This window comes from Cetorhinus maximus, chromosome 7, assembly GCF_964194155.1.
Source record: "Cetorhinus maximus chromosome 7, sCetMax3.hap1.1, whole genome shotgun sequence".
NCBI lineage: Eukaryota > Metazoa > Chordata > Chondrichthyes > Lamniformes > Cetorhinidae > Cetorhinus > Cetorhinus maximus.
In genome coordinates, this window is record NC_135885.1 from 65116917 (window position 1) to 65380737 (window position 263821).

Genomic DNA, 263821 nt, shown 5'->3' on the forward strand with positions numbered 1-263821 from the left:
ATAACTTCCTTAACAATAGATTCCAGCATTTTCCCTATGATAGATGTTAAGCTAACTGGCCTGCACTTTCCTGCTTTCTACCTCCCTCCTTTCTTGAATAGGGAGTCACATTCACTATTTTCCAATCTGTTGAGACATTTCCAGAATCTATAGAATTTTGGAAAATTAAAACCCAATCGCTCCTCAGACAACAGTCCTGCCATCCCAGGAATCAGTCTGGTGAACCTTCGCTGCTCTCCCTCTATGGCAAGTATATCCTGTCTTCGGTAAGGAAACCAAGGGCACAATTTTCCCAGAATACACTAAGTACGGTAGTGGGTGGGTAAAATGGAGCCCAACCTGCTGACAAAAATGGCGGGTTTTCACGCTGTATCGTCCCTAGCCAGCCTCATTATTTATTCACTCCCATGAAACACGGCATTTCCATGGTGAGCAGGCTCTCATTCTCCCGCTCACCATCACCCCGCTGCAGTTGCATTACGCCGGCCACCATCTTTAAAAGGCAGCCGCCAGCAAAGCGCTCATCGCCACCAGGCAGCGGTGGTGAGCTGGTGGCGATGAGCGCTTTGCTGGCGGCTGCCTGAGAGACATGGCCAGCAAAGGAAAAAAGACCACAGACCACCACTTCAACGACGGGTCCCTCGAGCGACTGCTGGATGCCATGGAGGCCCGCCGGGATGTGCTCTACCCCCACACTAGCCGCAGGGTGGGTAGCAAAGTCACCAACTTGGCTTGGAGTGGTGGCAGCGGTGGCCAGCACAAATGCCCTGCAGAGGAATACAGCCGCCCGGTGCCGCAAAAGGATGAATGATCTCCATTCCGCCAGGATAATTCACTCTTTTCATCACTCCCAACTCACACACACTCAAACCCATCACATATCCACAGGGCCCTCACTCACTGCCAGTGCAAGGGGCATCACCGTTCACTCCCTCACACACACCGTCATTGTCCTCATCCCGTCCATGGGACCATTCACCACCCACACAGGCCAGGCATACTTATCATCTGGCCTGGCAGGCTTCCTGATACACTCTCCCCATCTCTATCCATGCAGGACAAACTGGCATACAACAGGGGGGAAAGATCGCAGACAGGTGGAGGGATGCCAGAGATCAAAGTTCTGACAGAATTCGAAAACAGAGCCATCCAGCTGGCCGGCGATGACCAGGACCGATCCTGTGCTGACGATGAGGTCGGTGCTGCTCTACAAAGTGAGGATCCAGCAGTGCAACATCCATCAGACAACCATGCCATGAGTGATGCGTCCTCTTTCACAGGCCACTACCAGGCACTAATTATCTCCCCTTGCTTTCTCAGGCACATCTGCCAAACAGCTGACAAGAGTCCATGACCCAGGGCCTCCAATCAAGCCCCGAAGAAACCTCTGAAGAGGAATCTGAAGGCAGCCTCCCTGAAGACCAGTCACAGCACCCTCCCACACCTCACCATCAGCGCAGAGACACATACCTCGGTGGGACCTAGCTTTAGACTAATTTTGGGATCACAACCTGGTGAGCACATCACACTTTCTGACCCACAGCAGGCGGAGGCAGGGACTTCCCAGGTCCCCGCCTCTCGGAGGACTACTGGAGGCCAGGACATTGCTGGGTCTGAGTCAGATGATGAGCCTCTGGACTCAGTCATGTCACATTTGCTGGAGCTGCAAAGACAAGCTAGGGAACATCAGGAAGGGATGTCCGCTGCACTCCTCAGATCGCAAGGCACAATGGAGGACTCCATCCGTCTTCAGGCTGAGGTGATAGCGCTGGCATTGCAACACACCGAGATCAACACTGGCAAGATGGCAGCCGCCATGGAGACCTTGGCCCAGGACGTCACTCCTGCACTGCTGCATGGGCTTAACTCCATCGCTGATGCCACAGTTGGCCTCCAACAGTGTGTACGCGAGAGGGTGCTGAGAAGCTCAATCTCACTCCAGCTACCCCTTCCATTCAGGGAGTCAGCCAGGGCCCTCGAGCATCCATAAGGAGGAGGATCAGCAGGTACACACTCTGGGGCCATCCATCCAGTTGACTCTGGGAGTGACCGGCCCATCTGAATCCCATCTTCCTGTGACCTCCGCAGCTCCAGCTTCACAAGCCGAGGAGGGTGCCCCTGCCACACAGCAGGACCCCGAAAGCAGTCCGGGGCCCACCAAGTCTCGGCCCTCCAGAGGACACCGGCCAAAGTAATCACAGACAGGGTGTCACAGTCAGCAGGCTGCCTCCACCTCTGCTGTGGATGTCTGGGGAGAACCAAGATGTAGCGGCAGGGCTAAGAAAGTTAGATAAAAGTAGTTGCACAGCCTGGCCATGGATGTTGTACATACTGTTCACTATTGTCAATAAATTCCTAAGATTGTCTCTCTGCCTGTGGATCCTTGTTCTGATGAGCAGTGTTCTTGTCAATCAGATGTGAAATCTTTCTGCACAAGATAAAAGGCAGGTGTCTCAGTCCAGGGCCTCTTCCCTGTGCTCTGTGCAGCCTTCAGACCACGGTGATGGCCCAGCCTCACACTCTCTGGAAACATTACCGGTGCCTTCTTCTCAGCAGTACTGATCATTGCTGCCAGAATGTAGTGGGCAGGCGCCACAGAGTTCTCTCATTCTCTCTGTGCTCTCAGCACCTTTAAGATGGGGCTGGCCCGCATCACACCAGCAACTGCGACCAGTGATGCTGTGCACCAGCTCCTGAAGGGCTGAGGTGCTGAAGGCAGACACAGCATCAGATGCGTTTAAAGTTTCATGGCTGTGTCTCTGAGATGGCCCTGATCACGGAGTGCAAGCTAGCTGCCCTCAGCCAGACAGGAATCAGACATTATCAGAGGCTGTGTGATGATTTATGGAGTGTCCTCACTGCATGTTGTCATCATCCTCCTACGATCGAGCAACTATTAAGGTCTCCACTGCATCTCCATGACAGGAGCATTCTCAAAGAGGGTATTGGCGCTGCCATAAGCCAGACTGGAGTCAAACGCTCAAAACTGTGATGTGAGTATCTATGGGGACACCTCTGCATGTCGTCATCATCCTCCACAAATCTAGCAGCTATGAGGGCCTCCCTAGCACGTCTGCTCATCTAGCTAGTGCATGTGCCTCATCCCCGTCATCATCACCATCCAGGACCCCCTCACCCTCATCCCCATCGGCGTCCTCGTCATCCGAGGAGACCTCCAGCTTCTCCATCTCCTCCGCAGCCAGCTCCTCTCCCCATTGGAATGCCAGGTTGTAAGCAACCGATGATGATGCGTGACACCCTCTGTGGTCCACCAGACCAGTCCAGGCATCGGAACCACATCTTCAGCATCCCAATGGTCTGCCCCACCAAGTTGCGAGCTGCTGCATGAGCCTCATTATAGCGTCACTCTGCTGCAGCCTGAGACTGCCGTATGGGTGTCATCAGCCTCAGCTGTCATCAGCCTGTCCTTGTCCCTAAGGAGCCAACTCTGCAGCCTCTGTGGACCCTGGAAGACTGCAGGGATCTGCGAATGACTCAGGATGTAGGCGTCGTGCACAATCCCTGGAAACCGTGTGCATATCTGCAGGATACATTTCTGGTGGCCGCATACCAGCTGCACTTTCAGTGAATGGAAGCCCCTGCGGTTGATGAACCACCAAGTGTAGCGATAGAGACCTGAGCGCCACATGAGCGCAGTCAATCGCACCCTGCACCTGTGGGAATCCTGAGATCAGGGCGAATCAAATGGCCCTTGCATCGTGGCTGTCCTGGTCCCGGGTAAAATGCACAAAGTTGTGTGCTATGGAGAAGATGTCATCCATAACCTCATGGATGCGTTTGTGGCTGGAAACTTGTGATAACACACAGAGGTCACCTGAAAGGAGCCACTGGCGTAGAAATTGAGCACTGCGGTCACTTTCACAGCCACTGGCAGTGGATGCCCTCCATGTCCCCTTGGCGCCAAGTCCTGCAGTAAGTGGCAGATGTGAGCCATCAGGTCCCTAGACATGCGCAGTCGTCAGCGACACTGGCTCTCAGTCATCTGCAGGAATGGCAGGCAGGGTCAATAGACCCTGGGTGTCGCTAGGTGCCGACCAACCACTGCTCACTGTCGCTCCTGGGCAGCATGTGCAGGAGTTCCTGCCGCCCCTTCTTCATGAGGTTGCTGCTCCTGCATTTGCACAGCCAGGAGCCTCAGTTGCTCTCTCCTCAATCTTTTATGGTCTCTGTATGCCATCAGGCATACAGCTGGGTCATCAGGATCCATGACCCTGACGTGGTCCTCCTGCAGCATGAAAGAGAGAGAGATGTGGCTATCATGGCTGTACTTAGCACCTTTCCTGGCCCTGTGTGACCGCCCCATAATGCTTCCTAGAGAGCGCTGGTCACCCCTCAGACGGCCAGAGACGAGTGTGCTACATGGCTGCCCTGTCAACCCGCGACATGGGGGAAACTGGTCTAAACCAGGATGCTGAGCTTTCAAGGAGCTGTGAGCACCTCTGGCAGTGACTGCTACATGACCAGCGTTGGCAAGGAGATTGTACAAGGTGTGCAGTCCAACTGCTCTGCAGTTCAATAAAGTGGTGGCTGACCCAAATTGGGGGTGGGGGATGCGGGGTGGGGGGTGCGGGGTGGGGGGTAAGTTATCGAGTGCTTGATGGCCCTTTGGTGGCATTGCATTGCTTGTGTGGGCAGGCAGGCTAGGAGCCCGACCCCAATCATATCACTGTGGCTGCACCTGACCTGACTCCATTGCACAGGCATGGTCAGTTTACACAGGTGTCCTCAATGCGTGGCCACTTCCCTCGCTTACCCTGACCCCCATCTCAATTGCCTGTGTGCGGGATGCAGCGCCAGGGCAGCACTTGACCCCCTACCCCTCCAACCTCCCCCCACCCCCTTCAGTGGTTGCCTCTGAGGCTGGTCGGCACTTGCCCCCTCTGCCCTGCGCCCCTGAGGCCTGTAAACAATGGGTGAGCTGTGGAAAACGCTGCTGCTCACTCACCTCAGTTCCCCCAAAGTGAAGGCCGCCAAGTGCACGTTGCCTGCGTGCTGTTGTGAAACATGTTGGCGTGATTTCCCGCCGACGTGGATGGACGATATGGCGGGTTCCAAGAGCCTGGCGGGATGGCCTTTTAATTATATGCTGATGTATTACAATTAGCTCCCCGCCAACCGATGGTGGGAAACGCCGGTGGACAGAGTGGATGATTGTGACCTGCCTTCCCGCCATCGTGAAGCAGATCGCACCATATTTTACATGCACACCACCTATCATGCCCGTCGCCAGTGAGTTTGGAAAATTCTGCCCCAAAATTGCACACAACACTCCAGGTGTGGTCTCAACAAGGCCCTGCACAGCTACAGTAAGACATCCCTTCTCCTATACTCAAATCCTCTTGCAATGAAGGCCAACATACCATTTGCCTTCCTAATGGCTTGCTGCACCTGCATGCTTGCTTTCAGTGATGTACAAGGACACCCAGGTCCCTTTGTGCATCAACATTTCCCAATCTATCACCATTTAAATAATGCTCTGTTCTTTCTGTTTTTCCTACCTAAGTGTATAACTTCACATTTATCCACATTATACTGCATCTGCCATGTATTTGCGTACTCACTCAACTTGTCTAAATCACCTTGAAGCCTCTTAACATCCACCTCACTGCTCACATTTTCACCAAGTTTCGTGTCATCAGCAAACTTGGAAATATTACATTTGCTTCCCTCATCCAAATCATTGATATATATATTGTGAATAGCTGGGTCCCAAGCACTGATCCCTGTGGTACCCCATTAGTCACCACCTGTCACTCCGAAAAAGACCATGAACAGAATTTTTGGGCCCCGCATGTTAGCTTGTAAAATGACGCGTGGTGATGTCAGGCAAGCGTCCTGATGTCACCGCGTGCCATCGCGATATTTCGCTGGGTGGGCACGCGATGAAGTTCAACACGTGCCCGCTATTAATTAATGGGCTAGTTGAGACCCTTAATTCGTTAATCAACGCCGATTTTCAGCTGTCCATGCAACCTTCGGGTTGGCGCACGGGCTCAACGGGCAGGCGGGTAAGAGACTTTTTAATCAAACTCATCCACGGGCGGGATAAGAGGGCTCAGTGGGGTTGTCAATCTGGTCTGTGAGTATTTATTGCAGAAAGTTTTTTAAGTTTGCCTGTGTGATCTGTAGCGGTTCAGAACAAATTCCAGCAGCTTTCTGTGTACTTTGAACCTTCAGGTCAGCAGTCTGCAGTCAGTAATCTTTATCGGGCCAGCAGCTTTCCAGAGGCCTCCCTTTAGCCTGGTATGGGTTCTGACATGTCCATTGGAGGCAGCTGCTCTGAGGAGGAAGGGAGGGCTAGAATAAGGAGGAGGCCGGGAGTGCACAATCAGCCTCCGGGGAGCCACCTTTGGGAGGCTAGAAGCAGGCACAAGGGGCGCAGGGCCAAGAGGTTGTCCAAGGTGGAAGAGGTCACAGAAGATGCCACTATCCTGCTACCAATGTATACAGACGGCAAAGCAGTTACCTCAATATGACTGAGGTGCAGTGCCATAGGAGGCTCTGACTGTCAAGGAGACAGTCAACTACATCTGTCAGATAATTGGCCCTGAGATCTCTCCTAACTGTGTGGGTGGACACCCCATGCCAGTGGCTCTGAAGGTCACAGTTGCCCTCAACTTCTATGCCTCTGGCTCCTTCCAGGGCTCGGTGGGTGATCTTTGCGGTGTCTCCCAATCAGCTGTGCACACTTGTGTCAAGCAGGTTACAGACGCTCTGTTCAGGCATGCATTGACCTTCATCCACTTCCGTTGGGACCAGGCAAGCCAGGCGCAGTGAGCCAGAGGCTTCGCGGCTATTGCTGGGTTACCCAGCGTCCAGGGTGCTATAGACTGTATACATGTGGCCATCAAGGCGCCAGCAGGTAAGCCCGGTGCCTTCATTAACAGGAAGGGCTTCCACTCCATGAACGTGCAGATAATGTGTGATCACAGGATGCTGATTCTACAAGTCTGTGCAAGGTACCCAGGCAGCTCCCACAACACCTACATCCTCAGACACTCCCAGGTGCCGGGGCTCTTCAGTGTCCCGGCTCGGCTGGATGGGTGGCTGCTGCATAACAAGGGCTATCTCCTCAGAAGGTGGCTCATGACGCCTCTCTGCCATCCAATATCATTATAGGTGTAAAGCATTCACTAAAACTGTAAGCTTATGGGCAACCCTTGAAATTTAACTATAGTAAATGAAAAATTTTACATCTGCACTCACTTCCTGTCGTGCCTTGTGTCAATATTTTACAACATAAGTTCAAACCTCCACATTAAAAAATCCTGTCAATTGACCATTGCAATTAGAATATTATAAAATCAAGACCCAAAAGGGAGAGAGGAAATTCACAGAATCACAGATTCTTTACAGTGCAGAAGGAAGCCATTTGGCCCACCGAGTCTGCACTGGCTGTCTAAAAGAGCATTCTACCTAGTCCCACTCCCCTGCCTTTTCCCTATAACTTTGCACATTCTTTCTTTTCAGATAGCAATCCAATTCCCCTTTGAATACCTTGATCAAACCTGCCTCCACCACCCTCTCAGGAAATTTGTTCCAGACTCTAACCACTCTCTGGGTGAAAGAAATTTTCCTCATTTCTCTTTTACTCCTTTTTCCAATTATTTTGAATCTGTGCCCTCTAATTCTTGATGCACCCTTGAGTGGGAACAGTTTATCACTATTTATCCTGTCCATACCCCTCAGGATCTTGAATACTTCTATCAAGTTTCCTCTCAGCCTTCTTTTCTCTAAGAAAAACAGTCCCAACCTCTCTAATCTATCCTAAAGCTCCAGTTCTTTATCTCTGGAATCATTCTTGTGAATCTCCTCTGTACTCTCTCCAATGCCTTCACATCCTTCCTCAAATAAGGTGCCCAAAGTTGGATGCAGTACTCTAGATGAGGCCTAACTAGTGTATTTTAGAAGTTCAACATGACCGCCTTACTCTTGTACTCAATGCCCTATTAATAAAGCCTAAGATACTATATGCTTTATTAACTACTCTCTCAACGTGCCCTGCCATCTTCAATGACTCATGTACACATACACTGAGATCCCTCTGTTCCTGCACTCCCTTTAGATTTTATCCCTTTATTTTATTCCTCATATTCTTCCTGCCAAAATAAATCACCTCACACCTCTGCATTGAACTTCTCCACCACTTGCCTGCCCAACCCACCAACATGTCTATGTTCTTTTGAAGTTCAAGACTACCCTCATCACAGTTGACAATGTTTCCAATCTCTGTATTATCTGCAAATTTTGAAATCATACCCTGAACACCACAGTCTAGGTCATTAATATATATGAGGAAGAGCAAGGGTCCCAACACTGACCCCTGGGGAACTCCACTACAAACTTTCCTCCAACCTGAAAACTGTCCATTAACCATTACTCTTTGTTTCCTGTCACTCAGCCAATTTCTTATCCAAGTGCTTACTAGTGTACCAGTTACCTCCTCTCTCACCTCAGCCTGGGTAGCATTTTCTTCCTTTGGAAAGTCAGACGCAAAGTACTCGTTTAATACCTCTGTTATTTCTCCTGCTTCCATATACAAGTCTAATTTTTAAAAATTTATTCACGGGATGTGGGCTTCACTGGCAGGGACAGCATTTATTGCCCATCCCTAGCTGCCCTTGATAAGGTGGTGGTGAGCTGCCTTCTTGAACCGCTGCAGTCCTTGTGGTGTAGGTACGCCCACAGTGCTGTTAGGAAGGGAGTTCCAGGATTTTGACCCACCAACAGTGAAGGAAGGGCGATATATTTCCAAGTCAGGGTGGTGTGACTTGGAAGGGAACTTCCAGGAGGTGGTGTTCCCATTTATCTGCTGCCCCTGTCCTTCTAGGTGGTAGTGGTCGTGGGTTTGGAAGGTGCTGTCTAAGGAGCCTTGGTGAATTCCTGCTGTGTATCTGGTAGATGGTACACACTGCTGCTACTGTGCGTCGGTGGTGGAGGGAGTGAATGTTTGTGGATGTGGTGCCAATCAAGCGCACTGCTTTGTCCTGAATGGTGTCCAGCTTCTTCAGTGTCGTAGGAGCTGCCCTCATCCAGGCAAGTGGGGAGTATTCCATCACATTCCTGACTTGTGCCTTGTAGATGGTGGACAGGCTTTGAGGAGTCAGGAGGTGAGTTACTCGTTGCACAATTCCTAGCCTCTGACCTGCTGTTGTAGCCACAGTATTTATATGGCTAGTCCAGTTCAGTTTCTGGTCAATGGTAACCCCCAGGATGTTGATAGTGGGGGATTCAGTGATGGTAATGTCATTGAACATCAAGGGGCGATGGTTAGATTATCTTTTGTTGGAGATGGTCATTGCCTGACACTTGTGTGGTGTGAATGTTACTTGCCACTTGTCAGCCCAAGCCTGGATATTGTCCAGGTCTTGCTGCATTTGGACATGGACTGCTTCAGTATCTGAGGAGTCATGAATGGTGCTTAACATTGTGCAATCATCAACGAACATCCCCACTTCTGACCTTATGATGGAAGGAAGGTTATTGATGAAGCAGCTGAGATGGTTGGGCCTAAGAAACTACCCTGTGGAACTCCTGCAGTGATGCCTTGGAGCTGAGATGTCTGACCTCCAACAACCACAACCATCTTCCTTTGTGCTAGGTATGACCCCAACCAATGAAGAGCTTTCCCCCTGATTCCCATTGACTCCAGTTTTGCTAGGGCTCCTTGATGCCACACTCGGTCAAATGCTGCCTTGATGTTAAGGGCAGTCACTCTCACCTCACCTCGGGAGTTCAACTCTTTTGTCCATGTTTGAAACAAGGCTGTAATGAGGTCTGGAGCTGAGTAGCCTTTTCCGGAACCCAAACTGGGCATCAGAGACAGGTTATTGCTGAGCAAGTGCCGCTTGATAGCACTGTTGATAACCCCTTCCATTACTTTACTGATGATGAAGAGTAGACTGATGGGGCAGTAATTGGCTGGGTTGGATTTGTCCTGCTTTTTGTGTACAGGACATACCTGGGCAATTTTCCACATAGCCGGGTAGATGCCAGTGTTGTAGCTGTACTGGAACAGCTTGGCTAGGGACACGGCAAGTTCTGGAGCACAGGTCTCCAGTACTATTGCTAGAATATTGTCAGGGCTCATAGCCTTTGCAGTATCCAGTGCCTTCAGCTGTTTCTTGATATCACGTGAAGTGAATCGAATTGGCTGAAGACTGGCATCTGTGATGCTGGGGACCTCCAGAGGAGGCCGAGATGGATATTCTACTCGGCACTTCTGGCTGAACATTGTTGCGAATGCTTCAGCCTTATCTTTTGCACTGCTGTGCTGGGCTCCTCCATCATTGAGGATAGAGATATTTGTGGAGCCACCTCCTCCAGTGAGTTGCTTAATTGTCCACCACCATTCACAACTGGATGTGGCAGGACTGCAGAGCTTAGATCTGATCCATTGGTTGTGGGATTGCTTAGTTCTGTCTATCACTTGCTGCTTATGCTGTTTGGCATACAAGTAGTCCCGTTTTATAGCTTCACCAGGTTGACACCTCATTTTTAGGAATGCCTGGTGCTGCTCCTGGCATGCCCTCCTGCACTCTTCATTGAATCAGAGTTGATCCCCTGGCTTGATGGTAATGGTAGAGTGGAGGATATGCTGGGCCATGAGGTTACACATTGTGTTTGAGTACAATTCTGTTGCTGCTGATGGCCCACAGCGCCTCATGAATGCCCAGTCTTGAGTTGCTAGGTCTGTTCAAAATCTATCCCATTTAGCACGGTGGTAGTGCCACACAACACGATAGAGGGTATCCTCAATGTGAAGGCGGGACTTCATCTCCACAATGGCTGTGCGGTGGTCACTCCTACCAATACTGTCATGGACAGATGTATCTGCAGCAGGCAGGTTGGTGAGGATGAGGTCACGTATGTATTTCAAAAACAGAATTACCTGGAAAAACTCAGCAGGTCTGGCAGCATCGGCGGAGAAGAAAAGAATCGACGTTTTGAGTCCTCTTGACCCTTCAGCAGAACCTGCTGAAGGGTCATGAGGACTCGAAACATCGACTCTTTTCTTCTCCGCCGATGCTGCCAGACCTGCTGAGTTTTTCCAGGTAATTCTGTTTTTGTTTTGGATTTCCAGCATCCGCAGTAGTTTTTTGTTTTTATCACATATGTATTTCCCTCGTGTTGGTTCCTCACCACCTGCCACAGACCCAGTCTAGCAGCTATATCATTTAGGACTCGGCCAGCTCGGTCAATAGTGGTGCTACCGAGCCACTCTTGGTGATGGACATTGAAGTCCCACACTGTGGGCATCTGTGGATTGCCATGGTCTCAGAATGATACCCATGGGTTAATATAGTATCATCTGTCTAATGCTTGCAAACACCAGATGGCCATGACTAACTCGAGAAAGAATGTAGCAAACAAGATATGTCCTTTGTTTATTCCATACTATAAAGGCAGGGACCTTCCAGTTGAATTCGGATTTCACCTGTGGACTGGGTTCGCAACCGGTGCCAAGGAACTTGAGGATATCTCGCGACCATCTGTCGTTGTGGGGTCCCCGATGGGCAGAAGGACGTGAGATTATTGCTTGTAGTTGTGTAAATATAATAAAGTAACATTTAGTAGTCAATTGTCTCCTTTGATTTCACTAATATCAGTCAGACTCGAACAAAGCGTTACCCTATAACGTAACATTTGGCGTAGTCGGCAGGATCTGAGCGATATGTAGAAGAAGGAGAGTAAAGTGAAGAAACTGGAAGGTAGATCCGGTTAAAGTATGGGCGTTGCTAACGTCTAATTGGGACCCCGGCCGCTGGGACAGAGCTATTTGGTACTCTTCGGATGAGGATTATGAGTGGACGGATGGAGACGAGGATGAAGGGGGTCTATCAAAAATGAATTGATCTAAGTTACAAGAGCTGTTTGTGCTGGAGAGAGAGAGAGAGAGAGCAGGGGTGCCCCCAGCGGGGTTAACAAGCAGTGACAGGCATGAGCAGAGGAAATGTGAGCTTCAGTCAGTCTGATTGTCCCTATAGGTGGAGACTCCAAGATCCCTTTATTCCCCCCACTGCTACTTGAAATTTTGGTTAGAGTATTTTAAGTCATTAAGTTCATGTTATAGGAATATAAATACATACCTTTATATATGTGTTTGTGTGCAAGGAAGCATTTGTATGTGAGCTTTAGTGTGTTTTCTTCTGTAAATTGTCACTTGTGTGTGTAGCTCAGCACTTTAGAGTCGAAAGCCCCATAGATTAAAGGAAAACCAAACATTCCAAAGTTTTGAGTATAAGGTTTGAGTCGAGATTTCTGGCAAAAATTGCAATTTGAAGGTATTGTAAAGCTAAAACAGGGTTAGATGAACCAACATTTGTACCACCCCCTTGCAGACTAGTATCACCAGCTTCCAAGCTGATTGGGATTGATACATACGAGTTACATTAGCTCATACGAGTTGGTATTCTAAAATTCTGGTGAAAAAAATTACCTGAAGTAATAATATATAGTTCTATTTGTCAACCTGTGCCTGCAGTTCACCAACCTTATTAACCACACCCCCCGTGCATTCACATACACGCACATTAACTCTGATTTAGACTTTTTTACTTTCCCCCTTACTCTGACACCATCTAATGACTTACTATTGCCCACTCTAAATCTATCAAACCCTCCAAGTATTCTATCTACCTTGATACTACTCTCTGCTATGTCCTCCCTTTCAGTTAACATTTCTCTATTTCCCACTGCCAGTTTCTCTCCTCTCCACTCTGAATTTCCTCTCAGGTTCCCACCCCTCTGCCAATCTAGTTTAAACCCTCCTCAATAGCACTAGCAAACCTCTCTGTGAGGACATTAGTCCCAGTACTGTTAAGGTGTAACCTGTCCTTCTTGTACAGGTCCTACCTGCCCCGGAACCGATCCAAATGCCTCAGAAATCTAAAGCCCTCCCTCCTACTCCATTTCTCCAGCCACTTGTTGAACTGCTCTATCTTCCTATTCTTATGCTCACGAACACATGGCACTGGAAGTAATCCTGAGATTACTGCTCTTAAGGTCCTATTTTTTAATTCCCTTCCTAACTCCCCAAAATCTGCTTTAGGACTTTATCCTTCTTCCTACCTATCCCATTGGTCTCAATGTGGACCAAGACCTCAGGCTGTTCAACCTCCCCCAAAAGAATTTCCTGCAGCCTCTCTGTGACATGCTTGACCCCGGCAGGAAGGCAAAGTACCATCCTGGAGTCACTTAAAAGCAATCACTATCATTAGAGAATAAGTACTAGGAAAACTAGTACTGAAGGCTGACAAGTTTCCTGGACCTGATGGCCTACATCCTAGTTTGTTAAAAGAAGTGTCTTCAGAGATAATGGATTCATTGGCTGCAAGCTTCCAAAATTCCCTAGATTCTGGAAATGTCCCCAGTGGATTAGAAAATCATAAATGTAATACCCCTATTCAAGAAAGGAAGGGACAGAAAGCAGGAAACTTTAGACCAGTTAGTCTCACATCTGTCATAGGAAAATGCTAGAATCCGTTATTAGAGAGGTACTGTAGTAGACATTTAGAAAATCAATACAATAGTGAAAAGGAAATCATGTTTGACAAATTTGTGAGAATTATTTGAGGATTTAACAAGCAGGGTGGTTATACGGGTGCCAGTAAATATAGTGGTGTTTGGATTTCCAAAGGGCATTCAATAAGGTGTCACAAAAGGTTGCTGCACAAGTTAAGAGCCAATAATGTTGGGGGTGATTTATTAGCATGGATAGAGGATCGGCTAGCTGTCAGGAAATAGAGAGTAATTTTCAGGTTGGCAAACTAACGAGTGCAGTGCCATAGGGATTAGTGCTACAGCCTCAACTATTTACAATCTATGTTATTGAATAGGATGAAGGGACCAAGTGTATTGCAGCCAAATTTGCTGATGATACAAAGGTAGGAAAGCAAGATGTGAGGAGGGCACAAAAGAATCTGCAAAGGGATATAGATAGGTTAAGTGATTGGGCAAAAATTTGACAGGTGGAGTATAATGTGAGAAGATGTGAGGGCATCCACTTTGGGAGAAGAATAGAAAAGCATAATATTACCGAAATGTAGCAAGACTGCAGAATGCTACGGTATAGAGAGACTTGAGTGTCCTTGCACATGACTCACAAAGAAGTTAGCATTCAGGTACAGCAAGTAATTGGGAAGACAATTGAAAAGTAATCCTTCCTTGCAAGGGGGATGGAGTATATAAGTAGGAAAGTCTTCCTACAACTGTACAGGGCATTGGTGAGACAACACCTAGAGTACTGTATACAGTTTTGGTCTCCTTACTCAAGAAGGGATACAGTTGCATTGGAAGGAGTTAAGAGAAGGTTTACTCAGCTGATTCCTGAGATAAAGGGATTGTCTTATGCGGAAGGGTTAAGCAGGGGAGGTGGTGGCATAGTGGTAATGTTACTGGACTAGTAATTCAAAGGCCCAGGCTAATGCTCTGGGTAAATGGGTTTAAATCCCACCATGGCAGCTGGTGAAATGTGAATTCAATTAATAAATCTGGAATGCAAAATTAATCTCAGTGAGGGTGAGCATGAAACCATTGTCAATTGTCGAAAAACCCATCCGGTTCACTAATTACCTTTAGAGGAGGAAATCTGCCATTCTTACATGGTCTGGCCTACATGTTACTCCAGATCCAGAGAAATGTGGTTGATTATTAAATGCCCTAGCAAGCCACTCAGTTTTATCAAACCACTACAGAAAAGTTGATAAGGAATGAAACTGGACAGACCACCCTGCATCAGCCTAGACACCAGAAACGACATCGGCGCACCCAGCTCTGTCGATCCTGCAAAGTCCTCCTTACTAACGTCTGGAGGCTTGTGCTAAAATTGGGCGAGCTGTCCCACAGACTAGTCAAGCAACAGCCTGACATAGTCGTCCTCACAGAATCATGCCGTACAGACAATATCCCAGACATCACCATCCCTGGGAATGTCCTGTCCCACCAGCAGGACAGATCCGCCTGAGGTGGTGCATAGTGTTATACAGTCAGGAGGGAGTTGCCATGGGAGTCCTCAACATCAACTCTGGAACTCATGAAGTCTTATTGCATCAGGTCAAACAGGGTGGTTAAAGGGGTACCAGTAGGAAACTTCCTGCTGATTACCAACAACTACTGCATCCCCACCCCTCCAACTCCACCTCTCAGTTGATGAAACAGTACTCCTCCATGTTCAACGCCACTTAGAGGAAACACTGAGGGTGGCAAGGGCACGGAAGGTACTCTGGGTGGGGGACTTCGATGTTCATCACCAAGAGTGGCTCTGTAGCACCACTGCTGCCCGAGCTGGATGAGCCCTAAAGGACATGACTGCTAGACTGGATCTGCAGCAGTTGGTGAGGGAACCAACAAGAGGGAAGATCCTACTTGACTTTGTCCTCACCAATCTACATGTTGTAGATGCATCTGCTCATGACAGTATCAGTAGGAGTGACCACCGCACAGACCTCGTGAAGATGAAGTCCTGTCTTCATATTGAGGATGCTTTCATTGTGTTGTGTGGCACTATCTGCATACTAAATGTGATAGATTTTGAACAGATCTAGCAACTTAAAACTGGACATCCATGAGGTATGTGGGCCATCAGCAGCAGCAGAATTGTATACAGCCATAATCTGTAACCTCATATGTAACCTGGCATATCCCCCATTGTACCATTACCATCAAGCCAGAGGATCAACTCTGGTCCAATGAAGAGTGCAGGAGGGCATGCCAGAAGCAGCACCACACATGCCTAAAAATGAGGTGTCAACCTGGTGAAGCTACAACACAGGACTACTTGCCTGCCAACAGCATAAGCAGCAAGTGATAGACAGAGCTAAATGATTCCACAACCAACAGATCACACCTAAGCTCTGCAACCATTTGTGAATGCTGCTGGACAATTAAATAACTAACTGGAGCAGGAAGCTCCACAAATATTCCCATCCTCAATGTTGGGGGAGCCCAACAGATCAGTACGAAAGACAAGGCTGAAGCATTTACAACCATTTTCAGCCAAAAGTGCCGAGTGGATGATCCATCTTGGCCTCCTCTAGAGGATACCAACAGCACAGATGCCAATTTGATTCTTCAGCCAATTCTCGTTTGTCTTCAGCCAATTCAATTCACTCCACATGATATCAAAAAAGGGCTGAGGGCACTGGATACTGCAAAAGCTATGGATCCTGACAACATTTTGGCAATAGTACTGAAGACTTGTGCTCCAGAACTAGCTGCGCCCCTAGCCAAGCTGTTTCAGTACAGCTACAACACTGGTATCCACCCAGCAATTTTGAAAATTGCCCAGGTATGTGCTGTACACAAAAAGCAGGACAAATCCAACCCAGCCAATTACTGCCCCATCAGTCTATTCTCAATCATCAGCAAAGTCATGAAAGGGATTATCAACAGTGCTATCAACCTGCACTTGCTTAGCAATAACCTGCTCACTGGCGCTCAGTTTGGGTTCCGCCAGGGTCTCTTGCTCCTGACCTCCTTACAGCTCTGGTCCAAACGTAGACAAAAGGGGTGAGATTGACTGCCCTTGACATCAAGGCAGCATTTGACTGAGTTAAGGACCAATGAGTCCTAGCAAAACTGGAGTCAATGGGAATCAGGGGGAAAACTCTCCACTGGTTGGAGTCATACTTAGCATAAAGGAAGATGGTTTTAGCTATTGGAATTTAATTATCTCAATCCCAGTATTATGACATAGCAGTTGGTAAAGGCTGAGTTGTTTAAATCCCAGAGGGAAACTTGAAACAACTGTCATAACCTATATTTTCAATTGGTATGTTTGAGATGCAGCTCTGAATTCATGAATATGACCACTGAGCCTCGAGAAGTTTTTTTATATAAAACTAAATTAAATATTTATTAATTTACAAAAAATTAAACACATACACATCTACAAATTACTACCATAATAACTTTTAAACAAATCCCCAAATTAATCACTCCAAGGTAAACCTCCACCAAGGCAACAGTAACCCATAGATTTTAAACAGACACCAGGCAAAGCACATTTGACCTTACAGATTCAAAATGAGGTCCTTCAAAATTTGGTTCCTTTGCAGACACAGTTGGAGGCTTACAGGCTGGTTAGATCTTAAATACCTCTACCTTACACACAATCTCCTTTCCCTCTTTATACCTAGCTTCCCCTTTGAATGTAAATTTTCTGTGGTATCACTAGGCTTTTAACTTTGCATCTTCTAACAATAACATTTTCATCCCACTAATGTTATCAGTAATATAAATGCATTGCTTGGCATCTCCCAGATAGGTGCAAGATTTTACTCCAACTGTTGAGTGCTTTATTCAACAAATGCAAATGTACACTTTAGCTTTTAACTTCCTTACTGTTTACCCAATTAACATCTCAAACTACTATACATCAAAGCACCCAGACTAGTTGGCTTTAAACAACTAAGACACACACAGTCAAATATTTAGACACAGACCTCCTTACAACTCCATTTAAAAAATAATTTCCAATAACATTATAGGCATTAATATCTCTTCATGACACAAGGACATCACTGCAGCAGTTCTTCAGGGTAGTGTCCTAGGCCCAACCATCTTCAGCTGCTTCATCAATGACCTTCCCTCCATCATAAGGTCAGAATTAGGGATGTTCACTGATGATTGCACAATGTTCAGCATCATTCACGACTTCTCAGATACTGAAGCAGTCTGTGTCCATATGCAACAAAACCTGGACAACATTCAGGCTTGGGCTGATAAATGGCAACATTCATGCCACACAAGTGCCAGACAATGATTATCTCTACCAAGAGAGAATCTAACTATCTCTCCTTAACATTCAATTGCATTACCATCACTGAATCTCCCACTATCAATATCCTGGGAGGTTACCATTGACCAGAAACTGAGCTGGACAAGCCATATAAATACTGTGGCTACAAGAGCTGGTTAGAGGCTGGGAATTCTGCTGCAAATAACTCACCTCTTGAGTCCCAAAGCCTGCCTACCATCTCAAAGGCTCAAGTCAGGAGTGTGATGGAATACTCCCCACTTGCCTGAATGAGTGCAGCTCCAACAACAGTTGAGAAGCTTGACACCATCCAGGACAAAGCAGCCTGCTTGATTGGCATCCCATCCATACCTTAAACATTCACTCTATCCACTACCGATGCACAGTGGCAGCAGTGTGCACCATCTACAATATACACTGTAGCAACTCACTAAGGCTCCACCAACAGCACCTACCAAATCCACAACCTCTACCACCTCGAAGGACAAGGGCTGCAGCTGTGTGGGAACAACACCGCCTGGATGTTCCCCTCCAAGCCACACACTATCCTGACTTGGAACTATATCACCGTTCCTTTACTGTCACTGGGCCAAAATTCAGGAACTCCTTTCCTAAATGCACCACGTGGGCTGCAGCGGTTAATGAAGGTGGCTTCACCACCACCTTCTCACGAGCAATTAGGGATGGACAATAAATGCTGGCCTAGCCTGCGACATGCCGTGAAAGAATAAAAAAAGGTTGGGCCAATAGTCATTAGAGTTTAGAAGAATGAGAGGTGATTTTATTGAAACATATAAGATTTTGAGGGGCCTTTCCAGGTTGGATGCTGAGAGGATGTATCCCCTCATAGGGGAATATATAACTAGGGGGCACAGTTTTTAAAAAATGGGCCTCCCATTTAAGATGGAGATCAAGGAGAATTGCTTCTCTCAGGGTTGCTAATCTTTGGAATTCTCTCCCCCAGATACCAATGGAGGCTGGATCATTGAATATATTCAAGGCTGAGTTAGACAGATTTTTGATCTACAATGGAGTCAATGTTATGGGGGAACCAGAAGGAAAGTGGATTTAAGGCTGCAGTAGGATCAACTATGCTCTTATTAAATAGTGGAGGGGGCTGGTGGGCCAAATGGCCTAATCCTTCCCCTGCTTCTTGTGTAATTGTTGACTCTATTCATTAGGCCGTGCTGTATCATTCAAATTGCTTTCTGCATCTTGTCTGACTGTCATCTTATCTCTTAGTAACTGACATTTCTCATTTCCAAAATAAGGATTTAAATGTATATTTGGGATAACATAATTGTTTATTAATGGAATTGTAATACCTTTCAATGCCTTCATTAAGATTTCAGCATCTCCCAAAAGACTGGGCTTAAACTTAATGGTGAAGAAATTGGGCTTTGAACAGCCATTTTCAAGGCACTATGTGGCTTCCTAACTCAGAAATGGCATCTGAAATGCACACACATATTTCCAACAGGAAGTGTGCTGGACACAGTCTTGGTAAAGGGATTTGTGCACATGTGCCTAATGGTTGCAGCAGCATGCAGAGCAGGCAGATTATGAAGGCAATCAGTGTGCAATACTGATTTGATGCCAATGCTACCATTTTCAAAATTCCACACTGCCCTTACCAACTAGTTTAACCTCGCACAGCTGAACATGACATTATCTGGTATGAAAATCCCCTCACAAGAACTATTTAAAAGGACTATAAACTATTTATAGATTATGTGCTAAGTTATTTCTTCTGTCTGATGGTGCAATTGCATGCATTTTTGGAGCCTTCCCATACTTGGCTCAAGTTTGAACAGTCTACAGGGAATGACCTAGCTGGTGATGCAGTTCTTTAAAAGCTTGAGCTGAAACTAGTTGCTTCCAGACAAGGATGGCCTAGTCAGCCTTCCTCTTGGAATTGAGCATGATTGGAATAATGAAGAGAGATCACACAGGCCCAAACAAGCTGCTAGAGGAGGAAGAGGGAGAGCAGGGCTCTTAGCATGTGGCCAATCTGCCAAAGATCTTTAGGGAATAATTCTCTTACCTCAACTTCAGCAAGGACCAATGCTTGAGACAGCTTTGCTTCACTAAAGAGATTATAATTGAAATCCGCCAACTGCTGCAGCCATATTTACAACCTCAAAACAGGGCAAGGAACACATTTCCCTTGGCTGTAAAGGTGACTGTGGTATTTGACTTTTGTACATTTGATTCCCTCCAGACTTCTGCTAGAGATGTAGTTTGCAGTACACTGCTGCATGAGGGAGATCACTGAGGCTCTTTATATACAGAGACAGTTTACTCCCTTTCCGTCTTGCCAGAATCAAGCAGGTGGAGTGAGCACATGAGTTTGCATGGATTGCAGGCTTTCCCCATGATGCCATGTACCAGATTTTGATTGCAAAAACATTGACTTGTATGTGTATTATCCAAACTCAACTCATGAACCGAAAAAGATTCCACGGCCTCAATGTGTCGTTAGTAATTGACCACAGGCAGCTCATCACACAGATGAAAGTCAGTTATCCTGGCATTAGTCATTCCACAGCAGTCATCTGTGCCACCTGACCATCATAATGTCCCCCTTCCGACAACACAAAAATAAAACGCACCATAAAATGCACAGTCTAACTCAAACTTATAAATTGAATTATGACAAAATGCATACAAAAATAAGTTAATCATCCTTACGCGTTCCCTTAGCGTCTGTCTTCCAACTTTCTTTGCTTCTCCCAGTGCTCCCATAGGTGCTTTCCCACTGGCTGCTGCTTGAATGGTGGAAGGCTGCTGTCCTTCAATTGGGACTGTAGAGTCTTGGAGGCCAACACTGAGCAGTTCAGGACCTAGAACACCAAGGCTCCAAGGTTTCCAAGGACGAATACATCCATCAAAGTCCTCACCTGACACCTCTGCAGCAGGTGTACAACCTCGCCCTCTGGCGAGTTATGCTACCCTTTCCTTCTGCCCTAGCTCTTGTGGCTGATATCTCATTGTGTGCTTGTCCCTCCCCTATCCCTAAATTATGCACAGTGTCAGTATCTGAACTGTATATATGTTACCCCCTATGCCATGAACTTTTATTTTTCCCAATGAAGCTTGATGTGGCACCTTATCAAATGCCTTCTGGAAATCTAAATACAGTACATCCACTGGTTCCCCTTTATCCACAGCATATGTTACTTCCTCAAAGAATTCCAATAAATTGGTTAAAAATGATTTCCCTTTCACAAAACCATGTTGACTCTGCCTGATTACCCTGAGTTTTTCCAAGGAGGGTCTCCAGGTAGATGCTCAGGAGGTAGTTGGAACAAGTAGCAGCAGACCGAGGAGCGTTAGTCCAAGAACAAGGATCCAGTGCAGGAACAAATTTCACAATCTCATACATGTTGCCAAAGTGAGTGAGTTCATCTTCAATTGGCATATTCTACCAACTGCACTCCTCACCTCATCTACCACTCAATTCACCACACTCTCATCGCCTATCTCCCAAGATGTTGGAATCGCTATCACTACTAAACCCTAAAATTCATATGCTTTACCTCATCCTTACACATTTAGCACTGTTACAAGCCTTGCACCCACACACTCACAGCTCGCTCACTGTGACAACTGTGGCAACTGTGATAACCCACAGCACTAAGCATATTGCTATTCAGCCTTACAGTCACATCCACAACTTTACAGCATAGGAATTTTAGGGTTGAGTAGTGATAGAGAGTCCAACATCTTGGGAGATAGGTGATGAGAGTGTGGTGAACTGAGTGGTAGATGAGGCAAGGAGTGCAGTTGGTAGAATATGCCAATTGAAGATGAACTCACTCACTTTGGCAACGTCTATGAGATTGTGAAATTTGTTCCTGCACTGGATCCATGTTCTTGGACTAACGCTCCTAGCTCTACTGCTACTTGTTCCAACTACCTCCTGAGCATCTACCTGGAGACCCTCCTTGGAAAAACTCAGGGTAATCAGGCAGAGTCAACATGGTTTTGTGAAAGGGAAATCATTTTTAACCAATTTATTGGAATTCTTTGAGGAAGTAACATATGCTGTGGATAAAGGGGGACCAGTGTATTTAGATTTCCAGAAGGCATTTGATAAGGTGACACATCAAGCTTTATTGCGAAAAATAAAAGTTCATGGTATAGGGGGTAACATATTGGCATGGGTAGACAATTGGTTAGTTAACAGGAAACAAAGGGTAGCCATAAATGGGTCTTTTTCTGGTTGGCAGAATGTGATTAGTGGTGTGCCACTGGGATTCAGTGTTGGTGCATCATCTTTTTACAATTTATTTAAATGACTTGGATGAAGGGACCAAGATATGGTTGCTAAATTTGCTGATGACACAAAGATGGGTAGGATAGTAAGATGTGATGAGGACACATGGAGGCTACAAAGTGACATAGATAGATTAAGTGAGTGGGCAAAGATCTGGCAAATGGAGTATAATGTGGGAAACTGTGAACTTGTGCATTTTGGCAGGAAGAATAAAAAAGAAGCATATTATCTAAATGGTGAGAGATTGCAGAGCTCTGCAATCCAGAAAGAACTAGGGGTCCTTGTGCATGAATCTCATAAGGCTAGTATGCAGGTACAGCAAGTAATTAGGAAAACTAATAGAATGTTATCATTTATTGAGGGGAATTGATTTCAAAAGTAGGGAGGTTATGCTTCAGTTAACAGGGCATTGGTGAGACCACAGCTTGAATACTGCATACAGTATTGGTCTCCTTATTTAAGGAAAGCTGTAAATGTGTTGGAAGCAGTTCAGAAAAGGTTTACTAAACTAATACCTGGAATGGGTGGGTTATCTTATGAGGAAAGGTTGGATAGACTAGGCTTGTATCTGCTGGAGTTTAGAAGAGTAAGGGGAAACTTGATTGAAACATATAGGGCAAAATTTTTAACTCGGTGGGTGGACATGCACCCGACCCAACTGAGCATGAAATGACACACGATGACATCAGCTGAGCGTGCCAACATCAATGCGCTGTTGCGCGATAGTTTGGTCAGTGGACACATGCCAGAGCCGGCAGCATGCCCACCAACAATTAAAAGGCCTATTAAGGCCATTAAGTTAACAATTGACTTCAATTTTTCACTGCCCGTTCAATCTAACGGTTGGCGGACAGGTGAAAAGGCCAAGCGGCCCTTGCATTTTTTTGGAAACCTCATCCATGGGCGGGATGAGGTTTCCAAAAGCAAATACAAATAAAATAAAAACTTCATTTTTTAATTAAAACATGTTTTATTACATTTTTCTACTCTTTTTTAATCCTTCATCTCCCTAAGGCAGCTCAGTGCCTCAGGAGATTATTCTGCACTCTCTCAAGAGGATGTTTCCTCTTGTGGGAGGATCAAATACTAAAGGCCAATGTTTAAAAATAAGGGGTTGCCCTTTTAGGACAGAAATGAGGAGAATTCTCTCAGAGGGCTGAGGAACTCTCTTCCTCAAAAGACGGAGGAAGCAGAGTCTTTGAATATTTTTAAGGCAGAGCTAGATAGATTCTTGATAAGCAAGGGGGTGAAAGGCTATGGGGGGGGGCGGGTTGGCAGGAATGTGGAGTTGAGGTTACAGTCAGATCAATCATGATCATAATTGAATGGCAGCAGGCTCGAAGGGCCGAGTGGCCTACTCCCGTTCCTAATTCGTACGTAAGCCCCAAATGTAACAGTTAGAGTAGTTTATTCCTGAAATGGTTTCTAGTTCCATTCGGCTGCTTTGTTATTAATTGTTTTTGAAGTGCAGCGCGTTCCACTCAAGTATTCCAATCACAAGCATTAGCTCCGAGGGACAAAGGACCTTTGACAGCTCCCGCGGAGGAGCAACATGGAGCAATCAGCCGCGGCCAAGAGCTGTCACCCTGAACTTGTCAAGTGGTGAGACATGAAATAACTGGGACAATAGGACACGATATATTCGGAAATAGCTAAGTTATTTACACCATGTTACCTAAATAGTTTTGTCTGTTTTAAGAGATGCGGTTTCTAAATGTACTTGAAACAGAAAGTTAGTTTTTAAGTCGTCGAGATTTATTACAAATTCTAGAAAGCCATTCAACGATCATTTATTTTTTATTTTAAAACCCGTAACATTTCAAAAATGGCTTAAATATTTCGTTGTGAATGAGTGAATGACCAGCTTTGATCTGTAGAGGAAGCTGGTGTTTATACTACAATGCCAGCATCTCTACACCTTAATCGATTCAAGTTCCAGCGCTTATAAAGTGAACAAAAGTAAAGGACGCCGAGCAAATAAATTAACAAACAGCACTGTAGAATACCTTGGTAAAGAGAGGGGAGCGATTATAACCCAATAAAGGCAGCAGATTTCCACAGAGCAAACCTGTCGCAAATGTTTTTGATGAAACATAAATGTTGCATATTTCGTTAAGCGTATTCTGTCTCATTTTAGTTTGGGGCCGACAATTTGCCGCTCAAATTCCTGCTTTGAAAGGTACTGCATAGAAAGATGATTTATGGCCAAATTTAAGGTGTTGAAAACATAAGGTTTTACTGTCACAAAACCCCAGAGTACAGCAACTGCTGCCATCCCTTCTGCAACAGAGACTGATATTTTACATCTTTTACCAAGCTGACCCTCTTTCCTTTATCAGGAGTCAACTATCTGCGAAGCCCTATCGGTTTCCGAGTGGGTATTTGGTGGAAACTAAAACAGTAAATAAAACTTCCAGGTTAATTACTTGGTATCAACGTTCCATAACACTTCTTTTGAGGACCCTAAGTAAGGTGATATATTTAATGAATAATATTTCACGAGGAGGTAAACGCGATCCTATTTTATCAATGCAGAATTCAGAAAAAAAGGTCGAGTGGGAGGAAGCGTCAGGCTCTGACTCCTAGAAAACTATTCAATACCACCTTAAGATGGCCCAAAGTACCACTTCTTTCAGCGCCGGTCTAAGATACCTATTGTACATAATCCACAATGTTTTCACTTATTCCCAATTTAAAATAATGCGCTAATTATATTAAACTCACTGATTCTTTGTGATGATATTAGCATTTTTGACTTTTGCCTTTTTTTCTTTTCCCTCCTCCCACACTGCTTCGTTTTAGTCCTTTAATATGACACGCATGTCATCCTGGTTGCCGATTCTGACCAAAGGTCTGCACTCGACCTGTTAGATATCAGCCTGGATTTCCTCTTTTCAGATGTCAAATCTGCTACATATTTCCACTATTTTCCATTTGAACTTTAGATTTCCAGTATATGTAGATTTTTAAAAACTTGGTAACTCCCATTAATCTAAGGGAAAAGACGGGAGAGGCAAGCCTTTCAATTTATTCTTGCAACAATGGGAAAAGGTCAAGCTAATAAATTCTAGTCAGGACATCTGTAAATGTGTTGAACTTGCTACTTTGTACAGCTGACTGTAACACTATCGCAAATGACTTGTATGGCAGGTTTGTGGCAGTAGTTTCAGACTAAATGGAAGTTTCAGTCAAGGCGTTATCTCTGGATGAAGTGTCATATGACACTGGGATGATATTGCATCTTCTTATAAAAGAACTTGTTATCTAAACGACAGTTTTAAATTTTTATTTTTATTGTAATTAAAATACCAGAATACCAAACTTCATTTATGTTGTATTCCCTTTTTTCAGGCTACTTGAACATTTTTATGTTTGTGAAGGTTGGAGCATTCCTCGTGGTCTCATTTACCAGTTTTACCTGGAATATTGTAACCACAGTAGATTAAACCCAATAAATGCAGCTACCTTTGGAAAGGTATGACACACACTGTTCACTACGTGATGACATTTGATGATTGTATAATAATCTGTCTGTAATGCAAGAAATTGGGCGTCAATATCCTAACAAGTATATGCTGAGAAAGAACTATTCCTTAATTCCAGTCTTAAACTACAGGCATTAACTTTTCAAGGAATTAACATCTACTACCAACATAGGTCTATGGACGATTCCTGATTTGGCTCACCAGAGATACACTAATCAATCCATATTGAAATGAATCAAATGTACTAACCCTCAATTAGGTTACCCCCAAGGAAAAGGCCAGACAACAAGTCATGTATGAAATAATATTTATTGGTTATGAACTACAACTTAAAATTAAAGTTGAGTACATGAACACTTAATAGACATGCATAATCAGTTATCTAGTAGTCGAGTAGCAAATCATTAATGGACAGTTACTTAACAAAGTTTGTAGCAAATTCTACACAGACAATTCAGTGTCCACTGTAAAATTAGAGCTAATGAATGCCGAGTATTAACTACAGCAATGAGCAGAGTTTGAATTATGGACTTGTAAAATCACTTTAAGAGTTATTCCTTAGCTAGCTGACAATTTAACAGCTTTCAGTAGTTAACCAAAAAAACTCAAGCCTAAGCATATGACTAACAATGTTCGAAGCTTACACAACCTCATCCAAACAAGCAGAATGGTTAGGTCAATGTCCTTCGTTCCTGGGATGCAGGCTTTAGCTTCTGATGTCTTGAGTCGATGAATTCTTTCATGGCAATGACTCTGCTTCACATGGATCTTTGCTTCTGACTGACACCACCTTACACACGAGTGATGATATTTGAGCTGGCCTTTCTCAATCCCAGACTATTTGCAATTAATTACACTACATTACACTACCCCAATGTCTCAACTGCTCAGCATACATTAATTGTATTTAAAGGTATGCATGAATCACAAATGGAATACTGGAAACACTTAACAGGTCAGGCAACAGCTGTGAAGGGAACAAATGAGTTAATGTATTGGGCGTTGGAACTTTGTCAAAACTGGAGGATATTACAGATAAATAGCATTTTAAATGAACCAAACATTGGGATGAGAAAAAAAAACACACAAAAAAAGCACAATATTAAAAAAATCTGGTAGAGATAGCACAGGCATCTAATTACACCTGGATACGTTTATTACCGTTTTCTTATCAATATCTCTTGTAATAGAAATTCATCCAAATTACTTAATTCATGTTTATTCAAGAGCATAAAAGGAATTATGAAACCAGAGCCTTGAGGCATAATACATTAATGTTCTTGAATAGCTGGAATTAATTTAATCATTAGATATGATCACCATTCCAATTTATATTCACAAAGACAACACCAGGTAATATTATTGCAGTTGATCTGTGCTGCATATTTTTATTTTCACTGGTACATCTACATAAATATTAGTAGCTTATTAAAAATATGATTGGGATGATTGTACCTTTTTATGCATCTTAAGGTTTATGATTAAATTCCAAAGGAAACTAATATTAGAAGCTGTTTACTCTTTTTTGATTAAACTGTTTTTATGTAGATGGAAGTGACTTTCGAATGCCAGTATGAGTTACTTAATAGTTTCAATGCATATTCCATTAGACAAAGTAGTTTTATTTACATCTAATGTAAACTGTTAATTTTCTAATGACTAGATTAAACATCAAAAAATTAGGAGGAGCAGTTTTGTTATTGTTAATTTCTACTTTCCTTTAAAGCTTGTTCGTTCAGTGTTTAGTGATCTGAGAACTAGGCGACTGGGTACAAGAGGGTGTGCAAGGTAATGGCTTCACTTTCCTGATTAGCATCTAGAAATAATACAGTAAATTTTCACTTTCACCCTGTCTTGAAATCAGTGGGATTAAAGTTGAATGGGTTCCACAACATCCAGCTGATCTTTTCAAATTCATTGATGCCCAGGTAGTGAAGATGAAAAATTACCCCATGGGTCACTTTTAAAGATGTTGGCATACTGGGAATGTATTTGTTCAAAATATGTAAATTTATACTTCATCACTCAACATCCTAAATGTACCTATGATAGGCTACTTAGACACTTAGGAACTTAGGAGCAGGAGTAGGCCATTTGGCCCTTCGAGCCTGCTCCACCACTCAATAAGGTCATGGCTGATCTGGTTGTGGTCTCAATTCCACTTTCCTGACTGCGCCTATAACCCTTGACTCCTGTGTCAACCAGAAATCTGTCCAACTCTGCTTTGAATAAATTCAATGACCCAGCCCCCACTGATCTCTGGGGAAGAGAATTCCACATACTAATGACTCTGAGAAAAAAAAATTCTCCTCACCTCAGTCTTAGGGAGACGTCTTATTCTTGAAATGTGTCACCTAGTTCTAGTTCCCCCATGAGTGGAAACATCTCCATGGTATATACCCTGTCAAGCCCCCTCATGATCTTAAATGTTTCAATAAGATGACCTCTCATTCTTCTAAACTCCAATGGGTATAGACCCTAGCTGTTCAATCTTTCTTCACAGGATAAGCCCATCATCCCGCAATTGAGTTGAGCGAACCTTCTCAATACTGCTTCTAACACAATTACACCCTTTTACAAATAAGGAGACCAAAACTGTCTAGTATTCCAGATGTTATTTCAGTTTAGACAAACACTACAATGGTTTTCTTTAGAGTACTACACAATGGAGGAATGGTCAAAGATAATGCAGGAAAGATTAAACCATTTTCATACATTTTTTCTTAAACCTGCCATTTGAAAATTAATGTGAAATTCAATACCTTGGGGCTTATATCAATCCCACCCCACAAACTAGGAATCACAACGCACAATTAACCTGCACCCATTGATTGCAATGCAGGCAGCACACCAACTTCGTGCAGCCTGCCGTTTTAAATGATTTCAGTGTCCAGCTACTGCTAATCGCACTTGACTGGCTGGATGCCTGAACAAAGGGCCAATATCATAAATAGCTATCAACAGTTAAAGCTAGCCTTCACCTCTTAAAGAGGAGGTGCATTGTGGCTGGAGCAGGTGTTGTCATTTATGCAAGAAGTGAAGCATTGAATGTCAGAGGCCAGGCCCCAAGGACTTGGGTACAGTGCTGTAAGAAGTTCAGTGACATCCCAGGAGTGGTCAAGGTCAGTGAATGCATCTTCAAATGCCATATTCTAATTGCCCCATGAGGCTCAGGCACTGCTTAATTCATCATAGTCCCATCACTCATCTATCAACAATCTCAATCAGGGTTTATATCTGACACTCATTGCTTCACTGCACCATCAGGCACTTAGCTCTGCTGGAAGGCTCACATCCATATCTTACAGCTTACACACAATGCCAGCTATTCAACCATCACAGCTGCATTAGCCAAATAGATTGCACACCAATTACTGACAAAGATTCCTCTGTACTGCAGATCAAGATAGCACAAAAGAACAAACCTGAGAGGGACAGGTGTGCCTGCATATCCTGAACCTGTTGGAGGAGATGACACTGGCCCATTATTGGGACATCCATTGCTAAGGCCATGAGTAGCAGACAGGCTGAAACCAAAGATGATGGTATCCTCAAACCTAATCCTCCTTTTCACATCCCACCTCCTCTTCATTCCACACCGTTTTGATTAACAAACTGCAGATGGTGTAAGATGCATCTTCACCTCTCCCTCGCACCCTTGTGCTTTCTTCCTTTTGGACACCAAAGAACTGCATCCTGGCCAGGAAGTGGAGCAACAGCAAGAAGACACATTGTCACTTGATTTCATGCATGCAGCCACCAACTTAGGTACTGACACTGAGTGTAATTTAGAGAATAACAGAGATGAAACACCAGGCATGAGTGGCTTTCAGGCAGGGCAGGGGGCAAGGATAGCACATATATGCTGTACAATGTCACATATGAGTTCTGCTGGAGAGATTTAGTGCTTCGATGGGTCAGCCTGCAGAAGAAGCATGATGCGTACGCACAACAGCATGCTCAGTGCATCGGGAACCTGCCACAAAGCCTGCATTCAATGTCAACATGGAGGAATCCAACGTCAACTTGGCACAGGGCTTTATGCAGAACTTGGAGCCCCTCCTTTTCAACATGGAAGTAGTGACCAACTCCATCAGCATACTTGTGAACCCAACCATGGTGGCATCTGATAGCTAATGCCTCAGCTTCCATTGCAGCAAAAGAAGCTTTCACCAGAAGCCTGAGTGTTGCAGTGGAAGTTCAAACTGAAGCTATGCAAGGCCAAGCTGTTCGCATACAAGTTCAGCTTGCTGCCATACAAGGTCAGACTGCATTCCTCACGGCTATGGATTCCAGTGTGCAAAGGGACTTGCAGAGAAGCACAACAGTCCAGAAACCTGACTACGATTGCTGAGGCCCTGATTGAGGGAGTGGCAATGACTCCATGGAGGACAAACCTACTTTCCTCTCTCGGGATAACAGCATTCATCCTCCCACCTTGCCGCCCCACCCGTGCCCTTGCTGTTGCAAGTCAGCCAGCAAGTCCAGTTTGTTGTCACCCATGCTGAGGTGGTGCAGTCAGCAGCCAGGCTTCTACGGCAGAGTTGCACAAGGCTGTCCTCCAAGGGCCTGTGCAATCTCCTTCACTGCAACTCAGCAGCCTTCCACCAGCCATGCTGCAGCCACTACAGTAGGGCTGCATGGCAGCACTAGGCCAGGCAAAGGCACACAGAAGACAGCCACTTAAGGAATGCACAAGGCTAATTACTTTTGTATGAAATATGGTATAATATCATTTATAAATTTGGTATGGAAAGTTTATTTTGTAGTGGCTTTTATTTTTGCATTGTGATCAAGGGAACTCTGTGACCATCAGTAACTGGGAAAGTAAGGTGTGGGGCTATTGGTGAATGGGAAATTGAGTTGGAACTACTAGTGTCACACCTGGATGAGTTTTTGACAGACTCCCAAGGCAGAAAGGGCCTGTCTAGGTTGCCCCCTTCCTTCCTTTCCTTCCTCTTCCTCCTCTTCTTCCTCCAAGTCTTTCTTTCTTCCCCTCATGCTCCAGCTCCTCAGCTGCTTGTTATATAGCTGGTGGCAAGGGCTATCCTCTCATGATGATGAGGCTGTGCAGCATGCAGCAGACCATCACAAATCTTGACACCCTCTCTGCAGAGTACTATAAGGCTTCTCCAGTGTTGTTTCAGCACACCCATTCTCTGCTCTATCACGTTTTATGTGGCAGCTCTCATTATTTACATGCAGTGCACATGTGGATAGGTTGCACACTGGAGCCATCAGTCACATGGCCAGCAGATAGCCTCTGCCACCCTCTGGTTTGCCATGGTGGCTGAAAAGCAGCTGGCACAGTGATCTGCCATAGAATGAAAGATTCTGACTGCTACAAGGATACCAGGCTTTGATTGACATGGTTCCCTGCCTATGATCACACACCAGCAGGATGTTGAGGAGGTGGAATAACTTTTGGTTGCAGTATAGGACAGAGTTAACATGTTGCGCCCAAAAAAGTGCTGTACATGCAGTCAATAGGATCCTGCCTGTAATCGTAGTGAAGCCGTGTGCTCACACTGCCAATTCTCTCTGGCAAGAAAGAATAAAATGTTGTTAGCTGTTAATGAATGGAGAATGGCAGTGACCTCCATAACGCTACAATGGACGGCAAACTGTGAGATGTTTTCAATATCTCCAGCACCAGCCTGAAAGCAACCAGATGCATAAAAGTTCACTTCCACTGTCACCTTCACAGCCACTGGCAAATGCAGGCCTTTCCCTGTCCCAAGGTTGCTGTTTTTGTGGCAGCAGGTGACAGATTTCAGTGAGTATGGCTTTATGTCCACACTGTTCCTCGCTGATGTTCAGATTGGAGAGTTGGTCCCTGTATACCCAGGGTATATATGGTCTCTTCCCGAGAGTCCTTTTCCCCCTCCTCCTCTTCCCTCTTCCAGCAGCTTATCCTGCTGTGCATGGCATCTGCTCTTTCTAAAAGTCATGCTCTTTTCCAAGTACAATAATTACTCTTGTGCCCATATCTGGGAGCATCTGGTTTGTGCAGGTGCCTTGAGGTCAGTAAAAACTTCTTTAGCACCTGCCACTACACTCCATATAGAACTTTGCAACGTTAAACAAGTCTAGGAAGCACCACTAATGGAATTGAAACAACAGCCGGAAAAATATCAACCAGCAACTAATCTGTAAGTAGTTGTTGATCCATTTAAATAGCACTGGTGGTGGCATCCTTCCTGTCACTGAATTCATACATAGGAACATATATGGGAGGACTTCGGAGCAGGAGTAGGCCATTCAGCCCTTCGAGCGTTCTCCGCTATTCAATAAGAAATGGCTGATCTGGTTGTGGTCTCAACTCCACTTTACCATCTGCCCACTCCCCAAAACCCTTGACTCTCTTGCCTATCAAATATCTGTCTAAATCTGCCTTGAATAAATTCAATGGCCCAGCTTCCACTGCTTTCAAGGGAGGAGAATTCCACATACTAACAACCTTCTGAGAGAAATTTTTCCTCATCTTCATCATAAATGATATACCTCTTATTCTTAAACTCTACCCTGATTCTAGTCTCCCCCACAAGTGGAAACATCCTCCCAGTATCCACCCTATCAAATCCCCTCAGGATCTCTTATGTTTCAATAAGATCACCTCTGATTCTTCTAAACTCCAATGGGTAAAGGCCCAACCTGTTCAATTTTTCTTATCGTAAGATAAGCCTCTCGTCCCAAGAATGAGTTGAGTGAACCTTCTCTGAAATGCTTCTCGCACAATTATATCTTTTTTTAAAATAAGGTGACCAAAACTGTACACTGTAATCCAGATGTGGCAGAAGTAGGTAGATTCTTGATAAGCAAGGGGGTGAAAGGTTATCAGGGGTGGGCTCGAATGTGAAGTTGAGGTTAAAATTAGATCAGCTATGACCTAATTGAATGGCGGAGGAGGCTTGCGGAGCTGAGTGGCCTACTCCTGTTCATAATTCTTATGTTCATATGTAGTAAAACTTCCCTACTTTTATATTCCATTCAGTTGCAATAAATGCCAACATTTCATTTGCCTTCCTAATCACTTATTGTACCTGCATACTAATTTTCTTGTGATTCATGTACCAGGACACCTTTTTTTTCGTATTGTCCATAAAATATTGTGCCCAGAATTGGACACAATACTCTAGTTGAGATTGGACCAGTGTTTTATAAAAGTTCACCATAGCTTCCTTGCTTTTGTATTCTTAATATGTCCTGTTGCCTTCAACAATTTGTGCAAATATGCCTCTTGATCTCTCTGTTCCTGCACCAGCATAACTGCATCCTTTAATTTATATTGTCTCTCCTTGCTCTTCCTATCAAAATGTACCACTTCCGACTTTTCTGCATTAAATTTCCTCTGTCATGGGTCCACCCATTCCACCTCTTGAAGTCTACCACTCTCCTCCTCACAGTTCACAATACTTCCAAATTTTGTGCCATCTGCGTATTTTGGAATTGTTCCCTACACACCCAATCCTAAGTCAATAATATGGATCAAGAAAAGCAGTGGTCTTAGTTCTGACCTCTGGGAAATCCCACTGTGTACCTCCCACCAGTCCAAGAAACAATCGTTCAATACTACTCTCTGCTTCCTATCACTTGGCCAACTTTGTATCCATACTGCCACTTTTCATGTTCAACTGTGCATGTTTAAGAGAGGTCATTGCTTGAGCATTGAGCTGCAAAATGGCACCACTGGTATCAAATCAGCATTGAATGCTGATTGACATCCTGATATGTCTAATCTGAATGCTTCTGGAAGACATTCAGTGCAGATCCATTTGGGCCTCCTCCTGAGGTCCCCAGCATCACATGTCAGTCTTCATCCAATTTGATTCCTCCACATGATATCAAGACATGGCTGAAGGCAAAGGTACAGCAAAGGCTATGGGCTGTGACAGCATCCTGGCTACACTCCTAAAGAATTGCAGTCCAGAACGAGCATCCAGTTAGTGGAAAATGCCACTTGTGAGCCATTGCCTAGTAGCAGCATGAAACGACTCGTTTAACATGTGTTCAAATTTTTGAGATACTTTGCCTTTCCCAGGGTAATTGAGGTAGATTGGGCACTTCTCAGGTATGAAAGTGACGGCCTTTGGCCCATTTGTCTTCACTGTTGCTGAGTCAAAATCCTGGAACTCCCTCCCTAAAAGCATTGTGGGTGTACCTACACCACTTGCACTGTAGCAGTTTAAGAAGGCAGCTCACCACCACCTTCCCAAGGGCAATTAGGGATGGGCAATAAATGCTGGCCTAGCCAACGACACCCACATCCCATAAATAATTTTTTTTTAAATTTGCAAGTTTGCACGATACAGAGCGAGCAATAATCTGGTTAGAATAGCCGTTGTCACACAGGATAGCTTTGATGTACGGTATTTCTGCATTAAGCTTGCAAAATGAGCAAGTGGCAAAGACCCTATTTAAGACCAATCTTACAGTGTGTGGAGCTATGCGATTCCCAACGTGTATATTGACAGGTGAAGACAAGCTTGCAGTAGACAGTAGTAGAGAACCCATCAGTGGATTTATCAATTAGCATATTGAGGAAAGGGACCATGTTAGACTACTCTGTCGTAAAAGTGAATTTGAGCATGAGATGGAGCATATTAAGGTGTTGACAACCCTTTAGCTACTCTCTTCTTTTTCATATACTTGTAAAAAAACTTACAATCCTGGCTAGTTTACTTTGAAATTCTTTTTTTTCCCTTTTCATGAACTTTTTTGTGGCCCTTTGCTAGTTTCTAAAACTCTTCCAATCCTTGGGCTTGCTACTTTTCTTTCATTCATTCATGGGATGTGGGCATCGCCGGCTAGGCCGGCTTTTATTGCCCATCCCTAATTGCCCTTAAGAAAGTGGTGGTGAGCTGCCTTCTTGAACCACTTCAGTCCATTTGGTGTAGGTACACCCACAGTGCTGTTAGGGAGGGAGTTCCAGGATTTTGATCTAGCAACAGTGAAGGAACGGCGATATATTTCCAAGTCAGGATGGTGTGTGGCTTGGAGGGGAACTTCCAGGTGGTGGTGTTCCCCTGTGTCTGCTGCCCTTGTCCTTCTAGATGGTAGCTGTCATGGGTTTGAAAGGTGCTGTCTAAGGAGTCTCGGTGAGTTCCTGCAGTCCATCTTGTAGATGGTACACACTGCTGCCACTGTTCGTTGGCTGTGGAGGGAGTGAATGTTTGTGGATGGGGTGCCAATCAAGTGGGCTGCTTTGTCCTGGATGGTGCTGAGCTTCTTGAGTGTTGTTGGAGCTGCACTCATCCAGGCAAATGGGGAGTATTCCATCAGACTCCTGACTTGTGCCTTGTAGATGGTTGGCAGGCTTTGGCGAGTCACGAAGTGAATTACTTGCCGCAGGATTCCGAGCCTCTGACTTGCTCTTGTAGCTACATTATTTATATGACTAGTCAGTTCAGTTTCTGGTCAATGGTAATCCCCAGGATGTTGATAGCAGGGATTCAGCGATGGTAATGCCATTGAATATCAAAGAGTAATGGTTGGATTCTCTCTTGTTGGAGATGGTCATTGCCTGGCACTTGTGTGGCACAAATGTTAATTGCCACTTGTCAGCCAAGCCTAGATATTGTCCAGGTCTTGCTGCAATTGAACATGGACTGCTTCAGTACCTGAGGAGTTGCCAATGTTTTTTTAAAATTCATTCATGGGATGTGGGCATCGATGGCTAGGCCAGCATTTATTGCCCAACACTAATTGCCCTTGAGAAGGTGCTGGTGACACCCAGAGTGCTGTTAGGGAGTGAGTTCCAGGAGTTTGATCCAGCAACAGTGAAGGAATGGTGATACATTTCCAAGTCAGGATGGTGTGTAACTTGGGGGGGAACTTCCAGGTGGTGGTGTTCCCATGCATCTGCTACCCTTGTCCTTCATTGCTAAATATTTTGCAATTATCAATGAACATCCCCAATGTGCAATTATCAGTGAACATCCCACTTCTGACCTTATGAGGAACGAAGATTATTGATGAAGCAGCTGAAGATGGTTGGGCCTAGGACACTACCCTGAGGAACTCCTGCAGTGATGTCCTGGAACTGAGATGACTGACCTCTAACAACCACAACCATCTTCCTTTGTGCTAGGTATCACTCTAACCAGTGGAGAGTTTTCCCCCTGATTCCCATTCACTCCAGTTTTGCTAGTGCTCCTTGATGAAACACTTGGTCAAATGCAGCCTTGATGTCAAGGGCAGTCACTCTCACCTCAGTTACTATTCTTTGAAACTTATCAGCCATGATTGAATGGCGGAGCAGACTCGATGGGCCGAATGGCCTAATTTCTGCTCCTATGTCTTATGGTCTTATGGTCTTATTATATGCTTCTTCTTTTAATCTAATACTGACCTTAACCTCCTTAGTAAGCCACGGTAGGATCTTTCTTGCTGAGTTTATTGTTTTTTTATTGAACATTGAATTGTTTCTTTAAACATTTCCCAATGTTTATTTACTCCCATAATGTTTAGTCTGTTTACCCATTTAACCTTAGCCAGCGCTCCCCTCACATCTATGTAATTGGCTTTGTTTAATTTTAAGATTCTTGTTTGTGAATGGAGTATGTTGTTTTCAAACTTAATGTGGAATTCATTTGTATTATGATCTCTGTTTCCCAGTGGATATTTTACTAGGACATTACTAATTAACGCTGCCTCTTTGCACAATACTAGATCTAAAATAACTTTATCTCTAGTTGATTCCACAAAGTATTGCTCAAGGGAACAAAAAGATTCAATGAATTCATCCTCCAGACCAGCTTTGCCAATGTGATTGGTCCAGTCTATGTGAAGATTAAAGACCCCCACGACTATTACATTGTCTTTGTTACAAGCTCCAATTGTTTCTTGTTTAATGCTCTGTTCAATGGTATAACTACTATTAGGGGGCCTATAAATTACTCCCACCAGCGTTTCCTGAGCCCTGTTATTCCTAATCTCCATCCATACTGATTCTACTTCCTGATTTTCTGAGGCATGATCCTTTCTCACTAATGTCTGATGTTATCCTTTATTATCAGGGTTATCCTCCTCCTTTTACATTCTGCCTTCAGAAGCAGGGAAAATCCTGTGCCATAGATTTGGTTGTTTCTCCAAAATTATTTGGAAATAAAGCTAGAGAATATATTCCAAAAGCTTTAGTAAGCTAAAATTTATATTGTGTTCTTTTTACACGAGAGTTGTCTGGGGACCGAATTTTGTCAGGGTGGCAGTGCCCTCAACGATTGGTCAGAAAGCAGGGGCAGCCCCTCCCCCTGCCGCTTTGGGGAGCCCTGACTGGATTCTGTGGTAGTTGGACAGCTAATGAGCTGCTGTTGAGGTGTCTGTCTTTTTAAGGGATGAAATCCCTCCCCCAAGAGCTACGGGCCATCGAGAAAGGAGGCCACTGCTGGAACTGCACCCGGCCCAGAGAAGCAGCATGGACACTGCCCTCAGACCAAGGTAAGAGGGGTCAGGATCCCTGGGGCCATTTGGGAATGGCCCCAAAGGTGGGGGTGGTTGGCATGGGCAGGGAGAATTTTTTAACCAGGGGCAAACTCCTTTGTGGGCCACATGCTTGATGAGAGGGCTCCCCCGAGTCTGCAGGGAGGCCACCAGGTTTTACTGGGCAGTCTGCACACAGTGAAGGTCCCCACTCCTTCACTGGTAAATGCCAATGCTGGTAGGAAGATGCCATTAGGTGACTCTTAATTGGGCACTCAAGGGCCTCAATTGACCTCTGGGCAGTAGACTGTCCTCCAACTTTGCCAATAAAATTCCATGAGTTGGGAAGGGAATGAACTAAATTCCGTCCTGTGTGTATGAGAGAAGTGGAAATGTCAAAATAATGATTATACATGAGAGAGTCCCCATTATAAATACAAAGAGTGTCTTTCCTTATCCTAATTTGAATTTTTAAAAATTGAATTTCAGGAGCAACCAGAATTATTATCTGAATGTTATCTATCCTTTGTTAAAAGTAAATGCCAATATTCTAACTATAGACACTGTGAAGACTTAGAGGATCTACAGGCAGACCGTCTTTCCTCAGCTTACCTTTTTGTTGATGATTAGAAAATATAAGCATCTAATTACTGACACAGATAAAAAGAAACAGAGAGACTGAGCTATTGAGAAAGAGTAAAGCACTCTCACAGTCAGAGAATCAGAGGGCAGAGTTTTCGCATGCAAGGAGAGGATATGTTTCAGTGTGGATAGGGAGTTAAATCTACAAAAATGCTAACATTTTGGAAACCCAACAAGATCCTGTTCACTTCTGTCTTGAATTGGCATGAGTTTGAGGTGTCAGATCTGTTATTTGTATATATTAATAGGCAATTAATCCTGAGTTTAACACAGAATCCTGGCTTTAAGAACCAGTTCACAGGTTTCCAGAGCTGTGAAACTCACTAGGATCAAAAAGGTGAAAGCAAAGCAGGGATTGTTGGCTCTGAGAAATTGACAGGCTGCAAAAGCCTTTAAAGACTGAAACAGCACAGCCGCTTCCTTGCCGAAGAGAAAGGCTTGTGCTCACACGACTTGTCTGAGAGTATGCTTTCACAGATTTCCAAGTGATTTCCATCATTTTGGAAGTCATTTCTGCTATTTTGAGCTTTACTCACCTAGATCTGCACTTTTCTGCTGTCTGCCTACACTGCAGGGTAAGAGCAGTTTAAGCAGCTCCAACTTGGACCTCTGATATGGAACAAAAGGAATAATGCCAGCAACACCAAAAACACCAGCAGCTGCATTCTCGTGAGTCACATGGTGCTCCACAGGACAGAGATAGACATGGCTCCAGCTCACAGGCGGTGATACCCCAACACAGAGCCTACAGAATTAGGAACAGCTTTCCCGACATGACTGAGCAGCAGTGTCTCAGGAGGCTTAGATTTTCATGGCAAGTCACTGCTGAAATCAGCAGTCTCCTGGAATAAGACTTTCTTCCCAGTAGACCAGTTGGGCATGCATTGCCAGTGGCCAGCAAAGTCACTGCAGACCTTAATCTCCTCATTTTTGGCTCCTTCCAGGGACTTGCTGGCGACATCTACCGGATTTCACAATCTGCTACCTACAAGTGCATCTCCCAGGTGACTGAGGCCATGTTTTCCAAGGCTGCCAGTTACCTCCACTTTGCTACTGATAAGGCCATTCAGAGCTAGCGGGCTCTCGTTTTTGTTGCAGTGCCTAGATTCCTACAGGTACACATGTGACTGCACCCATGTGGCAATCATGGTGCTCTCAGATCATCCAGGAGTAGTCATCAATCAAAAGGGATTCCACTTCATCAATATTCAGCTGGTATGTGACCGCTGGAAGGTTTTCATGCATGTCTGTGCACGTTATCCTGGAAGCTGCCATGATGCCTCCACTCTCCGCCAGCCACATCTCCCACAGATCTTTGCACCTTCAGCATTTGCTTCGTTGAAACCAGGGGATATGGCTGATGACACTTGTGAGCATCCCTAACACTGATGCAGAGAAGATGTCCAACTGGAACCATGTGAGCACAAGAGCACCATTGAGGAAGCCATTAGTTGCTGATGAATCGGGTGCCTGGACAGATCTAGGGGCGCCCTTAAGCATGTACCAGCAAGGGTGCCTAGAATGGTGGTGGTCTGCTGTGCCTTACACAACATAGCACTGCAAAGAGGACTGGAGCTACAGGAGGAGCGGGGAGGCAGAGCTTGAACCTGATGTGGCCAGGGGGCCTGCAGCTACTCACCTGGCAGCTAGAGAAGCCTGAATGGAGTCATACAGGTATGATTTAGATAACATGAATGTATGAAGCTTTATGGCACATCAATACTGAAACCATTGTACGCCCCTACCCCCCTGCTCCATACAAACCATTTCCATAGTCAAAATCCCTCCGACTCATTTACGTCCTTTTCTTGTCCTACACTCTGGGCATACCATTCCTCAATATCCTGTGGTAGAACCCATGGGTGAGCCACCATCAATGGGAGAGCTACGACAAACAATTGAATGGATGAAAAACAACAAAACCTGTGGCCCCAATGATATTCCAGCTGAGATCTTCAAAGCTGATGTGTTTTTTTCTCACATCAAGACTCCATGCACTCATCCTGTAAATATGGGAGGAAAAAGAACTCCATCCCCACCCCCCACCCTGTCACTGCCCCCAACTTCAGGAATGCAACAATTGTAACCATCTTCAAGAAAGGAGATAAATCATGCTGTGGAGACTATTGAGGTTTTTTTCACTATTCCATAGCAGGGAAAATCCTGACACTCGTTCTCCTGAATCACCAAATTCCTGTGGCTGAGGAAATCCTCCAAGAGACAGAGTGTGGCTTTAGACCTTCCAGAGGAGCCTCTGATGTGATCTTTACTGCCAAAAAAATCCAAGAAAAATGTCAAGGACAACGCCAGGAACTCTTCATTGCATTCATCAATATGACCAAAGCATTAGACTCAGTAAATCGCGAGGCCCTGTGGATTATGCTCCAGAGATTTGGATGTCCAAGAAACTTCAACACAACCCTACAACTGCTTCATGATGATATGACTGCAACCATCTTGAGTGGGAGATCTGACACAGACACCTTCAAAATCCAGAGCAGTGTCAAGCAAGGCTGTGTGATAGTCCCCATACTATTTACAATCTTCCTTACAATGGCTATTCACCTCAAAGATCAGCTGCCCTCTGGTGTGAGTATTGAACACCACCAAGATGAAAAACTCTTAGGTCACTGGGACATGTCAACATATGGGGCTCTAACTGAGTCGGCTGGGAGTCAGTGGCTGTGCCAAGGGATGAGGAATGGGAGCACTTTGAGCAGAGTCCCCATGACCATGTGCCTTTTCTCTATCTCCCTCCCATGGCCCACCCATACTTCCCTGCTAGCCAAGAGCAGAAGAGCATTTTGCTGCACTTCAGTGAGGCACCAAGATGAGACTTTTCTTCATCCTATTTAAAGTGCAAATTATGTGTGCAGGCCAATGGTGAAGACAGGCAATGACTCAGTTGCCTGCCACATCTGATTCTCCATGCAGGTGGCCACTCTTTCCATTGCGATGGACAATGGCACTAAAACCTGAGACATCATGATACTCATGTTTGAGACAGTTCCCACCAATCTCTCTCCAATCATGCGCACTGACTCTGGAAATCCTCACACATTTTCTGTTGCTGCTTCAGAATAGCCCTCTTCTTGGATGACCCTAAAGGCTCAGCAACTGCATCCTGCTGAGCAAAGCTTGGATTGTCTTACACCCTCTAATGGGGACTCCCGACTGCTATTCCTGTCTCTACCACCTGCTTGTGCGCATTTGTGGTTTGTGCCTCACCATGTGACAACCTGGCTATTTCCCCCGAGTCCCTGCCAAGGTGTATGTATCCTCTCTGGTTCAGGGTGAGTCATGTGACAGTGCTTCCTCAGAACATCCTCTGGGGACTCCTCAACTTACATCCATTCGAGCTCCGTGTCACAATTGAAGAACCTGTGAGGGATAAAATATGTGAATTAGAACTGACACAGGGAAAGGGTTCAAAGTCATCATTGTGCACATGTTCTCATTTAAGTTATTGGTGACAGTAAGTCAACATTAGCAATTATGTGCCAAGAGGCGTGTGATATGTAATTCTGCCACCAGGTTCCTGGGAGGCCTCCATCTCTCCTTTGCCAATGGCTATTCATTCCACCACCTTCTCCATCTCCCACACTTGCTCCTCTGCAATGGTCAGGGTGCCTATCACTGGAGGGCCACCACCACCTCCCCCCACTTCCGCTTTCTGTATCTCCCTGGAGTTCTGCACTCTCTTCTGCAAGGAGAGAAAGCAGAGTTATGAATGTGGGAAATGGATTGTGTTGAGAGGATGGGATGAAAACACTTTCCTGGAGTGTTAGGTGTAAGGTGTAAATGAGATGAAAGTGTCAGTATTGGCTGTTCAGATGGGGATGTGAGGTGGTGCATCATGAGAGAGGAATGAGTGGAACTGCAAGATGTGTTGGTCTGAGAGGTGCTGTGAAAGAGAATGCTGGGAAAGTGAGAGTGTGGGGGTCGGCATTTAAAGTGGGACGTCACTCACCTTTTCTGCTCTCATGGGTCATTGAATCTCTTGCAGCATCTCTTGAATCCAACTGCAAAGGACCACATTCCTCCTGTTCACTTTGTCAGTCACTTCCATTCATGCTTGCTTGGTTTGAGCAGCTGGCCTTACTTCCTGTCTGGGATGAACAATACTTCTCTTCATTCAGCCTGCATCATGACCTCCAGGGAAGAGTCAGAGAACCAGGAGGCAGCCTTCCCACATCTCACTTCCACTCTTGTGGTTGATGAAGCCTCAATATTCGATCTGCAATGAAGCAGTTCTGACCCTTGCCATGATCCCTTTAAATAGAAATCTTTCCATTGCTAGGTGTGGGTAGTCATCATGCCTGCACTCTGTGTTTGTCAGTAAATCTGGAAATGGAATGCTAATACTGTGGCTGAGTTAAACAGTGACAGCAAAGCATGCTCCACTCACAGCCCAAGGCTATCCCCCAGCTGCAAGTGGGTTGGCTTCATTAAAATTGTGCCCAGAGACACAGTCGAGAGAGTAGGTAGACATACTGAGGTGTACTTCCAGGAACCAATTCCAAACCACTAAATTTAGCATTTCAATTATAAAGTCCCAAATCAGTAGGGATATCCCCATTCCACCCCATCTAGTGCTGCCAGGCTTATGTCTCCCTTTCCCCTCACTTTTAAAGAATTGATACTTTATCTTTAGTGCAGACTTTAATTGCCAATGAACAATCAATGTTGTGAATTTATACTATCATGGGCTCTTTTAACTTCATTCAATTATTTCCTTAATTTGATTTTGTATATTACTTTAAACTATTTCTGTTTGGAATTGTTGAGCAAATGCTGTCCTATATCCTATGTACCTTATATAAAACACAATATATTTTCTAAAGTAATATAGTATGTTATTTAATTTGTTTTGAGAAAAACAGTGTTGCTTTTATAGAAAATATACTTGCTTTTGTAGATATCACTATGAAGGAATACGCGTGAGACCACATTCTCATCTATATGGTCGGTACTCATCTCTGATGACCAATAAACAATTTGAAAGGTAAAATAATGCTCATTTATGAAGTGGATAATTAGCTGTATATTTGCATGAATTTAAACATGAAGAAAATAATTTGTGTATTTGGTGAGGACTTTAAATTGTTAAATTACTTCTCTTCCATCTGTCATAAAACCAATGTTTTATATCGAAAATGACTTGATTTATTGAGTGGGTTGAAATCACTGGATAAGTAAACAACATTTCAAATGACCAAACAGCAGTTTCTAAGATCACCAAACAATTGCATAACTGTACTCTACAAATTCCATTAGTACGGAGTCAGGCTGTCTAGAAGTAGCCCATCAGAGACAACCAACTTAGAGGAGTGTGAATGACCCATTCTGTACTGTAAAGATACTGTGATACTGTGATCTCCTGAACCATTCACAAAACATCCAGACATTACCTGTGTATTCAACTGGGTTAGAACAAGACATTAGACTCAATAGTTTTGGACAATGGACCCCTGCAGAGAAGGGAACTCCAACCATAATCTAATCACTTCTAAACAATGGGCCTGGAATCAATTTGCTATAACCATGTTTGGGTAACTGGTCAGATTGTGAGGGGAGATCATGTGATGAGCCAACTATGTTTTAAGAAATTGCTTTTATCCAGGCCAGTCAGAAGAACAGAGACAGTCTGAGTGTGAGACCAGAAAGCCCCAGAGTGGGCACTCTCTTTCTCCAGCCATCCTGCAAGCTTGTGCCCTACCTGTTGTTTGACCAGCCACACACCATGGGCAGCATCTTAAAGAATCAAGCCAGCAGTTGTTGACTCTAGAAGAAAAGATAAAAATCATCTAACATCATATTTAAATTGTTTCGACACAGAATCGGGAAAGACCATTGAGTCCAGTCTGAAAGCATCCAAGTGATCAACCTACATGATTCAATAATAACTGCCTTTTTTGGTCTTTTAAACAATTCAACTTACCCTTCCACTTTGTAACTTAATTCCGTGTGTGTGTGTGTGTGTGTGTATGTGTGTGTGAACTCTTGAAAGTATGTGTGAGTGAGAATTGGAGCATTTTATTTAGATTGGGTTTTAAGCACAATAAATACTATTTCCTTTTCTTTTAAAAACCTACAAGAAAACCTGTCCTGTCTTTTATAATGAGGTAAATGCGTGGCTCAAAGATTGGTGCAGGAGAAATGGGTTCTGATTCACGGGGCACTAGCAACAGTACTGGGGAAGGAGAGAGCTGTTCTGTTTGGACGGGCTTCATTTGAACCATGCTGGGACCAGTATCCTGGCAAATCATATAACTAGGGTTGTAGATAGGATTTTAAACTAATTAGTTGGGGAGAGGGTTCAATTGAAGGGAAGTTTAGAAAATCAAAAATAAATGAGAGAGCAGAGGTGTGGGGTAGTGAAGAGGCATACAATAATCAAAGTGTGACAGGAAGGGGCAGAAATAATAAGCAGAAGAGTGCAGCAGAAATTAAAACCAGAATAAGTAATAATGTAAAAGTCAAAGCTTAAGGCTTTTTATCTGAATGCACACAACATTTGTAATAAGATAGATGAGTTGACGGCACAAATAGAAATAAATGGATATGACTTGATAGCTATTACAGAGACATGATTGCAGGAACTCAATATTCAAGGGTATTCGATGTTCTGGAAAATAGGCAAAAAGGGAAAGGAGGTGGGGTAGCTTTGTTAATAAAGGAAGGTATCATGCGGTGGTGAGTAGTGATATAGGTGCAATAGATCATGATGTAGAATCACTTTGGGTGGAAATAAGGAATAGCAAGGGGAAGAAGTCATGGGCGGGAGTCGTCTATAGGCCCCCGAAGAGTTGCCTCACTGTAGGACAAAGTTTAAATCAGGAAATAATGGAGGTGTGTAAGAAGGGTGCTACAATTGTCATGGGTGATTTAATCTGCATGTTGACTGGACATATCAGATTGGCAGGGTAAAATGGAAGATGAATTTGTAGACTGCATCAGGGATTGTTTCTTAGAGCAATACGTTGCAGAACCTACCCGGGAACAGGCTATTTTAGATCTAATAATGTGTAATGAGGTAGGATTAATAAGAGATCTCATAGTTAAGGATCCTATAGGGGGTATCAATCACAACATGGTAGAATTTCAAATTCAGTTTCAGGGCGAGCAACTCGGATCTCAAGCCAGTGTCCTCAACTTAAATAAGGGTAATTACAGAGGTATGGAGAAAGAATTATCTAAAGTAGGCTGGGAAAATAGACTAAGGGGAAGGTCAGTGGAAGAGCAGTGGCAGATATTTAAGCAGATTTTTCATAATGCTCAGCAAAAATTTACCCTGGTCAAAAAGAAGGACTCGATGAGAAGGATGAACCACCCGTGGTTAACAAAGGCGGTCACAGAGAGTATCCAATCAAAAACTAAGGCATACAAAGCGGTGAAAGCTAGTGGTAGGTAGGCCAGAGGATTGGGAATTTTTTAGGAACCAGCAGCAGATGACTAAAAAGCTAATAAAGAGGGAGAAAATTGATTATGAAAGTAAATTGGCAAGAAATATAAAAACAAACAGCAAGAGCTTCTATGGGCATATAAAAAGGAAGAGAATGGCTAAAGTGAGCGTGGGACCCTTGGAGGGTGCGACTGGAGAACTGATAATGGGGAACAGGGAAATGGCAGATCATTTAAACCAATATTTTGCATCAGTTTTCATGGTGGAGGACACTATTAACATCCCAAAGATACCAGATAAGCAAGGAGCTATTGGGAGGAAAGATCTTGTAACAGTCCCTATCACGAGGGACAAAGTATTTGAGAAACTAATGAGACTAAAGGCAGACAAGGTGCCAGGACCTGATGGCCTGCATCCAAGGGTTTTAAAGGAAGTGGCTTCAGAGGTAATGGAGGCATTGGTCGAAATATTTCAGAACTCACTGGATTCTGGGAGGGTCCCAGCGGATTGAAAAACTGCTAAGGTGACGCCCCTGTTCAAGGAGGGAGAGAGGCAAAAAGCAGGAAATTATAGACCAGTCAACCTAACATCTGTCCTTGAGAAAATTCTAGAGCCCATTATTAAGGAAGAAATAGCAGTACATTTAGAAAAGCTTAACACAATCAAACAGAGTCAACATGGTTTTGTGAAAGGGAAATCATGTTTGACAAATTTGCTAGAGTTCTTTGAGGGTATAACAAGCAGAGTTGATAAAGGGGAACTGCTAGATGTAGTATATTTGGATTTCCAGAAGGCATTCGATAAGGTGCCGCATAAAAGGTTATTGCACAAGATAGGAGCTCACAGTATTGGGATGAATGTATTGGCATGGATTGAGGATTGGTTAACACACAGAAGACAGAGGGTCAGTGTTGTGGTGTCTTTGATGAACGGACCACAGGAGACTCAGGTACAGGTTACGATCGTTTCATCGAGCAATTGCAAGGAGGGCACCATCTCAATGCAGCTTGAGATAGTACTCTGCTAAACTACAAGTGTTCATCATATTTATACATTAATGGTCACGTACAAGAACAGTTTCCAGATTTCGATCTCGTCAACATATAGGTTTACATCAAACAGACAAGTCTCTGGTACAAAGGTACATGTATCATCTGACCCCACCTTCACCCAGGCAAAGACCTGCCATCCTATCTAAGCTAGGACCATCTGTCCTTCCCCTCTCTGTTGAAGAGCACACTTAATCTGTGTTATTGCCATCCTCTGACTCCAGTCTAACTCCCAAACTCCCAATCTATCATATTTACATTCTTCTTCATCCAATATGGCCTTGCTGATGCATGCAAGCCCTGAGAATGTGCAAGGTTCAGCATTCTCTCTGTCACAGCCTGAATTTTAAATGTTAACTACTTAGCAATTGTGGTTTTGCATGCTGGGATATTTTAAGTCAAGTCCCTTGACCATTCCTGTATTCCTTTATTTCCCCCTAAAAGTCAGGATTAATGGGTCTTTTTAAGGTTGGAAAGACGTAACTTGTGGAGTGCCGCAAGTATCAGTCCTGGGGCCTCAATTATTTACTATCTATATTAATGACTTGAAGGAGGGGGCAGAGTGTAATGTTTCCAGATTTGCTGATGATACAAAAATAGATGGGAGGGCATGTTGTGATGAGGACATAAGGAATCTGCAAGGTGATATAGACAGGTTGAGTGAGTGGGCAAAAACTTGGCAGATGGAGTTTAATGTAGGAAGGTGTGAGGTCATGCACTTTGGTAGAAAGAATCAAATGGCAAACAATTATTTAAATGGAGAGAGACTCCAAAAAAGTGCAGCACAGAGGGATCTGGGTGTTCTTGTGCATGAAACACAAAATGTTAGCATGCAGATGCAGCTAGTAATTAAGAAGGCAAATGGAATTTTGGCCTGTATTGCTAGGAATTTGGAGTTTAAAAATAGGGAAGTCTTGTTACAACTGTACAGGGTGTTGGTGAGGCCACACCTGGAGTACTGTGTACAGTTTTAGTCCCCGTGTTTAAGAAAGGACATACTGGCATTGGAGGCAGTTCAAAAGAGATTCACCAGGCTGATTCCTGGGATGAAGGAGTTGGCTTATCAAGAACAACTAAACAGGTTAGGCCTTTATTCATTAGAGTTTAGAAGAATGAGGGGTGATCTTATTGAAAAGTACAAGATTCTGAGGAGGCTTGACAGGGTAGATGTTGAGAAGATGTTTCCACTAGTGGGGGAAGCTCGAACTAGGGGACATAGTTACAGAATAATGGGATACTCATTTAAAATTGAGATGTGAAGGAATTTCTTCTCTCAGAGGGTAGTGAATGTTTGGAATTCTCTACCTCAGAGAGTTGTGGAGGCTAGGTCACTGAAAGTATTTAAAGAGGAGGTAGATAGATTTTTAAAACAACGGGGAGTTGAGGGCTAAGAGGGGCTGGCACGAAAGAGAAGTTGAGGCTTGGGGCAGATCAGCCATGATCTTATTGAATGGTGGGGCAGGCTTGAGGTGCTGAATGGCCTACTCCTGCTCCGGTTTCTTATGTTCTTATGTTCTTAGTTCATGGAGGCCAGGGTGGTTGAGTGACATAACCCCTGAGACATTAGAGGACTATACTACAAAATACATGATGAATAGTTCCACATGTTGTCCAAAGGTAGTCTGTTTTATGACTGGGCCTTTTATCAATCTGTCAACAGAAGCAAAATCTCTAAAAATTGGCTTTACAGGTTTTCCTTTGAATGATATGGACAAGGTTCCTAGAAGACAGCATTCTATGCTAGCTCTTTGCTGAAGCAGTCCAAACCTAACCCCACAAACTGCGCTCTTCCAGCATCCTTGTTTCTTCTTTCAATCTTCATTTCAAAGATGGATTTGGTATGATAGAAACAGACTGGAATTTCAACCACAAAAAACCCAATGGCAACAAAATAACACAATAACATCACCAGGCTTCTTGGGAGAACTCACATCTATGGCCCAAAAAGGCAAAATTGGTAACAAAAAGCATAAGATATACTATTATGCACCCCAAACCTCCAGCAGCGGATTTGTGTCTAAGTGTGCTTGAAATCTGATTACATTAAACCTAAAATAGCATAAGAGTGAATCAAAAGCATGTGGTCAATGACATAAATCTCCAGGGCACTTGACATTACTGTCCAACGGCACATACAGTTCGATGTCAGGGGCCTGTTATGCTGCTTCCACATGGTTCTTGTTGTTGTTTGTGTACTACAACTTCAAGCTGAATTTAATACTTTATATGCTGCAGTAGATCGCATTAGAATTTAATTAAAAAAGAATCAGCCATCAAAAAATCAACCCACAACTAATGAAGCAAGGTAAACTGCAAATGTAATAAAATCGTCCAATGTAGTTAACTTTACATGCTGTAGACTGAATCTGTAATCTATGCATGCTGCCATTGGAACCATACCCAACATATTCGTAACACAATTAAAACTGCAACAACATTAGCATACATTGTTTCAAAACGAATATGCACTTCATTTTTTGAAACAATAATAGCTAAAGAACCTTTGCTTTGAGACTGCAAACACATTCAGAAATTAGCTAAAACTAATCATATTTGTAAATACTAACCACATTATTTACATTACACATTATCACTGGAAAACGTTTATGTTAAACGTAAACCCAAATTTTAAAACAGTTTTACATTTTGCACAAATATAAGATTTCTGTTGTTATACCAAACATACTCATCCTGTCAGAACCAATCTGCAATATCTAATTGGCATTGGCGCTAATTTAGTAAACTCGGCCTTGCCATTGATTTTATTGAGGGTTAGAAATACTATTCAGCTGTTCAACAGTTTCAGCAAGAGAAATAGTGGAGCTAGTACAAGTCTTGTGCAGAGATGGAGAGGCACAAGTAATGGATGAAGCTATTGCATTATTTTCTGAAACTTTTGCATTGTAAATCAGGCTGTGCAACATAAATGCACGTTACAATGTTACAAATCAATAAATTCTGGGTCATTGTGCTCAAAGAAAAAATAGTTATCCACAGGGACTAACACGATATCTAAAACTGCACTTTGCCTAACAGAGTTAAGAATCTCGATATTTAGAAATTATAAAAGCAGTTAGATACTGAATTTTAAAATTGAAAAATCCTTATTTGGATCTCTGGTAGTTAAGTATATTAATGCGCAAACTAGCTGCCATGTTTGCTTAGACAACATCGGTAATTATAATTCAAAAGTACTTCACTGGCCGTGCAGCATTTTGGAACATCCTGCAAGCCTTTCTTTAATACAGTAATATTAAGATGTTTTTCTTTTCTTTCCTAAATAATAGCTTAGATTTTTCCAGCTTGGAAGGAGAGAGTTTCTTCACTGTCAATAACAAGTGCAGAAAGGTTTGTAAATAAAATCATTTTTAAAGTATTCACGTATCTAGCTATAGTTATGTAAGCTAGAGGTTCTGCTGGAAATACTTTGTCTCTTGGGTTTGTGAGTATGTCCCTTGAACACTTGCACTGTAGCTGTGAACATTTTAGATAATAAATCACTTTTTTTTTTAGCAATAGTGGAGTGACCTAAAGCTGGCCTCTCCAGATATTATAGTTGCAAATGAATTGAGTTGTGAAAGTCTTAGTTCAACTTTCTATAAATAGACCATTTTGATTGCCTATAAAATTTATAAAAACAGACATAAATATTGTCCATTTCTGCAATGTGGAAATGGTCTGACTTAGCAATAAGTTGAACTATTTCAGATTGGTGCTCTCAGAGGGACAGAAGCCAGTGCTGAGTTGCAAAAAACAACTTTTTGCGAAGCATGGAAGGTAACAGAACAAGTGTAATTGGAATTGACTGAATTGTAACCTGTTATCTGGATGACCAACTTGAGATATCTTCCAGTTGCTGATGGGGGTGTCTATGAAGTCCACAACTTTAATCTGTGCAGTGCTACATGACTGTCTCACCAAGCTGCAGAGCATTGTGGATTGCCTATTCCACCATTCAATTAGATCATGGCTGATCTGTATTGTATCCCATTTACTGCCTTCCATTTCCCTCAGAACCTTTGCCTAACACAAGTCGCAGTTTTAGGGGAGGATTTTCCCCTCATCGGGCAGGCATGGCGGGCGGGCCTGGGAGTGGCAGCGCAACGGTCCACCGCCTGTGATCGGGCCTCGACCACGATTTCACACTGGCGGGCCAAGTAACGGCCAGCGTGAAACGTGCGCTGATAACCTCAGCGCTGCCGGGGTGGGAGCGGGAGGAGCGGGAGCGCTGAAGTGTGCACATGCGTGGGGGTGCCCTCAGTGAAAGCTCCCCCAAAGGCACAGAGCTGCCTCAGGGAGCTGAAGATTTTTAACATGAGAAATAAAGATTTTAAAAATAAGGAAAACATGTCCCCCTCATGTGACTCTCACATGAACAGGGACATGTGAAACGTGAGTGTCAAAAATTTTTATTGGCCAGAATCTTTGGGTTGGCGTGCGGGAGTGGGCCCTGCTCGCCGACGCGTAAAATGACACACAGGGACATCGGACGTGCGTCCTAACGTCACCGTGTGTCATTCCGATCTTCAGTTCGGTGGGCGCTGTCACATGAAGGGACATGTCTTAAAAAATTTTTTGATAATCAAACTAATCTCCCTGAGGCAGCTCTGTGCCTCAGGGAGATTTCTGCGCTCTTTCGTGCGCATGTGCGAAAGAGCGCAGGCCCTGACTCAGCCTCCTCCCTCCGCCCACACAGGGAACGCTCAGTGCTTCCGGGTGTGCGTCACGCTGGGCAGGCCTTAATTGGCCTGCCCACGTAAAACGGCGGCGCACAGCCGATTGTGGGGGGCAATCGGCTGCGCAGCTGCCCGCTCCCGCACCCGCTCAGCACCCCCAACAGGGAGAAAATTCTCCCCTTTGTTTTTTTAGTCACTGTCCGAAACCTCATCCCACCCAACATCATCAGAGCCCGATCTGTGTATTTAAAGATGATTCCTCCGACTTAGGCTGCCTGCAATTAAAAATTGGTCACATCGGGGCAGGAAAGGAGTGTGTAAATTGCCCACTACACTTTAATTGGATTCTGTCAAGCAGGAGACTTAAAATAGGGCCTATGATTGTCCCAGAGAAATCAAAGGGAAGGTTCTGGCCTACTATCAGAATTCTAAGACTGGAAAATAACTCTTGCTTAGGGAAAATGATCAGGTGCTGGTGTGCATTTGCACTCATGTGGTGACCCTTCCACTTTCTTCTGAATGGAATATCTAATTGCTTTCTTTCTTTCGAGCCCTATAGCACGCGTGGGTAACCCTGGAATTAGAGTACATATTGTCCACTGGTTTGCTTGGAGTTATCTGCAACCAGTGGCCCTCAGGGTAATGCCTATTTAATAAATTACCAGAATGAAATCACTATTTAAGTTAAACTTTTAAATATTTCTAGCTGATTGGGCTTCCTGTTGTGTCTCAGTGGTGCCCTTTCCTAGCAAGATATGTAAAGGTATTTATTCCACAGGCACTATTCTAACCCTGAATAACTCTTTTGCACCAAACAAAATAGAACAATGGGCAGAATTTAGCCCTCGATGGGTGGGCGGGCCCCACTGGCTCGGCGGTGGGCGGGCCCCACTGGCTCGGCAGTGGGCGGGCAGCCGAACTCCGCCGCCGAAATGGGCCCCGCCGCCATTTTGAGTAGGTGGGCCAATTAAGGCCCACCCAGCGGGCTGCCCGACGGGAAGTGCTTTGTGCTTCCTGTGCGGCGGGGGGGGGGGAGGGATTCCCGAACTATCAAAGTGCACTCTTTCGTGCATGTGCACGAAAGAGTGCACTGCTCCCTGAGACTAAGTGCTGTCTCAGGGAGATTGGTGACAGTTTAAAAAACCTCAAAAATAGAAAAATTAAAAAATTATTAACATGTCTCCCTCATGTGACAATGTCACACGAGATGGGACATGTTAATAAATATGACATAAAGTTTAATAAAGATTTTTAAAACGGATACGAAACCTCATCCCGCCAGTGGATAAGGTTTCATGTTTTTTCTACTGCCTGCCGGGTCTCCTGGCCTGCCCGCAAGCCTTAAGGTTGGACGGGCAGGGCCTTTAATTGGGTTAATTATCCTGTCAATGGCCTCAATTGGCCATTGACAGTTCAGCGGGCGGACAGCTGATTTCGCTGTCCGCCCGCCTTCCTGAATATTTAAATGGGGTGGGATGACATTGGGGGTTCTGGCCAATGTCTCAGATATACCTATAATTATTCATAGCTGCATATGACTAATTCTAATATTTTCGGAGGATTTCTCTTATGCGATCCATCCTGAAATTGGGTAGAATTGCGGCAAAGATTGAAAATTGAGACTTACCACTACCTCACTGATGCAATCAAATGGGAGCAGGGCCCTAGTCTCCAGAGAATTTTCCTTTTGTCCATCCCAATTAGCATGTGAAGGATGGCAATAGGCTCCAGGAAGTGGCATGAAAGGCCTTGAGATGACCCTATAGAGGGAAAGGGCTTTGTAGCAATCGGACCTTTAATGCTTGCTGAGGTCTTTAGTGAACTAATTGGTCTGATATTCAGGCCGCTTCTCTCTCTTTAAGATCCTCTCATCTTGTGCTGCAGTGGCATCCCTCCTGCAACGCCACTGGGATTTTCCACCTTCACGCTGCTGGTTCTCTCTTGGCAGTGAGACTTCAGCAATGCTTAGCAAATGACCCATAATCCTTGAAATGAATTGGATTTGGGATAGGTTAGAGAAGGCGGGCAAATCCCATCCTACCAGGTTTCCAATTCAAAATGGAGAACTTCTGCATTTATTTCTTAAATGTTATAGGTGCTTTTATCTCTTTCTTAAGTTTGGAGACCGACAATTAATTAATTGACCCAATCTCACAATAAATCCAACACCTTTACTGAGAATTTTAAACAAAACACTTTCAATTACATCATACAGTTATCCCTCAGGTTGTCAATTTCAGATGACCATAGGTTGCTTCAGAGTGATCTTTGACCGAATCTTCCTGCTTGATTTGCTGGGACTTTTCCCGTTGATACATATCTTCTGCCTTCTCTCTTTGAGTGCTCCCCCTCAATACGGATTTTTTATCTTCTTTCTTGAGTGCTCCTGTCTGGGACTTTTCAGGGGTTTACGTACAGAATACAGTCTTTGAAAGAGTTCATGCACAATCTTCTTCTGGATGAATATTGGTTTGTTGCATGAATGATTAGCATAGTTAGTGATTAGAATGGTCAGTATATTCCCAAGTTGTTTCCATTGGCTTAGCCATATAAGGATTTCTTCCTGTCCCACTGTAATTACTTTTGTGGCTTTGAATAGTTTGCAATTAACTGTTGTATTTCAATGTAAACTGCCCTATTCAATTCTACAATATCACTGCAGTTAACAAGTATCAATATAATTAGTAAATATTGCACCCATCCCGTTTCCACATAATAAACACTGCTCTGGGCTCGTAGCCAGTCTGTTAATGTTTTCCTTACAATTGTATTAACTCATTAATTATGTGAACATGAAATACAATCAAGCACTGTCCATTGGTTCAGTCAAAGCTTTCCACAATCAGCAGGCACCACAAGACATTATCTTGTTGATGTTGAGATCCAGGCCATTATTTAATAACCTACACATACATTTTTAGTTTGACTGGCATACCTATTTTGTACTAGTGGCTCCCTTTCCATGAAGGAGGGGCACATGCAATTCTAATTGTCCTCATGGCAGTCGGTTCGTGTCTAAGGCCATTCTTTTAGCCAGACAAAACAAGAGTTTGCTGGTTATGAACCTCTTCCCCTTTGTTTCAATGTTTACGTTTGAGTTCTGTTAAAACTTAAATATTGTTGTGTTCTGACTAATTGTGCTAATTGACCTACTCTCAGAGTCAACTAGAACAGGCCTTGCCCCAATTAGTGTTAAGATCTTCCAATAACTGATTCTGCATTCTAGGCCAATCTCATCTCCCAACCAGTTCAAGTGAATCTCATCTCCTCCTGGAAAGCTTATACTCACCAGGGGAAAAATTTTCCCCTCCGTTGGCGGGGGGGGGGGAAGTACAAAAGTGGGCGCGGGCAGGCATAGCTCCAATTGGCGCCCCCATTTGGGGTCTCGCCACCATTTTACATGGGCGGGCCAATTAAGGAGTGCTATGCATTCCCTGTGCGGGCAGGGGGTAATTCCCTGAGCCGGGAGTGTGCTCTTTCATGCATGCACGAGCAAGAGCGCACTGATCTCTCTGAGGCTAAGTGCTGCCTCAGGGAGATCGGCTCCAAATTTAAAAATGTTAAAGAGATGAAAACAAAATTTCCCTGACATGTCCCCTCATGTGACACTGTCACATGAGTTGGCACATGTCCATCACTTTTATTAAAGCCTTTATTAAATATTTAAAAACCCTCATGAAACCTCATCCCGCCTGTGGATGAGGTTTCGTGTTTTTTCTTAAGCCCGCCAGGGCTCCCAGCCTGCTCGCCAACCCTAAGGTTGGACGGGCAGGTCCATTAGTTATGTTAAGTGCTTTTTAAATGGCTTCAATAGGCCGTTGGCAGGTTGGCGGGTGCACAGCTGCGCCCCCACCAACCTGAAAATGGAAATGACGCGGGGTGACATTGGGAGTTCTGTCCTGCATAATTTTATGCGTCGGCGAGCGGGCCCCGCCCCTGCTTGCCGACCGGAAGATCCTGCCCCAGGGAATGTTCTCCGGTTTTTTCCACTGGTGTGCTTCTCCTTCTAACACAAGCTTTTCAGTTATTTATTCTGTCAATTATTTTGCTGTTCTTCTGTCAGGGGTGGTAACAAGTCCCAAGATCACAACTTCAGCTCCTTTCCTCTTGAATTTGCTGAACAAGCAGTGGTGAATGGCCTATAAAATAATACACTTTTTATTCATAAACATCATTGCTTCCATAAATAAACTATTTCAAAACTAAAATTATAGTAATAACATTTATCAGTAGTACTTTCAGTGAATGATCAGATAAGCTGTTGGGTGGAAGTGATGCCATTTTATTTTACAACTTTTAACTTGCATTTGGTGTGGTCACCAGTTATGATAAATCAGTCATCTCTGTTATGCATTACATTTGTATAACTGTGTTCCTTCACTGTCGCTGGGTCAAAATCCTGGAACTCCCATCCTAACAGCACTGTGGGTGTTCCTGCACCACATGGACTGCAGTGGTTCAAGAAGGCAGCTCACCATTACTTTCTTCAGCCCAATTAAAGATGGGCAATAAATGCTGGCCTAGCCAGCGATGCCCACATCCCATGAATGAATTTAAAAAACATATATTTATATATAAGAAGCAAGTTAAAAAACATTCTTCAGCAGTTTTAATTCATTCTAAGCAATATTTGTCAACATAAATGAACTACTAAATGTTGCTAATGTCATTATTATTAATAATAAAGACAGAAAGTTTTTGTGGCTCTACCTGTGAATTAACACGGTTTACTTCCTGGGAGCAAGAATTAGAGAAGAAATATTCTACTCAAATGGCAAGTATACATCTCTTTTACACCTATCCACCCAATAAAAATCATTCCCCTTAAATTTGTGCCAAAAAAAATGTTCTGACTTTTTTTCTGTTGTCTTAGTTTACTGTAGTTGCAGATTCATATTATAACCACTGCCAGGAAATCCTGCAGCATATTAGAAGCAATCAACTTGATAAGGTATGTAATTCTTGCAAAAAATCTCAATCCAGTCAAAGCATGGAAAATTATTTTAATTGACAGACATACATATGGAGCCCAGTTCTCAAAAGCAATCCACAATGTCATGGGCTCAGGGAAAACTTACATTTACAATGTGGCTTTTTTTCTTCCATGAAAATTCATGTGTATTTTCTGCCCAAGCCTTAGTGTGGTACTGTGAACCACATAGAAATAGTGTAAAGATCAGGGCAGCATTTACATCAATACGACAATATTGCTGACAAAATATTGGCAGAAGCAGAGATGGTCGAGATAATGGATGGGGTGAAAAATGACAGGCATATGTTACTGGAAAGGCTGGCTATGCTTAAAGTGGAAGTCGCCTAGTTGGATGGCTTGTATCCCAGATTGCTAAGGGAAGTGGGGGTGGAGATAGCAGAAGGGCTTGCCATAATCTTCCAAACTTCCTTAGATATGGGAGAGGTGCCAGAAGATTGGAAAATGGAAAATGTTCAAGAGAGGATGTAAGGACATTCCTAGCAACTATGGGCCAGTCAGTTTAACACAAGTGGTGAGTAAGGTTTTTGAAACAATAATCAAGGAAAAAATTAACAGGCACTTTGCCAGATTTGAGTTAATTAAGTAGTGCCAGCATGGATTTGTAAAAGGCAGATTGTATTTAACTTAACTGAATTTCTTGATCAAGTAACAGAGAAGGTTGATGAGGAGAATGCAGTAGATGTTGTCTATATATGTTTTAAGAAAACGTTTGACAGCTTGGATAAAAAATTGGCTTAAGAACAAAAAACAGTGAGCGTGGTAAATAGTTGTTTTTCAGATTGGAGGATGGTAGACAACAGTGTTCCCCAAGGGTCAGTGCTAGGTGTTAGAGGGTGTGACAAACAGCGAAGATAATACCAATTGACTACAATAGGACACAGGTAGTTCAGCAGAATCGACAGACAAGTGACAGATGGATTTTAATACAGGGAAGTGTGAGCTGATGCATTTTGGCAGAAGGGATAGGGAGAGTTAATATAAACTCAATGGCATGGTTCTAATGAGTGGCAGGGACAGTGGGACTTTGGGGTTCATGTGCTTAGGTCTTTGAAGCTGGCAAGAGATATTGAGATTGTAATTAGCAAAGCATATAGTATCTTTGGCTTCATAGAGATATTGAATACAAAAGCAGGGAAGTTACACTGAACCTTTATAAAGCTCTGGTAGGGCCACAATGAGGGTATTAAGTCCAACTCCAGTTGTCACACTTTTTTAGGAAGGATGTGAGGGTTCCTCAAGAGGGTGCAGATAAAATATACCTGAATGATTCCAGGGATCAGGGAATTTAGTTGCAAGTTTAGGTTGGAGAAGCTGGAGTTGTTCTCCTTGGAGTAAAGAAGGTTGAGGGGAAATTTGATAGAGGTGTACAAGATTCTCCCACATGAGGAAACATCCTCTCCACATCCACCCTGTCAAAACCCCTCAGGATCTTAAAGGTTTCAATTAAGTCGCCTCCTACTCTTCTAAATTCCAGTGGATACAAGCCTAACCTGTCCAGCCTTTCCTCATAAGACAGCCCGCCCATCACTGGTATTAGTCTAGTAAACCTTCTCTGAACCACTTCTAACGCACTTACATCTTTCTTTAAATAAGGAGACCAGTACTGTTCACGATACTTCAGATGTGGTCTCATCAATGCCCTGTACAACTGAAGCATAACCTCCCTACTTCTGTAATCAATTCCCCTCACAACAAACAATAACATTCTATTAGCTTTCCTAATTACTTGCCGTACCTGCATACTAACCTTTTGTGATTCATGCACTAGAATGCCCAGATCCCTCTGAACTTCAGAGCTCTACAATCTCTCACCATTTAGATAATATGTTTCTTTTTTATTCTTCCTGTCAAAATGAACGATTTCACATTTGCCCACATTATACTCCATTTGCCAGATCTTTGCCCACTCACTTAACCTATCTATGTCACTTTGTAGCCTCCTTACATCCTCTTCACAATTTACTTACCTATTTATCTTTGGGTAATCAGCAAATTTAGCCACTATTCCTTCGGTCCCTTCATCCAAGTCATTTATCTAAATTGTAAAAGGTTGAGGCCCCAGCACTGATCCCTGTGGCACACCATCCTGCCGACCAGAAAAAGAACTGTTTATGCCAACTTTCTGCTTGCTGTTAGCTAACCAATCTTCTATCCATGCCAATTTGTTACCCCCTACACCATGAGCTTTTATTTTCTGCAATAACCTTTGATGTGGCCCTTTATCAAATGCCTTCTGGAGATCTAAGTACAGTACATCAACCCGCTCCCCTTTATCCACAGCATATGTGACTCCTTAGGAGAGCTCCAATAAATTGATTAAACATGGGGCAGCGTTTTCCGGTTGGCGAGCGGGGGCGGGGCCCGCTTGCTAATGCGTAAAATGATGCGAGGTGATGTCGGGCATGCGTCCTGATGTCACCCCACGTCATTTAGATTCTCAGTTTGGCGGGCGCGCAGCCAACTCCGCTGCGCACCTGCCAACCTGTCAAAAGCCTTTTAAGGCCATTAAAAAAATAATTAAAATGATTAGTGGACCTGCCCGTCCAATCTTAAGGTTGGCGGGCAGGCGAAGAACCCAGGCGGCCTTCAGAAAAAGCATGAAACCTCATCCACAGGCACGATGAGGTTTCATGAGGGATTTAAAATTTGTGTTACATTTTTAATAAAAGTAATTGACATGTCCCAGGTCATGTGACAGTGTCACATGAGGGGACATGTCAATAAAATTTTTCTGATCGTTGATTACCTTTTTTAAAAGTAACACTGATCTCCCTGAGACAGCACTTTGCCTCAGGGAGATCTGTGCGCTCTTTCGTGCGCATGTGCGAAAGAGCGCACTCCCGGCTCAGGGAAACCCGCCTGCCCGCACAGGGAACGCACAGCGCTTCCTGGCACACATCACGCTGGGCGGGCCTTAATTGGTTCGCCCACGTAAAATGACAGAGTGCTCGCGCCCACTCCTGCACAACACCACCCCACCCGATGGGGGGGAAAATGCTGCCCATGATTTCCCTTTTACAAAACCATGTTAACTCTGCCTAATTGCCTTGATTTCTAAGTGCCCTGCTATCACATATTTAATAATAGCTTCTAACATTTTCCCCATGTCAGATGTTAGGTTAACTGACCTATAGTTTCCTGCTTTCTGTCTCCTTCCCTTTTTGAATAAAATATTTGCTATTTTCCAATCTAATGGAACCTTCCCCAAATCTCGGGAATTTTGGAAAATTAAAACCAGTGCATCAACTATTTCACAAGCCACTTCTTTCAAGTCCTTAGGGTGAAGTAAATCTGGACCTGGGATTTGTCAGCCCGCAGCCCCAACAATTTGCTCAATACCACTGATGATAGTAATTTCCCAAGTTCCTCCCTCCCTTCCATTTCCTGATTTAGAGCTATTTCCGGGATGTAGCTTGTGTCCTCTATAGGAAGACTATTTTACACAGCGAGTGGTAATAATCTAGAACTCACCTCCTACAATGCTACGGGAAGTGGAGACGATCAATGATTTCAACAGGAAATTGGATGGGCACACGAGCAAAGTAAATTCACAGGGCTATGTGGATAGAGTGGGAGAATGGGACTGACTGGATTGCTCTACGGGGACCCAGCATGGACTTGATGAGCCAAACAAGCCAGAGTTGAGAGCAAAGGGTTACCACTCTTCGGCTGGCAGTACGGCCTGAGGAGGCACATTCCCGGTGGTTAGTCAGAGGCTGGCAGCTCAGGCAGCACCAACTAGCAGTGGCCATTGCTGAGGTTGCAGATGCAAAGAGAGAAGACCTCAAAGGTCACGGCACCCTCGAAGAAGGGTAAATGGAGTTGGGGGATGCCAGGACCACTCAGGGAATCCACCCCCCACCCCCCACAACCGCCCATACGGGGAACGCCCAGCGTTTCCGGGTGCACGTCACAATGGGCGGGCCTTAACTGGCCCACCCACGTAAAATGGCAGCGCACACCCGACCGGGGGCACCGATTTTTCTGCCCTATATGTTACAAGGCCAATTCACAATGAACTTCTTACTTCCTTTCAAAAACCCTCCTCAAGTCTTTCTCTTTGTCTGCAGTACCCTATCTTAATTATAGTTTTCTTTCTTTTTCTCTTACTCAGTGTCCAACATTGACCAGGATTTTCCGTGCCCGCTGGTGTCGGGCATGTTTGGTGGCATGAGCGGACAATATGGCGCAAGCGGTTTCATGATGGTGTGATACCAGTTTGTGATCATCTGCTCAGACTGGTGCTGGCGGGCTGTATTTGCCGCCATTGTAATGGGAACCTCATTGTAATGTATCTGCATATTACTATTAGGCCAGCCCGCTGGACTCATCCCCCCCACCCCCGTCCGCCCTCCCGCTGACGTGTTTCACAATAGCATATATAAGGCATTCACTTGGCAGGCTGCATTTGCCTAGGACTTCAAGGTTTGTTTGCCTACCTTGCTTCGGGCAGCACTCACAGTCATCAGCGCCAGGCTTCATAGACAGCATCACATCACTTTTAGCGGGGGGCTCATGGGCAGGTCTCTACCTACCAGATTGGCCATATATGGGTGGCTTTTCAATGGCTGCAAGGCTAGGGCTTGCTTGGGGAAAGGAGGAAGTGGCCTCAGGCAAGGGAAGCGGCTGCAGGGCGAGGGCTGTACTGGGGAAGGGGGTTTCCCAAGGTGTGTGTGGAGGCTCACGTTGATCCGTGCAAGTGGTCTCAAGATGGTGAGGGCTGAGGAGGCAGTCTCCAGAGGAGATGAGGCCAGGTGGAGATGTGAGGGTATGAGTGTGAGAATGGGTGGTGATTTCCCTTGAGCTGACAGTGAGTGAGATGCCAGTGAAAGTGTGATGGGCTTGAGTGTGTGAGTTTAGAGTGATGAGATAGTTGCCATTCTCTGGCTGCAAAGATGAGATCATTCATTCTGTATCTGCATTGGATGGCCAACCTTTTCTGTGCAGCATTGGCACTGATCACCACTGCCATCACCTACCAAGCCAGTGGTAATGTAGCTGCCCCTCCTGTGGCCAGAGTGGGTGTAGACAACATCACAGCGGGCCTCCATGGTGTTCAAAAGGCGCTCAAGGGCTGCAGTCTTCTTGCCTTTTGGAACCATGTCTTATTTGCAGCAGTCCTGGGCTGGAAGCACTGAGAGTTGTGCGCACAGCTGTGCTTTAAATGTGGCACCCGGCGTGATGAAGCAGCGAGGTGACGGCATGGCGGGCGAATCGGAGCCTGCCCGCCATTGAAATGCCGTGTATCCCGGGAATGCATAATAATTGCTGCGAGGTTGAGACAATACAACGTGAAAAGTCACTGGGTATCCGCCCGCTACTGCACTTAGTGCAAATCTGGGATGATTCTGCCCATTACCTTTTCCTCCTTTTTTGAAAGCATTCAGATGTATTTTTACATGTGACTGGTGAAATATAAATACAAATTGTTATTATTTGTGAATCATAATCATTGGTAGAAACCAATGCTAAATCAATGTATCAAGCATTATTTGTTTTACAGAAAGAGGTGATAACTTAGCACCATGTTAAGCAGTATTCTCAAGCAAGTTACAACCAGGGCAAACTATTTTTAAAAAATCTCTGTACTGTTTTTCTAAACAATAATCAATGTTTTTGTACCAAACTGTAGACTGAGTAACAAGCTAATGTCCTGCAGTGCTATTTTAGCAGATGTCCAAATAGTATATAATAAATTGTGATGTCATCCCACAGTGTGAAATTTGCATAGATGCAGTTTGCCTGAATGAAAATGATTTTCAAATTAGAATGCTCTCATTATGATATATATATATAATTATATATTACTATAGGTCAGAAATCTCCTTTCGTTGTTCTGGGAGTCATTCACATATGATGCCATCAATACATCCTTCCCAGATATATGCCAGCTTTTCTGCTCTTATGATGCACAGCTGTACAAGGTAATTAAAAATGCTTACTGGCAGAACGATAACATTGAGAGCTGCCTGCAGGCAATATATTAAACATACCATTGATCACGATGTATAAATCAACCACTGAAGCCTCAAAGTCCTTACGAGAACAGGGGTTGACTTATGTGCCAAGTATAAAATGTGAACCTCTGATGTTGGTGTAGATAGTTGCCATTTTGAAATGTAACAAAAAACTCTGGTGATTCAAGTTAAATCAAGGTGACACATTTTATTGAATTAATTAATTTTACAAGCATACCTTTAAACACAATCAAAATATTGTAAAAACCGAAGCAAAGAGTACATCAAATTCTTTCTGAGTCACTTTGGCTGTGGCATCACCGTAAGGATCCAATTCTGGATCAGATTTGGCTCTTTCAATTCCAGAATCAACAAATCATCTCCCCTCTCTATCCAATGGATATTCTGCATCTTTTGAATGAACTGATTACAGTTTATGCACTGATTTGATGACAAAACCACACAAAATATCAAGTGGAGTAACATGCCTATTGCCACTCCAATTTTTCTACATCGACCATCCATCTATTCCATTGGGCATCAACATGTTCCTTGAATGGCTTGTTGAAGCACACATCCAAATATTGAACTACAGCTGTGAGACACCCCACCCCCCACCACCAGCCCCCGTGCCCCCCACTCCTGCAACCCACCCCCAACCCTTGTGAAACCAGTAGAATAATAATTATAACATATGCAATAACAAATACAAAGCACATATGCAAGTTGTATTAAGATAAGGAATATTTTTTTCGAAAGCATATGTTAAAGTTTTATTCAAATGTTCAGTGTTTACTTCCAGCATTGAAATCATTTGAAAGCTTATCAAAAAAGCAAAGAACCTTTGACTTTTAAAAAAAAACCCAAATACGTTGCTGTGCCATTCGTGGCTGGCAGACATGAGGGATGACCTACGCTCACACCTCTGTCAATCCAGATGAGGTGTGAACCACCTCTGCTCCGTTTCGATCCATTCTACAATTCCATTTGAAAATCACGAACATAAACCATGTTCAAGTGTCCTTGCACACAGAACATGTCATTCCCCAGTGAAGGCTCTTGGAGACCTGCTGCTCTCTTTGTTGCTGATGATCACTGGGAGATGTAAGAAAATAGACAATGGTAACTGCAATTTTTCCTCCATTCCTCTGAGGAGGAAACATCTTGCCTTTCACCAGTGCCTCCAGTAATGGCACCTTAAGATCAAAGATTGGTTGTGAGCTATAATTCTCCCATGCCAGAGTATGCTGTTGCTTCACACTACTGCTCCTCTTGCTTATTTTTAATTAATAGTTGAACTCACTCCAAATTTGTGTTAATTTTATTTGTTTGTGTCTGCTCCTCAGTTCATTTCTCATGACAGTTTGAATGATTATCCTCACAACAAAATGTAACATGAGAGTGTGCATTTACTGTAATATTTAAAGGCTTTATTGCTGTGGTCTTCTGTAGTTATTTCTTTTAATATTTTTGCCCCTTAATGATATTGCTTGGTTTATGTAAAAGAGTATAAAAATTATCTGGGATGATATGTTTCAAAGTTTTTAATTGGCATGATAAAGTCTAGTTTAACCATTTAACCTGTGCACATTTACTGTGTTAACAGATTATAGAAGAAATTCTTCTTCGCGATTTTCTGGGTGACTTTTCTGTCCAACATCTTCAGAGTGCTAGATACTTTGCCAAAAAGTTTAAAAGTTGGCTAATTGATGCACTGGAGGGCACACCATTGCTACTACAATCACTGAAAATGAGAGGTATATTTTTGCAATGAGTAAAGCTTTAAACATTATAGATTTATTACCCTACCTGAAAGCTATTCATCTAGGAGGTAGCATCGTAGCTGTCTAATATTGTCCTCACTCTCAGTTCTCTCACCTCTGGACATCCATCCATCCATCAGCACACCTCCGCTGCTGTTGCTGCATTGCCTCCACCTTTTATGCCATTTTTCGTATCAAATCACTCACTGTCTCCACTTGCTTACCCACTGCTGGAATGCTTACTCTCATTCCACCATGTCAGAGGCCATAAACTTGAATGAACCAGGTGAGCACAGCAAGTCTATTTATTCATCATTAGCTCTGACTCAATCATGTTAGATTTTAAGAGACCTCACTCTCCACAGTCAAAATGCTTTTTACTCCAGGACCAACTGGAGGACATTATAGCCTAAGGCTCCTCTTCTTTATAACCAGCTGTTCTCTCAATCTCCTGTTCGCCATCCCCTCCGCCTGACCTTCAAAGGGATTCTTTGACAACAAGATTTACACTGCATATATAACTGCGTCTGCCAATACATTCCCTTCTTTCATCTCACCTTGCCCTCCCATCCATAGCAGTCCTGATCCCATGTCATTCTATAGTTTCTCTCTCATCTCTGCTTGTCTTTTCCAGCCTCATTTCTTCAAAAAACCCACTGTCATGCTTCAGGATCTTCTGACTGTTCTTCTATGAAAAGAATTTGGAAAAGAATTAGATTGTTGTGTCAAGTTTTCAAAACAAATTCAGCTAGAAGTTGTGTTTCCCCAATTTTTGGTCGGCGGGATCGCAATTCGTGACCTCTCTGCACTCATACAGATCAAGGTGGTGACCATGCAATTTTCATGTATCCATCATATCTGCATGATTGTAGCATGGCCAGGACTGGCCCAGCAATGCTTCCCTGTCCTCTAAGCTGGCTGCAGCCTGTGTGCTCAGTAGGGGGCCCCGGCAGCGTTGCTTGCCAATCTTGCAGTACAGTCAGTCTGTTTTCTTAAAGGTAGATGGATGTTAAAGGAAAGCTGCACAAAAGTATTGATCCAATGTAAGTTATTGCAAAGTAAATGCTAGAGCAGATTGAGGGTTCCAGAGTGGTGGATATGGTGCCGGATGCTTTACTGGTGAGGGCAGCAGGAGAGGCCTGATGGTCGTCCGGGGGTGCCAGGAGACGCTCAAGATCCACTCTCAGAATGGAATGAGAGCAAATGGCCAGCAAGTTCCACTCCCGAAGTCTGAGCCTGATGACTTGGCAGCTGTGCCTCGAAGTCTAACATTGTAATGTGGTGGGCAATATCAGTGGGCAGGATTTTGAGACCATCGAGCAGGCGCGGCGGGTGGGCCTGGGTGCAGCGGGGTAACGGCCTACTGCCCGCGATCGGCTTCCGACTGCAGTTTCATGCTGGCTGACAATTAATGGCCAGCCAGCGTGAAACGCGTGCTAAAAAGCTCAGTACTGCCGGGGTGTGGGCGGAAGGAGAGCAAGCGCTGAAGCCTGCGTAAGTGTGGAGGAGTGCGTAATGAAAGCTCCCTGAAGGCAGAGAGCAGCCTTAGGGAGCTGAAAATTTTAAACCCTTAAAAATAAAGATTTAAGAATCCCAGAAAAAATTTCCACACATAAGAATCACTCACCTAAACATGTTGATGATAAAAGTTCTGCCCAAGAGCAGGATTCTCCCCCCTGTCGGGGGTGAAGTTAAATTGCGGGTGCACACAGGTGCGCCTCTGATCGGTGCCCCCGATTGGGGGTGCGGCACCATTTTATGTGGGCGAGCCAATTAAGGCCCGCCCAGCATGACGTCCGCACGGAAGCGCTATGCACTCCCTGTGTGGGCGGGGGGGTTCAATAAACCCGAGAGTGAGCTTTTTTGTGCATGTGCATGAAAGAGCACACTCACCTCCCTGAGGCTAAGTGCTGCCTCAGGGAGATCGGCTGTTCTGTCAAAAATATTTTAAAAAGAAGAAAAAAAAATTCCTGACATGCACCCTCATGTGACACTGTCACATGAGTTGGGACATGTCCATAATTTTTAAAAAACTTTAATAAAATTTTTTAAAACCGACATGAAACCTCATCCTGCCCATGGATGAGGTTTCATGCTTTTTCTAATTCCCGCTGGGGCTCCTGGCCGGCCCACGAAGGACAGGTCCATTAATGATTTTAATGACTCTGTCAATGGCCTCAATTGGCCATTGACAGGTTGGCGTGCGCACAGCTGATTCTGCTGCGCCCCCACCTACCTGAAAATTTAAATGGGAGTTCTGCCCGATGTCACCGTGCGCCATTTTACATGTTGGCAAGCAGGCCCCACCACCCCCCCGTTCGCCGACATGAAAATCCTGCCCCAAGTGTTTTTTAAAAAATTTTTATCGGAAACCTCATCCCACTCTTGGATGAGGTTTCCTCAAAAATCCAAAGGCTGCCTGGCCGATTTGCCCGCCTGGCAACTGTAAGGTTGGATGGGCAGCGAAAAATAGTTAATTAATTGATTAATGGCCATAATAGGCCTCTTAATTGTTGGTGGGCGTGCTGCCGACTCCCAGGCTAACCGAAATATTGTGCGAGTGTGCGATGACATCGGGACGCTCACCCGACATCATTGAGGGTGATTTTACGCCCAATCGGGTCAGGTGCTCACCCGCCCATAGGATGTAAAATTCTGCCCAATGAGTTGATATTCACAAGACATTTCCAATCTACCACAACACCAGCTGCTCAAGTTGCTCAATGCACCACAGCCCCATCACTCACCCAGCAGCACTTCCTTTATGCAGGACTTGCACCTGACATCCATATACCTACCAGTGCTGCCAGCCTCACACCCACCTCTCGCTGCTTCCACATACCTCTATCTATTCAGCTAAGACAGGCACATCAGCCAAACACATTGCTACATGATCACTGACTTTCCATTCTGCCTTTTCTCTGGCAGGACAAGGTAGCACACAATTGAAAAGGGAGCAGAGCAGAACTGGCAGCGGACGAGGATGCCTTCACCTCTTCAGCTCTACAGAGGTGCTTGTTGTCCAAATCATAGGCCTGGCTGCAATGGGGCCCATGGCATCAGTGTCACTCAGACTATAGAGGATGATAGCATTTTTCTGCCATATGCCCTTTCGTGACACTCAGCATACCCTCATCCTGTTAAATGGTATGATGAGCAAGCTGCAAATAGGTGTAAAACATGGACCTCTTGCTTCTCACCTCATCTCCCCTCCCTCGCACCATCCTTCCCCTTCTGAGCTCCTTCTTTCAACCACCCAAGAACTGCAACCTGCACAGCTATGTTAAATCCCAGGAGGAGGAAGGAGAGCAACAGTGCAACACTAATGAAGAAGCCCTGTCATCTTTTTCTGACATTCAGCAGCCACCAGCTCAGATATTGGCACTACACATACTTTGAAGTCTAGGATAGGGTTGGGATCAGCAGGGGATCGGCAGCGGGCATGTGCAGCCAGGCTAGGGGTAAAAAGGATGGTCATTTGCCAAGTCGCTAGAGGGAAAGGTCGATAGCAAGTATTGCTGCAGATGATGACCTCAATAGGCAGCTGACAGGAGAGTGCTGAATGGGCATGTACATCCAGATGCAGGGTATGTTGGCTGTGTGCCAGACAGTCTCCTGTTGCTGTTAAGGAACATGGAGGGAGTCTGGGTCCAATTTGGCAGAATGCATGGCATGGCGTTTTCCCTTTCTGCAGCCTCTTCGCTATATCTTTGTCATGCTGCAGACCCAGATGGACTGATGCTGCAGACCCAGATGGACTGATGCTGCAGATCCAGAGGGACCGACGCCGCAGACCCAGGGGGACCGACGCCGCAGACCCAGGGGGACCGACGCCGCCGACCCAGAGGGACCGACGCCGCAGACCCAGAGGGACCGACGCCGCAGACCCAGGGGGACCGACGCCGCAGACCCAGAGGGACCGACGCCGCAGACCCAGAGGGACCGACGCCGCAGACCCAGGGGGACCGACGCCGCAGACCCAGGGGGACCGACGCCGCAGACCCTTCTACCTGTTGCAGCCTTTGTGCAGTCAGCTAACCTATTCCTCTGGCCCTCTCTGGCAAATCCAGCAACACACCAAAAAACCTTCAAAAATACTCCAGAGCACTTCCAGATACTTTGTAAGAGGAAAAGTTCCAAGAAATTAATTTAACTGCATTTAGGGTTCTGGCTCTTTAAATGACTGTATTGGAGGGCCCATCTTGCAGCTTCACACTTGTTTTTTCTTGAGTGAACAACAGAGAGGCTGCCTGAACATATGTTGCCCAAATTTGGAATCCTAGCAACACATCAGCTGGTTAGGCAGTGTGATGCCTGGATGGTGCCAAACCAAGCACCCTTATCCACCAAGAACGCCACACAGGAAGCAACTAATGGCATGGGGCAAACACGCACAATGGTGCAAGTGGCAATATATGAGGCAATATTTTTGCCCATTTTGTTCCACTCGAGCATGGAAGGGAAGCATAGTATGTTCATTATTTTGCATTGTTATACAAAGACAAGTTGTATCAATTGCATGAGTCCAATCATAACTGTGGTCCATATGTTCACTTGTTTGAATTAAAAAGCTTAACAGTTTGTATCTGATTTTATCGTAACCAATTGTTTTCTTGGCCCATCTTTCGAAAGATTTATGTGGGATAGGTGCTCGCACATGTGAAAGACCTGATTATCTAGTTCAGATAACACATGGTACCGTTACATCCTGGGTTACACTACTGTATGGTTAGATATTGAGCAGGATGGTACATCTGGACTGGAGAATTGCAAATGTTGCACCCCTGTTCAAAAAAAGGTGTAAGGATAAGCCTAGCAACTACAGGCCAGTCAGTTTAACCTCAGCAGTGGGGAAGTTTCTAAAAATGATAATTTGGGACAAAATTAATAGTCACTTTGGCAAATGTGGGTTAATTAAGAAAAGCCAGCACGGATTTGTTAAGGGCAAATCATGTTTAACTAACTTGCTGGAGTTGTTTGATGAGGTTACAGTGTGATGAAAGATATTTTTTAAAAAATGTTTTGGATTATGTTGTTATTCTGTATAGGTAAAGAAAGTGTGCATGTGTGTGTGTATGCATCTTACAAAGGCTTCATGAGTAAACAGTGGAAGCTATATTAAATTTTATTGACCTGAAAGTAGAGACAAAATAGAAAACATGGAAAATTTTTTATTTGGAGAATCGGAGCTTCAAAGAAGTTTGAGAACAATGGAATCTAAGATGAAAAGGGGAAAAGGATATTCAAGAAAATGGATGTTTAGCTGTGGGACGTGGTGGCTGTGGTGGAAAGCCCTGAAGACCAGCTCCTTTGTATGAGAAGTTGAGAAAGTTTTCAATTGGAGGCAGCCACCCAGTATTAAGTCAGGAAAGTCTATGTTTTAGGAAACAGTTTGTTTCTGAACCTCTTTTGGAATTCCACATCAGGGTGGAAGTGTTTGAGAAGTTGTGAGGTATACCTTTATGAATGTGACAGCAATTCCTTGACTTGGGTAATATTACTGGATTTTTATGGTTAAAAATCTATAAGGGGGTTGTTGCCAAAAGGGTAGTTTAATTGTGTACTTTTGACTGAGCAGGTTTTTTTGGGGGTTATCCTGTAAGGTTGTTTAAACTGTGTAACTTTAATCTTGTGTACTTAATTTTTTTTCTTTTTAATAAATCTTTTAATTGTTAAAATCCTAAAGGTGTTACTGAAGTTCTATGCTTTTGAGGTCAGTAGCTCTTCCTCTTCGTTTTCACAATGGAAAATAAAGGTTTATGATCAGTGAGACAGACTTCACCCTGGGGTTTGGCTTGCTCAGCAGTAACATCTGCTGTCACTGTAACAACATAAAAAGGTTGATTAGGGTAACGCTGTTGATGTAGTGTACATGGACCTCCAGAAGGTATTTGATAAAGTGCTGCACAACAGATTTGTGGGCAAAGTAATAGCTTGTGGAATAAAAGGGATTAACAATATAGAGACAAAGTTGGCTGAGTGACAGAAAACAGAGTGTAGCGGTTAATGGTTGTTTTTCAGACTAGAGGAAGGCTGTAGTGGAGTTCCCCAGAGTTGGTGTTTGGACCCATGCTCCTTCTGGTAAGTATTAATGACCTAGGCCTTAGCATACAATTTCAAAATTGTGGATGATACGAAACTTGGAAGCACTGTGAAGAGGATAGTGTGGAAATTCAGAAGGACATAGACAGTTTGATGGATTAGGTGATTAATTGGCAGATGAAATCTAATGCAGAGTGTGACGTGATTCATTTTGGTAGGAAGAACGTGAGAGACGTTATAAAATAAAGGGTACAATTCTAAATGGGATGCAGGAGCAAAGGGAGCTGGGTGTATATGTGTATAAATCATTGGCAGGATAGGTTGAGAGAGCAGTTAATAAAACATATGGCATCCTGGCTCTATTAAAGGGGGCATAGAGTATAAAAACAAGGAAGTTATGTTAAACTTGTATAGAACTTGTAAGAAGCTCGACATCATCCAGGACAAAGCAGCCTCCTTAATTGACAAGCCATCCACAAACATTCACTCCCTCTATATTAACACACAGTAACAGCAGTGTGTACCGTTTACAAGATGCACTGCAGGAACTCACCAAGCCTCCTTAGACAGCATCCTTAGACAGCACCTTCCAAACTCATGACCACTACGATCGAAAAGGACAAGGGCAGCAGATACTTGGAAACACCACTGCCTGGATGTTCCCCTCCAAGCCACTCACCATCCTGGACTTAGAAATTTATCACCTTTCCTTCACTGTCGCTGGATCAAAATTCTGGAAGTCCTTCCCTAACAGCACTGTTTGTGTACCTACACCACGTGGACTGCAGCGGCTCTAGAAGGCAGCTCACCACCACCTTCTCAAGGTCAATTAAGGATGGCAATAAATGCTGGCCTAGCCAGCGACGCCCACATCCCATGAATGAATACAGAAAAGAACACTGGTTGGGCCTCAACTGGAGTATTGCGTCCTGTTCTGGGCACCCACAGTTTAGGAAGGATGTGAAGGCATTAGTGAGAAGGCAGAAAAGATTCATGAGAATGGTCCCAGGGATGAGAAACTTAGTTATGTAGATAGATTTGAGAAGTTGGGACTGTTTTCCTTGGAGAAGAGAAGGCTGAGAGGAGATATGATAGGGGCATTCAAAATCATGAGGGGTCTGGACTGAGTAGATAGAGAGAAACTGTTCCCATTGATGGAATAATTGAGAACAAAAGGGCACAGGTTTAAAGTAGAAAAACAGAAAATGCTGGAAAAACTCAGCAGGACTGAGCATCTGTGGAGAGAAAAACAGAGTTGACTTTTCGAGTCCGTATGACCCTTCTTCAGAGCATATTTAAGGTAATTGGCAAAAGAAGCAATGGGGACGTGAGAAAAAACTTTTTCAAGGTTAGGTCGTGGAATGCACTGCCTGAAAGTATGGTGGAGGCAGGTTCAATCCAGACATTCAAGAGGGCATTGGATTGTTATCTGAAAAGGAAGAATGAGCAGGGTTACGGGTAGAAGCAGTACAAGGTAAATTGCTCATAAGGAGAGCCAGTGCAATAGGCAGAATGACTTCCTTCTGTGCTGTAATGATTCTGTGATCTCTAAACGTAAGATACTCAGACAACATGCCATAGTGACGAGCACCACCATATCCAACGTAATATTGAAAGGACAACTCATATTTGTACCAGTTTGTGGCTGTTACCTGAAATACTGAACTGTGCTGATGACAAAAGTTTTTCACAATGTTCAAAATTTAAAAGTGCATTGAACAGAAATAGTGAGATTCAACAAAATGTCCAAATCAATTATGATGAGCTTGAGTTAGCCAGAATAGTGATCATAGAGAAAACAAACAAGACAGTCTCACCTAAAAGTGCATGCCTTTCAATTAAAGCAAGAGCGAATATGAAAGAAGTACAAACGGGAAGAAGAGCAAGAATGAAAGGAATGCAGATTGCAGGAAGAGATGGAACACCAGATGTTTGAGACCAATGAAGAAGGAGAAAAAGTTGCCACATGACACAGACAAGAAGAAGAAAGAACATTGCTGTGCTCATAACTAGCAGAGAAACAAATCCACAGAGGATATTTATAGTTTTAACTGGACAATTGAATTATTAGCTGGTTATCAGAAATGGGTCAAATATGAAGAGGCCATTTGATTGACAGTGTCACTTTGTGCCAGTGTTTTCTCACATCAATCCAACAATAATTTTGAATATGATGTAATGAAGCATATTATTCTCAGGGATTATTAAATGCCTGAAGACACAGTATAAATTTAAAGAAACTAAGGAAAGATTTGTTTGGTACATATAGAAAAATGGTTTTCCAGCTCAAAAATACATGACAGATATATCTGGATAGTGAAAGTGTAACAGTCTTTGAATGCTAGTTGTTATGTTCCTTCTGTCGGGTGGCTTTGCTTGCGAACACAGTTGCATGCCTATCTACTGGTGAGTGAATAGATGAACAATATACTGTAGATGCAGAGACTAATGTAAGAAGAAGCACATGCTGTGTATTTTCACAAGTAACAGAGCACTAACACAATGTGTGCTTCTCAAACCAGACCCAATCCTAAACCATTGATTAACACTGTAACCCGCGCTACGCAGCCTTTGGGCAGAATTCTCCCTTCGGCGAGCGGGGGCAGGACCTGCTCGCCGATGTGTAAAATGACTCGTCATTTAGAACTGTCAAAAGCCTATTAAGGCCATTATGAAACTAATTAAAGTTGTTAAGAATGCTGTCCGTCCAACCGTAAGGCTGGCGGGCAGGTGAAAAGTCCAGGCAACCTTCAGAAAAAACATGAAACCTCGTCCATGGGCGGGATGAGGTTTCATGAGGGATTTAAAATTTGTGTTACATTTTTAATAAAAGTAATTGACATGTCCCAGCTCATGTGACAGTGTCACATGAGGGGACATGTCAATAAAATTTTTCACATCATTTATTATCATTTTATAAGTAACACTGATCTCCCTGAGGCAGCACTTTGCCTCAGGGGGTTCTGTGCACCCTTTTGTGCGCATGCATGAAAGAGCGCACTCCCAGCTCAGGGAACCCCCGAACCGCCCGCACAGGGAGCGCATAGCGCTTCCTGGTACACGTCGCACTGGGCGGGCCTTAATTGGCCCGCCCACGTAAAATAGCAGCGCACCCCCTACTGGGGGTGCAGATCGGGATCCCACTCACTCATGCCAGCTCCCGCACAACCCTCCCGACGGGGGAAAATGCCGCTCACTGAGTAATACAGTCACGTGGTCAAGCTGCACACATTCTCTTAAAGGTGTATTGCACCTCAGATTACCACACTAATGCTAAGAGATAGATTTCTGGAAATAATTCCATATAATTTAAGAATCTTATTACTTGATCGGGTGTGTCAAATTCTTAGCTAGTTGTATATGTTTATGACTTTATGGCCTTGCAGGCACACATGAGTATCACTTCCCTAATGTTAGACATTCTGACGGCTTGGAGTAATCAACTCCATTATTCACAAGAGAATATCTAAGGCAAGACCGGAATTTGTAATGCCTACCTTCTGCTCACTGGATTCCCTTATCACTCAACTTCTAACCACTCAACCATCCCTGCACTGCCTGTGATCTGACATTAATTGCTTCCTCAGATACTGGTCGTCTCTATTTCAAAACCCATATTATCACCCTCTTCCTCAAAAAAAATCAACCTTCAACCCATCTATCTGCTCCAACTACCACATCATCCTTAACCTCCTTTTCCCCTCTAAAATCCTCATACAAGTTGTCATCTTGTCCTGTGCCCATCTGTGCCAAAATGCAGCCATTCACATCCTTTCCAGCAAAAATAAGTTCCACTTATCTTTTTCTCTCTTTTCTCAGTTCCTTACATTGGTTCTCAATCCTTGCCCTCATCTTTAAATCGCTCGCTATCCTTCTGCACCTGCTCCAGATTTATATTCCTTCCCATTCCCTTTTGATCATCTGACTCTTTTATGTATCTCCCCTTCCCTCACCCCACTATTGGTAGGACAGCCTTAAGTTACCTCTGAAACTCCCACCTAAACCCATCAGCTGTCATTTTCTCTCCTTTAACATCCTTATTAAAACCTGTCGTTTTGAATAAACTTTAGGCCACCCCTTCCAATCTCTCTCTCTGTCAGAATCCATTCCCATATTTATAGATATTTATATTTTTCTCTCCTCCATGTAAAGTGCTTTAGGATGTTTTCTACTTCAAAGGGATTACAGATGTGCATGTTATTTTTGTCATTGTCCCCTCCCTGTCCTGTAGGCACGCTTCCAAAGTTACATATTGGCCAGGAACAGAAATCTAAATTGATTTTCCCTCCCCAATCCAAGGATGCCAAGAATATCAAATGCCATCCTGGCTGATACCATCTAGCTCGGAACAGACCAGGGGCCAAACTTGAAATTCTCCTCCTTGGCTTTGCTATTCACTTCATAAAATGACTGAGCTATTGCAGGAGCATATTTATCATTTTTCTGTGGAGAGGAAACCACCTTAGACCTTGTTGGAACTTATAACCTAGAATCTTAACTTTTCATATAACATTCTCTCTGATTCCTGTGCACTACCTGTCCAGTAATTAGCCTTCTCTGGAAAATACTACATCTATTCCGTACTATGTATCCCATCTATGTTATTGAACATCTCTGCTTTAACTCACAAATCATTTTTTAAAATACCATTATCCTTTTCCATTTTTAACTGTTAAAAAATTTTTCTATTACCCATGTTCAGGCAATTCAGCTACACCTAATTCGATAATGTTACCCAAATTCAGAATAAGTTTTGTTATTGTCAACACAAAATTAAGTCAGACCTTCGGCTCTTTGCAACTTGTACCTTGTTCACTGTAGTACACTGGAAAATAATCAATGCATGATTCAGCTGCCATTTACCATTAGGGAAGAAAAGAGATTTTAAACAACCTATCATGAAAAAGTGCTTGGAAAATTCACAAAAGTTGGCACATTCATTTGATCTACTACTATAAGCAATTAGGAAATCTTAAAATATTCATAGGTACAAAAGCGTGACCTGGAATGATATTCATTCTCGATTTCTGTTACGAAGTCCCACACTTGAAATTGGGAAGATAATGTGGAAAAAAGGGTATATCCTATCACTGTGACACAGCATGTTATGTGAAGAATTGCAAGCATTAAGTTGTATCGTAGCACTCTGGCACAGCACCTGAGCTTCCATTCTTTCTTTATGAGTGAATTATTGTTTTTAATTTTGTATGCAAACATTTATCTGACACGACTTTTAAATTTCTCAGCAGCAAATATGTTTGTCAATCGACTACGAAGAAGAACTTGTATTTGCAATCTAGCAAAGGTAATAAACACATAATACAGGGAACATTTTGTTGGTAGAGAAGCAATAAATTTAAAATGCCAATAATTTAAAATGGCAGATATAACATCAACTTCAAGTCATGGTATCAATTTAATATTAATTCATCCCTCGTCCACTTGTAACATTTTCTTCCCCCTTTTAATTTCCATATTTTATATGCTGACTCCTAACAAATAGATAAACAATTGTCTAATTTCCGACACAAGTAGCCTTATACAAATATCCCAAAGAAACCCACATGGATTTTCTCTTCTGAGTCTTTGTTTGGAGGTGTAGATTACTGTGGCACGAAGTGTCAGTTTTGCATTGATGGCTTTTGGTCATAACTGTACTGTCTCAGAGTGACACAGAGCTGGATCTTCCCAGAGTAAGAGAAAGAATGCAACCCTTCTCCTACCTGAATTTAGAATGCAAAAACAGAAAATGCTGGAAAAGCACAACAGATCCCTCAGCATCTGAAAGAGAAAAGATAGGTTAACATTTTGGGAGCTGACCCTTCCTCAATCTGACCTTTAATTTCAAAATACACTCCCCTGCCAGCTCTGTTGTTCAGGCTATATATTGCCTAGAGAAACATGGAAAGGGCAGAAATAAGGAAGTTAATGAGAAATTGGGGCAGTAGCACCAATTTGTTTCCCATAGAACTCCAAAATGGTGTCCACGGCACATGTGCACACTTATGGAGTGAATAAAGTGAAAGGCGCCCTATTGGTGCAGGTGTTAGCACACACACAATAAGTGAAGAGGGCACTCAGTAGAGTGCATGCATCAACTCAACATTATTACAATTACGCAGCTCTTACTTGAAGCTTTTCCCTACCTAGTTGATGCTCTGTAACTCCAAAGCTGGAAAAATTAAATGTTTTTATTAAGAGCTTCCATCTCACTGAGGAGGCTTCAGGCAAAACCTGCTCTGAAAACTCTGCTTGCATTTTGGGAGCTGTGACAAATTGTATCACAGCAACTGAGACAATCCACATAATTCTAAAACAGTGAGCAATGTTTGAAAATACAACAATCCAGAATATTCTAAAAAAAATGTCAATTCACCCTATCTCTCAATATTAACGTATCCTTTCAAAAATTCCAGGATCCAGATCTGCATCCTTGCCAAAAACTAATCAATTCTTCCTTGGGCCACACACTATTTGTGTACCAAATTTCATTGAAGTCGTCCATTAGTTTTTGAGATGTATTTTTGTACAAACAGACATACACACTAACAAACCGGGCAAAAACATTGCCTCCACCCACTTTCAGCGGTGGAGGTAATGAACAGCTCCCAGAAGAATGCAGAACAGCTAGATCCTGACTTCAATCAATGTGCAATACCAGCAATCACATTTTGGAGCTCAACATTCCAGCCAACATCTCTCTTTACTTGGCAAAGCTGAACATGTGCTCACTTCTTTGGGCAGGAGTCCTCTCCCCGTTCAACGGACCCTTTTACCCACCTCCAATATTCTCCCTCCACCTGGACCCCTCCCTCTGGATTCTTACCTTCTCTTGATCTTTTCATTGAGAACTGTCGGCGTGACATTAGTCGTCTCAATTTCTCTGCTCCTCTCACGCATTCTAACCTGTCTCTCTCTGAACTTACTACACTCCGTTCTCTCAAGTCCAACCCTAACATTGTCATCAAACCCGCTGACAAGGGTGGTGCTGTTGTTGTCTGGCGCACTGACCTCTACCTCGCGGAGGCTGAGTGTCAACTCGCAGACACTTCCTCCTACCTCTCCCTGGACCATGACCCCACCACGGAACATCAAGCCATTGTTTCCAGGACTGTCACTGACCTCATCTCCTCTGGAGATCTTCCTCCCACAGCTTCCAACCTGTTAGTCGTCCAATCTCGGACAGCCCGCTTCTACCTCCTACCCAAAATCCACAAACAGGACTGTCCCAGCAGACCGATCGTGTCAGCCTGTTCCTGCCCCACGGAACTCATTTGTCGTTATCTTGACTCCCTTCTCTCTCCCCTTGTCCAGTCCCTTCCCACCTACATCCGTGATTCCTCTGACACCTTACGTCACATCAACAATTTCCAGTTCCCTGGCCCCAACCGCCTCCTCTTCACCATGGACGTCCAATCCCTCTACAACTCCATCCCCCACCAGGATGGTCTGAGGGCTCTCAGCTTCTTCCTTGAACAGAGGCCCGAACAATCCCCATCCACCACTACTCTCCTCCATCTGGCTGAACTTGTTCTCACACTGAACAATTTTTCCTTTAACTCCTCTCACTTCCTCCAAATAAAAGGTGTGGCTATGGATACCCGCATGGGCCCCAGCTATGCCTGTCTCTTTATGGGGTATGTGGAACATTCCTTGTTCCAATCCCACTCCGGCCCCCTCCCACAACTCTTTCTCTGGTACATGGATGATTACTTTGGTGCTGCTTCATGCTCTCGTCGGGACCTGGAAAAATTTATTAATTTTGCTTCCAATCTCCACCCCTCCATCATTTTCACATGGTCCATCTCTGACACTTCCCTTCCCTTCCTTGACCTCTCTGTCTCAATTTCTGGTGATAGACTGTCCACCAATATCCATTACAAGCCTACCAACTCCCACAACTACCTCGACTATAGCTCCTCACACCCCGCTTACACTAAGGACTCCATCCCATTCTCTCAGTTCCTTCGCCTCCGTCGCATCTGTTCTGATGATGCTACCTTCAAAAACAGTTCCTCTGACATGTCCTCCTTCTTCCTTAACCGAGGTTTTCCACCCACGGTAGTTGACAGGGCCCTCAACCGTGTCCGGCCCTTCTCCCGCGCATCCGCCCTCACACCTTCTCCTCCCTCCCAGAAACATGATAGGGTCCCCCTTGTCCTCACTTATCACCCCACCAGCCTCCGCATTCAAAGGATCATCCTCCGCCATTTCTGCCAACTCCAGCATGATGCCACCACCAAACACATCTTCCCTTCACCCCCCCCAGCGGCATTCCATTGGGATCGTTCCCTCCGTGACACCCTAGTCCACTCCTCCATCACCCCCTACTCCTCAACCCCCACCTATGGCACCTCCCCATGCATACGCAAAATATGCAACACCTGCCCCTTCACTTCCTCTCTCCTCACCGTCCAAGGGCCCAAACGCTCCTTTCAAGTGAAGCAGCATTTCACTTGCGTTTCCCCCAACTTAGTCTGCTGCATTCGTTGCTCCCAATGCGGTTTCCTCTACATTGGAGAGACCAAACGCAGACTGGGCGACCGCTTTGCAGAACACCTTCGGTCTGTCCGCAAGAATGACCCAGACCTCCCTGTCGCTTGCAATTTTAATACTCCACCCTGCTCTCTTGCCCACATGTCTGTCCTTGGCTTGCTGCATTGTTACAGTGAAGCTCAACGCAAACTGGAGGAACAGCACCTCATCTTCCGACTAGGCACTTTACAGCCTTCCGGACTGAATATTGAGTTCAACAACTTTAGATCTTGAACTCCCTCCTCCATCCCCACCCCCTTTCCGTTTCTTCCCCCTCCCTTTTGTTTTTTCCAATAATTTATATAGATTTTTCTTTTCCCACCTATTTCCATTATTTTTAAATCTATGCCTTTTATGCCCTTTTAATCTTATTTCACCCCACCCCCACTAGAGCTATCTGTACCTTGCGTGTCCTGCTTGCTACCCTTAATTAGCACATTCTTTTAGATAATATCACCACCTTCAACACCTCTTTGTTCTTTTGTCTGTGACATCTTTTGATTATCTGCTCCTATCACTGCCTGCTTGTCCCTACAACCACCACCCCCAACTTCTCCCCCCACCCCCACCTTAAACCAGCTTATATTTCACCCCTCTCCTATTTTTACCTAGTTCTGTTGAAGAGTCATGAGGACTCGAAACGTCAACTTTGTTCTTCTCCGCCCATGCTGCCAGACCTGCTGAGTTTTTCCAGGTATTTCTGTTTTTATAGCTGAACATGTGTTCAGCAACACATGAAGAACTCACCACCAGTGCTATTTAAATGGATCATCAGCTACTTACAGGTTAGCTGCTGGCTAATTTTTTTTCTAGCTGTTGCTATGAACCTACAAATGTTTGGTGCTTTTTATAATAAAAACAGAAAACACTGGAGAAACTCAGCAGGTTATGGCAGCATCTGACATCTCAACAAGTTTCCATCCTATGAAATCAAGTGACTTTGTTAAATCTTCACCATCACTGTCTTCTTGCTGTTCTTCCGCTACTTGGCCACATTGCATTTCTTCTTGTATATCTGAAAGGAGAAAGGCACAAGGGTAAAGTTGTAGTACAGGGAAAGTAAGATGCGCAATCAGAAAAAGAATGTGAGGTGAGGAGGAAGGAGCAGAAGGATTAGGTCTTTTCAATGATTTCAACCCTGCTGCTGGCCATGGCCTCAGCAATAGCAGTGTCAGTAATGGCTGGCGCCATTTCCTCCACTGGTGTAATACATGCAGGCATGCCTCTCCCCTCCATTTAGCTCCTGCTGTTTCCAGTTGTCCACCCATTGAGATGAAGAGAAATTTCTTCACTCAAAGGGTTGTGAATCTTTGGAATTCTCCACCCCAGAGGGTCGTGGATGCTCCATCATTGAATACATTTAAGGCTTGGATAGACAGATTTTTGGTCTCTCATGGAATTAAGGGATATGGGGAGCAGGTGGGAAAATGGAGTTGAAGCCCAAGATCAGCCATGATTATATTGAATAGTGGAGCAGACTTCATGGGCTACTCCTGCTCTTATTTCTCATGTTCTTATCACCTTCTCATGCAAAAGAGAGGGCAGTGAATGCCATGCATTCTATTTGGCTGATGTAGCTGTCATGGTTGAATAGCTGGCAGTGTGTGAAATCTGTGACATGTGCGTATAGGTCTTGCAGCAGTCCTGAGGGTAAGGTGTAACATATGAATGTTGGATATGAGTTCTGTTTGTTAGAGATGGCTGGAAGGTGAGTGATGGAGGTATAGTGATTTAAGCAGTGGCTGAAGATATTGGTGCATTTGGTAGGAAATGGCATTTGAAGATGCATTCACACACCTTGATGACTTGTTCAAGGTCTTTGAGCACTTCCAGCACTGCTTCCAGGTTTCCGCAGCCTGACTCCTGGTATTGACTTGTCACGACCGGTCCCCAAACGAGGTCCCCCAATTTGTTAAATTCCTGAATGGGATCCCAATTTTGTTATGATCCTGGGTGACCCCCTCGACTGGTTGCAACAATATTAATTTAAAAATCCTTTCCCCGTGGATACCTTTTTCCAGTCCAAATGTAATTACTTTTTAGAAGGAGCCAATTTAGCTAGGCTTTCTTGAGTCAAAGATAGTGTAAGTTTATTAGTTACTAGAACCAGAGAAAAATAATAAAAATGCGACACACCTACACACAGATCAGGAACGAGAAGCTAAGAGTCTAAATAAAAATTTTTAAATATACAAATCAGCCCTTGACTTGTCTTTGTGGCATAGATGGTGGTATGTTGCGGCCGTTAAGTTGGGTGATTCTGGTAGAGCTGACATTGGCAGACTCTCAGTCAGTTTGAGACACTTGGCTCTGCAGGGTAGCTGAAGAGGCTGTCCTTTTTCCTTTTGATTGTGGCCTCTGCTGAGCCTTGCCTCCAGCAACAAAGAGAGAGAGAGACTTTGCCCTCTTTTTCAGGGGTTTCTGGTTTTTCTTCTTGTTGCTGTCGCACACGCACTAACACTGGTCTGCAGCCTGGTTTTCAACCCATTTTCTTGTGTCTTCCTGGGAGGGGAAATAGTCATGCCTTGCATTCATATCAGAACTTTTTACACATCCTGAGACATAAATCAACAGGAGATGGATGTTTGGATATCTGACGAGGTAGGAAATAGTCTCCATTGTCTTCACAACCTCAGGAGATTAAAGTCCAGTCTTTTGCATTTTCTGCACCCTCTTTTCAAGTGTCTCTGTTTGAAGTAGGCCTTGCCACCTCTCAGGTGTGACATTCCAAATTCTTTCAGGACACGTCTGTCAGTATAATCCACATACGAATTTTCCAGAAAGTGGTCACTTCTCATTTCATCTTTTGATCAGTCTTTATTTTATTTCTTTTAAAAACACAGGTCTTCCTTAAAAAAAAAGTTTCAGTGTGCCCATATGTAATTCGTGGCTGTAATCTGCTTTTCATGGCAGCTTCCACAGCTATCTGCTCTTACTGCCTTTGGACTGTGTGTCTGGAGGACCTCCTTCCCTCCTGTGGATACAAGACATCTCTACACCTTTCCACTTCCTCCTCCAAGACCTCTAGTGAAGTGTCCAAAACCATGGAATCCGCTGTCTCCCGTTTTGCTATTCCTCACTCTTTCCGAGTTCAAATTCTCATTGACTACAAGTACCAGCATCTTCTCCAGCCAAAATGCAACTCCTCTTGAAGTAGTGCAGGCTAGTTTTAAACGGTGGTAGTCACTCACATATCAGCCCTCTGCTGATGCTTCTAGCCACTGAACAGCATTGTTAGTGCTGGCTGGACACAGAGATCATTTAAAATTGGCATGCTGCCTGCATTGCAATCAACGGGTGTGGGTTGATCATGCACCCTGATTCCTGTGCCTACTGTCAGGGGCTGTTCAATTTAGCCCCAGTATATTTAATTTGAAGACATTTATCAGTATGGAATGTTTATTTTTACTTTCTATCAGTAGTTGTCTCCAGAAGTTACTGATGGTTGGATCTATGAGCCAGTGTGAGGCTCCAGACAGCCTTTGAAGAACATGGAGAGACTAATAATTACATATCTTACCTTACTGCAGGCTGAGTCTGAAGTCTAACTGAGTTTAAAGTTGACAACTGACTGAAATGTTCCACTATTGTTAATCTGACTAATTTTATGTGCAGTCATGATGACACAGAGGCCTGGGTCTTTGTCTTTTGGGAGTTGTTTCAGCAGGATTGTACTTCCACCTGTTCCCCTGTATCCACTTCAGCTTTGACCAATCTTCTATGACCAGTTGCATTATATACACATGCCATCCTCCAAGCAGGATTCCCACCATCAAGAAGGAAGCCACCAGTATCAATGAGAAAACTCCAGTGATGTTGCAGCAGAGATGCTACTGCAATACCGAAAGGTCCAGTGAGGGACTTTAAAGGGCAGAAGCACCCCCCAGGTCTTTAGCAAGCAAGTCTTGGCCTTCTAGAGAGAGGCTAGATCACTACAAGGGTTGCTCTGTCCATTCGAATATTGACCACTGTTTTGTCGGACCTACTGCCACCTCCACATTGTGGCTCTGGGAAGTGGTGCTAAGAGAGGTGGACAGAAGATAAATCTGACAGAAACTTAGGCACTTGCTCTGCACCAGTTATATGTTGCGAGTGTGAATGGAATGAGCACTGGCAATTCTGAAAGAGAGAGCGAAATCCCAGTCAGCTAGTGAATGGTAGGCCTCTGCTCACATTTCAAGACATTATCTATTGCCATCCCACCTGATGAAGTGAATTCCTCCCAGATGCCTAGTTGGCAGATCTTTCTTACCTTGTTTACTTACCTTCACTTAACCTTTTGAAAGAATCAATATTAGAGACCAAGGAACAACAGTGTATAAAATGATATACGTAATGTATTGTAATTTTCTTTGATTTCCATTTTAAAACTATTCATGGATTTCTTTTCTATTCTAGAGCATGCACATAGTTTTAAATAATCATAGAATGGTCAGCACTTTAAGAACTGACCTGCGTGCTATTATTAGTCAGGGGCTGTTGAATATCCCAAGCAAATCTACAAAAACATTAAACTGTTCACTAGAAGAAGTGGGCTGCAGTTTTGAATGGAAATGTAAGTATTTTGTTTTTGTTTGACTCCTCAAAGATTTCTATGTACAATTAATAAAACTTTGCATATGACAGAAAAGCAATTGTAGATGTACAAATGATAGTTTACTTAGTTCATAATAGTTATGTAATACATAAAATATTTATTATGAATTGTCATGCAGATGTGCTCTATGCCAAACAATGATTTTTAATCCATCAGCTAAAAACATGAATTAAGCTTTTTAAAAATACGGAAAAGAAGTGACTTGAACTCACAGCCAAGATGGCCACCTAATTTGCATCACTCCATTGAGATGGAGACAGCATGTCTGCAGAAACCTCCCAAAGGCAATGATCCCCTGGGGAGTGTGGAAGACTCATATCTCCTGTTTCATTAACAAGGCATCTATGGCAATTGCCTGAGGTATTCAAGTGTTAGAGATGGATTACTAAAGGCTAATAGCTTGGACAATGGGACCCTGGTTTAATATAGCTCTCCAGACCTGAGCTAATCAAATTACAATTGGAATGTACAATCATGTTTGAATTGCTAGCAGTTGGAGAGGGTGGTCACATGACAAGCCAACCCTTTATCTGTTTTAAGCACATGCTTCCTCTGCAGAACTGACCAAGCAACTGAGTAAGATCCTTCCTTCCTTCCTCCCTCTCTCTTCGCCCAACTTGCAAGCTTTTGGGCCCTGTATGCGATTGCTTCACTCTTTCTCCATATGCAGCAGACAGAGATTTCAAATAAAGAACTCAACCCCACTGCTGTGTCTCCAGAAGAACATATAGATTATCCATCTGCAGTTTTAAATCACCTTGACACTGAAACCAGAGGACCACCAGATTCACCTGAAGCAGCCAAGTCACCAAGCTACAGACTGTGATTTCTTTTTAACTTTTATGGATTCTAATATGGCCAACCTATCCTTCTGTAATCTGTATTTCTATGTTTGGAACTTTGAATGTGTGTGTGAAAGTTGGTGCGTAATTTATTGTTTTATTTGTATCAGTTTAAGTTTAATAAAGCTAACCTCTTTCTTTGTTAAAGTCGAGAAAACATGTCCTATTGGCTATTTTATGATCACAGTGTGTAAATATCACAGAATTTGCAATGATATCCTTTTCCGGCAAAAATAAACCTGTTACAGTTAAACAGAGGGAGGTGTCATTCAACCCCCTCCTTGCCTGACCGTAACAGGATGTGGAGTGATTATATCGCAATAAATTATAGTGCAGGGGAAATGATGGCATAGTGGTAATGACACTAGAATAATAACCCAGATTCCCACGCTAATGCTCTGGGGACGTGGGTTCACAAACCACCAAGGCAGCTGAAATTTAAATTCAATTAATAAATCTGGAATTGAAAGCTAATTTCAGTAATGGTAACCACGAAACTGTCAGTGATTGTTGTAAAAATCCGTCTGGTTCACTAATGTCCTTTAGGGAAGGAAATCTGCTGTCCTTACCTGGTCTGGCCTACATGTGACTCTAGACCCACTGCAAAGTGGTTGACTCTTAACTACCCTCTGCAATTGCACTCAGTTCAAAGGCCAGTGACACCTCCATCCTATGAAAGAATAAAGAAATAAATTCTATAAATATAGGGGAATTACGTCCATGGTTTTTCTTACCTTGGTTGAGAAACTCAACAGTAATTTCACCTTTACTTTCAAATTACAGAGTTAAAATTCCTTTGGGTGCTATTTTTAATGTACTGATTAATAGGTTTGCAACAAATTACAATATGTACTTGTTACATTTCAGTGTTTGATCAGAACAAAAAATAAATATATTTTTAAGTAATGTGTTTTCAAATGACAGTGCATTTTCTCAGGATTAATAAAGAAGGCCATAAATTGAGGGCAATTAAAAAAAAAGTGTATTGGAGCCAGACAAGGCTAATGTTACCCTGTTAGCTCATCTCAGGGCCACCTAAAAAATGTTCTTACCATGGATGGAATCCTGTTGAAATATGCATGAAGCTAATTTCAAGGAAGTGTAGTGTGGGAAGCAGCTTTGATTAACAGCCATTTTGGGCAATACCCATGAGGGCAGTCAGGTTTTGTTGTTTTGTTAAAGAAAAGGTTGCGAGGGCCTTTGCTTAGGTGGGTTCAGAAGTCAAATGCTAGTGGAACAGTTTGAATCCATCTTATATTAATCACTGATGTAGGGTAATGTGCCATGCTCTGTATTTTGCATCATTACATGCAATAAATTTTGCCAAATGAAATTAGTGAATTTGATTAGAAGTATGGCTCTATATGTTCACCTTAGTGTGAAATAAAGCAGTTTAACAATCCATTCAAGGCTCCCATACCTAGTGGTAACTTGGTCAGCTGTAGGAGAGTTTGAAAAAGAGAAAAGAAAAACTTGCATTTCTATGGTCCTTTTCAAAACCAACGGACATCTCAAAGCACTTTACAGCCAATGAAGTACTTTTGAAATGTAGTTACTATTGTGACTTAGGAAATGCAGCAGTCAACTTGCACACAGCAAAGTCCCACAGACGACATTTTAAGCATTTTTTTAAGCATTCTGGCATTGGAGAGGGTGCAGCAAAGATTTACGAGAATAGTTCCGGGGATGAGAGACTTGAGATATGAGGATAGATTGACGAAGCTGGGACTGTTCTCCTTAGGGAAGGCTGAGAGCAGATTTAACAGAGGTTTGCAAAATCACAAAGGGGTCTGGGCAGAGTAAACAGGAAGAAACTTCCCATTGGTGTCAGGGTCGAGAACCAGAAGACACTGATATAAAGTGATTGGTAAACGTACCAGAAATGACAAAAATACTTTTTATACAGCGAGTGGTTAGAATTTAAAGAGGACTATCCGAGAGTGTGGTGGAGGCAGATATAATTGTGGCTTTCATAAGGAATTGAATAATTATCTGAAGAGATAGGATTTACAGGGCTTTGGAGAAAAACAGGGGAGGGGGACTAGCTGAGTTACTCTTGCAGAGGTCCTGTGCAGACATGATGCGCTAAATGGTTTCCTTCTGTGTTGTAACCATTCTATGATTTTATCATTTAAGAAGATGGCATCGTGAAAGGAAGATAAAATATAAAATTGGTATCTATGTGCCATCTTACTCGCTTAGGTTTAACTTCAAAAGAATACCACAATCTCCAAAAATATGACTTTTCAATTTCTTACACCAATCACATTGCAGTTCATTGTAATTGTTATACCTTTTGCTTTCACAAATATTTTATACTATAATTTGTAAATATTGGTTATGTGCTTTGTATCTTGACTGAACATTTTAATTGAGTAATAAAAATTGAGTCTAGACTTTGGAGTTTCTAGTAAGTTTTGAATCATAATTCACAAACCAACTATGACATATTTTCAAGAGTTCATCTGACACAATTTGGATCCCATTAATTATAGTCAGCATAAATTAGGGAAAGTTAATTAGGTAGATTTTAAACAAGATGGGTTCAATGACATTAATATTTTTGAGTGCAGCTAGGAATATTAGAGTGGTTTGTAGAAATTTTCCTCAAATTTTCAAAGAAAAACAGTGGCAATAATTAGAATGTGATTTAAAGTCATCTCTATAAAGTATGAAAAATATTTCGTGGAAGTAACATTATTATGTACTGCTTTGTAGAATGGATATTGTTAATGGGAAACTCCATTATTGAACAGCATTTATGACACTGCTCATATTTAGATCTGTGCCCGAGTTTGTGCTTACTGAATCTGTGACATGTATCAGGAGATAATGACTGTAGCACCTCAGAAAACAAAATGCAAATATAAACACCCTAATATGATTTTTTTATTGCAGGTTTTGATAGTTTGTTAGCTTTGCTGGATACTGCAGCAGATATTAGAGCTTACTTTCAGTGCGTGTCAACCCTTGTGCATCTCTTTGTGTTTCAGGTAAGATATTTGCTGGAAATAATAATTATTACATATGTTATAATGTATATTCTAGGTCCAAATTTATTGTGCCCCTCATGTCTGAGCACTTAGCCACCCACAGATTATCAAGACAAATATGTTGTGAATTATCACCTGTGTCATTAATACAATTGATAAACATTTTTATATTGTATTTTTTATGCAATTCCACCCATAGATTTATTGCTATATAACTAAAGCTTGCATTTTTCCTTTAATTTTTTTGGCTTTTCTTTCAATACTTTTCCCTTAAGTCTTGAACTTCTCACACATCTATTTAAAAAAAACAATTAACAAGGTCTGACTCTAAGAGTGGAATCGTCTGGTCCCATTGGCAGTGGGGCACATGGCAGGTGTGAATGGACAATATGCCAAGAAGGTCAAGAATTGGGTTCATGCTGAAACCAGTTTGCGATTGTCCGCTCCACCTGTCAATGGCGGGCAGCGTTTCCTGGTGTCCAATGTCGGGAACTTAATTTTAATGCATTTGCATCTCATTATTGTGCCCTCACGCCGGAATGATCTCCCCATGTCAAATTTACCGCCCACATCAGTGTGACTTGAGAACAGCTTGTTACACAAGTGCCTTTAAATGGTGTGCACCTGGCGAGCTGAACCTCGAAGGGAACTCGGAGGTGAGTGTACACAACCTTGAGCAGCGCTTGCGAGCTTCGTCCATAGGACATCGAGAAAGAGGCACTGTGCATTCGGAGTGGGCACAGGTAAGTTGGTATTTCCTGGCTGGCTTTCAGCATGGTGCCGGGGCAAGGGCTCCAGTGTGGGTAAGGCCAGGGGTGGGGTGTGACAAGGCAGCACAGACTAAAGGAAGTACACCAGCACATGCAGGTGGGGGGGGGGGGGGGGGTGGGGTGGGGGGGGGGGGGGTGGTCTAAGGATGAGAGAAAGCTTGGAAAAGCTTGTCAAAGTGAGCACTCTTCCACAGCTGAGACCGTTCAGCAGCAGCTCCATTGACATGCTTCGCGTCAGGTCTCTGAAGCTTTTCTGCCCACTCAAGCAACAGAAAAGCATGAATGTGCCACTAGATGCAACCAGAACTTTTCACCCCTCAGGCACAGACTGCAGATTAATGTGCATTTTAGGGGGAAGCAGAACAATTGGCCGACAGGTCAAGTTGTACAATCCCATTGTGAAAGGCGGCCATGGCGCAGTCACTGGTGGAAGCACATGGAGCCCCTTGCAATATCTTTATTAAGGTTTGGATCAGTATCCCACATGGTTCAAGCTAACAGCGCAGCCTTGCAGTGCAGGTTAGGAGAATGCCTGTGCCTCAGCTGAGAGCAAAGCATGCAGTCCAGTGGTCGAAGCTGCTGCCAATCAGTCAAGTGGAGTGGGGCATAGGTGGGTGGGGTTTCAGACAGCCATGAAGCACACGACACACTGGCCAACCAAATAGTGACCAGCACACTCTGACATACATGAAAGGGCCTTCATACTTACCCAAGAGAGGTTCTTGCGACACACATGCTAATCCATGTGTCTCCCTCTTTGATCCTGCAGGAGGACAGTATCAGGATCACGGAGCCTGGTGATTTAGTGGTATGCCTCATGTTTACAAGGAGCAGAAAAGAAGAAGAAGATAGCACCAGAGATGCCTGGCTCAGCAAAAGGAGGAACACCTCCCTCAAGATGAAGGGGTGGCAGGGCCTGCTGCGATCGCAACGGAAGATCCACAGCGAGCCATTGCTCGTAGGCGCCTCGCTAGACCCAGGGTCTATAGACGGTGTTTGTCATTCCTGCAGATGACTGAGAACCAGTGTCGTTGAAGACTGCACATGTTTAATGTGCTGGTCGGTCACATAGACCACTGTCCACAGGATTTTGTGCCACAGGGACATGGAGAGCATCCAATGCCAGTGGTCATGAAAATGACCATGGTGCTCAATTTCTACACCAGTGGCTCCTTCCAGGGCTCCACAGGGATCCATTGTGCAGGATCTCACAAGCCTACATGCACAAGTGTATCCAGGAGGTGACGGACGCTATCTTCACAAAGGCACAGAATTTTGTGAAGAGGACTTGGCTGATGACGCCTGTGTGGTGGCCTCAGACTGCAGCAGAGCGACGATAACGCGGCTCATGCTGCAATCCAGACTTTGCTCCATTAAATAATTGGCATTTTGAAAATGTGATTCCAGTACCTCAACAGGTCCAGTGGAGCACTGAAATACAGTCCCCAGAGGGTGTCGCGCATCATTGTAGCTTGCTGCGCGCTCCACAACCTGGCGCTGTAACAGAGGCAGGACCTGGCTGAGGAGGAGATGGAGGAGCTGCATGTCTCCTTCAATGAGGAGGACGTTGAAGGGGATGATGGTGATGACGTCCTTGAAGGCGAGGATGCCGGTGATGCGGCCCTCACACTAGCCAGAAGAGGCAGGCGTGCTTGGGAGGCCCTCATAGCCGTAAGATTCATGGAGGATGATGATGAGATGCAGTGAGGACAGTCCTGACATCCTGACCTTGCATCTGTGAACGTTTGACTCCTGTGTGGCTGATGGCTGCGCACATACTCTCAGTGTTCAGGCTCCTGTCATAGAGACACAGCGGAGGCCCTAATAGTCACTAGATTCCAGGAGGATGATGACAACATGCAGCGAGGACACTCCATAGATCTTCACATTGCCTCTGTGAATGTCTGACTCCTGTCTGGCCGAGGGCATCTCGCTTGCGCTCTGTGATCAGGGTCATATCATGGAGACGCAGTCGTGAAACTTTAAAAGCACCTGATCCTTTGTCAGTCTTCAGCACCTAAGCCCTTCAGGAGTACAGTGCTACCAGACATGCTGAAGGGATGGGGCCAGCCCCATCTCAAAGCTGCGGAGACCACACAGAGAGAATGACAGAACTCTGGCAGCAATGACAAGCACCGTTGAGGTGCAGGCATCAGTAATATATCCAGTGAGTGTGAAGCTGGACCATCACTTTGGTCTGAAGGTTACAGGGAAGAAGCCCTGGACTGAGACACCTGCCTTTACCTTGTGCAGGAACCAAGGTTTCACATCTGAGTGACATGAATACTGCTCTTCATAAAGCCATAGGCAAGGAGACATACACGGGAGTTTATTTACAAAAGTGAACATTATGTACAAGTGACTAATGCCCGTGCCCAGGTTGTGAAACTACATCATCTTAATCTTCCTAACTCTGCCGCTATATCTTGGTGCTCCCTCAACATCCACAGCGGAGATGGAGGCAGCCTGCTGACTGTGATGCCCTGTCTGTAATGACTTAGGCGTGCGTCCTCTGAGACCTGGAGGATGCTGGCTACTTTGGATGGCCTGCTGTGAGGCAGCTGCACCCTCCTTGGCCTGTGGATCTGGATCTGGGGTCACAGGATCAGGAGATTTGGATCGGCCAGACATTCCCAGAGTCTCCTGGGTGGATGGCCCCGGGATGTCGAGCTGCTGGTCCTCCTCCCTATAGGTCACTGACAGCTCCTGGCTGACTCCTTGAGGAGCAGGGGTAGCTGGAGTGAGATTGAGCCGCCCCACAACCTCTCACATTGACACTGTTGGAGGCCAACTATGGTGTCAGTGATGGAGTTCAGCCCACACAGCAGTGCAGAGACTTCATGGTGGCCGCCATCCTGCCAGTGTTGACCTCGGTGCATGCCAGCACTATCACCTTGGACTGAAGGTGGACAGACTCCTCCATCATCCTTTGCTATCTGAGGAGTGCACCAGACATCCCTTCCTGATGTTCCTGTGATTGTCTTTGCAGCTCCACCAGCTGACTGAGGCCAGAGGCTCATCATCTGACTCAGCAGATTCCTTGTCTCCAACAGTTCTCCAAGTGCCAGTGACCAAGGATGTCCCTGCCTCCGCCTGCTGTGGAACAGGTTGCGTGCTGTGCTCACCAGGTCCCACCGAAGTATGTGTTGCTGTGCTGGTGGAGGGTACGAGTGAGCCCATGATGGTCTTCAATGGTACTGCCCTCAGGGTCCCCATCTGAGGTGGTCTTGGCGCTGGGGTCGGGGTCAAGGTTGTGAATAGGGCAGAACGTGGGGATTATTAATGCTTGGCATCCGCATTGAACACCGAGCAGTGGAATCAGAGTAGTGTTGAGAGAAGGATGATGTGGTGCAGGATCTTCATGTGGGCGTTCACCGCCAACCTCCCCGTCACTGCAAGAACGGTTCACGTCCTCTCCGGCCAGCTCCAATCTGCGACTCTCGAACAGAGCAAGGTCCTTAATGTCTGGCACTCCACCCCCAGTCTGGGACTTCTCCAGGTGATTGTGTGCGATCTTGTCCTGCATAAAGACAGATGGAGAGAGTGAGCAAGATGCATGCTATGCCAAATGAGAAGGACCCCAGGCAAGCGTGTGGGCTGCAAGCATTGAGAAGTGTGCACGCAGTTACAGTTTAAATATGGCACCTGGCGTGAGGAAGCGGTGAGGTAACGGTGCGGCGGTCCAATCAGAGGCCGGCCGCCAGCCACCCAATGTGTTTTCCGTCACTACATAATTTATGAGGCGGGAAGCAGACGATACTGTGTGAAAACCCGCCATTGCGGCCGGTAGGTAAAATGTCTTTTTCACGCCCGTTACCACACTTGGTGCAAATCTGGGATGATTTAACCCTAACAGTACATTCACATTATGGCGTAAATTTTGAATCCATGATTTTGAGGCCCAGACCTGATTTGAATCCGATGGGTGAGCTGCAGATGTGGATTTGGACCACAGGACTGTTGGTTGGCTGGGACTTTCTCTCTCTAATGGCTAAAACATCAAGCCCCTTAAGCCGAAATTGTGCTTCTACTTCACTTGTTTTATTTCTTATGCAATATGCTATGTGTACTCATGCGAAAAACTCTTATCTGTATGTGGGGGAAACCTCTCCACAATTTTCATCATTCTAACTCCTTAACTTTATTAGGCTGTCCAGTGGAGGTGAAAACCTTCTCCTTGGATAATTGGGTGGATGACCAACCTGCACCATCTTTTCACATCATCTACTGGCCTGTCCAAGACTAGGATTGGCAGAAGAAAATTTATACTATTTTATTTAACTTGAAGCGGTCACTAGACGAGAAAATCACTTATGAAATATGGTATGCTGCTTATCAGTGGTGTCTTTCCTTTCACACAAAAACTGCTGGATGGAAATAGAGTGCTATACATTAATGTAAGGTAGTATAAAGAAATATATACTCTAAATGCTATCAAAAACAGTATTAATTGCAGCATTTGAAAGAAAGGTCAGAATGTTATGTGAACAGCAGGGGATGTGGAGACAGAACTAGAAGCGGGTGGCAGAGGCCCTTCTCCTATTCAACCTCCATTTGCTGAGTGATCTTACATCGGCCAGCCAATTAACAACTGGCAGGCCAGGTTTCCGATCACTCTGCTTCTGGAGGAAGGCCTTGAGGCAGCAGCCACATTCCCAACTGACAAGGAAGGAAGTACCGGTGTCATGTTTAAAAGACCACCGGCATCCGAGGATCATGTTGTGGCCAGCAGGAAGCCTGCAGTCTGAGACCAGCTTCCTTTAACCAGTCCCCTTCTAACTGAGACCAGCAACTCCCATCAGCTTCCAGCCAAGGAATCCCATCAGCCTGAGGCTAGCAACTATGCATGATCTGGGCAACAGGAACACTGTGGGCAAGGCAAAAGCAAGATCCCAACTGGCCCCATGTTCCAGTGATGACGCCTCACATGTTCTCCTGCAGGCTACTCAAACAAGGCAGGAAGTCCTCTTTCCCCAGGGACAAAAGGACATGACCTCCTCGCCTAACCAAGTGACTTGGATGGAGGTCGCAGAGGAGGTCAGCAGCCATGGAGTCATCCGGAGAACCTGGCTGCAGTGCCACAAAGGGGTCAACGACTCTCTTCATTTTGTCAAGGCGAGTGACAAACCTTAAAATCCTTTTGGAGGGGGCAGGGACAACAAATGGGTAAGTATGATGTTGCGGATGTTGGAGAGGCAGACACCACCATGTCAGTGGCAGTAGATGGAGGTTGCAGCATCTCTTGAGAAAAGAATGGATGCAGCTCTGATGGGGGATGCAAGCCTGGCACTAGAAACCCACGAAAGGTCATCTAGAGTGTTCCAGTGCCATACGCATGCCATTGGCCACTGATGCCACAGCAACCGTGCAAAGCAGATGGGGCTGTGTTTGCTCTAGTGCAGGTATTAATATTATTCTCCTGTGTTCCCACAGGAGAAAAGGTTCAGAATGCCTGGGAGAGGGCATACCAGGTGGCAGCATCCCAATCATTGTGGAGGAGGAGGCTCTGCCACTAGCAGATTACCAGGGTGGACGGTGAGACTGGAGTTCAATCACAGGAGAGTGACTAACCTCAGAAATGGGCACAAGGGAAGAATTAGGCGAGCCCGGGGATGGCTGTGCCCTCCGATGTACAGACATCCATTTGAGATGCAGCTGATTCTGTGGGCTCCTGCTATGGAGGGGAGAGTGGGCCTCATCATTCTGTTTTCTCAGGCAGGTCAATTACAGGACCAGAGAGCTGCCATCTCTTGGGGGGACATTCATCTACCTTTGTGAAGGAGGGGGAGGGGACCTCAGATGGCATAACATCACACAGCACAGATACTATCACCATGGTGGGTATGCATTCCTGATTAGATTCAGGGTCACAACCTGTTACGAGCATCAAACATGCACCTGATCAGATGTCAAAGGCTATAACAGCCGAGGACAGTGCACTTGGAGGAGTGTGGGATGCCAAGTCCATGCTTAACCCCAGGCAGATGATGTGCCTTTGGAGTCGTCCATGAGGTAGCAGATGCTGGAAGTATAATGTGAGGTGCGTGAAAATCTGGCAGAGCTTCCAGAGAATATCCACACCCTGCCTCGGTCAGAGAAGGAGCCGATCCATGCCATGGGTGCTGCCATTTTCCTCTCTCGTGCGTGCATGGCATCCTCCACCAAGAGGTTGGTGATTCTCATGGAGAGCCACATCTAGCAGGCCAGTCAGTGGATGCCAGAGATGCAAGAGGACCTGCATACCATTGCCTTGTCCGTGTGCTCAAAGGAGCAGTGGCAAGGCAAGAGCAATCAAGGCACCTAAAGTCCCCCTTAGGTCCTCATCCTTCTGAGATTAGCAAGGAGGAACAAGTATGCCATAAAGGGAGGAGAAGGTGGGGCTGCCTTCCGCTTCGAGGGGTTTCTGTCAGGGCACTCCTGATGAGGACAGCACCTCATGATTCCCTCTGTCAGTGACACTAGCACCTTGGGTGGTCAGGGCAATTTGAGGAGGTTCCTGCACCCATACAGGAGCCCTCAACATGCCGGGGCCTGACAGGCCTCGGGTACCCAGAGAAAGGCTGCCAAAGTCATCCTAAGCCACAGGGCAGCAAGGCTGGCAGCCTACCTCCACCACAGTTAGCAGCCAAGGGGGAGCTCCACGTAGGAGCACACATAAGAGGTTTAAGAAAACACAGTAGGTGCACTTGGGCCTCATGAGTATTCAGAAAAGTGATGTGTCTCCGCTCGTGTGCTGTGATTATGGTAATAAATGTTTATTTGGTTTATGAACACCTTTATGCAGTGTTGGTGGCCATCTGCAGTGCAAGAATGGCAAGTGTCATCTCAGGGGCTGGATGGGGGCCACCACGGTGTGTGTGCTCATTGTTTGCGCATTGCAAAAGTGCCAGGCGCTAGTGGCTGAGGGGCTGTTACCTTCCAGCAGAGCTGAGTGTTTTCTGTATGCTTGGAGTGTGGATCTTTATTTGACTGATAGGCTGAGATGCTAAGGGTCAGGCGAAATGTATGATTATATGTGCCTCATGGGCCTCCTGTGCACCTATAACTTGACGCCCTCAAAGAGGCCCCTCATGTCTGTCAGGATGCTGCGAATCCTCTTTGGCTTCCTCATTTTTCTCCTTGTCTGAGAATGTCTCCATTGCATCTTCAGCAGCCAGGGATTCCCCCTCTGCAGCGCAACAAAGCACAGCGTATGACCACTATCTGGGAGACCCTTTCTGGGGCACTGCCTAATTGCCGATTCCCCATCAAGAGAGGCCCTTAGAGGTGACCAGCTGGTTGATACTATCTGATTCCGTTTGCCTGTTCTTCCCTCCATCTCAGGTTCTCTTCCTTGCTGGAGAACCCTTCTCCAGAATACATGAACCCCGTGCCCCCTGAGCATTGCCACTATAATGGGTGCACCCTTCCAGTGGGTTCTGAAATAGTACCGAGCCCACGGCCCTCTCCAGTGAGCTCGGAAGAATAACTACCCAAGGGGACCTTGACCCCAAACAAATGGTTGCCCTACTCCTTCCTTACAATGAAAGGTAAAAGCCTCACTGAACGGTGTCGAGTGCACCAAAACCAACAGCTGCTATCCCGTTGCCTTCCTTTAAAAGCTGCCGAGGCTCCAACCTGCCATGTCACCCGTGCATCACTCGCAAAATCTTGAGGGGCCCATAAAATCAGTTTGAATTGTCTCCTCGACAAGCTTGCCATCTGCCGCTTGCGAAATTTCTTCCCAGCATGATGACCATCAGGGGTCTGACACAACATCTCCTGTGATTTTATGACCCTTGTTGCCATTCGTTTTTACCCAGTAAAATCCCGGTCAAAAATCTTCCTGACAAAAGCACTTTCAGGTCTTGCAGGTTGTGAGAACACAAGTTCAAGCACCTTTATGATATGTACACAACACCCAGCTTGCCATCAATATTAGGAAAATGTATTAAGAAGCTGGTTGACGCTCTGTGGTATTTCTTACGTGCAGCGGGTGAGGTACATTTACAACTAGGTTCTCCCTTCAAATCATCGACAAATGATTCATATCATCATCAAATTTAATTTCAAGATAAAGAGTATTGCTTCACAATAATGTGCAATATAAAGGTGAAAACATTTGATATTTCAGCCCAGCAACTTCAGGGGAGAAGAGTTCACACAGTTAGCTGCAAATTTCCAGCTGAGATGGAACTACTTCCTGTCTGCCATAAGTCGTGCTTTAACACTGTCAAACGCAGAGTCATTTGGTAAGGCTTGTGTCTGAAACCAATAACTGCAATATATCCATGTTTATATAAGTACTGAGAATAGAGAATTGATTTTTAAAAAAGGACATTTCTTGGTTAGTTAGTGGAAAACCCCATTGGTGATGGGCTGGGAGGTGGGAGAGCTGGCAATATGGTGGGGGAAAGCATTGGGTGGTCCAGTCGGCAGCTGATTGAACCACTTAAGTGGCCAATTAAGGGCCACATTTTGCCCCTGCAGGCATTTTGTTGGGAGTGCTTGCCACCGCATGGGGAGATCACCAGGTAACCCTGGCAGCTTCCCAGCAGGTTCCAGGGTAGGGTCCCTTCCTAATGGATGCTCCATGGCCCATGGAGAGGCACCTTGGCAGCATAGCTGCCCCCACCAACAGTGTCACAGCTCCCCCTCCCCCCGCTCAATTGCCGGAGCCTGCCTGTCTTGCCCCAACTTAATGCCTCTTAATTGGCTGTCGCTGGCAATATATCGTCCTTGATCCCTTTACCCGGTGAAGGAGAATAGGCTTCCATTTTCGTCCCTGGTAATAGGACTTCCAGATAAGTAGGAAAATTCAGTCCTTTTTATTGGTTATTTCCTACCTTAACCTATTAGAAAATATCCCCTAATTGTTCTGTGATTATATTATGTATTACTCCATACCATGTGAGATTGCAGGTAGAGTGGATAATGCTGCTATAGTCTGCTATAGTCTTTACATTTATTATCATAGCAGATTAGGTCATCTATTCTGGTTAAAATTAATTTAAAAGTTCAATGTGATTTTGCTATGTTTTTATTCTGCCAGTTTGTAATGAAACAATGCCAATTAAGTCATAGTTCACCTATAATATTTGCAATTCTCTCAGGCTACTATAATATCACCATTCAATCTTGTAGGCTAACAAAATATTAGCACCTTCTAACATAAACAGAAAATGCTGAAAATACTCAGCAGGTTATGGCAACATCTGTGGAGAGAGAAACAGTTAACATTTCAGGTCTGTGAGCTTTCATCATGTAGTAATTATGGTTTTGTTAAATATTGGACTGTACCTTTAAGAATAGTCCTGTCATGTAAGATCACATGATCTGTGTAAACCAATGTGTTAGCAGCATGGACTACCTCCATAGTCGGTGTAGAGATAGAGATGGGGCAGAATTTTGCCGTTGGTGAACAGGGGGCGGGGCCCGCTCGCTGACGCATAAAATGGTGTGGGATGACGTCGGGCGGAACCCCTGACATCATCCCGGTCCATTTAAATTTTCAGTAAGGCGGGGGTGCAGCAAAATCAGCTGAGCACCCGCCGACCTGTCAATGGCCAATTGAGGCCATTGACAGGATCAATTATACAATTAAAGGGCCTGCCTGTCCAACCTCAAGGTTGGCGGGCAGGCCAGGAGCCCCGGCGGGGAATAGAAAAAACATGAAGCCTCATCCACCGGCGGGATGAGGTTTCATGTAGGGTTTTAAAAAGTTTAATAAACTTATTATGTAAATTATGAACATGTCCCATCTCATGTAAAATGGCGGCGGGGCCCGCTTCTCCGGCGGGGATCTGCTCTATGCCCGCCGGAGATTGGCTCGGGCCCGCCCGCCCAACAGGTAGAAAATTCTGCCCATGGAGTTGAATACACACGTGTAGTTGCTGCTGACTGTATTGTAAATAAACCTAGGGCAGCATTTTGCTGGGGGGGTTGTGCGGAAGTGGGCGCGAGCGGGCAGGTTCCCGATTGGCACCCCTGGTCGGGGGCGCACCACCATTTTGTGTGGGCGGGCCAATTAAGGCCTGCCCAGCATTACGTACGCCTGGAACCGCTGGTGGGGGGGGGGGGGTGGGTTCCCTGAGCCGGGAGTGCGTTCTTTCGCACACAGATCTCCCTGAGGCAAAGTGCTGCCTCAGGGAGATCGGCTCAAATGTGAAAAACAGATTAAAGAATAGAAAAAATTTTACCGACATGTCCCCTCATGTGACACTGTCAGGTGAGCTGGGACATGTCCATAACTTTCATTTGAAGAGTATGTTAAGACTTAAAAACCCTCATGAAACCTCAGGCGTAATGAGGTTTCATGATTTTTCTGAAGGCTGCCTGGGCTCTTCGTCTGCCCGCCAACCTGAAGGTTGGACGGGCAGGTCCATTAAGTGTTTTAAGTACCTCACTAATGGCCTTAAGTGGCCGTTGACAGGTTGGTGGGTGCACAGCTGAGTCGGCTGCGCGCCTGCCAACCTGAAAACCTAAATGACGTAGGGTGACGTCGGGACGCACGCCCGATCTTACCCCTCATCATTATGCACGTCGGCAAGCGGGCCCCGCCTCCCCTCGCCAACCGGAAAATGCTGCCCCTAACGTTTCCACTTAGAAAGTTGTCTGTAGATCAACTCTATTACAAATAGGTGACAAGATCACACTGTAACAGATTGGCAACAAGGATAAATCAAGATATTTGGAATCAGTACCATACCTCGCCCAGCGATTGTGAGTATCAATGTCAGTTTAAAATAACAGAAGATATATTTATCCAAAATGCCACAATTTGGTAGGATCGATCCCTTTGAGCCAGCCATAGATGATTGGTCTTAGTATATTGTCAGGAAAATATAATAATTTTCATAATGTTATTGGAATTTATTGTAAAGTAATAGTGGGGTCTGTGTCTGTGTGTGTGTGCGTGGCACTTAGTTAAATTAAAGGCTGCTGGTCTGAAGGCTTTGATGGATCAGAAGATAAGCTAGGTTTGAAATGTTAACTAGGTAAACATGGGGGAAGTTTTAGAATGTAAGGTGTAAAGGGAACATTTGCATTTTTACATAAACCAGACTAGCTTAAGTTCAAAGGAGGGGGTGAAATGTTTCACCTAGTCAGGAGAAGTTAAGAAACAGTGTGTTTATTTTTCCCAAAGATTACTGGTAAAATTGGTACTATGATAGGTTTTATTATTAGAGAGGTAAAAGTCCAAAGACGTAGTGGGTAAAATTTTCTGGTCAGCGAGCAGGGGCAGGGCCCGCTCGCCGATGCGTAAAATGACGCGCGGTGACATCGGGCGGGCGTCCTGACGTCACCGCACGCCATTTAGATTTTCAGTTCGGCAAGCGCGCAGCCAAGGCCTATTAAGGCCAGTTAAAAACTATTTGAAATAATTAAATGAGCTGCCTGTCCAACCTTAAGGTTGGCGGGCAGGCGAAGAGCCCAGGCAGCCTTTGCATTTTTCATGGAACCCTATCTACAGGTGGAATGAGGTTTCATGAAGTGTTTAAAAATTCAATAAAATTTTTTTTAAAAATTAATTGACATGTCCCAGCTCATTTGAGGGGACATGTCTCATAAGTTTTTAATTTCTTTATTTAAATGTTTAAAACTTAACCAAATCTCCCTGAGGCACAGAGGTGCCTCAGGGAGATTTCTGCGCTCTTTCGCGCACATGCGTGAAAGAGCGCAGGCCCTGACTCAGGGAATCCCCCCACCCACCCGCACAGGGAGTGCATAGCACTTCCAGGCGAGCGTCATGCTGGGCAGGCCTTAATTGGCCTGCCCATGTAAAATGGCGGCACGGCCCCAATCGGGCGCCCCGATTGTTTTCACCCCCGCCCCCACACAACCTGCAAATTTCTGCCCACTGGAACAATGGAATTTGCATTCAAAGGGGAAAATATGTATAAAGGTGCGAAGGTTGTATGTAAGGGCAGGCATTCTAAGATCTAACACAAGTGTGAAAAGCCTCCAGCATCTAAGCCTCAAGCTGCTGTCTGCAAGGAAGTGAAGCTGAGAAAAACTCACTTTGAATTCAACTGTTCAGGGTATTGTGTGTTATTTTGCCTGAGTCTTTTAAAATCATTGTGTCTCACTGTTGCCTTAATGGAAGTGTAACTGGGGTTTAGATTAATTAGGGGATTTAGAAGTTAGCATAGTAGTAATTTGTAGATCTATATATGTGCTCAAAATCATTTCTTCTATTAATAAAGGTTTAATTTAGTTTTGTAAGAAATCTATAAGACTTGGCGGCCTTTTTTTTACTGAATTCAAAGCCCGCATCTCGAAATAAGTACAAATTGCAAATAACTGTGGCAGCTGCTTCAAGTTTCCCTCTGGGATTTGGGCAGCTTGGTATTTACTATCCGCCTGCCGTAACAACATAGAACGCCTCACATTCTTCTTTCAAGCGAACAAAATCACCAGGGAAGAGAAGTGGCGAGCGATCCTCTTGAGTACTTGTGGGGGCATAACCTACAGTTTGATTTGAAGTTTGATGGCACCCAGTGCCCCAGATTCAAGCAATATCAGAGAACTGGTGGACCTCGTGAAGGGGCATTTTCAACCCAAGCCCTCAGTCACAATGCAAAAGATTCCGGTTCAACTCGCAAAGTAGAGTCCCTGGTGAGACAATTGCTAGCTACGAGGCGAATTTGAAGCAATTAACGGAACATTGCGAGTTCGGTGAGACTCTGAACAACATGTTCAGAGATCGTTTAGTGTGTGGTGTGAAAGGAGACACTATTCAGAGAAGATTGCTGGCTGAAGTGAATCTGGATTTTAAGAAAGCATTAGAAATAGCGTTGGCCATGAAAAATGCTGTAAGAGATTCAAAAGCAATACAAGGGGCGCAAAATGGTGCCGTAATCCAATTCGGGGGGAAACAGTCAGCCAAAAGTGGCACGAGAAAGCCAGACTCCGCTGCAAAGTGGAAAACAGCCCCTGCTAACCGAAAAATAAGAAGAAACAGCAGCTAAATGGAAGAACAACTTTAATCGATGTGGAAACAATCAGTCTTTTAGCGATTGGCAGTTTAAAAAAGTAGAATGTTACTTTAGTCACAGAAGTGGACATATAATGAGACTGTGCAAAGAGAGATTTAAACAGGCTTGCAACAGAAAAAGCCCAATTAAATCTACAATGCAGAAGAGCCTGAAACAACAAATTCTGACATTTATTCATTGTTTACCATGAAAGTTGGGAAGACAGAGCCATTATTTGTTACAATACAAGTGAATGGTAAACCATTAAAAAGGGAAGTAGACACGGGAGCTTCCACTGCTGTAATAGGAGAACACACTTTCAGATATTTAAATAATGGTGAACATCATTTGGAACAAACATCTGCCAAGTTGAAAATATACACAGGTGAAGAAACCCAAGTAAAAGGTATCAGCAGAGCACTTGTCCATTATAGAAACCAGTGGCGCAGCTACCAGTGATAGTATTGAGAGGCGGTGAGCCAAGCCTTCTAGGGTGAAACTGGTTAAGGAAAATCAATGTTGATTGGCCAGTGAGATTTCAAAAGGAAGCTGGGAGAGCTTCATGTTTTGAAAAAGGAACAAAGCAAAGTATGGCAAAAAGTGCCTGGAGAGTCCAAGGACCACAACAGGATGAAAAAGGAGTGTGTAAGGACTCAACAATCTGAAGTAATGCAGTCTATCTCAAACAAAAACATGGAAGAACAGCAAAAGAAACTCAAGGAGACCCTGCTGAATGACAGAGTTCAAGATGAAGTGAGTAACCTTCGCAAGGAAAAGAAAATCTGTTGAGAGACCTTCGCACACTACAAGATTCCCTCAGGTCAAGTTTCTGCCTCTGGAAAACTACGAAGAGAGACAAAGAATTCAGCACCTCTCTGAACAAACTGAAGAACCAGTTGGCAAAGAAGACACATCAATGTTCAAGTTTCCAGGAGACAGCCAACAAATACCAAAAACAGACAGAACAGCTGAAGAATCAGCTAACTGAAGCCAAAGAGGCTTTGAAAGCAAAAGCCAGGAGCTTTCCAAGAGGCAAGCAGATAATGAAGTTTTGGGAGACTCAGCTACTGAACTCAGACAAGTTGAGATTTCATCTGAGAGATGTCTGACCTACACGTAAAGTCGAAATGAAGGATGAGACTAAACTCTGTGGTAGAAAGAAGACAAAAAGGAAGAATGTTCCGAAAATACAATAAAATGGTGGCTAGTAGCACATATAAATGCTCGAAGGACGCAATAAACAAATTATTGAACTGTGCCTGCTTTGATATTATTCCAGTCCCTCACAATGATTTGCTGGATGATGATGGTGCTGAAGATAAAATCAAAGAGGTACAAGTTACTTCCAAGGCCTTCTCTGGAAAGAATTCTGGATGCTGTAGACGAATATGAAGAAGTTAACAGGGATTCGTTGGAGACCAAACTTGCACGCTTTCTTTTTCACAACAGGACAACCCCCCACACGACGACAGGAGCAGCACCTGTAGAACTGTTGATGAGACACCATCTTAGCACAAGACTGAGCCTAATATTTCCAAATTTGGAGGGGAAGGTGGAGAAGGGTCAAGGAAACCAAAAAGCTACGCATGACTTACATAGTCATGACAGACAATTTGCTTTTGGAGAAGCAGTATTTGTAAAGAATTTCGGTGGAGGACTGAAGTGGTTACCTGGTAAAGTAAGTTCAGTGACTGGACCATTATCATACCATGTGGAAGTGGAAGGTCGGATCACCTGTAAGCATGTGGACCATTTAAGAAAAAGAGAGCTACCACAACAAGATATTGTACCACCTGTAACCATTACTGAACCACTGCTTCCTGTTGAAAGTGCTCAACCAAGGACTGACATGTCTGATTTCTCTATCAGAGTGGAAGATACTGAACTGCAAGTGCTCACCAAGGTTCTTGATGTTTATGCAGTTCCAGAGAATGGGTTCCTGAAAGAGAATCTGAAGTCGTGGAGCTGCGATCTTCCATGTGAACCAGGAAACCACCTGAAAGACTGAACTTGTAAATTTCGCGAGCTAATGTCATGAGATAAATATACTTGTAAATACAAGATGTACAGCAAAGTTAAAGGGGGAGGAATGTAGGAATTATGGTTTTGTTAAATGTTGGACTGTACCTTTAAGAATAGTCCTGTGATGTAAGATCACCTGATCTGTGTAAACCAATGTATTAGCAGTGCGGGCTACCTCCACAGTCAGTGTAGAGATAGAGATGGAGTTGAATATGCATGTGTAGCTGCTACTGATTATATTGTAAATAAACCCAATGTTTTCACTTAGAAAGTTGTCTGCAAATCAACTCTAATACAAAAGGCAACAAGGCCACACTTTAATACATCAGCACTGAGAAAAATGAGAGATGTAATAGGTTTTGAGCAAGGGTTGGGTGGGATAAGGATAATAAGGTCTGGTATAGGGTGAAAGTCAGGAGAGATTGAAGAAAAGGAGAGTTAGTCTTCCAGGGCCAAAGGGAATGGGGTTGGGGCAAGAAAAGAAACATAGAAACAAAAGATGTACCTAAAGCGGGTGTGTTTGAAAGAAAAAAAACAAGCAAAGAAACATTTTCCATTTTGTTTCCTTTTCTTTGCTCGTTTCAGTTTTTTTTCAGTTAACAGCATCCCTGCTCGATCTCTAACTTTTTCCAGTTCTGGTGAAAGGTCACAGACCTGAAATGTTAACTGTTTCTCTCTCCACAGATGTTGCCATACATAACCTGCTGAGTATTTCCAGCATTTTCTGGTTTCATTTCAGATTTCCAGCATATGCAGTATTCTGTTTTTTGGTTAGCATCTTTAACTTCTAAAGACCAAACTTATTGTGGAAGGAACAGTTTTTTATCAAAATTAAACTTTTTTGAAAATAAATGATGTGTACAATTCAAACAGATCGTGATCTCTCTATTATATATGCTATTAGAAAAGGTCCTTGAAGTGAAAAAAAGATATGTCCTATCAACTGCTAAGTCTAAAATCACAGTGCTAGTTAAGGCACATCAGAGAACATTACCAATCCACATACGTAGGTTTATGAATTGTTGCCAGTGATATGGTATTCTTAACAGAAAGAGTAAGCGCTCAAATTTAAACAATCTTTTGGTTGCACACTAACAGAGACATATGATAAACAAATGGAATGTTTAAAGTGAAATGTAAAGTTTTAAAAGCTCTTTTAGCAACAAATTCTGCTACTGCTTTGAAATTTGAATATTTTCTAGATTTTTGTTATAAAGAGTTTGATCTACCCTAATTTAAAGAAAAAGGATTGATTGTACATAATGAATTTTATGATGGAATGTGAGCAATTTCATGAGATTCTGGTACTTTATAAGTCTTTTATTTGTTATACAATAGGATCTTGGCACTTGGTAAATCTTCTCATTTCTGAGTACTTGACTCATGTACTTCAGTCCTACATGGAAGAAGAGATGGAAAAATCAGTACCAGAAAGCATGGATCAACTTTCACATGACACAATTCAGGAACCAGACTTAGAGTCCGTTCTTAAAAAATATTCAGTGCCATCAGATTCTCTTAACGTAAAATCAGAACAAACGGGTGACAAAGACCTTAATCTGCAAAACATTACCATCAAACCTTTGGGCTTTAAGGTTGATACATTGACTGGCAACAAGGTAAGTTTGTCCTGGAGTCTAATTAATAATAGCCGAATTCTACTGTGAAAATAACTGTGAAGCCAACAGCACTCAGCAATATTCATGTACAAATTGGACAGCAGCTTCCAGCAAGCACACATGCACAGTTAAACATGAAAATCAAGAGGTTGCCATCCGAGATGCTCTTGCCTTCCGTAAGCTCGCAAAAACACCATTTCACTATCTGCCACCCCACAGCACGATGTTCCTGTAATGATGAGATAGATACAGCCTAAACTTGCCACAAAATGTTAGGCTTACCTATTCCAATCTAAGTAACCTTTCAACAACCAGAACAACAACATGTATTTATATAGCACCTTTAATGTAATGAAACATTTCATGGTGCTTCACAGGAGCTTTATAAAGCAAAATTTGATACTCAGCCACATAATGTGATGTTAAGTCAAATAACCAGAAGCTTCGTCAAAGAGATAGGATGTAAGGACCATCTTAAAGGAGAAAAGAGAAGTAGAGGTATAGGGAAGGAATGCCAAAGCTCAGAGCCCAGGCAGCGGAAGGCATGACCAGCAATGGTAGAACAATCAAAATCAGGAATGTTGAAAAGGCCATAATTAAAGGAGTATAAATATCTCAGAAGGTTATGGGACTGGAGGAGATTAGAAATAGGCAGGGCCAAGGCCAGAGAGGGATTGAAAAAAGGATGAGAACTTTAAAATCAAGGTATTGCTTAGCCAAGAGTTGATGTAGGTCAACGAGCACAGGGGTGATAGGTTAATAGGAGTTTATGCAAGTAGGACATGAATTTTGGATGACCTCAAGTTTACAGAGGCTAGAATGTGGAAGGCTGGCCAGGAGTACATTAACATAATCAAGTCCAAAGGTAACAAAGGCATGGTTTCAGCAACAGATGAACTGATCAGTCAGGGGCAAGGTTGAGTGATGTTATGGATGGAAATAGGCGGTCTTAGTGATGGCACTGATATGTGGTCAGAAGTTCATCTCAAGGTGACATTAAATTTGTGAACAGTCTGGTTTAGCCAGTTGCCAGGGACGAAATCAGTGGCTAGGGAGTTTGTAGCAGGGACTGTAGGCAATGATGAAAGTAGACAATGGATTCATTCCTCCCAATATTTAATTAGAGGAAATTTCTGCTCATCAAGCAGCCTGATAATTTAGCAACAGTGGAGAAGTGTTGGTGAGATATAGCTGGATGTCGTCAGCATGCAAAAACTGATGCAGTGTATTTTTTTGACCTTTTATGGGATGTGGGTGCCACTGGCAAGGCCAGCATTTGTTGCCTATCCCTAATTGCCCTTGAACAGAGTTCAGAGGGCATTTAATAGCCAATCACATTGCTGTGGAGTCTGGAGCCACATGTAAGAATGACAGATTTGCTTCCCTAAAGGGCATTAGTGAACCAGATGGGATTTTATGACAATAGTTTCATGGTCATCATCATTACTAAGACTTGCTTTATATTCCAGATTTTATTAACTGAATTTAAATTCCACCAGCTGCCATGATGGGATTTGAACCCATGTCCTTAGAGAATTAGCCTGGGTCTCTGGATTACTAGTTCTGCAACATTAACACTACACTATCATCTCCCCTTATTGCTGGAAGTGAGGATGGAGAGACAGAGAAGAGGGGTTTAATAAGATGGCGAATTGCCAAAACGCACTAATTACTGCCAAACAATCTCTCTGGTACTGAAAATTAACTCTTGCAAGTGAACTCTCATTCCTCCAGCTTTTAATTATTGATAGATATTTAAAAACATTAAATACTTTATTTTCAATCTTTTATTTGCATCTCTTTTATCCAACTTTTTTTCCCTCTCTTTATTTCACTTTATTGAATTAAGTATTCTAATTTACATTTCCCAGTTCAGACTGTGATTGGTTAAGGAGATATATCACTGTTTGCCTTGTTCACACAAGACCCAAGGGTGTCACACTGTTTGAATGGCAACTTGCCTAAAGGGCATGAGTGAAACAACAATGGTTTCATGGTCACCATTATTGAGATTCACTTTTACTTCAGATTTATTAATTGAATTTAAATTCCACCAACTGTAATGGTGGGATTTGAACCCATATCCCCAAAGCTTTAGCCTGGCCTTTCAGTGACATTATCACTACACCACCATCTCCCTGAAGGGGTAGGCCTGTCGAATGGCTAACACTACTCACTCTCATCTCGCAGCAAAATAAGGCCCAGCATTTCTTTAGTACCTGCCATTTTAAGTTGCCAAATCAATCATTGCTGTTTTCAATTACCCTACCAGAGTTTAACAGAAGTTCTGTGTTGGCAGAATATATTATACAGACTACTTTAGAATGGAGTCGAAAACCATACCTAATAATTAAACAATCTTGTTAATTTCAGTATCTTAAAAATACCCCGTAATAATGCTCATGCAAAATTTAGTCCTTTTGAATTGAATTAGACTTGGACTCATGTTTTTTCATTCTTGCCTCCCACCCCTTTTCCCCAACACCCCAGTGCCCCATATATCGGCAAAGATTTAGCAGTGGCAGCAAGTTAATTCAAATAACCTTGTGTGTAAAGCAGTAATGATGTCCTGAGGCTGTTCAACAGAAATAATGCAATTTCATTTGGACTCGGTGGATCAACTATGGATCAACCCATCCATCATGCCTTTTCACTCACAAAGCTCTTGGCATTCACATGGCTATTGTGGGGGTGGTGGGAGAATGAAAGGAGGGCAAGGGTGACAGAATGTTAGTCAAGACGCAAATCTAATTCAATTCAAAAATTTTGTATGAACATTATGTGGTATTTATTGTGGATAACTATATTGACAATCTGGCTTTGATTGAAACATACTCAACTCATAATACTTTGTCCCTGACTGAAATCTTCCAGCCTGACTAAAATTTTCACTGCCTGCCCCACCCAAACTGCCACAGTGGAGGTGTGGTCCTTATCTCGAAGTCAGAATGGTCTTTTCCTCTACACCTATGGCATCTTCTCCTTCTTCAAACAGCTCACCTTGTTCCATTCCTTTTGCCTCCTTTTTAAAAGCATAATTCTTGATCACCCCCTCCCCTGACCATACCTCACCATCCAGTCCTGACATGCTCATCCTTCTTTCTTCCCACTTAATTGTGAGTCATTCCTTTCCTGGCCCCCGTGTTGACATTGTAAATAGGCCCTCTTCTCAGGCACTGTCCCCCTTCCTTTCAAAACTGCTGTCATCAACTCCTCTTCAAAAGACTCGCCCTCAATCCCTCTCTCCTCACAAGCTATCACCCCGACTCCAACTTCCCTTTCCTGTCAAGTTCTCAAACATGCTGTGCCCTCCCCAAATTGATGTCTACCAGTTGAGCAATTCTGTGAATCTTTCCAGTCAGATTTATGTTTCTCCCCAAAATATCGAAATAACCCTATTAACAAAGTCACAAACAACACTCTGTGACTGTGATCATGGTACATTTTCCCCAGCTTTTACCTATCTGCAGACTTTGACTACAAAACCATCCTCCTCTCATGTCTTTCCTCTGCTGTCTAGCCCAATGGGCCTACCCTTACTTGGTTCCACTCTTACCTATTGAAGAATTACCAAACCATAGTCAGTTTTTTTATTGAGTACTTTAATTCAATTTAATTCTTAATTGTTCAAACCTAATTATTCAACTACCCAATTCCAAAATAACCCAATAAAACATTTCAGTTCGGACAAGACGTAACAGTAAGGCAAGACAGAGTCTAAGTATCAAGCAAAAATTTATTTTTAATAGAAAAAAGTATACTTAACAACACAAAATCAACTTTTACACCTTCAATCGGATAATCAGGCTGCTGAAGTAGTAAAGTGGCCCTTAAGTTCCTTTGTTGACAGCAAGTTTTCCAAATTCTGCCTCAGGAGTATCTGACGTCGCTCAAAGACTGAACAAAGATGTCGCTTGGGAGTCCTTACTTTTAACCCCTAAATTATCATTACTTTATCTCGGCCCATGTCTGCATATTTCTATATTTGGTTTTAGCTTATTATTGAATTATTTTAATTGGAGTTTGAGTGCCTGTGTATATTGTTCATTCAAAGGAACAATGTATCTTTTACAGTGTCTTTTCTTATTTGACTGCACAATTGTCTATTGACTGATCCCAACTCTTGAGATGGTCAAGGCTAGAGTGAGTTGAGCTTAGCACATAATATCTGATTTGATACTCATCCATAAAGCAGAATTTTACAGCAGCATTTTAGTACTTTTTAGAATTTGCAGACTTTTGAATCTAACCCAGCCTTAATAACTAGTTAATTACTAATTTTTCAATTATAACTTTATCAAGGTGTACAATACTCGTCAATCAATTATTCCTGAATTGTTAGTAATTACACAGTAATTCCTAATTCATACATGTAAGTGATTATAAGATGCAGAGTGTAAATGGCTTCTTTGGTTAGAAGTTCGTACAAAATGGCATCTTGACCTTGTTAGCTGACTAGTGGATATAATATGAAAATAGTCTGTAAATGGTCAAGCTACGTTAAAAATCTACTACCCAGGCCTACTTACAAACTGTTACAATGGCTTCTCTACCTGCTCCTGTATTATTACTTCAGAAAGTCTCCCAAGCATCCATCCTTCATTTTCTCCTCATTTTCATGCTATCCCTTGGTGACATTATCCACAGGTTAGTTTCCACATATATCCTGAAGACATTCAACTCTACCTCCCTGACACTTCTCTCTGTCATAGCTTGTCTAATATATAGAGGGGAATATTCCCAGGGAAGGGAAGACAGGTTTGCATGCTTGTGGGGAGTTAAATCCCCTGAAATTGACGTTGGGTTGGGATCCTGACACCATCCTGCCTTCTTTTGGGATTGAAAGCAAGTGGAAAACCTCCTTAGATCTGACAGGTAAGTTATTAATGCAATAAAAAAAGCCAATTAAGAACTGGTGCAACTCTTATTTCAGGATTTCACAGCCCGAGGACCTATTTCCCAACCTGTCAGCAAGTCACCAGTGTCACCAAGATGGGTGCACGACAGCAAAAGCTTCTTTAGTTAACTGACAAGCTGGGAAGGTTTTGATTAGTTATCCTGAAGAACCATGACCATTGAGAAACTGCTGTTTAATGCGCCTCATCTCTCAGGGAGTGTGGTATTATGGCTTGACATATGATTACCAACTTATTGGAAGGTACTTCACCTGTCTAGCACTTCACACACCTTCAGCTGTACTTCGCTACAGCAAGCGTTTACCAAGCATGGGAGCAGCTCTACCTTGCACCTCTAATGAGGGGCAAGAACAGAAGCCACCCAACTTCCAACTGTACCAGCAGCTGGAGCAACACCAACAGCAGCATCAGCTACCTTCTCCTCAGCCACTTGCCCCTCCACAGGGCAGAGGGGATGGATGCCACAATTCAGCTGGAAGGAAGTGAGGCCCCCAACACAGGGTCTATAGGCAGAGGATTGTCTGAGCAGCAGGACCTCAGGAAGCATAGGCTCCCTCGCAGGTCGCCGCTGACATCATGGTGCACTGTCTCCAGGTTGGAGGGAGCACACTCCTGCTGCTGACTTCCTCAGACACTTCTGATCCCACAGGAGGACCACCCAGGTAAAAGTGAGAGACCTGGGGAGCAGCCTTCCCAGGGCTCCTCTCCATCCGTGTGGTTGCTGACTCCTCAAAAATCCAAGTGCTATGATCCCTTGTAACCTATGCTGTGGTGCCATTAATTAGAAATCCTTCCTTTGACAGCACAGATGCATCATCCCACCCGGCCTTGCTAATTGGTTGGGCAACCCAAAGGTGGGCGGGTAATGCTGTGGCTGAGTTAAAGACCTATAGCTAACCTACCCATTAGTAAAGTGGGTTCCCAACCTGAAAAGGGTCCTGCTGCTCAGGCAGGGACTAAGTCCAGAAGATTCTGCCTGTAGTCTTGGATGAGCTACTGTTTCCTCCAGCTAAACATTGGGAAGATTGCACTATTGTGTTTGGTCCCTACCACAAATTCCTTTCCCTTCTCCAACCACTGTCTTAGGTTGAAGCAGAGTGTTCAAAAACATTCTTTTGACTCCAAGCTGAGCTTCTGTGCTCACATTTCTTTCACAAAGGTGCCTACTTCAACCTCAATAACATTGCCTGCCCCGGCTCCTACCTATGTCCATCTACCAATGAAACATTCATCCATGCCTTTGTCACTTCCAGAGTCAACTATTTCAAGGTTCTCTTATCAGGTCTCCCTTTGCTACCCTCTGTAAAACTTTGCAGCCCATATCTTATCCCATACCAAGTCCCACTTACCCATCCCCCCTGCATGCCTGACCTACATTGGAACCCTGTACTGCAAATTTAAAATTCTCATCCTTGCATTTAAAGCCCTCCATCATCTTAACCTTCCCTATCTCTGTAACTCCCTCTAGCTCTACATTATCATTGTGTTGCAGATGTTATTGACAATGAAGAAGCATCATTTTCTATCTTCAGAATGTTTGAAAAGCTAATTGCTTTAAACCTTGTGATTATTTCTTTCAGTTAATTCAGGTGTTGGTTGAAGATGAGCCAAGTAAAAGTACTCTTAAACTGAATCTGTCATTAGGGAAGAAAGCAGTTGTCACTTTAAAGAATGGTCAGACATTTGAAATCCACACTTCCAGGATGCAGCAATATGTTGCTGGTGATGTGCAAACATAAGTGACTTATTCACGCTGTATATAGTGAAGATTTTCAAAGCACCAAAACAGCACTGTTGAAAGACGAGTATGCCTGGGAATAGAATGATTCCGTCATTACTTACACTGAGGTGTGAAGTTATCCATTTTTTAGAGATCTAAGATTTTTTTTAAAATGCACAATTGTTGACTTTATTTAGCATAATTTACAAAGGTTTGGTAAGTTGATCAGAAATGGATCCAAGGATTGGGGAATCAGAATCAGGATGGGGAGTTGAATATGTTGCAGTATGATTCAGTATACAGGGTATCAGACTTCTATGGTTCCGAATAGAAAATCAATTATCCATAACATGGTTGCAACAATCCCTCCATCCATCAAAGCTCTGCCCCTAAATATAATATTGGTGCTGGAGTTTTTGTTTTTGTTTCTTTTCTTAATAGCTGAGGTAACCAACATGTGCAAACAAAATTCATTTATATAGAATGTTAATTAAAGGCAACATTTAAACAATCATAACAATCGTAATAAGATTCTTTATTTTCAATTATTTCAATAATGACTAATTATCAACATTATAGAATAGAACCTACTTAGTGAAGTACTGAGGCAAACAGACTAAAAATCCTCAAATATGATTACAACTCTGTGTTGAATTAGCTGACCCTAAACAGGTAGTAGTGGGAACAATAATTGGCTCCAGTACCCTGAGTTAGGGAGAGAATCAGTCTCCAGTCCAGCACCTGCAAAATGTGCATATTTATGGTACATGTTAGGTAAAAACATGATTGAGCCTGATTTGCTATTCTCTGTGGTTTACTAACATTCACAGTAAATGAGGATGGGACATTTGTGTGGGATACTAGAAGATTGCTGACACCTTTAGAACCATTCCCAGCAAGAGTTAACTCCTTCTGTAGAAGAGAGGAAAAAGAAGGAAATTGTTTTATTTCAGTTTTCCAGCCAGAACAAATCAACCAGTCAGTTATTATCTGTTTTCATGCTGATCACAGTTACCATGTGACTTGACCTTAACACTCTTCCCTCTGCCAGTTCCCATAAATGCCTGCTCATTGTCACTTTTCCATTCAGAGCATTCCTATTCAGCTGGGACCTTGTCTGCCACCTGAGAATGCTGAACTTGAACCAGGAAACACACTAACCCTGTCCAGTGATGAGCCTATATAAAGCCTCAACACCTCAATTAGAATAAGTAATGGATGAACTATCGGAATAATATTGAGGCTTTAGAGAAGTTCACAGAGATTTATTAAAATACTGCCTGGTATGAGGAAATGCAAATACAAAGAAGAACTTTTAAAAAATTGGGGTGTTTTTTGTTACAATAATAACATAGGCTAAACTAATAAAAATGTTTAAAGTTATAAAGAGATTGTACAGGGTAAATGGAGGCAGAGTCTCTCTAGTGATGGAGGTGTCCAGAATGAGAGGCTATAGATGAAGGTGTAAATGAGAGATTTAGAACAGAGAGCAACAGAAACTTCTTCTGGGAACTGACCCTTGAGTTGAGACAGGAACTATACCAATATTGAAGATTAGATTTGATAAGAGGATGGAGGAATATAGGAACTCCTTCAGTGGGATGGGAAAACACAGCAGGTTTTGCAGTTAATCTTTCAGCAGGCCCTGTAACTAGAGGGTTACCATGACTAGGGCTATGTGGAAGGAACAATAACAACTTGCATTTACAAGCAGCTTTGATACATAGCACCTCCAGAGTTCTTCTCCAAGTCATACATCATCCTGATTTCAAAATACATCACTATTCCTTCATGGTCAGAGTAAAAATCCTGGAATTTTCTACTTAACACTATTGTGAGAGAACCATCATCACAAGGGTTAGACCAGTTCGAGAAAAGTTCTCCATACTTTCTCAGGATAACTAGGGATGGGTAATAAATGTGGCTTTGCGAGTATTTACCATATCCAGAAATAAATGCCAGAACAAACATCAATAGTGAAGCTTCAAGCACCATTTCTCCTTTTAATTTAAGCCTAGGAAGCAATTCTGCTGTCACTAGGTCAGGTAAGATGCATGTACTAGAACACTTTTTAGAAGGGAACAAATGTACTGCTGGAAGTCTTTGCTCTCCTTAACATATCTCCTAATATGGTACAAATAACATCAAATGGTGAAAAAAACTCAATAAAATTATTTAAACTTTCTTGCAAAGGACTTGGAAGCTAATCAGGCCTGGATTTAACTAGAAAGCCTGGGTTTCATGCTGGAGGATGGAAGGCCACATGAAAAGAAAACCTTTTCTGTAAATTAGCAACTTTTTTTAATAACTCAATCTTTGGAGCTGATGGGAGGATTCAGAGTTGATCGGGCATAGTAACTTAAAGACCAATGATACCGCAAACACTCTGCTCGTGTCTGTCAGAAAAGACTGGTGCTTGTGTATTAGTATGGATGAGTGTAAGAGAATGTCCTTTTTTTCTGAGAGGCACAGACAACAATGGTTCTCAGATTGGAGTCTGCAGACCTCTGGAGGTCCATACAGATATTCCAGGGGATCTGCGAAATAATGTGGAAGTGCTTAGCGAGTAGGGTCGGCCTTACAGGTGGCTGACTTGGGATGACTGCAATCGCCACGTGCAGTGTCAAATGGGTTGGCTCTCTTACCCGGGGAGGGTAGGGGGAGGGCAGTGTGCACACTGGAGCACTGAGAGCAACACAAAGATCTGTATATCTGTCATTAGGGATGGACAAAAACGCTCACATCATGTGAAAGAATTTTTAAAAAATTGTCGGTAAATATTTGTTTCTTAAAAGCGCTCTTTACATGCAGCACTTTCATATTGAGTATTATATAGTATTCTAATTTAGATGGTGGGTTGGGAGGGTGTCCGTGATTGCTCATCCATTTGAAATATGGGTCTTCAACAAGAAGTGTTTGAGAAGTAGACATACAGACCCCTACCCCCCCAATTATAATTAATTGTTCATCCCTGGGAGGGGGAGGGGGAGGAGAAGAGACAGCAGATCTTCCAGGTGCCTTCATTTGAGCAAGCCCTGTAACTACCCTAAACAGTGCCTATATTCAATCAGCTCAGGTTTCCAAACCGACTCTGGTTGATATACATTTAAAGTCATCCCAGGCCTTCTCTCCCTGGCGGCACTGAGAAGCAACTTAAATTCTGGGTTTTTTTGCAGACAATTTTATTCCGAGAGAAAAAAAGAAAAAAAAACCTGACCTTGAAAATATTCCCATGCATTATGATTTCGTTTTTAATCAAATATTTACATATATATTAGAGAAAACGTGTTCCCAGAAGGGCTCCCGGTTTTCTTCACTGGCAGCAGCATGCAATTTTCACCACACGACGGGTAAATTTGATGCAAAATTAATCGTTTTATCACATGATTGGGAAAAGAAGAACACAGGAGCAAAGATTTGCCGGGTACATTTCCATGACAACAATTCCCCCTCTAACAGGTCGATTTGGATGGAACATGAGGCGCTGCTAATTAATTTAAAAGATGCCGAGAGTGGGAAAAGCTTAGCCTTTGCCAGCAGATGGTGCTGCTTTGAAATACAGTGTGGGCTGCAGTTTTTTTTTAGGTTGTTTTATTGAAAGTCTCTTTATTATCCAGGCGCACAGGCGAGGGAGGGAGGTAGGCAGGTAGGTTGCTGGGGGTGCCATGGCCGTCCTCCCCCTCCTTTCACTTTCCTTGCTGGGGTGGCTGGTGCATCGCAGCCGCGGTTATGTGATCGTCAACTCTGTGTCCTGGGCAGTCACCAACCAGGAGGAGACAGTGTCCACCGAGGAGGAGGACGAGGGGGTGGACGTGCTGCCCAACCGCCTGTTCGAGAGCAGCAGCAGCATCTGGAAAGCCTCGTACCCCGCCGCTGTCTACCAGGAGCAGGATGCAAACGGTAGGGCCGTGGCCGAGCTGCCGAGTCCGAAAGAGGTCCTCAGCTTCCCCTCCAGGATGTTTTCCTACCGGAGGGAAGGGCTGAGTGCGAAGGCTCCCAAGCAGATTGCCCCCGAGCAGGAGAAAGCGCGAATCGCCCGCTACCTGCTCCATTCCAGCAACTGGGGCTTCCTGGCCACTCTCTCCAGCCTGGACAAGGTACTGGCTGCAGCATCATCCCGCCCTTTACACCTTTATTATTGAGACAGTTTTATCGCTGCATAAATAAGGTTTCAAAGTCAAATAATAAGACCATGCTGCTGGCTATAGCAGTGATTTCGCTGTGCCAGGAATGAGTGTACTAACTTTGAAGGAACGTTTCCTCTCTTTTATAATGTTTAGTGTGCTCAGTCAGTGCTGCATCACAACCAGGTACAGTACTGGACTCCAACACTGGTGTAAGATTCCCAGCAGAAGACACCACGCCTTGAAGGAAATATAATTTTTAAAATGGTCACTTTTACCATTTTTTTTAAGCTTAGGCATTTAGTGATGTGGTCCAAGATATGCTGGCATAACACTAACCAGAAGCAGATATAGGGTCTGATTTTTCTGGCACATGCTCTAGGTACAGTTATATTGTCGGTGCAACATTTGGGAAGAAAGAGTAGAGATCCTTAACACTGCTGGGGGTGGCAGGGTTCTGTCCAGCAAATTTACCATTTTTACACCATGAAAAAGGACTTGCACTCTGATGGTTGGGAGAGTACCTACCCAAGAACTGGTAGTAGTGACCATTGCAGGGACTGCACCTTGGGGGTTAAGGACATTTCAATGGTAATTGGGATCTGGAGGCACCGAGACCAGGTAGGCAGGTCCTGGTAGTGAGGGAGGTTGTTGAGGGCAGGCATTGCCGCAGGGAGTGGCCATTGCTGCCAGGTGACCTTCCGTGGACCATGAAGTGCCCAAAAAGGAGGGCTAACCCCTCTCCCTGGAGGCTGCTGGGAGGATGGCAGTCTTCCCACGTGGTAGTGGATCCTCCCAACACTGGCAAAATGACAGTGGAGGCAGGAAGTGGCCCCTAATTGGCAATTGAGCTCCCGGCCATTTTGCTTGCCTTCCAGTCACCCTGGAGGTGTCAGCTGTGGCTCAGTTCATAGCACCCTTGCCTTTGAATCAGAGGGTTGTGGGTTCATGTCCCACTCCCGGAAACCAAGAACTGTGATTGTACTCGAAAGAGTTGCAATCTGTGACTGTTGATAACTCGAAAGAGTTTCCAGTCACCCTGGAGGTGTCAGCTGTGGCTCAGTTCATAGCACCCTCGCCTTTGAATCAGAGGGTTGTGGGTTCATGTCCCACTCCTGGAAACCAAGAACTGTGATTGTACTCAAAAAGAGTTGCAATCTGTGACTGTTGATAACTCGAAAGAGTTTTCAGTCACCCTGTCACCAATGGGCCCAGAAAATTATGGCCAACATTTCAGATCTGTGACCCTTCATCAGATCTGATGAGTGCTGCCAGACCTGCTGAGTATTTCCAACACTTTCTGCTTTTATTTCATTTGTGTATGAATTGGAATAATAATTTGCATTAAACCCATTTATGAAATGAGTGCAATCTGCTGGGTTGCACAAAATTAAGAGTGCAGCTTTTAAACAGCCTGGAGCATGTGGAGGTGCAGCACATCTGTAAACAATAGTGTTTGGCTTGCTTACTTGATTGCCAACTAGCTTAACTGCATATCTCCTGAATCTTTTTGTGCCATTTTCACAGGACCAGTTAGCACAGACAGCTAAAGAAGAGACCAGGGTTCAGCACAGAGACAAAAAAGAAGATATCACAATTTCAGAGTTTGACCTGCAAACACTTCCTTATGAAATTGAGATCAGGAGTCACAGGTTGCTGGGTGCCTGTGGCAGCAAATCTGCCCACCTGCCCTCTCATGCCACCTGGACACAGGTTCCACTGTCACTGACAGCTCTCACTCCCCACGCTGCAGAATAGTGCTGCAAAATGTTCAGTCACTTGTCCAAGTCAAACAATGTAATACTGCCATTATCCCTTTTCTTTCTTGGGCACCTGGGTGCTAGTACACTCTTCACCCTTTAACAACTGTGCAACTCACTCTTCACAATGCACTCTGGTTACGGGGTGGGGCGGAGGTGCTGGGTCACCAACTCATAGAATCATAGAAATTTACAGCATGGAAGAAGGCCATTCGACCCATCATGTCTGCACCAGCCAACAAGGAGCCATCCAGCCTAACTTCAATTTTCAGTTCTTGGTCCATGGTCTTGTAGGTTACGCCACTTAAAGTGTTATATCCAAGCATTTCTTAAATGTTATGAAGGCTTCTGCCTCTATCACCCTTTCAGGCGGAGAATTCCAGATCCCCACCAGCCTCTGGATGAAAATATTCCCCTCAAATCTAAACCTCCTACCTCTTACCCCAAATCTATGCCCCCTGGTATAGACCCTTCAAGCAAGGGCATTGGGAATTCCCCATCCATTATCTAGACCCCTCATAATCGTTCCTCATAACTAAAGTTCTCCAGTAAGGCAACATCCTGTTAAATCTCCTCTCTACCCTCTCTAGCTCAATCACATCTTTCCTAAAATGCAGTGACCAGAACTGCACACCGTACTCCAGCTGTGGCCTAACCACTCTTTTATATGGTTCCAGCATTACCTCCCAGCTCTTCTATGCCTCAGCCGATAAACTTGAGTATCCCATATGCCTTCATGACCACTTTTTCCCCCTGTCCAACCACCTTCAGGATTCTGTGTACATACACTCGAGGTCCATCTGTTCCTCTACCCTTTTCAGTATCCTACCATTTATTGTGTATTCACTTACCTTGTTAGCCTTCCCCAAATGCATTACATAACACTTCTCCTGATTTAACTCCATTTTGCACTGTTCTACCCACCTGACTAGTGCATTGATATCGTCCTGTAGTTTACAGCTTTCTTCTTCATAATCATATGCCTAATTTTGTATCATCTGCAAACTTCATAACCATAACCTCTACATTCAAGTCCAAATCATTGATATATACCACAAAAAACAAGGGACCTAGTACTGAGCCCTGCAAAACCCTGCCAGAAGCAGCCTTCCAGTTACAAAAACACCCATTGACCATTACTGTTTGGTTCCTGCCTCTGGACCAATTTTGGAACCAACTTGCCACTTTGCCTTGGAATCTATGGGTTTTTGTTTACATGAATGGACTGCCTTGTGGGGCCTCATCAAAGTCCTTGCTAAAACCCATTTAGACTATATCAAATACATGACCCTCATTGACCCTCCCTTTTTACCTCCTCAAAAAGCTCAATCATGTTAGTCAGACATGACCTTCCTTTACAAATCCATGCTCACTGTCTTTGATTAATCCATGTCTTTTTAAATGAATATTTATCCTGTCCAACAGAAATATTCCAATAATTTTCCTACCACGGAAGTTTAGACGGACTGGCTTGTAGCTACTTGGTTTATCCCTTTCTCCCTTTTTAAACAATGGTAGAATGTTAACAGTTCTCTGGCACTATAACAGTAGCCAGAGAGGATTGGAAAATAATGATCAGAGCTTCTGCTATTTCTTCTCTTGCTTCCCAACATAACAGTATGACTATCCATTTCCCCTAACAGTAAATTGTTGCATGCACAAGCCTAAGATTCCTTCCTCTATTGTAAAAGACTGATACCACCACATTTCTTACATCAACTTTCCCATGGAACTTGGCAGCCATTTCTTAGCTGCTAGCCTTCAATTTAACCAGGGTTGTTGCAGGAGAAATTGGCATGTCAAGGCAGCATCCCCAAATTAAATTACTTCATGCCCTATGAGGAGACGGTTATGCAACTCATGGAGGGGCACTCTGCTTTTGCGCATGCCAGGTTAGTGACTCAGCACCTGTGCTATTACCCTGGCATTCCTGTGAAGCACTGCACAATCATAAACTTCCACCTCTTCTCTGTTGCCTTAACCCCAAGGAGGCAATTCAAATTTTAGTGTTTGTCCTCGTTTCCTGCAGATCCACCAGAGATGGGATGGGGGCTGGGGGCTGTGGTTCACAAGGAAGATGATCAAGAGGAGGAGGAAAGGCAGATACTGCTATCTCCAGGCAAACTGTGTTGATGAGGAGGGTGTTGAAGGAGATGGATTTGGATTTGAGCCCACCTACAGTGTACAGTCCTACAGAGAGCTCCTGCCACATGTTCCTCTGTCTAGAGTACTGTACTGTCGGATCACTATTTCCATACTGACTTTTTATACAACATGGCATTTGCTTTGTTGATTGCACTGTTTGGACACGTTGAACATTTCAATCTGTCAGAATTTCTAGGCTCCTTTCAATTTCATCCCAGCGCTCTCAAAACCATTCAGAGTACAAATGTTGTCTATTTTTTGTTCCTATATATAGCATCTTACATTTGTCTGCATTAGCTTTTATTTGCCATTGTTCTGACAACTTAACCTATTTTAATCCACAAATTTTTTACATTTCTGCACCACCTCTTCCAATTTCACTGACCCTCCTAAGTTTGGTATTGTGCAAATTTAATCATGTTGCATTGTGTTTCTAAATCCAGATCATTTGTATAAATTAGAAACAGTATCATTCTAGCACCTAGCCCTGAGATATGCCAATCAATACAGAAAACCTCAGCACCCCCCCCACCCCCGATATAACTTCTCAAATGAGTACTTGTTCTTTCCTATCAGTCCATTAGCCTTTTGTGTGAAATTTATCAAATGTTTTTTTTTTAAAGTCTAAGAAGAAAGCATGGTAAGATTTACTAGAGTGCACTTGGGTTGTAACTTCCACAAAAATGATGTGAATTGCTAAAAGATAACTAACTATAGTTTGATGTTTAATAAAAACAAAATGGTGGAAGTACACAGTAGGTTTGTCACCATTGGAAAGGTAAAACAATGTTTTGGGTGTAACCCTTTATCAGAACTTTTATTTATCTGGTTGTAAGCATTTAAAATATTTTTTAAAAATATATTTGGTAACTGGTAAATGTTCTTATATTCGGATACTTCCATGCTTTGAGTCTTGTATATGCTACCAGAATAAAATAATAACCTGCTAAATATATAATTATGCTTTGTATTTGGCCACACGGAGGAGCACAATAGCAATCAAGGATATTTAGTTCTTTCATTTGTACTTCTCCTATATCTTTATGGGGAAAATGAACAACGGTTGAGACTTGGAGCTCACAACATGGAGTATCAGAGGCCCAAACATATGTTTCATCACAATGGATAATTAATGGAAATGGGGTGCACATATCTAAGATGTGCAGATTCCAGGTTCCTTATGCACCAGTCATTAATCCATAGTCTTGCAGTGAGGAAAATGTATAATGACAATGGTTTTTTAAAAAATTCATTCATGGAATGCGGGCTTCACTGGCTGGGCCAGCATTTATTGCCCTAGTTGCCCTTGAGAAGGTGGTCGTGAGCTGGTAAGCATCAAAATTGTAGAAATATATTTTATAGAAAAAGAAAAATCATGACCTTTTGATTTACAGTGACATTTGGCTATCTGTGCTTTCCCCTCATGGTATTTGAGCGATTTCTGCACCAATAATTTTCATAGGATTTTTTGTGAGCATTGCTTACATTTGAAGTTAATTTTTTTCTTCATTCTTTCATGGGACGTGGGCACTGTTGACCAGGCCTGCATTTTTTGCCTATCTCTAATTGCCCTTTAACTCAGTGGCATTCGAATGTATAAATTAAGAGCAGGAGTAGGTCACTCGGCCCCTCGAGCTGAAGGGCTGCCATTTGAGATAATCATGGCTGATCTGTTTGTGGCCTTGACTTTCCTGTCTACCCGCTACACCTTTTGACTCTCTTGTCAGTCAATGATCTGTCAGTCAACAATTTATCTAAGCCTTAAAAATATTCAATGACCCTGCCTCCACTGCTCTCTGGGAAACAGAATTCCATAGACTAATGACCCTCTAGAGAGAAAAATTCTCTTCCTCTCCATCTTAAATAGGAGACCCCTTATTTTTAAAATTGTCTTCCCTAGTTCTAATCTCTCCCACAAGGGGAAACATCCTTTCAGCATCCACCCTGTCGAGTCCCCTCAGGATCTTATATGTTTCAATAAGAGACGAATCATTCTTCTAAACTCCAATGGATACAGGCCCAACCTGTCCAATCTTTCATCATAACCCAACCCCTTCGTCCCAGGAATCAATCGAGTGAACTTTCTCCGTACAGGTTCTAATGCAATTATATCCTTTCTTAAATAAGGAGACCAAAACTGTACAGAGTACTCCAGGTATGGTCTCACCAAGCCCTGCACAACTGTCGCAAAACTTCCCTACTTTTATATTCCAATCTCCTTGCAGTAAACGTAAAAATTCCATTTGCCTTCTTAATCATTTGCTGTATCTGCATAGATTTTTGTGACTCATGTACTAGGACACCCAGATCCTCTGTATCCCAGAGTTCTGCAATCTCTCTCCATTCAAATAATATTCAGCTCTTCCATTCTTCCTGCTAAAGTGAATAAGTTCAATTTTCCCACATTATACTCCATCTGCCAAAGTTTTGTCAAACCCCTTAACCTATCTATGTCCCTTTGCAGAAACTTTGTCCTTTTCACAACTTGCTGTCCTACCTATCTTTGTGTCATCAACAAATTTAGCAACAATACATTCAGTTCCTTCATCTAAGTTGTTGATATAGATTTTAAACAGTTGAGGCCCTGCACTGATCCCTGTGGCACTTAATTCGGCTTGCTAGCCCATTTCAGAGGGCAGTTAAGAATCAACCACTGCTGTGGCTCTGTAGTCACATGTAGACCAGACCAGGTAAGGATGGCAGATTTCCTTCCCTGAAACCCAGATGGGTTTTTACAATCGATGATAGTTGTCAGGATCACCATTACTGAGACTAGCTTTGTATTCCAGATTTATTAACTGAATTCAAATTCCACCAGCTGACATGGTGAGATTTGAACCCATGTATTCAGAGCATTACCCTGGGCCTCTGGATTACTAGTCCAGTGACATTTCATTACATCACCATCTCCCCATATTATACAAGGATAAGAGCATTGTTATGTTTGAATTCTTGCTTCAGTGTTTGCTCAACTCGGGTTGCTATTTATTTTATTATAACCTTGAGCAGCCTACTGCTGTGGTACACGATTCAAGTGTCAGAGGGATGCAGTGCTGAGACAGCATCTACTTACAGACAACAATCTGGACTCTGCAGAGAGCAACAATCCTTTTTAGAATATTTTTCCAAGTGCTGCTTTGTGAAGCCTCATAATTATTCATACAAATTACTGTCTTCCAGCTCTGGTCCCACATACTAATATCCATGTGTAAACTAGGTGCTAATTAGAAAAAAATTAGAATAAAAAATTATTTCCCCTTGCATCACATAATTTATTGTCCTCAAACTTAATGGATAGCACTACCTTATTTGCTTACATTTTTGTGTTGCAGGTAATTTATTAAATACATTTTATAGTATTATGACAACTGCAAGTTTGAACATTTAGCCAAAGCCTTGGAAAATAATCAACTCCATATGTACAAAAGAACACCGTCATTAATCACCCACACAGATAATAGTGGCACTTGGTTGTTAAACATAAATTACATTCTACTGCACAAAAGCATGATGCACAACTAGTTATCACAAAAATATAAATGAAGTGACTTAAAAGGTCATTATTAAGCAGAACTGTGTAGTGACTAACTTAGAATTGCTGAATGTTACCCCCCAAAAAAGTTCAATCTGTTTAAGAAAATAGAATTGCTTTCCCATTCAAAAATCATTGTTTTCATAGACTGTTGCTGTCTGTATACAATCCAGCTTTTTTTCTCCTGATTGTCATCATAACTCATGCATGTTGGTTCTTAATTCTGTATGCAACCCTCATATTCCTATTGTGGGTCCCAATTTTGGTGGAACTCACCTATTTACCTTGCAAAATGTTTCTGGGTTATTTATATTGATCCACACACGCAGTTTATTTTGGTGACTGGCTTTATGACCCATGTTGTCTTTGGAAGGTGGCAAAGTAACACTGCACTAGATTTCAACTTTGCTTTTAAACAATAACTGAACAAAAAACATGGCTAAAACAAAACCTATGAAGTCCCATTGTGAACTTGGGAAGGTGGTGTAGGGTGAATGATAAACTCGCATAACTAGTGGCAGCGAGAGGTCCTGACCATTCTAACCTCAGCTCATGGGAATGACACCATGGTGTTATGGCACAGCGGATGGTAAATGCTAAGTTGCTCAAATCCCAGAGGGAAACTTGAAACAACTGCCACAACTGTTTTGCAATTTGTATTTTTATTTCGAGACTCGTGCCTTGAATTCAGTAGTAATAAGTCCATCTAGTCTTGGAGTTTTTTTTTTACAAAACTAAAATAAACATTTATTAATAAAAGAAATAATTTTAAGCACATACATAGGTCTACAAATTGCTGCTATGATAACACCTAGCTTCCCTAATTAATCTGACTCCCAGTTACACCCTCATTAAGGCAACAGTAAAAACAATAGATTTTAACAGACCCAGGCAAAGCACACGATACCCTAGACCGGGATATTCACAGTGAATTCTCTTTGCATCAGTTCCTATAGGCAGCAGCTTGGTACATAGAGGCTGGAGGCTTTTCACATTTATTAGATCTTAGAATTCCTTCTTGCACACAGCCTTATCTCCTTTATACATATTTTCCCCTTTGAATGCAAATCCCATTGTCCCAATATGTCTTTGCAACTTTAATCTTTCTAATAATAAAAATTTTTCATAGCATCAATTTTATTAATAAGCTTTGGGAAAAATAAACACACTGATTGGCTTCTGGCTAAGTGTAACATTTCACCCTCTCTTTTGAAATTCAAACTATTCTGGTTTATCTAAAAATGCAAATCTTTCTTTACACCTCACATTCTAAAACTTCAGCCATGTTTACTTATTTAGCATTTCAAAACTAGCTTATCTTATACATCAAAGCCTTCAGACCAGCTGTCTTTAATTCAATTTAAGTCCCCCCCTCCGTCACACACACACACACATGTACACAGAGACTATCCAGACCCTACCATCCCTACTTTACAATAAATTCCAATAACATTATGAAAATTATTATATTTTCATGACAATGGCTAGCAGATGGGAGGGAGCAGAAAACTGTATGGCAACAGGCCACCCCCAGCCCGGGACAGAAGAAACCCAGCAAGAGAAGTGATGGGAATAGATTGATTGTAGGACAGGGAAGAGGAGCCCAGGACGGGAGACTCGAGGACTCCTGGCCCACAAGGAAACGTTTTTAAAAGATTAAAATAGGCCTCTTTATCCGGCCCATGTTCCAATGTGTGGTAGCTTTCATGGGTATAGTTGGGCCCCTGACTTTCGGATACTTATGAAGCCCTCAGCTGCATGTAGTGAGGGCTTCACACACCACCTGAAACCGGGGAGCAAAAATGATAGCAGGCAACCATAATTTTAATCCCTTGCTTGCTCCATTTTTGGCAGGTAGGGTAAAATTGAGCCTCGTTTCTTCTTAACTGGCAACTCTATTACATAGTTCTTTTTTTTAGTACCATCTATAGAAGCTATCTGATTGGACAGAGATTTAGACAGACTCCAATTTGAGGCATGCAGACTTGTTTTTACATTTGTTTTCCAGTTATTGTCAAGGCTGGCATGAATGCATTCATTATCCATGTGCAGTTGCCTTGAGAAGGCCATACTGGGCCCTGCTGACCTGCTGCAGTCCATGTGGTGATGATGTTAGATAAAGAACTCCAGGATATTGACCCAAGGATGAATAACAGCAATCACTAAGCTAGCAAGGTCCATGAGTTGGATGGGAACTTGTAGGTGATATTCCCATGATATTGCTGCCCTTGTACCTCAGTGGTAGACACAGCAGGGGAGAGAGTTGCTGCCAATGTAATCTTGGTGACAGCAACCTGTAGATCGTATACTACAGCCAAGATGAATGTTGAGTCCAGTGGCAAATGAGAAACAAAATGCTCTGACCAGGATGTTTTTGAAGTTCTGGGGTGTTATTAAGGCTGTACCCTTGTGAATCAGACAAGTGTTGAGTTTTCCGTGACTTTGAATCTTGTAAATGATGGAGAGGCTCGATGGATTAGGAGGAGAGCCTCTCATCACTGACTACCCAATCTCTACCTTGCCCGGGAACACCATCACCTGCAAGTTCCCCTTGAAGTCGCACACCATCCTGGCTTGGATATATATCACTGCCCATCATCGGTGTGTTGATATACTGGCATTCCAGTTCAGGGAAGGCAGTGGTATAGTGGCAATGTTACTGGACTGGCAATCCACAGACCTAGGCTAATGCTGTGGGCACACGGGTTCACATCTCACCACAGCAGCTGGTGGAATTTAATTCCAGATTTATTCATTGAATTTAAAAGCTAGTTTCAGTAGTTTCATGGCGATTGTCACAAAAGCCCATCTAGCTCACTAATGTCCTTTAGGGAAGGAAATCTGCTGTCCTTACCTGGTTTGGCCTACATATGACTCCAGACTCAAAGCATTGTGGTTGACTCTTAAAACGCCCTCTTAACCGGCCAAGCAAGCCACTCAGTTGTATCTAAAAGGAATTAAACCAGGCGGACCACCCAGCATTGACCTAGGCACCGGAAATTACAACGGCAAGCCCATTCCTTTTGATCCTGGAAAGTCCTCCTAACATCTGGGGACTCGTGCCAAAATTGGGAGAGCTGTCCTACAGACTAGTCAAGCAACAGCCTTACATAGTCATACTCATGGAAACATCACCATCCCTGGGTATGTCCTGTCCACTGGCAGGACAGACCCACAAGAGGTAGTGGTACATTGGTACACAATTGGTACACAGTCGGGAGGGAGCTGCCCTGGGAGTCCTCAATATTGACTCCGGACATGGGAACAGAAACCTTCTGCTGATTACCACCTACCATTCTGCCCTCAGCTGTTGAATCAGTACTCCTCAGACACCACTTAGAGGAGACCCTGAGGATGGCAAGTGCACAGGGTGTACTGCAGGTGGGGACTTCAATGTCCATCACCAAGAGTGGCTTGGTAGCACCATGACAGACCAAGTCAGCCGAATCCTAAAGGACATTGCAGCTAGATTGGGTCTGTGGCAGGTGCTGAGGGAACCAATGAGAGGAAAAAAGCTACTTGACCTTGTCCTTCCCAATCTACCTGTCGCAGATGCATCTGTCTATGACTGTATTGGTAAGAGTGATGGCTGTATAGTCCTAGTGGAGACAAAGTCCTGTCTTCGCATTAAGGATACCCTTCGTTGTGTTGTGTGGCACTATCACTGTGCTAAATGAGATACATTTTGAACAAAACTAGCATCTCAAAACTGGGTACCCTTGAGGCACTGTGGGCCATCAGCAGTGGCAAAATTGCATTCAACCACAATCTGTAACCCCATGGCCTAGCATTTCCCCCATCCTGCCATTCCCATCAAGTCAGGGGAATCAATCCTGGTTCAATGAAGAGTGCAGGAGGGCCAGATTGTTGGAGATCTATCATCTCAGTTCCAGGACATCACTGCAGGAGTTCCCTAGGATAGTGTCCTAGGCCCAACCATCTTCAGCTGCTTCATCAATGACCTTCCCTCCATCATAAGGTCAGAAGTGGGGATGTTTGCTGATGATTGCACAATGTTCAGCACCATTTGTGACTCCTCAGATACTGAAGCAGTTCATGTCCAAATGCAGCAAGACCTGGACAATATCCAAGCTTGGGCTGACAAGTGGCAAGTAACATTCATACCACACAAGTGCCATATAATGACCATCTCCAACTAAAGAGAATCTAAACATCGTCCCTTGATGTTCAATGACGTTCAATGGCATTTTCTTCATTGAATCCCCCACTATCAACACCCTGGGGATTACTATTGACCAGAAACTGACCTGGACAAGCCACATAAATACTGTGGCTACAAGAGCAGGTCAGAGGCTAGGAATCGTGCAGTGAGTAATTTACCTCCTGAGTCCCCAAAGCCTGTCCAACATCTACAAGGCACAGCTCAGGAGTGTGATAGAATACTCTCCACTTGCCTGGATGAGTGTATCTCCAAAAACACTCAAGCTTGACATCATCCAGGACAAAGCAGCCTGCACAATTGGCACCCCATCCACAAAAATTCACTCCCTCCACCACCGAGGCACAGTGGCAGCGGTGTGCACCATCTACAAAATGCACTGCAGGGTCTCACCAAGGCTTCTTAGACAGCACCTTCCAAACCCACAACCACTACCATCTAGAAGGACAAGAGCAGCAGATAGATGGGGACACCACCACCTGGAAGCTCCCCTCCAAGTCACTCACCATCCTGACTTGGAAATATATCGCCGTTCCTTCACTGTCACTGAGTCAAAATCCTGGAACTCCCTTCCTAACAGCACTGTGGGTGTACCTACACCACATGGACTGCAGCAGTTCAAGAAGGCAGCTCACCACCACCTTCTCAAGGGCAATAAAGGCTGGCCTAGCCCACATCCCATGAGTGAAGTAAAAAAAAGTCCATCTCTGCCTCCTTCCAGCATCACAGATGCCAGTCTTCAGCCAATTCGATTCACTCCACGTGATATCAAGAAATGGCTGAAGGCACTGAATATTGCAAAGACTGTGGGCCCTGACAACGTTCTGACAATAGTACTGAAGACTTGTTCTCCAGAACTTGCCGCGCCTCTAGCCAAGCTGTTCCAGTACAGCTACAACACTGGCATCTACCCAGCTATGTGGAAAATTGCCCAGGTATGTCCTGTACACAAAAAGCAGGACAATTCCAAGCCGCCAATTATCACCCCATCAGTCTACTCTTGATCATCAGCAAAGCGATGAAAGGAGTCATCAACAGTACTATCAAGTGGCACTTACTCAGCAATAACCTGTTCGCTGACACTCTGCTGGGTTCTGCCAGGAGCTTTCACTCCTGACCTCATTACAGCCTTGGTCCCAACATGGACAAAAGAGCTGAACTCTAGATGAAGTGAGAATTACTGCCCTTGACATCAAGGCAGCGTTCGAGTGTGGCATCAAGGAACCCTAGCAAAATTGATGTTAGTGGAAATCAGGAGAAAATCTCCACTGGTCGGAGTCATACCCAGCACAAAGGAAGATGGTTGTGGTCATTGGAAGCCAATCACCTCAGTCCTGGGATACCACTACAGGAGTTCCTCAGGGTAGTGTCCTAGGCCCAACCATCTTCAACTGCTTCATCAATCACCTTCCTTCCATCATAAGGTCAGAAGTGGGGGTGTTCGCTGATGATTGCACATAATGTTCAGCATTCGTGACTCCTCAGATACTGAAGCAGTCCATGTCCAAACGCAGCAAGACCTGGACAATATCCAGGCTTGGGCTGACAAGTGGCAAGTAACATTAGCGCCACACAACTGCCAGGCAATGACCATTTCCAACAAGGGAGAATCTAAACTTCGCCCCTTGACGTTCAGTGGCATTACCATCATTGAATCCCCCACTATCAACATCCTGGGGGTTACCATTGACCAGAATCAGAACTAGACCAGCCATATAAATACAGTGGCTACAAAGAGCCTGTCAGAGGCTAGGAATCTTGAATAACTCACTTCCCTAAGCCTGTCCACAAGGCACAAGTCAGGAGTGTGATGGAATACTCTCCACATGCCTGGATGAGTGCAGCTCCAACAACACTCAAGAAGCTTGACACCATCCAGGACAAAGCAGTCCGCTTGCTTGTCATCCCATCCACCACCTTAAACATTCACTCCCACCATGCTGATGCACAGTGGCAGCAGTATGCGCCATCTACAAGATGCACTGCAGCAACTCACCAAGTCTCCTCAACAGCACCTTCCAAACCCATGACTTTTACCACCTAGAAAGATGAGGGCAGCAGGTGCATGGGAACACCACCACTGAAACTTCCCTTCGAAGTCACACACCATCTGATTTGGAATTATATCACTATTCCTTCACTGCGGCTGTGTCAACATCCTAGAATCCCTTTGCAATAGCAATCTTGGTGTACCTACACCACATGGGCTGCTCACCACCACCTTCTCTAGGGCGATTAGGGATAGGCAATAAATGCTGGCCTAGCCTGCTATGCCCACATTCTGTGAACGAATAAATTAAGAAAAAAAATAATCCTCATCTAACACCATTATGGCAAGGACTGCAGCAATTCAAGATCATCCAATCGTGGTGGTGGTGTGGCAGATCTAGTTATGCTTCTGGTCAATGGTGATCTCTCCCTCCATCACCACCAGGTGTTGATGGTAGCGAACCAGTGATGGTGGTGCATTTGAAGGTGAAATGGAGATGCTGGACTTTATCTTGTTCAAGCTGGTCATTACCTGGCACTTTCTGGTGTGACTATTACCTTCCATTTGTTAGCCGTTATTGGCCGCTTCACTATTGGAGGAGTGGTTAGATATATACCAGTAATGTAGTTGCTCAGCTTAGTTAAGGGACTAACTGGTTATCATGCACAGTTCTTCATTGTTGTCAGGGCCTGTGGCTTTTTCTGCATTCAGTGCACTCAGGCGTTTCTTAAGGTCACGTGGAGTGAACCGAATTGGCTGGACACTAGAATCTATGATGGTCGTGACTAATATTGCAGCTAAGCTACGAGTGCTTGGCCACGCAGCAGCCTGGAAAGTACTGCACAGGACTTGTTTCAGCATAAATATTGCATGAGCACATACCAAAATTTAAAAAGTCCACACACTGAAAGAGCTGATGGCAAACAAAAATTAAATTTTAAAGGGAAATTGGTAGTGATCTCAGGAGAAGGCCGAGCATGATTGCTCACTAGGCATTTTTTTGCCTGAAGACACTAGCAAACACTTCAGCATTGTCTCTTGCGCCCACATTTTGTGCTGCACCATGGGTGAGGAGATGGCACTGTATATGGAGCTGCCCGCTTATGTAATTGCCTGGTTGTCCACAACCATTCCTGATTGGATTGATGGGGCTACAGAGGTTTGCTGTAATATGTTGGTTATTGGATTGCTTAGCTCTGCCTTTAACCAAAGGTGAAGCCAATGGATACAAAGGTTGGACACTGATTGGCTGGTGGCAAGTTTCAAATTGTCGATATCCTGATGACATTATTCTGCTCGCTCACTCAGTGGAGGAGCTACAGGAGTTGGGGGATCGTCTTGATCAAGTTAATGGGAAATACAGTCTCCTGATCAATTTTGTGATGGGGATGGGTGAAAAGACCTGCTGGATTCTGATTAACAGCGCTCAGCTTGAACAGTTTGATATCGAGTCACTCCGCACAAGGTACAGAGTCTACTAAAGAACTTAACAAGGGTCATAGCATTGCAAACTCATTTAAAAGAGAATGGGGTAGCCACATCATCTCGATTGCAACAAAAATTCATCTTATGAAAGCCCTTGTGTGGCTGGTGACAGTATAAGGCTGTGAAAGCTGGGCCATCAAGAAGAGTGACGAGGCCCAAATGAGAGCACTCGCAAGGACTCATGGATATTACATGTGTCATGGATGGCCAAGTGGACAAATGAGTGGGTGCTTGAGAAAGCTGGTGTTAAAAGGAACTTGTTTGAGGCAGTGGTACCAAGGAAGCTCACAGATTTTGGCCATGTGATGTGAACAGGAGGGGAGTGTTTGGAAAAAGAGGTAATGCAAGGAAAAAACACCTGGAAAACGTGCACAAGGAAGACCCTAGATGGCATGGATGGATAATATGTTGACTGGTTTCTCTATGGGACAGGCATGAGGGCAATGGAGAATAGAAATCAGTGAAGAAAGATTGTTCATAGTGCGTCCAACCCTTGAAACGAGGGCGAATGAAAGATGAGACAAGCCTTTAGCCTACAGTTCTTAGCAATTAGCATTTGGGCTGCCCTTGTAGCTTCACTAGGTTTGTACCTTTATTCTAAAGTGTTACTCCAGGCACACCCTTGTGCATATTGCATTGATATAAAGCTGGTGTCCTGGCCTGATGGTGATCATTGAGTGATGGAGGTGCCGAGTTATAAGGTTACAGATTGTGGTAGCATACAATGAAACTGCTCGTGATAGCTCTTCATAGATTGGGCTACTAGATCTGTAATTAGTCTGACCTACTTAGCTCATTGGTAACATCCCAGACTTTCAGCCAGCCAAACTGAAAAATACTTTTCCGTGACATTATAGAATCCAAACAGATTTACATAATAATAGTCTGAAAACCCAAAAGAGACTACTAATTGAATGGCTTGGCCCCACCCTTAGATGGCTGTTTGAACAAAAATGTGAAATTGAAGAAGCCAATACCATGCTAAATCTTAGATGTGAATCTTTCATTTTCGTCATAATTAGTAGGTGCAAATTTTAATCATTTATGCACTATTTTGCATTTGTTGACACGAGGATTGTGATTCAGATTTAGTTCTTTTATCCATCATTAATCTTTTTATGCAACTTGACCCTGGTCAGACTCGAACTTATGTTTTGTCCACTCTGTCTAATTTGTACTTCATAAATTTATACTGACCATCCAAAACTCTAGTATAGGCACAGGAAAGGAAATTTTCATTCCCATTCGTAATCTGTCCTTTGCTGAAATGTGGAATTAATTCAAAAATCTTGATTGTGATTGTAATGATTTGTTAACATTGACCAGTTATCTAAAATGCAACAATAATGCTTTAAGATCTGACATTATCAAGCCCTTTAGCAGAATGGCATAGTGTCACTTTTTTACTGAAAATATGCCTAGGCACAATGTTTTTCTCTCAATTTTCACGCTTTCTCTCCTGAGGTGACAAAATAATGGTTTGACAGCTCTTTGTGATCTTAGAGACTCTCGGCATGATTTTTCACTCTGCAGACATCACACCTGAGGGATGATCCAGTCCTCTATAAGGGCCCTGGACACAGTACTGTGCACACTGTGAAGAAAAGGAACACATGACCCAAGCCTAGAGGGCAGTCTTGACTGGACAGAGACTTGTATGGAGGCAAGCATGGAGAAAGCTCCTAGTTAAAACATTATACTGTGTATGTGTATATAGTTACTAGTAATTAGACAATTACTGTTAAACTATATAAGACTCAGTACCTCTTCATGAGACCAACGAAACTACACACATCTTATAACATGGTGGCAGCTATCAGAATAGCTCAGAGCTTCACCAAGACTGGAGAAGAAATATAAAACCTGGAAGATTGAAAAAGCAGCATTCTGACCTGACAAAGTACCAGAAGTAAGGTGCAGAACAAGATCATCCGAGAAAAGTTCCAAAGCAGGATTGGAAGCAGAAGGCAGAAATAGAACTCCACGCTGTAGCAGAAGACTCCATTGAATCCCGTGGAAGCCCAGCTTCGATACCTGGAGAGTGCAGAGTCAGAAGACCTAACAGGGGTGAGCTAAATTCTTGGCCAGAATGAGTTTTTTTAAAAAAGCTTTTAAGTCAGCAGCAGTCAGAATTGTTATTTTAAAATGCACCACAAACGTCCCGAGTCAGAGCTAAACATGTGGTGGCTGAGCTCGCTCCAATCGAAATAATAAAAAATAGCAAACAATCAGCAGCTAAAAGACCCAGCAAAAGCCCCAGGGATCGACAGTTTCACAACTTGAAAATGCTTAGATGCTCGGGGGAAGACTCAAAGTCAATCCAGGGAGTCGCTGCTGAAAATTTAAAACGTAGAAATTGTGAACACCATTACTGTGGGAGCCTGCCAAAACCAACAAGTGCAGGAAACCTCGTTGAGAAGAAGCATACTGCAGCGCTATCTTGGATTTCCTAACAGCACCTAAAGCTGTACACAAGGTCAAAATTTAATGACCATGGACCAAAAGTCTATCTGACCAGGCCAGTTTGAACTCATCCAAGACCCAGACCAGTCACAACATTGGGGACTTCGGAGAAAGAGATTCCTTAGATACATGATTGTTTCAGGTCTAGATAAAAAGACAGAAGCTGAACAGGTTAATACACTGCTTTATTCGATAGGCCCAGTAGTCAACAATATAGTAGCTAGACGAGGAATCAATGAATCCTCAGCAAAATTCAGTGAAGTTTTAAAATCATTTGGCACACATTTTAATGAGCTGGAAGAAGATCCTTGAAAGAGCAAACTTTAACAAGCATATCCAACAGCTGGGAGAACCTATTGAATCCTTCATTAATGAACTGTACAGAATGGCTAAAGGCCGTGACTATGGTGACCTGAAATCGGAGCTAATCAGGGACAGAATTATTGTTGGAATGGCGGATGATGCACTCTCAGTCATACTTCAGGCTCAGGAAGACTTGACCCTTACAAAGGCCGTACAAAGTGTCAAGCGATCTGAAATCCATTTACAGCACATCCATCTTAAGGGGCAAAGGCAAACCATGGTACAGAGCAACCTCCACTGTCCAGCTGGTCAAACAGCAGAGGAGTAGGGACACTCCAGGCCAAGGGAAACAATATCCTAATTGTTACAATCCCAGCTGATGTTACCCCTGGACAGGTCGGATCTCAAAGTGAAACCTGGCTTGATAGATCATAACTTTGTTTTTAGAAACCACGGAAGTAAGTTACTGAACAAATTCACAAGAATCGGCTGATAACATTTAACGCAAATAATAAAACATTTATTAAACAAGAAAAATGAACTATATGACACCAGACAAAAATGTTGGAAAGATCTCAACATAAACAAGAAAATGATTCAAATATTCAAAATTCCTTTACCCCAGCAATATCTTCAGAGACATAAACAAATTCGGAAAGATATAACTATTTACCATATCTATCATGTACTCTAATATTCAGGGCCAGTATGTGGTACATCTGAACCAACTGGTGAACTATGGTCAGACACACCACACTACAAAGTAAATGACAGATGTGACCAAAGCAGATTCTATGGATTTCTCAATAACCCACCCAGAAGCTTGTCCCACTTTGAGCCACTCAGTCTTACTGAAACTCTGTCTTTCTCACAATCTCCACATTTGAAGAACTGGCCTTGGAATTTTCTCCAAAAGTCACTCCCACTCGGAAGGCTTCAACAAGAATCCACCCCCAGGGTTTTAACCACTCCTTCTGAGATTCCTTTCACCTGGATCTCTGCGTATACTCGAGTTCCACCTTCTAAGCACACTTTCAGACCTTGGGCTGTGCCGAGCAGAACACCGCTGCTCCACAATGGTGCATTTGCCCTTACGGCCCATGGCACAGAGTCACCAACCTTTGGCTGCCCTCTCGGATCTTCTCTCGAGCCCACTTTGCTTCAAGTCTGCTCCCCATTGCTTACCCTTCAACTTGGAACCTTTTTCTCTGCTCCTGTTTTCTCTACCCCTGTTGTTTATCTTGACTCAATGGGCTCCATCTTTGATTCCTGTCTTTGTCCCTGCCTGGGACTTTCTTCTTGGTTTGGGCCTTTCTCCCCCCTCCCCATGTTCTGCTCCCTGGGGCACCTTCTTCTCTTGAATGGCACTCCATTTCAGGTCACCTGACTTCCAGTTTCGTGCCATTTCTCTTTTTCTTCTGCTCATGTGTGTGGGGCCTGTTCTCAGCCCAAAGAATGTGGAAAAGACTAACTGCACACGCGAGGCCCTTTCCCAGCCAGCGCATGTGTAAAAGACCCGAAGATAGTTTTAAAAAAAAAAACTGCACATTTGCGGCCATTTCCTGGCCGGTGCTTGCAAAGAGATTCTGAGACACGCCAGGAACTGTAGTTCCTGAACTCCTGATTTTAGGTAAGTTTTTTTTTGGGTTTCCTAACACTAACCAACCACTAGAGGGTGGGCGACCATGCCAGTGTTGTGGAGCCAAGCGACTCCACAGACATGACCAGTGTCTGGCAGTCTCGGCACAGTGTTTCAATTACAACCACATAGGACACTTCAGAAAAGCTAAAACAACCAGACGCATGGATGATCCTAAGATGAATCACGAGATCGAGATACCATACCAAGAGGAAATACAACCAGGTTTCTTGGTGAGGTCAAAGATCAGGGATTTTCATTCTGGAACCAAGACATCTTGATTAATGGTCATCTCACAAACTTTAAATTGGACACAGGAGCTAGTGTTAAGGTCCTCTTGGACAAGGAAGCATGGCTAGATGCCAGATGTCTGATGCCACCCACAACACAGCCTTATGGAGCAGGCGGCATCAAACTCCCAGTGAAAGGTGCTCTGCAGGTGACACTCGTGTACAAAGGCAAAAGAATATGAATGACCCTGTTCATCGTCTGCAATCAAGAATGTTCCCGTTTTAAGGTGAAAAGCCTGTGTTGACCTCAACCTCCTACAGAAAATTAACAGTCAACCAGCACGGGCCTGGTTCCAAATTTAAAAAGGAATTCCCGAAACGCTTTACTGAATCAGGACGACTGAGGACCCCATAAAGGATTACATTGAGGGAGGATGCTAAGCCCATGTGCCTGTTCACACCACGAAAAATACCCCATCCACTCGTGAAGTAAATGTAGCCACAGCTGGATGAGATGCCAAAAATGGGTGTCATCTTCCCCATCACTCAGCCAACCAAATGATGTTCCAGGATGGTCCCAGTCCCAAAACCAAACCATCCGTATCCGCATCAACTTGACCCAGCTCAATAAAGCCATTGCAAGAGAAGACCATAGCGTTGTCCTCGGTGGACGACAGCCTGACCAAACTCTCTAAAAGCTCAATGTTTTCAAAGCTCAACAGTAACAGCGGCTTTTGGCAATTTCCACTAAACAAGAAGTCCAGATTGCAGACCTTATTCATCAGCCCCTTTGGCAGATTCTGCTTCAACTGTTTGCCATTCAGAATCCCCTCTGCAGTGGAATTCTTTCAACACACGATGTCGGCCATTTTGCAAGACCTAGAGGGTGTCATCTGCCATACGCATGATGTTTTAGCCCAAGGCACAACAGTGGAAGAACATGACAAAAGGCTCACAGTGGTCCTAGAACGCTTGCAGGAGGCAGAGCTGATACTGGATGAGAAACACAAATTCTCCAATACCGCTATTTGGTTCTTGGGACACACCCGTTAGCAATAAAGGTATCACGGTGGACCCGCAGAAAACAAAAGCTATCAGCAAGTTCCCAACCCCATCCTCAATTCCAGGCTTCCAGAGATTCCTGAGTATGGTGAACCAGTTTGCAAAATTTTTACCCAATCTGGCACAGGTCACAGAAACCCTGCAGCACCTTCTCAAGATAGACCAGGCATGGTGCTGGGACACACACCAAGGGCAAACATTTAGTTGCATCAAAGCCATGCTGCTCTCAACCAACATCTTGGCCCAATATAACCCATCCTGCCCACCACCATAGCAGCGGATGCTTCGTCAACAGGTCTCGAGAGCAGGAACAACTGGATGGATGTCGTCGGCCAGTGTGCCACGCATCCACAGGATTGTCGGACACAGGATATGTTGTGATCGAAAAAGAAGCTCTCTCAGTCACGTGGGCGTGTGAGAAGTTTTCGACTACATTTTTGGCCTAAGGGTCACCATTGAAACAGACCACAAGCTACTGGTCTCATTGCTAGATGAGAAGGAGCTGGCAAAGATGCCCCCTCAGAGCCAGAGATTCAGTCTACACCTCATGAGGTTTGGATACGAGATGCTGTACGTTCAGGGGGAAAAACAAACAACAGTGGACACACTTCCCAGGGCCACAGTGGACCTTCCAAAGAAACATGATGTCAACCTGATCGAGGAGCTCAAATTGTACTCCAAATTGGCAAGGAGACACCTGCCAGCTACCACAGGAAAACACCAGCAAATCTGCCAGGAAGAAATGCAAGATGAGGAGTGTGCCCGCATCCGCTGTTAACTGTCAACAAGGGTGGCCACAGCAGAGGCCGAGCGGTAGTACCGTGAAGACTTGGTTTGAACAGCTGAAGCCCTTTACTATCATCGACGATCTGGTATACAATGGGGCAGCTGGTCATTCCAGCCTCCCTTCAGCTGGAGATTCTCTAAAAAAAATACACCAGGGACACCTGGGCATTACCAAATGCAGGACACAGGCCCAAGCCGCAGTATGGTGGCCAGGCATTATAAGGGCAATTGAGCACATGATAGCGAACTGCCAGGTGTGTGCTACACAAGCAGGACCAGGCGGAGCCCCTTATCCCCACACAGTTCCCAACCAGGCCGTGGGAATGCTTGGGCATTGATTTATTCATCTTCAATGGCAGATCCTTCCTCATTCTGGTGAACTAATTCTTCCGATGGATTGAGGTGAAGCAATTGTACATGACATCCACAGAGGCAGTGGTGAGAGTGTTGAAGAAGATGTTCATGAGCAATGGCATCCTGGACCAAATAGTATCCGATAATGGTTTACAATTTGCAAACGAATACTTCACCTAATTTGCTTTCACTTGCGGCTTCCAGCACCATACCAGCCCCCAAGATGCCCACAGTCCAACGGTGAGACAGAAGGAGGGGTCCGCACATAAAAGCTCTGCTGAGGAAGAATGACTACTTCCAAACAGCAACCAACAGATCCACCCCACTACAATGCAGCTTGGCTCCACCTGAACTCCTGATCGGCAGAAAACTCAGCACACAACTCCCTATCCTGCCAAAGAAACTAATACCAGGGTTGACAGCCAAAGAGTACCAGAACAGAGAGCAGTCCTAAAGCCTGAAACAGGCTTCCACTTACAACGGAAGGTACTGCATCAGACATCTGCCACATAAGAACAACGGAGTCTGGATTAGGATGTTAATAGGACGGTATTGTCTGGAGAGACTATGATCAGCCACGGTTATACCTTGTCAGTACTCCAGAAGGTATGGTCAGGATGGGCTGACAAGTGGCAAGTAGCATTCATGCCACACAAGTGCCAGGCAATTATCATCTCCAACAAGAGAGAATCTAACCATCGCCCCATGACATTCAATGGCATTGCCATCACTGAATCCCCCACTATCAACATCCTGGGGGGGGTTACCATTGACCAGAAACTGAACTGGACTAGCCATATAAATACTGTGGCTACAAGAGCAGGTCAGAGGCTAGGAATCGTGTGACGAGAAACTCACCACCTGACTCTCCAAAGCCTGTCCACCATCTGCAAGGCACAAGTCAGGAGTGTGATGGAATACTCCCCACTTGCCTGGATGAGTGCAGCTCCCACAACACTCAAGAAGCTTGACACCATCCAGGACAAAGCAGCCTGCTTGATTGGCACCACATCCACAAACATTCACTCCCTCCACCACCAGCACACAGTAGCAGCAGTGTGTACCATCTACGAGATGCACTGCAGGAATTCACCAAGGCTCCTTAGACAGCACCTTCCAAGCTCATGACCACTATCACCTAGAAGGACAAGGGCCGCAGATAGATGGGAACACCACCACCCAGAAGTTCCCCTCCAAGTCACTCACCATCCTGACTTTGAAATATATCGCAGTTCCTTTCGCTGGGTCAAAATCCAGGAACACCATTCCTAACCGCACTGTGGGTGTACCTACACCACATGGACTACAGCGGTTCAAGAAGGCAGCTCACCACCACCTTCTCAAGGGCAAGTGGGGTTGGGCAATAAATGCTGGACCAGCCAGCAAAGCCCACATCCCGTGAATGAATTTTTAAAAATTGAAGAAGACAACCAAAAGCCGGAACGGCCACATTCAAAGCAACCTCCTATTCATCAAGGTTTACCCATTGCAACAGAACCTACCACTCCTCAAATTGTTGTAAAGACAAGATCTGGAAGAATTATAAAGTTCCCAGATCGCCTCAACTTGTAAACACAGAAACTTGAGTTGGGGGTGGGGAGTAGTAGTTAATGAGCACATATTGGTAAACTACATAAGACTCAGAACCTCTTTATGAGACCTAGCGAAATACATAACATCTTACAACATCCTAAGTCCACATTACTTAAATATTTTTCCCAGTATTCCAATTGATCTCTGAAAAACAGCTTTTTTCTTTAATTTTCCTTGTATTCAGGCTCTCAAGTTCTCTCACATTTTTCCCCTGCCCTCATGCTGTTTGAGAGTGTCCATTTGTAGTGAAAATGAGAGGTGGTGTAATTTTGCCATGTGGGGTGTTAAAAGATTTGATGGAGGGAACAGAATTGTTGAGAATAGTGGGAAAGTGGGTGGACTACCTCCTGCACTGTATCAAGGTCCTGGGAGTGACATTAGACAACCTTTGAACAGTCTGTCCATGCCTGGTGGGAAAAGTGTTTGGCAAGGCTCCTGGCATTGCTGGGGAATGGGCTACCCTCCTCGCCCTTCCCTTTTCCACAAACACCGCCAACCATGCTTCCCAACCCTGACGGCTTCCCCACTACTCCTTTCAGAGAAGATCCATCTTCCAACACCTCTGCAATAAAACAAGCTGGAAGGGAATGCAACCTTGCTATAGGAAGTACATTCCCACATTAATAGGCCTCTGGCAGATCTGCGAGCAGTGTTGCATAGTTAAATATTAAACATTTTGCAAATGTATATGTCAATAAAATTGATGACTTGGCATAAAATCTGTGTTTATGACAGAACAGGCAAACATTATAGCAAAGAATGGTTCTGGATTACATTGATTAAAATCCTGGAGGGGAATTAGTCATGTATGGGACTTTGACAAAAATACATGAGAAATTTAAATTAATCTGGGTAAGATATTCGAATTGAATATTTAGGTAGAACATTAAGATAATTGGTACATTGCAAGGTGCTCCTTCCATCATGTTGAAGACTGCTGTCCCATCAAGTAGCTCTTGCCCCCCTCAGAATTGATTACTCAAATCAAGTCCTCTTCTTCATTGCCTGTCATAGCCCACCCTCTGTAAACTTGAGCCTATTTAAAACTCAGCTGCGGCCTATGTCCTGTCCTGCATAAAGGCCCCTCTCACACAATACCTATGATACCAATGAGCTTTATCAGCTCCTGGTTTTCGAGTGATCACATTCAAACACCCTTGTATCTAAATCTCTCCTATCTATTTCTTACTTGGCCTCTTGCGTTTCTCCCTTTCGCTCCATCATTGGCAGCTGTGCTATACCCCATGCTCTGGAATTTCCTCCCTAAGCACCTGCGGCTGTCTGCATCACCATCCTCCATTAAGACTTGCTGCAAATCACATCATTTTGATCAAGCTTCCTAATATATCCTCCTTTGACTTCCAGTTTTTCCTTCCTCTTCTGTGAAGTGCTTTGGGAATTATTTATATGTATGTAAATGTAAGTTGTTGCTGGTCATTGTTGCTGGTAATGATGGTGATGAAGAACAGTTATGGGACTTGTCTTGGGCCAAAAAAATGCTAACACCAGTTTTTATTTAAACTTGAATCTTTTCTATGAATTTTAACATGGATATAAACTTGTTTCTAGATCAAAGGTATGCCATTTGGAAACATTTTTTCAATCAGTGATGGCCTCCTGGACAACAGTACTGGTATTCCGTTTTTCTGTGTCTCTCCAATGGGCCCCGCAGTTGCAGATTTGATGAACAACCCCAGTGCTTCTTTAACATTGTCAGAAGCTGAGACAGATTACTGCAGGTATGTTCCTCTCAATAACTTCATGCAACTACACAAGGTCACACACTGACCCTAAACTATTTCTCTGTTTCTGTCCTGATCTGTATTCCTCCTCCTGGAATTTATAAAGTTGCAGTGTATTGTGTTGTAGCAGAAAATAAATGAACCAAATGTTGAGCACTGATGACAAGATCCCTGCAGTAGTGGCCACTTTTGGGAAGTAATTGATTACCTTTCAAAGTAAACTATTTGCAACAAATATCAGCCTCTTGAAAAAATCTCTTGTAAGGTTGTCATTATGAAAGATTGATAGTATGTGGGACTGGACTAAACTCTGCTCTTTTCCCTCTAGAAGGGATTAACACTCATCTTAAAATAATGGGATAAACTCTCCTGTGTCTTGAAGATTATAATTACTGTCCGTGGGTTTGGAGGGTCATGTTTATTCAGGGAAGAGAAATCATAGACAACTAACTTTCTTGAAGAGTACTGCCATGGTGAACAAGCGAAATGCAATGGATGTGACAAGTTTTCAAAAAGCTTTTAGGGAAGAAAATCTGGTATCCATATTGCTGTCTGATTTAAGTGTCTGCGATCCCAAACCAACGGTTGACTCTTAACTGTCCTCAGTTGTATCAACACCTTCTTAGGGCAAGTAGAGATGAAAAATCAATGATTGTATCACTCACACCCCAAGAATGAATTAAAAGAGTAAAAGGCAGAGCAAATCACAAGGAATAATATCGAAATGTTCAGAAGATTTTGTATATTTCAGAAAATTGGCCAGTAGAATAAAACTCAGCTCAATTTGGAGAAATAATTAGTATGGAAACAATAACCCATAATAGGGAGTATATATTGGATTGAACATTGACTCAACGAATGTGTTAGGAAAAATACTTGGTGATCGTTGTAGAAAAATACTTGAAACCATAAATCTACTGTATGACTGTAATGAAAATGTCAATATAAGCACAGTAATAATAATACAAGTTAAAATAGAACTTTTTCTTTATAAAGCACTACTTATGTGAAGGGTAAACAGATTTGGACTGGTTGGGTGAATGGCCTGTTTCCATGTAGTAACTGTCATGTTTTTCTTTTTGGATCTCAGTTGGAGTACTGCATGCTGTTGATCATTTAGGACTGTTCACTCAAGAGTTGTGAATCTTTGGAATTCTCTATCCCAGAAAGTTGTAAATGTTCCATTGTTGACTATAATTAAGGCTGGTCTGTCAGGGAATCGGGGATATGGGCAGCGGGCAGGAAAGTGGAGTTGATGCCAAAGATCAGCCATGATAGTAATAAATGAGAAGCAGGCTTGATGAGCCTACAGTCTATTCCTCCTAACTCTTATGTACCGGTCACTCTAACATGAGAAAGATATTATTGTCCTAATGAGCCACAAATCTGATATCAGATTCCAGGAGTTTTATTTCTGAGGATAAATGGAGATCACTGAGCTTATTTTCATTAGGAAAGAATACTTGAAGTAACAAGTTTTCAAAATTATGAAGAGGATTGATAAAAGTTGATAACAGATAAATTGTTCATATTAACAAAGGGATCAAAGAATAAGGAACACAACTTAAAAATTTAATCAAGAGCAGGTAGGGAATTTGGTCTGAATTATTTCATATAATTAGCAAAAAACAAATGGATTGAGTTACCAAAGGAAGCCATTTAAGGCTTGTTGGAGGTAAAATTCCTCATGTCAGAATGTTTCCACATGGTAGATAAATGCTCTAAATTGTAGTGATGCAGGAATTGATATGTATGTTGAAGTTTTTTAAAATTCATTCATGGGATGTGGGTGGTACTGGCTGGGCCAGCATTTATTGCCCATCATTTGAGAGTCCACATTGCTGTTGGTCTGGAATCCTTCCCTAAATGGACATTAGTGAACCAGATAGATTTTTATGACAATCAGCAATGGTTTCATCATCAGACTTTTAATTTCAGATTTTTTATTGAATTCAAATTCTGTCTTGGTGGGATTCAAACCTGGGTCCTCAGAGCATTACCTTGGGTCTCTGGATTATCAGTCCAGTGGCAATACCACTACGCCACCACCTCCCCTCAAATGTTTCCAACAATAGTCTTCAATATCAAATAAGTTAGTTAACTTGTTGGACAGAAGTGACAATTAAACTCTGTAAAGATGGCACATTACAATTGCCAAATACTTAAGAGTCCTGCAGATCTGTTCTGAGTAATGCACAACTGCTGGCTGACTGTATTCTCACCTGAGGAACAGGCAGCCAGCAGTTGAAAATTGAGGGAGTGGTGGCACCTTGCACATCTCTTTTGAGGCCCAAGGAAATTTTCAAGTGGGCCTGGAAATGGATAATCAGTATACTTATGGGGAGACAATGGCGTAGTGGTATTGTCGCTGGACTAGTAATCCAGAGACCCAGGGTAACGCTCTGGGAACCCGGGTTTGAATCCCGCCACGGCAGATGGTGGAGTTTGAATTAAAAGTCTAATGATAACCATGAAAAACATTGTTGGAAAAAACCCATTTGATTCACTAATGTCCTTACCTGGTTTGGCCTACATGTGACTCCAGACCTACAGAAACATAGTTGACTTTTAAATGCCCTCTAAACAAGGGCATTTAGGGATGGGCAATAAATGCTGGTCTAGCAAGTGATGCCCACATCCCATGAATGAATAAAGAAAAACTTGTCTGTTTTATCCTGGTGGTTGCTGAAATAAGCAAGTTAGGGTCCTAAGCAATGGTAGGGACCCCATTTGCAGTTTTCAGGTAAAATTGAGGATGGCGTGTGCAATAAACATTTGCCTATTTGTACCAGGCAGTAAACGGCCTAACCACTGGCCTTTAAAAGCTCTCAAATATTTTGGGGGTGGGGGCAGAAGGAAAACGAATGTTCTTTCTGATTCCTCAAAAAATACTGTGGCCCACTGCTGACCCATGCTTGACCTTTAGAATTGGTTGTCATTCCTGGCCCAATCTGCCAGTCAGCTCAGCGTGAGAGTTTGCTGACAGCATTCAAATGTGACCTGAACACAAAGAAAGGTTCGGGCTCGCCCCTGTTACCTTTGGACAGGCGATGAGTCTGCTCTACCAGCTTTGTGGTTGTTTTGTGTGAAAGACTAAAACCGCCCGCATTATTTTTAAACCCAGCTCAGAGCAGGCACTAAGCAGATGACGTGTTTTATGTGTTCAGCACAGCAATGCTGAAAGTTAGCTTGTGACTGCTGATGTTACTCATCAAATCTGAATGGAGAATAGTTCGAGAAGATCTGATTGCCACTATCATTTGATAGAATCTTACTTGAAGAAAATAGTATCATATACTAATCTGTGAGATGGGACGTCATGCAATTTCTCCTCAACAAAACAAAGCACAAGAAATATTTCATAAACCTGCACATAACAATAAAAACTTTAAACTCTCAAATGCCTTTGTTACCTTTAGCTTTGACTTTTCTAGTGCACCACTGGAAGGCCTCCCATTAACTTTCATCCTTTTTTTCAAATATTTCTGTGATCACCTTCACTATCTTTGTAACCTCCTCCAGAGCCCTACAACACTCTGAGATATCTGTACTCCTCCAATTCTGGCCATTTGAACATCCCTGCTTTTTAATCACTCCACAATTGGTGACCGTGTCTTCAGCTGCCAGGGAATTCTCCCCCTAAATCTCTCGATTTCTCTTTCCTCCTTTAAGATGGTCCTTACCACTTTAACCAAGCTTTTGGTCATATGTCTTTTTGTGTGTCAGTGACTGTTTGATAACAGTCCAATGTATGCCTTCTGATGTTTTACTACGTTAAGGTTGTTGCTGATGTTAATACAATGCATCAATAACAACAGCTTGCATTTATATAGTGCCTTTAGCATAGAAAAACACCCAAAGCCACGTCACAGAGAGATTAGGAGATGGCAAAAGTTTGGTCAAAGGTATTGGTTTTGAGGAGGGTCTTAAAGAAAGAGGCATCAGGGAGATCCCAGAGAATAGGACCTAAACAGCTGAAGGCGGAGCTTCTGAAAGGTGAAAGGATGTGGTTGCACGAGAGAATGGAATCAGGGAAATGGAGTGTCCTAGAGAGAAGGGATTATAGGGCTGGAGGAGGTCACAGAGATCAGGAGAAACAATGCCTTGTAGGGATTTACGAACAAGACATTTAAGATGTTGGATAAACCAAAGCTGGGCGTGACATGTAAGTGGCATTTGGTGCAGGAAAAGATAAAAACAGCAGGGGATTTGTATACAGTTTGTGGAGGATGGGAGATCTTCAAGGGGCGTATTGAAAGAACCGAATCTGTATGTGACAAAGACAAGTCTGAAGGTTTCAATGGAAGTTGGGCTGAGGTAGGGATGGAGGTAAACTATGTTCTGGAGACGTAAGTATGTAGTTTAAGTGACGCAAAGAACAGAAATGCAGGGTTGTTTGAATTTTTTTTATTTAGCATTTAGATGTTGAGAGGTTGTTTCCTCTTGTGGGAGAGTCTAGGACCAGAGGGCATAATCTCAGAGTAAGGGGTCGCCCATTTAAAACAGAGACAAGGAGGAATTTCTTCTCTCAGAGGGTAGTCAATCTATGGAATTCCTTACCGCAAAGGGCTGTAGGGGCTGGGTCATTAAGTATATTCAAGGCTGAGATAGACAGATTTTTAATCAGTAAGGGAATCAACGGTTATGGGGAAAAGACAGGAAAGTGGAATTGAGGATTGTCAGATCAGTCATGATCTCATTGAATGGCAGAGCAGACTCAATGGGCCGAATGGCCTGCGTCTGCTCCTACATCTTATGGCCTTATGGTTGGAAACTTAAGGCAGGATTTTTACCTCGTCGGACGGGCGGGCGGGCTCAGGAGCGGCTGCAAAACCAACTGCCGCCCACGACTGCCAATTAACGGCCAGCCAGCGTGAATCGTGTGCTGCTACACTGAGTGCTGCAGGGGCGGGGGTGGGAGGAGGGCGAGTGCTGATGTTTGCGCATGCACAGGGATGCGCTCAGTGAAAGCTCTCTGAAGGCACAGAACCGCCTCAGGGAGCTGAAGATTTTTAACATTTGCAAATAAAGAATTGAAATAAGGAAAACATGTCTCCTCATGTGACTCTGTCACATGAGCTGGGACATGTTAACAATGAGCTTTAAAACTTTTTATTTTTTTTAAATCACTGGTCGAAACCTCATCCCGTCTGTGGATGAGGTTTTGCAAAAAATACAAAGGCCTGTTGGCCTATTTACTGGCCCACCAAACAAACGGTTGGACGGGCAGCGAAAATTTTAATTTAATTAATTGATAAAGGGCCTTAATACGCCTCTTAATTGTCAGCAGACGCGCTATCGCCTCTCGAGCACACCCGCTGAGTGAAAGATCGCAAGAGTGCGCGATGACGTTGGGATGCTCACCCGATGTCATCGCGCACTATTTTACTCCCGTTCAGGTTCGCGCCCACCCAATGAGGGAAAAATTCTGCCCTTAGTGTTAAACAGAGCAGCAAGCTTGCAAACAGTCTGAAGGAATGGCTGAGAGGGGATTAGAGTCACTGATGAGGAAGCTTGGTGCTTGGGGCCAGAAGAGATGTTTAGGTTTGTTTAGGTGGAGGAAGTTAAGTCTTGCCCAAGACTGGATGTTGATAAACTGTTTGACAGAACAGAGGCTGTGGAGAGGTAAAGATGAATGTTATTGATATAAATGTGGAAGCTGAACCCACATCTGCAGATGATATTTCCAAGGGTCAATATTTAGGTGAGGAAAACAAGTGAGCCAGGAGTGGATTTTTGGAAGACTCTGGAGGTGACATGGGAGTGGAAAGGAGGCCATTGCTGGAGATGCTGTGGCTATAATTGAAAATGTAAACATGGAATTCCACACGAGTCGAAGATGGGTGACTTTATATTATGGTCAACCAAGTCAAAGGTTATAGATTGATGAACAGTGGTGGGATATTACACCATGGCCCCAGTAATGGAGAGTGTTATCTGTGAGTTTGTTTAGGATCAGTCTGGTGCTTTTGGAGGGCAGAAGCTGAATTTGGAGGGATTGAATCAGGGGGCTGAATTTTCCCCCATCGGGGGTGAAGTTGAATGGCGGGCACGCACAGGCACGCTTCCGATCGGCGCCCCCAATTGGGGGCGCGGTGCCATTTTACCTGGGCAGGCCAATTAAGGCCTGCCCAGCGTGATGTCTGCACAGAAACGCTATGCGCTCCCTGTGTGGATGGGGGGGGGATTCCCAAAATCGAGAGTGCACTCTTTCGCGCATGCGCACGAAAGAGCGCACTTGATCTCCCTGAGTCTAAGTGCTGCCTTAGGGAGATCGGCTGTAGATGTCAAAAAGATAAAAATAGAAAAATAAAATTTCCCTAACGTCCCCTCATGTGACAATGTCACATGAGTTGGGACATGTCCATAATTTTCACAAAAACGTTATTAAAATTTTTTAACGCTACATGAAACCTCATCCCGCCCGTGGATGAGGTTTCACGCTTTTTCCAATTCGCGCCGGGGCTCCTGGTCTGCCCGCCAACCTTAAGGTTGGACGGGCAGGTCCTTTAATTACTAAATAGTCTCTGTCAATGGCCTCAATTGGCCATTGACAGGTCGGCGGGCGCACAGTTGATTTCGCTGCGCCCCCGCCGTCCTGAAAATTTAAATGGGGCACGGTGGCGTCGGGAGTTCCCCCCGATGTCACCACGCGTCATTTTAAGCGTCGGCGAGCGGGCCCCGCCCACGCTCGCTGACGCGTAAAATCCTGCTCAGCGAGTTGCAGCAGAGATGAGAGGGAACGCATGTTCAATGTCTTTAGAGTAAAGGGAAGTTGGAGTTGAGGCCTCTGTTAATGGATACTTTAGGTTAAAGGGTGTATTTTTTTTGAGAAATGTTTTGAAGGGAAGGCAAGCAGTGCCTGAGGAGAGGAAATAATTTGCAATGATAGCTAACATGGAGGCCCAGAAGAAAGTTTGGCTGGGCAGCAGTTTAGTGGGAATGGGGTCAAGGAAGTAGGAGGCATGCCTCCTAGATGAAAAATTCTCGGAGCAACCTGGGTAGAGAGGGAAAGAGAGGCTGGGGCATGGGGAGGCTGGAGGGAAGTTTGTCCCAATAGCCAAAGATGCAGCTCAAGAAAGATGAGGATGATCGTGCAGCAGTTGGAGTTTGAGGAGCCTGTCCAAGCTATTCCAGAGAAGAGTAGCAGAGGAGTTTGAACGGCGTCAGTAGATGTAGGAAATAAACAGAAATCAGCAGAGATCACTGAGCAGGAAGGGAGCAGAATCCAGAAGAGGATGAGAAGCAGCAGAACAGATCAAAACTAGTTTTAAAGTAATGAAAAAAAGAGTCAGAGTTTGCTGTGTTATTTATGTTGTTTAACGCTAATTATTGAACATTTTTTTGTGCAAAAATGACTGAATTATCAGGAGTACACTGGATATGGTTTGTGAGTTGCGTCTAAAAATTTTGAAGGAAGAAATGCTGAAAAGCCAGTTAATGCCAAACTGGGTGTGCTGTTCAGGGAATTTGAATAGTGGATGAATTGGGGAGAAAAATCAAGTATTCCAAGGCTTTACTGTTCTATAATGAAATCTGAATGATAATCTCATGAAGCAAGATGTCACAGTTGGTTATTTCAAACTGTTTAGTTTGTTGTATATTCACTTTCTGTGTTTTATTTGTGTATAGACAGAATCTCATTGACCTTGAAGACTCGAGGTGTGCCAGGCTGACTCTTACTGGTCAAGTGGTGACTGTGCCCACTGATGAAATTGAATTTGCAACGCAAGCTATGTTTTCAAGGTTTGTCTTTTTACCCGTACAGACTATAGTGATCCAGCTTAATATTGACTAATTAATGCTTCGAACAGATAGAATGGTCATAGCACTCAGGCATATGTTAAGGTCATACTATTATTTTTGTTCTGAGTGCTGCAACATCTCCCCAATTATAATGCAAGAATGAACTGTGATGTGCTTTGTAATTGCAGAGCGGGTGCAGTGCTCAAGTTTCATTCCAATTGAATTAATTTTATATTCCGTTAGAAATAAGTAATGGGCCTTCCTCAATGGCTTAAAACAACAAAAATAAATCAATCTGGATTCTTCTCCCCATTATAATTTTGTAGAATTTGTATTCTTGAAGAAATGGATAACTGGTTTTGTTGAGTTTTAACACTTGCCTCTTGTTCACAATTCCACACTAAGAATTGTCAGGTCTTTAATGTAGGATTAGATTTTTGAATCTGAAATTCCCTAGGGGAGGCAATGGTATTGTTGCTGGACTAGTAATCCAGAGACCCAGCATAATGCTCTGAAGACCGGGGTTCGAATCCCACCACAGAAGATGGTGGAATTTGAATTCATTAAAAATTTGGAATAAACCATTGTCAATTGTCATAAAAACCCATCTGGTTCACTAATCCCCTTTAGGGAAGGAAATCTGCTGTCCTTACCTGGTCTGGCCTGCATGTGACTCCAGACCCACAGTAATGTGGTTGACTCTTAAATGCCCTCTGAAATCAAACCGCTACAAAGTCTCTGTGGGTGTACCTACACCACATGGACTGCAGAGGTTCAAGAAGGCAGCTCACTACCACCTTCTCAAGGGCAACTAGGAATGGGTAGTAAATGCTGGCCCAGCAGCGAAGCCCACATCCTGTGAATGAAAAAGAAATGGTGGTGAACATGCATTGCCAAAACCCCTCAACAGCTCACAACATTACACAGGCACTGCAAATACCTGGCAAACGTACCAGTAGCCAAAAAACAATATCCAATACAAGCACATGTTCCACTAAAATGTTCCATATTTCACCAGAACGGAGCTAGGGATGTCTTTAAGTATTGCTGAAAATGATGTCCCCAGGTTTGTAGGATAAGGAATGGGCATTGACGGTGGGGGGCGGGATGGCTTGGCAATGTCAGTAGTAACACAGGTGGTAAGCAAAATGACATTCAAATCCTAAAACCACCTGATTTGCACATGTTTATTAGGATTCCACCTGCATCAAGTGGGACCATTGGATGCCTCAGTTGAATCCAAAAGTCAACCGCATTGGGTGAGCCTTGGATGTAGAATCAGGGAAAATTTTTGACTTTTCAAATTTCTTCCCACTAGCTGAAAAAAGAAGGCAATATTGAGATATTTGTACCCCTCCATATACCTCAGAGCATTGTATGGCACAGTGGATAGTGAGTAAATGATAAATGGGGTGCAGTGTGGGGGAAGAGAAAGGAAGATGATAAAGAGAGGAAAAAAGCAAAATTGAAGAGGAACATCATAAGGGGGATTTTTAAGGCAGAGAAAGAGATGGTAAGGAAGAAAGGGAGCTCCAGTGGACAGAGGCACAGTGGCTGAAGGAATGCAGGGAGTGGAGAACAAGTCGTAGGTTGGTGCTGGTAGGAACAGGGGATGTGAAGAGTGACCTAGGGCTCAAGAAGACCACAGAGCAAGGGAGGAGAAAGGAGGAATCAGTCAGTTCCTGGGAATACTTGTGGAACTTGCTGAAGACGGAAGTGGTAGGGCCTCAGTTAGGATGAGAAAATTGGCCATGGCATTCTGGATTATTTCATTCAATAGGACACAACTTATATTTGAAAACTTTTCCAATGTGCACACCCTCCAGTCCTCTACATTTTCTTGTCATTCTCTGTTCCTTCTGCTATCAGAATGACCATTTCTTTAAGGAAGTTTTTTTCTCTTCCTAAAACCTTAAGATAATGCTCTTTTACTGTGCTTTTGCTTCTTCCTGATTCTGCTTCCCCCTACATGACAGCTTGATACCCACTTACTATCCTGAGCTATTCCTTTGTACATAATGAGCATTGTAAGTAGTTGTTGTATTATTGTAACATTTTGAATCATAGCTTTTTGTACATTGTCTATTTTTATACGCTGCAGGCTATTTTGTTGGCAGATTAAAAATGTTATCACAGTTTATAACCTGCACTCAATTTAATGGCCCGTCTCATCATTTACAATTGCATTCTCAAAGGAAAACTTAGCCACCAAAACTGCTAGGACAAATGTAAAGTGTCTTTAAGCACAAGTGGAACCAGGAATAAATGTGAAATTGTACTTAATGCAGATGCAGAAGAGAGAGAATCCTCTGTTATGAATATAGTATTTGCTGATCCATTTAACTGTTTGTGCCAGCAGGCATCCAGTAATGAAGAAGTGGCCTCCAGACCACAACTGGTTCTTTATGAAAATGAATATCCAACATGTGTGGCTCCAGGACTGGTTTGGAGGGGTCACCATCATCCCACTGGAAGATTATTTCAAAGCAAACCCTGTGAACACTGAATAGCTTGTAAAAGAATACCATTTAAAAGAAAAAGAAGCATTGTTTACAGTTTTTGTGGGTTCCCATTTTGTATCTTCAGGCTGGAAAAGTTTTTTGTTTTCAGTATTGGTATATTGGCTGAGTATAGGACGAACATTTGAACATGAACATTTAATGGCAATCCCTAATTGTCTTTGAGAAGGCAATGGTGAGCTGCCTTCTTGAACCACTGCAATTCATGTGGTAAAGGTGTTCCCACTGTGCCGTGAGGTAAGAAGTCCTGGGATTTTGACCCAGCGATGTTGAAAAATACACTGAGATGCGCAATGGGGCAACATTGCCGCTTCTTCTTGCTAATATTTTTTTGCCTACACATGCCATACATTATCAGATTAGTGTGCTAGCACCCTCTGCAAGAAATGTGAGGTGTTCAGCATAGTTACTAACTCCCAGTGCTGTATTGTGTTCATGTCCAGTATGAGATTGCTCTCAGAAAATAGAGGTTATTTTGATAAAATTCTGCTAACTTTGTTCAGAATAATTTTTGTCTGCAAGGTTTTAAATGTTGTGGTTATTCTATCCTGAGCTTAACCCACTGTAGCATGCAATTTTCAGTAATTACACAGCATTGCAGCTTGAATTATTCTGAGTTAGTATAGATGTACTGTACCGCTTGTTTCTAAATCATCTTTTGTAATTGGCAAAATATGAAAAAGTCCACAACAGAGCATTTGTTGGTAGCAGAAATTTACGAAAGTTGGTTGCAATCAAATGTAACCCTGATTATTGATCATATTGGTAATCCATACTGAGCTATACGATCAAAACAGTCTGTTGCCTATCTGTGCTACACAAGCTGTGTTCATCTCTCCTTCAGCTGCTGCATTGGAGGGTCTATGGTATGTGCGATTGTATTAAAATTTGTAATAACATTATGTTTTACATTTTGCTGGCTAATATTAAAATATACTCAAATTTATTGTGGATGAATTTGGCTACAAAAAATGTCAAGAGAGAAAAGGTGCACAGTTTGACTTCATGGGCATGTGATGGACAAATAAAGGTGCCCTCAGATCAGCCTGGAGTATTTACCAATCGAAAGGGATTCCACCCCCACAATTTTTCAGCTGGTTTGAGACTGTCAGAAGGTTTACATGCATTGAGATATCCTGGATTCTGCCATGATCTCTTCACTCAGCACCCATCATATCTCTCACTGACCTTCACATCTCTAGTAATTGAGTAGATAACTCCTTGGAGATGAGGGTTACCCTCTGAGGAGTAGCTGATGACACCTGTGAGAAACTCTACAACTAATGAACAGAAAGGTACAACATGAGTGCTCTGAACAAGTAATTGGATTGCTGAAGATGTGATTCAGGTGCCTGGGCAGATCCGGGGCTGCCCTTCAGTATGCATCAGCAAGGGTCTCCAGAACTCTAGCGCTCTTCTGTGCCTTGCACGTCATTGTGCCTCATAGTGGACTGGAGCTACAGGAGGAGGAAGGTGAGGACTGCTTTGAATCCTCAGTGGAGAAGTTGCAGGATGAGGAAGAATCTGATGTGGTCAGGGGGACTGAAAAACCTGTGATGGAGTCATCCAGGCACAATTCAGGTTCCTTGAGTATATGAAGCTTAACGGCACAACAATGCTGAATTCATTACCTGCGGGCCCCTCCCAGTCACAAATCCCAGAGTCAAAAATTCCTCCAACTTATTCATACTCTTTGCTCATCTTCCACCCTGGTTGCCATTCTCCATGCGGCTAATGTGCATTTGGAAGCTGGGAGGCAACAATTGAAATGAATGGACAATTGAAGCTTTAAAATAAAGTGCATGATACATTTACAATTTGCAATATGTTAACACACTTACATTTTTATAATCATCAAAGTGAATTGCATTGTGCAACTAAAAAGTCTCCCTTTTCCTTTTCCGTTTACTTCTACATGGCGTTACCCCTGTCACTTCTGCAGAGCTAGAGGAACGTTGCTCATTCCCCTGCCCTGAAGGCTGAGATGCCTATAGCATCCATTCTCTGGCCCTTGGGGTCTGTGTGGTCCTAGCCAAAAGGGCAAACTCATTTATCAGAGGATTTTCAAAAGGCATTTGATATGATGCCACACAAAAGGTTAATATGCAAGATAAGGGCTCATGGAGTTAGGGATAATACATTAGTATGGATAGAGGATTGGTTAACAGACAGGAAGCAAAAAGTAGGGATAAATGGGATATTTTCAAGTTGGCAAGCTGTAACTAGTGGAGTGCCTCAAGGATCAATGCTGGGGCCTCAGCTGTTTACAATCCATATTAATGACTTAGATGAAGAAACCAAGAGTAATGTATCCAAGTTTGTTGATGATACAAGTCAAGGCGGGAATGTAAGCTGTGAGGAGGACATAAAGAGACTGACAGAAATAGAGGCTGAGTGGGCAACAAGGTGGCATTTGGACTATAAATGTGGGGAAGTGTGAGGTTATTCACTTCGGTAGAAAAAATAGAAAAGCAGAATATTTTTCAAAAGGCATGAAACTTGTAAATGTTGACGTTCAGAGAAACTTGAGTCTACTTGTATAAAGAACACAAAGTCAGCGTACGGAAACGAAAACAATTAGAAAGACAAATGGCATGTTGGCCTTTATTGAAAGGGAATAGAAGTATAAGAATAAGGAAGTCTTGCTGCAATTGTACAAGGCTTTGGTGAGACTACAACTGGATTACAGTGTGCAGTTTTGGCCTCCTTTTGTAAGGAAGGATATACTTGCATTGGAGGCACTACAGCGAAGATTCCCTTGATTGGTCTCTGGGATGAGAGGGGTTGTGCAATAATGAGAGGCTGAGTAATTTGGGCCAATACTCTCTATAATTTAGAAGAATAGGAGATGATCTCATTGAAACATCCAAGATTCTGAAGGGGCTTGACAGGGTAGACATGGAGGTTGTTTCCCCTGGCTGGGAAATCTAGAACAGGAGGCACAGTCAGGATAAGGGACTTTCTTTTAGGACAGATGAGAATTCTCTTCACTCGAAGGGTTGGAAATCTTTGGAATTCTCTACCTCAAGAGGGTTGTGGATGCTCCATTGTTGAATATACTTAAGTCTGAGATAGACAGATTTTCAGTCTGTCAGAGAAGCAAGGTATATGGGGAACAAGCAGGGAAGTGGAGTTGAGGTAGAAAGACAACCAGACTGTATTGAATGGCGGAGTTGGCTCGAGCAGCATATGGTCTTCTCTTATTTCTTATGTTTTTCATTTCTTACGACTGAGCAGGGGCCAAGGGATCAGAAGTGGGAAACACATTGAACAGGGACCCCACATCCATGTGCCCTTTCTCCATCTTCCCTCTTATGGCCCACCTGCACTTCTCTATTATCCACAAGCTAGAGAGCATTTTGCTGCACTTCAATGAGTCCCTGACTGGCTTAGGCGAGGCTTTCCTCCATCCTATTTAAAGTAGCAGAGTGAGTGTACAGACCATTGGTCAGAGTAAGCACACACAATTGCCTGTCACATCAGGTGCTCCATGCAGGTGGCCACTCTTTGCAGTCATTACCACGTCCATGGAATGACCTGAGACATCATGATACTCATGTTTGAGATGGATTCCTCCAATCTCTCCCAAGCATGTGTAGTGCCTCTTTAAATGTTGACAGAACCTCCCATATTTCCCATTGCTCCACAAGTTTCCTTTCTGTGGATGATTAGTTGCAGTCATGCCAAACACAAAGGAACAATTGGTTGCTGGAGGCCAATCACCTCTGCCTCTGGACATCACTGCGGGAGTTCCTCAGGGTAATGTCCTAGGTCCAACCATCTTCAGCTGCTTCATCAATGACTTTCCCTCCATCATTAGATCAGAAGTGGGGATATTCGCTGATGCCTGCAGTGTTCAGTCCCATTGGCAACTCCTCAGATACTGAAGGAATCAGAGTCCATATGCAGCAAGACCTGAATAACATTCAGGCTTAGACTGATAAGTGGCAAGCAACATTAGCACCACAGAAATGTCAGGCAATGACCATCTCCAACAAGAGAAAAACTAACCATCTTGCCTTGAAATTCAATGGCATTACCATCACTGAAGCCCCCACCATTAATATTCTGGGACTTACCATTGACCAGAAATTGAACTGGACTAGCCATATAAATACTGTGGCGACAAGAGCAGGTCAGAAGCTGGGAATTCTGCGTCGAGTAACTCATTTCTTGACTCTCCAAAGCCTGGCCACCATCTACAAGGCACATGTCAAGAGTGTGATGAAATACTTTCACTTGCCTGAATGAATGCAGCTCCAACCGCACTCAAGAGGCTCGACACCATCCAGGACAAAGCAGCCCGCTTGATCAGCACCCCATACATCACATTAGACATTCACTCCTTCCACTAACTCACCAAGGCTCCTTTGACAGCACCTTCCAAACCCGTGACCTCTACACCCTAGAAGGACAAGGGCAACAGATGCAACATCACCACCTGCAAATTTCCCTCCAAGTCACACACCATCTAGATTTGGAACTATGTCCCTACTCCTTCACCGTCACTAGATCAGAAAGCTGGAACTCCCTTCCTAACATCACTGTGGATGCACCCACACCACATGGACTGCAGCAGTTCAAGGTGGCAGCTCACAACCACCTTCCTAAGGGTAATTAGGGATGGGAAAGAAATGCTTGCCTTTTTAGCAATGCCCAAATTCCAAGAAAAAGAAATGACCTCTCATATTCAGATCTGTGTCTATTTGAATAGAACTTGAAGCGTCCTGTGCTTTCCAACAGAGACTCTCCACTGCTGTCCCTGCCTCCAGAGCTTGCTCCTGGTCAATTGTGATATGCGCCATACAATGTGACAACCTACCTAACCCCCATCAAGTCCCCACCAGTGTGTGTATCTGCACTGGTGGAGGTTGCGAATGAGTGTTGTGATGAATGTTTCCTTAGAGTACACAGCCTCCTCTGAGGGCTCCTTAGCGTCCTTTCTCTCCAAATCCTGTGTAACAACTGAAGGGTCTGTGGGAAATAGGATACATGAATTTGATATGGGCAAGATTCAAAGTCACCAATGTGCAGATGTTCACATTTCAGTGAGTGGTGATAGTAAATCAACATCAGTGATTGTTATGTGCCAAGTGCCAATGTGCTAGTTAATTCCATCACCAGGACCAGAATTTTCCCAGTCATCTGGCGATAGTCTGGGAGACGAGAGGGTGGTAAATGTCAGCAAAAGGTGTCAGGAGGGAAGCTTGATGTGTTCCTGCCGCCGGGGGATATTCGCAGTGGCTGGAATGGCAGCAAGTCAGCCACCCACCTCCCAGAGGCAGGCAGACAATTAACTCAGAAAATGCTGGAAAAACTCAGCAGGCCTCGCAGCAACTGTAGAGAGAAAAACAGAGTTTACGTTTTGAGTTCATATGACCTAAGGCTCATACAGACTCAAAATGTTAACTCTGTTTCTCTCTCCACAGATGCTGCTAGACATGCTGAGTTTTTTCAGCATTTTCTGTCTTTTTTTCAGATTTCCAGCACCGGCAGCATTTTGCTTTTAAGACAACAGCATAAAATGCCTTTTCAACAGCATAAACCTAACACATCCCCACCTCTCTTCAGTTCCAAAAAAGTCACATTGAACTTGAAACGTTAACTCTTTTTCTCTCTCCACAGATGCTGCCAGACCTGCTGAGTTTTTCCAGCACTTTCTGTTTTTATTTCAGATTTCCAGTATCCACAGTATTTTGCTTTTATTTTAGTTGAGTGTCAGTGTTGACTGTTCAGTTGGGGATGTAAGGAGATGGTTGACCACAACATCCTCCTCCAATTCCTCTCCACTGTTGTCCAGTTGGCTGGGACTGCTCTTGCCTGGTTCCATTCTCACCTATTTAATCATAGCCAGAATATCACTTATAATGGCTTCTCTTCCTGCTCCTGCATTGTTATCTCTGGTGTCCCCCAAGGATCTATCCTTATTCCTCTCCCACTTCACATCTACATGCTGTCCCTCAGCAACATCATCAGAAAACATGGTGCTGGTTTTCCCAACACCCAGCTCTATCTCATCACCACTTCTGTCAACTCCTTCGCTGTTGCTAACTTGCCATAATATAAAAGCAAAATACTGCGGATGCTGGAATTCTAGAACAAAAACAAAAATACCTGGAAAAACTCAGCAGGCCTGACAGCATCTGCGGAGAGGAATACAGTTGACGTTTCGAGTCCATATGACCCTTCATCAGAACTAAGACATATAGAAATGAGATGAAACATAAGCTAGTAGAAGGGGGTGGGACAGGAGAGCTCAAAAGGGGGCCAGTGATAGGTGGAGGCCAAGAAGAGACTGCCAAAGATGTCATAGACAAAAGGACAAAGGGGTGTTGACGGTGGTGATATTATCTAAAGGATGTGCTAATGGAGACATTACGGGAAGCAAGCTAGTGGCAGATGGCCCTAGTACGGGTGGGGTGGGGGGAAGGGATCGAAATGGGCTAAAAGGTGGAGATGAAACAATCGATCGAAATAAATTTAAAAATAGGAGGGAAAAGAAAAAATATATAGTTGTAAAAAAATTATAAATTATTGGAAAAAGGGGGATCAGAAAGGGGGTGGGGATGGAGGAGAGAGTTCATGATATGAAATTGTTGAACTCAATATTAAGTCCGGAAGACTGTAAAGTGCCTAGTCAGAAGATGAGGTGCTGTTCCTCCAGTTTGCGTTGAGCTTCCCTGGAACATTGCAGCAGGTCAAGGATGGACATGTGGGCATGAGAGCAGGGTGGTGTGTTGAAATGGCAAGCAACAGGAAGATCTGGGTCATGCTTGCAGACAGACCAAAGGTGTTCCGTAAAGCGGTCACCCAGTGACAGACTGCTTATCTGACATATAGTATTGGACAAGTAGAAATTTTCTCCAATTAAATATTGGGAAGTCTGAGACTATTGTTTTGGTCCCCATACCAAATTCCATTCCCTAGCACTCCTTCCCTCTCCCTGACAACTATTTGAGACTAAACTAGACTGTTCACAAACTTGGCATCATATTTGACCTCAAGATGAGCTTCCAATCACATGTCTGCACTATCATGAAGTCTACTCATTTCCTCTTCTGTAGCAGCCCCTGGCTTTGTCCCAGCCTCAGCTTTTCTGCTGTTGGAACCCCTCACCATCTACATCCAGGTTTGAAGGACCACACACTTGCTCAATGTTTGCTTACCAGAATTCAACAGGCGGAGTTTTCCATGCCCGTAGGTGGCTTGCACGGATAATATGGTGCAATTGGTTTCACAACGGTGGGAAGGCAGGTCGCGATCGTCTGCTCAGCCTGCCAATGGCGGGCCGCGTTTCCTGCCAACGGTCATCGGGGAGCTCATTGTAATACATCAGCATATCAATAAAAGGTCATCCCGCCGGGCTCTTGGACCCCCGCCGGATCATCCGTCCACGCTGGCAGGAAAGCACATTGACATGTTTCACAACAGCACGCAGACAACATGCACTTGGCAGACTGCACGTTGGGTCAATTGGAGATGAGTGAACAGCATCGTTCTGCAGAACTCACCAGGGTCGCCTGTTGCTTTGCAGGCTTCAGGGGCGCCGGGGGGGGGGGGTGGTGGGGGGGGCAGGGTGAAGTGCTGCCCTGCCTCGGAGGTGACTGTTGTCGGGGGTGGGGGGGGGGTGTCCGGGGGCAACTGTTGTCCTGGCATTGAATCCCATGCACAAGCAATTGAGGTGGGAGGCAGGGTAAGCGAGGGAAGTGGCCACGCAGTAGGGACACCTGCATAAATTGACCAAGCCTCTGCAACTGAGACAGTTCAAGTGCAGCCGCAGTGATATGATTGGGGTCGGGCTCCTAGCCTGCTCACCCATGCAAGCAACGCGGAGGCACCAAAGTGCCACCAAGCGCTCCAGACCTTACCATCACCCCCCCACCGCTGGCACAGACTGCGAGCCCACGTCCGCTTTACTGGACTGCGCATGTTGTACAATCTCCTCGCCAACGCTGGCCATGCAGCAGTCACTGCTGGAGGCGCTCACAGCCACTTGCAATCTCAGCATCCTGGTTTGGAGCAGTGTCCCCTATGTCACAGGTTGATAGGGTAGCCATGCAGCGCACTCAGCTCTGGCCATCCGAGGGGTGACCAGCACTATTTGGGAAGTGTTAAGGGGCAGTCAAACAGGGCCAGGAGCGGTGCTAAATACAGCCATGCTAACCACATCCCTCTCTCCTTCATGCTGCAGGAGGACCACATCAGGAGCATGGATCCTGGTGACCTAGCTGTGTGCCTGATGGCCTACAGAGACTGGCGAAGACTGAGGAGAGAGTGTCTGAGACACCTGGCCGCGCAAAGGCAGGAGCAGCAACCTCAGGAAGAAGGGCTTATGGGGCTCCCGCACACGCTGCCCAGGAACGACAGTGAGCGGTGAACGGTCAGTGCCCAGCGACACCCAGGGTCTATAGACACCACCTGTCGTTCCTGTAGTTGATCAAGAGCCAGTGTCGCTGACGACTGCGCATGTCTAGGGAACTGGTCGCTCACATCTGCCACTTACTGCAGGACTTGGTGCCAAGGGGACATGGAGGGCATCCACTGCCAGTGGCTGTGACAGTGACCGCGGTGCTCAATTTCTATGCCAGTGGCTCCTTTCAGGGCTCCACGGGTTATCACAAGACGCCACCCACAAATGCATCCATGAGGTCACAGTTGCCATCTTCTTGAGGGCACACAACTTTGTGCATTTCACCCGGGACCAGGACAGCCAGGATGCAAGGGCCATTGGATTCGCCCTGATCTTGGGCCTCCCACAGGTGCAGGGTGCGATTGACTGCACCTACGCAGCACTCAGGTCTCCATTGCTACACATGATGGACTACATCAGCCGCAAGGGATTTCACTCACTGAATGTGCAGCTGGTGTGCGACCACCAGAAATGCATCCTGCAGGTGTGCGCACGGTTTCCAGGGAGTGTGCATGATGCCTACGCCTTGGAGTCTTCTAGGGTCCACAGAAGCTGCAGGGATGGCTCCTTGGGAACAAGGGCTACCCGCAGAGGCCATGGCTGATAACACCCGTGCGGCGGCCTCAGACTGCAGCAGAGCGATGCTATAATGCGGCTCATGCAGCAGCTCACAGCTTGGTGCAGCAGACCATCAGGATGCTGAAAATGAGGTTCCGGTGCCTAGACCAGTCTGGCGGAGCCCTGCAATACAGTCCGCAGAGGGTGTTATGCATCAGCGTCATCTGCTGCGCCCTTTACAACCTGGCGCTGCAACAGGGAGACGAGCCTGAGGAGGAGATGGAGGAGCTGCACGTCTCCTCCGATGAGGAGGACGCCAACGGGGATGAGGGTGAGGGGGTCCTCGGTGGTGACGATGATGGGGATGATGTTCTCGTACTGGCTAGATGAGGCAGGCGTGCTTGGGAGGCCCTCATAGCTGCCAGATTTGTGGAGGATGGTGATGACATGCAGTGAGGTGACCCCATAGATCCTCACATTGCATCTATGAACGTTTGACTCCAGACTCGCTTATGGTAGTGCAAATACCCTCTGTGAGAATGTTCCTGTCATGGAGATACAGTGGAGGCTCTAATAGTCGCTCGGTTGCAGGAGGATGATGACGACATGCAGTGAGGACACTCCATAGATATTCACATAGCCTCTGAGAATGTCTGACTCTTATCTGGCCGATGGCAGTTCGCTTGTGCTCCGTGATCAGGGTCATATCATAGAGATGCAGCCATGAAACTTCAGAAGTCCTGATGCTTTGTCCACCTTCAGCACCTGAGCCCTTCAGGAGTTGGTGCACAGCATCCGTGGTCACAGATGCTGGTGTGATGGGGGCCAGCCCCACCTTAAAAGTGCTGAGAACACACAGAGAGAATGAGTGGGCTCTGTGATGCCTGCCCACTACATTCTGGCAGCAATGACAAGCACCGTTGAGGTGCAGGCATCAGTAGTGTTTCCAAGGAGTGCAAGGCCAGACCATTACTTCAGTCTGAAGACTGGACAGAGCACAGGGGAGAGGCCCTGGACTGAGACACCTGTCTTTATCTTGTGCAGAAAGATTTCACATCTGGGTGACAAGAACACTGCTTATCAGAACAAGGAGCCATCGGCAGGGAAACATCCTTGGGAGTTTATTGGCAATAGTGAACAGTTTGTACAAGTGATTAACACCCGTGCCCAGGCTTTGCAACTAATTATCCTTAACTTTCCTAACCCTGCCACTACGTCTTGTTGCTCCCCGGACATCCACAGCAGAGATGGAGGCAGCCTGCTGACTGCTATACCCTGTCTGTGATGACCTTGGTGGGCGTCCTCTGGAGGGCTGAGACTTGGAGGGCACCGGCCTGCTTTCAGGCTCATGTTGTGTGGCAGTGGCACCCTCCTCGGCCTTTCTGGCCTCCAGCAGTCCTCCGAGTGTCAGACACCTGGGAAGTCCCTGCCGCCACCTGCTGTGGATCAGAAAGTGCGATGTGCTCACCAGGTTGTGATCCCGGGGCTACTCTAAAACTAGGTCCCACTGAGAGGTGTGTGTCTCTGTGCTGGTGGAGTGTGTGGGACGTCAGGAAGGGTGCCTCCAGATTCCTCTCCAGAGATTTCTCCAGGGCTTGATTGAAGCCTCTGGGTCATGGACTCTGTCAGCTGTTTGGCAGATGTGCCTGCGAAAGCAAGGGGAGATAATTAGTGCACGGCAGTGGCCTGTGAAAGAGGACACACCATTCATGGCATGGTTGTCTGATGGATGTTGCACTGCTGGATCCTCACTTAGTAGAGCAGTGCCAACCTCACCGTCAGCACAGAGCTGGTCCAGTTCGTGGCCGGCCAGCTGGATGGCTCTGTTTTCAAAGTCTGAGAGGACCTTGATTTCGGGCATTCCGCCACTGGTTTGCGATCTCTCTCTCTCGTTGTGTGCCAGCTTGTCCTGCATAGATAGGAATGGAGAAAGAATAAGCAAGACACTTGCCAGCCAGATGATAAGTATGCCTGACCTGTGTGGGTGGTGAGCAGTCCCATGGACGGGATGAGGATGATGACAGTGTGTGTGAATGAATGGCGCTGTCCCTTGCACTGGCAGTGAGTGAGGGCCTTGCGGATGTGTGGTGGGTTTGTGGGTGTGCGAGTTGGGAATGATGAGTAGAGTGACTTACCCTGGCGGAACAGAGGAGATCATTCATCCTCTTGCGGCACTGGGTGGCTGTCCTCTTCTGAAGGGTGTTGGCACTGACCGCCTCCCAAGCTGGATTGGTCACATTGCTGCCCATCCTGCGGCCAGAGTGGCTGTGCAGGATATCCCAGTGGGCCTCCACGGCATCCAGCAGTCGCTCGAGGACCCACTGTTGAAGCGGGGGCTGCGGTCTTTTTTTCTTTGATGGCAATGTCTCCCAGGCAGCACTGGTGAGCTGGAAGCAATGAGCGCTGTGCGCGTGGCTGGACTTTAAATATGGCGCCCAGCGTGATGCGGCGGCGGGGTGATGGCGTGGTGAGCGAATGAGAGCCCGCCCGCCATGGAAACGACGTGTTTCCCGGGAGTGCATAATTAATGAGGTTGGTTTGGGACGATATGACATGAAAACCCGCCATGGCAGCTGGCAGGTAAAACGTTTTACCCGCGCGCGCTACCGCACATAGTACAAATCTGGGAAAATTCCACCCAACCTCAGGAGATGGGAACTGCCAACTTTGTCCAATTGTTTCTTCTATTAACGCGATTCCACTGAGCAGCTATGCTGAAAGCTAATTACAAGGACAGTCAAAGAACAGCCTTGTGACAGCAACACTCAGCTGAAGCCAGTCTCAGAAGAAACAAATACTTCAACATGAGGGTGTTATCTGTACATTCATGATGTTTCTAAAGCTTTGTATCTCTGATAATGGGAGTTCAGCTGAACTACACTTAAGTGCCTCTGCACAAAATGCTTCAAGAGAACACATTGTACATAATTAAATGTTTGAATTGGTCATGAACACCCTGTATATAATAAAAAGAGAGATTATCCTTATCAGTTATGAATTCATGGTTGAGTAAAAGTTAAAATACTTCTTTCCCAACAGTCATTGCTTCATGATAAAGAGCTTAGGGCTGAAGAACAAATTCTAAATAATTAGTCTACATGAAAAGCAGAAAAAAAATCATAAAAATGTCAATCTCAAATATAAAACGTAACAAGCCCTGATTCATAACAAGTAAGCAATAGAAGACAAATAACTAACTAAAGCAATATTTTTGCACTTTATGAATTAATTTGCTCTCCATTCACTATGAGCAGAATTTTCCCGTTGGCGTGCGGGGGGCAGGCCACACGTCCGCACATAAAACGATGCAAGGTGACGTCGGGCGAGCATCCCAACGTCACCGCGCGCCATCGCAATATTTCGTTGGGCGGGCACGCGATGATATCCGCTGCGTGCCCACCATTAATTAACAGGCCACTTAAGGCCCTTGACTTACCAATCAACGCCGATCTTTCGGCATCCATGCAATCTTCTGGTCGGCGCATGGGCGCAACAGGCAGGCGGGTAGGACACATTTGTATAAACCTCGTCCACGGGTGAGATGAGAGGGCTCACTGGGGTCATGAGTGTGCTCTGTCAAATATTGATGTTTCAAAGTTTTTGTAATTTGCCTGTGTGATCTGCAATACTTCAAAATGCATACCAGCTGTTTGGTCTGGACTCTTAACCCTCAGGTCAGCATTCTGCAGTGAGGAACCTTTTTTGGTCCTGTAGGTTTCTGGAAGCCTTCCCATAGCCTGGGAATGGCAGCTGAACTCTCCACTAGAGGCACCTCCTCTGAGGAGGAAGGGAGGGCTAGAAGGGGGAGGAGGCCAAGAGTGCACATTCAGCCTCCAGGGGAACCACCTTTGGGAGGACAGGTGCAGGCACAAGGGGCACAGGGCCAAGAGGTAGACCAAGGTGGAAGGGGCCGCAGAAGTCACCACTATCCTGCTGCCAGGATATACAGGCAGTGAAGCAGCTACCTCAATATGTCTGAGGCGCAGTGCTGAAGGAGGTTCCATTTCTCAAGGGAGACAGTCAACTATATCTGTCAGATGATTGGGCCTGAGATCTCCACGAACTGTGTGGGTGGACACCCCATGCCAGTGGCTCTAAAGGCCACAGCTGCCCTCAACTCCTGTGCCTCTGGCTCCTTCCAGGGGTTGGCGAGTGATCTTTGCGGTGTCTCCCAATCAGCTGTCCACATTTGTGTCAAGCAGGTTACAGATGCTCTGTTTAGGCGCATTGACCTTCATCCACTTCTGTTGGGATCAGGCAAGCCAGACACAGCGAACCAGAGGCTTCGCGGCCATTGCTGGCTTCCCCCGCGTCCAGGGTGCTATAGACTGCACACATGTGGCCATCGAGGTGCCAGCAGGTGAGCCCGGTGCCTTCGTCAACAGGAAGGGCTTCCACTCCAAGAACGTGCAGATAGTGTGTGATCACAGGATGCTGATTCTACAAGTCTGTGCAAGGTACCCAGGCAGCTCCCACGACGCCTACATCCTCAGACACTCCCAGGTGCTGGGGCTCTTCAGTGCTCCAGCCTAGCTGGATGGATGGCTGCTGGGTGACAAGGACTATTCCCTCAGAAGGTGGCTCATGACACTTCTCTGCCATCCAAGAACAGAAGCTGAGCAGCGGTACAATAGGAGACACGCCTCCACAAGGGCTGTGGTGGAGAGAACCATCGGTCTTCTCAAGATGCGCTTCTGATGCCTGGACCACCCAGGGGGGTGCACTCCAGTACCCCCCAGATTGTGTCTCGGTGATAGTGGTTGCATGCTGCGCTCTCCACAATCTTGCGTTGGAAAGGGGGGACGCAGTGGACGATGAGTCCAGCAGTGAATCCAAGGATGAGCATGCACAGTGAAATGCTGAGGGGGTAGACGCTGACCTGGGCAAACTGCAGGGAGGCAGGGACTCCCGGGAGGCTTTAAGCCAATGAACCTTCAGCTGGCACACCATAGATGGACCATCAGGACAAGCCTGGGCTGTAGGCTCCATACTCGATACCTAAGTGCCAAATCTTCCAGGTTAGGAACAGTAACTAAGGGCCTTGTTAATAAAGCTGAATGTTCCACAAAGCACTCCTCACATTTTTGGAAACCCTACACATGCAGAAGAAAAGAGGCACCCTCAGCCATGGTCACATGTCTGAATTTAATATCACAAACAAAGAAACTAAAGCCAAAAAAATGACAAGGGTGTTCCAATTCAAAGCAAATCATAAAGACCTCATCTCGGGCCAACACAAAAGCACCAGTGATAAACCTGTGGTGTGCCTAAGGTGTCTTATGTTTACATTTCCAGGTGCTACGCCTTGGTGCTGCCCCATCGCTGGGAGTGGCAGCTGAGACAGCCTGCTCATTCTGCTGTCCTGTTGGCCTCTATGACCTTTGCGGTCGTCCTCTGGCCTGTGGAGCCTGTGCTGGCCCCGCCTGGGAGAGAGCGGCCTGTTCCACAGCTGGCATCTCTCCAGTTGTCGCAGCCTCACCGGATGCCAGCGGGAGAGGGGCGGAGGAGCTGCCGCCCTCATCTGGAGCCCCCTGAGAGATGCCCGCAGAGATGACAGGCAGCTGCTGCGCAGACGTGAGGTCGCTTCGGACCTCCCTGCTCACTGTGGATAGATGGGCACCGAGCTGGGAAACTTGGTACCCAGACCATCTCCCACACTGTCACTGATCAGCTGAGGTCAATGCCAATGTGAGGGCTTGCTGGTCAGAGTGCATCCCCAGGAAGCGCTGATGGGTCTCCTGGAGGAGCCTCTCCACGAGAGTCGCCACTCTCTCCATGGAGGACGCATGGCGCTCGGATATGTGGCTCATTGCTTCGGCGATCGTCCGCATAGACTCCTCCACCATGGAGACCAAGCCAAGCATAGCCTCATGTATCTCCCCCAGATGCTCCCGCACACCCAGCTGCATTTCCTGTCCCTGCTACATCGTGGACGACTCCAGGGGCACATCATCAGACACCAACTGAGCATGTGCCTTGTCCCCTGCTGTCCTCCGACTGCTGGCACTATAGGCATTCCCGGTCTCTGCCAGCTCCTCCAGTGACTGTGAAGTGCCCTCACCGCTGTGCCCCGAGACACTAGCCAATGTTCTAACTCCCACTGAGGTGCTAGCATCTGCCTTGGTGCCTGCCTGGTAGAGATGGTATGATGCTGGTGAGACTTCAGGGCCCTCAGGTGTGAGAGGGGGCCTCTGCTGCACCTCCTCCTGGCCCTGCTCTGATGATGCTGAAAGGAAGAACAAGGACATTGGATCAGTTAACTTGGAGACAATGTCAAAGTGCATCCCTGTCCCCCAGATCATTATGTTCTCATCCTTCCATAGCCAATGGTCAAGCCATGTTGCAAAAATAAATCACTTAACAGTCAGCACTGCCATTGCTGTTGGGAGAACGATGCTGACCTTACTGCTGGGCATTCATACCTGGCCGTGGCACCCCAGCCTCACCAACACCAGTGGACCTGGGCGCATGGCACCTCTCCAAATCCAGGGCCTTCAGCTCAAACCGGCTGAGAATGGCTAACTGTGCCTGGCCGCCGCCAGTCTTCACACACTCTGCAGCATTATGAGCATTCTTCTTCTGAAAATGAGAGAAGAGCATTGACTTGTGCAAATTGTACATGGACTCTCTTCGTGCACAGCCCACCCCAACCAGAGTGGGACATATCAGGGCTCCAGAGCCTCCTCACCCCACTGCTGCTGAACACTCACACAAAGATACTAGGCCAGCTCCCCACCACCCCCACCCTCTCACCTTGGACACATGCTGCCTGCATCACATTAGGCACCACACGGTATATCCTTCCATAGCAAGGAAGCACAAGCACGTGGAGCGCAGAGGGCAGCAGATGGTTCGGTGCCATGCCATCTTGAAGCTCCCCCCCCAGCATGTCATCACCCTGATTTGGACATGTCCTGCAGTTCAAGCACTGCGCCTAGGTGCAGCTCCTTCAAGGTGCCCCAAAAACAGTCATGTGTGTCTCAGTGTACCACATGCTGCAGGCGCAGAACCCATCTCTTCACCACCCTCTCAGGCTGACCTCGGCATGGATAATATCTGCTGGCCCACACAGCAAAGGACACATGCCGTCAATGATTCAATGCAGTCACTACACTCAGACTTGGGGTGGGTGGGGTGCAGCAGGGGGGTAAGCCAACCTGCTGGGTTAAGTGACCAATGCCAACATTGTCCTCACCCTTCCTGAGCGCAACAAGTCATTGAAGCACTTGCGACACTGGATCCAGGTGCGCCGCACCACATTGCGGGAGCTCACCACCTCCGCCACCTCCTCCCAGGCACATTTTGTCATGTGGGGGGAGCCTCCTCCTCCCGTCCTGGGGAACCAGCACTTCCCTCTGTGCTGCCACCTCCTCGAGGGGGGCAACAAGGCAGTCATCGGAAATAAGGGGCACACTGGCCCCCTGCCCTACCCTCCGGCCTGGCCTGCCCCGATGGCCTACCCTCCGGCTTGGCCTGCCCCGATGGCCTACCCTCCAGACTTGCATAACCTCCGTTGCCCCTCTGCAGGGCCCTTTGCCCAGCCATTGCGAGCAGCCTTTCCAAGGCTCCCAGGCCTTCCTTTATACAGGCCGCCGAGTCGCCATTGGATCCAGCGGGCTGAACGCGCCCGCCCACTCCTGCTATGCACGGGAGTTGTGAAGTATGCTGGGTGGGCCTTAATTGGTCCGCCCACATAAAATGGCAGCATGGATCCGGTCGCGAGCGGCGATTGGGTCCACACCCACCTACGCCCACTCCCGCTCCGCAAACCCAGCCCCCCCATCCAGAAAATTCTGCCCTATATCTGCATAAAATCACTGAACCATTTATTCAAGTCACTCATTCAGAATAAGGGAAGAATCAATTTATCCCCTACAGTATAGATATTCAGAAAATTGTTGCATTCACTGAGGAACAAAAAACTTTAGGATATCACATTACCGTATGTTTTGTAGGAATATGAAATCATATGAAGTAGTTGTAACAGTTTTTTGATTGAAATGTTACGATGTGATCCACTTGTTCCAAGGGTACAGGCTGAAATATATTCTGGAATACATTGCATGATACAGACTGTGGGTTATCCATAGTTAATGCTTTGTTTCTCTTGTGCTCATCTGTAGAACAATCAACTGTTCTACCTGAAATTTAGTGATAGGATGGCATAATTGATTGTCTTAGGAGATGGTCATATAGAAAAAGGAGCAACTGTTACTTAAACTATTAACAATTCTGAAGTTTTACTGTTCTTTTATAGCATAATGCCAACATGATTCCACTATTTAATTTCTTGCAGAGTTTTGCAGCAAGCACACATCCATCACAATACATGGCCCCAATATTTGTAGAGAGGATGCTGGGGATGCTGAAAATAGCCAAAGATTCTGGTGACACTGGTGACAGGATGGTTCTACCAAACTTAACAGCAGGGCTTTATTAGGATTTTTTTTGGTGGTTGGGGGTGGGAGGAGGGGTCTCTCATCCAGCAACCATGCACTGTAGGAGCCCTGATATCCAGTGCTGTTTAAAAAAAGCACCGGGCATGTGCACACTGTACTTGGGATGCCTTCCCCATATTTAAGTCTTTACCACTACCCCCCCACCTCCGATGCACGACTACCCAAGGTGAGGGAAACATAGTGACAGGAGTACGCAATTCAGACCCCTCTTCTGTTTCACCTTTCTGTGAGATCATGGCTGACCTGTATCTTAATTCCATCCACCTGTCTTTGCTCCATATTCCTTAATAGCCTTTTCTAGCATAAATTTGTTGATCTTAGGTTTTAAAATTATTAATTAATTATTAACAGCCTTCCGGACTGAATATTGAGTTCAACAATTTTAGATCATGAGCTCTCTCCTCCATCCCCACCCCCTTTCCGATCCCCCTTTTGTTTTCCAATAATTTATGTAGATTTTTCTTTTCCCACCTATTTCCATTATTTTTAAATGTATTTCCATCCATTGTTTTATCTGTACCTTTTAGCCTATTTCGATCCCTTCCCTTCACACCACCCCACCCACACTAGGGCTATCTGTACCTTGCTTGTCCTGCTTTCTACCCTTGATTAGCACATTCCTTAGATAATATCACCACCTTCAACACCTCTTTGTCCTTTTGTCTATGACCTCTTTTGGCTATCTCCACCTATCACTGGCCCTCTATCCAGCTCTACCTGTCCCACCACCCCCCCACCCCCCTTAAACCAGCTTATATTTCACCTCTTCTATTTTTACTTAGTTCTGTTGAAGAGTCATACCACTAGATTGATGTGGTAATCTATCACAGATAGGACTCAAAACGTTAACTGTGTTCCTCTCCACAGATGCTGCCAGACCTGCTGAGTTTTTCCAGGTATTTTGATTTTTGTTTTGGATTTCCAGCATCCGCAGTTTTTTGCTTTTAGCTTTAACCTAGGAAATGACACTGGCACACCTTGTCCTGTTGATCAGAAGCTTAACTAGAATTGCCATATAAATACAGCAGCTCAAGATCAGGTCAGAGGTTGGGAATTCTGCAGCAGTAGCTCACCTCCTGACTCCCCAAAGCCTGTCCACCATCTACAAGGGACGAGTCAGGAGTGTGATGGGATACTGTCCACTTGCCTGGATGAGTGCTCAAGAAACACTCAACAATCCGGGACAGAATAGCCCGGTTGATTGGCGCCCCATCTACCATCTTAGATGTTCACTCCCTCCACAACCAATGCACAGTGGCAGCAGTGTGTACCAAATACAAGATGCACTGCAGCAACTCTCCAAGGCTCCTTTGACAGCACCTTCCAAACCTGCAACCTCTAACACCTAGAAGGAAAAGGGTACCTGACCCATGGCAACACCATCACCTGCAAGTTCCCCTCCAAGCCACACACCATCCTGACTTGAAATTATATCACTGTTCCTTCACTGTCACTGGGTCAAAATCCTATACTTCCCATCCTAACAGCACTGTTGATGTATCTACATCATATGGACTGCCATGGTTCAAGAAGACGGCTCACCACCACCTTCTCAGGGACAAATTGGGATGGGCAATAAATGCTGGCCTGATCCTCACATCCTATGAAAGATTTATATATTAAAAAAAAACAGGAAAAGGTGCTCTCTACCCTGTCCATTCCTTTCAAAATCTCTGTCTTCTCCTTCCTGACCAATCTGCTAACCAGGTTAACAACTTACCTTCAATTCCATGAGCAGTAATCAAATCATCCCTTAACCTTTTTTATTCCAAGAAATAAAAGCCTAGTTTATGTAATCTCTCCTCATGGAGTCCTGGTAACATTCTGGTGAATCTGCACTGCAATTGCTCCAAGGCCAATATATCTTTTCCAAGGTGCAGTGCCCAAAACTGTACATAGTACTCCAGATGTGGTCTAACAAGTACTTTGTGTAGCTGTCGCAAAACTTCCAACTCCTTACATTTTAGCCCTATAGTTAGAAAGGCTCATGTTCCATTAGTCTTGTTGATGATTTTTTTTTGTACTTGACTTCTACATTTTAGGAATCTGTGTACATAGACCACGAAATCTCTTTGGACCTCCACTGATCCAACTTATCACCATTTAAATAATGCACAGTGATCTATCCTTTCTTGGTCCAAAATGAATGACCTCACACTTAGGGCGATAACTTGCCCGGGGTGGCAATCAGCATCAGATTGCCACTCCATGCCCAATTACTTACTGTAAATTTGTTCCATGCCTGTCTCGCCCAACCTTCCAACTCAGGCCAGGCGAGAGCCAGGCAGTGTAGCTGTCCTCAAGGCCCAGCGTTGCAGTCCAGTAGAGCTGGATTGAAGAAGGGCACACCCCCTTTTTTACGTTTCCAGCTACTGTAAATCAGGTAAGTTAAGGCCCAATTGAAATTGACCAGGGAGAAGGTAAGTGTCGAAGGTAAGTGGATAAGATTTGGGGGGGTGCTAGGGGATCGGAGGTCAGAGCCGGGGAATTGGAGGTCGGGGGGGATTGGAGGCTGTGGGGGATCGGAGGTCGGGTGGGTGGAGTGGTGTGGGGGCTTCGGACCTCGAGGTGGAGCAGGGTTTGGGGGAGGTCAGATCTCAAGTGGTGGGGGATGGGGGCACAGACCTCAGGCGGTGGGGAATGGGGGTGTTGGACCTCAGGTGGGTTGGAGGGGCCCAACCTCACAGTGGATGGGGTCGGACCTTGGATTGCGGGGGGGGGGGGGGGGGTCAAGTCAGTTCAGTGGGGTTCGGGTTGGGCTTGCAGGGGGGGATTGGGTCGGGTATGGGGAGTGTCGAGCCCAGGTCAGGTTGGGCCTGTGGGCTCGGGTCAGGCCAGGCCTGCAGGAGGGGGTGGGTTGGCTCAGGGGGAATCCCATGGGTGTTTGGGGGATGGGGAATACTGTGGGGGGGGGGGGGGGGGGGGGGGAGTCCCCTGGGGGATCGGCGGAGTGGGGGGAGGCCTGTAGGCATGGGTCTTTACAATAGTTACCCAGAAGTTAGAAGAGGTTTAATTCTTCTAACTTTTTCTGGGTAACTATTTGTGTAACACAGATGGAACCATCCGAAGTCTGCAATTTAAATTGCATTTTTGGATGGTTCCCAGCACAGCAGAGGAAGTTTGCACTTCTGGGCAATTGCCATACAAACTGTTACCTGTGAAGTTCTGAGAGATTCCCAGCGCACCTTTGGGGTACCCACCAGTTCAACGCTGGGGAGCTCGGAAGTTATAGTCCTTAGTTGCATTGAAATCCATCTGTCACATGTTTTGCCCATTCACTTAACCTATGAATGTCCTGTTGTACTTTTGTGTTCCTATCTACACTACTTAACAAGTCACCAACCTTTGTGTCATTGGAAAACTTGGATATGGACCTTTATAATGCTATTTAATTGATTCTTAAATAAAGTGAATTGTTGGGGCCCCAGATCCTTGTGGGACAACGCTAATCACTCTCTTCCAATTCAAGTATATACCATTATCCTTAATCTCTGTCTTCTACTTCCTGACCAATCTACAAAACAGGTCAATAATTTGTCTTCAGTTCCATGGGTATTAATTTTAGCTATCTGACTCTTATGTGGAACCTTACTGAGTGACTTTTGGAAGTCCATATCAAGAACATCCATAGAGATCTTTTGTTTACTACTTTAGTTGCTTTCTCAAAAAGTTCAATTAGGTTCATTAAACCTAGTGTTTAATTTTAATTTTTTACAAATCCATGCTGGCTGTCAAATTTATCTAAGTGCTCAATCACTCTGTCCTTAATTACAGATTCCAATACACAACAGATATTAGATAGTGTGTTAATTATAATTTCCCAGTTTCTCTCACTTTCTTAAATAATAATTAATATCAAGACCCATATTGTTTCAATCCCCTTGGGAGAACCATAAACCAAAATAACAAAATATACCAAATGACACCCAAATGAAGAAATCACCAATAAGATTTCACTTATATAACTTTTGCCTCAACATGAATCAGAATCAATGTAAATTAAACATGAATTAACAGGCAAATTACACATGGAATATCAGATACAACAAAGACCATATCACAAGATTACAAGCATTCGCATCACTCCCCGCACAAATATGACACCATGTGCAATCTCTCAGTCTTTCCAACTCGGCCACCGGTACACCGGATTTCTCACTTTTCTCATTGAATGAATTTGGTCCTCAAGTCACCTGCAATAGTAATTCCACTCCTTCCAAGTTCCCTGGACACAGTCGTCACCGAAATGGCACACCTCTTAGCTAGATTCACAACAGTCTTGATGGTGCAGATTCCCCAGAGGCTCCTTTAGCTGAGTCCTTATATAAACCTCGTTAAACGGTCTGGTTCTCTCTGGTAGAACCAAAGCATAGCAGTGGAATTGTCCAATTCGCAATCTTGGTCTAACCCTGTCTTCGAGTTTCTGTCCCTTTTAGCTGTATTACACACACACACAGCTCCTTGGAAATGTGCATTTGCTGCTCTTCCCCATAGCAGCTTCTTTGTGTCTGTCAGCCACATGGTTTCTTTCTTAACTTCCTTCCTGTTGGTACTGCTTCCAGATCAAGGGTTGCCAGGTCACATGAACCAGTATTTCTCATTATCCAGGAAAATTACAATTGATCCCTTTACAATTAATGCAAACTCTTAAAAGTCCTTTACAAACATTCTTGAAAACAATTACAGATTCCACAGTCATTTTAAAGAAATTACAAATTTTACTTACTATACTGTTTCTGAGTCAAAGTTCATCTCAATATGTCAACACTTTTTACGAACTAAATAGTCATTTTATTCCTTGTTCCAATGATCTGGTGGCAAAAATCTTCCAGCACTTGCAACTGGACCTATAAGATCTGTGTTGTGTGAATTTTCTTTCAGCTTGTGGAATCTGGCCAATTCATGTGTAAAGAACAGCTGTGCACTGTGAGTCTCCCTTTTTCTATATAATAGCCATTCGGGGCTAGTGCCATTTTAATTAAATTTGTTGGAAGTCTTAAAAATATAGAATATAAAAATGAAAATTAATTTTGCAATTAAGCACTTCTGTTTGTCCTTTCTGAATGATGTGATGTTCATTATATATTAAATTTCAGAGGTTCATTCTTTTTAGATACCATTCTTTTCTTGCCTGTTAAATTCAGATCAAGGAAAGGATGTACGTTGCCTACTTATGGTTTACTTCTTTGTATTACTGTTTTACACATAGAGCAATGCTGATCGTACTATTAAGCAAACTCTTTGGGCAGGATTTTCCAATCTGAGACTAAGTCCCATGACGGGACTTCGAATTTGCGACGTATTGCGTGACCCCAACCTCATTAAATATGCATTGGGGGTTTTGCAACGTATCATGCAGAGGTCAGGCTGGATGGCTCGTGCACTGCCGTAATATCTGGCACCATTTTTAAAAGGCGTCCTGACATAACCTACCATTGAAGATAGAAGGTGGACCTCTTGAAGATAGAAGGTGGACCTCCAGGAACAGTCTGAAGCTGGAAGGTCCACCTGGTAGATGCCCCCCCCCATTCTGCTGCGTGTTCCAAAGTCCACGATCGCTGGAGGCCTCCATCTTGAACTGTGGAGGCTGCCCTAGGCCTTCTTCCAATTTGTTGGCCGAGATGTATTCTGGATATGTCGTGATTTCCCACTGTGCGGTGTGGATGATTGGCAGGGAGAGGTGCAATTCCAATCGGGCCTTCATCTGCATCCCATGAACGGGTTACAAATCAGTTTCACACTGGCCTCTGGCAGGAATCGCGACCGCCTTAGCAGGCGGGAGTGGAAGATCCCGTCGTCAATTTATGCCAGCGGGAAACTGAGTTTTCAGCTTCCACCGCATTGTTCCCTCACCCCTCCAGCCCCACACCGGCTGCCATTAAACCTGCTACTGGGGGGACTGGAAAAATCCCACTCTATCCATGTTTAGAAAATTCTCACAAGTACATCATTCCATCACATAACAGACATTATGCTTCAATTTATTAGAAGTATACATTAAAACATTTGTCAATTTCTGATGTTTCCTTGCAGGAGCTAAGGAATTGTGAGCACCTGCCAAACAAATTGTCCATCAATAATTGCCCTCCAATTCACCACACTATTTAGATCATGAGGAAAACCTGAACAGTAACTCTAAAATGATAGATCACACTAAGCTTAATTCTATCTTTGCAGCTAAATATCAGCCACCAGATCACCCATTAAAATACTGAATACCACAATCTATCACTCAGTTTGTTTAAAAGAGGCAGTATTTGTAGCCTCTGTGACAGAATGCAGACTTCCTCTAATTTTTAAAAAGTCTGCAATTTTTAAAAAATAAAACACAAATGTTTGAGATCAGGTTACTTTACTTTTTTAGTTAATTCCAGAGTTCTCTGGCAGGAATGTTATTTCTCTACTATTCACCAAACAAGATTAATGGTCATGTGTTTCAGAGTTGTTAGTGGTAGATCACAGGTATGAAATAGCTTCAGCGCTTACAACAACTAATGCTGCTGACCAAAAACAATTCACTGTGCGGAATGCTTTGACACATTTCCATAAGCACTTTATCACATTGTATAAATGCAAGTACTTACTTTAATTTGACTTTTTTCTGTTTTCAATAGTTTGATCATGTTTTAGTCTATTCATCTATGATAATTTCCTTTTTCTGAACATACACATACATAGAAACCCAGCTTGTCTATCAAATCTGTCCCAAGCCACCATGATACAATCTGTACAACCTCAATCCCCACCATAAGCATGCACACAGGGTCATGTAATCTCCTGGGAGATTAAAAAAGGAAAAAATGTAGGCCACTTTGCCTTTACAATCCCTAAAGGTAATCAGGCAAGCTCTAGGAGTTTATGGTGGCTAATAGTGCTGCTCCAAGCTAATCTGCCTATCTTCCATAACTCAAGATATCTTCGACTCACAGGAACTTCCCTTTTGAAGACCTGCAGCAACTCTACACTCACCATATGGACTATGTGCTCACAGTTTAATGACTCCGTAAGAAGAGTAATTCCTGGCATCTAATCTAACTCTATACTTTTGTAACTAATCCTCCAATACCTGTCAAGGTCAAATAACATTCCACTTGGACATAATGTAATCCTGTCAGTTCAAGGGCCTCAATCATGTCTCCTCCATATCTACACCTCTCCAGAGTAAAACGCCACAACTCTCTAAGCCCGTCTTAATAAATAAGGTCCTTAATGAGTTATCAACTGAGAATGGTGCTTCTCTGAACCTTTTTCCAAGGTCACGTGGGGGGATCAAAACAGTATTCTAGATGTGTTAGAACCAAGATCATGGCATGAATAACATTTTTAGTTTTTTCTTTAAATGTCCCAACATCCTATTTAATTTTGTGAAGCTGATCATGGACCTTCAATGTTTTTCTGAATTACAGCCTCCACTTTGTTCTTCCATTCTACATCCTGTATGTTGTATCTATGCTGGAAATGTCCCTGCCAAAATGCATCATCTTGCACTTATCTACATTGAGAGGTCTGCTACACATTCCCTCATGCAACTATAATTGTCTGAAGACTATTTGTTTTGTCTTAACTCTTAATTCCCAGGCACAGCTTGTTTTAACAGTAAGCTTGGAGACTGTTCTCCCAATGCCTTCACTTACAGCATTAATAAAGATGACGAATGGCAATGGACCTAATACTGATTCCTATGGGACTTTTCCTGTGACTAGCTCTCATGCAAAGTTGTTACCTTATCAGTCAGCTTGAAGCCTGTTCCCCCAATGCCTTTAAAGAAGGACAGGCAAAAAGGAAAAGGATGTGGTGTTGCGCTGATAATAAGCAATGGGATCAGTACATCAGTAAGGGAGGATCTCACAATGGAAGAACAAAATGTGAAATCTGTTTGGGTGGAGCTAAGAAACAGCAAGGAACATTGGGAGGAGTTGTTTATAGGCCAATAAACAGTAGTGATAGTGGGAGGCATGGTATTAATCAGGAGATTAGAGAACCATGTAGCATGGGTAATACAGTGATCATGGGTGACTTCAATCTGCATACAGACTGGGTAAATCTAATGAGTACTAATGCTATGGAACATGAGTTTCTGGAGTGCGTTAGGGATGGTTTTCTAGAGCAGTATGTTGAGGAACCGACTAGAAAACAGGCTATTTTAGATCTAATATTATATGATGAGAAAGGGCTAATTCATAATCTTGTTGTAAAATAACCTTTAGGGATGAGTGGCCATAATATGATAGAATTTTACACTATGTTTGAAAGGGAGGTAGTTCAATCTGAAGCCAGGGCGTTAAATTTGAACAAAGAAAATTATGAAGGTATGAGGAGCAAATTGGCTGAGGTGGATGGGAAAATACATGCAAAGGTATGACCGTACATATGCAATGGACAGTCTTTAAAGAATTATTGCATAGTTTACAGCAATTATACATTCCTTTAAGGCACCAAAACTCAAATAGAAAAGTCAGTCAACCATGGCTAACAAAGGAAGTTAGGATTGTTTAAGATTAAAAGAAAAGGCCTATAAATTTACCAAAAATAGTAGTAAGCCTAAGGATTAGGAGGATTTTAAAATACAGCAAAGGAGGACCAAGAAACTGATAAAGGGAGAATAGAATATGAATGTAAACTAGCAAAAACAAAAAAAATGGCCAGGAAAAGCTTCTATAGGTACGTAAAAAGGAAAAGTTTGGTTAAGACAAATAAAGGTTCATTACTTGCAGAGTCAGGAGAATTTATAATGGGGAATAGAGAAATGGCAGAGAAGTTAAGTGATTACTTTGTGCCTGTCTTCACTGAGGAAGATACAAGGAATCTCCCAGAATTAGAAATCTAAGGGACTAGGGAGAATGAGGAAATTAAGGCAATTTGTATTACGAAGAAGGTTGTATTGGAGAAATTAATGGGACTGAGGTTGATAAGTCACTGGGACCTGATGACCTACATCCCATAGTGTTGTAAGAGGTAGCTATAGAGCTAGATGGTGGTCATCTTCCAAAATTCTATAGATTCTGGAATGGTTCCTGCAGATTGCTTAACATATGAGGAACGTTTGAGGACTCTGGGTCTATACTCGATGGAGTTTAGAAGGGAGAGGGGGGATCTGATTGAAACTTACAGAATACTGAAAGGCCTGGATAGAGTGGACGTGGGGAAGATGTTTCCATTAGTAGGAGAGACTAGGACCCGAGGGCACGGCCTCAGAGTAAAGGGAAGACCTTTTAGAACAGAGATGAGGAGAAACTTCTTTAGCCAAAGAGTGGTGAATCTATGGAATTCATTGTCACAGAAGGCTGTGGAGGCCAGGTCATTGAGTGTATTTAAGACCGAAATAGATAGGTTCTTGATTGGTAAGGGAATCAAAGGTTACGGGGAGAAGACGGGAGAATGGGGTTGAGAAACTTATCAGCCATGGCGGAACAGACTCGATGGGCCGAATGGCCTAATTTCTGCTCCTATGTCTTATGGTCTTATGATTGGAAGGTAGCAAATGACACTCCAGTATTTAAGAAGGAAGGGAGAGAAAAAACAGGGAACTACAGACCTGTTAGCCTTACATCAGTAGTAGAGAAAATGCTAGAATCTAAAGATGTGATAAATGGACACTTGGATAATAATGATCTGACTGAACACAGTCAACATGGATGTATGAATGGGAAATCATGTTTGACTAACCTGTTGGAGTTTTTTGAGGATGTTACTAACAGGGTTGATAAAAGGGAGTCGGTGGACGTAGTTTACTTGGATTTTCAGAAAGCTTTTGATAAAGTCCCCCGCAGGATGTTGCCTAGCAAAATTAAAGCACATGGGATAGGAGGTAATATACTGGCACAGATTAAGGATTAGTTAACAGGCAGAAAACAGAGGGTGGGATTTTCCAGCCCTGTCCGCCGTCGGGATTGTCCAATCCTAACGAAAGTCAATGGACTTTTGGCTGGGCTGCTGCATCCCCCACCATGGGTCCACAATGGGGCCGGACAATCCCGGCCAGAAAGTATGAATAAACGGGTCATTCTCGTGTTGTCAGGCTGTGACTAGAGGGGTACCGCAGGGATCAGTACTCAGGCCCGAGCTGTTCACAATATATATCAATGATTTGGATATGGGGACCAAATGTAATATTTCCAAGTTTGAGGATGACGCAAAGCTACATAGAAATGTATGTTGTGAGGAAGATGCAAAGCAGCTTCAAGGGGATTTAGACAGACTTAGTCAATGGACAAGAACATGGCAGATGGAATATAATGTGGAAAAATGTGAGGTTATCCACTTTGGTAGGAGGAACAGATGCGCAGAGTATTTCTTAAATGGTAAGAGATTAGAAAATGTAGATGTACAAAGCGTCCTGGGTGTCCTCGTCAATAAGTCACTGAAGGCTAACATGCAGGTGCAGCAAGTAATTAGGAATGCTAATAGTATGTTGGCCTTTATCGTAGGAAGGTTTGAGTACAGTAGTGAAGTCTTGCTTCAATTGTATAGGATCTTGGTTAGACCACAGCTGGAGTACTGTGTGCAGTTTTGGTCCCCTTATCTTAGGAAGGATATTATTGCCATAGAGGGTGTGCAACAATGGTTCACCAAGACTTGTTCCCGGGATGGCAGGACTGTCCCATCATGAGAGATTGGAGAAACTGGGTCTGTATTCTCTAGAGTTTCGAAGAATGAGAAATGATCTCATTGAAACCTACAAAATACTTAAAGGGATAGACAGTGTAGATGCTGGTAAGATGTTTCCCCTGGTTGGGGAGTCCAGAACCAGGGGACACAATCTCAAAATAAGGGGGAAACCACTTAGGACCAAGATGTGGAGAATTTTATTTTACTCAGAGGGTTGTGAATCTTTGGAATTCTCTACCCCAGAGGGCTGTGGAAGCTCAGTAATTGAGTGTTTAAAGTAGAGATTGACAGATTTCTAAATGTCAATGACATAAAGGGATATGGAGATAATGTGAGAAAAAGGCATTGAAGTGGATGATCAGCCATTATCGTATTGAATGGTGGAGCAGGCTTGATGGGCTGAATAGCCTACTCCTGTTCTTATGTGCATTTATATATTAATGAAGATGGTGAATGGTAATGAATCTAATACAAATCCCTATGGGTCTCTCCTTGTGACGGATCTCATGCAAACTTACTACTATTGATAACTACCCTCTGTCTATGTCAGGCTTGTCCAACCCGCCGGCCACCCCTCCATGTGGCCCCCGGAATGATTGAAGATTTCTTCAGGGGTCTGCTCCTCCAATCACAGCCTGTTTCTCTCCCATGTTTGATGCTCAATAGTGAGTCAGCAGCAAAAGTGGGAGAAAAACAGGCTGTGATTGGAGACCAGCGTACACTGGCTACTGTGAGTATTTGAAGGTAGAGAGAGAGACTTTGGAGTGCACATTCACCATGCTTTCCCATGGTAGCGGTCGCTTTTCCCCGGCTGCGGCTGCCGGTGGTTTGGCCCGGCTGCTTTCCCCGGTACTCCATGTGTCCCACTGGTTCTCCCCCGCATACCCGGGCTCTTGGCTCTCCCCTCAGCGGGCACCCATGTTCGGGCGCCACTAGACCTTGGGCCTCGCTCCAGCTCTCATCGCACCTACCCGAAGCCAAGTTCGTGAGCGATGGGGAGTAAGTGAGTGTGAGTGAGTGAGTGTGAGAGAGTCAGTGTGAGGAGTGAGTGAGTGTGGGGGTTGGCGAATGAATGAGGGTTGGTGAGTGAGAGTGTGAGAGTTGGCAAGTGAGTGTGAGGGTTGGTGAGTGCGTATGAGAGTGTAAGGGTTGGTGAGTGAGTGTTGTGAAGGAAGTATATTTTTTTCTTAATATTACTGTGGGATACTGAAGCAAGCTTATGGGGGCTGTGTGTGTATGTTTGTGTGTGTATGACTAGTTTGCAGACAGTCAGATTGCAAGGTTTGAATCATCAAAGGGATTAAGTATAAAAACAGGCTTTTTGAAATGGAAATGGATGAGCTAAGTAAGACAAGTGAATAGGTTAAAGCTAACATTTGCATTTGTAGGTAAGTTGATAGGTTGTTTGATTTTCAAAGGGACATGATAAGATGTTTTACAACCGGTAGGATAGATAAGGCAAAGTTATTAAGTTTTTTTTCCCTGAAAGTGCAGGCCACAAGAACAACATGAATGATTTTTATATTCTGGAAAAAGTAACTTCCAAAGCAAAGTTGAAACAATGGGATTTACAGATGAAAAGGAGGAAAATATATTTAAAGAAAGGTGGAAAGCTGTATGGGGAGTGGCTGTGTGAGATCTTGAAAGGTGGACTGTGTGAAACAGACCTGTGAAAAAGCAGCCTCTAGCCACCCCAGAGAAGTGTTTGCTTGTTCCAGAGAACAAGGTTTTGTTAAAAGCCTTGGAATTCCATTGTCGAGTGAGAGAGAGAGAGAAGCTGTGAAATACCTCCCTTATAGCAACTGTAGGTGCTTGTGGTAATGTTTCTGGGTGTTTTATAGATTAAGAATCTATTTGGACTGTTGCCTGGAAGTGGTGTGTAGTTGGGAGCATAGTTAAGTAGAAATCTTTTGGGAACTGTTGTAAGATTACGTTTAACTGTGTAACTGTAATCTTGTGTGTTTAATGCTTTCTTTTGTTAGTAAATGTTTTAATTTAATCTTTAAAATCCCCAAAGGCGGTTGCAAACTCTTTACTTCTGACTTCAGTGCACAAAGTTTCTCGTAATAAATACAAATGCAAAATCTATATGCTAGCTTGGCCAAGTTTCCCCTTGGAATTTGGTCAGCCTGGCAAATACCACTTGCCATATCATAGCAGTGTGAGAGTGTGAGGGTTGGTGAGTGAGTGAGAGGGTTGGTCAATGTTAGGGTATGTGAAGGTTGGCGAGTGGGTGAGGGTGATTGAGAGTTGGTGAGGGGGTGGGGTGGGAGGGTGAGTGGGTGAGGGGGTGGGGGTGAGGTGGAGGGGTGAGTGAGTGGGGGGGGTGTGAGTAAATGAGGGGTGTGGGGGTGGGGTGGTGGGTGTGTGTGTGTGCACGCAATTACAAGAGAGGGTGAGGGTATGCACCTGTATGTGTGTGCGTGTGAGAGAGAGGGGGCTGTTAGGGAGAGGAGAGTGTGTGTCTGGCTTACTCCCAGTTGCAGGGTTCTCATTCACCTTCACCCCCACACACCAACGGGTACTCTCACAGTGGTGAGGGTGAGCAAGAGAGCACCCTGAGGCCCGGAATTAGCTGGACACACGCATTCTCACCGTTTCACACTCGAATGGTCGTCTTCATTTATTCCTCATTTTTTAATCATCAATTTATTGTTGTGATTTTTTTATTTGCTCAACAAGTTGTTTCTAATCATACATCAGCTTTTTAAAAAATTCATGTTTAATGTTGCGCCAAACCTCATCTTTCTGAAATTTGCTCATTGACCCCGCCAATTGTGAGAAAAATTGAAACGGGGCTTCAGCGAGAAAGGTTGGACAAGCCTGGTCTATATGAATGCACCCAATGTGTTAACTAACATAAAATCAACTCACCATTCCCACAAGTCTAACTTCACTGAGCAGTCTTTTGAAAAATCTAGTTGCATAATAGCTACCCTACTTTATTAGTCATGAACTTTGTAACCTCTTCAAAAGAATTCTCTCAAATTGGTGATGCAGGACTTTTTTCGGAAATCATGCAAGGATTCTCTAAAAACCTATACTTATCCTCGATAACATTTCTCCAATATTTAACATCTAACATCTTCTAGCAACTTTTTTTATAATTGAAGTTAAATTGCCCTAGTTTCTGGTTCTGACTTACTGCCCTCTTTAAAAAATAAAATCACCCTCTAGTTGGTGGGAACTATTCTAAAAAACAAACTCTTAAGTATATGAGTCATTCCTGTATTTTAAAGGCCCATTTACTTCAGCGTGAATCCCATCAGGCCTACCAGCCCAATCTGGTTCAAGTGCCCCAATTCTAAATAAAATTATTTCTGGGTCCACTTTTACACATTCAACTTTAGCATCAATTGTACAACAGTATTAGTAACACAGCACCAGCAGAAAAAGTTGGTGCAAAACTGCCATTTAAAACCCCAACCATATCTTGGTACTTCTCCCAAATCTGATATGTAGAATCCTGTAGGCGGTTTATTAGCCCTTTATAGTTCTTAAAGATCCTGTGACACCAAAATAGCCTAATTTAATTTTTATCCCCACTACCCTACAAGTCATTTGCTGCTTTTTATTCATTTTTTTCATTCCTTCAGGTTCCTGCAGAGTTGACACTTGGTTTTACTTCTTCCCTCCTTTTTGTTCTTTGAACAAATTACAAATCTCTCACATTTTTTCTTTGTCTATACTTGCTCAATTCCTATCTGAGAAGCTAAATTGTATATACAAATTCAATTTGAGGTGAATTTACCATATTTTAGTTCAAGTTAACTTCACCTTAACTTATAAAATTGATTCCACTTTATCAAAATTGACCTGTAATTCAAATTTAATTGAATTCGGATTTGAATGAGAACTGAGAACGAAGTTAGACTGATGCAGCTAGACCCTTGGGGATCCTAGAAGCCTGGGATTAACGTGCATTATTGAGTATTTGAAGAGGTAGCTTTCCACTGTGTCTAAGATCATGGGTTGGATCTTACAGCCCCTCACTGGACGTGTTTTTGGTGGACGGGCACGTGAAATGTGACAGTTGGCTGGCCAACTGCCTTACTGCCCATCTCCAACCCGGTCCCCATAATATAAGCGGGCTGGCACCAAAATCAGCACCCCCACTATTTAAAAAAAAATTAACAGGCAATTGAACTTGTTGTCAAGCAATTGACCCAAATATTACACTGTCCACGCCATAATGTGGCTCGTATGGGCAGGTGGGTGAGATTCAGAAGGCCGATTTTTAAAAAAAACTTTGTTGAAAAGGCCGGAAGGAAAGGGGGAGGCAGATCATTGTGGCGGTTGGTGTTTTGGGGGGGGGGGGTGCCTTGTGCACATCAGGTGCAGCCCCTCAAGATGAAAAACTCCCTTTTTTCCTCCTTGCCTGGCCTCCAAAACCCACCAACCTCCATGGCCTCTCCCTAGGGTGCCTGATTCCTTCCCGCCCTTAAAAGCCTGGGACTGACCTTACTCCTGGTCCTCCAGGAGCCATTGCTCCTCAGCAGCACCCGCTACTCCGTTCTGGTGCTGCAGGGAATGCCAAACTGTCCGTCAGGTCTCGAGGGCCGGACTTCCTCCCATCGCGGGGGGGGCGGCAGAAGTCCCACCCTCTGCTTGTTTACTCTGCCGACAGCGCATTATCGCTTTTTTTTTAAGTCGCTTGGCAGGCGACCAACTTAGGCAATGAGGGGTGAGCAATATGGGCCCCCGTGAAATTCAGCCCAATATCTGATTGCAAAATTTACAAAAAGGTGGCTGTGTTTGTATGAGAGGTAGAAGAAATGAGTTAATGCTGTTCTTTTTTTATATTTAAAGAAAGTATCAGAAACAAATAAAATAATTTGTCTTTTCCATATTATAAATGTTAGTCTTAAGAAATGTTAGTACTTCAGTATTAGATCCGTATTATAAATCCCCTAAATATTAAGTTAACTTTTAATGTCCAATTTATTTAATTAAAGCATTGTTCTGAAATTATTTCTAAACATCAGGTTTTGACTGTAACTGCAAAAAAGGTTTGTTCAATAAAATCACAATTATCATTCTTTTATGGGTTCTACTCTTTGTCCTGTATCAAAAAAATCAAGTTTCAACTAAGCTACATTTGCAAATCCGTTGAGCAAATAGCAACAATGATATAAGTGAATATGTATGATAACAATAATAAATAGATAACAGTAAACATTGAAATAGAAATGAAAAGCTACTGAATTTTGAAATGATACACACCTATGTTGTGCTGAGGCTCCCTGGCATTGTCAATGTCACCCTTAGATAGTGCTGTGGGTGCCATTTGGTACAAAAATAGCATCCATGCTACACACACACACACACACACATCAACATGACCTGTGCTGGATGCCATTTTTGGTGATAGCATTAGTGTGTGTGTTAGAAATGTGCACCAAAAGTATGCAGAGTAGACAGATCGTGGCGTCGATCAGTGTGTATCATTGATTTTATGTCAGTACTGTCATTTGCAACCTTGCTGCTCTAGCTAACACCCTCTCTTATGTGCACACAGCTAAACACGTCTTCAAAAGCAGGAAGCAGCCTCACTAGTATTATTTAAAGGATCATTAACAACTTGCAAGTTTGTTGCTGATTGATTTCCACTGGCTCTGTCTGAGTTTGTAAAAATGCTGTGAGTTTAGTACTGCTGTTTATGGTTGGTGGAGTCTGCAGGGAATGATGCTGCATGTGGAGAAGGCCTTGGTTTTGATTTTAAGCTGAAGCTCACACCACTCACTCACAGTCATGGATGCTGTAGTTACAAACCCTTTTGGTCGATAGCATGAGAGGGAGATTGAACAGAGGCAGCACAGAAGAGGACAAGTTGCTCGCAGAGCAAGGAGGAGGAGGGGGAGAAGGGCTCTTAGATGAATGCTTTATCCACCCAGGGATCAGGGAGCCTCCCAGCTGCCACACCCCCAATCTCCAGCCTCCATCCCCAGCCTCCTTCCTCAGCCCCAATTTCTAGCCTCCTTCTCCCAGCCTCTTACCTCAGCTTAAGCCAGAAATACTGTGTGCGTCTTCTCTGCTTTACGAAGGAGGTGCTCACAGAAATCTGTCACTACTTGTAGACAGACTTGCAAATTGAGAATGGGACACTGCCAATGGCTGTGCAGCTGACTCTAGCCATGAATTACTTTGCTTCAGGATCCTTCCAGATTGGAGCAGGTGACCTCAGTAACATCTCCCAGTTTGTTGTCCGATGCTGACCGACACTCATTCTACCAGGAGAGGGGAGTACATTGTGTTCTTTCTGACAAGAGAAGTGTGTACATAATTTTGCCAGGATAGTGGTCTTCCCCACGGTGCACGGTGTCATCAGCTGCATACCTGACTTTATGGGTACAATCACAAGTCATCTAAATATGAGGTGTATTGCAACCGCAAAGAGTTCCACTCCCTTAGTTTGAGGTTGGTGTGTGACCATGCTCATCACATCATGCAGGTGAATGACTGAGATCCTATCAGTGGCCATGGTGCCTTTATTCTACATTAGTTTGCTGTTCCCGCAATGTTTGAGCCACCACATTAAACCAGAGTGTAGCTGTTGGGGTGACATGGGCTCCTTGCTACTTCTTTCATATGGCTGGGTATAGAGCAACAACTGTAATTATACATCAAGGTGGTCAAGCCAGGATGTTATGTCAGGAGTGACGATGTGTATTGGTGTAATACCTCCTTCGCATTTATGAGTTGGGCATTTAGTTGTTATGTGTCCATGGTCTGTTCTAGGTGACCACAGTCGCACGCAGGAGAGTTTTTAATTTTCCATTTTTGCATCAGGTGTCCGCACCTGCCATGGTTTGTATGGATGCTCTTGAGCTTCGTGGGAGGTCAAAACCAGAGACCTTCTGTGTCGGGTCTTTCACGAGTTGTTTGTTCATGACTTTTGTGAGGACCATTCATTTTTCCAAGCTTCTTCAGGTTTGGAATTGCATTGCCTGAGGTTGTGTGCCTGTGTCCAATAGGGCTTACGTGACTTCAAGCGGAGGTGAGGAATGTTGGATAGGTAGGCATTTGTTTTCCTCGATTTGGAGTGGAAGATGACAGCCCCACTCAATTAAATGAGATATCATGACAAATGCCATCAACCCGGCGACTGAACATCGATCAACCCTATCCCAATCTTCAGATCGATAACTCAAGGCAACTTGCTGATCACCTGGCTTATGCCTCCAGTGCACATTCCGAGCAGGTGTGACCAGTCTGCAATATAATAAGAGCCATTCTTCCACAGAAACTTCACCAAACAGACCACTGGGGTGCTCAAACAACAGTTCAGCTGCCCAGACCACTTTGGAAGATCCCTGCAGTACTCACCGAAGCGTGTGTTGCAGCTCATCGTGGACTAGCTGTATGCTTCATAACTTCACCATCATGAGGGCTCAGCCCTGGCCCCCAGGGATACGACAAGCAGCTGAGGAAAATGATAGGAAGAAAGAGGAGGAGGTGCAGGAGGAAGGGAGGAGGCAATCAAACTATCCCCTTTCCAGCTGGGCTGTCGATCATCGCCAGTTCCAGTGAATGTAAGCCCAATTCTCCATTCAACAACAGTCCCACACCTTCCCTCTGTCACTGCCCATCACCATCACTCTTGGCCATAATGCTGAAATAAAAGTCGCTACAAAACCAATTTTATCAAACAAACCATCCAAAATTTCCTGCAAAAGTGGAAAGGGTGGGCTCCAAATCCCTGTAGCAAGCCGCTGCTGGACTCCTCCGTGCTCCTTGGCACTGACAACCATCTTTCTGGCAGGTCTGCCAACTTACCAAGTATTTAATTGTGCATTCCCATCAATTTTTTGTTGTCTACCATTCCATCAAGAACCTCATCTGAGTCTTCTGCAGCAGAACTTTTTTTTCATTCACGGGATGTGGGCTTCGCTGGCTGGGCCAGTATTTATTGCCCATCCTTAATTGCCCTTGAGAAGGTGGTGGTGAGCTGCCTTCTTGAACCGCTACTGTCCATGTGGTGTCGGTACACCCACAGTGCTGTTAGGGAGGGAGTTCCAGGATTTTGACCCAGCGACAGTGGAGGAACTGCGATATATTTCTAAGTCAGGATGGTGAGTGATTGGACGGGAACTTCCAGATGGTGGTGTTCCCATCTATCTACTGCCTTTGTCCTCCTAGGTTGTAGTGGTCATGGGTTTGGAAGGTGCTGTCAAAGGAGCCTTGGTGAATTCCTGCAGTTCATCTTGTCCAGCTTCTTAAGTGTTGTAGGAGCTGCCCTCATCCAAACAAGTGGGGAGTCTTCCATCACATTCCTGACTTGTGCCTTGTAGATGGTGGACAGGCTTTGGGGAGTCAGGAGGCAAGTTACTCGTCGCAGAATTCCTAGCCTCTGACCTGCTCTTGTAGCCACAGTATTTATATGGCTAGTCCAGTTCAGTTTCTGGTCAATGGTAACCCCCAGGATGTTGATAGTGGGAGATTCAGTGATGGTAATGCCATTGAACATCAAGGGGCGATGGTTGGATTCTCTCTTGTTGGAGATGGTCATTGCCTGACACTTGTGTGGCGCGAATGTTACTTGCCACTTGTCAGCCCAAGCCTGAATATTGTCCAGGTCTTGCTGCATTTGGACATGGACTGCTTCAGTACCTGAGGAGTCACAAATGGTGCTGAACACTGTGCAATCATCAGCGAACATCCCCACTTCTGACCTTATGATGGAAGGAAGGTCATTGATGAAGCAGCTGAAGATGTTCGGGCCTAGGACACTATCCTGAGGAACTCCTGCAGTGAAGTCCTGGAGGTGAGATGACTGACCTCCAACAACCACAACCATCTTCCTTTGTGCTAGGTATGACTCCAACCAGTGGAAAGTTTTCCCTCGATTCACATTGACTCCAGTTTTGCTAGGGCTCCTTGATGCCACACTCAGTCAAATGCTGCCTTGGTGTCAAGGGCAGTCACTCTCAGCTCACCTTGGGAGTTCAGCTCTTTTGTCCATGTTTGAACCAAGGCTGTAATGAGGTCAGGACCTGAGTGGCCCTGGCGGAACCCAAACTGGGCATCAGTGAGCAGGTTATTGCTCAGCAAGTGCCGCTTGATATCACTGTTGATGACCCCTTCCATTACTTGACTGACGATCGAGAGTAGACTGATAGGACGGTAATTGGCCGGGTTGGATTTGTCCTGCTTTTTGTGTACAAGACATACCTGGGCAATTTTCCACATAGCCAGGTAGATGCCAGTGTTGTAGCTGTACTGGAACAGCTTGGCTAGGGGTGCGGCAAGTTCTGAAGCACAAGTCTTCAGTACTATTGCCAGAATATTGTCAGGGCCCATAGCCTTTGCAGTATCCAGTGCCTTCAACCATTTCTTGATATCATGCTCAGTGAATCAAATTGGCTGAAGACTGGCATCTGTGATGCTGGGGAGGCCAAGATGGATCACCCACTCGGCACTTCAGGCTGAAGATTGCTGTGAATGCTTCAGCGTTATCTTTTGCACTTCTCTGCTGGGCTTCTCCACAATTGAGGATGAGGATATTTGTGGAGCCACCTCCTCCACTGAATTGTTCAATTATCCACCACCATTCACAACTGGATGTGGCAGGACTGCAGATTTTAGACCTGATCCATTGGTTGTGGGATCACTTAGCTCTGTCTGTCACTTGCTGCTTATGCTGTTTGGCATACAAGTAGTCCTGTTTTATAGCTTCACCAGGTTAACACCTCATTTTTAGGTATGCCTGGTGCTGCTCCTGGCATGCCCTCCTGCACTCTTCATTGAACCAGGATTAATCCCCTGGCTTGATGATAATGGTAGAGTTGGGGATATGCTGGGCCATGAGGTTACAGATTGTGTATGAGTACAATTCTGCTGCTGCTGATGGTCCACAGCACCTCATGGTTGTCCAGTCATGAGTTGCTAGATCTCTTCGAAATCTATCCCATTTAGCACGGTGGTAGTGCCACACAACATGATGGAGGATATCCTCAATGTGAAGACGGGACTTTGTCTCCACAATGACTGTGCGGTGGTCACTCCTACCGATGCTATCATGGACAGATGCATCTGCGGCAGGCAGGTTGGTGAGGATGAGGTCAAGTATGTTTTTCCTTCTTGTTGGTTCCCTCACCACCTGCCGCAGACCCAGTATAGCAGCTATGTCATTTAGGACTCATCCAGCTCGGTCAGTAGTGGTGCTACCGAGCCACTCTCGGTGATGGACATTGAAGTCCTCCACCCAGATTATATTCTGCGCCCTTGCCACCCTCAGTGCTTCCTCCAAGTGATGTTCAACATGGAGGAGCACTGATTCATCAGCTGAGGGAGGGCAGTACGGGGTAATCAGCAAGAGGTTTCCTTGCCCATGTTTGCCCTGATGCCATGAGACTTCATGAGGTCTGGAGTCGATGTCCCAGGGCAACTCCCTCCCAACTGTATACCACTGTGCAACCTCACCCCCTGGGGAGCTGCACCTGTGTGACACATTACCCCTGCTGCGGCTGCAGGCCATTTGTAGTTGGTGACTCCTACACACAGATCTCGCCTCTATAATTACCCTCTAAATTGCATGCTGTGTCAGTATTTGAGCTGCTGGCTGTGCATGTGGGATCAAGTGAAGGCGTTTTGTCATCATCAGTTTTCTACTCCACTTGGAATTCACGCTCCCATGCCACTCCTGGACCAGATGGAAGCTCTTCAGTTATCTGAATGGAGAAAGACAGAAGGATAGGGTTGTAGCGAAGGATAGAGTGAAAGCAAGGTGTGCATGCTTAAATCATCTGCAGTTTGTAAATCAGAAGGGATTGTAGGATGATGGGGAGGTGGGATGTGAGAAGGTTGATTATGTGGGCACATACACTCATTGTAATGTGCCTTTCATAGTTGAATAGCTGTATGCAAGCTATAGATGCAGGTGTGACGTTTGCAGCAGTACTAAGTGTGTAAGTGTGAGGTGAAGCAATGAGTCATGGGTTGATGGAGATTATTGGTGGGTGAGCGAAGAAGGGGATGGTATTCGGAGCAGCATGTGAGGCTTGTGGTTAATTTGTGGCATTCGAAAAATGGCATTTGAAGATGGGTTCACTGATTTTTTTATTCATTCACGGGATGTGGGCTTCACTGGCAAGGCCAGCATTTATTGCTCATCCATAGTTGCCCTTGAGAAGGTGGTGATGAACTGCCTTCTTGAACCACTGCAGTTCATGTGGTGTAGGTCCACCCACAGTGCTGTTGGGAAGGGAGTTCCAGGATTTTGACTAAGCGACAGTGAAGGAACGGCGATATATTTCCAAGTCAGGGTGGTGAGTGGCTTGGAGGGGAATTTCCAGGTGTTGGTGTTCCCATCTATCCGCTGCCCTTGTCCTTCTAGATGGTAGTGGTCGTGGGTTTGGAAGGTGCTGTCTAAGGAGCCTTGGTGAATTCCTGCAGTGCATCTTGTAGATGGCACACACTGCTGCTACTGTGTGTCGGTGGTGGAGGGAGTGAATGTTTGTGGATGTGGTGCCAATCAAGCGGGCTGCTTTGTCCTGGACAATGTCAAGCTTCTTAAGTGTTGTGGGAGCGGCGCTAATCCAAGCAAGTGGGGAGTATCCCATCACACTCCTGACTTGTGCCTTGTAGATGGTGGACAGGCTTTGAGGAGTCAGGAGGTGAGTTACTCGTCGCGGGATTCCTAGCCTCTGACCTGCTCTTGTAGCCACAGCATTTATATGGCTAGTCCAGTTTAGTTTCTGGTCAATTGTAACCCCCAAGATGTTGATGGTGGGGGACTCAGTGATGGTAATGCCATTGAACGTCAAGGAGCGAAGGTTAGATTCTCTCTTGTTGGAGATGATCATTGCCTGGCACTTATGTGACGTGAATGTTATTTGCCACTTGTCAGCCCAAACCTGGATTTTGCCCAAGTTTTGCTGCTTTTGGACACAGACTGCTTAAGTATCTGAGGAGTCACAAATGGTGCTGAACATTGTGCAATTATCAGTGAACATCCCCATTTTTGACCTTATGATGGCCTTGACTACTCATGTGATGTGATTAAATTTCCTCCAGCACTATCTCCAGATCCTCAGGTCTACACTACTTGCATTGACAGTAATGGCTATCGGCCCCCACTGTCTTTTCAGTATCTGTCTGAAGGGCTTCCTGTGGGGAGAGGACCTCTCTCCTTCTGTCCACCTCTTGCACCAGCACCTCTAGTGCTGCATCTGAGAACATTGCGAGCATCCGCTTTGCCCTATTGCACCATTTTCACTTTTCTTCCTGCTCAGAATGTCTCCTGCAACTAGTTTCAGCACCTATTGCAATCAACTCCCCGATAGTGCAGGCTAGCTTTCAGTGTTACAAATTTGAGACCCCTTCTGAGATGTGCAGCTACTCAGCAGAGTGTTTAGTAATGGGCTGCATACTACTGTCATATAAATCAGCAGTTTGTGTGCTGTCCCCATGTGAGCAAATGGGCATGGTTTACAAATAGTCATTGGTAGTACAGAACTTGAGTATTGCTGAAAAAAGATATTTTGTTGAAGCTTTTCGTCTTGCACTCATCTTGCGATTGTCCTGATGAGTACAAGATGAAAAGCTTTGATAAAGTGTCTTTTTTCAGCAATACTCAGGCATGGTTTAATTGCGCATCACAATCTGTGCACCCATTTCAGGCCTAGAGACAGGAATGAAATTATATAATGTCCCTTCAGTTTGTATTCAGGTAGGCTGAGTGTTGGAGAAAGGATGAAAGGTTTAAATGAGAATGGGATGGAGAGTTAAAATGACAAGCCACAGTGAAATCAAGATCAAACTTGAGGACAGGATTGAAATGTTGTCAAAGCAGAAACAAAATTGTATTTGATCTCCCCAACATAGAGATTTCATCATGAGTAGTAATGTTGCAAAAACCTAGTTCAGAATTCATATGTTTTAGAATATAACTGACAGTTTTAGGAATTAAAGTTTTAATGGTAGCTATGTGCACACATCTGATTGTGAAACTGATAAGCAACACTGAAGTAAATGCAATTCAAACAAGCTTGGAGTCAATTACAGTTAAAAGCTAACATATGTTTATTTTCATGATTAGACTTAGAAGTTTAAACACTGAATGTATGACCCATTTCTGGATCTCTTGGTAGAGCCAAGGTGTCTATCGCTATCTCCATAAAAGAAGCTAAAAGCTGGCAATTCTGGGAAAAGGGCTGTAAACTCCATTAGGAATATAAATTATTCATATGGGTTACAGAATAAAAGAGCTTTGATGAAGGTAAAATAATTTGTTTACATTTCTGTTTGAGATTATCCCAAAGCATACCACATTGTCATACAGATGGGCTGTGGGGTAGAAAGTTATTTTGTTTAAGTTATCTGGGTGTTTGCTGACAGAAGGAAGCAGTTCAGTTTTGGAACAGACAGAGACAGTTGCAGTTTTGTTTTGGTGTAGACAGCATCTCATCGGATAGGCAATGATAGTCAGTTAGGGCTGCAATTCAAGAAGAGAAAATACTAACTTCATTTGACACCATATGGAATGCAATAGACTCTATCTCAGCTTGGATTTTGTGAAGGAAAAGAAACCATAGAATCATAGAAGGGTTACGGTGCAGAAAGAGACCATTCTGCCCAACATATCTGTGCCAGCCAGAAAAAGATGGAAAAAAATACTAGCAGCTCATTTTAATCCCACTTTCCAGCACCTGGTCTGTAGCCTTGCAGGTTACAGCGCTTCAGATGCAGATCAAAGTACTTTTTAAATGAGTTGAGCATTTCAGCCTCAACCACCAATTCAGGCAGTGAATTCCAGACGCCCACCATCCTCTGGGTGAAAAAGTTTTTCCTCATGTCCCCTCTAATCCTTCTACCAATCACTTTAAATCTATGCCCCCTGGTAATTGAGTCATCAGCTAGGGGAACAAATCTTTACTGTCTACCCTATCTAGGTCCCTCATAATTTTGTACACTTCAATTAGGTCACCCCCTCAGCCTCCTCAGTTCTAAGGAAAACAACTCTAGCCTATCTAATCTTTCTTCACAGCTGCAATTTTCAAGCCCTGGCAACATTCTTGTAAATCTCCTCTGTACTCTCTGCAGAGCAAATATGTCCTTCCTGTAATGTGGGGACCAGGACTGTGCACAAAATTCCAGCTGTGGCCTAATGTCATGAAGATATTAATGTATATAATGTAATCGGAAATTATTTTAAATTGGACTTGTAGTAGGGTCTGTGTCTGTGGGTGTGTGTGTGTGTGGCTTAATTAGATTAAAGCCAGCTATTCCGGGTGCTTTGATGTAGAGTATTTTGAGATGTTAAACAGTAAGGTAGAGGGTATATTTGCATTTTTGTTGAATAATCCATTCAAAGACCGGGGGTAAAATCTTGCACTTAGAAGACACCAAGCAATATGTTTATATTACTAATAAAATTGGTACTATGAAAGGGATTTTATTGTTAGAAGAGGTGGAGTTCAAAGGGCCTGGTGATACACTGAGAATTTACATTCAAAGGGAAGGCTAGGTATATACAGAAAAGAGTTTTGTGTGTATAGGTCAGAGGCGTGAAATATCTAAGCAGCCAATAAGCCATACAATTATCTGCAAAGGAAACAAATTGAAAGGAACGTCATTTTGAATTTGTAAGATAAAATGTGCTTTGTCTGGTGTCTGTTGAAGTCTATGGGTTATTGTTGCCTTGGGGAAGATTTACCTGGGAGTGATTAATTTGGGGATTTGTTTAATAGTTATTATGGTAGTAATTTGTAGACATGTGTACAAATTTCTTGCTAAATTAATTTCTTGATAAATTAATAAATGTTTAATTTAATTTATATAAAAAACCTCTATGAGACTTGGTGGTTTCATTTCTGAATTCTGAGCTGCATCTCAAACATGACAATTGAAAATATAGGTTATGACAATTGTTTAAAGTTTCCTTCTGGGATTTTAAATAACTCAGCCTTTACCAACTGCTGTGCCATAACACCTAACCAGTGTTTTATATTGTTCCATCGTTGCATCCCTGCTTTTGTATTCAATGCCTCATCCAATAAAGGAAAGCATTCCATATGCTTTCTTTATCACCTTATCCACCTGTCCTGCCACCTTCAGGGACTGTGGACATGCAGTCCAAGGTCTCTCATTTCCTCAATCCTTCGCAATATCCTCCCATTTAAAATAGTCCTCTTGGAAAAGCAGTTGGAAGATTTGCTCTAGCTTCCAGCCAGTGGAAGAAATCTACAGTGGTCCTCACAGAGTGGCAGAAAGCAGTCAGCAGAGTTAGTTTGGAAAGCAGTGGGGAGGCAATTGAGTATCTGCCAGCAACCAGAACATGGAGCTGAGACCATTTCCCTCTTGTTCCTTCTCACAACAACAGTGTCTGAAGAACCCTTACACTCCTCTCCCTCCCCATTCTACCATTAACATGAGCCCCCTACTACAGTCTTAAAGAAAAGCTGGTAGGTCACTTAGCCAAAAAGCTAATGGAAGAATCCCCATCGAATCTGACTTCAGAGGATAGCAGGAACAATGAAGAGAATTAAAGTAAATTCCAGAGGGCTGTGGCATGCTTTTGGCATGGTCCCTAATGGGGTGAATGAACCTTCAAGATTGTTGTAATGTATAAGGGAATTCTTGAGGGGAAGTAAAGATAGAACAGAGTTTGTAACATAAATACTTATAAAAGATAGTGTTAAGTTAATAGTGTTTGCTTTGTTTAATTCTTCATACATACAATAAAGTTCATTTTTGTTTAAAAATGTTAAATCTTTTGGCGTAATTCTGTTGGTTAATTGCTGGGTGTTTGGATTTCTTCTTTAAATGTTAACGGTCCCTAACAGGATCATAACACAATGAACATAGCACAATAAGTTGAGAAGGTATGTCCAAATCATTATTCATGTGGCAAGAGTGGTGCCCCAGCTAATGACACATGAAGAAACAATAAAGGAATTGCATTTAATACAGCATGATTACTGTACATGCCTAACAAGAGTACTTGGGAGAGGAGGTAATGGAAGAATGAACAAGGCTGTTGCAGAGGGAATAGTCCCTTCCAAATACTGTGCAGGGAGAGAAGAATCTGCTTGGTAGGGGTCTTGTGTTAATGGTAGAAGATTACTTTGTGAATGGGGAGGGAAAGAAGTGTAAGAGAAGTGGGACACTGTGGCTGTTGTGAGAAGGAACAAGAGGGAAATGGGGATGTAAGTGGTTATGGACCCTGTTGATCACAGATAAGGGAAAATGACATTTGAGAAGCACTATTATGGAAAGTGAATATCAGAGGAGGAATGACAGAAATGTAGAGGTTAATGAAAAAGGATGGGGTCTTTGTGGGAAGGTTGAGAAGAATAAAGCACCCAAGTAGCTGGGAGTCTTCCTTTACTTAAAAAAATGTTTACATCTAATTATTTCTACCCTCAGTTATCTGTGCAATACTCATGTATTAGCATCTCCCATTTTGCCTGCCATGAAACAGGGTATAAGAACACCACCACTTGTGCATAGACTTTGTTTCCTGCCACCCTACTTCTACTGCCAGCCAGTAGGCAATGACAATTTCTTTATTTTGGACCAAAATGATGATTTTTTATTTTGAACTTTGGAAAAGTTCAAATATACATTTAAAATATTTACAGAATTTTGAAAGGCTAACAAATTTTCTTCTTGATGTTGCAACCAATCTCATCGGTAGCCTGAAATTTTTCCTATCCACTACACAGCATTCATTCAATCAGGTGAGTACTAACCCCATGATGCATGCATCCAGCTGGGTCTATATATTGACCTAAATATTGGGCTATCAGCATACTTTGATAGCCTGACTTTGAATTCTTGATAAGTTTTTCCAATATCTGAGGATTTGTTTTGCTTTATTAAATATATAATGACTGATGGTCAGAACCATAGTTCTTTATGGGGAAGATTTTCCCCTCGTCAGGTGTGCCCGGGAATGACCATGAGACTGCCCGTGATTGGGCTCCAAACACGATTTCACGCTGGTTGGCCAATTAATGGCCAGCCAGCGTGAAAGGCGCGCTGAGAGCCTCAGTGCTGCCGGGATGGGGGCAGGAGGAGTGCGAGCGCTGAAGTGTGTGCAAGCACTGGGGAGCGTGCACTGACTGCTCCCTGAAGGCACAGAGCTGCCTCAGGGAGCTGATGCATTTTAAAAACAAAAATAAACTTTTTACATACGAGGCAGCACATGTTTTATGTGACTCAGACACATAAAGAGGGACATGTAAAAAAGGATGTTAAAAAAGTCTTTAATTGTTTTTTTAGTAAGCATTGGAAACCTCATCCTGGCCATGGATGAGGTTTCGTTAGAAATGCAAAGGCCACCTGACCTATTCGCCCGCCTGTCAACCAAACGGTTGAGCGGGTAGTAAAAAATGTAGCTTAATTAATTACTTAAGGGCCTTAATAGGCCTCTTAAGTGTTGGCGGGTGCGCTGCTGTCTCTCACACGCACCCGCCAACCATAAGATCACGAGAGTGCGCGATTACGTTGGGACGCTTGCCCAATGTCATCACGTACTATTTCACTCCTGTTCGGGTCGGGTGCGCACCCACTCACGGGACGAAAAATTCTGCCCTATGTTTTCGATTCGTAGGTTTTCTGCATAAGGCAGCAAGGAAACCATCGAAACAGCATTTGTAAAGTATAAGATTGAAATTTTTTCTATTTCTAATTAGTTTCAAAAAATTTGTCACTTTAAATTAAGATGATTTATGAAAGATAAATAAACAAGATTTAAAACACTATTGGGAGGGCTCAAAATGGAACAGTCATGAAGGATAGGCGCTTAGCCCATTAAGATTCACATATAAATACTGCAAAAATTCAAACTGTACTAGGACTACAAATATGAGACTATTATAACAGTGGGAACTATGACATAAAAGGGTATTCCCAATTATGGAAATGAATAAAATATACAAAGCTTTAGAGTTTTCAGAAATGCATACCATAGCCTAGTGGTTATGGGATTGGAATAAGAATCCAAAGTTTAAATTCAAATCCCATGACAAGTTGTGAAACTGAGTTCAATTAAACTAGTAATTTGTCATTGGCAGCAGAAAAAAAAGATGAAAATTTGGCACCCCTATGCAGTCTGGCCGATGTGGTTCATTCTTAAAGCTATTAGGGCAACTAGGAATGAATAATACATAATGTCTTATCAATATCATCCATAACCCAAGAATGGATTTTTAAAAAAGCTAGGCACAGTAATTTTATATGTCAGGGACACCTGGAAGCTGTACAAGGAATACTCTGTAATACTGGAATACTCAAGGAGTACTATGTAAAAGGAATAATCTCATATGGATAAGTTTCCCATTGAACTTGTCTTATTGAAATGATGTTTTGTAAAGGGAGCAAAAATCTAGGGGTTTCCTAATAATCACTTAATGAAAACAAAAGGAGAGATAGGTTATTCTATGAAGAGATAAGGAAAGTAATTGGAAATGGTAAGGTGATATATTAGTATTGCTGAAAAAAAGACGTTCTGTTGAAGTTTTTCATCTTACAGTCATCAGATGCAAGAATGGTAAATTTCAAAGGAAGCAACAATTTATACTGCATGCGAAAGGGGTGCTGATTGGTTGTCAAGTCGACTCTGATTGGCCAAGGCGTCGCCATGAAGAGTGCACCAGGGAACTATTGTCCCCCATGTTTTTGTTTAAATCAAAATGGTGTAATGCCTGGACATGTTTTTTTTGCCTGCAGAGGACAGGTCCCTGTGTATGAATATATGTAGCTTCTAGCAAATGTAGATGAGCCACATTGCAAGTCTAACTATGAATGCCACACTGCGAACAGCCGAAGAGCCATGCTGTTTGATACGTTGGAAGGGTAAGGTATCTCAAAAAATTTGAGCAACAGGTGAAGCTAGCCGTTTCACACTGCTACTATGAAGTAGCAACACGAGTGATATTTTCCACCAGCAGGATGCTGCCATCAAGTCAAAAAGACGTTCTGCCTATCACACAAATGAGTAATGTGGTATATGAATTTCAGTGCCACTGTGATGCCCCAACAACTGGTGGATCACACCAGACAACATATCCCTTTGCTGTTCGCAATAGATGGAGTATTGACTGTACTCAACCAGCCCGTGCTTGCAAAACCCAGGACATAATGTCTAACATTAGATGTGATTCCAAGTTTGGGCAGCACTTGCTGAACAATCCCAAGTGTACAAATAGTCATTTGGTAGTACAGGACTTGAGTACTGCTGAAAAAGAGACAAGTCAAAGCTTTTCCCTTGCACTCATTAGGACACTTCACAAGAGTGCTAATATAAGGGCAAAACAACAATTTATACTGTTTGTGAAGAGAACCAATCAGCACTCTCTTCACATACAGTAAAAGTTGTATTATTGCAAAGTGTCCTGATGAGTGCAAGACAAAAAGCTTTGACATGTCTCTTTTTTCAGCAATCCCAAGTGTGCTAAGAATTACACTAACAACCGATTAAAGATTATCAGTTAGGCTTGCAATGTGACTCACTTATGCTTACAAGAAGATACATATATTCATACACAGAGACCTACCCTCTGCAGGCAAAAATAACGTGTCCAGGCATTGCACCTTTTTTGAATTAAACAAAAGTATGGTGGCCAATAGTTCCCTGGTACATTCTCCATGGCAATGGCTCAGCTAATCAGAGTTGACTTGTCAACCAATCAGCATCCTTTTCTCATGCAGTATAACTTGTTGCTCCATTTGAAATTTCCCATTCTTGTGTCTGTCCTCATGAGTGCAAGACAAAAAGCTTTGATAGCATGTCTCTTTTTTCAGCAACTTTTTTCTGTACTACCAAGCGATGATATATTAATCGGGATATTTTAACTGACCCCATAAACTGGAATGTCTCAGCCATCCAGAATCTGACCTAGTAAATGCAATGCATAACTGGTTTCTGTCCTAGTACATTAGGAATACCATATTTTGTAATTAATCTTGGCATGGCAATGACAAAACCCTGATAATATACTGGGAATTGAAGTAGAGATATCTCGGGATGACATAAACTTTATTCACGTTGTGGTTGTTTGGAGCAAATCAATATTCAATTATATGACTTTAAATGGGCCAAATTTAAAGGGTTTAAAGTAACAGGTTAATAATGAATGGTAGTATCCATGAAAACCTTACCTAATGACCAATGGCTAACTTTCATTTAGAACATGGAAGAATGATGCTTTTGTTCCCTCTCTCTTTGCCCTCCCATCACACAAGTCACTCACTGCAAGGCGAATTGTCCCACATCAACATGGAACAGCATGTAATGTTCTTGCTTAAGTGGTGAGTGCTGATGACCTTAATGAGGAAATGGCTAGAACACCGTTGGGCTCAACTTCACTGATAATAGTGTTTTTGCCGGGTACTTATTATTTTCTTGCCTTTCTGAACTGTTGTGAACTCAGGTTTCTGACATTGTCACGCTCAACTCCTACAATAACTCCACTGGTGTCATAAGTACGAACTCTACACAAAGTATTCAACAACATTTTTAGAGACATAATTGAATAAAAATATGCTCTTCATTATTCTTTCTTATAAAGGGGATAGTAATAGTGAAATTCACTCATCTGCTGTGCCATGCAGTCAGTTATGGCTTCAATTATATCTAACTTCCCATGCTGGAAATCTGAAATAAAAACAGAAAATGCTGGATGGAAATACTCAGTAGGTCTGATAACATTTGTGGAGAAACAGAGTTAACATTTCAGATTGATGACCTGAAACGTTTATTCCCTTTGTACAGATGCTGCCAGACCTGCTGACTATTTCCAGCATTTCCTGTTGTTATACACTTGTAGCAATCTGTATCAGTCTCTCTGATGGGAATCTGTTTCTAAGTAAATTTTTTTCACTATATCCCATTTGCCGACGAGTTCGCTTCCAGCACGGAGCAGAATGATTCAAGTCCTCCTACCACCATGATTTCCCTCCCCTGGCGAGTCTCAATCTCAGTTCAGCTGATGACAGAAACAAGCAAACGGAGCTGGGATGATTCTCCAAAAAAAGAGGGTAAATAATCTCTTATTAGTCTTGTAGCATCAGTTAATTTACACAGAACTATTCCCAAGGAATCATGATTCCCTTGTAAAGAAGCATACATTGTGAAAAATGTACTGGATTTTTCTTTGCGTCACATAGTAAGATAAACTCAATCAAATCACATTGTTGTGTAGCCCGATTGTAACAAAAGTTATATATAGTCCTTCCGACATCTCCATGAAAAGTATTTGCCAAATTATTTTTCATGATGACAGTATCCGTTTAATTATAAAATGGTAACATTTTGAACACTTTTCCCTTGGATCGTTTTTCAGGACCGTGGCACGGGGAAAAATATAGGGCAGTTTTTGCTTGCCTCTCTGGAGGACATGGCATGGGTTAAATTCCGGATGCTAGGAGAAGCCAGATAAGTTCACTTTGGAAACTCTTTTGAGTTACCAACAGTCACAGATTGCAACTTCTTTCAAGTACAATCACAGTTCTTGGTTTTCCGGGAGTGGGACATGAACCCACAACCCTCTGATTCAAAGGCGAGGGTGCTATGAACTGAGCCACAGCTGACACCCAGATGCTGGATCGCCGAGCCATTGGCAACCTGCTGCAACTCCCGTTGAGCGTCACTGTTCTCCCGTCTGTTACTGACGTCAACCCTTTTAAAGTCGGGTCACAACTGCATGGGAATGTAAAACAGGGAGAGTCAACAGCAACAGATTGGACAACCCTGCAAAAGAGAGTCAACAGGAAAGGATTAAAACCCCGAGACAGAGTGGAATAGACAGGCGGAATGGAGACGAGTGCATCCACAGTTAAGACAGATTGAGACAAGTCTAGGGACACAACCAACCGTGAGGACAAGGGTGGAACAGCAATAGCTCAGAAAAAGAAATTGGTGCACTCAGCAGGCACAATCTGGGAGTTAGAGACGCAGTGAGATAACACCGGAGGGATTTAAGGCAAGGGCGTACAGTGTCGGGAATTGACAGACACCGACGAAAAATAGTAAGGGAGACAGAGACTGGATTATATGTAAAATCAGTGCATAAAAATAGACCGATTTATACAGAATCAGGGTGCACATCCCGACATTGGTGTGTACAGTCAGATGGTGTGTGTGAACAGTCAGGGGCCGGTGTGTACAGTCGGGGGCCGGTGTGAACAGTCAGATAGTGTGTGTGAACAGTCAGGGGCCGGTGTGAACAGTCGGATAGTGTGTGTGAACAGTCAGGGGCCGGTGTGAACAGTCAGATAGTGTGTGTGAACAGTCAGGGGCCGGTGTGAACAGTCAGATAGTGTGTGTGAACAGTCAGGGGCCGGTGTGAACAGTCGGGGGCCGGTGTGTACAGTCAGGGGCCGGTGTGAACAGTCGGGGGCCGGTGTGAACAGTCAGATAGTGTGTGTGAACAGTCAGGGGCCGGTGTGAACAGTCGGGGGCCGGTGTGTACAGAGTCGCTCAGGCCCGGGCTGCGCACTCTTGCTTGGGAAGCTGAGCTCCTCTGCCAAGGACTGAAGCCGGTTTGGAGAGACGATGCGGTTCTGGGCCCCAGGCCTGTGCTTCCCGCTCCTGCTGCTCCTGGTGTCGGTGTCGGGCCGCACCACCGAGTGGTACACGGCCTTCGTCAGCACTGCCTACCTGGATCCTGATACCAACATGACCGTGTCGGCCAGCAGCGAGAGCGGCAGGTAAGGGTGAGGGGGGGGATTGAGGGGGGGACGAGGGTGGGATTGGGGGGGACGAGGGTGGGATTGGGGGGGACGAGGGTGGGATTGGGGGGGACGAGGGTGGGATTGGGGGGGACGGGGGGGATTGAAGGGAAGGGGGGATTGAGGGGGGAGGGGAGGATTAGGGGTTAGAGGGGAGGGGGGATTAGGGGTCAGAGGGGAGGGGGGATTAGGGGTCAGAGGGGAGGGGGGATTAGGGGTCAGAGGGGAGGGGGGATTGGGGGTCAGAGGGGAGGGGGGATTGGGGGTCAGAGGGGAGGGGGGATTGGGGGTCAGAGGGGAGGGGGGATTGGGGGTCAGAGGGGAGGGGAGGAGAGGGGGGATTGGGGGTCAGAGGGGAGGGGAGGGGGGATTGGGGGTCAGAGGGGAGGGGAGGAGAGGGGGGATTGGGGGTCAGAGGGGTGGGGAGGGGGGGATTGGGGGTCAGAGGGGAGGGGAGGGGGGGATTGGGGGTCAGAGGGGAGGGGGGGATTGGGGGTCAGAGGGGAGGGGAGGGGGGGGATTGGGGGTCAGAGGGGAGGGGGGGGATTGGGGGTCAGAGGGGAGGGGAGGGGGGGGATTGGGGGTCAGAGGGGAGGGGAGGGGGGGGATTGGGGGTCAGAGGGGAGGGGAGGGGGGGGATTGGGGGTCAGAGGGGAGGGGAGGGGGGGGATTGGGGGTCAGAGGGGAGGGGAGGGGGGGGATTGGGGGTCAGAGGGGAGGGGAGGGGGGGGATTGGGGGTCAGAGGGGAGGGGAGGGGGGGGATTGGGGGTCAGAGGGGAGGGGAGGGGGGGGATTGGGGGTCAGAGGGGAGGGGAGGGGGGGGATTGGGGGTCAGAGGGGAGGGGAGGGGGGGGATTGGGGGTCAGAGGGGAGGGGAGGGGGGGGATTGGGGGTCAGAGGGGAGGGGAGGGGGGGGATTGGGGGTCAGAGGGGAGGGGAGGGGGGGGATTGGGGGTCAGAGGGGAGGGGAGGGGGGGGATTGGGGGTCAGAGGGGAGGGGAGGGGGGGGATTGGGGGTCAGAGGGGAGGGGAGGGGGGGATTGGGGGTCAGAGGGGAGGGGAGGGGAGGGGGGGGATTGGGGGTCAGAGGGGAGGGGAGGGGAGGGGGGGGATTGGGGGTCAGAGGGGAGGGGGAGGGGGGGGATTGGGGGTCAGAGGGGAGGGGAGGGGGGGGGATTGGGGGTCAGAGGGGAGGGGAGGGGAGGGGGGGGATTGGGGGTCAGAGGGGAGGGGAGGGGGGGGATTGGGGGTCAGAGGGGAGGGGAGGGGAGGGGGGGGATTGGGGGTCAGAGGGGAGGGGAGGGGGGGGATTGGGGGTCAGAGGGGAGGGGAGGGGGGGGATTGGGGGTCAGAGGGGAGGGGGGATTGGGGGTCAGAGGGGAGGGGAAGGGGGGGATTGGGGGTCAGAGGGGAGGGGAGGGGGGGATTGGGGGTCAGAGGGGAGGGGAGGGGGGGATTGGGGGTCAGAGGGGAGGGGAGGGGGGGATTGGGGGTCAGAGGGGAGGGGAAGGGGGGGATTGGGGGTCAGAGGGGAGGGGAAGGGGGGGATTGGGGGTCAGAGGGGAGGGGAGGGGGGAGATTCTGGGGTGGGAGGGGAGGGGAGGGGGGAGATTCTGGGGTGGGAGGGGAGGGGAGGGGGGAGATTCTGGGGTGGGAGGGGAGGGGAGGGGGGAGATTCTGGGGTGGGAGGGGAGGGGAGGGGGGAGATTCTGGGGTGGGAGGGGAGGGGGGGATTGGGGGAATAGGGAGGGGTGGATAGGGGCGGGAGGTGGGATTAGGGGCAGGGGGCATAGGGGCGGGAGGGGGGATTAGGGGGCAGGGCAGCATAGGGGCGGGAGGGGGATCAGGGGAGATAGGGGCGGGAGGGGGGATCAGGGGGATAAGGGTGGGAGGGGAGATGGGGCAGGTGGGAGGGGGGATAGGGGTGGGCGGGGATGGGGGAGGGGGGATGGGGGTGCGGGATAGGGGTGGGGGAGCGTGGCGGGAGAGGGGAGTGCGTGGGTGTGGGGAAAGAGGTGCGTGTTGGGAGAAAGGAGGTGGATGGGGGAGAGGGGTTAGGGGCGGGGATGGGGGAGGGAGGAGGGGGAATGGGGGAGCGGGATAGGGGTGGGGTGGGTAGGGTAGGGGAGGGGGACGATGGCAAAGGGAGGGAGGGGGCCGGAGAGGAATGGCGAGAGGGGGTTGGGGGAGAGGGAGGGTGGAGGGAGTGGGGGAGAGGGAGGGTGGAGGGAGTGGGGGAGAGGGAGGGTGGAGGGAGTGGGGGAGAGGGAGGGTGGAGGGAGTGGGGGAGAGGGAGGGTGGAGGGAGTGGGGGAGAGGGAGGGTGGAGGGAGTGGGGGAGAGGGAGGGTGGAGGGAGTGGGGGAGAGGGAGGGTGGAGGGAGAGGGAGAGAGACTGAGGGGGATGGGGGAGCGGGATAGGGTTGGCGGAGCGTGGCGGGAGAGAGGAGTGCGTGGGTGTGGGGAAAGAGGTGCATGTTGGGAGAAAGGAGGTGGGTGGGGGAGAGGGGAGGCGGGTAGGGGCTGGGAGTGTGGGTAGAGAAGGGTAGGGGGCATTGGTACAGGAGAGTTAGAATGAGGGGAAAGGGTGTGGGAAGAGAGGGCGGAAGGGGGTGGGAAGGCAGGGGCAGAGGGTGTTGTGAGGAGGGAAGGGTCTGGTGGGGGAGTTGGGAGAGGGATGTGGTGGGGGACGGGGGTGGTCGATTGGTGTGGGAAAGAGTTTAGTGGAATAGTCTGGGTAAGGGGGCAATGGTGGGGAGAAGGAAAAAATGGGAGAGGAGGAGGAAGGGCTATAGATAGTGGAGAGGAGGACAGGTTTGAGTGAAGGGAGGGGTGGAGAGGGTAGCAAGGGATGGGTGGGGTGAGCAGGGTGGAAGGACAGTAAGAGAACAAGTGTGGAAAGGAGGGGAAGAGAAAGTGATTGGGAAATGGGGAGGTGTAGGACAGCATGAGGGGGCCTCAGGTCAGGGAGTGAGAAGTGGATGGGGTAAGGTATGGAAGAAGGTGCAGACTAAGGGAGGGGAACAGACGGCGAGATGGGTGTGGAGAAAGGGATAGAAAGATGGCGAAAGAGGACAAAGAAGGGAAAGGGAGTTGGAGTAAGTGGAAGAAACTTAGGGAGGATGTGGAGAGGAGAGGGGATAGGGTCTAGAGGAACATAAGTGTGATGGGAGTGAGAGGAGAGGGAATTGGTAGGAGAAGGGGAGTGTCAAGGATGCAGAAGAGAGGGGGGTGGGGAGTTAGAGAAACAAATTTATTTTTAATGAGGGAGAAAATAAAATTAGATCAGCCATGAGTTTGTTACAGTTTTTAACTTGTTTTTCTAGGTATGGTGACAGTTCTCCTAAAGATAGTGTCCAGGGAGTGATTGGGATCCCCAGGACCAACCGGGACCAATTGGGATGTGACCCCAGCACAGAATACTTCATACCCAGATCAGGGGAACCATGGATAGCTCTCATTGCCAGAGGGAATTGTACTTTTAAGGAGAAGATTTTAAATGCTGCAAAAAAAATGGCATCTGCAGTTGTGATTTACAATTTTCTTGGGACTGGGAATGCAACAGTCACCATGAACCACATTGGTAAGTTTTGGTCCACCCACACATCCCACATCCCACCATAATCATTTGTGAAAACAGAAAAACATAAATGACAAATCTTGTTTTAAATTGCAGTTTGGTCCTTCAGCAAAACACAAAAAATGTTTCTTTGCTCTAAATGCAATGCTGGAGTCTAGTTACCAAAGGAATTTGGTAATTGAGCAACTTGGTACCGCTGGAAGCGAATAGTTTTTATGTCGCTGGCATGAGTAATTGTACATCAACTGTCACTTGACACTGTCAAAGTTTCCCAAACAGGCTGTTGTCATAATTAAAAATCAGTAGAGCTTTAGTTACTGATATCAAAAAGGTTTGATTTGTTTGTTCTGTTTGCATAAAGGTCAGGTTATGTCCCACAAAAAACAAGTCAAATTGGATGAATTCCTTGAAATAGTTAGCAGCATTATCCCTTTGAGCAAAAAAGGATTGGTTCATGATATTGCAAATACAAATGTTCACAACATATTTATATGCTAAGCATTCATAAGTTACTGTGCATTTGGCCTTGTTTCTGAAATCCATTCTGTAATCAAAGAAGTGGGTGAGAAAATTGCCAAAGCGTTAGTCATAACCTTTCAAAGTTCTCTTGATTTGGAAATGGTGACATTAGATTGGAAATTTGTTAATGCCACTCTGTTGTCTAAGATAGTTGGAAGAGAGAAACTAACATTAGTTATGAGAAGACTACTCAAACTGGTCACATATGAGCAGATCAGCAAGAGCCAACATGTTTTTGTTAAGGGCAAGTCATGTCTGAATAATCTAGTTAAATTTTATGACGAGGTCAGTAATGAAGTAAATAAGGGAGTGTCTATGGATGTTACTAAAATGGACTCCCAGAAGACATTTATTAATCTTGACATAACATGATTAGCAAGAATGAGAGAACACAAAATTGCATGTAACCTTTTAACTTGGGTTAGAAATTAGTTGAGAGGTAGGAGAGAGTGTGGATAAAAGGTACTAATGGAATATATTTATTAAGCATTTAAGAATTTCTGTTCAATGGTTTACTCGAGAATTATTTGAATAGAAGTTAAAAAAACAAATTACAACAACTTTATTCAGGTAAAACTTAACTGAGTGTAAAGAAGAGACACTGGGCATTTTTGTCTGTGTGTGAGAGAATGAGGAAAGAACTGTTTGTACTGGTCATACACCAGTTGTAACTTTTGTTTTGTGTTCCATAAACGTTAGAAAGCCTGTTAAACTGAGAGACAGAAAGAAAAAGTGTTCCTTGTGTTATTATCAGGTCACATAAGACCAGTGGAATTTTTGAAACCAACTAGTTATCTAACATAAATAATAATAAAAACAGAAAATGCTGGAAAAACTCAACAGGTCTGCAAGCATCTGTGGAGAGAGAAACAGAGTTAATGTTTCGAGTCCGTATGACTCTTCAGAGCTAAAGAGAAGTAGAAATGTGATTAAATTTATACTGTATAGGGGAAGCTGGATAGAAGGTCAGCGATAGGTTGGGGTTAAGGAGAGATTGACAAAGATGTCATGGACAAAAAGACAAAGGGAGTGTTATGGTAGTGGTAAAGAGTAAAGAAAGTGCTGATAGTGGCATAAAGGTAAGAAAGCAGAACGTGTGAATAGCAGAACAAGAGTCAGCATTCTGTGAAAGAACAACATGGAACAAATAAGAGACAGCCCTTTTGGGGGTGGGGTAGTGGGAGGTGGTTGGGGAAAAAGGATAGAAAACGGATGAAAAAAGGGATAAAACAATGAATGAATAAATGAATAAAAATAAGTAGATAAAAAAATGATTTTTAAAAAAAGGGTGAAGATAGAGGAGAGTGTTCAAGGTCTGAAGTTGTTGACCTCGATGTTAAGTCCAGAAGGCTGCAAAGTGCCTAATCAGAAGATGAGGTGCTATTCCTCCAGTCTGCATTGGGCACCTGCTGGTGGAAGTTGAATTCTGTTAATAAATCTTGAATATAAAGCTAGACTCAGTAATGAAGGCCATGAAACTACCATTGATTGTTGTAAAAACCCATCTGGTTCACTAATGTGCCATCCTCACCTGGCCTGGTGTACATGTGATTCCAGACCCACAGCAAGGTGATTGACTCTTAACTGCCCTCTGCAATGGCCTAGCAAGCCACTCAGTTCAAGGCCAGTTAGGGATGGACAACAAATCCTCGCCTAGCCAGTGATGCCCACATCCCATGAAAGAATAAAGAAAAAAAACTGATGTGGGAGGGGCGCCAGGAAGGGGGGGGTGTTGTAAGAAAGTATAGGTGATGAGCTGGAGCAGAGATTGTGGGTTGGCATGACTGGGAAGGGGTCTGATGAGGGACACGTTTTCTTCATAGACCTTGTCCCAAATGCTATTGATGACTTCTTCCTTCACCCTGCAAAGCTTTACAACCCATCACTTCTCACCTGAAAGGGAAGGGAAAACCAGAATAAAATAGAAAGTGAAGCAAAAAGAGTGAGGGAGAGACCAGGAAATAAGAAGAGAGAAAACAGTGAAATAAAAGCAACATCAAGACAACAAGGAAAAGTAACAACAAAGCTTGCATTTATGTAATGGCTTTAGCACAGCAAAACATCATAAGACACTTCAGAGGAGTGTGATCAAACAAAATTTTACACTGAGCCACGCATGGAGATATTAGGACACATGACCCAAAGCTTGGTTCAAGAACTAGGTTTTGAGGAGCATCTGAAAGAAAAGCAAGACAGACTGGCCAAGAGGGTTAGAGAGGAAATTTCAGAGCTTGGGGCCCAAGTAGTTGTTGTGTCCTGATGACTGCAAGATGAAAAGCTTAGACATGACTCTTTTTTTTCAGTAATACTCAAGTTCTGTACTACCAAGTGACTATAAAAGACTAAACCAAAAGAATATTAAACACTTTTGCTGAGAGTCCACTCAACGGGCAGAATTTTCCATGCCTGCTGGTGGTGGGTGTCATGGCGGGCATGAGTGGACAATATGGCAGGAAAGCCAAAAATCAGTTTCATGCCATCATGAAACCAGTTTGCAACCGTCCGCTCTGCCCGTCAATGGCGGGCCACGTTTCTTGCCACCAGACGTTGGGAACTTAATTTTAATAGATCTGTATACCATCATAAGCCCTGCTGACCAGAATTATTCCCCCCATGAAAATTGAATGCCCACGTCGGTGGGAAAACACACCAGTGCAAAACACATCTTGACAAGTGTGATGTGCTGAAATTGAGACTTACCGTCAGGGCCTTGCTTATATTGTGGACATCCGAGGACCAGAAGATGCTGGAGCCCAACAGCAACCAGACCCTGGGTGGATTCTCATGGACATTGAGGGTCTGCTTTGGGACATTGGTGTCTTGGCCATGTCTGCTATAGATGATCGTCAAGGGGTTGGAGAGGAAGGTCCAGCTGTGAGTGGGAGAGGAAGGTGTACCGGGGGGGTAGGAGGATGGTGTCAGAGGGGAGGAAGGTATAACAGATGAGAATGTGTCAACTGGGGAGGTAGGTGTTACAGGGGAGCGAGTCCGGAGTGGGGGATGTCCAGTTGAATGTGCAAGGGAGGGGTCAGTGAAGTCGCTGACTGTCTCCTGTGGAGGGAAATGAGGGTGGGTGGGGCAAGAGGGAATGTTGAAAATGAGAGGGGCCAGAGTGAGCTGGGAGGGTGAGGGTGCCGCATTAGTGGTAGAAGGGATGGTGTGGGGACTCAGAGGCAGACATGTACTCTGGGGCGGTTGGAGGAGGCCAGGGAAGTCAGTGTGGATGGGGGTGGGATTCTCAGGAAGGTAGGGAACGTGGACGTTTACCTGGACATCCTGGAAAGAAAAGGGTTCTGGCTGGTAGGTGAGGAGGAGGTGGAAGGTGATGCCAGGGGGGGTCAACAGTGATGGGGGAAAGGACATGGGTTACATGGGGAAGGGGGAAGAGCGGAGGAGCTAAAGACGCACTTCAGTACCATTTTGCAAAATCGAAAGTGAAAGGAACCTCATGTTGGGCTGCAGTAGGTACTGCATGGGAGTGCAATCAGTGGATGGCAGAGATGCAGATCAGCTCAGATGGACAACTGGAAGAGAACCCCAGCAGGCAGCATTGAAATTGCTCAGGACATTGAGATTAGATTGATGGAGGAAGGATCTGCGCGTGTGGGAGAGTACTTGCCTGAGGCTCCGAAAGGCATTGCCACACACACACTTCTCCCTCCAGAATCGCTTGTGAGCCACCTGCATGCAGCTGAACTGCTAGTGGTGGGGGGGATGCAGAGGAGGACTTGCAAAGCCTGTAAATGAAGCTGAAAGTCAGCATTACATATTATTCAGTGAAAGTTTCAGATTATAAAGTGACAAAATGTGTTCACCCATGCAACTGCTTGTGGTCAGAAATTCTTAACTTTTCTAGGCCTACCACTTCTTCTAGCTGCTGTCCGCAGCAGGGGTGGAGACAGCCTGTGCAATGATTGGCCCTGTTGCCTCCGATGCCTTCACCATGGGTCCTCTGGAGAGCCAAGGCCTTGAGGACCCCGACTTGCTTTGGCTGTCACCCTGTGGGCCAGCTGCTCCCTCTGCGGTGATAGAGGGCGAGGTTGTGGGCGTCACCGGCAAGGGGGACTCAGAGAAAGGACAGCCTCTAGGATTCCTGAATGGATGACCTGGGGCGTCCAGCTGCCACTGCTCCTCCCTTTGGGTGCCCAAGCGTGCTGGCCTGACTCCTTGAGGGGAAGGAACACCTGGAGGGATGCTGAGGTGCCCGTTTTCCCCTCACGTTGCCACTGCAGGAACTCACCCATGGCTACCATGATGGAGTGCAGGTCTGCACCCATCTCTGCATTCTGCTGGACCAGGGTCTCCATGATGTCTGTCATCCTTCCCATGGCGATCTCCATACGTGCACATGTGGGCACCTCTTCATCAGAGAGCAGGTGGGCACACTCCTCTGACTCGCGTGCCACTCTATTGAGGCTTCCCACAGCTCTGTGTGATGTTCCCTCGCCTTCTGCTGACTTTCCATAATGAATTGAAAGGCTGAATCCAGAGGCTTGTCATCTGACTTGGACCTCACAGATGCCTCTTTCACAGCAGTTCTCCGAATGCCAGGGAGCTAGGCTGAATCTGCCTCTTCCTGCTGCAGACACATGTCCGTGCCATGACCATGAGATTGTGAACTTGAGCCTGCTCTAGATCTAGGTCCCACCGAGGTGTGTGTCTCTGTGCTGGTGGAGGGTGTGGGTAAGCACTGTGACTGGTCTTCCAGGCTGCTTATTTCCAGCTCTTCAATGAAGGAGTCGTCCTCTTTGCTGGAGGTGAGGATGTGAATGGAATTGAGGGACTGGTTGGCTGAGGGTGTCGGTGGCTTGGCAGAGCTCTCTGTGAACCAGAGTAGAGATGATTCTTGCATGGCACATAAGTAAAGCAGGAGAGAGAGCATTCACAGTTGCGTTGAGAGGGCAATGACGTGGTGCAGGATCCTCACGTGGATATTTGTCACTGACCTCACTGTTGCCGCAGGTACAGTCCAAGCACTCCCCTTGCTAAATCCAGGGGCAGCATGTTTCCTTTCTTTGGCAGCCATCAGTTCACAGCAGCTTCCTATCCCTTGAAGAATGTTAGCTCTTTGCAGGGGCGGCCTTTGAATATGGCGCCCGCTTTACTGAAGGCCTGATGTGACGGCGGGGCAGGCAAATGAGAGGATGCCCTGCCAGTAGCCTGGCGTGTTTATCGGGGATGCATAATTAATGAAGTGGGATTTGGATGATTTGGCATGAAAAGCTGTCATTGCAGCCAGCAGATAAAATGTCCTTTTTTCCACCCACTATCACACTTAGTGCAAATCTAGGACGATTCCGCCCCATGTCTATACATTTGTGGGTAGGATAACGGTTTGTTAATTTTATGTTTCCATCTACTAGTTCTGTGATTATTATTAAAGCAAAATAAAAAACTAGATGATGTCCTAGCCCATCTCTTCCAATGACGACTTCAGTTCTATGAATTTTTCTTTGTAACTTAAAGCCTCTGGTGCTAGAATGATCTTGTTGCTATTCTTTGAACTGTGCCTAATGGCAAGTAATGTAAAGGGGATTACCTTTAACCATAGAATCATAGAAAAGTTACAGCACAGAAAAAGGCCATTCAGCCCGTTGTGTCTGCACCAGCCAAAAAAACCTTGCAGGTTACAGCACTTTAGGTGCAAATCCAGTTACCTTTTAAATGAGTTGAGGGTTTCTGCCTCCACCACCAAACCAGGTAGTGAATTCCAAACAACCACCATCTTCATGTCCCCTCTAATCCTTCTACCAATCATCTTAAATCTGTGTCCCCCTGGTAATTGACCTCTCTGCTAGGGGAGAAACAGGGCATCCCTGACTACTCTATCTAGACCCCTTGTAATCTTGTACACCTCAATCGACCCCTCAGCCTCCTCACTTCCAAGGAAAACAACCCCACCCTATACAAACTTTCCCCATAGGGAAATTTCAAGCCCTGGCAACATTCTTAAAAATCTCCTTCCTGTAGCAACCAGAACTGTACACAGAATTCCAGCTGTGGCCTAACCAGCATTTTATACAGTTCCATCATTACATCCTTGTTTTTGTATTCTATGCCTTATCCAATAAAGGAAGGCAATCCATATTCTTTCTTTATCACCTTATCCACCTGTTCTACCGCTTTCAGGGGCCTGTGGACATGCACACCTAGGTCTCTCACTTCCTCTACCCCTCCCAATATCCTCCCATTTATTATGTATTCCCTAGCTTTGTTTTCCCTCCCCAAATGCATTACCTCACACTTCCCTGGATTGAATTCCATCTGCTGCTTTTCTGTCCACTCAACCAAACCATTGATATAATTCTGGAGACAACAGCTATTCTGTTCACAATCAACTACATGGCCAATTTTTGTGTCATCTGGAAATTTCCTGATCATTCCACCCACATTTAAGTCCAAATCATTTAATATATACAACAAACTGCAAGGGACCCAACACTAAGCCCTGCGGAACACCACTGGAAACCGTTTTCCATTTGCAAAAACATCCATCAGCCATTACCCTTTTTTCCCCTGTCGCTGAGCCAATTTTGAATCCAACTCTCCACATTCTCCTGTATCCCATGGCCTTTTACTTTTTTGACCAGTCTGCCATGTGGGACCTTGTGAAATGCCTTACTAAAATCCATGTAGACAACATCCACTGCACTAACCTCATCAATCCTCCTTGTTACTTTCTATAAAAATTTGATTAAATTAGTACAACACGATCTTCCTCTAACAAAACCATGCTGATTAATCCGTTCCTTTCTAAGTGACAGTTATCCTGTCTCTCAGAATTGATTATAATAAAGTAAAGGATTTAGTAAAGACTAGCTAAATGAGGATAAGGCTAATTAAAGTTGAAAAAGGAAATCTCTTTATAGAGAATGAAAGAATGACAGAGATATTGCATTATTACTCTATCTCAGTTTTCAAAGGAGAATGTGGTAGTGCAAATGAAAGGATGAATGAGATGGAACAATTAGATAATATTACTACAGACGAGGAAAGTGTACTGAAAAAATGGCAGAGTTTGATTTGCAAATGTTGCAGTGGTCTCTTGGCAGGCAATATAGAGTGTTCAGGAAATCCAGAGAGAAAATCGCAGAGGCTTTGACCACAATCTTTAGATTGCATATTGTGCTCAAGGATCTGAGTGTTGCCAATGTGAAACCTTGGTTCTAAAGGGAGCCTGACGTAACAATAGGCCAGTCGACTTAATATCAGTAGTGGATAAGCTTTTAGAGGCCATAATACGTAATAGAATTCATACCTGCCTAACGTGGGTTAATTAAGAAAATTTGTAGAAGGCAGTTCATGTTTCACAAATTTAACAGTGATCTTTAAGCAGTGTACTGATAAAGGAAATACTAGGAATGTGGACCGTGTCATCTTTTCATGGCTTCACTATTGTCATTGCCTTTTCCACCTCTGTAAACATCAGCCCATCCAAAACTCTGCTGCCTGTATCCTATCCTACTTTAGCACCCAGTCCTCCCAACATCTCAAGTTTAAAATTTTCATCCTCATGTTTAAATCCCTTCATGAATTTATGCCTTTTTATTTCTGCATCCTCCATCCTTGCAGCCTCACCAGAACTCCCAATTCCTCCAACTCAGACTTCTTGTGCAAATTGTCCTTTCTTTTGCCCAACATTGGTAGTAATGCCCTCAGCCACCTAAGCCCCATATTCTGGAATTTATTCTCTAAAAACCAAGAAGCCCACCTGCTAGCAGAAATCAATATTCTTTTCTGGTCCTTACCAGGCTTTCTTTCTACAGTCAGAGTGGCATAGAGGAGCTCTAATTTTCGGACAATCTGTCAGGATGAGTTACAGCTGATGTAGGCACCTACCCTGAGAATGCTAATTACCACACACCCCAATTTGGGAAGGAGTCTGGGTTTCTTGCTCAGATGGATTTAGGGCCCAATCCATCACCCTTCCATGGTGAAACCGATCTATTAGAATGCCACGCACTATGATTCTGTTCTATCAATGACTTTTGAAGGTAGAATGTCAAAAATTGCACTGAACATGCTGAATGTGGTCAAAGAGCTTTTCACAGTTAAAGTACCTTGTTTTACCTTGTTTTTACTTGCAGTTAAAAGCCACTGTGAAGCATTTAAGTGTTCAATGGGCTTTGTTGGTATTTTCCTGCTGACCAGTTACATTTGGTGAATGGGCCGTAATCACACTTTAATCCTTATCTTTTTGCAGTTCAGCTGTTCTCACAATTCACTGTATATGCATATTTCCCACTCAAATGTATATAACCTTTCCTTTGAGTGTTAAAACCCATTTACCATTCCAAAGCATATTGCCTTTGTTCACGTTTCTATTTTAATTCACTCAGCATCAATTTGTGTTTGTATAATGCCTTTGGTAAAATAAAATATCCCAAGGCGTTTCACATGGACAGAGTGATAGTCAAAAGAATTAGAGAGAGTTGAATGAATGGTTGATGACAAGGTCTGTGAGGAGTATTGCAAAGGCTGGGAGAGAAGTAGAAATGACTTAAGGTAGGCATGTTCTAGATGGCTGGAAGTTCTACCACCAAGTGAGGAGCTACAGGATTGGGGATACATGGATGGCAAATTCAGACAGACTTGGAATTGGAGAAAATTAGACTTAGGTTGTAAACTAGTTAGAAGTTTTGGTGGGAGCTGAATAAGAAAGCTTTGGTTTCCCAATGTTTAATTGAAACTATACTGATTATTGGAAATTTTAGAACATTCCTAAAAGTACTTTAGTAGGAATGACATGAGCAGTGGGAAAACCAGAGTGGGCTCCTCCAGGCAGAACCATTTCTATTTATTGTCACCTGCTTTGAATTATCAAGTCAACTTTCATTCAGTTAGACAATTTGTTGTTTAATGTCATGAGCCATGTTGAACTTCACTACATGCTGTCTGAAAATCTAAATAAGTGGTGTCCACTGTAATACCTTCATTTGTTAATTTAAAAGATTTGAGGAATTCTACTAGAGGCACAATTTATTTTCTCTACAACTAGTCTTTGTATGTAGGATTATGTAATATATTTAGATTTTACTGTTGAAACAAAAAACTAGTTTGGTTTATGCTTGACAAAATGCTGGTCAAGTCACTAACATGCATATCTCCCTGACAAAACAGGTCATTGTGGAGCCACTAAAACATTAAACTTTTATATTGTAGGAATGCAACATCGAACAAATGGCTCTCCCTCCCATAAGATATAGAGAGCAATTTTGGTAAATATAGGGAGCAGATCCAATGGGGAATAGGCAGTGTTGTGATGGCACCAAACATGAAGACTTTCTCAAACTTTCTTCCTCCTTATTTTTTTGTAAACGGTTTTTATGGCACCACTATGTAACCCAGTAAATTTGAGGGTAAGTTGGACTTTTATGGCAAGATTTACAGCCAAGCAGGCTATCTTACAGCCAAAAAAAAAGCAAACAATAAAGTGGACACAGTTTATTTACAGAGTCTATTTAAAAATGAACTATGAACTACAATGAACATAACTCATGACCGAAACTGCAGTAACTTCTCCCAGTGAAATCACTCCAGTAAAAATGAGTGGAGGATAGTTACATAATACAAATTATGTGCATAAAATCAGTCCGTCACTTGCAATCCAGGCATGATTGATGGAGGACTTAACTAATCAGCTTAATTCTGGCTGAGAATAATGCCACTTTATGCTGCCATTCTTTTTTTATTTCCCCTCCTCTCGCCCTCTCCAACCAGCATTGTTGACGGGAGGGAGATGGTGACATAGTGGTAATATCACTGGACTAGTAATCACCAGGCCCAGGCTAATGCTCTGGGGATATGGGTTCAAATCCCACTATGGCAACTGGTGGAATTTAAATTAAATTAATAAATCTGGAATATAAAGCTAGTCTTGGCAGCTATCATTGATTTGTTGTAAAAACCCATCTGTCATCCCTTTAGATAAGGAAATCTGTCATCCTTATATCGTCTGGCCTTACCCTGACTCTTAACTGCCCTCTGAAATGGCTTAACGAACCACTCAATTCAAGGGCAGTTAGGGATGAGCAACAAATGCTAGCCTTGCCAGTGACTCCCACATTCCATGAAAGAATTAAAAAAAATGTTTGTTGGTTTTGTTTTTACTGACCAAGTACAAGTTACTAAATTCCAAGCTCATGGTCTACAGGGCTGCAGTGCTACCTGCCCTCCTGTATACGTCAGAGACGTGGACAATGTACAGCAGACATCTTAAATCACTGGAGAAATATCACCAGCAATGCCTCCGCAAAATTCTGCAAATTCAGTGGCAGGATCGGTGCTCCAATATCAATGTCCTCTCTCAGGCCAAAATCGCCAGTATTGAGGCACTAGTTATGGTTAATCAGCTACGTTGGGTGGGTCACATCGTCTGCATGCCTGACACAAGACCTGCTAAACAAGTCTCTACAAGTCAAGCAAGGTTACTAAGAGGGAAGAGGAAATGTTTCAGGGATGTCCTCAAAGCTTCCCTGAAAAAAATGCAACATCTCCACCGATTTATGGGAATCTCTCACTCGAGACTGCCCAAACTGGAGAAGAAGCATCCATGAAGGTGCCAATCATTTTGAACGACTCTGACAGGCCGAAGTGGAGGCCAAGCGCAAACAGCAGAAGGAACAAATCAAAACCTGAGCATCCCACCCATTCGCCTCAACAAACACTACCTGCACCACCTGTGGCAGAGTGTGCAGATCCAGCATTGGACTGTTTATTCATCTCAGAACCCACAGCCCCAGAGTGGAAGAAAGCCATCCTCGGTTCCAAGGGCCTGCCTAAGAGAAGATAAGTTGCTAATAAAAACAGAAAATGTGCAAAATTGTCAGCAGCATCTGATAAGATAAGAACAGAGCTAACTTTTCGGATTGGTAACATTTCATCAGAACGAGGAAAAATTAGAGATGTTACATTTGTAAGCAAGTAGAGTCAGGGAAAGATGGGGAGGGGGGTGGTGTTGGGACGTGGGTGGCGGGGAGAGGAAATAACATTAGGATAGATCTGTGATAGGGTGGAAGGCAGGAGTGATTAAGTGTGGATCTTCAAGTAGCTGAAAATTAAAAAAAACACCTTCTTAAATTAAGGCGCTACTTCGACCTCAGTAAGAATCACAAGCAATAGGGAAGTAAAGTTAAGTCAAGGCCAGGTAAAATGAAGTAGTATTTATAAACCAAGTAAAATAAAGTTAACATTAGGGGAGTAAATTGAAGCAATGACAGGACAACTCGGTTGTGTGAAATGTGCGTCCTGTGATATGTGCGAAGTCATGGACGCTATCGGTATCCTAGATGACCACATGTGCAGGAAGTATCACCAGCTGCAGAACCTTGAGTTCCGAGTTTCAGAGCTTGAGCAATGGCTGGTGTCACTGTGGTGCATCCATGAGGCTGAGAGTTACGTGGATAGCACGTTCAGAGAGGTGATCACACTGCAGCTTAGGAGCCTGGAGGTAGAAAGGGAACGGGTGGCTACCAGGCAGTCCATGAAAACTGGGCAGGTAGTGCAGGAGTCCCCTGGACTCCCACTTGCCAGGTGGTTTTCCGTTTTGGATACTGGTGAGGGTGTTGGTTCCTCGGAGGAGTGCAGTCAGAGCCAGGTTTGTGGCACCACAGGCGGTTCTGCTGTACAAAAGGAGAGGAAGAAGAGGGGAAGAGCAGTAGTGATAGGGATTTGTTAGTTAGGGGAACTGACAGGCATTTCTGTGGCCGTAGACGTGACTCCAGAATGGTATGTTGGTCAAGGATGTCATGGAGTGGCTGCAGGACATTCTTTTGGGGAGGGTGATCAGCCAGAGGTTGTGGTCCTCGTTGGTACCAACGACATAGGTAGGAAAGGGGATGAGGTTCTGAAAGCAGATTTCAGGGAGTTAGGAAGGAGATTGAAAAGCAGGGCCTCTATTCTCTCATTTCTATACTCGTACGTGGGACTGGGAGTAATCCTGAGATTACTGCTTTAGAGGTTCTAAATGAACACGTCGCTGGACAGCTGGTGTAGGAGGGAGGGCATCAGATTTCTGAGGCGTTGGGACCGGTTCTGGGGAAGGTGAGACCTGTACAAGCTGGATGGTCTACACCTGAATAGGACTAGGACGAATGTCCTTGCAGGGAGATTTGCTAGTGCTGTTGGGAGGGGTTTAAACTAGATTGGCAGGGGGCTGGGAACATCGGGGCAAATTCAGAGGACAACTAAAAAAGAAATAAGGAGGGAGAAGATTAAATATGAGGATAAACTAGCTAGTAATTTAAAAGAAGATTGCAAGAGTTTTTTTAGATATATAAAGGGTAAGAGAGAGGCAAAAGTGGACATTGGGCTGCTGGAAAATGACGCTGGAGGAGTAGTAGTGGGGAACAAAGAAATGACAGATGAACTGAATAGGTACTTTGCGTCAGTCTTCACAGTGGAAGACACGAGTGACATCCCCAAAGTTCAAGAGAGTCGGGGGGCAGAGGTGAGTATGGTGGCCATTACCAAGGAGAAGGTGCTAGGAAAACTGAAAGGTCTGAAGGTGGATAAATCACCTGGACCAGATGGATTACACCCCAGAGTTCTGAAGGAGATAGCTGAAGAGATAGTGGAGGCGTTAGTGGTGATCTTTCAGGAATCACTGGAGTCAGGGAGGGTCCCAGAGGACTGGAAAATCGCTAATGTAACCCCCCTTTTTTAGAAGGGAGTGAGGCAAAAGACAGGAAATTACAGGCCGATTAGCCTGACCTCGATCATTGGTAAGATTTTAGAGTCCATTATTAAGGATGAGATTTCAGAATACTTGGAAGTGCATGGTAAAATTGGGCAAAGTCAGCATGGTTTCATCAAGGGGAGGTCATGCCTGACAAATCTGTTAGAATTCTTTGAGGAGGTAACGAGTAGGTTAGACAAAGGAGAGCCAATGGATGTTATCTACTTGGACTTCCAGAAGGCCTTTGACAAGGTACCGCACAGGAGGCTGCTCAGTAAGATAAGAGCCCATGGCGTTAGAGGCAAGGTATTAGCATGGATAGAAGATTGGCTGTCTGGCAGGAGGCAGAGATTGGGGATAAGGGGGTCCTTCTAAGGATGGCGGCCGGTGACTAGTGGAGTTCCGCAGGGGTCAGTGTTGGGACCACAACTTTTCACTTTATACATTAATGATCTAGATGAAGGAACTGAGGGCATCCTGGCTAAGTTTGCAGATGATACAAAGATAGGTGGAGGGACAGGTAGTATTGAGGAGGCGGGGTGGCTGCAGAAGGATTTGGACAGGTTAGGAAAATGGGCAAAGAAGTGACAGATGGAATACAACGTGGGGAAGTGTGAGGTCATGCACTTTGGTAGGAAGAATAGAGGCATGGACTATTTTCTAAATGGGGAGAGAATTCAGAAATCTGGAGTGCAAAGGGACTTGGGAGTCCTAGTCCAGGATTCTCTTAAGGTTAACTTGCAGGTTGAGTAGGTAGTTAGGAAGGCAAATGCAATGTTGGCATTTATTTCGAGAGGACTAGAATATAAAAGCAGGGATGTGTTGCTGAAGCTTTATAAGGCTCTGGTCAGACCACATTTAGAATATTGTGAGCAATTTTGGGCCCCGTATCTCAGGAAGGATGTGCTGGCCCTGGAGAGGGTCCAGAGGAGGTTCACGAGAATGATCCCAGGAATGAAAGGCTTAACATATGAGGAACGTTTGAGGACTCTGGGTCTATACTCGATGGAGTTTAGGGGGGGATCTGATTGAAACTTACAGAATACTGAAGGGCCTGGATAGAGTGGATGTGGGGAAGATGTTTCCATTAGTAGGAGAGACTAGGACCTGAGGGCACAGCCTCAGAGTAAAGGGAAGACCTTTTAGAACAGAGATGAGGAGAAACTTCTTTAGCCAGAGAGTGGTGAATCTATGGAATTCATTGCCACGGAGGCCAGGTCATTGAGTGTACCTAAGACCGAGATAGATAGGTTCTTGATTGGTAAGGGGATCAAAGGTTACGGGGAGAAGGCGGGAGAATGGGGTTGAGAAACTTATCAGCCATGATTGAATGGCGGAGCAGACTCGATGGGCTGATTGGCCTAATTTCTACTCCTATGTCTAAGAAAAAAAAGTGCAGGGAATGTGAGATGGAGAATTAGTGAGTGACTCTGAAAGATGGAAGAAGCATAGGTTAAAAAGTGTACAGTGCAGGAATTTGGCAGTGTTAAAGGTATATATGTAAACACAAGGAGTATAGCAAATAAAGCCAATGGGCTGAGGGCTAAGTTCTGTTGAAGGGTCATGAGGACTCGAAATGTCAACTGTGCTCTGCTCCGCCGATGCTGCCAGACCTGCTAAGTTTTTCCAGGTATTTCTGTTCTGTTTTTGTTTTGGGCTGAGGGCACAGATAGATACATGGCAGCATGATATCATTGCTATAAAGCAAACTTTGCTTAAAGAGGGAGAAAAATAGCAGCTCAACACCCTTGGATATAGAGTTTTCAGACAGGATAGGGAGGGGGATAAACAAAGGTGGGGGTGTAGCATTATTGGTTAAAGAAACAATTACAGCTGTGAGGAAGGATGATATACTAAATGAAGCACCAAATGAGGCCATGTGGGTTGAGCTCAGAAATTAAAAAAGGGCTGCCACATTGCTAGGAGTGTACTATAGACCCCCAAATAGTGGGAGGGAGTTGGAAGAGCAAATATGTAGGCAAAAACAATAGGGCAGTAATAGTTGGAGACTTCAACTACCCTAGTATTAATTGGGATGCGAACAGTGTGAAAGGCACAGGGGGGACACAATTCTTGAATTGCATTCAAGAGAACTTTTTCAGCCAGCGTATAACGAGCCCAATGGGAGGAGGCGCAATTCTAGATTTAGTTTTAGGAAATGAAGCTGGGCAAGTGGATGAAGTAGCAGTGGGGGACCATTTTGGGGATAGTGACCATAATACAGTTAGATTTGGCATAATCATGGAAAAGGATAAAAAAACAGGAGTAAAAGTTCTAAATTGGGGGAAGATAAATTTTACAAAGCAGAGAGGTGAATTGGTGAAGTGGACTGGATACAGCTACTAGAAGGGAAAACTGTGTCAAATCAGTGGAAAGTATTCAAAAGCAAGATTCAATGGGCACAGTGTAGATATGTCCCCACAAAGAATAAGGGTGGTACTACCAAATCTAGAGCCCCCTGGTCATCCAGAATCTTACATGGTAAGATGAAACGGAAGAAGAAAGCTTATGACAATCACAAAAAGCTTAATACTGTAGAAAGCCTAGAGGAGTATAGAAAGTACAAGGGTGAAGTAAAAAAGGAAATTAGGAAAGCAGAGAGACGGTACGAAAAAGTAGGCAGTTAAAATCAAAGTAAACCCAAAAATGTTTTTACCAGTACATTAAAAGCGAGGGTAACTAAGGAAAGGGTAGGGCCTATCAGAGATGTACATGGGCCTGAGTTTTAGCTTTGGCGGGCACACTTAATCGGTGAGCCCAGGACTTATCGGGAAACGGGCCCCCAACCGCGATCGGCCCCTGACTGCAATTTCACACTGGGTGGCCAATTAATGGCCAGCCAGCATGAAACACGTGCTGAAAAGTTCAGAGCTGCTGGGGGGGGGAGGTGTGGGAAGAGGGCAGGTGATGATATTTCTGCGGGCGTGGGTGAGCGCTGCAATAGAGCTCCCTGAAGGCAGACAGCTGCAGACCTGAAAAAGCTAAAATAAAGATTTAAAAAGCTGCAAAAAAACGTCCATGCATCGCAATCAATCACCTGAAAATATAGCTGATAAAAATGCTGTCCACAGATATTTGTTTTTATTTTATTTCATCATAGAAATTTCATTCCAACCTTGGATGTGGCTTGATGAAAAACGTAAAGGCCACCTGGCAGATTCACCTGTCCGCAAACTGTCAAGTTGGACGGGCCACGAAAAGTTGGAGACGATTGCGCCATTAATGGGCCTAATTGTTGGCGGGCGCACTTCTGACTTTTGCACGCGCCCACAGAGTGAAATATCATGTGAGTGCACGATGATGTCGGAATGCTCGCCTGACATCTTCTCGTGTGATTTTACACCCGATCGGGTCAGGCATGCGCCTGCCCGGAGGACATAAAACTCAGCCCATGGTAACTTGTGCATTGATGCTGAAGATGTGGGCAGGATCTCTGCCTTCACTAAGGAGAGGGATGATGCAGGCATTCTAGTTAAAGAGGAAGAGTGAGAAATATTAGATACAATAAGCATAATGTGAGAGGAAGTACTGGAGGGACTGGTATCCCTGAAGGTGGTATCCAGGTCAGGATGGATTGTATCCCAAGTTATTAAAGTGCACCAGGGAGGGAATAGCGGATGCTCTGAGGATCATTTTCCCATCCTCACTAGATACAGGCGAGGTACCAGAGGATTAAAGTTCTGTGAATGTGGTACCAATATTTAAAAGCGGTGCAAAGAATAGGCCAGAAAATTTTAGGCCGGTCAGTCTGACTTTGGTGGTGGGCAAATTATTGGAATCAATTCTGAGAGACAGGATAACCCATCACTTAGAAATTCATGGATTGATCAGGGATAGTCAGGATGGTTTTGTTAGAGGAAGGTCGTGTCTTAGTAACTTAATGGAATTTTTATAGGAAGTAACGAGAAGGATTGATGAGGGTAGTGCAGTGGATGTTGTCTACATGAATTTTAGTAAGGCATTTGACAAGGTCCCACATGGCAGACTGGTCAAAAAAGTGAGATCCCATGAGATACAGGGGAAGGTGGCGAGCTTGATCCAAAATTGGCTCAGTGACAGGAAACAAAGGGTAATGGTTGATGGATGTTTTTGAGAGTGGAAAACAGTTTCCACAGGTCTGTGTTGGGGCCCTTGCTGTTTGTCTTATATATTAATGATTTGGACTTAAATGTGGGAGGCATGATTGGGAAATGTACAGGTGACACAAAAATTGGCCGCATAATTGATAGTGAAGAGGATAGCTGTTGTCTCCAGAATTATATCAATGGTTTGGTTGAGTGGGTGGAAAAGTGGCAAATGGAATTCAATCCAGAGAAGTGTGAGGTAATGCATGGGGAGGGCAAACAAAGCTAGAGAATATTCAATAAATGGAAGGATATTGAGAGGGATTGAGAAAGTAAGAGACCTTGGAGTACAAGTGGTACGACAGGTGGATAAGATGGTAAAGAAAGCATACGAAATTCTTTCCTTTATTGGGCGAGGTATTGAATACAAAAGCAGGGATGTAATGATGGAACTGTACAAAACGCTGGTTAGGCCACAGCTGGAAATTTGTGTACAGTTCTGGTCACCACATTGCAGGAAGGACATATTTGCTTTGCAGAGAGTACAGAGGAGATTTATAAGAATGCTGCCAGGGCTTGAAAATTGCAGCTGTGAAGAAAGATTGGATAGGCTAGAATTGTTTTCCTTAGGTGACCTGATTGAGGTGTACAAAATTATGAGGGACCTAGATAGTGTAAACAGGAAAGACCTGTTTCCCCTAGCTGAGGGGTCAGTTGCCAGGGGCATAGATTTAAGGTGATTGATAGAAGGATTAGAGGGGACATGAGGAAAACTTTTTCACCCAGAGGATGGTGGGCATCTGGAATTCACTGCCTAAATTGGTGGTTGAGGCTGAAACACTCAACTCAAAGGTAACTGGAAACGCACCTGAAGTGCTGTAACCTGTATGGACCAATGCTAGAAAATGGTATTGAAAATGAGCAGCTAGCTTTTTTCTCGTTTTTTTAATGGCCGCACAGACACGATGGGCTAAATGGCCACTTTCTGCAACATAACTTTTCTATGGTTCTATATAAGACAGAGATGAGAAGCAATTTTTTCTCTTGGAGGATGGCGGCGTAAGCAGAATCTTTAAATGTTTTCAGGGCAGAGGTAGATAGATTCTTGATAAACAAGGGGTGAAGGGTTACTGGGGGAGTAGGCAGAGGGTTACAGTCAGATCAGCCATGATCTTATCGAATTGAGGAGCAAGCTTGAAGGGCCAAGTGGCTTACTCCTGCTCCTAGTTCATATGTTTGTATCTTTGCCTTGGAGGACGAACAAGAAAATTGTAATGTGTTTCAATATCCTCCTTTCCCAGTACAGCCCCTGTCCTGCAGCCTCTCCCCTTGCCTGACGCTATTTCTCTCCCTCCCCAAGCAAGCAATTGCTCAGCAGCCATTGAAAAGCCACCCACATCTGTCTGATCTGGTAGGTAGAGACCTACCCGTGAGCCCCACTAAAAGTGATGTGGTGCTGTCTGTGAAGCCTGGTGCTTATGACTGTGAGTGCTGACTGAAGCAAGGTAGGCAAACAAACTTTGAAGTCTCGAGCGAAGTGCAGTCCGCTAAGTTCACGCCTTATATATGCTGTTGTGAAACATGTCGGCATGTTTTCCCTCTGATGTGGGCAGACGATCCAGTGAGGGGGGCGCGGGGATGAGTCCAGTAGGCTGGCCTTATAATATTCAAATGTATTACAATGAGGTTCCCGATGTCCGATGGTGGGAAGCGCAGCCCACCATCAACGGGCTGAGCGGACGATCGCAAACTGGTTTCATGACATTGTGAAACTGATTTTTGGCCTTCTCACCATACTGACAACAAGTGGTGGGAACATATTTTTACTGCATTAGCATGTCATGCATGCTCATTAAAACACATGGTCAGCAGATTAAATTGTATCTTTGCAATTCAGTCGGCAGCAAACAAGAAACCAGTGCCTTCAGATTTAATACTTGTTAAAGGCGGCATGCAGCAGGCAAGGTAGTCTTCCTGGTGCATTTGGTGAGCAGGAGCTGCTTTTGTTTTATGAGGAACTTTATTGGAGCGGGGAGATGGAGGCTGAACTGTTGGATTGTCCAGTGGGGTCGGGACACGGCTGTCCGAGCGAGGGAGGGTGGGTTGTGGCGGCCCTAAGTGGGCTCGTGAGGAACAGAGGAATGGAGCTGGATGACAGAGGAATGGTCAATATTTGCCAAAGGTAACTCAAGCATAATGGAGGGAAGATCCAGGGTGATTGAGGGCAGGTCAATGATGAGGATCAGAGGGGAGTCGAGGGTAATGGAGAGCAGGTGATAGAGGGAGGGTCGAGGATGATGGGGCAAAGGTCAAAGGTGACTGAGGGAGGCTGCAAGACTTGCAGCTCCAGGGATCCAGGTGTGCAGATGGGGAGGTGGTGGCAGCAGTTCAAGTTCAAAATCCTCCTCTCAGACAGGCAGAATGATGTTACCTTGCAAGGAGTAGATGCCTGTCCAGGTGCTGTTTAAATATGACCTTTGACCACTGTGATGTAATGGCAGGGACTTACTGTCGCACAGTTGGCCAGACCCCTCCATTCTCCATAGCTCTAATTGGCTGGCCACAGTGTGATTGCATGTGACCAGCGGTCCTGCCTCAGAGCAGAAGTCCCACTCATTTCCAGTCGGGAAGCTCACGACTGTGACAAGATTCTACTTGTGGTGGAGGGAAGGAAATATGGAAAATTTCTCCTCAGGCAATCAAAGCTAGTCTAGGAGACTCTTACCCTGACCAATGTTGGGACAAGCTAATCTCTGCTTCAGCTGCAAACAGGCCCTGTTCTTGCTTTAACGAATTCAGCGAGTCAGCATTTATCACACAAGCTGGAAACCTGTTTCACAGTTGACGTTTCGAGTCCTCATGACCCTTCAGCAGAACTGAGTAAAGTTAGGAGAGGGGTGAAATATAAGCTGGTTTAAGGTGGGGGGAGAGAAGTTGGGGCAGGGGGGGTGGTAGTAGGGACAAGCAAGCAGTGAAAGGAGCAGATAATCAAAAGATGTCACAGACAAAGGAACAAAAACGTGTTAAAGGTGGTGATATTATCTAAGAGAATGTGCTAATTAAGAATGGATGGCAGGACACTCAAGGTACAGCTCTAGTGGGGGTGGGATGGAAAGACTGACAGGGCATTACAGATTTAAAAATAATGGAAATAGGTGGGAGACGAAAAATCTATATAAATTATTGGAAAAAACAAAAGAGAGGGGGAAGAAACGGAAAGGGGGTGGGGATGGGGGAGGGAGTTCAAGATCTAAAGTTGTTGAATTCAATATTCAGTCCGGAAGGCTGTAAAGTGCCTAGTCGGAAGATGAGGTGCTGTTCCTCCAGTTTGCGTTGGGCTTCACTGGAACAGTTCTGCTGAAGGGTCATGAGGACTCGAAACGTCAACTCTTTTCTTCTCCGCCGATGCTGCCAGACCTGCTGAGTTTTTCCAGGTAATTCTGTTTTTGTTTTGGATTTCCAGCATCCGTAGTAGTTTTTTGTTTTTAACCTGTTTCACAGGTCCACTATGCCCTGTGAAAAGAATAATCTCCTAACATCTAATCTAGTTCTATTGTTACATACATATAAGAGTGACTTCTGGTCCTCCTTAAACTATTCGATTGGAATATTTGATGTACAGAATCTTTATCACCTTATAAACCTTGATCAAATCATCATCACTAGGTCTACACTTCTCCAAAGTTTAGAGACACAGCTCTTTGAGCCTGTATGGCTAACTAAAATGCTTTCAATTGGGAGTGTGGCCCTCCTCTGCCTCCTTTCCAAAGTATCAGTGTCACCCAGCATGTGAGGAGACCAAAATTCAACATGGTATTCCAACTGAGACCAAACCAAGATTGTGCCCAAAGACAAATTGGTATGATTTATTTTATAGCAAATTATCCTGTAAATACCCTAGCACCTTATTCGCTTTAGCTATAGCTTCACAGCATTGGTTATAAACATCATGTAATTAAACTTTGTCAAGGATAGGGTGATAGAGCTATGAACATATGAATTAGGAGCAGGAGTAGGCCACTCGAGCCTGCTCTGTCATTCAATAAGATCATGGCTGATCTGAATGTAACCTCAACCCCACATTCCTGCCTACCCCTGATAACCTTTCCCCCCCTTGTTAATCAAGAATCTATCTAGCTCTGCCTTAAAAATATGCAAAGACTCTGCTTTCAATGCCTTTTGAGGAAGAGAGTTGCAAAGAAACTTAACTGTCTGAGAGAGAAAATTTCTCCTCATCTCTGTCTTAAATGAACAATCCCATATTTTTAAACCATGACCCCTAGTTCTAGATTCTCCTACAAGAGGAGACACCCTCTCCACATCCACCCTGTCAAGACCCCTCAGGATCTTAAAGGTTTCAATTAAGTCACCTCTTACTCTTCTAAATTCCAGTGGATACAAGCTTAACCTGTCCAGTCTTTCCTCATAAGACAACCCACTCATTCCTGGTATTAGTCTAGCAAATCTTCTCTGAACTGCTAACGCATTTACATCTTTCTTTAAATAAGGAGATCAATACTGTACACAATACTCCAGATGTAGTCTCATCAATGCCCTGTACAACTGAAGCATAACCTTCCTACTTTTGTAATCAATTCCCTTTATCATAAATGATATTTTATTAGCTTTCCTAATTACCCACAGTACCTGCATACTAACCTTTTGTGATTCATGCACTATGGCACCCAGATCTCTCTGAATCTGAGCTCCTCAATCTCTCAGCATTTAGATAAGCTTTTTAATTCTTCATGCCAAAATGAACGATTTCACATTTGCCCACATTATACTCGCATTTGTCAGATCTTTGCCCACTCACTTAACCTATCTATGTCACTTTGTAGCCTCCTTGCATCCTCTTCACAATTTACTTTCCCACCTATCTCTGTTCCCTTACCAACTTGTCTGTAATCAGTAAGCTTTTGCAAGGAAGGGGTGCATGTGTGTGTTTAACCTCTGAGTGTGTGGACAATTTGAATAACCAGCAGCAAGCTTTTTGTGGGTTTAAATGAATAAAGTGGATTGCTTGTTTACATACTCGCTCTGAAATCTAACGCTTTGGCACTCACACACAGTCACACATACAAACACACTCTAGGAAAACACAGTTGAAAAGAATAGTGCACTTTTACAGGTTATAAGCAAAAGAATAGTTCATAATTCACATGATTGTTTTGTCCTGGAAAACACGCATTGCAGGCCTGGTGAAGACGACACCTTCACTTCTGAAGGGTAGTTTAGGTGAATTCAACGGCCAAAATCATTTCAGGATTCTCTCAAAGGGATGGTCTTTCAGCAGGTCACGAAGTTGTCACTTGTAGTCTCATTATCAGGATGTCAGTTTGGCGCATTGGTGGACCCAAAAAGGAACAGGCCTGAAGACCTTACGATGTTACGGTTTCCGGTTCTTAAAATATGTTATTGTACTTTCTGCTGCTGTCTTTCAGCAAGCACTTAAAGATTACAAAGGGACAAACATGGTTGGCTTTCCACGTGATTTCTCACAACTTCAGCTCATTTTCCAAATTTGGTGGTGGTCTTAGGTTGATTAGCCACATCCTGGTTTATTGTTTGAAGACATTCATCCTGAGGGGGTTAAGATAATCACCTTCTTTGTTTCAAAAAAAGGACCATTCAAATCTGGATGGTCTCCAGGTAAGTGTAGCTGACCCTTTTTGTCTGGGCTGTCCTTGTTTATCTCAGTTAGAAAGTGAGTCGGTTTTTGAATATACAAGCTAGGTAATCTGACCTTTGGCGTTCATCTTTGCAACACATTGAAATTGACATTTCCTTTAAAAAGTGGACAGAGTCCATGTTGAATAAAGTTTGTACCTTACAAGTTAGGAATACTGACATGTCATTACTGGGCATGACAACTTAAATACCATGTTATTTAATATCCAGCTATGAATATGTCACTTATGTGTGATATCATGATATAAAATCCATAATTTGAGCATTGTACCTTCTTCCTTTCATAATTGTAAAACATAATTTGGAAAATAAGTTTATATGTAAGTTGTAGATACACTGTTCTTAACTCAGAATTGCTGAAGTTCTCTGACATACCAGTACACAGCTGTGGCACTTCAGATCAGTGTCATTTTCTTATAATTCTGAGCACTTTTTTTTAATACAACTGTGCACAAATAACTCTAAGAAGTGAGGAACTAATCATTTTTTTTAAAAAGCAGGCATGTGAATTTTCCTGGGCTATACTTGCATTATGAATATAAATTGTTACTGTACTGCATTGGCACATTGAACAATGGGCATAGCCTTTGCATTGTTTTGATAGCTCTATTGTGTTACAGTTTCCATGAACCACATTTATTGTTGACCTCATAGGATGCTGTTTTAACCCCAGTCAATATGCAGAACTAGCCATTATGCAGAACATGCTAGTACTAGCAGAAGCTTACTTAGTTTTTAATATCACAAACCTTAGCTTTCAACCTTTCATCATTTTGATGGAACAGTTGGATGTGATATTTTTGTGGACTGTTGGCAGTATTAAGCTAAATCGTATGATGCAATATGCTACTTGCACTCTTCAGAATTAGTGTGTGAACATGGGTATGAGGATCAGAAAATTTCTAAAGTGGGCCATGACCTTACTCAATAGTGAGGTTGAACAGGCCAGCATTTTGCAATCTGAATGCAGTGTTACGAAAGGAGACACTCTAACGCTTGTGCAAGTTTGTTAAATTGTCTAAAATTATGCTCTTGTCGGTGAGACTTACTCTTTTCTTTTTCTCTTGGTGTGTTCCAAAATAGCAAAGCTACTGCTTTGGAAGATAAAAAAATTATCACACATTTTAAAACTCACTCACTGGCCTTTGAGAATGAGCTGACTTATTTGTGTGACCGAGAGATTGGATTTTTGTGTCATTCTGGTTGCTTTTGTTTTTCAGTCCCCACCATAGTGAGAGCTCAACTCAAGCTCTGAGAGATAGGAGGAAGGGCATTCCCTTTGGAAATTTTCTTGCCACTGAAAAGTGCAGTGGCAGGTCCACCTACATCTGTGGCAGCTGGCTGCTACCCTCCCAGCCACACCAATGCTACCACCCCCCCCCCACCACCCCCTTTACTCAAGGAGGGAAATCAGTAGATCCCACCTTAGGGAATGCCCAAAATTTGCCCTACATCCTGCATCTCACCAGAAGGACAAGGTTGGATTTTCCCAAAAGACAGGTAGTTCCGCAACAGGACCTAAAGTAGGTCTCCAGTCGTGCAGGTGGGACCCTTGGTGGGAGATTACGGGCAGTGGCCAATTAAGAGATTGCCACTGGAACCATGCCCAATTAAGGACATTGACCCACTTCTAAGAGCTGCCGTTCCAATTAGAGGGCCGTCGGCTTGGCAGCCTCAGCAGCTTGACTGACAAAGGAAGCCGCTGTTGAGACTGCATGAAGAAGAAGTGTCCATGTTCAAAGCCAGATATTTATCTTATTGTGCTGGGGCCAGGCAGGCTCTGGTGATTGGAGGAGTAAACCCTCCAAAGGCAATGTCGGAGCCCTGGGGTGGCCATTGCCACCTGGGAGCCCCTCCGTAGACCATGGAGCTGCCTCAATGTATAATCCAGCCCATTGTAACTGAAATAAAATATAATCGGGCATTAAGTGCAAATCCCCCTTTAATGCAAAGAATTCAAAAGAGAACAGAAGACATCCCCAATCTTTGCTCGCATTGTGCTCCCCCACCCACCCCAGTGATCTCCCTTTCTCCTAGTTCTTCTCTTGAGTGCAACCTGTAGGCTATTATCAGAATGAATGGTTGACTGTTCCTTTGGCACACAAAGCTCATAGGACTGAGCTGCCCCTGCAGGCTGTATTTCTGGAGCTTCTGCTTGGAAATCCTGGTGTTGCCACTTGCATGCCATTTCTGAGGTGCTCATGGAAACCAGATGTTTGACCGTTGCTGATTTTCTGAGCAATGGCACCCTCGTGCAGGTCTGTTCTATTTCCTTTACACTGTGCCCCGGATGTCTCACTGTTGACCAGCAAGCTGGTTGATCTTCTGGTTGATATCAGATCCTGAAATCTTTGAGAGCCAGCAGTTAGCATCTTAACCCATCGGGACTGAAAGCAGGGTATCTGCCTAAACTGTGCCTCACTACCTACAACCAGGGCCTCAGTCCATGCTTCTCTGGAGATGATGTTACTGACTGGACGAAGGTCACCTCTGAGGTTGGGGGTGTTATTTGAAGGTTCCAATGCTGTTGTCACATGTTCTATTGATGTTGTCAACAAGGAGAAAGCCTTCCTGATACTATCAGTTGCCATGTATCCTCAGAGTCAGCCTACAGGTTTGAAGTTGTTTGAATATTCATTCCTGATGATTTTCAATTCCCACACCTCCAAACCTACCAGCCTTCTCAGCCTCTGCTGGGAAGCAGCCACATCCTTACCCTCTCCCCACTTCACCTCTCCTGCGTGTAGTGAATCACCCAGTGTCACTTATTCTTTTACACTATCTAAGTTTCCCCCAAGAAGACATTTTCTGAGAAGATGCATGTGTTATGATATGGAAGGTGGTAATTGCTGGGCTGATCAACTCCCAAAGGGAAACTTGGTCAAGCTTCCACAACAATTTGCAATTTGTATTTATTGCGGGAAGGTATGGGTACTAAACTCAGAAGTAAAGATTCCACTACCACTTTTGGAGATTTTAAATATTAAAGCATTTATTAACAAAAGAAAACTTAAACACAAAATTACAGTTACTTAGTTAAATTTAGCATTATAACATTTCCCATAAGATTTCTAATTAGCCAGACTCTCAGATAAACACTAAAGAGAAATAGAAATGTGGTGAAATATAAGCTGTTTAAGGGGGGTTGGACAGGTGAAGCTGGATAGAGGGCCAGTGATAGGTGGAGGCAAAGGAGGGATTGCCAAAGATGTCATAAACAAAAGGTCAAAGGGGTGTTGACGGTGGTGATATTGGCTAAAGGATGTGCTAATGGCGACATTTGAGGGTTTGGGTAGGAGGTAGCGCTCCAGGCTCGGCACGATGCTGAACTTCTCTTCTGCCGCTTTCGTCTCCATGCTCACTTCTTTGGGCAGGAGTCCTCACCCCGTTCAATGGATCCTTTCACTCGCCTCCAATATTCTCCCTCCACCTGGACCCCTCCCTCTGGATTCTTACCTGCTCTTGATCTTTTTATTGAAAACTGTCGACGTGACATCAGTTGTCGCAATTTCTCAGCTCCTCTCACCCACTCTAACCTGTCTCCTTCTGAACTTGCTGCACTCCGTTTTCTCAGGTCCAACCCTGACTTTGTCATCAAACCTGCTGACAAGGGTGGTGCTGTTGTTGTCTGGCGCACTGACCTCTACCTCGCAGAGGCTGAGCGCCAACTCGCAGACACTTCCTCCTACCTCCCCATGGACCATGACCCCACAACTGAACATCAAGCTATTGTTTCCAGGACTGTCACTGACCTCATCTCCTCTGGAGATCTTCCCTGCACAGCTTCCAACCTCATAGTCTCCCAACCTCGGACGGCCCGCTTCTACCTCCTACCCAAAATCCACAAACAGGACTGTCCCGGCAGACCGATCGTTTCAGCCTGTTCCTGCCCCATGGAATTCATTTCTTGCTTTCGTGACTCCATTCTCTCTTCCCTTGTCCAGTCTCTTCCCATCTATATCCGCGACTCATCTGATGCCCTACATCATATCAACAATTTCCAGTTCCCTGGCCCCAACCACCTCCTCTTCACCATGGACGTCCAATCCCTCTACACCTCCATCCCCTACCAGGATGGTCTGAGGGCTCTCCGCTTCTTCCTTGAACAGAGGCCCGAACAATCCCCATCCATCGTCGCTCTCCTCCGTCTGGCTGAACTTGTTCTCTCACTGAACAATTTCTCTTTAAACTCATCTCACTTCCTCCAAATAAAAGGTGTGGCTATGGGTACCTGTCTCTTTATGGGGTATGTGGAACATTCCTTGTTCCAGTCCTACTCAGGCCCTCTCCCGCAACTCTTTCTCCGGTAATCGATGACTGCTTCAGTGCCGCTTCATGCTCTCGTCTGGACCTGGAAAAGTTTATTAATTTTCCTTCCAATTTCCACCCCTCCATCACTTTCACATGGTCCAACACTGACACTTCCCTTCCCTTCCTTGACCTCTCTGTCTCAATTTCTGGTAATAGACTATCCACCAATATTCATTACAAGCCCACCGCCTCCCACAGCTACCTCGACTATAGCTCCTCACACCCTGCTTCCTGTAATGACTCCATCCCATTCTCTCAGTTCCTTCGCCTCTGTCGCATCTGTTCCGATGATGCCACTTTCCAAAACAGTTCTTCTGACATGTCTTCCTTCTTCCTTAACTGAGGTTTTCCACCCACTGTGGATGACAGGGCCCTCAACTGTGTCCGACCCATCTCCTGCGCATCTGCCCTCACACCTTCCTCTCCCTCCCAGAACCGTGATAGGGTCCCCCTTGTCCTCACTTATCACCCCACCACCCACCGCATTCAAAGGATCATCCTCCGCCATTTCCGCCAACTCCAGCATGATGCCACCACCAAACACATCTTCCCTTCACCCCCCTGTCAGCATTCCGTAGGTACCATTCCCTCCGGGACACCCTGGTCCACTCCTCCATCACCCCCTACACCTCAACCCCCTCCCACGGCACCTTCCCATGCAATCGCAGAAGGTGCAACACCTGCCCCTTTACTTCCCCCTCTTCCTCACCGTCCAAGGGCCCAAACACTCCTTTCAAGTGAAGCAGCATTTAACTTGCATTTCCCTCAATTTAGTCTACTGCATTCGCCGCTCCCAATGCGGTCTCCTCTACATAAGACCATAAGACATAGGAGCAGAAATTAGGCCATTCGGCCCATCGAGTCTGCTCCGCCATTCAATCATGGCTGATAAATTTCTCAACCCCATTCTCCCGCCTTCTCCCCGTAACCTTTGATCCCCTTACCAATCAAGAACCTATCTATCTCAGTCTTAAATACACTCAATGACCTGGCCTCCACAGCCCTCTGTGGCAATGAATTCCATAGATTCACCACTCCCTGGCTAAAGAAGTTTCTCCTCATCTCTGTTCTAAAAGGTCTTCCCTTTACTCTGAGGCTGTGCCCTCAGGTCCTAGTCTCTCCTACTAATGGAAACATCTTCCCCATGTCCACTCTATCCAGGCCTTTCAGTATTCTGTAAGTTTCAATCAGATCCCCCCTCATCCTCCTAAACTCCATTGAGTATAGACCCAGAGTCCTCAAATGTTCCTCATATGTTAAGCCTTTCATTCCTGGGACCATTCTCGTGAACCTCCTCTGGACCCTCTCCAGGGCCAGCACATCCTTCCTGAGATACGGGGCCCAAAATTGCTCACAATATTCTAAATGTGGTCTGACCAGAGCCTTATAAAGCTTCAGCAGCACATCCCTGCTTTTATATTCTAGTTCTCTTGGAATAAATGCCAACATTGCATTTGCCTTCCTAACTACTGACTCAACCTGCAAGTTAACCTTAAGAGAATCCTGGACTAGGACTCCCAAGTCCCTTTGCACTCCAGATTTCTGAATTCTCTCCCCATTTAGAAAATAGTCCATGCCTCTATTCTTCCTACCAAAGTGCCTGACCTTACACTTCCCCAAGTTGTATTCCATTGGAGAGAATATACATTGGAGAGACCAAACGCAGACTGGATGACCGCATTGCGGAACACCTTTGGTCTGTCTGCAAGCATGACCCAGACCTTCCTGTCGCTTGCCATTTCAACACACCATCCTGCTCTCATGCCCACATGTTCATCCTTGGCCTGCTGCAATGTTCCAGTGAAGCTCAATGCAAACTGGAGGAACAGCACCTCATCTTCCGATTAGGCACTTTACAGCCTTCCAGACTTAACATTGAGTTCAATAACTTCAGATCACGAACTCTCTCCTCCATCCTCACCCCTTTTTTATCCCCTTTTTTCTATTTTTTTTCTTTTCCCACCTATTTCTATTATTATTATTTTTACAATTTATTTCCATATTGGTTTATCCCCACCTTTTAGCCTATTTCAATCCCCACCCCCCACCCCACCCCCACTAGGGCCATCTGTCACTTGCTTATCCTGCTTTCTATCTTTAATGTCACCATTAGCACACCCTTTAGCTAATATCACCACTGTCAACACCCCTTCGACCTTTTGTTTATGACATCTTTGGCAATCTCTCCTTTGCCTCCACCTATCACTGGCCCTCTATCCAGCTTCACCTGTCCAACCCCTCTTAAACAGCTTATATTTCACCACATTTCTATTTGTCTTTAGTTCTGATGAAGTCATACGGACTCGAAACGTTAACTCTGTCTTCCTCTCCACAGATGCTGTCAGACCTGCTGAGTTTTTCCAGCAATTGTTTTGTTTTTGTTTCAGGTTTCCAGCATCAGCAGTATTTTGCTTTTGTCACAAATAAACACCCTTTTTCAGGCAACAATCCCAATAGATTCTTATTCTATAAAAAAAATCCAGTAACATTACTGCAAGGCACCCACTGTTGCTATAGGGGAGGTATTTCATAGGCTTCTCTCTCCCCCTCACTTGACAATGGAAATCCAAGGCTTGTAACAAAACCTTGCTTTCTGGAACAAACAAACACTTCTCTGGGTGGCTAAAGGCTGCTTACTTCACAGGTTCGTACTTGCACAGAACACTCTTCAAGGTCACATGGCCACAAACCTCATACGTCTTTCAATCTTTCCTTAAATATGTTTTTTCTCTTTTCATATTTAAACCTATTGTTCTTAACTTTCTTTGGAAGTTACCTTTCCCAGAATGTAAAAATCTTTCATGTTGTCTTTAAGGCCACTACTTTCAGGAAGAATAAACTTAATAACTTTGCTTTATTCATTTATGATCTTTGTCAGTTGTAAAACTTCCTTTTCTTTCTCTTTGAAATTCAACAGCTAAAATTCAACTCCTCACTCATCTAATGTAAATCCCTATTCATGTTGTATTTACTGGTATCCCATCTTAGCTTGTTCATCTCCACTTCAAAATGCCTGCTTTTACACCTAACCCTTTGATGATTTAAACCTTGCAGCCTGACCATGTTCAGTTTAATTAAATTAGTCTCACACACACAACATATACACAGCCCCCACAAGCCTGCTTCACAGTATCCCACAATAATATTGGAAAAAAATATATTTTCTTTACACATGATATTGGGAAATCAGCAAAATCAGGGATGATTAAGTAGGTTGGGTCAAGGAACTTGGGGCAGGATCTTGCTTCAAGAGCTTCTAGTGACATTATTCTCTACTTTCTCTTCCTCCCCTTCATTGTCATTTTCATCATTCCCTGCGGAGAATTTTCATCTCTTCCTCACCACCACCAATATCACCGTCATCCTCACCACCACCAATATCACCGTCATCCTGAATCACTATTTGTTGTGAAGGTTCAGCAGAAAGGAAGTACATAAATTAAAAATTGGTGAGCATACTCACCTTGCAATTATGGAGACAGAGGATTGTCTGATATTCATAGGGTTGCCATGGGCACTGTGTAGGTGTGCATCTAGTAAGATGCCAATTACACTATCCTACCAATCTTTCTATCTCCATAACCCCAGTTGAGTATCTCCCCAGTAGCTTCATGAACTTTTCACTGAAGGTAAGCTCCCTATTGCTGAGAATGTTACCTTGATCCCCTGCACTTCACGGGAATTGCAATCAGGTTTTACCTGTAGAAGTTTAAACAAATTAATGAAGACTAGCATTTGATGGCTGCCTTCCAATTGCATCAGACAACTGACGTAATGTATCTGCTGGTTTCACATTGTCCCAGTGGAGGATGAGGTTTTAAAACTCTGCAAGCAGATAGTTGCAGTTAGGGGAACTGGGTAGAGATATTGTGCAATCCTGAGATAGTCACCCTTTTATCTATAGTACAGTGTGAAGGATAACTTGTGAGATATTAATTTTACAGGGTGAATAGTGTAGTAAAGAGACAGTGGCTAATATATTACCTTGCTTTCCCTTGTGTTGTTGTTGAGCTTCTTGTGGCACTGCTCTGTAGTCCAGGGATGAGAAATGGCACTTAGTGCCACAGCGACCTCTATCCACATGGTTTTTTCCTTCCTTTGGCAGTCAGTCCCTCCATTTAGTGCCTCTTAACCTAGGTCTGGCTCATTAAAATGTTATGCTCTTTTTGACTTCTTTGTAATGCCATGCTTCCTTCCTTGTATGCCTCTGTCAGATCCTGCACTTGAAGATGTGCTCTAAAATTCCCATGAACTATCATACGAGTCCTCTATGATTGTTCCTTTAGCTTTTAAACCTGGTCAGTACTTTTTGGTAGTTTCTCCAGCCAGCTGCTTCAGTCTTATTCCATTGTAGATTTATTGTTTTTTTTTTTATTCACTTCACCTCCTATGTTACATGGCACTTGTGTTCAGCCAGTGCCAGAAGGCTGTGCAAAGGAGCTGCCCTTACTATTTATGATGGAATCATTGGGCAGAATCCCATCTCCAGGGCGCAACACCATTGTAAATGTTTGTAATATTTTTTGCTGAAATATCCTAATTGAACTGAAGGAGCACTAGGGAATACATCATTTTTGATGGAAACTATGCTTAATCTCAATTCTTTCCATCTTTGTCCATTTTTCATTAGAATTCTTTGAATTGAGCCACTTTCTTTTATCCGAGTCTTGCCTCACATTTGGATATGATCAGTTACCTACGTTTGTTTTATTTTCTTTGTTTTCAGGGACTGGAAATACTGTTGCTATCATGATTGGCAATTCAAAGGGAATGGAAATTCTGGAGTTAGTTCGTCGAGGTATCCCGGTGATCATGTCCATAACCGTTGGTACCCGTCATGTACAAGAGTGGATGAGCTCTCAGTCAGTAGTATTTGTAATTATTGCTTTCATAACAATGATGATCATCTCCCTTGCTTGGCTCATCTTCTACTACATTCAGAGATTTCTATATGCAGGATCACAGTTTTCAAGTCAGGTAAATATTTATGAATGATAATTTTAAAAGTACTTCAAAATGATCATCAGTTCACTGAAATATTCACTTGAGGCTTTTAGTTTCACATCTTTCAAATAAAGCATAACTCTGGATATCAATATTCTCCTGGTAGTTTATTTAACTGGAGTTTTGTTAAATAATATGCATAATATGATAATCACTGTTTGAAAATGATTACTTTCTCTTTCTAAATTCAAGTTTTAAATTTTCCTCCTTTTTTGCTGTCCCACACAATGATCCATTTACAATTGAAAAGGTGAGTAATGAACTGCATCCAGGTCTCTGTATATATCATTTTCCAAAAGATGTGCAAATATGGTCTGATTTTCCCTTTACCCTGGTTTTAAAGCACCTGTCTTTAAAAGTACTTCAGTGTGCTGTATTACTGTAGTACTTTGAATGTTGATAGCCTTAAAATCTTATCTAGTCTACTAGAGGTCATTGCATTGTAGCAGTGATTTGGACAGAATTTTAGACTACGCATTCTTTAATTATGTTCCAATTTCTTTGGTAGAGGTGTAGGAGCAACACATGGCTTTGTCACCAATCACTACGATTGAGTAATAAAGTATATACCTTTACTTCTAGATGGTAATTCATTTACTTGCTCAGCTCTCAGTTTTCTGCATGAGAGGCAAGCAAACCATATCTAAGACCAGGAGATCCCAGATCCCCTGGATTATGTGACAGAAAAATCAGCAAGGACAATCAAGTGGCCTGATGATACTTGTTTTCTAGGCTCACATTTGAAGCTTAGCCACTTGAATGAGACAACTGTTGTCTGTTAACCATGCCCCAGAAAAAGGGGCAAGAGCTTTAAGTGAGGATGAGGGAGAAGACATACTTCATAACAACAAAAAAGAAAACCTCAAGGAGCATAAATAAAGCTTGACAGCTAGTCCAGAAATGACAATTGAGAGTCCAACTAGCAAACATTTTCAAAATCCTGGAACTCTCCCTAACAGCACTGTGGATGTTCCTGCAGCATATGGACTGCAGTGGGGTTCAAGAAAGCAGCTCACCACAACCTTCTCAAGGGCAATTAGAGATGGGCAATAAATGCCAGTGATGTCCACATCCCATGAACGAATTTAAAAAACCCAAAAAGGCTTATTTTTCAACCAAGGGAGGTTTCTCTACTTGACATTAGGGAATTTGGAAGGTGGGGAGGGTGTGAAATGGGATAGTGCCAGCAGGCTGGCACAGTCTGACTACAGGATACAATCTCGTCATGCCACTCAGGCCTCATTTTACCTGAATCATTGAGCTGTGGAGACCAGCTGCTTGGCTGCAGATAAAGCAGATTTAAATTTTAGTCCATTTTGTTGTTGACAGCAGCCCTCTGGTAGCTCCTGCTCCTCTCAGCTCCACATTGGGGTCATTTTCGGTGGTAGATCTCCAGTGGTTTCTTTAGTTAATGCAAATTGGGTCGCATGTAGATTTGGTTATACTGATGTAGCTGGGCTAGTGCTGGTTTTGATCTGCATAGCTTGGTTTTGGGAAGTGGTCCTGAAACATGCTGTTTCAGGTATGGCTGTGGACACAAATACTTCAGCCTTTACTAGTATAGTGGGTGGTGCAATTTCAGTGTGAAATGCACGCTCACCATAATGGATGTTTAGACATCCATTTTACTTCCTTAAAGCAAGCACAATATCAACTAATTTCTATGCCAAGAAGTGCAAAGCAATGCAGCTTGCATAGCTGTGCTTTAGAGCAGACTCTACAAGTTCAAAATTAGACACACTTAAAATATTTAAGAGACTAAACTATCATATGTTTCATAATATTATTGTGGGATATTATAAAGTAGGCTTGTGTGTATGGCTGATTTAATTAAATTAGAGATGTGTGGACTGCAAGGTTTAAAGTATCAAAAGAGTTGCGCGTAAAAGGGAATTTGAAATGCTAATGAATGAGCTAGGGTAAAGTCAGCAGGTAGGGTATGAATGAAATTTGCATTTTTAGATAAGGGGAAAAGTTGTTGTATTTTCAAAGAGACATGATAAGGTTTTTATACTGACAAGATAAATAGGGCAAGGTTATTACATTGATTTTTTTCCCAAAAATGCTGGCTATAATGACAACATAAAAGATTTTTATATTATGGGGAAAATAAATTCCAAAGACATGGGGGAACAATGGGATTTACAAATCAAAAAAGGAGAAATATATTTAAAGAAGGATGGAAGGCTGTGTGAGGTGTGGCCATGTGAGATCTGAAAAGTACATTGTGAAACAGACTTGGGGGAAAAGCATTTAGCCACTTTGCTGAAGTCTGCTGTTCCAGTAACCAAAGTTGTGTTAAAAGCCTTTGGAATTCCACTATCAAGTGGCTGCTTGTGGTAAGCTTGTTGGATTGTCTCTATAAATTTAAAATCTATTTTGGACTGTTGCCTTAAAGGGGGTGTGTGGTTGGGAGTCTGGTTAATTAGGAATTTTGGGAATTGTTATAATATTAAGCAACTGTCTAACTGTAACAAAAATAAAAATACCTGGAAAAACTCAGCAGGTCTGGCGGTATCTGCAGAGTAGAACACAGTTAACGTTTCGAGTCCGTATGACTCTTCAACAGAACTAAGTAAAAATAGAAAAGAGGTGAAATATAAGCTAGTTTAAGGGGGGGTGGGGGGGGAGGTTGTGGGACAGGTAGAGCTGGATAGAGGGCCAGTGATAGGTGGAGATAGCCAAAAGATGTCATGGACAAAAAGGTGTTGAAGGTGGTGATATTATCTAAGGAATGTGCTAATAAGTGACATTAAGGATAGAAAGCAGGACAAGCAAGGTGTTTATCTTGTCAGTATAAAAACCTTATCATGTCTCTTTGAAAATACAACAACTTTTCCCCTTATCTAAAAATGCAAATTTCATTCATACCCTACCTGCTGACTTTACCCTAGCTCACTCATTAGCATTTCAAATTCCCTTTTACGCGTAACTCTTTTGATACTTTAAACCTTGCAGTCCACACATCTCTAATTTAATTAAATCAGCCATACACACAAGCCTACTTGCTAATTTTTAATATAATCAATTTTTTTCATCTATTATCAGAACAAGAAAAATAAGAATAACAGGAAAGAAGCCAAGAAGGCTATTAGTAAACTGCAGCTGCATACTGTCGAGCATGGAGTTAGGGTAAGTCCTTATTATTGTACTGCTTATCTGCTGATGAGATTTTGTTTTCAACTTGCAGGATGCGAGGTCCTGTCGATAGTGCAGGACCTTGTTAAAAGTTTGCCTTGTATCCATTTGAATAGCATAATTAGGTTATTTTTCAGAAAGTAAGATTTCCACTTGCATTGTGATTTTATTTTAGGACATTTTTAGCTTTTTTAGTATATTTTCCTGTTCTGGGGGGGAGGGAATCCCCATCTGTCAAAGTGTGCTCTTTCGCGCATGCGTGCGAAAGAGCGCACTTCTCCCTGAGGCAAAGTCCTGTCTCGGAGAATACTGACAGTGGAAAAACCTTTAAAAATAGAAACATTAAAAAATTATTAACACGTCCCCCTCATGTGACATGAGATGGGACATGTTAATAAAAAACACACAAACTTTATTAATTTTTCACAAAACGGACATGAAACTTCATCCCACCAGTGGATGAAGTTTCATGAATAATCTGGAGCTCGCTGGGGCTCCTGGCCTGCCCGCCAGCTTTAAGGTTAGCCGGGCAGGTCTTTAATTAGCCTGTCAATGGCCTCAATTGGCCATTGACAGATCGGGGGGCGGACAGCTGATTTCGCTGTCTGCCCGCCTTCCTAAAAGTTTAAAGGGACCAGGATGATGTTGGGGATTCCTCCCAATGTCATTCCGCATCATTTTCCCCTTGGCGAGTGAGCCCCGCCCCCAAATCGCCGAGGGGAAAATCTTGGCCCAGGAGGTGTTCAAATACATAATGCATTGAAAATACAGACCCAGTAAATGTAATCCTAAAAAGAACCAATAGCTTTTTGAGTTTTATACATAGGAATGTATGGAATAGGAAGAAGCAAATAATGAAAAATTCATACAAAACATGAGTTAGGCTACTATACGTGCATTTTTGGGTGCCCCTTATAGAAAGGGCATTAAACCCAGAGAGAGGATTCACCAAGGATTGGAAAGAATAGTATTGAGGAGACATTTGAGATACAGGGAATAGAGAAGGCCAAAAATAAATTTATAGAATTTAAAACAAATATATGAAGTTTTCTCATATTTCCTCTTCCAAGGGATCTAGTAAAGTAGAATTTTTGGAAACCTTGATGTCCTGTTTGGGGCAGGCTTGATGGGCCAGCTGATCTATTCCTGCCTATTAATGACTTATGTTTGACTCTAAATCTTATATTCTATCCATCATCAAAACCACCCGTTTCCACCCTCGGCATTCTTCACCTCAACTCCTACCTGAACCCCTCTCATGCTGAAACATTTATTCATTCTTTGCCACTTCCAGATTTGATTATGCTAATACAGTAACTTGTCTGGTACTAAATATTCCTCGTCCAAACCTAAACTGGTCCCTGGCTGAAGAAGGCACTCCCTCCAATCCAGCAACTATCACATAGGCCTGTTGAAAAGGAGAAGTTATAATCCCTGATCACACAGCGGCCACAGAGACTCAGGCTTCCTTTAACCGGCTTTATTCAGGCATATGCAAGGGAGCCGCAATCATTCCTAAGAATGAGGACCCAGCTCCCAGATTGATTACATTTCATTACTTTTGTACTTTCCTTATCATAATATATTTGAGTGCATTTGAATACATCCAATCGGTAACCGAAACACCGGTCCCATGCTAACTCTATCCTATTGAGTACATAAACATGTGATTTTGCTAACCAATTATTCTAAAGGCTGTATACATAATTATATTATCCAATCAAAATTAAAACACGTACGCTAAGACCTTGGTCCTCACAACTCAAGACTGTTTGTGTTTCATCAAAGCCCCCTCTTTGTCCGTAGTATGTCTTCCCATATCTAAGCTAAAACCATCTGCCCCTTCCCTATGTGAGAGGGGAGTACACATAATCTAATTTATGTCCTTTCTTGTATCTCCAGTCTGACTCTCAAGGCTGTGCAATGTTCACCTGGCAATCTTCAACTCTTAATATGTTTAGCAGCCATGTCTGCCTGGAGATTTTAAGTGTTCTTTAGTAAATTCTTAGTGTTCTCTTTTAGCATTTTTAATTTTCTCCTAACACTAAATTAAAATCAGCATCTTCTTCATATCCCTACCTAGCCTTGACTCACCCCATCTCTGCAATGTCTCCCAAGCTTATATCTCTCTTCTCCTCTGTACTCTCAAACCTTTGACTCTGGCATTTCCATAACTTTGGCATTAGGACTTCAGCCAGGTTGCTCCCACTCACTGGAATTTGTTCCCTGGATCCTTCTGTATCTCCATTTCTCCGTCCTCTGTTAAAAGCATTTTCACAACCAGTCATTAGTCACCAATCTAATGAGACCATAAAAATGCTGCCCACGTTTGCATTACTGTGACAATATGGCCAATCCAGCACACTTCAGTGTTGTTTAAAGTGACATTACATTTTTCTTTTCACCATCTTTTCCTCATACACTCATCTGGGACTGTAACCAACTGAGGGACCTTGGCCCAGCCTGAAATTAGGTTTTGGGCATCGTTAGCATTTTATGTGTTAGCTGCCAGTGCCTGTCACCCTCCACAGGCTGCTCTCACATTAAAGATGTTGAATTTTGGACTGCTTGTAAGTCCCTGCAGAAGAATTGGAGTTAGAATTGGTGCGGATGATCACAACAACTTTGGTGTTAAAGGAGCACTGCTGCTCCTCCTGGCTCGTCAGGAATGTTTTCTTTTAAAATTTAAATTAACAAAACACCTATCCTTTGTTGGCAGCAACAGGGGCCACTGAAGAAACCTGAACATGTCATGCTGGGCACCAGCATCATCAGTTGTAAACAAACCTTGATATGTAGGGGCCTAATGCCAGTTCTATTTAAACACACAAGCACTGACCAATTTAGTACAGACCTAAACACATCTCTGATTGGCTGCGTGCCTACCTATTGCTAAATTTGTCAATATTGTGGCCATTAGTAACCTAGAAAAACAGGCATACCAATTTCTATCCCAGTATCCTCCCTGGAAAAGAAGTGCTGAGGTGTGACAGTTACTCTGTATGGCTGTCCTATTTGTCAAGAACAACTAGTTAGGTAATTTTGCTTGAGATAACCATAACTCAAGTTCTCCAATTATGCCCACCAGCTAATAAACATCTTAAAGTGGAGAATATGGGAAAATAAGCCAATTACTAAATAAAATTCTAAAACTGGAATTATCTACGGCTTAAATCCAAAAAATGCATACTTATGTATCAGACATTGTATTGTTAAAAGAAAAATAGTAATTCTTTAAAAACATAAACCTTTTGGCCTTTTAAAAGACGCTGATGTTTATTGTTTCCACTGTAGAGAGTAACTCATCTCTACATCAAAAATAATTCGCAACGAAGTTTTGTATACTGTGTCTAACTTCACGCTTTACTCTTATTAGGAAATAGATTTGGACATTGATGGTTGTGCTGTTTGCATTGAAGTGTATAAATCCCGAGATGTTGTGCGAATTCTTCCATGCAAGTATGTGCCTTTAATATAATACATTGGTTTCAATATTTTAGCCTGAAAGGACTTATCTGTATAATCTTAATTTATGAAGACATAAACTTTGAATTATATCTCAAATAAAATGAAAAGGAGTTTTGGAATATTTTCTGGACTCTTTATCTTTGTTACAATAAAAACAAAATTTTGAAGTTGGAAAATGGGCTTCTGTAGAACTGTAATGATCACCCTGATTCTACATAAGTAAGTGAACTCTTATCTTGGCGAGGGAAGGACTCCTCCACAAGAAGAAATGTAAGTCATTGCGTAACTCACACAAGCCATCTGGACAAAAAATTGGGTGAAAAAAATCAGACTTTAAAAATACAACAGTCTTGAAAGTTGTAGAGCAATGGATTTCCATCCAGATGAGAAGCACGAATGTGGGACTCAGTGACTACCTTTCAGTTTGCTATTTCCCTTTAACTGGGCATGTAGGGTGCTCTTGTTTTGAGGAGGGGAGAGAGAGAGGCACACTAATCCACTAAGCAAACCTGGAAAGGTTGTTGAGTAATACAAGGTCTTATTTCGTACATATCTGGTACTAGAGTCAAATTTCAGTGTAGCTGAAATGTGCAGAATGCGATGGATTCTCAGCTACCTTTTCTTATGCAGTTATATCTGATTTTGGGAAATTGTTTCTGGAAATGCCAACAACTAGTATTGGGCAAAAGATAGCGACTGTTATATTATAGAGAAATTAGTGTAGTAAATGAAGGCAAGATTAAATGAATGTAGATGGTGAGGGGTGGGTTTTAGCATATATAATAGTGACAATTTGGTATTTAGTCTGCTACCTGACTTTGATACACAAAACAAACACAAGGTAGGCCTGGGTTAAGTGGTACTGATTTGAAGTGTAGAAATTGATTCAAATTAACTTAGCATTATCATTTATTAAATATCTTCCAACATTTGCACGAATTGGGAGGATTCAGGTTTTGAGAAAACTTCAGATTATTCACATTAAATAATTATTATTTCCCTAAAATTATGTCCAATCGTGTACACAGCTCATATATCCAAACAAATAGGCAAAGATTTGATATGAGTTTGTTAACTCATACACAAGTGGTTGTTGTGTAAATCAAGTCATGTTTAAGGCCTTAGCATTAATAATCTCCTTCATTCCTAAAACCCTCCAAGTCTCTGAGGCTTCCAATTGAGAATGTAAGAATATAAGAAATAGGAGTCGGAGTAGGCCATTTTGCCCTCAGCCTGCTGTGCAATTCCACTAGATAATGGCTGATCTTCTACTCAAACTTACCTTTCCGCACTATCCCCATATCCCTTAATTTCCTTAGTATCCAAAAATCTAACCACCCCTGTCCTGAATACACTAAACAACTGAGCATCCACAGCTTTCTAGGGTAGAGAATTCCAAAGATTCATAACACTTTGAGTGAAGAAATGTCTCCTCATCTCAGTCTTAAACGAACAACCCCTATTCCCCTGTGTTCTAGATTCCCCAGCCATAGGAAATATTTTCTCAATATCTACCCTGTCAAATCAGTGAAGAATTTTATATGTTTCAATTAGGTCACTTATTATTCATCTGAACTCCAGGGAATATAGGCTTAGTCTACTCAATCTTTCCTGAAAGGGCAATTCCTTGATTCCAAGAACTTTCATTGCACTCCTTCTAGGGCCAGTACATCCTTTTTAAGGTAAAGGGTCTAAAATTGTACATGGTAATCTAGATGTGGTCTTACCAATGCCTTGTATAATTGTCGTAAAACTTCTTTCCCCTTATACTCCAATCCCTTTGTAACAATACCTAACATAGCATTTGCCTTCCTCGTTATGTCCTGTACCAGCATATTCTGGCCTCTTGTGCAGTTTTTTTTTTCATTCTACTGTTGGCAGCTGTGCCTTCAGCTGCCAATGCCTTTAACTCTGGAGTTCTCTCTCTAAAACTCCACACCTGTCTATTTTTCTCTCTCCTCCTTAAAACCCAATTCTTTGACCAAGATCATTGGCTAATATCTCCTTTTGTGACTTGTGTCAAATTTAATTTGATAATACTTCCTGAGAAATACCTTGGAGCATTTTAGTGTGTTAAAGGTGCTATAAAAAGTAAGCTGCTGCTATTGTTAGAATTTGTTTGAAACCATACCCAAACAAAATTCTCCATATATGGAATTCTCACTAATACTCCATAAATGATTGATGATTTGAATTTTGAAATGATGTTGGGCAGGAACGGGGGGTGGGGCGGGAGTTGAAGTGCGGGCACGCAGAGGCATGCCCCCAATCAGGGGCGCACCGCCATTTCACGTGGATGGGCCAATTAAAACCCACCCAGTGTGACGTCCACACAGAAGCACTGTGTGCTCCCTGTGTGGGCGGCGGTGTGGGGTGGGGGGAATCCCTAAAACAAAGCATGCACATGGAAGAGTGCACTCATCTCCCTGAGGCTAAGTGCTGCCTCAGCGAGATCATCTCTACTGTACAAATTATTAAAAATAAAAATAAAAAATCCCTGGCACTGTCACATGAGTTGGGACATGTCCATAACTTTAAAAAAAATTTTAATTATATTTTTTAAAACCTACATGAAACCTCATCCTGCCCGTGGATAAAGTTTCATGCTTTTCCTAATGCCCGCCAGAGCTCCTGGCCTGCCCACCAACCTTAAGGTTGAACGAGCAGGTCCATTAAGTACTTAAATGACTCGGTCAATGGCCTCAATTGGCCATTGACAGATTGGCAGGCGCACAGCTGATTTTGCTCAGCCCCCGCCTACCTGAAAATTTAAATGGGGCGTGGTGACGTCGGGAGTTCTGCCCGACGTCACTTTACACGTCGGCAAGCAGGCCCCACCCCCCGCTCGCCGATGGGAAAATCCTGCCTGTTGTGTTTGAAATTTTATATAAATACCTACGTGAAGAATAGAAAGTAGGAGAATGCTTGAATTGTGCTGCTCAATTATCTATGGTGATTAACATATTTCCAGATTCTATTCCTGTACTTGGGTACCAATCAAGTTTCAATCAGTGAGTGCAAATTATGATTGTGAATGAACATATTATGTTTTAGCAATCAATGTAAGTATCAGCATTTTTGCAATAGAATACATTCTCGGATAAATGTTCAGACATTCTTTGCCTCCTGTTTGTATGAAATTAATAGGAATTGAATTGACGCAATACTTATAAACCAATTTCGTGGAGAACATGACCAGCAAGAAATAGCTGGCTAGCTGTGGTTTGAAATCAGTTCAAATACATACAACAATCTGTTTATGCTTTTCTTTAGGCATGTTTTCCACAGAATATGCATTGATCCATGGCTTCTTGAGCACCGAACCTGTCCAATGTGTAAACTTGATGTCATTAAAGCGCTTGGCTTTGTGGTAAGTAGTGAAATACGAATTGGATGAAATAATGGGTTATTCAAATGGCACAACATTAAAAGAGAAAATGTGTAATTAGCAGAATATAATTTACAATGTCATATCAAGTGTCATCCTTGGCTCAGTCTTACTGAGTCAAAACAATGTCAGTTTAAGCCTCCCTCCAGAGAGTTGAGCACGTAATGTCAGCTGACATTTCAGCACATCTCTAAGGAAGTACTGCACTGATGAAAACGTTAAATTGGTACCACATTTCCCTGCACAGCTGGCTCTAATAGATCTCTTGGCAGTATTAGTGAAAGAAGAACAGGGGCGTTTCCACTGTTTCTTGATCAACATTCATCACATAACAACCACTATTACAAATAATCTTTTCTATCGATCTCATTGCTGTTTATGAAACCTTGCTGATGACTTTGCCTATATTAGAGCAGTGACTATATTTCAAAAGTACTTCACTGGCTACGAGTGCTTTGGGTTGTCCTGAGGATATAAAAGGCGCGAGACAAATTGAACTTTTTTTCTTTCCTACTGAACATACCATTGTATATTTGTCAGTAGGTGGACTGAATAATTCCCAAAGGACAATTGGGAATATTTTCCAATTTATATAATCAGTAATTCACTTCCCCCTCCCCCATCCCTTTTTTTTCTTGCCTTTTTCACTCCACTTCTCTCCTGGACATTTTCTCCTTATTAAGGTAAGGATTCTTCGGGATCCATAATGCTAAATGTTGGTAGGCTGTTTAGTCACAGGAAGCATCACAGTCAAGCCCTCCAGTGTCCTTGCACACTTTCAACAGAGGCACTAGCTAATGAACAGAAGTGGAAATTCTGACTGATTTTCACTTCTCTAACCCAGAGGGGCGGTTCTTCATTTGTGTGGCTCAGCCACTCAATATAAATTTTTGCAGCATCATGAAGAAACAGATTATTCTGTTTGTACCACACGTTTAAATTAATGATTAATGTTTGTGTTTTCTTGCAATATTTATACTGGAAATTTGCATATGCATAGTACTAAAAATCAACCCCATAAGCTCAAACTGCATATCCTACCTCTCTCTGGTGCACAGTTGAACTCAAGCATACTATTAAGTACCTCAGAACCACTGATGGAAAATAAAGTCTTAAGTTGCCAGAGAAATCTGCAGGCTTTTTCAGTTATAAAAAATCAAAGTAATAAATCTAAGTTGACCAGTTGGTGAGTTAACCGTCTTTTGCCTGGAGTTAATGGAGCAATAATGGCCTCAAAATTGGACTGGCAGCCCTGTTACTACCAGTGATGTAGCATCTGCATTTGAAAGGGGCCTACCATTGGGTGTCCAACACACCTACCTGTTTTAGGTAATAGGCCCTATTTAATATTACCTGATTACCATTTTTGATTTGAAGTGGTTAGACCGTTCAGTTCCGTGGGTGATGGAATCACAGAGGACCATTAAAAGCATGCATCAAATTATTTTGTAGGCCCCAGAGGAGCAGGAGTACTCATCTTCAATGATTTGATCTCCATCACAGCTTTCCTTGCTGTATCTTCCCTAAATTCAGCACCCTTTCTCTTCCCTAAATCTCTTCCTCCATAAATCTCTTTCACCCATATTCACAAACATGCCCTAAACCTCATCATCTCCCTCTGCCACAGCCATGGTCTTGATCATTGACAGGCAATCTCCACCCATTTCCTTGTATCTGCCTAAAACCCTCTTTCAACTCCACTTCCTTATGCATCTGCGCTGGATAAAATCTCTCACCAAGGTCGTTTGCAACAGCAATTTAAAACTTGCTACTGCCTCGTCATTGTTCCTCTTTTCACTGCAATATATCTGCAGTCATGATTTGCTCTGTCACTTCCTTACCCACACTTTTGATGCCCTGGTATGGCCCCGATCTTCTCTCCTGAAGGTCCAATGGTCACAAAGTTATGGTACATTCTGATGTAACTGGTTTAGCCATTCATCATCAGTTCTGGTTGGCCCACATCAAGTTTTCTGAGCCTTTTTACTCATGGCTGAAACTGACCCACAACTCCAGCTTCCTCCTGGACAGCAAAGGAGGTTGTGTTTCCTGCATAGTGCCAGGGTTAAAGGCTGGAGAAGAGCTTGGAGTGGGAGGTAGAGGATCCAGTGCCGTTGATGTAGGAATCAACAACATAGGTAGAATTATGCCCTGCTGAGAGAATTTGAGGAGTTAGGTTCCAAATTAAAAAGAAAAACCTCAAAGGTAATAATTTCTGTATTGTTGCCTGAGCCACATACCAATTGGAATAGGGAAAAATGGATAAGTGGGTGGCTAAAGGAGTGTTCTGGGAGGCAGAGGTTTTGCTTCATGGGTCACTAGCACCAGTACTGAGGGAAGAGGGAGCGGTTCCGTTGGGACAGGCTCCAATCGAACCAGGCTGGGACCAGTATCCTGGCAAATTGAATATCTAGGGCATATAGACTGAACTTTAACCTAATAAAGGCTGTACAGTGAGGAGAAAGGGAGGATTCAAAAGCAACAAGGGAAATGTAAAGGCTGTAAAACAGTGTCTTGGGTAAAAGTAAGCAGAATGGATCTGGAAAGGACACAGAGAGTAACAAAGGTAATAGGGCATTAATGACTAGCATGATGTCAGGAAATATTAGAAAAAAAGTCAAAAATAAAGGCACTATATCTGAGTGTGTGAAGTATTATCAATAAATTAGATAAATTAATGACATAGATCTTCTGCGAAGCATCAGTCGTATTCAGATTACCACTCTGCTCAAACTTTTCCCCGCCCCACCACTGCTCCACAGTTCTTGCTGGGTCTTCCTAGCCCCCCTCCAGAAATGCAGAGCACAGCATCAATCGAAGCACTGTAGCATCAGGTGGAAGACAAAGTACACATTTTTTATGGCACTAGCTGCCGTATGGTAAATTTAAATGTCCAGTGTGAATGTTAGTGAATGGGTGAGTGGATTGTTGGGTTCCTACAACATGAGAAGAACCCCAACACCGTACATTCAAAACTTTATCCTTATTACAATTTTTAAAAATGGATTTCCTGCTGAACCAAAAAGATGGCTACTACAAGTCACCTGACCACAGGGTTGGCCCTTTGTCTAGGAGCTATCCTCAGAAGTTACAAGAACAAAAGAAGTCTTTGCTCAGCTTCTGGAATCTCAAACTTCATTGCACACGGTCGTTGTAATCACAAAAGACCAGCAGACTGGTACATCAGAACTCATTATGCTGACAGCTGCTAACAGACTAATATTACATTTGGGACAGTCCAGACCCACTTTAAAGGGAGCCACCTTGCTAGTGGAGTCAGTGGGTCTGCCTAGACAATAGCTTCTGAAACACCAGACCCTCAACATAGTTGGTAGCGCTTTCAACCACTAATAACTGAGATATTATCAGTTCTGAAGCCAAAGCCAACTCCAGATGCTGGATAAGCATCCATTTTGAAGTCATTGTGGAGAAGGAAGGTCACATGACTCAAGTGACCATTTTGAACTTGCTATATGCCTTTGAGAATTGAGAAATACGCAGTCTGCTGTAACATCCAGCTGGGGAACCACCAAGAATCAGGCCCCTCAAGCCAGCCAACAGCCTGTACCTCGAAGCCTGTCTCTGCTGGAAGATTTCATATCATCACCGACAGAACCGACTCAGTCTCTGCATACCTACTTCATCTTGCAGTCAGCATCAACTGAAAAACGAATATTACAATCCCAGTCTTCAGACAGCTGAACTCGAATGCCTGCATGAAAGAATTCCTCGTTGGTCTCTTATATTGTGCAGATCTGGGTAAAGCAAGGAGACTTAAACAACAAAACATTAGCATCCTTAAGCACAGAACAACTCAAAACTGTAGCTAGGGAGGTATGGTTGAAACTACCCAGTAAGGTGAAAAGAAGTGAACTGATCCAGTTGCTGATCCAGCACTTGGACCTCAACTATCAAGCAGAGCAGGTAGATGATGAGTTCAGCCCTGACTCTGAATCCCTTCTCCTAGCCAAATTCAAGCTGGGCAAACTCAAAATGCAGCTAGAGTTTGAGGCGAGCAAAAGGGAAAAGGAGAGGGAAAGAGAGAGAAAAGAATTCCAACTCTGAAAATTAGAAATGGAATTAACAGCTTAAATGGAGAGAGAGAGAGACCAGACAGCTGGAAGCTATGAGGGAAAACACCTCTCTACCCGGTAACAGCCCCTATTCCCCTACCCCGGAACCATTCTCCCTTAAGTACGTGAGATTCATCCCCAAATTTGAGGAGAGGGGTGTGGAATACTTTCTTGCCACTTTTGAGAAAGTACCAGGACAGCTAAAATGGCCATCAGCTATCTGGACATTTTTAATTCAAGGGCAGCTGTCAGAGAGAGCTCAAGAGGTGGACTCCATGCTAACTCCTGCTGGGAGTCCATTAATTGTGAACAGACCAAGGCTTCCATCCTGACTGCCGGAATGAATCCCGGAGGCATAGTGCCAGCAATTCCAGAACACACCCACGCAGACCTACACACAGCTCAAATGGCTGAAACAAATAGCGTTTGACTGGTTTGGCTGGCAGCAAAGTGTTAGCTAACGAAAGAAAAGAGGCCAACAACAGCTAGCAGGAATCTGCAGGAGTGCAGGGAGTTGGAGAATGTTCTGAGGCACTAAAGGGTGAAATAGAATCTGTAACAATTGAGAGAACTGCTTGGCTTTAACAAGGCCGAAATTAGGCCAGTAGAGTTAAAGGAAGTCCAGGAAGGACCAGTAGAATTTAAAACAGATCCACAGAATATCCCAGAAATTGGGTTGGCAGATACATCCATCCCAGAATTAAACAGGGACCAGAGAAGCCCCAGAGCAGGAAAAGAGATATTGAGCCAAAGAGCCTGAGGGAAGGCAAATTATTAAAGCAGGAAAGATAAAGGTTGAAGAAGTGCCTGAAGTATGGCCGGTAAAAACCTTTTTTCCAGATTTAAATAGGAACAAAAGGAGATCCCAAACAGATAAGTAGATAGTGAATGAGACGCCCCACCCAGCCGAAAAGCTACAAGGGAGTACAACTGAAGCTGAACATCCACTTGGGGGTAGAAGTGTTCATGGGGTCATGGAACAAGTTAAGTGAATGCCCATTCCCAAGCTAAAGGCACGAGCTAATGAGCCAATGATTGCTTTGGCTGCTAGCCTTATGGCAGATCTAAATGGGGACAAGGGAAGTTCCCAAATAAGAATGTGGGTGATGCTTCCCCTAGCTGAAGAGCAACAGAGAAGTACAGCAGAAGCTGAACACCCACTTGAGGGCAGTAGTGTTCCAAAAGATAGAAATTAGTAGGTTTGATCTAATGGCCATTATGGAAACATGGTTGCAAAGTGACCTAGATTGAGGACTAAATGTATTTCTCTTAAGAAATATGCAAAATGAAAAGGAGGAGGGGTAACCCTAATGATGAAGGATGGGATAAAGACAGCAGAGAGAAAGGATCTGAGGCAGTGGTGGGCAACCTGCGGCCCATCGGGGTCCTGAGTTTGACAGTTGACAGTTGCCCACACAGTTGCCAGATTCCGCTGGTTTCCATCTGCGTAGTTTTCTCCCTACTGATATTACTAAAGTGATACACACACAAAGCAAGGGCACGTGAAGTGAGGTGCCTGCTGATTGCATTCTCTCGTCTATCCAGCCAGCTTCTGCCCTTCTGAAATGACCCTGCAATTGACATTTTGCGTTCTCTGTGACTGGGTACATCATCCCTACTCATCCTTCTTGACCTCACTGCAACTTTTTTGCATGGTGAACCACTCTGACTATCTCCAATGTCTCCACTCCACTTTGTAGTTTAGTATAGACTGTTCTTAATGTTTTCACTCTTCATCTGATCATAATCACAGCAACTCCAGCAATAGAATCTGTTCTCCTCTGTGCACTGAGTCCCCAAACTTCTATCGCTGGCCTCTTATTTTCCTCATCTACATGTTGCCCCATGTGCTTCATCCTTTGCACAATTAGCAGCAGTCGCTTCAGCCACATATATCCCTTACTCTGAATTTTCCTCCTTAAACCCTTCTGTTTCTTTCTATCTTCCTAAAAATCTACCTCTGACCAAACTTTTGGTTGCTTGTCCTAATCTCTCCTTCTTTGGCTCAATTTTTTTTTGATCGTGCCTCTGAGGTGCTGTGCAACGTTTTTCCACATTAAATGTCTTTTGTTATTGTCTTTATTGTTTACATAGACATCTGTGTCTTTATTATTTACATAGGTGGATGCACATGAAAATGTTGAAGTAGTTATTCCAGAATCAGTGCCTGACAGTATCTCAGTTGGCAATTCAAATGTTGCTTTACAAGAAGGAGCAGGAGCTGAAACAAGCATCTTCCCAAACTCTCCAACCTTTGAATCACTGCAGCATGATGATAGACTAATGGAGGAGGATGAAGCTGCAGCTTTAATTGGTAAGGATAATTGTTCAATGTTACTGACTGTAGTAAAGCTCAGCTTCAATTAAGGCCATCATGGATTAAAGCATATGGGTGTTGCTGAAAATTCAAAACCTGTGCACCTCATGATCAGTAACTTTTAATGAATTTCTTTCAATTACTTGATAGCATAGGAAGCTTGTTGATAAAATTAAGGCCCACAACAGTGTGGTAGCATAGATAGGCATTAGGTTAAAGGAAAGAAAATGGTGAGTAAAGCTTATTAGATGTGTTTCAGCCTGAAGGAATGTAAACACTAAGTTCAGTATTGGATCCATTACTTCCACTTCTCTTCCTTACTCTCTCCTTGGGTATTGAACACCAATTATATAATAGCAAACATAAAAATGGGATTGTGTTAACAGAAGACCGCTATATGTAGCTTTGGGACGGCATAAATAGGTTAGTGGATTAAACAGATTGATGTTGATGAAATTTGAGCTGGTACATTTGGGAAAGAAAAATTACATGACCTGTATTAAATAGCATAAAGGGATAGAAGAGCAGAGACACTTATAGGAGGAGTTAGACAAATCTTTACAAAGTGATCCCACAATCAACGGTTCAGATCTAAGCTCTGCAGTCCTGCTACATCCAATTGTGAAGGGTGATGGACCATTAAACAACTCACTGGAGGAGGAAGCTCCACAAATATTCCCATCCTCAATGATGTTGGAGCTCAGCATCTCAGTGCAAAAGACGAGGCTGAAACATTTGCAACAATGTTCAGCCAGAAGTGCCAAGTGGATGGTACATCTCGGCCTCCTCCTGAGGTCCCCATGATCACAGATGCCAGTCTTCAGCCAGATCAATTCATCCCACGTGATATCAAGAAACAGCTGAAGGCACTGGATACTGCAAAGGCCAAGGGCCCTGACAACATACCAACAATAGTGTTAAAGTCTTATGTTCCAGAACTAGCTGTGCCCTTAGCCAAGCTGTTCCAGTACAGCTACAACACTGGCATCTACCCAGCAATGTGGAGGATTGCCCAGGTATGTCCTGTCCATAAAAAGCAGGACAAATCCAAGCCATCCAATTACTGCCCTATCAGTCTACCCTCGATCATCAGCAAAGTGATGGAAGGGGTCATCAACAGTACTATCAGGCGACACTTACTCAGAAACAGCATACACACTGATGCTCGGTTTGGGTTCCGCCAGGCCACTTGGCACCTGACCTCATTTCAGCCTTAGTCCAAACATGGACAAAAGAGCTGAACCGAGAGACGATGTGAGAGTGACTGCCCTTGACATCAAGGCAGCAATTGACTGAGTGTGGCATCAAGGAGCCCGAGCAAAACTGGAATAATTGGGAATCGGGAGGAAAACTCTCCACTGGTTAGAGCCATACCTAGCACAAAGGAAGACGATTGTGATTGTTGGAGGTCAATCATCTCAGTCCCAGAAAGACATTGCAGGACTTCATTCAGCCTTCAGCTGCTTCATTAATGACCTTCCCTCCATCATAAAGTCAGAAGTGAGGATGTTCACTGCGCAATGTTCAGCATCATTCGCGACTCCCCAGGTACTGAAGCAGTCTGTGCCCATATGCAGCAAGACCTGGACGATATTCAGGATTGGGCTGACCAAGTGGCAAGTAACATTTGTGGCACACAAGTGCCAGGCAATGACCATCTCCAATAAGAGAGAATCCTACCATCTCTCCTTGACATTCAATAGCATTAACATCACTGAATCCCCCTCAATCAACATCCTGGGGGTTACCATTGGCCAGGAACTGAACTGAACTGGATTATCCATATAAATACTGTGGCCACAAGAGCAGGTCAGAGACTGGGAATTCTGCAACAAGTAACTCATCTCCTGAATCCTCAAAGCTTGTCCACCATCTACAAGGCACAAGTCAGGAGTGTGATGGAATACTCTCCACTTGCCTGGATGAGTGCAGCTCCAACAACTCGTAAGAAGCTTGACACCATCCAGAACAAAACAACCTGCTTGACTGGCACCCCATCCACCACCTTCAACATTTACTCCCGCCAGCACCGACGCACAGTGGCAGCAGTGTGTACCATCTACAAGATGCATTGCAGCAACTCACCAAGGCTTCTTTGACATCTTCCAAACCTGTGACCTCCTATCATCTAGAAGGACATGGGCAGCAGATAGATGGGAACACCACCATGTGCAAGTTCCCCTCCAAGCCACACACCATTCTGAATTGGAACTATATCACCGTTCCTTCACTGTCGCTGGGTCAAAATCCTGGAACTCCCTCCCAAACAGCAGTGTGTGTGTGTACTTACACCACATGGAGTGTAGCAGTCCAAGAAGACAGCTCACCACCACCTTTTCAAGGGCAATTAGGAATGGGCAATAAAAATGCTGGCATAATCAGTGATGCTCACATCCTGTGAATGAAAAAAAAAGTTGATAAAATCGTTTTTTAAGTATTGTATCCTTGTTTTTGTAAACAGATTGTTAGGGTATAAAAGGAAGAAAAGTAATTTGCAAACTATATCAGTTATTATATTTAGGCCACAGATAGAATATTTTGACCAGTTGCTTTACTTTAACCTAGATCTCAGTATCATGCAAAAGATGCAGAAGGGACTCATTAAGATGATACCAAAGATGAGACGCTTTAGCCATGAGGAGATGCTAGAGTAATTTTTTCATTAGAACAAAGAGTTAAGAGGTGATCTGATGAATTGTTCAAAATTATGAGTAGTTTTGATGAGGTAATTCAGTAAATGGTATTTCCACTGCTCAATTAATCAGTAACTAGAGGACATACATATATTGAAGATTATCAGAGGAAGAATGTTAGAAGTTATTATTTCTGCAGAAGGTTGTTAGGACACGGACTGCTATACCAAAGACAGTGTTGGAAGGAAATCTATGGTAGCTTTTAAAAAGGAAGTGGATAAATATCTGAAAATAAAAACATTAAAAGTTATGAGGAAAGTGTAGAAGTAGATTGATCGTTTATAGTCATACAGGCATGATTATCACAATGGCTTCCTTCTGTGCTGTAAACTCTATGACATGCTGATCCACAAATTGCGAAAGACAAACACTACTAAAGGGCTCAGTTTTAACTCTAAATGATTGGATTTTGTGTTAGTTAAAATTGGGGTTCTGTCATAGTTTCAAGCAAAGCAGAAGGGTAGAATATTGATAAGACCAAACTTTAACATGCTTGAGCTATTTCATATTTTTAAGGGAAGTTTTTATATTGTGTACATTTTATATTTTAACTGACTTAAGGGGCAGGATTTTCACCCCTATATGGGTGTGAGAACAGAGACAAGTGGTCATGTAATTTTGTGCTTCCGGTGTGCTAGTTTGCGAACACCGTCCAATCCCTGAGCCATTTTGCTGGAGGCTGATTCAGGGGTGGAATGGTAACCTGCCCAGAAGGAGTGGGTAGCTTGCTAAGTTAACTTAAAGGCCAACTATCACAGCCCAACTGGAATTTTCCAGTCGGCCTGTGGGCCCCCATGGAGTCAGGAGTTATAGCTGCCTGGAGGCCGCCTCCCAGTGACATAACCCCTGCATAATGGTGGCCCGGTAGCTGTGGCCATTTTTGATTTCAAATTTCTTAAAATTGCTAAGAGGGCACCTCAAGATGAAGGCCCCCTCTCTCTCCCTTACCTGCAATGGCAAGCTGCAGCTCCTTCCATACTGGAGGGTCTCATACTGACCCTCTAGCTTCAAGAGCCCACCCACTGTCTTTAATTAGATGATGAGCATGCCCTCCGGCCACTAATTGGTCAATTCAGCCAAATGACTGTTGGGTGACTGCTCCTGACATAGTGCAGGGTCAGAACTCATGTTTAACTCCGATGTTAGGGTCCCGACCCAAATGTAAATTCGACCCAAAGAATTCAAATTGTGACGCAGAAATAGAAGTGTTTCAGTCTACATCTGTTGATCTCTTATTTGATAGTTCAGTCAAAGCTAGATTTATATGACTTGAGATTTTATGCTTAAATTCAATCTAAATCTAAGTATGTTTGAATTAAACTTTTACAGAAGTCTTTAAACACTATACAAAAAAAATTGAAAATGATCACATATTAATTAAGTTTTTGAACAATGTGATCATCTTTAATTATGGTCTGGCTGGGAAAAAAAAGGAAACAAAGCATGAAAGTTCTAAGAAAAGAAATAATATTGCACAATACATAAACTGCTGACCGCCTAATTTCCCTTTCTGGCTCCCATGCTAGTTGATATTATTAACAGTTCTCTTTTCCCAGGTATTGTCCTCTCCCTCAAATCTGCTATCATCACCCCTCTCCTGAAAAAAAAAGCCCTTGGCTTTATTGATCTTGCATATTACTGCCTCACCTCCAATCTCCTTTTCCTTCCCAAAATCCTTAATCTTGTTGTCACCTCCCAAATTTGTGCACATTGTTCCCGGAACTCAATGTTTGAATCACTCCAATCAGATTTCCACCCTTACCATTGTACAGAAACTGCTCTTATTAAGGTCGCAAATGATATGCCCATGTGACTCTGACAAAGGTAAACTATCTCTCCTTGGCTTTCTCAACCTGTCTGCAGCCTTTAACACAGTTGGACCATGCCATCCTTCTTCAACACCGCTCTACTGTCATCCAGTTGGGTGGGAGAGCACAAGTCTGGTTTCATTCTTATCTATCCAGTCGTAGCTAGAAAAAGTGTAGTAATTTATCCTCATGTGACTCAGATGTACAGATTATGTTACAGTGTGTATTGAGAAAGACCAAGCTCACAACTTTGTCCAGTTATCCTAAATCTTCCACTCAGGCAGCGACAGGAAGTCCATTGCTTGGCTGGCAATGGGGCAATGTCATCTCTCACTTTGCATGGAAAATACACTTTCATGCTTCACTTGTGCCTAATATATCAAGCTCCTTCCACAGATTTTCTGGCACTCTGTTTAGGGACTAAATGGGCAATATTGAGTTTGTGCGATAATCTAAAATAGGTGATAACAAAAGAGCAGTCCAAAATTTTAGGTCAATGGAAATGAAAATCATGAGAGAAGTAAAATAGGCTGCCGATTCGCCATTACCAGTTTCACACTATCGCATAAGGTCAAAATTACACCCAGGATGTCCTCTGCATGCAGAGAAATCATAAATATATTTATAAAGATTTTGCTACATGTAATGTATGGAGAAAATCTTCCTGCACTCTTTCAAACAGAGAACAGGTTTGCATGCTGACTATGTGAAATATAACAAAATGGGCCAGAACTTGAGGTATTGGTGGAAGGGAGATGGGGATTCACTGTGAACTGAAAATATTTGCAGTCATTACCATTCTGAAACTGACCATGACTTCAGGTTGTAGGGCATCTGCAGATTAGCACAGAAACCCTGAAGTTGCAGTCTGTCACCCAGGGCTCCTCCCAGAGCGGGCAATCACTGAAATCAGCAGATATTTCAACTTTCCCACCCCACATTACCATTTGAAACCCCTTAAAAAGTTTTAAAACCTTGTTTAATAAGGTGTAAATGGATTTCTAACAGCAATGTTATTAATAAAATTTGATGAACAACAGAACTGGCTTTGAAAAAATGATTTCATAATCATGGAATGTTGTGAAATTATTAATTAGTAGATTGTTTAAGCTAAGTTGTTTTAATAACTTTAAAAAAAATTCAGAATAATTTAGCTACTACCTTCATTCATCCCATGTGCAAATCCCAATTTTTAATTTGCTCTATGTAAACATTTTTGAAAGGTGGTTTTATTTTAGTGTTTTCAGATTCCTGTTTGTGAAAATCCTTTAATGTAATTGGTTGCATGGACAGTCTGAAGACATCACTGCTGTTCCATGCTGTGAATACCAGTAAAGAACACTGCAATCAGTTACAATACCACTGTATGGTGATAGAGGTGAAATTCTCGCTAGTGATCACTTGATCTCCCGGCAAGTCTTACTTCATAGAATCTGGTCCAATTTATGGTTAATTCTTCTTTAAAACTTAAGGTTTTGCACCTTCCTAGAGTTTTATGTTTTCTCTCCTTTTTATTTCTAGAAGCGAATTTAGAAAATCAAATAAATAGTGACAGTTCGTCTTGTCCCATTGGATGTCCAGATGCCAGATGAATATTTTTGAAGAAAATAATTTGAAAATTGGTTTTGATTTAAAGCACAAGAGAGGCCACTTGTGGATTCTTAGAACAGAAATAAAAATACGGTTTAATGTGTGCAACAAAATATTAAGTCATGCATTTTTAATTAATTTAATTGCAGCTCTAACTGATTAAAATAACCTTAGTTGAAGTGGAAAAAATGGAAAATGCTTTACAGAAGTGAATATGTTGATTTGATAACACATGGAACTCCTGCTTAGTCACAGCAAAATTCCTGTTCTTCCACTCTTTTAAAAAGAGGTACTTTGAACTTATGGTGTGTTTACTGAAACTGGAATTGATAGCTTTTAATCACTGTTTGGTTACACATGCGTCTATTTTGCCTTCATATATTATTCTCTATGTACTGTGCAGCCCTTAAAATATATTTGTAAATATGCTATTTTCATTGAATTTATCCTTAGCCAATTTTACAGATGTTTAGAGAGCTAAAGAGTTACTTGTACTGTACTTGGTTGTCAGGTATTGTCAATAATTTTAATTGAAATAGTAATCTATAATGTTATATAGAAGCATTAATCTACAGCACTGGTTTGGCTCTCTACCTTTACTTAGTGTTTAGTAGCTTTGTCTGTAAGTAGCCATTCCTCTTTACGGATATTGTATGGTAATTTAATTTTTGCAATTGTATAGATAAATCTATAATGGCGAAATGCGTTCTCTATTAAAGTGCACTAAAAAGAGTTAAGAATTTTAAAAAGCATATGTTAAACTTCTGATTATTACAGCTGTCATAAAAGACTTCATGATGTAATTGGATCAGAATATATTTTACAGAAACTCGGTTTATTGTGTTGAATTAGCCATACTGCAGAATTGCCCTGGAAGAGATTTTACAAATTGTTTGGTAAAGATTTCCATAAAAATAATAATTGTAATAAACTTAAGAACCTCGATAGTTATGAAGCAATGATCAGGTTAAAGCTAATTACTATATGTGTTATTGCAATACTGTGTCACCACATCATACAAAATAACTAAAGGACATGACTCGAAAGTGGTAATATTTTCTAATTAGGCCAAAGAGTAAGACCTTGTGCTTCTACTTCATTTCAGTGTAAAAAAAAAAGCAATAAAGCCTTATGCCTTATGCCAACAAAATAGAGTTTATAAGTGCACAATAATTTATCGTTCTCAAAACCTCTTACTTATACAATGATTTGGATATCAATTTGGAAAAGTATATTAACTTTAGGAACACTTGTGAGAGGATACCACATTATATCATTCTCAAGTAATTTTAAAGCAGGTGTAACAAATGGATTCGTTCTCAATTGTTATAGAATTATTGAATATTAACCAAAAAGTATGGAATTGTAAGGAAATTTCAATCTAAACAGCAAATTGCACAGGCCATAATTGACTAGCATTTTAATTTTGAAGTGAGGCCCAGATCAAACCAGTGAAGTGCCAGGAGTCTACAAAGTACTGAGGCTTTTCTACTTTATGCATTGCTGGCATTTAATTTGTTATGACAGGATGCAATTTGTTGTAAGAAAGTTGTAGCAAGACTCTACGTGCCTGCAGCTCCTTTATTGGAATTTGCTTTAATCTGTCATTTTACTTCCTTTGTGCCTGGCCAACAACGCCATTTAAACATGTCTGTTGTAAAAGCTGTCGGGTCAATTTATAATAATTGTTGCAAATAAGTATAGGTATTTGCAAGGATTTTGAAGACTAGCCCTTTGGTGAATTTGTATACATGCAATAAACACACTTTGAACTGTGCATTATATTATATTTTTATTGTACTGTTCAATTACAGTGGGTTTTTGGAATTAAAAAATTGCCCAGAAGTACAGATTTGAATGGTTAAAGCATGAATTCTAGGCCTACTCTGCCGTCCATATATTTTTTTACCTCTTCAATGTCCCTTCTAATTTTTGAATTTATCTTTCCCTCCCTCTTGAGCAAATACTAGGATGTAGTCTTCATTTTTTCCAGCTTTAGTTTTTATTGTCTTGACTTGAAATATGTGGCTCTGCCTGTAATTTGGCAGCACAACTAAATTTACCCTTGTCCATGTGTAAGCATTTCATCAGAGTCACTAGAAAGTAATCTGTTTGGCATAACAACCCTGTTTGTTTGTATCTGTATGCTTCTTGGGGGGGCAAGGACAGTTGTGCTCTTCAAGGTGTCCCTCTCTGCATCTTTTAGTGGTGCATTTGGGCATTAATGCTCAAGTTTTCTGCTTTTGCACTCACCAGTCCAAAATTTTTCACCCATTCATTTTGATGAGAGTCACAAACTAGCAAACCTGGAATCAGAAAACTCTGGCTTTAAATCCTATGGCATTATTCAAAGACGAATGGGAAATATACCTGGTACCTTGCCTCTCCTTTAGTTAACACTACAGAAAAAGAACACTGTAAACTGACCATTCAATTTACTACTATTTGTAGCATCTTGCTTTGTATAGAATGCATTGTTTAGTTGAGCAATGAAATACAAGTTTGAGAACACAAAATGTTCTATTACTTGAGACTACTTTAAGTAAATTAAATTTTCCCATCAAGAAAAGTTGGAATTGGAAATTATTATTGAAGACCTGTGTTTGGTCTTTGGTTCATTACTTGTAAATCAATTTTTGTACTGACCTTTCCTTTGTTTCCATTATAGCAAAATCTTGAATATGCGAAACCTCCTTTCTTCAGACCAAAACTAATCTGATCTTAAATCAGCACTGTTATAATGCGTTATTGTTGCAATCTAATTAAAAAGTGCTTAATCAGACATGTTAGTGTTGTGCAATTCTTTTGTTACTTCTACTAACTGTTTAGTAAAGAGAAATGGTACGTTTCTCACTGAAGAGTTACTAAACAAAAGAACTGTGATGTAGAAGATCTTTTGATAGATCAGTTTAAGTAAAGTGTCTTTAATATGATTCATCAGTATGAGGAGAATTACTTTGTGACTGGACATGATGAAACAGTGGGGGGAAAAAAGACATCCTTTCCTGCATTGATCAACCTTCAATCTTTCTGGCAGATTGAATAAAGACTGGCATTGGTTATATTTATGGATTATGATATTTTGCCATGCTGACTAGGCATGCCAGTGTGGCTACAGTGAATAATGAGACGCAGTCAAATAGGGATAGGCTGTCTACTAATATTCATTATAAGCCTGCCAACTCCCACAGCAACCTCGACTTCACTTCCACCCACCTTGCCTTCTATAAGGATTCCATTCCATTTTCCCAGTTCCTCCATCTCCATCACCCCTGTTCTGATGATGCAACCTTCCACAACAGCACTTCTGATGTGTGTTCCTTTCCCCTCCCCCCACTCACCGCTGTGGTTGACAGGGCCCTCAACCATGTCCGACACATTTCCCATACTTCTCTCATCCCTTCCCTTCCCAGACTCCAGAACCGCAATAGGATTCCACTTGTCCTCATTTTCCAACCTGCCAGCCTTCACATTCAAAGGACCATCGTCTGCCACTTCCACCTCCAAACACATCTTCCCGTCCCCTCTCTTGTCAGCATTCCGAAGGGACCTCTGTGACACCCTGGTCCACTCCTCAATCACCCCCAATACTGTGCCCCCTTCCCACAACACCTACTCATGCAATCATAGGAGGTGTAATACCTGCTCTTTATCTTCCTCTGTCCTCAGTATCCAAGGCTCCTAATACTCCTTCCAGGTGAAGCAGCGATTTACTTGTACTTTCAATTTAGTTTTATTGTATTCGCTGCTCACAATGTGGTCTCTTTTACATTGGGGAGACCAAACACAGATTGGGTGACTGCTTTGCAGAACACCTCTGTTCAGTCCACAAGCATGACCCAGACCTTCCAGTTTCTTGCCATTTTAATTCAGCATCTTGCTCTCTCGCTTGTGTTTTTGTCTTTGGCTTGCTGCAGTGTTCTAGTGAAGCTCAACACAAGCTCGAGGAACAGTACCTCATCTTCTGATTAGGCACTTTACAGCCTTCTGAACTCAACATTGAGCTCAACAATTTCAGACCATGAACTCTGTCCTCGACTTTGATTCTGCATTTTTGCCATGTGCTGGCCTGAGTCATGTTTTGCTTTTGGACAAACTGTTCATTATTCTGCAAAATAATTATGATATTTTGCCATGCTGACTATGCATGCCAGTGGTGGATACAGTGAATAATGAGAAGCATTCAAATAGGGATAGGCTAAATTTTATAATTATTCTGCTCACTCTGGACAAATGATTCTTTACTACAACCATTACCAGACTTTTTGGTTTTTGTTCCATGACATCTTTGTCATTTAATCTCTCCCACCTGCTACTCTATCCCAGACCTTTTGTTCTTCCTTTCCTTTCCCCCACCCTCCTTCCAATGGCATAAAACCCATCATATACGACTCAAAATGTTAACTCTGTTATTCTCTTCATAGATGCTGCCAGACTTGCTGCATATTTCCAGCACTTTGTTTTTATTTCAGATTTCCAGCAACTGCAGTATTTTGCTTTTTTTATATTAGAAGCAACCCAGTTAGGAGAAGTGGAGAAGATGCTGTGTTCAGTTTATGATTGGTGCGCCATTCAAGCTTAACATCATCAGCAAATAGCGAAGCAGGTGGACCATGCTCCAGAAGAAATATTCCAATAGATTCTCATTGTGTCCATTGGGGTATCCGGGTGGGAAG

The 263821-nt window shown here is 43.9% G+C and overlaps 3 protein-coding genes across 6 annotated transcripts; all 3 read left to right on the forward strand.

Annotated features, from left to right (window-relative positions):
* Window positions 1–21575: 21575 nt before the first annotated feature.
* LOC144682412 (DNA-binding protein RFX8-like) lies at window positions 21576–110480 on the forward strand. The gene is made up of 13 exons (XM_078544822.1): window positions 21576–21741; window positions 25410–25495; window positions 38551–38610; window positions 38705–38821; window positions 55610–55687; window positions 61543–61653; window positions 63293–63443; window positions 74738–74796; window positions 82425–82581; window positions 86364–86458; window positions 95342–95459; window positions 103545–103825; window positions 110322–110480. The coding sequence occupies exons 1-13, from the start codon at window positions 21576–21578 to the stop codon at window positions 110478–110480; spliced, it is 1638 nt and encodes a 545-aa protein (XP_078400948.1).
* A 3583-nt stretch (window positions 110481–114063) lies between these two features.
* Window positions 114064–151060, forward strand: creg2 (cellular repressor of E1A-stimulated genes 2). 2 transcript variants are annotated; one of them, XM_078545627.1, is made up of 4 exons: window positions 114064–114558; window positions 139677–139846; window positions 147482–147595; window positions 149952–151060. In XM_078545627.1, exons 1-4 carry the CDS (start codon window positions 114127–114129, stop codon window positions 150103–150105), a joined length of 870 nt encoding a protein of 289 aa, XP_078401753.1. In that variant the 5' UTR covers window positions 114064–114126; the 3' UTR covers window positions 150106–151060. The 2 variants fall into 2 exon arrangements, with proteins under 2 accessions (XP_078401753.1, XP_078401754.1); XM_078545628.1 differs by having other exon boundaries at window positions 149955–151060.
* Window positions 151061–199695: 48635 nt separating this feature from the next.
* Window positions 199696–261927, forward strand: LOC144682844 (E3 ubiquitin-protein ligase RNF149-like). Of its 3 annotated transcripts, none has more exons than XM_078545629.1 (9): window positions 199696–200274; window positions 200580–200805; window positions 204152–204408; window positions 236393–236643; window positions 239719–239802; window positions 243185–243267; window positions 246550–246646; window positions 252859–253051; window positions 259077–261927. In XM_078545629.1, the coding sequence occupies exons 2-9, from the start codon at window positions 200651–200653 to the stop codon at window positions 259145–259147; spliced, it is 1191 nt and encodes a 396-aa protein (XP_078401755.1). In that variant the 5' UTR covers window positions 199696–200274; window positions 200580–200650; the 3' UTR covers window positions 259148–261927. The 3 variants fall into 3 exon arrangements, with proteins under 3 accessions (XP_078401755.1, XP_078401756.1, XP_078401757.1); XM_078545630.1 differs by lacking the exon at window positions 199696–200274 and adding an exon at window positions 200373–200403 and having other exon boundaries at window positions 200566–200805; XM_078545631.1 differs by lacking the exon at window positions 199696–200274 and adding an exon at window positions 200413–200458.
* Window positions 261928–263821: the final 1894 nt, after the last annotated feature.

Excerpts from the sequence above, each read along its gene's own strand:
- LOC144682412 (XM_078544822.1), top strand. The coding sequence starts at position 21,576 with ATGCCAATTGAAGATGAACTCACTCACTTTGGCAACGTCTATGAGATT. Across the intron at positions 63,444-74,737 it reads ACAATCACTGAAAATGAGAG|CAGCAAATATGTTTGTCAAT; the intron begins GTATATTTTTGC and ends TAAATTTCTCAG. Across the intron at positions 95,460-103,544 it reads GTCAAACGCAGAGTCATTTG|GATCTTGGCACTTGGTAAAT; the intron begins GTAAGGCTTGTG and ends GTTATACAATAG.
- creg2 (XM_078545627.1), top strand. The coding sequence starts at position 114,127 with ATGGCCGTCCTCCCCCTCCTTTCACTTTCCTTGCTGGGGTGGCTGGTG. Across the intron at positions 114,559-139,676 it reads CTCTCTCCAGCCTGGACAAG|ATCAAAGGTATGCCATTTGG; the intron begins GTACTGGCTGCA and ends ACTTGTTTCTAG. Across the intron at positions 147,596-149,951 it reads ACGCAAGCTATGTTTTCAAG|CAGGCATCCAGTAATGAAGA; the intron begins GTTTGTCTTTTT and ends TGTTTGTGCCAG.
- LOC144682844 (XM_078545629.1), top strand. The coding sequence starts at position 200,651 with ATGCGGTTCTGGGCCCCAGGCCTGTGCTTCCCGCTCCTGCTGCTCCTG. Across the intron at positions 204,409-236,392 it reads AGTCACCATGAACCACATTG|GGACTGGAAATACTGTTGCT; the intron begins GTAAGTTTTGGT and ends CTTTGTTTTCAG. Across the intron at positions 236,644-239,718 it reads GATCACAGTTTTCAAGTCAG|AACAAGAAAAATAAGAATAA; the intron begins GTAAATATTTAT and ends ATCTATTATCAG.